The sequence below is a fragment of the Podarcis bocagei genome, assembly GCF_964188305.1.
Source record: "Podarcis bocagei genome assembly, chromosome: 7".
NCBI classification, from domain to species: Eukaryota; Metazoa; Chordata; class Lepidosauria; order Squamata; family Lacertidae; genus Podarcis; species Podarcis bocagei.
In genome coordinates this window covers 15,541,239-15,819,952 of record NC_138132.1, presented here as the reverse complement: position 1 = coordinate 15,819,952, position 278,714 = coordinate 15,541,239, and the positions used below count along the sequence as shown (strand labels likewise).

Sequence of the window (278,714 nt, the reverse complement as noted above, 5' to 3'; positions counted from 1 at the left end):
AATCTTGGGTAAGATTGAGGGCACAAGGAGAAGGGGATGACAGAGGACGAGATGGCAGTGGAAGACAGGAGTGCCTGGCATGCTCTGGTCCATTGGGTCACAAAGAGCTGGACACAATTAATCGACTAAACAACACCGACATCCTTGGTATATCACTGTCCTCTAATAGCCCTTCAAGGAGTGGTAGGAAACCTTCCTTATCCTGACCACGTTCGGAGGGTCATGTGCCATTAATTTGTTCTGGAAGTCTGTTCTTAACCTGAAGCACCACTTTAGCTAATGGGGCCTCCCGCTGCTGCCGCGCTGCTGGAGCACAATTTCTGTTCTCATCTTGAAGCAAAGTTCTTAACCCAAGGTCTGAGGGGGAGCTGTGTCACGATGCCAGCGGTCTTCCCCCTCCCCACATTCTTTCTTTTTTTAAATAAATTTTTATTGGATTTTACAAAGTATTGAAAAATACAAGAACACGAATACATACTACAAAATACAACAAAACACACATTTAACACTAAAATACAAAATACAAAAATACATACATTAAAAACTAATAATAAAAAGAAAAAGCACATATAAAAAACCACAAAAAATCCTTCTTTCTTTATTTTAGAACTTAAATTCACATATTCTCCCGACTTCCTCACATCCCCCGTTCTTGTATCCCTTTTCAAAGTTAGTTCAGCAAATTCATAGCCCATTAATTTACCTGTTGTTGGTTTAATCTTAGTTTTTATCTTGTTGCTAGAACCCCCACAATTCATTTCAATGTCATCAGCATTCAGAAATTTTACAATATTTCTGCAGATAGATTTTGAATTCCCCCCAATCTTCTTCCACTGAGTCTTCTCCCTGGTCTCGGATTCTGCCAGTCATCTCCGCCATCTCCATGTAGTCCATTAGTTGCATCTGCCAGTCTTCCACGGTGGGTAGGTCTTCTGTCTTCCAATGTTTAGCGATAAGAATTCTTGCTGCTGCTGTAGCGTACATAAAGAAAATTCTATCTTTCTTTAACACCGATTGGTCGACTATGCCCAGGAGAAAGGCCTCTGGTTTCTTCGGGAAGGTATATTTAAATACCTTTTTCATTTCATTATAGATCATCTCCCAGAAAGCCTTAGTCCTTGGGCACATCCACCAAAGGTGAAAGAAGGTACCTTCGATTTCTTTACACTTCCAGCATTTATTATCGGACAAATGATATATCTTTGCAAGCTTGACTGGGGTCATGTACCACCTATACATCGTTTTCATTATATTCTCTCTTAAGGCATTACATGCCGTAAATTTAATCCCGGTGGTCCACAACTTCTCCCAGTCAGCAAACATAATGTTATGGCCTATGTCTTGTGCCCATTTTATCATTGCCGATTTTACTGTTTCTTCCTCAGTATTCCATTTCAACAGCAGATTGTACATTCTCGAAAGTGTCTTCACATTGGGTTCTAACAATTCTGTTTCTAACTTTGATTTTTCCACCTGGAAACCAATTTTTTTTGTCCAAGTTACAAACCTCTCTTACTTGAAAGTAATGTAGCCAGTCTCGCACCTTCTCCTTAAGCTTGTCATAACTCTGCAGTTTCAATTTGTCACCTTCCTGTTCTAGAATTTCCCAGTATTTTGGCCATTTAGCCTCCATGTTCAGTTTTTTCAAAGCTTTCGCTTCCAAAGGTGATAGCCACCTTGGTGTTTTACTCTCTAAGAAATCTTTATACCTTATCCAGACTTTAAACAGTGATTTCCTGACAATATGGTTTCTAAATGCCTTATGTGCTTTAACCTTGCCATACCAAAGATATGCATGCCACCCAAATATATTGTCATACCCTTCAAGATCCAACACATCTGTGTTCTCAAGAAGCAGCCATTCCTTCAGCCAGCAAAAGGCTGCTGACTCATAATAAAGTTTTAAGTCTGGCAGGGCAAACCCCCCTCTGTCTTTAGCATCTGTTAAAATTTTAAATTTTATTCTGGGCTTTTTGCCCTGCCCCCTCCCCACATTCTTTCCTACCCAGCTTTGGGGAAGGCTGGGGGAACTCCGGACGGGACAGGATGGGAGCAATATTGTAAAAGCCAATTTTTGTAAGGTCACGAATTTAAGCCACAGTTTAACTTTTCATGGTGAAATTTGGGGGGGGGGGAGTGCGGCTTATATTCGGGCCAATACAGTACTTGGGATAAGGCCTCTCCAGCCCCATTACTGGAATGCTCACAATGTAAAGGACCAGGGCTGTCCATGTAAAGTAAAGGACCAGGGCTGTCCATGTAGGACATATTAATTTCATCTTCCCACAATCATTTTGCCGTTACCTCTGTCTTCCTTGTTGAGTGACAATAGTCCAGGATAGATTTCTGGACGAAATTTGGCAATGGAGTTCTGGATGTTTTGACTGAAGCAATACAGGCCTGTGCTCATGTAACAGCCAGGTCAAAACTGCAGAGTGTCTGTTGGCAAAGATGACTTTCTAAGAATTTCTTACCAGTTTCTTATTAGTCAATAATGTCGAGCCAAAACAGCTGCTTTCCCGGCTCCCATTCTCCAATTAAAATATACGGTTTTTAAGCCCACGTTGAAGTAAAGCAGATAAAACAGATATGCTCCTTGCCTGTATGCAAGTAACATTAACTGCCGAGACAACTGACTTTAAAACTATTCAAGAGAAATTAAAACTAGAATAAACTGTGGAGCTCAAGGACAAGCAGCCATACCCATTAGTCCTGTTTGCAGCGCAAAATAATTGCATTACTTGGTTTCAGCTGTATTATTTTCCAGACATTTCCAATTCCTTCTTTCCGCCTCCAGACTGACAATTGCTTGGCTTGGCTTTCCACTGGAACACACTCATCATGGGGGTGGGGGAGGTTAGTTCTGGCTGGGCTTTCTTACTTAACATCTCAAACAACAGTGCCTTTCTTTTTCCTCCTCACGTCAGCTTCTGGGCACAGAAGTGACTCAACCCAAACCTGTCCTTTTCTCACAGGCTCCTTGAGGACATACTTCAAGTTGCGCAGCTTCCTGTACTACCTGGGTGAGTCTGGGTCACAGAGAAATGTGGCGGCCAGAGGCACAGGGAGGAAAAAGGCTCCTGATTTTTTGTTTTCTAATGGTTCTGTAGCTTATCTTTTTCTTGCATGACAGGCCACACCTGCCCCGAAATGCATGCAGCACATTCTTGAATAGTGATGCAAAGGATGATGGAGGGACTCCTATTCTTTTAATTAACAGCTGGATGGAATTGAAAAAAGCAACAAGCTTCAGAGACCAACATCTCATCTAATTTGGCCCACATTCTATGGCTCACTGGCAGGTGTGTTTTTTTAGTTTTAGTTTTTTTAATTTATTAAATTTTATTTAGCATAATTATTACAAAGCCCTTTCCGAGCCTGCAGAGGAGAGGGTGTTGCGGGCAGGACCCTCCCACATTCGCGGGGGCTTCCTTGCCCCCGCAAGAGCTGGGGAATCCCTGGGCGTGCCTTCAACCCAGCCCGCCAATCGGCGGGCGGGGGGAGGCGCAGCCTGGGTTACTTAAAGCCAGGCACGCCCAGGGACCGCCCTTTTTTCCCCTCGCCCAGCAATACATACATACATATATATTTCAGATAAGCACACACACATATATATATAAACAAGAAAGAAAAAAGAAAGAAAAGAAAAAATGAGGAGGAGGAGGAGGAGGAGGAGGAGGAGGAGGAGGAGGAGGAGGAGAATGGAAGAATTTCTTCCAAATTTATTCTACAAATATCTCAATAATAAAATTTCATTTTATCAGGTTTGGGTTTTTTTAATGGATTCCACTAACAAACAGATTGTTCCACATGTATCTTAATTTCTTCTCTTTTGTTTTGGGTGTCCACTTGAAAAAGAAGCAGAGCACATGTCTTAAAAAAATATTGCCCTGTTTTAGTCACCTGCTAAAAGCATTTATTTTTACTTCAGCAAGCCTGTCCAGACATAGAATTTAGTTAAGAGCATAGGACGAGCCTCGCTGGATCAGGCCCAAAGTCCATCTAATCAAGACCAAACAGCTGCTTCTGGGAATCCTGCAAGCAGAACCTGAGCATTGAAACTCTCCCTACTTGTAATTCCCAGCAAATGGCATTTGGTAATGTATACCTGTTTTCAAAGTCTGCTGATTTTATCTTTCCCCCTTTATAATTGACAGTTATTACTTCACTGCTTTTTGTACACCACTTACAATATAAATATTTAATTGGTTTAATGAAGTGCCTTAATAACCTAATTAAAGTGTATTTTTTTAAAGAAAAACAACAAAACATTCATTTAGACGCAACCATTTCAAGACACATCTGTTGAGTTATATTATTTTTTGAGCTTAAATATATTTATTTATTGAACTTATACCCTGCCCATCCTCCCCAAGGAGCCCAGGGCAACAAATGCACCATTTTAAAATAAAAACAAAGCAACAGTATTCTAAAACAGTTAAAAGATTCTTTTTAAAAATGACAAAAACCTAAAAGCACTTTTATTAAAAAAAAAATACCCTAAAAGTAATTAAAGTTAAAAACATTCTTCCATCCAATGGTGGATTTAAAGTCATTAAAGCAATGACAGGGAACCTGTGGTTGCCAAGTTGTTGCTGGTCTCCAACCCAGCCAAGGCAGCCATTGGTCAGAGGATGATGGGATTTGTAGCCCAGCAATATCCAAAGGGCCACAGATTCCCCATTCCTACTACATCAAAGGATCTGTGATGTCAGAATGAAAATACTGTTCCTATAAAGCTCATGCTGCATTGTTCAGTCCCATCCAACTCAGTCGCCTGCCTTTTCTGCACAAGAGATGTGTGATTGTGGTAGGTGACTGAGAGGGACTGAGACAGAGAAGTTCTCAAGTTTTATAAAGTCCACTGACCACCACCCCTTCCTACTGATTCATGTAGGTATAAATGATACTGCCAGATAGACCTTTCAGTGCATAGCAAATGAGACAGAGCAGGAAGCTGAAGGGCCTTGGGGCGCGGGTGGGTTTTTATCACTCCTTCCTGTTGAAGATTGTGGTCCAGGAAGAGAGGGGGAAATACTGAAATTAAATCATTGGCTGGGCAAGTGCTGCCATCAGGAAAGCTTTGGCCTCTTGGACCATGGTCTTAACTTTGTTGAGGACAGACTTCTGGCAAGAGATGAGTTGTACCTCACAGTAGTAAGGAAGAACATGTTTGCTAAGAGGGAACCAGGAGGGGGCCCTTCTAGGTAGTGGTGCCCTCCCTGTGGAACACCCTCCCTTCAAATGCCAAGGAGATAAAGAATTATACAACTTTTAGAAAACACCTGAAGTCAACCCTGTATTGGGAGGTTGTACACTGATGCTCTCACATCTATTGTTCTGCCCACTTTTACATCTGACCAATGGAGACTAGTCCATTAGGAAGAATGCACCATTCTCTTACCAACCTCAATCTGCCCTCAACGAGCCCCTACCTGCCTCCCTTCCCACCTACAACCAGCCCAGGGAGTAGCACTCTCTGCAGCACATTTCTCTTAGACTTGCTCAGTGTTGCTACTTGTAGAACTCTGCAGGGAGAAGGAGGAGAAGGAGAGAAAAAATAGAATTACTTGGCTTTGCCTCTCATTGGCTCCAACTACCAATGGCCTCCCTGTCTTCTGTCCTATCAGTCTGAATAGCCATCAGCCACCACTGCATCTGATCCTACCCACCACTGGAATGCAGCCCCCAGAAGTTTGCTCACAAAGGAATGTGTCTGGGAAATGTTCCTCAGCCTGGGTCTACTTCCTCCTGTTTTGTATAACAGATAGAATGACTCTTAATTACAACAATTACCTTTCCATCAGGAAGGAAGGAAGGAAGGAAGGAAGACACCAAGTTACTGGAAATAGCCTTGGATGCAAAACAGTTGGAGGAAGGAGCTAGAGGAAGCAAGAGTGCTTTTCTGGGTGCTGCAGAAGCTGTCCAACAGGTTCCCCTGCTGGTCTCAACCCTTAATCTCTTGACTGATGGGGAAAATGGTAACTGGTAACTGATGAAGGGTCAATGTTGAGTTGATGTCAGGGGCTGGCAGGAAAGTGGGTTCATCCACAGGTCAGAAGGGAGACTCAGTGACTCAAAGTAAAGCCAGCAGTTTTGTTCAGGAAATTAGCATACAGCAGAGATCACTCAGGCACAGGTGCCTCTGTGATGACGTTCCCAAGACTGGCTCTTGGCACCTCCTTCTCCTCCTCCTAACCCTCCTCTTCCAGATGTCTTCCAAGCAGGCGCAGACTCCAGCAGGTGGGGGGACGGGGCCTCGAGCTTGTCTAGCTTTCTTTTCAGCTACATGTAAAGCTCTGGAGTCAAAGGGGAAAGGGAGCTCAGTGCAGAGGGACCAGGCAGCTGCTGTGAAGCTGTGGCACCATCTGGCCCCTCCTTGTCCTCTCCTTCAGTTCCTGAGCTCAAAGTGTGGCCCTGTGCATCCAGTTCCCTGCCTGGGGCTCTTCTTCTTCTTCACTCAAGCCCCCTGTTTCTTTCACCTCCCGACTTCCACCCTCCTCTGATCTGTCTTCTGTGCCCCACCACCCCTCCCCTTGGCCTGACCCTTCTTCCTCTGTGGCTTCCCTAGGGAGTTCCTTGGCTGAAGCTTCCCACCACTCCTTGTCACCCAGCCAGTCCCTGATAGTTGATGTGCCATTTCCATCATCCATGAAGCACTTGCAAGAGGCCAATGGCAGAGCCAGCCCATTTAAAGGGCCTGCAATCCCACACCTTCCCAAGATCCCACCTGGCCCCATGAGATGCAGAAGCCAGTAGGAGAATCACTCTCCCACCCCTGGCTATAGTGGCATCTTCACTGCCCCACAACCCACCTCCAGCTTGGAAATCCTTCAAAAAGGTCACCATAGCTGGGATTGGCCCATACAGGCAAAGGGTTGTAGTCCACTAAGTTCTACTCAGAGTAGACCTGTTGAAATTAAGGGACCCAAGTCAGACATGTCTATTAACTTCAATGGGCCTACTCTAAGTAGGAGTCTAAATATGAAAACAACCCAGTATGATGTGTTGAGCATGGTGTGCCTAGGGATGTCAGTGACTTCCCATCCCAATTGTAATCAGATCTATACAAGTTCAGCTTCTTCAACTTATCCAACAGTGTCAGGCATTTCCAGATTGCCACTGGATTATCACTGGACCCATATTTTCCACAATACTATACACTTATCTATAATTTTTGCTCCTTTCTATCCTTCTCTTTAAATAAGATCTAAACTGGACAGTTTAAGAGGAAATCTTCAAGCAGAGAACTGTCCTCTGAGAGTCCTTCAAAACAGACGACCTGCCTCTGTTAAGTAGGACATGAGATTAGCCTAGAAGTCAGTTTGAATGAGTCTAATTGGATATGCTGTCAGGGAAAAGTTCACAGGATTATAGCCTTGGCCCATTCTATCTCCCACACACCCACAACCCCAGAGGAACACATTGACACATGCAAGACAAACCAGTTCAGATTTAACTGCCAGCCAGGTAACTGCAGGGCCCGTAACAATAATAAAAAAGCCTCTCCAGCTGTTTTTCTTAAAGTGAATAATTTAAAGATAGGTTTATAATTACAACAGTACCTGTCTAGGCAACTAGGATGTAAATTTCTTCCAGTTTACATCCTGGAGTTCCCAAAACTGAGTTGTGGAATTGTTGGGCAGGGGGTCAGAGTTACTGTACTTTGTCAACAGCCTTGTGATAGGCTGAAATTCCACAGGTGCTCCTGTCCCAGGCATGGAATTGCAGCTTCACCTGTTGAATAGCTTCCTCTCCTGTGGAGAGGAACATAGGAGCATAGGAAGATCCTCCTGTATCAGGCCAATAGCCAATCTAGTCTACTATCCTGTTCTTACAGTACTACAGTAGCCTACCAAATGCATGTGGGGAACTTGCAAGAGCACTCTGCCTTCCCGGTATGCAGAATAGCAACTAGTATTCAGAAGCATTCCTTCTGTAGAATTACTGCCTACAGCCAGAATGCAGCAGCTAGACTGGTGACTGGGAGTGGCCGCCAAGACCATATAACACCGGTCCTGAAAGACCTACATTGGCTCCCAGTACGTTTCAAGCACAATTCAAAGTGTTGGTGTTGACCTTTAAAGCCCTAAACAGCCTCGGTCCAATATACCTGAAGGAGCATCTCCACCCCCATCATTCTGCTCAGACACTGAGGTCCAGCGCCAAGAGCCTTCTGGCGGTTCCCTCACTGCGAGAAGCAAAGCTACAGGGAACCAGGCAGAGGGTCTTCTCAGTAGTGGTGCCTGCCCTGTGGAACACCCTCCCATCAGATGACAAAGAGATAATCAACTACCTGACATTTAGAAGACTTCTGAAGGCAGCCCTGTCCAAGGAAGTTTTTAATATGTGACATTTTAATGTATTTTTAATCTCTGTTGGAAGCCACCCAGAGTGGCTGGGGAGGCCCAGCCAGATGGGCAGGGTACAAATAATATATTATTATTATTATTATTATTATTATTATTATTATTATTATTAGCAACAGAGCATAGTCGTTATGGCGAGTAACTCTTGATAGCCTTCTCCTCCATGAATTTGTCCAATCCTCTTTTAAAGCCACCCAACGATGGATCTACACTGGTTGTTTATATCATTAAAAATGTGTTACAGTGGTACCTTGGTTCTCAAACGCCTTGTTACTCAAACAACTTGGAACCCAAACACTGCAAACCTGGAAGTAAGTGTTCTGGTTTACAAACCTTTGTCGGAAGCCAAACATGCTCCGTTTTGAGTGTTACGCTTTTGATTTGAGGGCCACACTTCTGTTTTGAGGGCCACACTTCTGTTTTGAGGGCCACACTTCTGTTTTGAGTGTTATGCTGAGGTCGGCCTGTTTTTGCTATTTATTTTGGATTTTTGTTTTTGTGGCTCTTTTTGTTTTGTTTTTGTGGCTGTGTGGAACCCAGTTCAGCTACAGATTGATTGATTGATTGATTGATTGATTGATTGTGTGACTGCAGTACATGTTTATTGCTTTCATTTTATGGATCAATGGTCTCATTAGATAGTAAAATTCATGTTAAATTGCTGCTTTAGGGGTTGTTTTTAAAAGTCTAGAACGGATTAATGCCAGGGGTCAGCAAACTTTTTCAGCAGGGGGCCAGTTCACTGTCCCTCATACCTTGTGGGGGGCCAGACTATATTTTTTTGGGGGGGGGATGAACGAATTCCTATGCCCCACAAATAACCCAGGGATGCATTTTAAATAAAAGCACACATTCTACTCATGTAAAAACACGCTGATTCCCAGACCGTCCGCAGGCCGGATTTAGAAGGCGATTGGGCTGGATCCGGCCCCTGGGCCTTAGTTTGCCTACCCATGGATTAATCCATTTTGCATTACTTTCTATGGGAAAGTGCGCCTTGGTTTTGGAACGCTTTGGTTTTGGAATGGGCTTCCAGAACGGATTAAGTTTGAGAACCAAGGTACCACTGTATTAAAATGTGACACCAGACGGTGCTGTAGAGCAGTGAGCCTTTGACAATGGAAAACTTCATTGAAAGTTATATAATGTTACACTTCATAATGTTTTTACAGATCAGTGTAGATACAGCCCAAGTACGTGGCCAGCACTGCTTCCTTTGCATTGTGTGTAGAAGCACTTTCTTTTATCTGTCTTTTATCTTCCAACATTCAGCTTCGTTGAGGGTTCACAAGTTCTGGTGTTACGAGAGAGGGAGAAAAACTAGTCTCTATCAACTTTCTCCACCCAACACATATTTTTATAAACTTCTGCAAGAGAACATAAGAAGATCCTGCTGCATGAAGACAAAGACCTATCAGGTCCAGCTTCCTGTTCTCACAGAGGCCACCCAGATACCTGCAGGAAACCTCCAAGCAGGACCCAACTGCAAGAGCTCCTGTAGTTTCCAGCAACTAGGATTCAGAAGCACTACTGCACCCCCCCCCCGAGGCGTAGCAAGGCCAGGTGGTACCAGGTGCAAAAAATAATAATTGGCACCCCCCTCCACACACATTGCAATTTTTGGGAACGTTGACCAACGTTGTTGAGCTTTCCTTTTTAGAGAGGGTTGTTTTTAGGGAGGGCCAGCTGGGGGTGCAAGCACTGCCCACCGGGTGTGCCAGCGCCACCTGCCAATCATGAAAATCCAACCACCGATCACATAAAACTGCCTGCCGGGGATGCGAGCGCCACCCGCCGGGGCGTGCCAGTCTGATCGCTGGCCATATTTGCGAAACAGTGGACGGATTTTCACGACAATGAACGCGCCAATCCCGAAAATCCACCCGCCGGGGGGGCGAGTGCTGCCACGCCAATTTGCCCAGGGGAATTTGGTCACACACACCCCAGGCATGACACCCGGGGTGGACCACCCACCCCACATCCCCCTTGCCACCAATCATGGAGACAAACCATCGTCATCATGGCTAGGAGTCCTTGTTAAAGCGTAAGAGCCTTGGCAATAAAAAGTGAAAACCACTATTAAACAACACACACACACACACACACACACACACACACACACACACACACACTGCCTTTGTCTTGTCCTGACTCATCTTCTCATTTTCATTTTGTCCACCCAGTTCACCCATCACATCCAATTTCTCACACTAGATTGGCATGCATCATGTATGTTCAGCCAACCACGTGGGGGAGTGCTGCGATGGTCTGTGTTTGCATGTGTTCTGGCATGTTCGGTATGTCACATGATGCTCCAAAGTCGTAGGTGGAGGCCAATGAATCAGGTTAGGTGCTCAATCAGATTAGGTGCTGAATCACAGTTCCTGACTGTGCTGAGTCACACGCAGTCAGCCCCATTCTTTCCATGATGCAGAATCATCCACACTAATCCTGGAGGTGGAACAGGGACCACCTTAGCAACAAGGGACCACTCCTACACCTGAGTCACCTTGTTGCATTGTGGAGTTGCCAATTTTTCCTATGGTTTTTGCTGCACCTCTAAAAAACTGTTTCATTTACAGGCATTAGCAGAAGACAAACTTTTCTCTTTATACTACAAAAAGCTCCACTAGGCAGCTTCTGCAGATAAAGCTGTTCCTAAATCAGAACTATACCTTTCCAACATTATCTCCCTCCCTCCTTTTTATCACTTAAATTCAGAATGAGCAGGGGAGCAGCTGAGGAGAGTTGATTCCTGGATTTTCAGAAGCTGTCACAGTTTCTAATTTGAGCCCAGAATGTCCTGCTTTTTCTTGGGACATCCCTATTTTCATCAGCGAAATGGTGGAGGGTATGGAGTTATGCAACCCCCAAGCCAAGGAGATAAGTAACTAGGTAGAAAACCAGGCAAAGGGCCTTCGCAGTAGTGACACCCGCCCTGTGGAACACCCTCCCATCAGATGTCAAGGAAATAAACAACTATCTAACTTTTAGAAGACAACTGAAGGCAGCCCTGTTTAGGGAAGTTTTTAATGTTTGATGTTTTATTGTGTGTTTAATATCCTGTTGGAAGCTGCTCAGAGTGGCTGGAGAAACCTAGCTAGATGGGCGGGGTATATATAATAAAATAATAAAATAGTAATACAACCTTTAGAAGATATCTGAAGGCAGTCCTGTATAGGGAAGTATTTTTTCAATGTTTAATGTTTTATTATGTTTTTTATATAGGTTGGATGCCACCCAGAGTTACTGGGGCAACTCAGTCAGATGGGCAGGGTATATCTATATCATCATCATCATTAAATAAGATATCCATATTTTCATCTGAGAAATGTTGGAGGGTATGCTGTAGCTGAAATACCAGTTTCTGGAAGCTGCAGTGTGGAGAGAGTGTGTTTTTGTGCTCGAATCCTGCTTGCAAGTTGGCCACTGTGAGAACAGGATGCTGGACAAGACGGGCCATAGGCCTAATCCAGCAGGTTCTTATGTTCCTGTCAGAAGCCCCTGCCACAAATGGAAGCAGACTGTGATGGCCTGGGACTCGGGTTCGGATTCGGAGCCAGAGGAGTCTCAGTCCGCACTGGATCCTTTGCCCCAGGCGGCATCTGAACCTATTCTGGGGCCTGATTCTGAAGAGCTCCAGTCTGCCCAGGTTCCCCTGCAACAAGCACCAGCTGGGCCAAGTCAGGTGCCTGAGCCTGCCCTGGCTCCAGATGCGGGGATTACCTCATTGCCTTCAGCTGGGCAATCACTTACAGCTGCTCCACTACCAGTTGGGTCAGGAGAGGCTGAGGCGGCCTCTGGGTCTAGTAACCCACCAACATCTCCCAAGCTGCAGAGACTGAGGTCTGAGAGAAGAAGAGACCTGAGTACTCGCAGGAGGAGTGCTTGCCTTCGGGCAAGACATGGAGGTGAGTCACCGGGGGATCAGGATCGGCTGTTACCCCAACAGAGATAAAAGGCTGGTGGACCCCGCCCCAGGTTGCGGGAGCAATGTTGCTGTTTGCCAGAACCTGCCTGTGATCCTGTGCCTGACCTTGCCTGGTTTCCTGCCTTGGCCCTGTCGGACTGACTCCTCGCGGAACCCTTGGATTCGGGACCGGACCTGGATCGCGTTACACGGGTTACCCCCGGGCCCAGCACACAGACCTTCCAACCGCCCCCCTCTCCCAAGGCTGTACCACTCAAGGAAACAGTGGAACTCCTTATCTGGGTAGCCTTATGACAGCATCTTCCGTAACCTCTGCAAGAGCGGTGCTTTCTCCAGGTCCCGCTCACTGCCCAGACTTGCCCACAATTATCTTCCCCTGCCTTGAAGCCCTGGGCTAACAGCATCAAAAGATATCCCACAACTGGCTCTTCAGGTTTCCCCGATGGAGACACCTTCCCAATAACCGGCCTTAAAATGCTGAGGAAGGGAAGTGATGGGCCCTGGGCTGGAGAGGAAACATGAAGAAAGGAGGGCGGAGGGCGGGGTGGAGTGGAGATGCTTTGGGCCATCACCGAAATACTGAGCAACGCAGCTTAGAGGAGGTGTGTCTCATGGGGGAGCCTGAGACGCCCCGCCCAAGCTGTCTGCTCATATTTAATGTCTTAGCTTCATCTTTCAGACATTGACGGCAGCAAGACGCACCCAGCACAGGTGGGGAAGATCTGAAACAAGGCCTGGAGGACTTACCGAGCAGAGCAATGGGCACTCACTTTCTCCTCCATGCATCTGTCTTTCTAGTGGCGGTGACATTCTTCATGAAAGGTAGGGGTGATAGAAGACTCATTCGTTTGGCTGTGACAACAGGATCATGCCAACATGGAACCCCATAGAATCTGGGGTGGGCCTGGATGGGTGGCAATGCTGTAGAATGGGGGGCCCGGGATGATGAAGTCAGGTAGGGTCTCTCTTGTAGGATCTGTGAAAAGTGTATGTTTCATCATGATCTCTGTGGAGGGAAATAGGAATTGAAAATGTCAATAGCAGAGTGTCTGGCATGAGAAGGAGAAAGAGCCTATCGCCTGTATTATGGAAGATGCGATTGAGGGACATGAATGTGCATTGCCTGCATTTGTACATCACATGCGCCTATTTACATGCCTAAATCCTAGCAGAGGACTAAAGAAACCCTCCAGATTTCAGCTGAATAATCATATGACTCAGTTGATTCATTGATAAACACTGCATCAATAATATAAAAAGCCTGAGGGAATCAGGCCAATGGCCCATGTAGTCTAGCATCCTGGCCTCACAGTGGCCACCCAGATACTTGTGAGAAACTGGCAAGCAGAAACTGAGCAGTTGCCCCTCCAGTAGCTTCCTGAAACTGGTAATCAGAGGAGGCAGCTAATAGTAATCATGGTATAGCATGTAGTAATCATGGCAATCTAAAGATAAAGCACACCTTGTGTTTAGATAACGCATACATGCGACACTGAAAGCTTTATCTTAGACGATGCATTTCCTGTTTAGGAAGATAATGCCTCCAGTAATGGCGGGGGGGTGCAGGGAAGCACAGATCTGGGACTTTTTTCAGAGCAGGAGTGATGATGGCACCTGTCACCTGAGTACCAGAGTAACCTAGGGACTTTCCTTGCTCCAACAAGTGAATGAGGCGATAACAAGGCTTTCAAGTTGTTTGTGACAGATTAGCACAGAGGAAGTCAGAGAACGAGATTCAAACAGATATTTCTTTTATTTTCTGTGGGGTTCTTAACTCGTGCTAGCAGTTTCATTGCTTTGAGCATGAGCTAAACACTTCATTGCAGCTGAATAGAGGTCTTTTGTGGACACTTATTGTGTTTTACAAGTCAAACCTATGTAGTCTTACTCTGTGAAGACTATGCATAATAATCCACTGGACATTATGCTGTTGCTGTGTATGCAACATGCACACACGCATCTATACCAACCTATCTATCATGGATCAAGACCTGCATCAGGGAAGGACTGTGGCTTAGTGGTAGAGCATCTGTTTTGCATGCAGGAGGTTCCTGGGTTCATTTTATGGCATCTCCAAGTAGGTCTGGGAGAGAAAATCTGGAGGGATGCTGCCAGCCTGTGTGGACAATGCTGAACTAGATGGACCAATGGTCCCACTCTGTATAAAGCTTCTCTGCTCCATTTTTTTACTCTGTCATGAAAACTTGATGAGAATAATAAGGTTGTTGTACTTCATCATTTAACACTACACCACTGAAGGACACACAAGATGGAGCTTGCAGCCCACAGCCACATTAACACAATTTACTTGTTAAAATAAAAGCATGTGGCCTTATGAACTGGGAGCACCTTTTTAACCTCTCAAAATGTTAGCCACCAATGAGTCTAACCACCTCACAGGAGAACTTGTATCCTTAATTATGGCTCTGGTCTGGGCCATAATTACCCTTGGCTAGTCTTATGCAACCTCTTCTTGATGTAGGAGAAGCTGTTGTCTGCTCTCAAGGATGGTATGTAAGTGGCTACTGAAGTTTGACTTGGTAGACCTGGGTTCAGATCTCTCCTAGCTCTTAAGCTTGTTGTGAGGCATTAGGCCAAGGGCAGGGAACCAGTCCCTTGCCCTCAAATGTTTTGGGACTCCCAGCTCCCATCAGCCTCAGCCATTTCAGTCAATCTCAGGGATGATGGGAGATAGAGTTCAACAACATCCACAAGTTCCTCGCCTTATCACAATTTCTCTGTCTAACCTACCTCACAGGGTTGCTGTGAGGATAAACTGGGAGGATTGCCTCATGTCTGTCACCATGAGCTTCTTAAAAGAAGGGTGGAACGTAAGGCTGGTAATTAAACAGCCCTGACCGAGGGCAGAATATGGAGACGATTGGCTTAGGTTTCTTTTCCCAACCCATCACAAAGGCCCATCGGGGCTGGTTGTGAATCCATCCAAGGGTTTCATTTTATCCTCATCACATCTTTGGGAACGCCAAGAGGTGTGGCGAAAGCAGGAAGCCATGAAACAAGCGCAGACTTGTTCCAGTGTACGGTCTGAAGGCACCCAAGGCCACCACCTTGCTGGAACTATGCAGGTCTGCCTCTGGTCAGGGCCTGGATGGGAGCATAGCTGTCAACTTTTCCCCTTTCTTACGGGGAATCCTATTCAGAATAAGGAAATTTCCCTTTTAAAAAGAGAAACGTTGACAGCTATGGATAGGAGTCTGCCTCAGAAACAACATGTCTGCCACTTTGGGTTCCATGATGGAAGAAAGGCAGGATACAAATGAAAGGGAGGAAATACGTGAGCTTATCAGGCTGGACCTAAAAGGGCGCTGAACATCTGTAGTGTCCATCCACGTGTGAGGAGAATTTTACCACAAAACATCTGGAGGGGCGAAAGCCTGCCAAGATTCTCCTCACCTCATGGGCAGACAGCAGAAGCTACAGCTCCCAACATGGCTAAGTTAGGCTCTCCTCAACAGGACAAGTGCAAGGCATTGCACTACCTCTGTCTCTGCCCTATTCCCCTCCTTTTCCTCTCCTCTCCTGATCCCTTCCCTGCTTTTGCCATCACAAAAGAACCAATGCTGGTTCTTCCCTCCCTCAAGAAGAGCCATGGGGGTCCTTCCACAGTGTGAGGCATTCTGGGCAAGGTGGCTGGGAGACATTTTGTGCCCTTCCAATGTTTACATGGTACTTGAGGCTTTCCCCCTCCCTATGTTTAAAGAGTGTTTATAGCGACCATTGAAAAAAACCACAATGGCAGCACAGACACTGGTGGAGGGCGGGGGCAGCAGTGCCCGGAAGTCAATGATGCAAGCAATTGGGAGGTCCTGGGGTGGGGTGCCAGTTCAGATACAGTGGTACCTCAGGTTACAGACGCTTCAGGTTACAGACTCCGCTAACCCAGAAATAGTACCTCAGATTAAGAACTTTGCTTCAGGATGTGAACAACAAATGCACGGTGGTGGTGTGGTGGCAGTGGGAGGCCCCATTAGCTAAAGTGGTACCTCAGGTTAAGAACAGTTTCAGGTTAAGAATGGACCTCCAGAATGAATTAAGTTCTTAACCTGAGGTACCACTGTACTTGCCACCTGAGGCAACTGTTGCAGCTTCCCTCATGAAAGGACCTGCCCTGCCCCTCAATAAGTTACAGCTTGGCCATTTGTATTGAGTGCCACACAGAGAGAGACAGCTGAGGACAGTTTTCAGCTTAGGCCATTCATGGTCAAACCCAGACTGTCCTCTTCTGTTTAAATGTCAAAGAGAAAAAGTCAAGGTCAAGAAGGAAGTCTATAATTACGCCTGTGGCCTGTTTGAATAGATTATTTGTAAATAAAAAATGAAAGCCGCATTTTTATTGACAGTTCCAGGGGGTTTTTCCCCAAGAGGCGGACTTGTAAAAGGAACCTTCCATGGGCCACACTGAGTTTGCATGTCTACAGACTCACTGTTGCCAGCTGCTGTGGCTTCTCTACCTCCTCACTGCTGCCAACTGTTTGCTTGCCAAGTAGAGCCAATGAGCCGCCAGGCAGTGGCAACTGCATCCCTTCTTCCTCACCCCTTGCTTGCTCTTGACCTCTGGGCCTGAGTGAGAGACAGGTGACAAATCAGGTCACTATGGTGAGGAGGAGAAGGAGGAAGTCCAGAAGCATTTTGCCAGTGGCCTTCCTGCTGCAATGTGGGTTCTCAGCAGCTGCCCAATCTCACTGGCATTAAATGGGGCCAAACATGTATTTATCTGTTGCATTTATACCCCACCTTTCCTCCAAGGAGCTCCAGGTAGCATACATAGTTTTCTCCTCACAACAACCCTGTGGGGTAGGCTAGGGTGGGAGGGAGTGATTGGCCCAAGGTCACCCAGTGAGCTTCATGGCTGAGTGGGGATTGGAACTCTGTTCTCTGAAGCCCCAGCACAACACTCTAACCACTTCTCTGCACTGGCTCTTCACTATCCATTACAAAGAAACCTGTCTGCATGCTCTCCCCGGGGGCTTCTTACCTGGTGTCTAATCTGATGAGTTTCGGGCGCCAGCCTAAGAGTTTTATTTGACTGGGCATTTAATGAGCAGAAAGTTTGGTGTTGCCATTTGAGGCTTTATTGACAGGGGTTGTGGTTTACTGATGCTAACTGTTTCTTCTCGCTCAATTTTTAATTTATTTATTTTTTTACTAAGGGCCAATATCATTTGACTGATAGTTGATTTTGCTTGTTGTAAACAAAACCTGCTTAAGAAGGGGGAGATTTTCCATGGAGTAGCAGTAAGGGGAGGAGTTGCTTAACCCACTCTTCCTCCAGCTCTTCTTCTTCTTCCTCTCTTCTTCTTCTTCTTGTCCCCCCCCCCTAAAAAAAAAAGGGTGTCCCAAAAAACTGGAAAGCTGCATGTTTAGCCTGGCTTTCAGAGAGAGAGGAAAACAGTGGCTTTTGCTCTCAGGGCTTAATTTGCCTCTGGGAGAATTACAGTGGTGGATTATTCAAGTCTCACTGGTATTATGCTTTGCAACACACACCCAGCTGCCCAGTAAACCAGGAGCTGGGGAATTTTTCCCAGCCCAACAGCCGCATTCCCTTCCAGGCAACCTTCTAGCCACATGCCAGGATGGGCGGGTCTGCAAGAAGCAGAAGTGGGCAGAGCAACAAATGATAATTTAACCTTTGGGCAGTGGACCAGTTTCTGCGGACGCTCTCAGCACATGCCTCTTTGTCCTCCATCCAGGCAACCAAAGAGTTCAAAGGTACCTTCCAGCCAGGCAAAAACACTAAAGGAGGATTCAAAGCCACAGCCAGTGAGGAGTGTCTCCTGAGGGGATAGGTGCAATTGGTTGGAGCTGTCAGTTTGGGAATGTGCCCCTTCAAAGACCAGCTACCCCATATTCATACCCTCCAACATTTCTCCTATGATAATAGGGACATCCAACTCTTTTAGAAAAAAATAACTGAATACACACACACACACACACACACACACACACACACAAAATATCAGATGTCTTCTAAAGGTTGTATCTCCTTGGTTCGAGGGACTCATAACTCCATACCCTCCAACATTTTTCTGATAAAAATAGGGATGTCTTAAGGAAAAGCGGGACATTCCAGGATCAAATTAGAAACCGGGGTGGCTTCTATAAATCTCAGATTGTCCCTGGAAAATGGGGATACTTGGAAGGCCTGCATATTTCGTATCCTTCCAGAAGGCCTGGAGTTTTGGAGGAGCAGCCATGGATGCCATGGGGAGAACAGAGTGCAGTGGAACTTGTGATTGAAAGCTATCCGGGCAGGCCCTGGGGTGCTCTTACACAGCTGGGAGCGTCTCTATTAATATTAGCCCCACCCTAGGGTGGGGTCTTCTCAGAACCGGAGCAGACACGGCCCTGCAGGAAGAGGGATGGAGGAAAGACAAGGAAGAAGGAGCTGGGAGAAGGGAGTGGATAGGGAAGATGAGTGCAATGCAATGCAGGCAGGATCAATTTGCTGGTGGTCTTTGCAGGGTGGACAGGAGCAGGCAGAGCCGAGACTGACAAAGGGGCAAAAGCACAGGAGAATGAGGCATAAAGTGAAATGACACTTAAAAAAAAAACCCTCCTCAGATTTTACTTTCAGGAAGTATGCACACAAAGGCAGCACAGTGACACACTTTTGCGGGCCTGAGCATGTGCCTGACCTGGCAGACTGCTGGCGCCACCCATGACGTGGAACCGAAATCTGCACTTTGCTCAGCTGCACATTCCTTGCCTGGTGTTAGCGCCCTGTCCAGAGAGAGGGGTGGGGGAGAGAAAAGGAAAGTCCACACAGGGCACAAAGGTCAGCACAGGCTTGGTTTGTTTATCGGCCATTTTCCTTTCCCAGGGAAGTTTTTAATGTGTGATATTTTAGTGTTTTTTGGTTTCTATGGAAGCCGCCCAGAGTGGCTGGGTAAACCCAGCCAGATGGGCGGGGTACAAATAATAAATTATTATAATAATCTTATTATTATTCCCAGGGAACTGTTGTTCCGCCGAAAGGCTTAGGGCAGGGCAAGCTGACCTGGGGCCCTCCTAGTGCCCCAGTTCCCATCAGCCCCAGCCGTCAACTCAGTGGGCAGGGAAGGGGGGAATCGTAGTCCAAAACATCTGGATGACATTTGGCTACCTCTGAGCTAGCAGTATCAGAGAATCCTCTAGCAGAATTCTCAACATGGTTGCAGCTTGGTAAACAAACAGAGCCGCTATGCAGAAAATAATTCCCGATCTCTGTTTATTATCAGAGCCAATAAACTCAGTTTCCAGAGGCAGCTCATGAGAAGAAACCACAAAATAAACAAAAGAATGAGTACAATTTGTTGTGCTGCCTCTTTATCATATTAGTGCATGTTTATCACTGCCCTAGCCTTCCCTGTGACACAGGGTGCTGCAGAAATCAAGTTGTTGTTGTTCCTCACATGAGGTAAAGCAAAGCAAAACAGTTACAAGGGCAACATGTCTGCTCACAGGTAAATCCCATTGAGTACAATGGGCCTTACTCCTGGGCCAGTGGGTATAGCAGGGAATACAGGAAATGTTGCTGGACTCCAACTCCCATCAGCCCCAGCCAGAATGGCCAGTGATCAGGGATGATGGCAGCTGTAGTCCAGCAACATCTGGAAGGCCACAGGTTCCTCATCCCTGGAGTATTGGATTGTGCCTTCCATTATATAAAATGAACAAAAGCAGCACAGGTTGTCAAAACCCTCACCAACAAAACAAAATACTCTCTCAAAGAATAAGATATTTAAAACCATCTGCAAATCGTGCTAGATGAAAGTCTCTATGATAAAAAAAAAAATCCATTAAGATTATTGTCAGTCCCCCTTTGACCGTGTGTGGGATGGCCTCCCTATTACTGTCACTGGAATTTGCCTGCTGGGAGAGACACGAGCTAGTTTATTTGTTCCGTAAAGTGGTAAGGTGTTCCCTGCCCTGTACCACTTCAGACTGCAGAGGGCAGTGTAGCATGCTGAGGTTTGCAAGTTTGAAATCGACTCTTCCAGCACACAGAAAACAGGCGTCAGGGAGAAAGGTTCGGGCTGGTGCCTTTTGGACACATTGCGACCCAGTTGTAGCAACAATGAAGTCCTGTTCCACCATGTGTGCATGTTCTAAGATGGCAGAGTTTCACAGAGGACTGTGCTGTATGCTTCCCCCACCACCAAATACTTTGTATCAGATCTTAAAAGCTCTGCTCCAGATGCTCCTTCAATCATTTGTATCGGTGTCCAATTCTGTTTGGTATTAAAACAGGAACAGATCGATTAATTATACACTTGGAGCTGTACTTTCCTCACTTCTTTATTACACAGAACTAATAAATAATAAATAATATTAGGGACAGTGGGTGGCACTGTGGTCTAAACCACAGAGCCTAGGGATCAGAAGGTCGCTGGTTCGAATCCCCACAACGGGGTGAGCTCTCGTTGTTCAGTCCCAGCTCCTGCCCACCTAGCAGGTCTAAAGCATGTCAAAGTGCAAGTAGATAAATAGGTACCGCTCCGGCGGGAAGGTAAACGGTGTTTCCATGCACTGCTCTGGTTCGCCAGAAGTGGCTTAGTCATGCTTGGCCACATGACCAGACAAACGCCGGCTCCCTTGGCCTATAGAGCAAGATGAGCGCGCAACCCCAGAGTTGTTCGTGACTGGACCTAAGGGTCAGGGGTACCTTTACCTAAAAATAATATTGCTAAAGTACATAGTACGTCTTACAACTTACAACGTTTTGGGAGTACTTGAGTTTTATAGCTAGCCATATATCTGATCTGTTTCAGAGTTTCTTGCCAAATGTCTTCCGGCAGAACATATTAAAGTTGTCAGATGTCAGCGTAAAGGGTCCCGCTCTTTTAACACCAGTCATTCTGCAAATTGTAAAAACATGTTTTTGTAGTGTGGGAAACCGATACCAACAGAGCTGGAGGTGTGTTTTTTAATATAAAAAAATTAAGCATTACATTGGCCAAAGGAGGGATCGTTTTGTGCTTTTGCAATGTTATCTCACAACCATCTCTTTCATCAAACAACATTTCTTCAGAAATGCTTGATATCAATTATTTTTGTTGTTGTGGGGCAGTAATGCCTCTGAATACAACTTGCTGGAAACAATAGGAGAAGGAGAGTGCTGTGTTTCTTGGGTCCCACATGTGGTAGGCCACTGTGAAAACAGGATGCTCAACTTGATGGGCCAATGATCTGGGCCAATCTTGTTTTCCATTGAGAAAATCAAATGACACCTTTTTTTTTTTTTTTTTTTGGCTTGGTAATCCTCTCAGTCTAAGAGACATACTAGTTCTGCTACAGGAGAATCATAAATCTACTTTTCTTTTTGTGCATCTTCCCCCTCCCTGCCCTCTCCTTTACAGATGCCCTGGCACTGGAGTGCCACAGCTGTGTCGACTTGGGCGATGGTGGATGCAATGCAGAGAATATGAAGAAAGTGGAGTGCCCGGCATCTACCCACGTCTGCGTGGAAACGGTGGCAGCTGTGGAATGGAGTGAGTAGGCAGCCCGTCATCTTCAGTCTCTAAACCAGGGTCGGGGAAATTTGTGACCTTCCTGCTGTTGGACTTCAGATCCCATCAACCCCAACAGCATGGCGATGGTCAAGGATGATATCTCTATCTTCCACAAAAGGAGAAGCGCCAGAAAAGTTCTGCACTCCAGTCCCTTTCCTCTGTTCCAAGTTGGACAGGAGGTGCTGGTTGTAATTGCTCCATGCTCAAAGGAACCAAGCTATTTCACACCTTCCAGGGAGAAGCTGTTGGAGTGAAATCTGAACTACTAACTACTGGCTCAGATTTGAGTAATTGGTTCAGCTGGACACCCAAGGTTGCAGAGTCCTGCCTTTTGCTCCCTTGAAATGTGCAGTTTAGCCCTCTGAGTAGATCAGCCTTTGGGAAGTGCCTCTTTGTTGTCTCCCTGTGTAACCTCTGCTTGTCCCATTTGCAGGCCATGGGAAGTTCTCGGTTGGCGAAAAAGGCTGTGGGTTGGGCATGCCAGGTACCAACGACAAAGCAGTAGATGTGCACGGCATTCTGGCCTTCTCTCAGCTGCACCAGTGCAACAGCAGCCACTGCAACACCAAACTGGACATCAAAAACCTGGAGCTGGAACCCATCGGTGAGAATCTGAGCCCCATGCAGGAATGAAGGTCCTCCTTTGGATGAGAAATGGAGCTTATACCTTCTCATCCTGTTGGGACAAGGAGTTGAGTCAGAATACTGTTGTGAGTTTGGGGAGGGGAGGTTAGGCAGTGGCGTAGGAAGGGAGGTGTGGTGGGTGCGGACCGCCCTGGGTGTCATCACTGAGGGGGTGACAAAATGGCTATGAGCTATGTGAGTCTGTGGCATTTTTAGCTGTCAGGTTAATTCAGAGAAGCAGTCAGCCCAAAATGAATGCAGAACAGAACAACAAACTATATTGCTGGACAGTGGCGTAGCGTGGGGGGTGCAGGGGGGCCGGCCGCACCGGGCGCAACATCTGGGGGTTAGGGTTAGGGGGCGCAAATCCACGGGTTAGGGGGTGCAAATTACTTGCCTTGCCCCGGGTGCTGACAACCCACGCTACACCACTGTTGCTGGAATCAAGAGCAAAGACACTGGGTGCCACACCACAGGGGGCAGCATTTACTGTGGGGCCTGCAGCGTGCCCAAGCCACGGATCTCTCCTGGGAGTGACACAGTGGCTCGGGCACCTGCAGGCTCCACGCTGCCCAAAATGGCAGCATGGGGCTTGCATCCACTCGCCTCCTCTCCCTCAGCCATCCTGCAACTGGGGGGGGGGCAGTGGCGTGGCTCGATGCAGTGTGCCCTGCCTCAGCTCACCCCACCCAATGGGTGGCTTGCCCCGCCCCCGGGCAAAGGGCACATGCAACACTATGGGCACCTGAGCGGCTAACTACACCGCTGGGGTTAGGCTGTATGCCTGATTCCTGATTCCTGGATCCAGCAAGGATTCAATTGTTGGAATAGCTAGGCCAGCGCTGGCTGGAGCAGATGGGAGTTGTAGTCACAGGTTGGCAAAGTTTGATTTACAGTATGCAGCCAGGTGTTTCATCCATGCTAGTGCCTGTTGCTTTTAAAATATATGTATATGCATCCTTGGTTGCTTCTAGGTAACGAGAGTGCCAGGGTTGCGAATGGCGTGGAATGTTACAGCTGTTACGGCAATGAGTGTTCACTGGACAACTCTACCACAGTCAAATGTTATGACTCTTTCCGGGGCTGTTTCCATGGAAATGTCACAATGAAAGCAGGTAAGTGCTCCGTCGGGGATCTAATCTAGCTATCATTGAATCTGGGTCCTTTGTGCATTTGCATGGGCCTGGTGAAATTTGGCAGGTCAGATGCTGGAGCTTTGATCGATCAATCTCTTTGTGACAGTGAAGGACCAGCAGTATTCAAAAATGAAACTATAAAAATAGTACCTAACAAAACAAAACGGGACCATAACAATACAATTACTAGGAACTGCATCATGTAATAGAACACTAGGCATCAAAAGCAAAATTATGACTTTGCTAGAATTAGTCCCTGGCAAGTTTTACATGCAGCCGTACAATATCTAGCCACCCTGGAAGGAGTGGGTGCATTATTCCTATCTGAAATGAGTTTTTAAAAAGGGATAAAATGCATCCAGTAGCCTGGGAGTTTCTGTAAGAGGGTTTCCATAAAACTCTCAAGTGCTGGAGTTTCTTACCTGTAAGCAATCTTCTTGATTTTGCTGGTTTAAGGGGTATGTTGTACCCCAGAGCAAGGGAGGACTTGACTGATGCCTCTTGTTTTTGGGGTGAGAGAAAAACACTGGAGTAAGAGGGTCAGACCTCATGATGTGTTTGACACTGAGCTGGATAGATTTGGGCTGAATCAAGCATGTGCAAAAGAAATCAGTTACCCCTCTTCATGCTGCCGTTATTTTTATTTATTTATTGAAGTTCTATGCCGCTCTTCATCTGAGAAAAACAGGGCGGTTTACAATATTTAAAAAAAACACAACCCAAAATGAATAACATCACGATCTTTTCCAGGGAACTTCTCACTGACTAGGCCCCTCAAGGGCTGTGTCCAAGATGAGGACTGCACCAAGGTCACGAAAGGTAGCCCAGCTATCACCGTCATGGGTTCCTGTTGCTCTGGAAGCCTCTGCAATGTTGACCTCTCCAACAAAACTTACTTCGCTCCCAAGATCCCACGACTTGCAGTCATGCCCGGGCAAGGTACCAACGCCACTGTGGCTGCCACCACTGCCACCACCACCACCACAACTTTCGCACACACTCGCAACAGTGCGCCAGCCCCTTCCACGGTCGGCAAGCCAATCCGTTCCGTTGCTGTGAGCCCACCTTCAAGTAGTCGTGACGACCATGACCATGACCATGACCACGACCACGACCATGACCACGACCACGACCATGATCATGACCACAGTGAGAGCCCAGTGAGAGATGGGAACAGAGACACTGCTGTGAAAGTTGAAGGGCGTCAGAGCCAACATCCTACAAAGGGGGATGCTGCAGGCTTGGGGGGGTCAGTCTTCCTGTCCTTGTTGCTGGCTGGGTTGCTCCTTTGAATGAAAGGAGAAGAGATGGTGTTCAACCTCCTTCCTTTCCCCCTTGCTGTTTCAGTCCTGCCCAAATACATTTGGCCCTTGTCTTTTCATACAACTTCCCCCACTCGAATTAGGCTTCTGCCTACACATGCTTTGAAACCACCAGTTTTGCAGTTCACATGGTAAATGCTTTTGCATAACACACTTTGCTTATTGGAAGCATGCCCTTATTTGCACACTTCTCCTTCGTATGTTTTTTTAACCTTGCTTTCCTGGCAGACGCCTTGTAGCACATGACTTGGGGTAGCTGGAACTTGCAGCCATTTTACAAGGCAAAGTTCTTCTGTGTTATGCTTAATGTGTATCCTAAGACGGTTCTGCACTGAGAAAGCAAAGTCGAGTTCCATTTGTGTGCGAGCCTTTTCGTGGGCTCATGACATTGTGTTTGGTGCCAATACAATGGCAGCCATTTTGTACCCATCTTTCTCGATGGTGTTTACCTTGAGTCATTCTTTAGCTCACCAAATAAGTTTTCTCTCATGGTCAAGGGGCACTGCTCTCTCCTATGCTCCACCTGTATCAGTCTACAGTATCAGATTGTTTTCAGAGGGCTGTATTATCTCATATGGGCTTTGGGGGCTGACAGAGGGCTGCTAAGCTGGCCTCCAGTGTCCAGACAAATGCAAGTCTTAAGGCAAGATAGTCTGATGGACTGCCAGATTTCCTTGGAATCCATGAAGATAATTTGCCTTTTCCAGAGTGTGATATGAATAGTTCCTGGAGGTCTATATATAACCATTCTAGGGCTGGGTGATATATCAATATATACGGTAATCCAAAACCGGCTTGAAGTCCATATCATGATATCAGCTTCATAGTTTTTGATCTGGCAATATATTGCAAATCATGGTGTGTGTGTGTTATGCAAAAATCGCAATGGGGGGAAAACCGTGAAGCCAGCCAATGCCTCTGCATAGCTCCATCCTTATTTCAGACATTGGGATATATCCGTATATCGCAATGTCTACTTGGTGATGTATTGCAATGTTGAAAACCAGATATCGCCCAGCCCTAAACCATGATGAACTCTTCCAACTTTTAGTGTTTGAGCATCAGTTGGGCTAGGAACCAGCCAGAGTGACTGCTTCCTTCTTCTCCCAATTCTGTGCATTGCTGAGTAACAGTGCATCCCCATTCGCTCTCATGCATATGTTCTCCCTATCTCTAGTGAAGGCCACCAACTTGGATGGCTTCAAAAGAGAATTGGACAACTTCATGGAGGGTAAGGTAATGTTCTACCTCCAGTGTTGGCCACTGTGATAATAGGGTGCTGGAGCAGATGGACCTTTAGCATGATCCTGCAGGGCTCTTCTTATGTTCAGCTAGATGCTATGGAAATCTTTCATAGTAGCAGTAATAATTTAGATCAAAGGGCCACTGTTTCCATTTCCTTTCCCTCCCAGTATTTTATCTTTTTAGCATTTGACAGAGGTCAGAAAAAATATGTTTTGGGTTAACAACAAAAACACAAAGCTATGAAAAAGACTGAGCTGTTGATATGGGACCCAGCGATTTAGCTATTATTATTATTAATGCTGGATTTCAAAATACATCTGCAATCCTGGATGCAGAGAGGATTGAGTCCAGTTTAGGGCTGACACAATAAAGCTGCCTTTGCCAACCTGGTGCCCTCCAGATGTTTGGGGTAGAAATTCCCATGAGCCTAAGCCAGCACATGTAATCCAAGCTGAAGGGCAACAAGTTGTCAAAGGTTGAGATAAATAAATGGCAAGATTTCAAAATTAGAAGCTCTTTCCCTTGGGGGTTTGATCCTGAAATATGACAAGTTCAGAAATCATAATCTGAAATATATTGAATTCAGCTTTTCACCTGTTCAAGGGAAACTTTCCTGACTGGTTCAATTAATGACGCTAATCTAAATTTTGCTAAAGTGAAGTCAGGTGCTGTCAAATACTGACAGCCACCGAATTGAGTGCTGCTGCTACTTGTGTGGATATAAATTGAAATGATGATGATAACAATGCAGAATTTTCAGAAACTCATACTATTAAATATTTTCACATCCAGAGAATATACATCATCTTTGGGGCAAGATTCCTGCATTGCAGGGGGTGGAGTAGATGACTCTTGGCGTCTAGTCCAACTCTACGATTTTATGATTTGCAGAGGGTCATTGTGAGGTGCTGAGGGGGAAAGTCCATTTAACTCCAGTTGTTGTTGGATTCAAACATGAACCAACAAAAAACACATTTAAACCCAGACCAAAGTCAGTGCAGCACCAGATCAATGGATCAGACCATCAGTTGCATTTGGAGAAGATTCAGATAGTTGCCTCACCCCCAACCTCACCTCACTCACATACACGTTCAGTAGTTCTAAATTGTCTCTGCTAAAATGTTTGAGGCTCTCTTCCGGAACACTGTTTTATGCCATATTGCCATGGGAAACATATCAGATTTCCAGCAGTTCTTTAAAATGTAGCCAGTTTCATAGCTATAAGTCAGGGATGGGGGGACCTGTGACCTTCCAGGTGTGGTGGAGTTCCAACTCCCATCAGCCTCAGCCAGCATGGCTGGTGGTCAGAGATGATGGGTGTTGTAGTCCGCCAACATCTGGACAGCCAAACGCTACCCAACCCTGCTCCAAGTGGTAGGAAAGGTTGCTGCTCCTTTCTCCCACATGTAGAAAGCTTTTTATGTTTTTGTGGTGTTTTTTAATATATATAAATATTATTGCAAGTCTCACATTGTGTATTTGAAGGATAGATTATAAACATAAATAGTAAATAGATAAATGCAGAGTAAGCCCATTAAGGGTGGTAGACCACACCCTCCAACATTTCATCAATGAAGACAGGGATGTCCTATTCCATAATAATAATTTTACTATTTATATCCCAACCATTAGACTGGGTTGCTCCAGCCACTCTGGGCAGCTTCCAACATATATAAAAACATAATAAAACATTAAACTTAAAAAAAGGACCTCCCCTATATAGGGCTGCCTTCAGATGGCTCGGGGGGGGGGGGGGAGCAGATAACATCATACCTTCCAAAATTTCTCTGATGAAAATAGGAAAACATGGGACATTCTGGGATCAAATCAGAAACTGGGATGGCTTCTGTAAATGCAGGATTGTCCCTGGAAAACAGGAACAATTGGAGGGTCTGGACTGGAAGGAATGTAGGCACACGGCACATCAGAAAGTTCTCTCAAGAAAACACCACAGAAATGGAAGAGAGAGGCACCAAACTGGGGCCAGGCAAGATACACAAGATGGTGGGAAAGCTGTGACTTTTGGACACTAGTTCCCATCAGCCCCAGCCAACATGGCCAATGCTCAAGGGTGATGGGAATTGGAGTCGAACAACAGCTGGGGGTCCAGAGGTTTCCCACTCCTACTGTTCTGTTTCCTATAAAGCCCTCAGAGTCTTAAGATAACTTTCCTAAGGACCCCCAAGCTGCCTCTTCAAAAAGGGCCGCTCACATCCAAGAGAAATATTGTACTGAAGAAGTATTTTAACCATAAGCTCCTGGACTATACTTTTTAAATAATGCTTTCAGCAGGCCATATCCGCCACTTGTTGAATCTCTCTGACAACCCTTTGCTGTGTAACACAGTCCTTCCTGATCTCAGTTTCTTGGGGTCCTCAGGGATCTAGACATGTAAATGTATCAGCAGCTTGTCTTCTATTGCAATTAGTTTCTGATTCCTCTCTTGTCAAGGTCGGGAATATCAAGGGAAGCATGATCTGGAGAAGGTGGAACAAATAAAGATATTGCACTTTGGCTGATAGAAGTCTGCAGTCTACCATTTTTTTTAAAAAAATAAAAAATTAAATGTGTGGGGAGCTGGGAGACCCATATCAAGCCACAAGGAAGGGCTGCCCACTTGTGGCAGGCTGAAGGCAGGTCAGGTTAAGGGAGCAATTTTGGAAGGGAGCTGGGTAGAATCAACATCAGACTTCAAGGAAGGCCTGCACAGGCCACGGGGTGCTCACCTGTGCCCTAAAGAGTGGTTTTCACATGATGGGCTGGTGAAATGATGTTGAGAAGCTTGTTTGTATTGTTCCATGCACCCCAATCTCTGAGTGGTTAGAGACTCCAGGGGGGACCAGAACAAACCCAGGGTTTCCATGGAATGAAGGTCCATGGAGACTGTGATGCTTTTATACATACATAAATACATACATACATACATACATACATACATACATACATACATACATACAGCCTGAGCATAGAATAGAGGGGAATCACAGTAGATCTTGGTTCCCCATGACTATACATTCCTAAGGAGATCTCCAAGCCACAACTGTGAGTCCAGGACTGAGGAAGACAAGCTTATGTGTCTCCAGCTTCCAAAAACAGCCCAAACTCTCACACACTGCCTCCCATCCTATTGTTCTCCATCCTAGGACGATGTGACAGGTGAGGTGGGAAAAGGCCCAGTCATTTGTCTCTATGGCAACAGGGCAACGCTTTTGGTCATGTAAATGGTGGTACTTAACTAGCTAGCTAGGGCCTTTATCTTACAGCTGGTTGGACTGGTTCAGTAGGTTTCCTCATAGATTCTAAACTCGCAGATACATGATCACAGGTTTGGAAGAAACCCATGGGAAGAAACCCCACCCAGAAATATATGTCTGTTATATGTCTTACCTGACCTCTATGCTGTCAAGGACAGTATATACACTCATTTTATATTGTAAGAGAGGTTAGGGTGATTGACAGAGAGAAGCCCAAGATGTTATTATTACAGTGGTACCTTGGGTTACATACGCTTCAGGTTACATACGCTTCAGGTTACAGACTCCGCTAACCCAGAAATATTACCTCGGGTTAAGAACTTTGCTTCAGGATGAGAACAGAAATCGTGCAGTGGTGGCGCAGCGGCAGCAGGAGGCCCCATTAACTAAAGTGGTGCTTCAGGTTAAGAACAGTTTCAGGTTAAGAACGGACCTCCAGAATGAATTAAGTTCTTAACCCGAGGTACCACTGTATTATTATTGCCTTATTGGGAATTTGAATCTCGATTTCTGTGGTCATAGTCAGATACTCTAACCACGACACCACATTGGCTCAAAAGCTTATCAGGAACAGCCCAGTAAGAGGATCAGTGCTGGTGGGAAGTCACCTCTGAAAGTGCTCCTCATGACTTTTACCTGAAATGAACAGAAAGAGGGGAGTGCTGATTATGTTCTAGAACAGGGTGAGGAATCTTATGCCCAGGGCCTGGCCTCGATCTGGCCCAGGCTTCGTCCCCTCCTCAGCCACACCCCTTCACCAGCCCTGGAAGGTTGTCCAGAATGGAATAGAATGGAATGGCTTGAAAAAATTTCCCCACCATGATCGAAAAGGTGTTGTCAGTTCTCTCCTGAAACACACCAAAGCTTCAGGATGGGGGGGGGGGTGAACAGTTCCTTGGCAAATGGAGCAATGCTGGATCCATTCCCTTGAGGTAGAAATTGCTGATATCCAGTTCCGGTGCAAACCTGCCTCCCCCACTCATGTTTCAGTTTCAAACCTTTTGCTTTTAATGTGGCCTGTGGTTGACAGATCCCTGCTGCGTCCTCACACTTCACACAAGCCAGCAGAGCTGAATAGAGAAGACTATTCAAACCACTTCCTGATCAGGTCTCGACATGAGTTTAACTAGTATATGTATATAAATAAACACAGAGACACAAACACAAAGAGACTCATCAAAAAAGAAAAGTTTAGCTAGATCTCAGATGCTAGGTCCTTTTTTGAAAGGGGTAGAAGCACACAATGCTTTTTCTGGGGGGATGCAGGGTTATGCATACCCCTAAACATTTTGTGAATCTAAGTCTGGCCTCATTGAGGGGAAATATTTCAATATGAGTAGGAAAATGAGAAAACACAGGAAGCATACTTTTTTTTTTTTTAGCAAGCAGCTGATGTGGAAATGGGAACGGGTCGTTTTTTCCCATTGGATCAAGAGTAGCTTGGGGATGATTTGGAGCTGGCAGAGAAGAAAGGCTTAAAATAATGCCCCACCCACCTGTAATTCTCACACCAATCTCCTGGTGCGGGTTGGAAAAAGGGAAACAAATAAAATTGACAGATTTGCCCATCCTTTGTTGTGGCACACATGTGTGGTGTCCTCCATTAACAGTTTCTACAGTTTGCAGGTGTGCCCATGGTCCACAAAGGGTTGGCAACCCCAGTGTGTCCCATTAGTGCTTCTAAAGTAAGGACCAGCAATTTCATTTTATTTACTATGCTTATATCTTCCTTTCCTTCCACCATGGAACTCAAGTTAACATAGACAGAGTTCCTGGCTGGTCTCCCAACCAGGCACTGATCAGACACCGGACCAGCTTACCTTGACCAAGGGTTGCTGCATTAAGGTCCCCAAAGACCCCACCTTGGTCACCAGTGGGATGGAACCTCCTCACTGAGAGGTGCCACCAGATCCCTCAATAGCCCAGTTTAATGACAGAAGGAGGGTATGGGTACATAAAAAGATCCATTCTCTACCATTCTACTCCCCACAGTAGCCAATGAGGTGCCTCCAGGGAGTCCACAAAAATATCCCCCACCCCACCACATATTGTATCTGAAGTTAGAGGCTCCAATGAGCTCTCAAGGCTAATCATGAATCTGTCTAATCCCTTGAAAACTAATGGAACTAGTCACCATTGCATCTTGTGGCAGGGAGTTCCATAGGTTAAAGCCCACAAGACTCCTGCCTTCTTCATGGCGAAGGCTCCACAATCCCCTGATCATTTCATTTGCTCTTTTCAGCACCTTTCCAGCTTGGGACGGGGTGTTCCCAACAGTGCACGCTATTCCAAATTTGGTCACAACAACCTTTCATTGGGTCAAATGCCGGTAAAGACAAACTAAACAAATCCCAGGGTGATTCTTCACAGGACAAGCCTGATTTATATGACTTTTACAAGAATTAAGGTGAGCAGGAATTATTGGCAAGATTCAAATCCCAGAACAATCCCAGGCTCACATTAAGCCAGGAATGGAGATCAGCTGCAATATCAAAAGAGCACTCAGCTAAGTAAGGGGGGGAAACAGGGTAAATACGAAAAGGGGGTAAAAATGAATGACATGCCCACAGCGTACCTGGAAACTGTGCCAGGGCCAACCATTCAGAGACTGTGCTGCTGCTGCCGCCCAAATGCTGTCCACCAATGGAGGGAGCCCATGAGCTTACAATGACAGAGAAACACACCCAGCACACAACCCTTTATCAGAGGAGAGAGGATCCTATGATCCTCCAGGTGTTGTTGGACTCCAAGTCCCATCAGCCAATCGGGGATGATGGGAGTTGGAGTCGAACAAGATCTGGAGGACCACAGGTTTCCACCCCAAAAAATAATATGGTGCATCACATCATAAGAGGAGGTTAAGGGGTGATATGATAGCCATGTTCAAATATATAAAAGGATGTCACATAGAGGAGGGAGAAAGGTTGTTTTCTGCTGCTCCAGAGAAGCGGACACGGAGCAATGGATCCAAACTACAAGAAAGAAGATTCCACCTAAACATTAGGAAGAACTTCCTGACAGTAAGAGCTGTTCGACAGTGGAATTTGCTGCCAAGGAGTGTGGTGGAGTCTCCTACTTTGGAGGTCTTTAAGCAGAGGCTTGACAACCATATGTCAGGAGTGCTCTGATGGTGTTTCCTGCTTGGCAGGGGGTTGGACTCGATGGCCCTTGTGGTCTCTTCCAACTCTATGATTCTATGATTCTATGATTCTATGATCCCTCATGACATAGCCAACAATGGCCCTAGTACTGCCTGTCCCCAACTATCCCTAAAGCAGGGACTGGCAGAAAAAGGCAACCAAAATCCATTAATTTATGTGATATTTTTGTCATTATTCCACTGCATTAATTGTATGATTCCAGTTACCACAATCTGGTTCATCTGGGAAAGAAGCAAAGCATTGGAGCTGATTGACTGTATGGGACTGGCAGAAATGACTGGCAGAATCCGTGACCAGGGAGAAGAGTCGGCAGAAGAAGACTGGAAAAAATTTAAGGACTATCTACAAAAATATTGTAAAATTAAGGAATCTTGAATGATGTTGGATTGAACTTAAGGGGTTTCAAGCTGTAATTATGATAAAATGACTTTCTTTTTGTAAGTAAGAATTTAAAGCTACAACAATTTAAGAGGTTGAGATAAGGATTTGCTGTATAAACAACTCAAACTGGGTATACAAGAAGGGGAGGTACGAGGAGGTCGGGGAAATAAGTTACAAGAAAATAAGTTGTGAAATTTATGTGCTTTTAATATTTTTATGTTTGTTTTTTTCTTTTTGTTTGTTAAAAATTGGAAACTTTAATAAATATCTTTTTTTAAAAAAAGAAGAAGCAAAGCATTGGAGGCTCTCTGATTGGCTTGATTTATGTATGACACCGGTGGTTAGAGGGCTGTCAGGAGGGTCCTGCTGGATCAGACCAAAGACCCATCTAGCTCAGCATCCTGGTCTCAGGGGCCAGCCTGTGGGAAGCCCTGCAAGCAGGAGCTGAGCGAATTCCTCCCATTCTTTCATTTTATGGTAGTAGGACACCTCCTAGTTTAGGTGGAAAAGTTATAAAAGGAGAGCAGCGAAATGCGGGAAGAGTGTAAAGAAGTCTAACAAAGCATACCCTCCAACATTTCTCCGATGAAAATAGGGATGTCCCAAGGAAAAGGAGGAGATCCTGGGATCAAATCAGAAACTGTGACAGCTTTTCTAAATCCGGGAATCATTGGAGACAACTCCTAGGGGCCGTGGGTGCTTTGACACCCCCCCAAAGTTGATAGGTAAAGATAAAGGGACCCCTGACCATTAGGTCCAGTCGTGACAGACTCTGGGGCTGCGGCGCTCATCTTGCTTTATTGGCCGAGGAAGCCGGCGTACAGCTTCCGGGTAATGTGGCCAGCATGACTAAGCTGCTTCTGGCAAACCAGAGCAGTGCACGAAAACGCCGTTTACCTTCCCGCCAGAGCGGTACCTATTTATCTACTTGCACTGGCGTGCTTTCGAACTGCTAGGTGGGTAGGAGCTGGGACCAAACAATGGGAGCTCACCCCGTCGCGGGGATTCAAACTGCCGACCTTCTGATTGGCAAGCCCTAGGTTCTGTGGTTTAACCCACAGCGCCACCCGCATACCACAAGTTGATAGGTATTCCCATTCAAATACTGTGTGCACACTGTGTCATGTGATCAATTATGGGGCAGGACTTACCTGCCCCCCCCCACAATATTTTATTCAGGTTGGCACACCTGCCAGGAATGTCCTTGGAAAATAGGGAAACTTGGAACAACTGACAAAGTTCTGGCTTTTCCCATGATGGCTATTGTATAAGGTTTTCTTGTTGTTGTTGTTTTGAAGTATCAAATTCTTCTTCTTCTTTAAGGCTGTGTGTGAGTGTGCCCCTGCCTTTCTGGTGCCCTAAGCACTATTGGGTACCCCAACACTGGCTGCAGTCAGAACTGGTGGTGCCAATCACTTTGGCCACTGCTGAGATAGATGCGCCCTTGGCCTGATTGGGTAAAAGGAATCTTCCCATGTCCCTGTACTAACTGGGGTAGAAAGAGGAAGGAAGAGAAAAGGCCAGCAAAACAGAACAAAGCATGATGGGGCGGGGGGAGTTGCAATGCTGCCTTGGCTTGATCTAGAAGTGCTTCTCCATCCTATTTATAGGGATGTGTGTGGGCTGGCTGTTGTTACTCAAGCTCAAACTACACATGACTTCAGCAGGACTTCCAGTCATGTGCTGGGATTTTTCTTCTTCCCCCTAGTCTCTCTCTGTCTTTCTATCTCTTACTTGAAGCCGTCGCCTAGGCTGCAATCATGATTGAGAGACTAATCTGGGGATGAGGGTTGATAGAGAGGCATCTCAACCCTCTCCCTTCCGCCTCTTTTCTATCTCTGGCTGCTACACGGGGAGAACGATAATGGGTACCAGTCAGTTTCTCCCATTGACTCAAGAGTAGCTTAGGGGTGGTTTGGTGCTGGCAGAGAGAAAAGGGTTAAAACACCACCACCATCAACAGCACTTGTGGGTACCTTGCCTGAGATAAGAAAACGCTGATGGGGAGAAAAGGGAGGGGAATCTGATATGAATAATCTCATGTGTAGCTTGAGATTAATCGTCTCAGTAGGGATGAGGTGGAAAGGGCAATATTTATATCTTATGTCTCCCAGAGCAGAGCCCTGGCATTAGGAAAAGGTCCTAGGGTTAAGCCTTTGCCATAACAAAAGCTGTTCTGTTCCTGTGAAAAGTCTACACCCAAGCAAGGAGAGTGTGTGAGCGCTAGGCAACATCCCTTGGTCACCATCCCCGTCACTCTCCAATTTGTAGAGGGCAAAGGTCAAGAAGGGCTGTAGCTTGGCTGAAGACCATCTGCTCTGCATGTACATCTCAGGTTCAGTCTTCAGAAATTTCAGGTATGCATGGGTGACTCCAACCATTTCTGTTTCTCTCAGTTTCTCATTTCCCCCATCTTAAGTCCAGTTCTCCACATTTCCACCTCAGATTGTGGCAACTCCAAAAAAGGGGACTTTACAGTGATGGCTCCCTGCTTATGAAATGCTCTCTCCAGGGAGACACGCTTGGCTCCATCACTTCCAACTTTGAGTCACCAGGCAAAAACATTTCTATTCACCCAAACATTTGGATAATTTTAGATAGTGCAGCCTCCTTTAATGGGTTGCATGTGTTAAATCGGCTTTTATGTACCGTATTTTTCACCCTATAGGACGCACATTTTCCCCTCCAAAAATGAAGGGGAAATCTGGGTGCGTCCTATGGGGCGAATGCAGGCTTCTGCTGAAGCTTGGACAGCGAGAGGGGTCGGTGCGCACCGACCCCTCTCGCTCTCCAGGCTTCAGGAAGATATCCGCAGCCTAGGCAGGCTTCAGGAAGACATCCGCAGCATGGGGAGCCCTGCAGGAGTTCCCCGCAGGGCTCCCCACACTGCGGATAGCAGCCTGCTGCCCAGCGTGAGGGGCGCCCTGAAGCAGAGCGCCCCCACTCCTGGCAGACATCCGCAGCATGGGGAGCCTTGCAGGAGTTCCCCACAGGGCTCCACACGCTGCGGATAGCAGCCTGCCGCCCAGCGCGAGGAGCGCCCTGAAGCAGAGCGCCCCCCGCACCCGGCAGACATCCGCAGCGTATTGGAGCCCTGCAGGAGTTCCCCGCAGGGCTCCCCACGCTGTGGATAGCAGCCTGCCGCCCAGCGGGCAGGGCGCCCTGAAACAGAGCGCCCCTCGCGCCGGGCAGACATCCGCAGCGTGGGGAACCTTGCAGGAGTTCCCCCGCAGGGTTCCCCACGCTGCGGATAGCAGCCTGCCACCCGGCGGGCGGGCAGGACACCCTGATGCAGAGCGCCCCTCGCGCCTGGCAGACATGGGCCAGCCCCACAAGCTTGGGGACAGCAGGGAGGCGCAGCGCCGCCATCCCGCTGTTCCTCGACCTGGTTCGGTTTCCCCAACCTGTTTTTTTGGGGGAAATAAAGGGAATTTTTTTCCCCTTTATTTCCCCCCAAAAAAACTATGGGACGGAGCGTCCTATGGGTTGAAAAATACGGTACATGAATGTTCTGAGATTATAGTTGTTTTAATTTTTGTATTGTTTACTGTTTGTAAAAAGAGAAAGAGACTAATAAGTGTAATAAATCATAATCTATGACTTGGGTGGGCTCCCCCTTTTTATCAATTTACTCTTATGGGTGTAGGTTTTTAATGTGAGCAGAAAGCTCATGTAGGACTGGAGCCAGCAACCAAACCCACATGTCTGACTGACACCCCCCCCCCCATCTCTGTTCTCCATTAGTAGAAAGAGCTGAGCAGTCTCCTTGCTATTTTGGGATGGGGCGGCCAAGGGAGGATGTCACGCTGAGTTCACAGCATCTCTCTGTGAGGCGCAACTGTAGGGTAGCTAGGAGCTTTCGTCTCAGGACATGAAAAAGGAAGTAACTACGGAACCGCTTCCTGGATGGTGAAGGTTTCACAGAGTGAGATGGAGCAACCAGACTTCCTTTTTCTTTACCTGGAAAGTTTGCGGAACCACAGAAAAAGATAGCAAAAATATGTTGGTATTGCATGAGTAGGGTACGAGAGGTAACCTTCCAGAAAAAACCCCAACCCTCAGTCTTGGGATCAAGTTACAGGTAGGTAGCCGTGTTGGTCTGCCGTAGTCGAAACAAACTAACAAAAATTCCTTCCAGTAGCACCTAAGAGACCAACTAAGTTTGTTATTGGTATGCGCTATCTGAAGAAGTGTGCATGCACATGAAAGCTCATACCAATAACAAACTTAGTGCTACTTAAGGTGCTACTGGAAGGATATTTTTATTTATTTATCTTGGGATCAAGCTTTGCATGCACACCAGTCTGGGGTTAATTCAAGCCAATGCTTGACCCTATGACCTGTTTTCCAGGCCAACAAAAGCCCTGTCCAATGAGAGTACTCCTGAGGACAAGCGGAGTGACTTTCTGTCTTCGCTGGCTGCCTCCAACCTGCCCCATCACTTCTGTGATGAGGGGCAAAGGATCTGCAGGTGAACTTAAACCCAGAGCGCTTCTGGCTTAGGTGTTTCATTTCCTACTGAGCTTTAGCTCTCCTGGAGCACTGTGAGCCTAGAAGTGTGTATGAGAAAGAGCAATGCATGCTGGGAATCGTCTCTCCACAGGGCTGCCCTAGAGCAGGGCATGCTGGGAATTATCTTACTTAGCTCTGGCAGAGCAATACATTTTGGGTTCTCACTCTGTACAAGTTCCAATGATCAGGCAGCCATTACCACTGCCTTCCGGTGAGGTGGAGCCATTTACAAATATTACCTGCTGCTGCCAAGTACCAGCAGTTTTGACCCCATTTTACTGCCCTGCTCTTTCCCCCTGCCAAGATGCACAGGCAGATGCTGTTTGGATGACCACCAAATGAGACATCTCATTTCTTCTTGAGCGTCTCTCTAAAGACCTGAGAGAACTTTCAGAGAGCGCCGCCGCCACCTCCTTCCTTCCACATCACTGGAGGTTGTTTTGAGCTTCCAGGTCTGGTATTTATTGTCTATTCTGACTGGCAGCAGTCCCACACGGTCTCAGAAAGAGAAGGGTCTTTTCCAACAGCTACTATCTGATCCCTCCAACTGAAGGGAGAGCTGTCCTTCGGCAGAGGGAGGTGGCTGCCTCAGGTGGCAACTGTAAAGGGGCTGGGCAACAGAAGCAAAGCCTTGAAGGAGAGGGCTGTCCACTCAGTCTGCCCAGCAACCTTCTAAACTAGCCTGTCGCCTTCAGGCACAATGAAGGATGTTTCCTCATTGCCAGTATTGAAGAAGTATTTAACTGTCAGTCGAGCCAGTTTCTGTACGTGAAAGTTGTTGTGCCCTTTCCTCGGGCAGCTAAATGTCTTGGGCTAGTCCTTTGGAGATTTTATCTCCAAGGTTTTAAAAGGCACATGCCCCCCACCCCTTTGTAGTTTGATGCTTTGCTCTGGATCATGAACAATAGGTTAAAAGGTAAGTAAAGGACCCCTGGATGGTTAAGTCCAGTCAAAAGCAACTATGGGGTTGCAGCGCTCATCTCACTTACAGGCCGAGGGAGCCGGCATTTGTCCACAGACAGCTTTCCGGGTCATGTGGCCAGCATGACTAAGCCACTTCTGGTGCAATGGGACACCGTGACAGAAACAAGAGCCCACAGAAACACCTTTTAGCTTCCCGTCGCAAAGGTACCTATTTATCTACTTGCACTGGCATGCTTTCAAACTGCTAGATTGGCAGGAGCTGGGACAGAGCAATGGGAACTCACCCTGTCATGGGGATTCAAACTGCCAACCTTCCGATTGGCAAGCCCAAGAGGCTCAGTGGTTTAGACCACAGTGCCACCCACATCCTCATGAACAATACAATCAAGGTGAATCACATATTCATGGCAAGTCTGCCTGTCAGTCACAGACACCTGCAAACACATGCCATTCAGCTCCAGCTCCAAAAGTTGGCATTTCATGGGAATGCTGGGGCGGGGGACCTCTGAGTAATCTTGTTTTAATTTGTTTGTGGCGAAACATCCTAAAAGTAAACAGCTGCAGTTTTTTTGGCATCAGCCCTCTATGCAATGACACTTTATTATAAACAGTGAGAGACCCTAGGAAAGCTTTCTCTTCTGCACTAGCTGTCTTCCCCCTTCCCTTCCATAACAGCTGGATGGGGCTCCGAACTTTGCTCAGGCAGCTGCACCAAAGCTTTCCTAGCTTTAAATATCACCCTTATTTATCACTGCATTTATATCCCACCAGGAGCTCAAAGTCGCATGCACAGTTCTCCCTCCCTACTCTTTTTTTCCCTACACAACAACCCTGTGAGGTAGGTTAGGCTGAGAGACTGTGACAGGCCCAAGGTCTTCCAGTGAGCTTCATGCCACACTGAGGTGTCAGGGACTGTTCCCATGTCCTTCCATGTGCAAAATGTGCCGTGTGTTGTTCTAAGACCCCTTATTCCCCTCACAGAGCTACAATTTCCAGAGTGGTTTAATAGTCAATCCTTCTTTCCACTTTCCAGGGAACTCTAGCTCCATGAGGGTAATAGGACTCTCCTTATGACTCTCAGCACCCTTAACAAATCACAGCTGCCAGAATTCTTTGGGGGAAGCCCTGGCTGCTTAAAAGTGGTATCATAGTGCTTTATATGGATTGTGTGAATATGACCTTAGACAATCTCCATTACTGTTTACTCCAGCTCCAGTGTGTTGCTGATTGTAATAATAAAATTAAGGTCTTATATATATAATAAATGTTCATAAATGTACCAACCAAGCACGTACATAGATCAGCACAGGAAGACCAACCTGAAACCATTTTGACTCCCAAACTGACCAAATGTTTTCTCTGCAAGGAGGGAGGGGGTCAGGGAGCCTTCCCATTGTCTCAGGAATTGGGAAATCACTATCTCAAAGGAATGGGCAGACTACCAGGAAAGGCAATCAAATAAGGCATTATCAGATAACCTGACAGACAGGAAAAACAACAACATTCAAATGTCTGTTGTAGACCACCATTTCTGTGATGTAGGTATGATGTTTGTGGGGGGTGGTCTTGAGCTCCAGGGCCGGGAATTTAAACTGTCTATATAAGGGCAAGCACACCTTTGTTCTGGGTCCTCCTCCCTTCCTGCATGTGAGGGGAGCACCCTGTTGCAACAGATCAATAAAGATCAGGCTTACTAGCTGCTTTGCTTCTCAATATTCTCTGGTTGACCTTTGTTATTTTCTCCGACTGATGGAGAACCTACAAAGGGCTCTTGTGTCCCCCATAAGGGAATAAGGGCAGATTTTTGTTTATTACACTGGTGATGATGTCTGAACACACATGGCATTGACCCCAACCCATGTGCATCCTGTAGTTTGCTTAGAAATACTCTATATCACAGAATCATTGAGTTGGAAGGGACCCTGAGGATCATCTAAGTCTAACCCCCTGCAATGCAGGAATATGCAGTTGTCGCATACGGATGATCGAACCAGCAACCTTGGCGTTATAAGCACCACACTCTAACCAACTGAGCTATCCAGGCTGACTCGTGTCTGATGTGTTTTTCCTCACACCAGCTTCCATCTGATTTGAAAATGTCAGCCACAGTTAAGCTAAGGTGTGAACATTTGAAACAGCCAATGAACAAGCGCCGAGGACAACTTCAATGAAGGAAGTTTAGCTCAACAAAACAAATTAGGTAATGCACAGTGAGTGAAGACACCCTTGACTTTCTCTCCTGTGCATATTTTGTTGTTGTTTAGTCGTTCAGTCGTGTCCGACTCTTTGTGACCCCAGGGACCAGAGCACACCAGGCACTTCGGTCCTCCACTGCCTCCCGCAGTTTGATCAAACTCATGCTGGTAGCTTCAAGAACACCATCCAACCATCTCATCCTCTGTCGTCCCCTTCTCCTTGTGCCCTCCATCTTTCCCAACATCAGGGTCTTTTCCAGGGAGTCTTCTCATGAGGTGGCCAAAGTATTGGAGCCTCAGCTTCACGATCTGTCCTTCCAGTGAGCACTCAGGGCTGATTTCCTTCAGAATGGATACGTTTGATCTTCTTGCAGTCCATGGGACTCTCAAGAGTCTCCTCCAGCACCATATTTCAAAAGCATCAATTCTTCGGCGATCAGCCTTCTTTATGGTCCAGCTCTCACTTCCATACATCACTACTGGGAAAACCATAGCTTTTACTATACAGACCTTTGTTGGCAGTCCGGTGCATATAGCAACATTAAAAATAGAAACTCAAAAGGCAGTGAGGGGAAACAGAGAGTTATGTTTTAAGTTACAAATGTGTACATAGCCTCAGACTGCAAGCAGACCTCATGGCTCTAACATGCAGCCTAATCTTCAGCTATTACAGCAACAGGAAAGAGGAGCGGCTATCTAGTTTGACTGCCTATTCAATTTAGCTGCATTATCAGTCAAACTAGATAGCGGCTTCGGTTTCCTGTGAGAGCTGTCAAAGGAGGTTGTGTTTTTTTTAGGGTTGTCCTTATCTGTGTTGCATTACATCTGACAGTTTATACCTGTAAATCTGTAATGCTTGAAACGACGATGTGTTTGTGACACGCTCCTTGAAATAAATTTTAAAATTGAAATGTTAAAATGTTAAAATGTTAAAATAAAAATAATAAGCACTCTAGCAGAGAGCCCAAGTCCGCTCTCTCCGATGCATTCATTATGTAACGGAACAGCAGCATCACCTCTTCCACAAAGTATCCCTAACAGTGGCTAAGGCTGAACAACCTCTGAACGGATAAAGGGGCTGCTGGATCAATGGGACATACCAAACATTACTAACACAGAGACACTCCTGTCCTGGTTGTTCATATGGTGTATGTTGCATTTGTTGAATCTACAACTGCCGCCTTGTGTTGGCACCATAGTTTTAGTAAAATTACCATGTGTTTCTTTGGCCCCATCTGCCCAACACACTGAAAACAGTGTCATACTACTTTAAAGAGTCATAGCTTCTCCTCAAAGAATCCTGGGAACTGTAATTTATTCTGGGAAGTATTATTATTATTATTATTATTATTATTATTATTATTATTACTTATATCCCGCCCATCTCACCAGGCATCCCCACCCACATTGGGCAGCTTCCAACAGGATATTAAACACACAATAAAACATCAAACATTAAAACTTCCCTAATCAGGGCTGCCTTCAGATGCCTTCTAAAAGTCAGACAGTTGTTTATTTCCTTGACATCTGATGGGAGGGTGTTCCACAAAGTGGGCACCACTGCTGAGAAGGCAGTGCCTGGTTCCCTGTAGCTTCACTTCTCGCAGGGAGGGAACTGCCAGAAGGCCCTCAGAGCTGGACCTCAGTGTCCAGGCTGAACGATGGGGGTGGAGACGCTCCTTCAGATATACTGGTGTTGAGAGTTGCTAGGAAGCTACTATTCAGAAAGCTGCAACCCCCAACGTTTTCCAGGGAACTGTTAAACTGTTCTGAGAACTGTAGCTCTGTGAGGGAAATAAAGTCTCCTAACATCTGTCAGCACCCTTAAGAAACTCCAGAACCCAGAATTCTTTGAGGGAAGCTAGGACTGTTTAGAATGATGCTGCTTTTAATGTATAGTGCAGAGGGGGGTTGTATTATTTCTTTCAGACAGCTTTGCTTCCTTGGAGGCCTGATTGCCATAGAATCGTAGAGTTGGAAGGAACCCCAAGGGTCATCTAGTCCAACCCCCTGCAACTCAGGAGTTTCCTTACAGGATAAGTGCAATGCAGACACATTCAGCAACATTTGCTATGTGGATGGGTGCTTACGGGGAGGGGTGAGCTAAAATGAAACATGCAAGAATTGTCTCTGTATGTGTGTTATCTGGAGGGTCAGACCTTCCCCAGCCCCGTAACTAAGAGCAGCTAGGGGAAATTTTGCAAAAATGTTTTTTTAAAAAAAAAACGATTACAGAATAAATCAGGCAAATGTGCTTTCATTCAAGTTGCAGAATCCAGCTTTTCCTCGTTGCAGAAGGAAAAAGCCACACAAAATAAATCAGGCAAATGTGCTCGCATTCCGGTTGCAGAATTCAGCTGTTTCTTGTAGCAGAACTTGGTTGAACTTTTGCAAAGAGTGCACATCCAGCCCTGCCCACTGTCGACACTGCAAATCCGCTCTCTACTACAAAAGGAGCAGCTCACTCCTGAGAGAAAGAATTCCTCTTCAAGACAAGCATCGGGTGAAATCTCTGTCTCCCATGAATCATTACACCCTGCAGCTTTAGGAGAGCAATTGGATTTTTTCTTTCTTTTTATTGATGCCTCGCCTTGCTTCCACAGAACTCTTCATTAGAGGGCTTCCTGCCTTTCCTGGTGCTTCAATTGGCCGCTGTTATCTCGGTCTACAAGCAGAGCTTCCCAAACACACACCAGCCTCTGTGTTCCCCCCTCTTCCACGCAAAATGAAGTAAACATATCACCGAGTTCCCCTTTTCATCAGGAGCTAATCTTTGTCTTGGCCAGAGACCAAGGTCTTAGCCAGGCGAGGAAGACAAGCAGCAACCAAGAAGTCTCCAGTTTCATGCACAAGGACACCAACAAAGGACCATAGAAGATCAGAGTCCTGCAACCTCTGACAGGTAAGGGTTGGGTCCAAGATGCTTCATCTCCTTGGACATTGTCCTGCTAGATCTTACCTTTTCAAATCAGATGGAAGCTGGTGTGAGGGAAAACACATCACAATGGTCTTTCTCGTCTCTGTTCCAGTTGCTTTGGTCTTTTGAAGCAAGGTAAATGTGCTTTTATCGTCCATCTGGCAAGATTGTTTCTTCCCTGCATAGATTGCACCTCTGTTGTGGTCTGTGGCCACCAACATTGTGCTCTGTCTGCATTGTGGTTTGCATCGCAATGTGTGTCATAGTGGCATCCCAATGTGATTTAGGTGTGTGGCCTCAGTGACGTGCTTAGAACGGAGTGTTTGCCTCTCACTTTCCCTGTATGTGGTTCATACTTTTGTGTAGAGAAAGCTCAGCTGAGTGGAGGCAGCAACAAGGTCCGGGGTACCAATCCTGCCATTCCCGATTAAAAACAACCTCATATGGCAGAGCTGGGAAGGATCTGTGTCAGAGACAGTGGGGAGCCATAGGCTGAATGAACACCATACATTTAAAGCACTGCACCACCAAAGAATCCTGGGAATTGTAGTGTTTTAAGGGTGCTGAGAATTCCAGCTCTGTCGGGGTTAAACTACAGCTTCCAGGGCTATAGGGGAGGTGTTTTAAATGTATGATGTATGATGTGTATGCAGCCTAAGTCAATCAAAGCAGATGTCTATTTCCCACTACTCTAGTAACAGAGGCACTCCCTTTTTCTGGGAAAAGAAAGATACCATTTGGCAAGGTGAGACAGCCACTTCAGGTGGCAGATTTTTTCCTCCACTTTTCTTCCTGAGGCCCCTCCCTCCCAGTCAGTTCCCTCTGTTATCATGAGTTCTCCACATTTCCACATTGGTATGTGATTAAAACAAAAAAATTGTAAAAATCCAACAGCATTTTAGTGTGAATTTCTCTCAGTAGATCCTTTTTTTCCCTAACAAAGTCATTTTGCCTACTATAATGGATTTTGGTATTTGGTGTTCACTGATCTCTGCATTTGCACACACACCCTTATCCTAGCGTATGCATTTCTGTACGCATTACTTGCCTGAAAAACTGCATTGCAAAATTCAGATAAATTTCAAAGGATGGTAGTGTTTGGATTTGTATGTTGTTTATGAAAATGCAGATTAGGTAGGCTCATCTTGAAATGTGACCTGAATTGGTTTTCTGGGTGAGGATGTAAGTTCAGTTCACATTTATAGGCAAATCGTATCAAATTTGCACATTCCGAAACAATACGAAAAACAAAATGCAGCTCTCCTTCTAGATATGCACTTATATGAATTTTGCAATGCAGTTTTTCAGCCAAGTAATGTGTACAGAAATCACCCGCTCTAGATCGCACAGCTAATTCTCCCCTGGTCTCCTCACTAGCCCAAATAGAAATAATTTAGCCAGGTAGCCCTGGTGATCATCTAATGTTTATTGGATGAATTTTCCCCTTAAATTGATTTTTGAATTCTGAATTTATTGTTATTCACGTTTTATACTGTATTTTATGCTGTTTTTTGTTGCATCAATTAAGTGTTTTAAATTTGTTGTTAGCCGCTCTGAGCCCGGTTTTCTGAACTGGGAAGGGCGGGGTATAAATAAATACATTTATTATTATTATTATTATTATTATTATTATTATTATTATTATTATTATTATTTTCATCCAACTTCCTTTTCTGGTCTCTGGGGTTTGCTGCTTTTTGGAGTATCAGACTGCATACAGTCCCTGGGAAATGCAGAAGCCCTTTAGATGATAGACGGCAGGGGAGGGGAGACCTTCCTCCTTCTTGCTGTGATTTGTTCCTGCTCCTCAAAGTGCCTACCTAATGCAGAGAGGGGTTGAGGAATTGGCAAGTGGCGGGGGGGAGGCAATTTTGAGAAATCAATCTGAGGCATGGGCTGCATTTTGATTGGTTTTCATAGCTTGACAGGCAGGCTTACTTCCAAGTCAACCCGGCTTGAATCCGTGAAGAGTTCACTCAGCATTCGTTTGCAAGGATAATTTTTTCTTTCTTTCTGATTCTCTCTTCTTCTTTTTCCATCATTTTTTAAAAATAATAATAAAAAACCATTTTTAAAAAGTCTCTTTCTCAAGTCACCTACAGCAGGGGCAGCTAATCTGTGGCCCTGCAGATATTGCTGGGGCACAAGTCCTCTCCTTTTGAGGTTCACATACCTGCCTCAGGAACACCTGACTTCCCATTTCTCTCTCTTTTCGAAGGTTCCATCATGGATGTCAACGCCACTGCCCTGTGGCCTACCAGTGTCTCCTTGCAGCTGCCTTCCAAAGCTAGAAGCGAAGAGAGCAAAATAATGGACGCGATCCAGATCTTCTTCTACAGTGTGGTTTTCCTGCTTGGCTCCCTCGGCAACGGGACCGTGATCTGGATCACAGCGCGCCAGGTCTTACGTACTGTCAATTGTGTTTGGTTCTTCCACCTAGCCTTGGCCGACTTTCTGTTCTCGGTCAGCCGGATAGTGCCACTGCTGAAGAACGCCTTCTACGAGGGGTGGCCCTTTGGGAGCTTCCTGTGCCAAGCCAACAGCTTCATCAAGTACCTCAACATGTTCTGTAGCGTCTTCCTCCTGGCTGCTATCAGCTTGGACCGAGCAGTTTCCGTGTCCTACCCGGTGTGGTTCAAAAACCACCGGGGGCCCCGCATGGCGTGGCTTGCTGCTGCTGGGGCCTGGTTTGTGGCTACTGCCGCAAGCCTTCCTTTCTATCTTTACCGAAGAGTGGTAGCAGAGAACGGTAGCACCAAGTGTTCCCTCGCCCTGGGGGACCAGGTTTCAGTGAAGTGGACCTTGTATCTTCTGAGGTTGGTCTGTGGGTTCCTGGCTCCCTTTGCCATCATTGTGGTCTGCTACGGGATCATCACGGTGAAACTGAGGAAGCGACAGACCACCTTTCGCTCCAACAAACCCTTCAAAGTCATCTTGGCTATTGTGGTCACCTTCTTTCTCTGCTGGGCACCATACCACATATTCCTCATACTCAAGCTGGTGGGAGTGAAGGGTCAAGGGATGTCCATTGGCCTTCCGCTCACGTCCTCTCTGGCCTACCTCAACAGCTGTGCCAACCCCATCCTTTACTTCTTCCTGGGCCTGGACTTCCGCAGGAAGCTCAGCCGTTTCAACTTGGTTGGGGCTTTCAGGAGAACTTTGCTCGAAGAGAGCGGCTACTCCTTCAGAAGGCCTAGCAGATACCAGAAGGAAGCTGCTTCATCCGTCGCTGAGCCGGTCCAATCGACTGTGGTTGATAGAGTGCTGTGAGCAAATTCAAGGTTCTGGAGACTTGTTGGCTTGTGAGGTCCATGTGTCAACGTTTGCTGAAACAGTATTAATCTATCACATTCCTTACCAAATCAAATTTTGGACTGCCCATTTCTGCCCCCAAATTGTGGAGTAGAATGAAATTTCACCTTGTGGTACACAGCAATGTTTTCTGGACATTTTCAACTGGGAATAGCGGGTGTAAGGTTCATGGCAGATCCATTTCTTTATCCAGGTCAGGTTCTTCATTATGCCCCGGACTAAGCACAGATAAGTCCACCCCAGGATTTATACTAGACTGACAGGGCAAGGGCAGTTCTGGAAAGAAGAATGAGAGTGCACCCTGGGGCAAGGAAGGAACTCTAGAATAAATCCCTATACCTACTAAGCTTAGTCTGAATGCTGATTCTTACAGTCTCAGGTCTCTGAACATAACTTGTGTGTGTGGTTCTTTGTGGTCTTTTGCCCTATCATTGGGTCTGAAAGCAAATGTAGAGTCACTTGAGGGACAGAGTTCTGCTTTTGAGAACCAGGCTCTGGAAATGGATCGAGGACAAATTTCCAAAGTTCAGCTTAGCAAAGCTGGAAAACCAAGACCCTTGAAAACCTAGGGAGAATGTTTGAATGATATTGCAGGCTCCCCCCCCTTCCCTGCGCAGTGAGACTATCCAGGGAACCAGGGCTTCCTGGGTTTAGGTGAGTCAGCATTGGAGACTTAGAGTGTCTTTGCAATAGATGCCTGCAACAACAGCCCTGCAGAATCAAAAAGTTGGAAGACCTGCTCTGGTTGACAGAAGCACGTGTGGTCTGAAGCTGCGCAGGGCGGTGTCTACCCACCCCTGAAGGATGCTTAGAACTTCTGCTGGCATCTGGGTTTTTTGAACAGCACCTCGCTCCTCTTCTCTCCTCCGTGCCATGTTGCTAAGCAGGTTTAAAGCACAGTTGCTTCAGAGGGGGGTGATTTTAAAAATGCACCTGTGATGGTGCAAAAATATATTAAATACAGTCATCAAACAGGCTTCCTAATCCTGGGATTGTAGAAGTTGCTCAAAAGAGACACACCTCTCCCGAGGATTAAGCGACGGCTTTGCTCAACGTTTCCTAGCACACAAAACAACTTATTCATCCAGCTTCCCCAGCCCAAATAGGAGACAGGCAGTCTTAATCATGAAGGCTCTGGTTCTGAGCTGTTTTGTTGTAGGCGCTGCTGTCTCAAGGAGAGTCCTGCTGGGTCACATCTACTCCAGCATATTGTTCTCACAGTAGCCATCCAGATGCCTATTAAGGAACGCCTGCAACAAGGATGCTAGGGCATTAGCCCTAGTACACCATTGTTTCACAGTGATATATAGGCAGTATAACCTGGCTGTCATATAATATAACCACCATGTCTGGAAACCTATTTGACAGTCCTAATCGCCTAATTAAGCTACCCAGCTGGTGTCTGGGTACCCACCACACCTTGCGTCAGAAAATTCCATATTTTAACTATGTGCTATATATGAAGGAGCTTCCTTTAGTCTGTTCTGAATCTCCCAACATTCAGCTTCATTGGACAGGCCTGGGTTCAAGTCCCACTGCAATGGGTTACTGGAGAGAAAAACCTAGTCGAGTGACCAGGGCCACCTTCACACCAAGCCAGATGATACCACCTTAAACAGTCATGGCTTCCCCCAAAGAATTATGGGAGCTGGAAATTGTTAAGGGTACTGAGAGTTGTTAGGAGGAACCTAGTCCCCTCTCAGAATTACCAATTCTCAAGCGTGGCTTAACATTCAATCCCACTTCACAGGGAACTCTTGGGATCGAAGTTCTGTGAGAAGAGACTCGGGTACCTTAACAAACTACAGCTCCCATAATGCTTTGGGGAGTTCATAACTGCTTAAAGTTGTATCATAGTGCTTTAACTTGGTGTGAATGCAGCCTAGGACTAAACCAGGCATAGGCAAACTCGGCCCTCCAGATGTTTTGGGACTACAATTCCCATCATCCCTGACCACTGGTCCTGCTAGCTAGGGTTCATGGGAGTTGTAGGCCAAAAACATCTGGAGGGCCGAGTTTGCCTATGCCTGGACTAAACCATCCCCATTTCTCGGCACTATATGTAGGTGGTGACATTTTACGTGCTGGGTATATGGATTTCACTGAATATTCTTCAGAGGTGGACAAAAATTCTTCGACAGTTCAGGGAAAAGACATTTTCCACCTCCCCCATCTTTCAGAATGTTGAAGGAAGCTCTTTTGCTGGCTCATATTGGGGGATGAAGGGAGTTGTGATCGAAGAGAGGGCAGGAAAGAGAAGGGGCAAAAGCAAATTGCCTATAAACGAGGCTGTTTGGGGTCAGTTAAAGATGTGACTGAGCCAAAGGGGGGTTGCAGGTCCTCTGTGTAGTGCTATGCAAGGGCCAACAATCAGCTGTTTGTCAGGGCTTGCGACATGCTATCTGTGGACCTTGCAAACAGTGACAATCAGCTGATTGCTGAGGCTTGCACAGTGACATGTGGCATTTCACAAGCTGCAGCATCATCCGCATGGGCAGGAAAAAGGCATCACTGAGACACCTGGCAATTGACAGGTATGAGAGGAGCCATGGGAGGCAGAGACACTCACATGAATGTGGGAAGCTGCCTTATAAATTGCTTTGGGGTTCTTTTTCAAGAGGCGTACTACTTTTATGAAATAAATGAATACTGAATGAGGCCGTTGGTCCATCCATCTCAGTACTGCTGCCACTCCAACACTTAGGTAGGTGTTTCTCTCACTCCTACCTGGAGATTGGACCTTGAACATGCAAAGTTGATGCTCTGCCACTGAGCTACGCTCCTTCCTCAGCTGCTGCTGCTGCTCCTTCTCCATGTCACTGTGCTTGGAGAAAGCAGCTGACCAGGCACCAGAAAAGATTGAAGAGGAGCAAAACTAGCAGCCCACTGTTGGGAAGTGGGCCTGGGCAGGTGTCTCATGATTCACTTGTGAATGGCAGATACGTAGTCATGGGACCAACTGGATATTCCATATAAAGTAAAGGTAAAGGGACCCCTGACCATTAGGTCCAGTCATGACCGACTCTGGGGTTGCGGCGCTCATCTTGCTTTACTGGCCGAGGGAGCCGGCATACAGCTTCCGGGTCATGTGGCCAGCATGACTAAGCCGCTTATGGCAAACCAGAGCAGCGCATGGAAACGCCGTTTACCTTTCCGCCGGAGCGGTACCTATTTATCTACTTGCACTTTGACGTGCTTTTGAACTGCTAGGTTGGCAGGAGCAGGAACCGAGCAACGGGAGCTCACCCTGTCGCGGGGATTCAAACCACCAACCTTCTAATCGGCAAGTCCTAGGCCCTGTGGTTTAATCCACAGCGCCTAGTGGGTACCAAAATAGGCTCTAGCTAGTGCCTGGTGTACTTCCAGGCAGATGCAGGAGAAGAGCAGGATTCGACACAGAGAAGTTTGCAGTGAGAGGGATGCTGGGCAACTTAATTATCACAAGTGAAACCTTCTTACTGCAGGAGGGAATAACTTGAGTGACATTCAGATCTGTTTCCACTTTAAAGGTTGACACAATAAATAGCCCACAGTTTTATACATGGTTGCCGCTTTAAGCAGTGTCCCAGGTATTCCAACAAAAGAAAGAAAGACCAAAGCACACAATAAATACTAGGAGGTCTATACAGCGTGGGCAAGATGCCTTGCTTTTCCGCATAGGGGGTGCAGCAGAGTTTTACCCCCCCAAAACACATATTAATAACTTCTTCCACAATCCAGTCAAACCCACGTGAATGCAGTGTGACAAAAACACTACTGGCGAGGGGTGGAAATGCCACATGGTTGAGCGAGTCTAAATAAGTAGAAATGATGGAAATAAGATGTACTCCTAAAGGTTACAACCAGGACCAAATCTCAGCTGGTTGGGGCTAGAGCAAGCCATGACTTCTACAAAACCAGCAGGAGTCTACTTGTGACTCATGGAACGTCCAGCCAACTCATAAAATCCACATGAAGTCCAGATGATTCGCTTTGTTCGGCAGATGTCCAGGAGCTACAAGTTCCAGAGAAGTTGGTTTTTATCCTTCGGAATGGAAGTCACTTTTATTTATAGAAGAGTTTCCATCTGCCAAGACATCGCCCTAAGTCTTTTCTGATAGAGGGGATACTCAGAACTCTCTTTTGAGCTGGTCCATTAAAAAACAAACATCAGTATTCAGGCAATTTGTATGAACAAAACAGGCACGGCCAACCATTCTTATTGACTGATTACCCTGTTATAAGGTACTTGGATTCCACCCTGTTGTTCCAAAGATCAGACAGGCCGTATGGCCTTCTGACCGAACATGAAAACACTTGGCCTCTCCCGTCTTGCAATCAGTCTCTGTCCTGGGGAGGAGCCATATTTTACAGCAGAGGAGTCCTCCTTGGAAAGAAGTGCCAGGCCCCATAGTCAAGCATGGGGAGCCACGTGTCCACAGCAATCGAGGCCCATCAGTAGCGAACGTTCTCCTCTGCCGCTGTGACAATCGCATCCATCCAGATACGCATCGCCTCCGGGCTGGGCGCCACCATGCAGAAAAGGCGGTCGTAAGTCTTGACACAGAAGGTCATCTTGGGGCTGGGGCTCTGGCAGAGAGGAGAGTCGAAAGAACAATGGAAACACAAAACTTTCTCATGGTGCGCTTTTTAGAAATCCAACCCTTCCTCCTCCAAGGACCTCATGGCAGGGCACGTGGTGCTCTTTCAACACCTCCCCCCCTGCTTTCTTTTTATCCTTATTGCCATTTTGTGGGGTGGCTGTAGGTTCAGTAACAGCAGAGCTGCTTTGCAAAGCAACCACATCTCAATGGTTGGAGCAGGTGCTTTGCACAAACCCAATTTCTGCAGACTCCATGAAAAAAATGGATCTAATATATTTGCATTTTTTAATATCATCCACTCTTTAAGTCATACTAGGCATGCTGCCTCATAATACAATTTGAAGACTGGTAATGCAAACCCTCCTCTTTCTTTTATTTCTGTTAGCATTTTGTACTTTATCATTGGTTTTTTGTCCTGACGTATAAATCTTGCCAAATCTCTCTGCCATTCTTTAAAGCAATCTAGTCCACTTATTATTGGGACTGTTTGAAAAAGAAACAACATTTTCAGTAGCACAGTCATCTTTATTGCAGCTATCCTTCCCCACAGTGATAAATTTAGCCTACTCTAGATTACACTGGGGTAGCTAAGGGGCAAGGAACTGAAAGCAGCTCACCTAGCCTCTCTTATTTCACCCCGGGATTCTCCCTAGGTCACCCACACCCCCATTTGCCCAGCTTCACACTGTCCTTGGGTGGTTTTTGCTTAGCTGGAATGTGTCCATTTGTTTGTTTGTTATCCTACCCAAAGGAACCCAGGAACTCTTCCCAGTTTACAAACCCTTCACCCCCATATCTACACTCCTCAGTGACCCCTGCTCCATGGCTTCCTGACGTGCTTTTGTTTGGCTGGAATGGTGTCCTTGAATTGTGTCTTTAAATGGTGATATTTGGCTGCCGTTTGCCTGGATGGAGAGATGCCACCTGCTACGGTATGCAAAGGTTAAGGGTCACACCTGTGGCTCCACCCACTCCCCCCCGGTCCTGCCCAATGCTGGCATGTGGGCCCCAGAATTTTGCCCTTGATGGAACTTAGTAACATAAGAATCTGCAGCCCATGTGGTCCAGCGTCCTATTCTCACAGGGGCCAGCCAAAGTCCCCCAAGCACAAAAACACTCTCCCCTCTGCTGTTTCCGGAAGAGTTACTGCCTCCAAATGGCTATTAAAGCCACTCATAGCCCTCTCCTCCACAAATTTGTCTCATCCCCTTTTAAAACCATAGGTGCTGGTGGCTATCGCTGCTTCCTGTGGCAGCTAGTTCCAACTATGCTCTGCATCAGGGGATTTCACGGTGAAGAGAGTTTTAAGGGGGGGTCTGTGCTTTTTGGTACCTTGAAAGCACTGCGGAGGTGGTCGTAGTATACCTCTTCGATGGCCTGGAAGTAAATGACACCCTTAAGCTTGGTCTCCTCTTTGTCTGCAATGAGAAAGAAGCAGAGGGGCACATTAGGAAGCTAAGAGCAGCAGGAGAAATACCAAACAGAGGACAGGCATGAATTTCTCAGGCACACCACATTGACCCCTCCACATTGACCCCAACACAAGCATAGAGGCATTCTCTAAGGGAATCTCAGACATTCCAGGATTGGGTGACAGCTGCAATTCCTTGGGGAAAATAGTACTGGGTTGCAGACTGCAAAACTTTAATTTCTTCATTTTTATTATTTTATTTTAAAGAGAGAGTTTCTAGTCCTTATGGATGTGAAACAAGTGAATGGCTATGGCTTAAGAGAGGAAGCCTGGTGAAATTCAAGAGCCTGAGAGGGAGATGAATATGCTTTCCAGTATATTTCATTTTAGTTAGCAACTTGCTTTCCCCATGGATGATGATTTTCATTTTTTATACTTATATGCAAATTCTCACACGCAAATAAGAAATATGCAAACAGACTTGATTTGTATGTTCTACACATACCAGCGGTTTGAGCTTCAATCAGCCTGGGGAGATTAATGTTGTGTACAGACTTTCGAGATCAAAGGAAGGTGCTTTGTTGCAATAAATGGATGCTTCTGCCACCCCACCCCACAGCACAAATTGCGCAGGATCTGGATCAGTGCTGTGGCAGAGTCAAAGGGATAAAGCCCACCCCAAGGTCCTGATCCAGATTGGAGCCATGCACTGTCAATTTCTGAAAGAAGAAAAGGCTGCTCATATGACTAACACCAACCACATGCAGTTTGGCTCTAAGTCTGCCCATTGAGCCTTATCTTGCTGCACTGGCTGGCAACATCTCTCTTTCCTATATCTGCTGCATGAGACCCCTTTGACTGGAAATGCAAGGGAGAAATTAAACCAGGGACCTTCTGCAGGCAGAGCAACTGTACTCCAACAGTACATAGCTTTCAGAACTGGGGGAGCCAAGAGCCATTCCAAGCAGCAGGTTCTGATAACAGGTGAGCACCCCCCACCCAAGTAGCTAATCAGGGGATAAGCAGGCTCACCCCATCCTCTAAAAGGTGCCAGTCTTTTAAATCTCTGCATGCAAATGAAATAAAGGTAAAGGTACCCCTGACCGTTAGGTCCAATAGCGGACGACTCTGAGGTTGCACGCTCATCTCGCTCTATAGGCGGAGGGAGCCGGCATTTGTCCCCAGACAGCTTCCGGGTCATGCGGCCAGCATGACTGAGCCGCTTCTGGCAAACCAGAGCAGCACACGGAAACGCCGTTTACCTTCCCGCCGGAGTGGTACCTATTTATCTACTTGCACGTTGATGTGCTTTCAAACTGCTAGGTTGGCAAGAGCAGGGACTGAACAACGGGAGCTCACCCCATTGCGGGGATTCGAACCGCTGACCTTCCAATCAGCAAGCCCTAGGCTTTAGACCACAGCGCCACACGCATCCCATTGCAAATGAAATAAATACATCCAGTTTTATTTTTGCTTTTCATTTCTCCAGAGAACATTTATTTCAAGTTGGACAGCTCTGTAAATGCAGCATAAGACTCTTAATGTCAGGGTCATGGGTTCAAGTCCCACATTGGGCAAAAGATTCCTGTATTGCAGGGGGTCAGACTAGATGAACCCTCGTGGCCCCTTCCAGCTCTACAATTCTGACTCTATGGACATTTTTGCATGCACTTCATGCATGCTTGTGAGTTTTGCTCCCAGGTGAGAAAGCCTTTCTTCCACCCCACCCCCCAAGCCATAAAAAATGGGTGCAACCTCCCAGGACCAGCCTGTTGGATCAGGCCACTGTGAGAACAGGATGCTGACCCAGGTGGGCTTCTGGCGTGATCCAGCAGCGCTTCCCTTGCATTTTGTACATGGCGGTCGGTCGTGGACTCTCCTTCTCACCTGCATAGTAGGCCAGGACACGTTTCTGACGGTCAAAGGTGAACCAGCGCTTCTTCCAGGTCTTGATCCTGCCACCCATCTTGACCAGGTAGCCTTTGCAGGACTTGTTGGTCACCCGCACCTGGGAGCAGGTGTCCACGCTGTGCCCCGATGCCTCCAGGTGTTTGCGCAGGTCGAATGTGGCTGGTTTTTGCTCCTGGATCTCAGCTGGGTTAGGATCCTGCAGGACAGCAAGCATGGCAAGGGTTAAATTTGGAAGTGGGGTTTTTTTGGGGGGGTGCGTTCGGAGCAGCCTATACTCTGCGACTGCACCATGTAAGCACAAGAAGCCAAACTGGGCACAGAATTCAGTTTCCTACGGTTCTCGGCTTTATGCTTTCGCCAAAGCAAGTTTCTAGTCCTTATGGAGGCAAAGAGAAGCTTGAAATGCATGTGAGCAAAGGTTGACTGTAAGTATCTGATCTGGTCACTGCGGGAAACCGGCTAGATGGACTTTTGGCAGAGCTGTTCTTGCAATCTTATAATGAAGCCTCACGTTCTCAGGCTAGTGGGTGGGAGCTGAGCAGAATTTGTATTTGAAGCTTGACTGCCTTGTAGAACACATCTCTCCCCACTTCCTATATGCAAACGGCGTTTCTGGTGCGGAATGGGGATGTTACTTTGGGTATGAAATTCTGGCCTTAAGTGAAACATTACAGATATATCCACCAGCTTTCTTTTGGAGTTAGCCCACCTGACCTAGCCTCGCCTACCTTGATTGGCAGCACCTTTCAAGGCAGAGATACATACTTAACAACGAACGAGCCTAAGAAGAGCTTGGCTGCCGGATCAGGCCCATCTAGGCCAGCATCCAACCAGATGCCTGTGACAGACCCGGAAGCTGGACCAAAGGAAAAGAGCACTCTCCCCTCTAGCATCTGGTGGTTCCCTCGCTGCGAGAAGCCGAGTTACAGGGAACCAGGCAGAGGGCCTTCTCAGTAGTGGCACCCGCCCTGTGGAATGCCCTCCCATCAGATGTCAAAGAGAAAAACAACTACCAGACATTTAGAAGACATCTGAAGGCAGCCCTCTTTACGGAAGCTTTTAATGTTTAACAGACCATTGTATTTTAATATTTTGTTGGAAGCCACCCAGAGTCGCTGTGGAAACCCGGCCAGATGGGTGGGGTATAAATAAATTATTATTATTATTATTTTCAGAAGCATTACTGCCTCCAACCAGGGAGGCAGAGCACAGTCATCATGGCTAGCAGCCACTGATAGGCTTCTCCTTCAAGAATTTGTATAATTCTCTTTTAAAGCCATCCAAGTTGTTGGTCATTACTGCCTCCTGTGGAAGAGAGTTCCCCAGGTTAACTAGGTGCTGCATGAAGAAGTACTTTTGTTTATCTCTCTATAATAGAATTCAAACTGTAATACAATAAAAGAAACAAAGGGAGCAATATAATTACTATCGTTATTCTTATTATTTATTGATTTACATACCACTTACATGCCAAATGCCTTCAAAGTCATATTTAACTACATAACCATTAGAAGACATCTGGAGACAACCTTGCTTAGGGAAGCATTCTATAGTTTTATTATGATTTTATATATGTTGGAAGCCACCCAGAGTGGCTGGGGCAACTATTATTATTATTATTATTATTATTATTATTATTATTATTATACTATAAAATCAATAAATAATTAAAATACACAGTCATAGTTCCATTGGGGCATTAAAACATCCTTAATTAAAATATCCCTGCTTCTGGCATCTTCAAGCAGGACTGGGAAATAGACTCTCATCTAAACCTCTGGACAGGAGCTACTTAAATAAAAAGCCAATTAAGATATTTTTTAAAAATAAAATAAAATAAAGCGTCTGCCACAGAAACATTGATTTCACAGAATTCAAATTGCAATCCCGTAAAATACAATGTAAGAAATGAAAGAAGCAATAGTGAAAAATCAATGTGAGCGTTTAATGAGGGCATGCCACGGACCACTTGAAGGATGCTTGTGGGCCACTCATGGTCCACGGACCACAGTTTGGGAACCCCTGACGTAAACTAAGGCTATCCATGGCTACGATCCCATGATCTCTATTTGCTAACTCCAGCTCGGCTCTGAATACCAGCTGCAAAGCAGCAAGAATGAAAGTGTGTTATTTACACTCCTGTCCTTCTTGTGAGTTTCCCACAAGCGCCTGATTGGGCACTGAAGGAAACAGAATGCCAAAGAGCAGATCAGCCTTTGGTTTGACCCAGCTCTTAGGAAGAAGCACGGGCTTGCTCACATGTTCACAGAAGCTACCTCCTCTGATCAAAAAGCTGAATTGTTGTGCGACAATCATACAGAGTGCAATGAGATTGAGTGTTTGCGGGAGGGAGGCTTGATTAATTTCATTGTACACAAGGTTGTACATTGACTCTAAAGGTATTATTATTCTTGAATCATTTCCCCATCCCCCTGATGTGTAGGATAGCTGTCTGGAATGCACTCTGTGCATGCTCAAAGTCCTTCCCAGTTTACAAGATGCATACCAGAAGCAAATTTGCAACAGGCTCCAGGCTTAGTCCTGGCAAAGCCCGTTTGAGCTCAAGCCACCTTCTCGCTGGGATCCAAAGACGAAAGGGATTGTAAAAGCTCGTTTTGATTTTGCAGAAGTTCTCCTACCTTGGTGGACGGGGGCACCTCCATGCGTTTTGCCTCCCCAGCTGCTTTCTTGGCCTCCTGCAAGGGAAGAAGGTTGAGCGGGCGATAGGCAGCGAAGCGCCAGCAGCCACAGGCATACCCCAAAAAAGACAAACATCACACGGGCACATGCACACAACCCCAAACCGCAAAAGATAAAAACCAAACTGACTCCCAGACTCCTCCCCTCACGCTCTCTCTCCGTGAAGACCAGGCGAGCAGAGAGCTGACATAGTGAAACCTGCAACTTCCTTGTCCTCGGAGGCACATGGCAGGCAACTGAGGTTACTCTGATTTATGTTCGCTTTCCCCCACTGCCTGCCCACCGGCTAGACCTCACTACTGACAAGATGTTGTGGTGTTCCGTCTCAAGAAAAGAAAAGGGAGTTGAGCAGAGCAATGATGCTGTTAGTTAATGTTAGATTCTGGACTTGACGGTCTATCGCCAAGGCTTCCTGCAGCTGTTACTGGGGACTTTTGTGTTATGTTTGTTTTGTTTTCATGGCACAATATATTTATAGTCCTATTCTTCTTCTTTTTTAATGTGCTGCAAGTTGCATGGAGCCCTTCCAGTAACAAGTGGCTAAGAGGCCTATTCATTAGCTAATGAATAGCAACCAATATGCAACTCCTAGTTATTTTTTAAACAATGCTTTGACATTCCTGCGTTCCAGGGGGTTGGGCTAGATGTCCCTTGGCAGTCCCTTCCAACTCTGCAATTCTATGATTTTCTCTACATTGAAACGAATAGCAGAGAAAGCATTACGTCATTAATTATGTTAAATTTGTAAAGTTGCGTAGCTTAGCATAAATAATTCCTCAGATTACATGAAACAGCAGGCTATGAGAGCAGCATTTGGCGCAAACCGAACTGCAGCAGAACAGAAATGGCGCCTCTTGCGACAGAGACAGGTCAGAAGGAAAACTGCTACCTTCAACACCCATGAGCACACCCAAATCTAGTGGTAGTCAGGCAGTCTGATTCCCCCTGAGCTTCATGGCTAAGTGAGGATTTGAACCCTGATCTCCCCAACCCTGGCCTGACGCTCTGCCACTGTACAACTCTGAATTGCATTTAGGTGCTTTAGCATTTATGGCCTCATATGCAAAGAGTATATGGGTGATATTGTGCAACGGAACCCCATAATGCTGCTAATAGGGGGAGTCAGGTCCATTAGATTTCCTGGACCTGGGTATGCATGTCAGTTCATTAACTGCCTTGCCCCCTACCAAATTCTGTCTCACCCCCAAGCTCTTTTTACATCAGAGAAAAATGCAGGCGATGCACATAATGTTTAGCTTGGTCCTCATGCTCTTACACTTTGGGGAATGCGTGTCTGTGTTTGTGTTGGGAGAACTGGAGAGACTTGTGGTATGTATACATGGGTGACATCTTCCCACCCACCCCAAATACCAGGGATTATTCTGAAACCAGAGGAAGGCCAACAATCTTGGCCTGGAATTTGTTGATCTGACTTCTTACCCTTTCCTGCAGCAGCCGCTCTCTCTCGGCCATGGCCTCCCGCACCCTCCGTTCCATCTCGGCCAACTGGGTGACACAGTTCCCAAGGCTGTTGGGAGACATTTCTGGTTAGTCAAAATAAAAAAATTCCTTCCAGTAGCACCTTAAAGACCAACTAAGTTAGTTCTTGGTATGAGCTTTCGTGTGCATGCACACTTCTTCAGATACACTGAAACAGAAGTTGCCGGATCCTTCTATATAGTGAGAAGGTGGGGAGGGGTATTACTCAGAAGGGTGGTGGGAATGGGAGATTGGCAGATAGCTGAGATGAGCCTGTTGACGACTCTTAACGACTGCAATAGGTCTTCTAGGAAAAGGCAAGGGGTGAGAAGGTGAAAAATGGCTTAGTCATGTATAATGAGATAAGAATCCAATGTCTTTGTTCAAACCAGGTCTCTCCATGGTTTTGAGTTTGGTTAGTGATGGTGGAAGTGAACAAGCAGATATGTCAGGGTGTCAGCCTGAGCCTGTAGTTCAGGACTGGCTGACATGCTTAGTCCCTCCAGATGTCGCTAGACCACAATTCTGATGAGCCCTAGAGAGCACTGCCAATGTTGTAGCTGTAGTCAGAAACATCTGGAGGGGACCACATTGGCTGCCCTGCGGTGGTGCATCAACATCTGGAGGGTCACACACAGTTCTAAGTATTTCAAGAAACATAGCGCCTCTCTCCACCTGTCTCTCTTCCGCAGGAGGGAAAGTGGGAGATCTCATGAGTCCTGCTGGATCTGGTCAAAGGACCGTCTAGTCTAGCATCCTGTCCTCACAGTGACCAACCAAAGGAGAAACCCACAAGCAGGACATGAGTGTGACAGCTCTTTCCCCTCCTGCGATTCTCAACAATTGGTATTAGAGGCATACTGCCTCAAAGGATGGAGGGAAGAACATATTCACTGATCAAGCCAAGTAGACTTGCTAAGATGTGTAAGACTGAATCAGATTAAGTGTTGGAGATGCAATGAGGTTAAGGGTACGTTCTTTCATATGTGTTGGACCTGTAAAAGGGTAAAAGAGGATTGGGAAATAATTCATAATTAATTGAAAAAAAATGTTGAAAAGCACTTTTCCAAAAAAACAAGAACAACAACCCCAGTGTCCTTTTCATTGGGGATAATTCAGACGGAATTTCCCAGGTGTCCAAAAAAGTTATTTATGTATGCCACCACTGCAGCCCATATTTTGTCAGCCCCCAAGTGGAAAACGAGCGAGGTCCCAACTAAAGAAGAATGGCAACTTAAACTGATGGAATATGCACAGCTTGCAGACCTAACAAATAGAATAAGAGAACAAACAGAACATACGTTTAAAGAAGATTGGAAAATGCTTATTGAATATATTTGGGGGGGGGAATTGTATACACTTGAAAATGTTGGCAGCATTAAGATAAATTCTACAGTTTAAATATGGATGTAATAATGGAATACTGAAAGGTTAGGTTTATGTAAAATATGCAGGGATTTATGTTATGCAAAATGAAACATAGAAAAAGAAGAAAGGAAGTCATTGATATTTTAAGGTTGTTTAAATGAATATTCTAAATTGTAAAACAGAAAATTTAATAAAAAATATTTTTAAAAAAGAACATAGCCGCTGACATTCTCCACAAATTTATTCAATCCTCTTTTAAAGCCATCTAAGTCTGGGGCCATCACTGCCTCATGTGGACTCCCATGGTTTAATGTACTAATGGAATGGCGCCTGCCGAGTGGAGAAGGCCAGCATGCCAAGGAAAATGCAGCTGTCAACTGGGGAGGTGTTTGTTGGGACAGGCTGAGATTAAGAAAAAACGGATGTGCTCACCTATAGGCTCCTTGGCTGGACCCTCCTAGCTGCCCCACAGCTCCTTGGCCAGCCAGCAGCTGGTAGAGGGGGTTGTTGAGTCGTGAATATTGCAGGTTTGGGCTACCTAGGTAGGGCCTGTTGCCCCCACCTGAGAGCTGTGCGGCCAGCATGCTGGGATCCAGAGCACCTGGAGGGAGAGGGGGGAAATCCAAGGAAAGTGATTGGTTCAGCATCTCCCAAAAGACACAGGGCACATGGTCCTCATCAGAAGACAGTGAAACGGACCGTTGGTCCTCTAACTCAGTACACTGATTGGCAACGACTTGAACCTGGGAAATTCTGCATGCAGGGTGGATGCTCTCTCTCTCTGAGCTATGGCCCAATACCCCCCCCAACCCCTCCCCCTCTGGAAATCCTAATTTTGGATATAATTGGCCACAACATAGGGTTCAAATCCCCACCCAGCCAGGATGCTCCCTGGAGAGCCTTGGACCAGTCACTATCTCTCAACCTGACCTACCTCACAGGGTTGTTGTGAGGTTAAAATGAGAGGGGAGAACCATGCACACACCACATTGAGCTGCTTGGAGGAACAGTGGAGTATAAATGCACTAAACAAATAACAGGTCCATTTGTTTTCCTGCCGCACCATTTAGATAAAAGAGACCGAGTTCCTGTAAAACATCTTATTTCAAACCTCTTGGTTCACTGCTTAGTTGTGGTTTGTCTGTTTTTTTGCCAGCCACCATGAAGTTCAAACCATGCCATCAGTGAAAGAATGGCTGACGAAAGGCTAAGAGTTGCCTCCCCCTGGAAAAATCGTGGCTTTGGGTTGTTTTGGACTACAATTCCCATCATCCCTGCCAAGGGTCATGCTGGCTGGGGCTGATGGGAGTTGTATTCTAAAATGCCTGGAGGGCACCAGGTTGGGGAAAGCTGTCTTAGAGATTGCAGAGATGGGTTTACCACTGGCTCATACTTTCTGGAGGTGAAAGGGGGCTTTTCACATCAATGGGTGAAATATCCTGAGAGATCCCACCCATCCTGCTCACAACTTCTTTGAACTATTGCCTTCGGGCAGAAGATATAGGACAATGAAAACACGAACCACACGCCTTCTGAATAGTTTCTATCCAAGAGCTCTGATTGCACTAAATAATGATCTCAGGGCCAGTTGCAAGGTTTAGCAAGCAGAGAGTAGGAAGGAATGAGATAGGTTTTAGGTTATGTTTTAGGTTTTAGGTTATGTTATGCCTTAATAGGTCATGTTATATTCTGGATTATGTTATGTTTTATAGATTATGTCTGAATAGGATGAGAGTGTCGGAGATACGTGCAAATGTATACGTGAACCCGGTCTTTGGGTGGGTGTTTGATTTTCGTTGTTGTGTATACTGTGTATATACGGACAATGACAATAAATTTATCTATCTATCTATCTATCTATCTATCTATCATCTATCTATCTATCTATTTATAAGGTGAATAGCATTCACTGTTTACTGGAATGGGTGTTGTACTTTTCGTTTCACTGGATAGAAGTCAGTTTTTGTGCTAAAGTGATAACAACAACCTCTGCAAGCAAAATGTCATGTGTATGAACCTTACCCACCCACCTCCAAAAATAGTATTCCTTGAATTTTCCCCTTTTCCTTGTCTCATGCTTTCTGCCCACTCCAAATAACTGGTTGCTAGCTCATTTCTGGGCCCAATCCAAGGTGCTCACATTCATGTTTAAAGCTGTAATTGACTTAGGCCCCAAATACCTGAAAGACCACCTCCTTCTTTGATTGTTGTAACCCACCCTAGAACCTTAGGGTGAAGGGTAGGTAATTAATAATAATAATCCATACCATGCATGGAGAGGGGGCGCTGTGCAGTCCTGGCCGTGAGGCGTTCTCCTCTCCTACGGGGGAGACTTGCGGTCCTCTGCAATCCAATTGATCCCTGGGTAGAGAAAACAGGAAGGTAAGAATTAGGGTCAAAGCTCCCACTCCACTTCTCCCCTCATGCTTTGAAAAGAGCCAGGTTTTCATTTGTTTGTTTGTTTGTTTGTTTGTTCGTCTGTCTGTCTGTCTAGTAATTTCTTAGGCAACTTTATGAGAATTACATCCAGTAAAATCCATCACACATAAGCAACAGCACTTACCTCTTGAGCACCAGAAATAGAGGGAATGATTCAACAACATGGAAGAAGGGTCTATTAGCCACGCTGGCTATCTAGAACCTCACAAGTGGCATCTAACTTAACTTGTTCCTTCAATGCAAGGATTTGGAGCAAAATATACATCAGGAGGCTTGGTTTGGTCAGAATCGAGTATACACTTCCAGAGTTAATGCTAAAGACATCACTTCTGGTAAATGAGCCACCACAGCTGCTAGAAGGCTGTGAAAATTTGTGCCCTGGGCTTTTTAGACTCGTCTCCCCACATACTACCTGAAACCAAGGGGACACATTGGGTGCCAGATGGGAAATATATTGGCATTATTTTCAGCTCTCCTACCCCACTGGGTGCCCTTGCTCCAAATCCTTTACAGTGTGCAGGGGCTTCCACAGCAGCTAAACCAATGTTTACAAATTCTTTCCCCAAGGCAGGGCCTTCAAAAATCACTGCTTTGAAAAGAACCCCTTGTTTCTATTTTTCTCCTCGTTTGGTTAATGATTCCTTGCCAGAGAGAGGTGCTGGAACTTAGTGTGTGAAGAACCCCCACAGAATGATCCATTAAAACCCCAGGGGACAGCTTTGCAGTGAAGATGCCTTCAGGTTTTGACTCCACCTACCCTGACTGACCACTGGATTCCTCTGGCCAGGGGGAGAGTTTCCTGTGCCGGCTGAGACTCGCAACAAGAGCTCCTCAGGGCCTGAGCAATCGCATACTCCTGAATTATGGGTTATTTGTTGATCCTAGCTTGCTCCTCGCACCTGACTCTGGTTCGCCCTCTGGCTGCGATTTGCTCTTTGGTCGTGACTGACTGACTGTGATCTCATGGCTCCTGGTTCACCTCCTCCTGCCTTGTAAGGCTCAGCCCCAATATTCCCCTAGCAAAGGGCAATCTCATATTCCTAAGTCTCTGTCCTTTTGCCCCATGAGTCACTGCCATGTCTACCAGCCACGATCACTATGCACTACCCCCACAGTAGGAGACAGTAATGTTTCTGAACATCAGCAGCTGGAAACCACAGGAGGGGTTCCTGTTTGCAGGTTTTGTTCCACTGCAAGAACAGGAAGCTGGGCTGGATCCAGCCTGAACCAACAAGTTCTACTTGTGTTCTTATGCCATCTTTGTTCCAGAATCTACCTTGCAGTGGTGGCTGGTGCCCATTGGAACTGGTAGGGCAGGAGGCCAACAGGAAGTGGAACCACAGACAGAGTCAGAAGGCAGGCATGTGAGGACTGGATGAGGGCAGGCTGATGTTGCTGAATGTGTCCCATTTGCCCTAACAGACCACCCTCCACTGCAGCAGTTAAGCCATCTGATATCTGCTGCCTCCACTGCTGGTCCATGCTCCCACACCACCCTGAAAGGATGCAGATGCCCCAGCCTCTCCCATCAAAGACAAGGCAGATCCAAAGGACCTATAGCAAACATCTCACATAACCTGGTGCCCTAGGGAATGTTTGGGAGTTGTAGTCTGCTAACATCCAGAGGGCACTAGGTTGGGTGGGGTGGGGGAAGCACAGCTGCAGAATCATGTCTGTACATATAAAAGGAAGATAAGACACTGAAAATCAACACAGACCAACAGGACAAGACAGACCTTGACAGAACTGCGGACGGAGAAGACACAGGAGGAGGAGTCTGATTGGTCGGAACCCAACACAATGACCTTCCGGTCCGTCTTTTGGGTGAAAGTGAGCTGCAGGGAGAGACAGACGCAGATAAAAGGATGGAAGTGGTGTTTCTCTCCCCCCCCAAAAAAACACACACCCCTGAAATACTAAATCAATCCTCTGTTGCTTTTATCACCAGAACCAATCAAAAAGGTGTGAGGTTTTTCAGCACAGTCCCAGCAAGCTTTCATATGTGGTCTGGCAGCATACACAGTAGTTTACACGCTTCCCCTGCCCTCCTCCTGCTAGGTTGGAGAGGCTGAGTTGACTCACACAAATTTAACCTGGTTAAACTTCCCTAAACAGGGCTGCCTTCAGATGTCTTCTAAAAGTCAGGTAGTTGTTTATCTCTTTGACATCTGATGGGAGGGCATTCCACAGGGCGGGCGTCACTAACCAGAAGGCCCTCTGCCTGGTTCCCTGTAACCTCGCTTCTCGCAGGGAGGGAACCACCAGAAGACCCTCAGCGCTGGACCTCCTCAGTGTCCGGGATGGACAATGGAGACGCTCCTTCAGGTATACTGGGTGAGGCCGTTTAGGGCTTTAAAGGTCAGCACCAACACTTTGAATTGTGCTCAGAAACGTACTGGGAGCCAATGTAGGTCTTTCAGGACTGGTGTTATCTGGTCTCGGCAGCCACTCCCAGTCACCAGTCTAGCTGCCACATTCTGGATTAGTTGTAGTTTCTGGGTCACCTCTAGCCCTTGAATATAGGTTTTGCTTGGTGCCCACACAAAAGACTCCTCAAAATGATGTTCCATTGTGTATTCCTGTTTAACAGGGATTTACCATTTCTGCAGAAAATCAGATCAGCACATGGAAATGGTGAGTCCAGATTGAACAGGGAATAAGAATATAAGGATGGCATTTTGGGGAGTACTAAAAAAAATGAGCATGCTGGACCTCACCAAGTCTTAAATTTCACAAGGCTGCCCCCCTCTCCATGACACTTGTGTTTGGTTCAAGCACTAAAGGGGCTAACTAGGAGTGGCACCTTCTCTCTTGCCCTGGTTTTTCTGTTGCATGCAACAGGCAGAAATTCAACAGGCACAGCCTCCCTTAGATTTGCACCATTCATTTATTCAAGTTATTTATATGCCACTCCTTTCAAAATGTTTTCAGATTGTTTTAAAAAACATTTTATTTTATTCTATTTTATTCTATTCTATTTTACGCTGCATTGTTTTACTGCGTGGTTACTTGCAGCCCTGGGCTTCTTTGAGAATGACGGGTACACAGATAGATAATGAATAAATAAGTAACTTTGAATAAATAATAATATTCATCCCGGAGTAGTTTAAAGAGAACAACAACTACCAGGCTTTTAGAAGACATCTGAAGGCAGCCCTGTTTCCGGAAGCTTTTAATGTTTGATGTATTATAGTATTTTAATATTCTTTTGGAAGCCGCCCAGAGTGGCTGGGGAGGCCCAGCCAGATGGGCGGGGTATAAATAATAAATTATTATTATTATTATTATTATTATTATTATTATGCAATCTAAAACACAGCAATAATAAAAACGTAAGATCAGATCAATTAAAAGAAATACATTAACACAATGCACAGATTAAAGCAGGAATTAAAACAGCCATGCAAGTACTTCAAGAAATGCACCAGAAGGCGGGGAATAAATAACAAGGTAATGTTGCAAAACATCCCTGTAAAATAAATCAGAACGAATGCTCAAGAAACCCTATAACCTCCCCACAAAACTTTATGCACACAAATCAGGATGACAACTCAATAAGCAGGCCATCTGGAAGCGGATTTGGTCTTGGATGGACACTGGTGGATGGAGAGACAAAAGGGAGCACCTGAAAAGGCTTACCTGAGTGACACCCTGCTTACTTTCAGAGGAGTCCTCTCCCCCATCCTCCGAATACTCCGGGTCCATGTCCATTAGGCGATTTTTCTCCTACACCAAGAACGACAAGTCATATATAAGGGTCTGGTGACTTCTGTTTCAGTGTATTTGAAGAAGTGTGCATGCAAACAAAAGCTCATACCAATAACAAACTTAGTTGGTCTCTAAGGTGCTACTGGATGGAATTTTTTTATTTTGTTTCGACAACAAGTCAGTTTTGTAGACAGGCAAAGTCCAGTTGCAAATGTTGCTTCAGGTCAGCTTGACCCATAAACGGATCTGGTGCCCCATTCATTTCCGCTCCTCCCACCACCCCACGTCTTCCTACTGTCTGTTCAACCACAAAGAATAGGTACTCTTCAACTGTCCCAGTAAAACTGGACTGGAATACCCCCCAAAAATTGTGTGAGAACACAGTGCTTGTTTTGGGTGCCATAATCTTGCAACGCTTTTGGGGGGCCATGATCTCACTCAGCACCCCAAAATATGCAGGAGGACAGCCCTGGAAAAACTGTGTCTTTCAGGGACCCAATCTCATGCACGTAATGTGACTTCACATGGACACACACCCTGGTTTTTCACCTTGACGTGTTGGAAGGTATGAGAATAGCTTCACGGTGTATTTAGTGCCCTCCCTCCTCACAATAAAACCCCTGGTCTCTTCCATTGCCATTGGGTCTAGCGCCACCTGCTGTTGGGTTTCCTTGTCTTCTGCCCCACTGAGTCCCAATGGGAACCAGCAACCACTGAAGCCTAGGAGCCAAAACCTCTGGTTTACATGCCCAGTAAGAAGCTTAGTGGCAGGGAACTGAAAGCAAGACTTTGCATTAGTTGTTATCGTTGGGCATGAGAAGTGGACTGGTGTGGGAGAACAGGGAACCTGGGATCCTGGGTGTTTTCCTGGCTTTCAGCCAGAAATTCCTTGCTGCGCCAAGATTCCTGGGAATTCCTTACTGCGTTGAGATTCCTGACGGCCTCGCCTTTCTCTTGCGCAAATCGCTGGCTCTCGCCCACCATTTGCTCCTGTGTCAAACGGGCCTGTCCTTCCAGCCTCTGCACCATCCTCTGGATACGGGGGAGAGAACCCGGTTAGAATCCTCAGACTTCAGGGCAACACAGAGCTCTATTGCACCTAGGATAATTATACACAGGGAGCCCCTCTTGTGCAGTAGAAGCAAAAACACAACCCCAAGGTTATTGACTAATTAAATAACGCTTAGCTGATGACTCATCTGCTTTTTCACAGATTTAACTATCACGTGTGCAGAATACCCCAAGCTAAACATGGATCTTTTTTAGAAAACAAATGGTGGACAGGTGAATTGCGTGCCCACCTACAGTTTAACAATGCTCCTTTATTGAAAGGAAGGGCCATCTTCTTTTTCATCCTTTATTTTATACATATCACAGCAGGAAAAGAAAGACAAATAACACCCTTCAAAAATATACTTAAGAGCCTCTAAGTCTTGATCCCTCTGATTAAAAGTTGGCACCACTAGTTCAAAGGTGACTCCTGCATCAATTGAGCAACTAAAATTTCAGTTGGTTGATCTACTCATTGGACCAGATTTAAGTGTGCAGTCAAAAGAAAACAAAAGGAAAACAGAAGTACCAGATCCGTTTGTCGTTGCCTTGGCAAAGCAGCCTGGAGCACACAAAAAGCCACCCATGCTACTTTTTAAAGAATAAATGTGTAAGAAATAAATGCTGCGCACATGAAAATGGCAGGATAGGAATGTCCCTCCTCATCCTGAAAAGAAAAACACTACAGCACTGTCAGGGCCCCAGGTCAGAGAAGGCTACTATAGAGTGAGACAAACCCTGGAACTGTATTTATGGGTCATCAGGACTGCCACTTACCTTCCTTTGGTTGATGCTGTTCTGCAGCTGAGTGATCTCTTGGGCCAGAGCCTGGCAGATGGCCTCCTTCTCCTCTTCCAACCGGCTTTCCCGCTCCAATTGCTGGAACTCCAGATCTTCATAGCATCTCAGGGCTCCATCTAGCATTTCAGATGTCTGGGTAGAGAACCAGAGTCAAGATAGACTTCTGGGTCCCATCGCTTATTGCCAGAAGGACCCAGTGGTCAGGGAACCTATGCTACCTGCCAGATTCCCACAATTTGCAAGCCAGTAGAAATTTCTTCCTGGCTTGGATTTTTTAGGCCTGCATTGTGGAGACCAGCCTTCCCCAACCTCCTGGTGCCTTCCAGATGTTTTGGACCACAACTCCCACCCAACCCAGCTGTGGTATTGGAGGCTGATAGCAATTCAAAGCCCCCTAATTAGGGGAGCCTGTCCTAGATTTCACCACTTGAGATCGTAGGTTGGGAGAAACCACATTTTTAAATGCACACGGCACAGAGAACCCTATTAGAAACATGCAAACACAAGGAGCTGCTGCCTTATACATCAAGCTCAGCACGACCCACACTGACTGGCAGCAGCTCCCCAAGGTCTTAGGTAGGAGGTGTCTCCCAACCATACCTGGAGACACTGGGGGTTGAACCTGTGATCTTTTGCACGCATGTGTTCTGCCAGTGAACCACTGCCCTTCCCTAAAGGTCTAGGCTACAGCCCATCTCTCCCTGGTGCCTATCTTCCTATAAGCAGAGATCTGAAGTGGTAGCAACCAAAAAGAGAAATCACACATCTGACCTGCTTTTCGCACGCTGCCATACCAGACCTGCTTCTGGCAGCTCCTTGCTGCACACTCACCTCCTGAAGCTGCTTCTGCATCCGTTCCCGCATGGATTCGGGCTGGTTGTCCAGGTGGATCTGTGATTCAGCGTGCTGCCGCTGCAGCTCCTCTACCTTGTGACGTTCTCTCTGCAGCCGCACCTTCTCCTGCCGAAAAAGAGGGCAGGGAGAGCATTACTACATCTCCATGGGCAGCAAATATCCAGCCGCTTTTGCTCCACCTAGCAAGTTAACAGATTAGGCGTTCCTTTCCCAACCGTGATCGGCGCTGCGATAAGTGCCGCTTGGGAGGCCAAGTTCTCACTGATGAAATAAAGGCGAAGTCCAGGCTGCAACACTTCAGTTTGCAGGCAGGAGTGCAGTTCAGGGTAGGGTCACCTGGATTCAGTCTACCCATCACTTTTGCCAGCATGGGAAGTTTGGAAACTGCCTTGTGCTAAGTCAGACACATTGGTCCATCACATTGGTGACACTGCCCAGCAGTGGTTTTCCAGGTGTCCTCCCAGTCCTACCTGAAGATGCTGGAATTCAAACCTGAGACCTTCTGCATGCAAAGCAGATGCTCTACCGCTGAGCTATGGCCCTTCCTCTTCTTCCACTGGGGAATGGAAAGATATATCTAGTTGCTAAGTAATCGACATTTTCCTCCTTCCCTGTGTTCTCTTCCTTCTTGTTGTGCTGTTATTCCTCACTGCTTCAGGCACTTTGACCTCCCAGCCCATCACCAAGGTGTTGTGCTCTGCTAGGAGCAGACTTTGGACATCAAGGTGAAGATTTAGCGCCCTCCTGTGTGTCAGCTACCCGTTAAGTTCCTTGCACTACTTAATTACAGGTACTTTTGAAGATTTCGGAAGGACAGCTTCTTTATGCATATATATTCTTGGCGACAGCTTGTTGTTATGCAGAAGTCCTGTGATGTGGGCTGCATGATGACAGCATTGCATTTTTATTTATATAGGAGGAAAATATATATTGCATCTGTCATTTATCTTCATTTATGATGATAAATGACCTCAGGGCAGGATGCAACCATTTGCCATTTCTTCCCCCACCACTCACACAAAAAGCTGAGAGACCTAAGACAAGCAGGGAGACAGTGGGGATGGCCTGCATTGCAAGGGGTTGGGCTAGATGACCCCTGGGTTCCCTTCCTACTTTAAGTTCTCTGAGTCTAGGACAAGAAAAAACATAAGGAGGAATATAGACAGCTGCCTTACACTGGTTTATCTAGCCCAGTATTGTCTTGTATTGTCTTGTATTGATCGGCAGTGGCTCTCTAGGCTTTCAGGCAGGAGTTTTGCCAGCCCTACCTGGAGATGCCAGGAATTGAACCCGGGACCTTGTACATGTAAGGCAAATGTTCTACCAATGAGCTACAGTCCTTCCTCCATTCTGTGTGTAGGTGTGGTGGGTTTTTGTTTTTGTTTAGCCAAACACCGCTTTTCTGTCAACTTAAGCTTTGCTTTACTGTATTATATAACACTAAAAGGCCAAAGTGGTGAACAATAATAGGGATGATGAGAAAGCCTTTGAATTTCAGTTTCAGTCTCCAAATACAGACAAACAAAGAGCCTCGTGGCACTTTAAAGACTAACAAATTTATTATGGCATAAGCTTTCCTGACCGACAGTGCGCTTCATCAGATGCGGAAGGTATATACATCCATAACATGTGTGTGTGTGTGTGTGTGTGTGTGTGTGTGTGTGTGTGTGTGTTTTAAAAGGAATGTGCATTGAGAGGTTAATGTGCATAGCAAATGGCCATTGTGCACATTAACCAGGCCTCATAGGGAATGAAGAAGAAGAAGAAGAGTTTGGATTTGATATCCCGCCTTTCACTCCCTTTAAGGAGTCTCAAAGCGGCTACCATTCTCCTTTCCCTTCCTCCCCCACAACAAACACTCTGTGAGGTGAGGCTGAGAGACTTCAGAGAAGTGTGACTGGCCCAAGGTCACCCAGCAGTTGCATGTGGAGGAGCGGAGACTCGAACCCAGTTCCCCAGATTACAAGACTACCGCTCTTAACCACTACACCACACTGGCTCTCAATGTGCATATAATCTTTCCAAGAAGAGGCAATAATGTACATTTCCCATCAACAGACGTACTCGCCAACTGCCCTTGCGGAATGTGCATATGTTGACTACATTTTGCACATTCTCTGGTCAGAGGTGTGCAATCGGTCCACTGCCCGGGCTGCTTCCAGACCACTGCCTGATCTTACATGACACACAACATACCCTCCCACTGATCAGCAGAGCAGTAAGAAGGACAGGAGGCTCCAGATACAGATTAATTCTTTTCTGCAGTCCATCCTCCGCCACCTTTTTTCACCTGTTCACCAATCAACTGAGCAGCAGAAGGGGGGTTGCAGGGAGATGAAGAATGCAAAACTTCCCTTACCTTCCCACAGTCCTGATGGACCTTCACACCATCACACAGGAGGGAAGGTTCATCCAACTGGAAGAGTTACCAAGCAGGGAAAACAGAGCTGGCAGAGAAAGGGTGTGATCCTACCCATCCTACCTGTGCCATTCATCATCAGGTCAGGATGATGCTATCTGGGCGACCACACATGATCTGACTTTCAATGCTGTTTACACTCGCAAAAGTTTCAGGGAGGTCACACTGTTTCGCTTCCAATCGGTGCATATCCTGCAACTTTCTACTAAAATCACATAACAAATGTTCCTGCATTGCATGGGGGGTTGGGCCGCTAGATGACCCTTGGGGTCCCTTCCAACTCTGCAATCCTATGTCCTGGCTGATTTTTGCCCCACTTTTGTTGCACTTCCATCCTTCCGGACAGCAATCATGCAGATGCATCCAAGGAGCACCTCTGAACAAATGAAAGCGTGTTGCAAAACACACCCGCAATAAATCGCCAGCCTGAAGAGGCCCCTGGAGGCTGACGAGAGAAAGACTTAAGAGAGGAGGCCTCACCTTCTCTCTTTCGGCGTGGCACCTGCGCTCTGTCTCCACGAGGCGCTTCTGCAGCTCCAGCAGCCGCTCCTCTTCCCTTCTCAGCTCCTGCCTCTCCTCCTTCAGTTCTCCTTGCAGCAAGGCTCCTTCCAGGTCCATCTGCTGGGGAAGGGGGCCATGTCAGAGGCGAGGTGCCCAAACATCCTGACTGGCGGCCGGCCAACCTCTACACAACCACCAGGGGGCAGACGGGCAAGCGGAATCATGGGATAAGAGCAATCGAAGAATGCAGGGGAAGTTCTAACTTCCAGGCTCCCCTGATCTGATCTGACCATTAGAGAACGCTCCTGAGAGCACCTTGGGAACTAAACACCGTGCGGCGAGGGATGCCCCGTTCTGTAGAACCAGCAGGTCCTGCTCTCTATGTATCTGTGACGTGCCTCAAGCCTTTCCCCACCTGCCTGGGTGTGGTGCCTCCACCATACCGGTTTTACAGGTGCCAATTGTCACCCATCAGACACCCCTTTCCTCGCGAAACAGGGAGGGGATTGTAGGAGACTGAGGCGTACCTCAATGTTCACCTCCTTCTTCCGGTGGTGCAGCTCCTTGATCCGATTCTCAAGAGCCGAGATCTTGCTCACAGCATGAGTTGGCCGCAGCTGCTTCTCCTTCGTGCTGCAGCCAATTCTTCCGGTTTGGGGACTCTCGTACTGGGAAGGGAAACATGATATATAAATCAGGGTTTGTGTGTACACGTGCAGGCTGCGTTCGCACAAACAAAACCCTGTGGGTGGTTCTGAACCCCTCGCCGTAAGAGCTTAAGAAGGGCCTATATCTAGCTGCTGAAGATGTGTCAGCTAAAACATGCATTTGTACAATGTCCTACTTTGAAAAAATTCTGGCAGGAGGTAATAGAGCCAATCAACATGACTGTATGGAGCAATCTTAAATTTGCAGAGGAAAAATATCCTTTTGAATTATATACGCAACACATGGAATCTACGTGCCCTTACTACGGCAAGAAGACTGGTCTTGATGAACTGGAATAAATTAAAATGCAGCTCCCTTTAATGATTGGATTGAAGATATGTACAAACTTGCTGCACATGAGCAAGTTGTGTACAAACACAGATTTGCCATGGACAAATTTAATGATATTTGTTATAAATGCCATATTAGATGAAGGTCTGGTTAACTACAGTAACACACACACCCTTTTTGTAATGTACCTAATATCTTTTGTTGTTGTTGTTCTGTTTTGTTTCCTACATGGGTACTATTTCTTGGTTCTTCTTTTTGTGTTTTCTTTTTCTTTGAGCACTTGTAAGTTTGTACTTTTTTATTTTTCAATAAAGAATATGAAATAAATAAAGAACTTAAGAAGTTGGGAAGCCTGCAATCAGGATCTGGGCACAAGAGAATCTTTCCCTTCCTGTGTTTCCCAGCAACTGGTATTCAAAGCACTGCTGCTGCGTCTAACCATGGACTTCCTTTTCACTGGAGGTACCAGGTGCAAATCAAAACAGTGACCATCTTTGTTCAAATGAGGTGCTCCAGCACTGAGCTAAGGTGTATCCCAGTAACTGTGCTAAAAGGTGTGGCTGAGTTTCCCTACCAGGGTTGCAAAACTGAAACTGAAAATGTCAGCTTGGAAGGCAAGAGATTAACACTAGTCCCTTCGGGAGAGGAGAGATTTTGTTCTTTCTGAACTCTTCCTCCCAGCCCTGCTCCCATCCTTTACCCCTTTGTCCAATTGGTACTTAACTAAGAGCTATGAAGACCTAAGCGTACCTGAAAACCAAAACTTCTGTCTTGGGAATCCTTCCAGTGACTACATACAGCCGTACCTTGGTTCTCGAACACCTCGAGACTCGAATGTTTTGGTTCCCAAACGCCGCAAACCCAAACGTGAGTGTTCCAGTTTGCAAACGTTTTTTGGAAACCAAACATCCAATGCGGTTTCCGTGACTTCCGACTGAGTGCAGAAAGTTCCTTGGTTTTCAGACGTTTTTGGAATTTGAACAGACTTCCGGAACGGATTCCGTTCGAGAACCAAGGTACGACTATAGTAGGAAACTAAGAGGAGGTGTTGACCATTCTCCACACAGATGAGCTTCATGGAGGGAGGAGGAAAAACCTGCTCACTTCCCTCTCTATAGCAACGCCCAGGTTAATGGTTTTAGGCACCAGTGGCAAAAGGGCTTGTGGTTAGCTGCCACATAAGAACTTACAAGAGTCCTGCTGGATCTGGCCAAGGGCCACCAAGTCCAGCATTCTGTCCTCACAGTAGCCATGCAAAGCTGATGCTCTACCATTGAGCTCCCAAACTATATAACTCTGATGCTCAAAAATTTGCACTGGCAGCCCCAATCTCTGCCCAAACACTGAGTCTTCTGGGTCACTGTTTGTGGCTTGGATGCATGGTTTGTATTCATTGGGAGCTGTGCAGCTAATATTGTGGGCCCAACTCCCTTCTAGTTGGGGTTAGCAGGCCTCATCTCTGTTGATCTTCCAGTGTCTACTGAAGACTCCTCCCCCCCCCCCATTAGCTGAAGTCTGATTGTGTCATTTTAGCAAAAGGCGAAATATTTGTACGATCTGAAGAGAAACCAGAGTATCTGACTGTGTGGTTTTAACTCCCTTTTCTGTAATGCATTTCTTGTGCACCGCCTAGAGATGATTGCACTTCTCTACCCGTTGTTTGATTAAAAGAAAAACCTTGGGAGCTGCCTTGTCCCAAGGAGGACCATTGGTCCGTCTATAGCTCAGTATTGTCAACAATGACTGGCAGCAGCTGTCCAAGGTTTTGGGCAGGGCACATTCCCAGCCCTGCCTGGGGATATCAGGGATTGAACCTGGGACCTTCCGCTTGCAAAGCATGTGGGGCTGGCGAGCAGAGAAAACAGAGGAGGCAGCCCCTAGCAAAAACATATGCATATTTACTCCTGTCATTTCTGTTAAAAACACCCTTCTCTCACTTGATGAAGGAAAAGGCTCAAAAGCCAATTAAGCCTCAGATGAGAAACTAGACCCTAGACATTTGCTGCCACTCACCCCATTCTGGGCACTCTCTGTGCTGCTGGCTTCATCCTCCTCCATCCCGTCACTGGAGTTTCCACCTGGACTGGAGCCGCCTTCCAAAGAAAGGGCATCTTCTATGCTACACTGAGCTGGGGACCCCTCCTTGTCTGGTGACTGGCACTTGGGCATATCCTCCAGGCGATCCTTCTCCGATTTGGTTGAAAAGGGGCACAGCTCCGCTTGGCTCAGCACCCCCATGGCATCCGAGTTCTGGAGCACCATCGCTCAACAAGGCATGATATCCGCTGCGAGGATAAACGATAATAACAAAGACCCCTTGTTATTTAGTCGCCAGCATCGTCTATTTCTTTACTGACTTGTGATTCTGTTTGGGAATCATTTCCCGTGGTTTCGTAGCAGGAAAGAGCCATGCTAAAAATAATCCCGAATGCGAAAAGCAATGGAGAAACAGTTCCATGTATATAAAAAGAACAACTCGAAAAGCTTTCATGCATGAAAACAATTTCAAATCCAACAGAGATACAGACAGGGATAAAGATCTCCGCTTGAAATGATCTTCAGCAGGTGCCAGAAAGACCACAGAGGTGGTTTTTGCTTGATATATAACTGCCAAAGGATTGGTGTCACCAAGGGCTGCATTTAATGTAGAGCTAAGATGCGCTTTGCATGAGCAGAACGATTTCTACTGCATGGTGGAGGCGGTGTTCCCCTCTAGGCACTCCGTAAACCTGTCCTGAGTTTTCCCCCAAGCCCAAAGCAGATTCGGCAACACTAAGGGGGTGCCTTTGGTTGCAGTGTGGTTTTAGCTTGCTTTGTTCATTCTTTTCTGTTTTTTTTTTAAAGAGAATTATCTGTCATTTAGTACATTCTTGACCCCAAAGGTGTGGTACAAATATTTTAAGTCATGAATAGATAAAAACAGGTGTAATGCCCTGAACTTCTGAAACACACCCCATGAATGCTAAGTATTTTTCCCCTCCCTGTCTTACGCAAAGGTAGAAGGCCAGCCCTGTTTATTGCAACTCATTACCATAAGTTGGGGCCAAGCCCTCGGGGACTTCATATGTCAAAGTCAGCATCCCATAATGAACTACCTGCCATTCATTCTTTTTAGGGGAAAGAAGAAGAAAAGCTTACCAGGAGCCTGGAAGCGGAAAGGAAATTCCCATTGCACCAAAGGCCAAGGGAATCCCAACTGCTTCTCAGCCTGCTGTTGCCTTTCCTTTGCCTGAGATAATCTAGTGGCAGGGCTAGGCACCATGTTACCTTGCATGCACCAATGCCAAATTGCCCCTAAGGGGCCCAGCATGCACATGTGATGCCACATGTCACCTGTGACGTCCCATGCATCTCCAAATGCTGAGTAGACCGGTGCCACCTTCCGCTAAACTGTGCCAGTCCCTGCAGCGTCAGGAGATGCTGTGGAAGCCGGTGTGACCTCATGCCATGCCCACTGGTCCCCTTGGCATCTCGAGACACAGTGCAGACCAGTGCAGCCTTCTGCTGGCTGCAGGTAGGCCTGGCAGGGCCCAACACAGCTGTGGGAAAGCCGAGTGGGGCCTGGCAGGCTGTGGAATATTGAGGGGCCCTGACCCTTGCCCTTGCACAGGGGCAACAGCTGGAGTTAGTGGTTCCTAACAGACATGTTATAATAAGAAAAATAATTTATTATTTATACCCTGCCCATCTGGCTGAGGCAGGTCTCAATCGAGTGTTAAAAACAACACAGCATTAAATATTAAAAACTTCCCTAAACAGATGTCTTTTAATTCAGATGTCTTTTAAAAATAGGATAGCTGCTTATTTCCTTGACATATGATGGGAGGGCATTCCACAGTGTGGGCGCCACTACTGAGAAGCCCCTCTGTCTGGTTCCCTGTAACCTCACTTCTCGCAATGAGAGAACCGGCAGAAGGCCCTTGGAGCTGGATCTCAGTGTCCAGGCTGAACGATGGGAGTGGAGACACTCCTTCAGGTATACAGGACTGAGGCTGTTTAGGGCTTTACAGGTCAGCACCAACACTTTGAATTGTGCTCAGAAACGTACTGGGAGCCAATACAGATCTCTCAGGACCGGTGTTATGTGGTCCCGGCAGCCACTCCCAGTCACCAGTCTACCTGCTGCATTCTGGATTAATTGCAGTTTCCGGGTCACCTTCAAAGGTGGCCCCATGTAGAGCGCATTACAGTAGTCTAAGCGGGAGATAACTAGAGCATGCACCACTCTGGTGAGACAGTCCGCGGGCAGGTAGTGTCTCAGCCTGCGTACCAGGTGGAGCTGGTAGACAGCTGCCCTGGACACAGAATTAACCTGCGCCTCCATGGACAGCTGTGAGTCCAAAATGACTCCCAGGCAGCACACCTGGTCCTTCAGGGCACAGTTACCCCATTCAAGAACAGAGAGTCCTCCACACCTGCCCGCCTCCTGTCCCCCCAAAGCAGTACTTCTGTCTTGTCAGGATTCAGCCTCAATCTGTTAGCCGCCCTCCAACCGCGTCCAGACACTCACACAGGACCTTCACCGCCTTCACTGGTTCTGATTTGAAAGAGACGTAGAAATGGGTATCATTCACATACTGATGAACACCCAGCCCAAATCCCCTGATGATCTCTCCCAGCAGCTTCATATAGATATTAAAAAGCATGGGGGAGAGGACAGAACCTTGAAGCACCCCACAAGTGAGAGCCCAGGGGTCTGAACACTCATCCCCCATCACCACTTTCTGGAAGCAGGGTCACTGAGGGACGTGGTTTGAGGAAAGGAGGTGTGGCCTAGATTGAGCTGTGGAGGCCATAGAGAGAGTCCTGCAGGGCTACATTTGCACCCCAGACATGGGACACCCTATCCCTGACAGGTATATTGTGCTCACGTACGCAGGGCAGGACATTACACACCACATCGGCGACAGGACTGGCTTAAGATATTTCATTGCCTGAGGCAGAAAATGAAATTGTTTCTGTTCATTAGAGTTTATTAAATATTTCTAGATTTGCATCCATACATAAACATCAGCACGCGCACATTCCATGCAAATCTGCATCCTCTTTCGGCATCTTCTTTGGTGACGCCTTTCCGATTTTTTGGTGACACATGAGCAGCCGCTTTCGTTGAAAAGAGTGGCTGGGAACGTGTCACAGCCTCACACCTTTCGGGAGCTGCTGCTGCCAGTCAGAGTAGGCAGCACTGGGCCAGACAGTCTGGCCTAGTCTGAAGCAGCTTGCTGTGTAATAACAGAGGAGGAACTCTGGTTGGCCAAGTCTTCATTGGTGTGAGAATAACAAAGATATTTCCTCTGCAAGATGTGTGGGGTTGGGGGAGGGGGGGGAAGGTATGAACCTCTTAGATAACTGTAGACCCTCCAAGTGTCCCTATTTTCCAGGGACAGTCCTGGATTTACAGAAGCCATTCTGGTTTCTGATTTGATCCCGGAATGCTCCGCTTTTCCTTAGGATGTCCCTATTTTCATCAGAGGGTATGGAGTTATGAGACCCCCAAGCTAAGGAGATAAGTAACGATACAACCTTTAGAAGACACCTGAAGGCAGCCCTATATAGGGAAGTTTTTTAAATGTTTAATGTTTCATTATGGTTTTATATAGGGACGCGGGTGGCGCTGTGGGTAAAACCTCAGTGCCTAGGACTTGCTGATCGCAAGGTCGGCGGTTCGAATCCCCGCGGCGGGGTGAGCTCCCGTCGTTCGGTCCCATCTCCTGCCCACCTAGCAGTTCGAAAGCACCCCTAAGTGCAAGTAGATAAATAGGTACCGCTTTCTAGTGGGTAGGTAAACGGCGTTTCCGTGTGCGGCGCTGGTGCTGGCTTGCCAGATGCCGCTTAGTCATGCTGGCCATGTGACCCGGAAGTGTCTCCGGACAGCGCTGGCTCCCGGCCTCTTGAGCGAGATGAGCGCACAACCCTAGAGTCGGACACGACTGGCCCGTATGGGCAGGGGTACCTTTACATTTACCTTTTATGGTTTTATATATGTTGGAAGCCACCCAGAGTGCCTTGGCCAACCCAGTCATATGGGCGGGGTATAATGATGATGATGACCAGTGCTTTTTTCTTTAAAAATGTTTAGGGGTACTCTCATTTTCCTACTCATATTCAAATACCGTCCCTCAATGAGGCCAAACTTAGATTCACAAAATGTTTAGGTGTATGAGTCCCCTCAGAAAAAAGCGGTGGTGGTGTTGATGATGATTGAATAGGACGTCAATATTTTCATCGGAGAAATGTTGGCGGGTATGCAACTGATGACCTAATAGCAACATCAAGTTTGCTTTAAATGTCTGGTGAGAGAATTTAAGACAGGCACCCCCAAACTCAGCCTTCCAGATGTTTTGGGACTACAATTCCCACCATCCCTGACCACTGGTCCTGTTAGCTAGGGATGATGGGAGTTGTAGTCCCAAAACATCTGGAAGGCCAAGTTTTGGGGATGCCTGAAGAGTCGGGCTGCTGGATAAGGCCACAGACCCATCTAGTCCAGCATTCTGTTCTCACAACAGCCAACCAGATGCCCACAAGAAGCCCCCCAGCACAGCTGCATCCTCCTTCAAATGCCCAGTGCCACATTCAGTGGAGGTGGAGAGCATTTCCATTGTGGCTGGTAGTCATCCAATAGCTTTCTCCTCCATGAATTTGTCCGGTCCCCTTTGAAAGCCTTCCAAGCTGGGAGCTGTCGCTACCTCAAGTAGGAATGCGGAGGCAGAGACCCACCACTTCAGCAGCCCGCTTATCTCTCCTAGTTCTCCCTCCCGGCTTGTTTCCCTCTTCGCTAAGAGACGCTTTCACATCGGACCAAAATAACAGCAAGGTCAGGTTTTTCCACAGAAGCGGGTAAGATGCCAATGAAAAGGAACTGAACACAGCCAGGAGGTCTGCTGAGGCAGCACAAGGGCTTGCCGACAGCCAGAGCGTGCCTTCAGAGACGTTTCGTTTCTCACCGCTCCAGCTCACAAATGAAGAAGGGCACTGTGGAAGAACATCTCCTTTGCATGCAGAAAATCCTGGGTTCAGTCACCCAGGAGACCGGCAGTGGGGAAGGGCAAGGAGGTCAACAGCAGATGGAGACAGGACCAATAATAAGCAGAGCCAACTAACTGTAGATTGACCCCAGCTCTCCTGCCTGCTGAGTTCTGCAAAAGCAACACTGAGGTTAAGGAGGAAGAAGCTGAAAGACAAAGCCACCCCTTGGACTGGTTGTAAATAAGAAGGCAGGTGGATGAGGCAGAATGAGACTGGTGAGGAAGAGCTCCATTTGTCCTAATGGACGAGGCTCCCTTGCTACGCTACCTGAGGGAAACTTCTCCTATTTTTCAGGAAGTTTGTTGCAAGTCCGGCTGCATATCCTGTGACCACACAGCAAACAAGTTCCATGGTCCTTAACAGCTACAGGTCTCTTCCCAGCCTTTGGAATGACACGTCTTTCTGCTTGCATTTGGTCAGAGAGGGCCTGAAAGCGGGATTTGAGCTGGAGTTTGGGAAATTGGGAATAATCTTGGGCCAGGCCTGCAGCCGTTACACCCCACCCCCTCACCCCAAAAACCTGCTGCAGAGTTAATGATTGTGCTGTCTGTATTATTATTATTATTATTATTATTATTATTATTATTATTATTATTATCATCATCAACATCATCATCATCATTATTTGTATTCATCTGAAAATCACACGGTGGTTCACTGCATGGAAATACAACATGAGAACACAAGATACATAATACATAATAAAACAAAAATCCAATAATCCCCGCCTCTCACAAACTCATTAAAAAAGAACGCCTGGTTGAAGAGAAATGTTTTTGCCTGGTGCCTAAAGATATGGAACAAAGAAGCCTGCAGCCTGTTTCCAATATACTCTGCCTGGGTTGATATTAAAAGGGCACCACAGCTTTGCTCAGGCATTTTAAAGTGTGCGATGTGGATTTTAATATTATATTCTGAAAACCGGATTTCACCCAGGGCTCTGGCACCTCTCAGGTGGGCACTACAGTGGTACCTCTACTTACGGTCACCTTCGGTTATGTATCCTTCGGGATACGTATGCGGCAAACCCAGAAGTATTTTTCCGGGTTTCGCCGCCCGCGCATGTGCAGAAGTGATCCCTCCGGTTGCGGAAACCTTGGGATCTGAACGGAGGTCCGGAACGGATCCCATCTGCAACCAGAGGTACCACTGTACTGCCATTCTAGGAGAACAAGGGGAAAGTTCATGGTGAGCTCCGGCACCTCTTTTTCTAGAAAAATAGCATGGGGATTTTAGCTGGGCAAAACTGAGATTAAGGCGGAGGAGGCAGACAGGCAGAGCCAGGTGGGTGAGGGCTGGCAGAGGGCACAGTCTTAGCAGACTAGTCCATACATATGTAGCAAGCTGCTAACCCTTCCCAAACATGCCTCCTCCACGGCTTCTTTTATATGGTAAGAAACGTAAATTGTTTTATGTAAGTTCTTCTGTCAGCAATCTTGCTCAGTGCCTCACCCACAATTAGGTGGGGCCCGCCTTATTAAGTCCTGTTTTTCCAGAAGGAAGAAGTGGAATCAAACAGAGAGGAAGGAGACTGGACTCGGCAGAAACTACATGAAAATGGGGCAGAAGCCTGGAGTTGCGTCCAACATTAGTCATACTCAGAGAAGACCCATTGGAATCAATGGGCATGGCCAATTTAGCTCCAGTAATTTTTTAGCAGCTCCGCTTAATTGAATACAATCCCTGGGTGCCAGAAACCCTTGCAGGGTATTCACACATTACAATCTGTTCACCTTATACATAAATAGTTATTGCTATTATTATTAATAATAATTATTTATTTATAGTTTTCTAAACCACCATCTCAATATGAATTACATACGAGACAATTAAAAGTAGTTAGAAACACTGGTTTAATTGAGATTCGTGCGTTGTAAGGGTTTGGGCTGGATGACTGTTGGGATCCCTTCAATTCTACGATTCTATTAAATACATTTAAAACAAGACTACAGCCCTAACAAATGGACAATCGTGGTAAGGACCCATTTATCCAGTTGAGAAAGCCTGTCTTAGCAAAACTATTTTTAATAGTTTCTGGAAAGTGCAGATAGCAGCCACCTGTTGTATCTCAGCAGGAACGCTGTACAGGGGAACATTGGTTTTTGAACATAATTCATTCCGGAAGAACTTTCGACTTCCAAAACGTTTGAAAACCAAGGATCAAAGGACTGTTGGCAAATTCAATTGAAAAAAATTGAGAAACGCGCCTTGGAAGCCGTTCAACTTCCAAAGCATGTTCGAAAAAGGAAGCATTCAATTCCGGGATTTTGACGTTTGGCTTCTAAAATGTTTGACAGCCAAGACATTTGAAAACCGAGGTCCCACTACCACAGAACAGGGGCAGCCACAGTAAAAGCCCTGCTCTGAGTCACTGTGGAGCAGCCTTGCAATTTCCAATTTGCAGGGTGTATAAGGCAGTCTTTTAAGCAACCTGGTCCTGAGCTGAATAGGAACTTGTATGTCAGCTGAACTAGACACACTTGTACAGTTTTTCACATGTGTTCCTCCACATGCTCCTTCTTAGCTCATCTTTCTCCTCCCTCTCTTTCCTCAGTGGGAAGATACCACAACTCTAAAGCTGCAACAGTATCCTTTGCATGTGACTATGGCTCAGAAGCATCTTTGGCCAACTCTGATTCGATCTACATGCTGACAGAGCGTTTTGTTATGAAGGATTAAAACTGGCCTCGTGTTGTTTGCATGCGTGGCAAAGGTATAAATCCCTCTGCTTAAGAGACAAGGGGAGGCGGTGTTTGTAGGTGAATGTTTAATCTGTGCCGATGGCTTGAGTATAATTATTCTTATGGGATATTGATTTATCCTTTTCTTCACCTCGCTTTTCTGAACAAAGGGCCCTCAAGGCAGCTTAGAAAGGTAGCAACATCATACATACTGTAAACCCGTTTACAAAAGCACAGACACCAAAATGAAAACAAAGAACGGTTGGCAATGCAGGCTATGTGCACGCCATAAGTTCAAATTGCATTTAAGGCACATTTTTCCATCCAAGTAACCTGGGAGATGAAGTTTGTCAAGGCTGCTGGGAATTATAGTTCTTTGAGGTGGAGCTACAGTTCCCAGGCTTCTTGGCGGAGGGGGAATGTGCTTAAAATGTGCAGTGTTGTGCGCAGCCTCAGATAAGGTGGGTTGGCAACTAAACAGGAGGGGGGAAACCAGATTATCTTGCTCCTGAGCCTTGAGTGGCAGGTTGAATTGCAGAAAGAAGGCAAGGCTTTCACAGGATGAAGATTTAGCATTATCGCCTGCTAATGCCTGCAAATTAAGGCTGCAATTCTAACCCCAGTTACCTGGGAGTAATTCAGTTGGTCTCACTTCTGAGTTTACAAACAATTGCTGCCTTACTGCCTCTAGGCTGTCTGAAGCAGCGAATGACTTGCGTACGGACAGTGCAGAGAAAATAAAAGTAATGAGGTGTCTGTCGGGACAGCAAAAAATACACATCAATAAATAAGGAACACTGTCAGGATGGTGCTGTAAACTGCTGAAGAAGGCACAGGAGCAGGGCTCAGTTGGAAATCTGGCAATTCTAAGTGTTCTGGTGCGAAAGAGCTTGTGCTAAGCTCTCAAAACCCAGAGGAGTAATAATAATTTTTAAAGATTTGTTTGTTCATAGTCCATAAGGAAATTGCTTTGCAGACTCTTTAAGAAGAGAAAAGGGGTCCATAGCAAACAGAGCCCTTATCCTGCTAGGTTTCTGCCCCATATCTGACAAAGAAGAAGCCTAGAGCCAGACCCTCTAGGTCAGCGTTTCCCAAACTTGGGTCTCCAGCTGTTTTTGGACTACAATTCCCATCATCCCTGACCACTGATCTTGCTAACTAGGGATGATGGGAGTTATAGTCCAAAAACAGCTGGAGACCCGAGTTTGGGAAACACTGCTGTAGGTGAATATCTCAAAATCTAGAAGGGTTCAAATAAAAAAAGAAAGAAATCCTAACAAATACTCTTAAAACACACACAAACACACACTCTTCGTCATAACTGCAATAAAAACTGCTTCGCCCCCTTCCCTCTCCAACCCATTTTCCTTTCGTCTCTTATCTTTCATATGGCAAGCTTGTGAGCAGGCACCATGTTATTTTAAGCAGTCACATGCAACCCATTCTGGAAGGCGTTTAAAACTGAAGAGCAGGTTTAAAATAAAATAATAATAATAATAATAATAATAATAATAATAATAATAATAATAATAATACTCTAAATAAATAAACATAACCCAAAAGGGGCCTTTAAATCTCACTGGAATTTGGCTCATTGCCTTCTCCTGGAGTCTTAAATGGCACCCCTTGGACTCCCTTAGCCCTTGGAAGAAGGAAAACCCACCATCCAACTTCCCAGTTTATTCTGCCAAACCCGCAGAGAACGAGTGTTACGTGTGCTTGCTTTGGCTTTGGCTGTTGCTCGACAGAAGACAGCTTGGTCAATTAATCATGCGTCTTGTTGAATGGGGTCCTCACTCATTAAATCTGCATGCATTTGCATATCAACTAACACAGCCGTCCGGATTTTCCTTTTTTTAACACATCCCAGTTTACCAGCGGTGCATCCATCTATCTGTGTGTCACGGCACATCAAGCGTCAGAAAGGATTTCCTTCTGTGTAAGAGAGAAACTTGCCTGCAACGCATGGAAGTGTGGAACTAAAAGGGACCTGTCTGTGGTGTTCTCATTGGCATCTGGCTGGTGACTGTGAAAATAGGTTGCTGGACTAAATGGGCCACTGACCTGACCTGATCCAGCAAACTCTTTTGTAGGTCCAACTAGGGAGATCCTAGCTGATTAGGAACATAAGAATAGCCCTGGCTTGGGTGGCCAATGGCCCCTGTATCTAGCTTCCTCTTCTCACAGCGGCTACTCAGATGCCTGTACCAAACCCTCAAGCAGGACTTGAGCAGAACAGCATCTCTCCCCTCTTGTGGCTTCCAGCAGCTAGCATTGAGAAGCACGACTGCCTTCGGTTGTGGAGGCATTGCACCATCATCGTGGCTAGCAGCCACTGATAAGCCTTCTCTTCCATCTTCCATGAATCCATCTAATCTTCTTTCAGGCCATCAGAGCAATTTCCATGTTTAATTGTGCACCATGTGCTTTTGCCATTGCAAGGCCCCCCACTCCTGGGGGAAATGGGACATTGCTTTCTCCCACTTGCCATTTCTAGCAATTGGCATTCAGTGCCATGTTGCAGAGGTGGGTCAGAGCCGATGACCGCATTCCGAGACCCTCCAAGCATCCCTATTTTACAGGGACATTCCCGGATTTACAGAAGCCATCCTGGTTTCTGTTTGATTCTGGAATGTCCCGCTTTTCCTTAGAATATCCCTGTTTTCATCAGAGAAAAGCTGGAGGGTATGGAGTTATGAGACCCTCCCAAGTCCAGGAGATAACTAACTATACAACATTTAGAAGGCAGCTGAAGGCAGCCCTGCTATAGGGAGGTTTTCCAATGTTTAATATTTTATTATGTTTTTATATATGTTGGAAGCTGCCCAGAGTGGCTGGGGCAACCCAGTCAGATGAGCAGGGTATAAAATAATAAAGTTGTTGTTGTTGTTGTTGAATAGGATGTCCCTATTTTCATCGGAGAAATGTTGGAGGCTGTGCATTCCCCTTGTAGGGGGCTGCATGTCAACTGTGGACAGGGCCAAAGCCAGTGGAGGCAGGGGTACCCCTTTTGCCATGATGTAGTTACTTTACTTTTCCTCCAACTGCACCAAGTGCCTGTTCCTGCTCTGTCGGTGGTATCACCTTCTCTAGGCAGTCTTTTAATCCAAAAGGTAGTTTTGCTATTGAGCTGACCACTTGCAAAGAAGCTTCCAAAATCAGACCGAGGGCCATATAACATTTGGGCATGGGCTGCCCACGCCTGCCATAAACTAACAGTGGAGTACAACATAAGGGTTTGGCTGCACTGACCTGATTTTTGTTGTGTATTTAAAGTACATCCCCCCACCCCATTAAATCCTGGAAACTGTAGTTTGTTGTGGGTGCTGGGAATTATAGCACTGCAGAGAGTACACTACAACTCCCAGGACTCTCTGCCAAGTGCAGGAAGTGGTGCAAGCAGTGCAGGGGTCAGCAAACTTTTTCAGCAGGGGGGCAGTCCACTGTCCCTCAGACCTTGTGGGGGGCTGGACTATATTTTGGGGAGGGAAATGAACGAATCCCTATGCCCCACAAATAACCCAGAGATGCATTTTAAATAAAAGCACACATTCTACTCATATAAAAACACGCTGATTCCCGGACCATCTGCAGGCCAGATTTAGAAGGTGATTGGGCTGGATCCAGCCTTAGTTTGCCTACCCATGGTATAGTGTGTACACTGCACCAGACAAGCAGGAAAGATCCTATTCTGGTTCACATCCAACCCCACTTCCTTATGGCGCAACACCGGTGACCTTTTCCCTGTACCTGGCACGCTCTTGATCTTCAACCCCTCCAAAATTAACCCCTTTCCGCACCACCCAAGTGATACCAACACACACCAGGTCCTAAGGTTTCCGGGAAAAGCACTCCCACTTGCTTCTAAAGGGATTGTCCCTTTCCACAACCCATATTTTGAGACCCTTCTTGCATACCATAGAACTGACACGCTTAACCTCTGCACACACACACCCCAGTTCCTATATGGAATTCCCCCCCCCCATGGTGTTTGCAAATCCCACAAACAATCCGTGCACCAATGGAAAGTTTTATCACAGTTCAAAAAGAACGAAAAAAGTTGGCTTCCACCAGCTTCCCACCATTTCAGATTCTTTCAGTCTGTCCTGAAAGTCGTTTTAGCCTTTATTTTATAAGATTCCAAACATTGGGGGGGGGGGTAAGCCCCCTATTGCTTGCCCTTTCCTGCCCCTCTCCCCAAATTTAAACTTGACTACAGGGGAGCAGGCAAAATGCCTCCATTTGGAGAGAAAACAAAGCCAGAAAAACGACAATAACAAGCACATTGCTCCCTATTCCTCCCCTGGGGGGGGGGGGAGCCACACAACCTTCCCCACTAATCCAAGGTCAACACTTCTTGACACTCACTTTCCTCTGGGCTTTGTCACTCCGGGGGTGTAGGGAGGGGGGATCTGTCCCAAAGCAAAACCTTCAGTTTCTTGGAGTGAAGGGCAGGGGGTGACCCCGGCGCCTGGGTCTTCAGTCGATCCCAGGAGAAGAGACCACAGATAAGTGAAAAACAAACTCCCAAATTTGAGGGCGCCTCCAGTCCAAGTAGATGCTGTCCCTTGTGATTCCAGATAAAGAAAAATGATGGTGACAAATATGATGATGGGTGTCTCTCCCAGGTTGTCCTAATGTCCTTCCTGGTTCCCTGAGTGTCCCTCCCTTGCTCCGCCCCCATCCTGGATCGTTCCCTTGCCTATGTCACCCAGCTCCTGGCTTCCTCTCTGCACCACCCTGGCTCCTTGCTTAACTCTAACAGCTAGCTGTCTGTCACTCACCTGGATTGACGGGGAGGCTTTCCCCCGATGCTCTCGGGCTATTGGACAGAGAGGACCCCCTCCGGCTCCAAGGCGCGCGCGGGCGCGCAGACCCCTCGTGCGCTGAGCTGCTGGAACGGCTTCTTCTGCTGACTTTCCGCTTGCAATGTCGAGCCTGCAAGCGGTTCGCGCTCCTGCCTTCCTGGTGTTCAAACAAGTTTTACAACCCTGCTCGCTGGCTTTGGCTTTTGCTTTGGAAAAACAAAAGCTGTGACATCAGAGGCCGAAAGAAACGGGGCGGTTGGGGGGGGGCACCCGGCCTGCAGGAAACCAGCTTTGAGATAGTGAAACCAGGAAAATCCCACGAGTGCAGAAGTTTGAAGCTTTCCCAGCTGAGAGCAGCTGCCCCTTTTATTATTACTAGTGTCAGTGGGTGTTTTTTTTTCTGGGAGAAATGGTGGGGGAACTCACCAGAAGTTAGTTTGCTTGCTTGCTTGTTTGTTTGTTGTGGGGGGCACACACCCCCTATAGTGGCTACATGTAAGATGTGATTAATAAACTCAAGCAGACAATGATCTGGATTAGAAATGGCGCAACTTTATTGATAACAGATAGAGGTGGATTTTTGGTTCAGGCATTGGGTTCCAGCCTCAACAGACAAAAGATAATTATTATTTAAATTTTAAAAGGTAAGGGAACTCAGTTCCCCTGAGTTCTGCTAAAAACAACAACCCCTGACTATTATTATTAACAGCAGCGGAACTTTAATAAAATCTACCATTCTTTTGTTCCTTCCCAGCTGTGCCAAAACCCTTTTATTTCTTGGGTGTTTTCTTTTTTATATATGATCGGTTTTTAATTAAAAGTTTCAGAACACAATAAAAGCAAAACAGAGAGTAAGAATTGGAAAGAAAGAGCATGGAAAAGAAAATGAAGAAAAAGAAGAAAAGTAAAATACAAAACCCTCTATGAAGATTGTATCTTTACTCTTCATCCACACAAAGGGAGGCAGGCCATCCCAGCTCACATCTGGGCACTTCCCTCCTCTTACCACAGCCTCCCACCCTGGAAGATCCTCTCTGCCCTGCTTCTCACATTCTGATTCTATAACTTGTTTGGCAGGCAGACGTTCAGCAGGTGAAGCTTCTCTTGTAGTGCAGGTGGAACATGTCGTTGGTATGTCCAAGCCTCGCAGGTTTATCTCCAGGATCTCCAGCACAAAGATTTAGCAGCAGTTGTCCGTTAATAAACTGCTTGGCAGGAAGACGTTCAACAGGTTAAGCGGGTTTGTTTTGTTTTTGCAGGAAGAGACTGTAGTTCAGTGGCAGTGCAAGTCTTTTGTAGGCCCAGGTCTCCCAAATTCAATCCCTGGCATTTCCAGTTTAAAGATCATTACTTCATAGAGTTGAGGGTTAGATTGCAGGGACAGATGATGCAATGCACTCTGGACGTTGATAGACTCCCAACTCCCATCAGCCCCAGCCAGGATGGTCAATAATCGGGGGTAACGGGAGTTGTAGTCCAACAAAAGTCTGGAGGGCACTGGGTTGGCTGGGTTGGAGAGTTCCCAGCTGTCTGCTAGAGGCAGAGACCAACAGTCTGCCTGACGCTATGGCAGCTTCATAAGTTCAAAACCTTTGAAGTACCTCTCAGTCTTGCCATTCCCTTCGCTCCACAGTGGTTAATTTCCTAATGAGACAGATGCCAATTATGCCAGGGCAGAAGGTGGTTTGAAAGCAACACCCTCTCATTTACTCACCTGTCCCTCCCCTTCAGATTGCTGCTGGCAGTTTTGCACAGTGATGCACCGGGGAAAGGCACTCTGTCTGTGCTCAGAGACACGTTTTCAGTCGTTATGTCTTACTGATCATTTACACCCATGAAAGCCTGCTTTGGTGTGATGCTAGCACAGTCCTTAAAATACACAACAACTCATAACCAGCGTAGTGTAGCAGACTGAGTGTTGGACTAGGACCTGGGAGACCAGGGTTCAAATTCCAGCTCAGACATGAAACTCACTGGGTGACTATGGCCCAGGAACTTTTGTCTCTCAGCTTAACCTACTTCACAGGGTTGTGGGGAGGATAAAAGCAGGTCTCTTTTTCAGCTAGAACTCGCCGGAACTCGGTTCCGGCACCTCTCAGGTAGGTGCTATTGCCATTCTAAGAGAACAAAGAAAGTGTTCGTAGTGAATTCTGGCATCCCTTTTTCTAGAAAAATAGCACCGGAACCCAGTCTGCCGTCTTGAGCTCCATGGAGGAAAGGCAGGGATGCAAATGTAATAAGCAAGCAAACGTTTTGGAGAGGCAGTGTGGTGTAGTGGTTAGAGTGTGACCTTGAGCCAGTCACAATGTCTCAGCCTAACCTTCCTCATTGGGCTGTTGCAAGGATATAGCAGGAGGGGAGAAAGAGCTTTGTTCATCACCTTGAGCTCCTTGAAGGAAAGGTGGCATATAAATGCATTAATAAAAAGAACATTAAAAATTCATCCTGATTTCTTTGCAAGGCGATTAGACAATGTGGTCTATTTAATGAGCTGGTTTGTTTGCAAATGGCAGAACCACACATAGCCCATCTAATTCAGCCAGTGTAAGCAGGAGCACTCTTTCCCCCTCTGTGGTTCCTGGCAACTAGTATTCAGAAGCATTACAGCCTCCCACTGTTTGAAAACCTTGCCTGGACTCTACCACTTCAGAGTAGATCATATGGCGGGGGAGTGGCATGTTGGAATTGCTCATCCATGGGGTGGAGGGCAGAAAATATATGTAGAAAACTTGCATGCTGTTAGGCTCGTCCTTGACATTTTGGTTTTCCAGATGGACGAGTTATTGGTTGTTGTTTTTTTAAAAAGAGAGTAATAATTTAAACAATGAGGGAGTATACAAATATGCAACTCCCCGCCCCCCAAAGTAGCACAGTCCAGGAAGTACTGAACCACTTGATTCTGTTGATGGCAGAATTGGTAGCCTAATTGGCTGAGTCTTGCAGCCTGTGGGAAATCGAGTTGTTAAACCTCAGGAGCCATAAATGTCTGTCAGTTTCCGGAAGTGGGTTTTGTGTGTGTGTACATTTTCAAGCTGTCTTTCTTTCATTATATAACTCTTCTGCCAGAAGCTATATAGGCTGAAATAATATTTGTTCTTAGGCTTGGCACTTGGAAAGATTGACATGCAAGGATGGGAAATCTGCAGTCCTCCATACATTTGCTCGACTACAGCTCCCATCATCCCTGGCCATTGGCCATGCTGCCTGGGGGCTGATGGGAATGGGAGTCCAGCAGCTGCTGTAGGGTAACAGGTTCCCCACCCCTATTCTGGGGGAGAGGGCAGAGAGCAGAGTTTATTGGCACCCCGCATTTAAAGCGCTATGTTCCACTTAAAACAGTCACGGGTTTTCCTCAAATAATTCTGGCAGCTGTCGTTTGTAAAGGGTGCTGAGACTTCTTCGGAGGCTCCTATATTCCCCTTGCAGAGCTACAATTCCCAGAGTGCTTTAACAATGAATCCCTCTTTCCAGAAAATCTGCTAACTGTACCTCAGTCTGGGGAGTAGGGACCTTTAGAGCAAATCTGTGGACAGTGATGCAGGTAGCTTAGTGGTAGAGTGCATGTTTTTGCACGCAGAAGGTCCCATGTTCGATCCCTGGCATCTCCAGTTAGATGGATTCAGTAAAAACAGGGAACAAAGGCACTGTGGCTCTCCAGATCTTAGAATCAGAATTGTAGAATTGGAAGGGACCCCAAGGGTCATCTAGATTCTATCCCAACTCCCTGCAATGCAGGAATCTCAGCTAAAGCATCCATGACAGATGGCCATCCAACCTCTGCCTAAAAACCTCTGAACCTCGGAGTTCTGTAATGATTTCATGCTCTTTACTGCAGCTTGTAAACCAGTGATTGAATAGCCCCCGAACCTCAGGCTTTTATATACATTATTTACACAATGAGTCCCGTATGATTGGCTGATTCTGCTTCCCTCCTGGAGCCTGATTGGTCTTTTCCTGCAAGTCAATCAGTTGTTGCATTCTAGGATCCTACTTGCCTATTGTTCTAGGACCCAAGCTTAGTACATAACAGCCTCCAAGGAAGGAGAGTCTACCACCTCCCGAGGGAGACTGTTCCACTGCTGAACAGATCTTACCTGTTGGATCTTGTTGGACTGCAGCTTTCATTATCCCTTACTTTTGGTCATGCACACTGAAGCTGTTGGGAATTGGGACTCCAGAGACACCTGCAAAGTCACAGGTTCCCCAACCGTGTGGTACAGGCAGGTGATGAGAAAGACCTCTATTGAAGAGTCACTGCCTGTCTGGACCAGATGAACAAGTCATCTGACTTAGTGCTTCCTGTGTTCTTTGCAGACTCATTGGGATAATATCAGAGTCTTGTTTGTTGTCATTTCATGTTCGGTTATCTTTGTTCTCACAGCACGGTCCATGGCTAAAACCAAAACACTGGCTGGTCAGAAAAACAGATCTGGGGCCTAAGGGTCATTGCACCTGAGAAAATGTCAATAAAAGCAGGTATTCTGCTGATACAGAGAGATCGCCCTGTGGGACACATACAAACACACAAAGAGGGAGAGCACTCCGCCCTGTCTGCCTCCAACCCAGAAATAATACCTGAACAAAAACAGCCACTCCTCTCTGTCACAACAATGCATTGCACCGCTCAAGAAGCACAATGTCTTTGCAGACAGAGAAATCCTTCCGGCAGAGATGGAATGCTGGGTGGAACTCCCAGCAATCAGGGAAACCAGAATTGTCACAGCACCCGTGAATAGCTCTAGGTCCCTGTGTTGTTTTGGGGAGCATGTTGGTGCTTGCAAACTGTGCTGCGGGGAACCCTAGAGAGGTTCCTTAGAGTTTTATCTGAGCGTTCCTAGGTGGGACATGGCAAACAAGCTTCTCTGGAAAAGCATTCACATGCCCCCCAACACCCACCCTATTAGCCAGCATAACGTAGAGGTTAGGGCATCAAGCTAGGAATGAAGAGGTGTGAGAAACAGCAAGCCAGCCCATGCAAATTGTTTAATGGAGGGAGGGGAGGCGCTTCACACAGCAGTTTAGCAAACCACTCTGTCAAGTGTCTCCTCCTTTAAAGGGGGCAGGGCTAGAGATGAAAGGGGAGGGGCTTGGGGAAAGTTGTGGGGAGAGAGGCAAGGGGTAGGTGGGGTGTAAAGGGGGGTAAGTGGGGCAGACAGCAATGGGGTAAATGCAGTTATCGAGCAGGAGTAGCAGCCCCAAGTTATTAAAAAGAAATATGATGGGTTGTTTGCATTTTTTAACGCTTTTTCTGCTTGTGTGTTGTAGCGTTTCTGTACTGACTCTTCCCTCAGTGGTTCCTTAAGCTCTTCATTGCCCACTCCTCCAAAAATTTCTAGCTGTAATACAGTGGTACCTCAGGTTACATATGCTTCAGGTTACATACGCTTCAGGTTACATACGCTTCAGGTTACAGACTCCGCTAACCCAGAAATAGTGCTTCAGGTTAAGAACTTTGCTTCAGGGTGAGAACAGAAATCGTGCTCTGGCGGCACGGCGGCAGCAGGAGGCCCCATTAGCTAAAGTAGTGCTTCAGGTTAAGAACAGTTTCAGGTTAAGAACAGACCTCCAGAATGAATTAAGTACTTAACCCAAGGTACCACTGTAATAATAATAATAATTTATTTCTTTTTTATACCCCACCCATCTGGTGGGTTTCCCCAGCCACTCTGCGCGGCTCCCAACAGAACTAACGAAAAAGCATCAGCTACTAAAAGCTTCCCTAAACAGGGTTGCCTTCAGATGTCTTCTAAAAGTCAGATAGTTGTTTGTTTCCTTGACATCTGATGGGAGGGTGTTCCACAGGGCAGGCACCACTACCGATAAGGCCCTCCACCTAGTACCCTGTAACCTCACTTCTCGCAGCGAGAGAACTGCCAGAAGGCCCTCAGAGCTGGACCTCAGTGTCCGGGCTGAACGATGGGGGTGGAGACGCTCCTTCAGGTATACAGGACCGAGGCCGTTTAGGGCTTTAAAGGTCAGCACCAACATTTTGAGTTGTGCTTGGAAAAGTACCGGGAGCCAATGTAGGTCTCTCTGGACCGGTGTTATATGGTCTCGGTGACCACTCCCAGTCACCAGTCTAGCTGCCACATTCTGGATTGGTTGTAGTTTCTGGCTCACCTTCACGTAGAGAGCATTGCAGTAAGCGTGCTGGCGAACAGGATCAGCCAGGACACGAAAATAAGTGCTCAAAATGACAACAGGTACATGCAGGTGGAGACTTGCTTCCTTTTCCTCTCCATCCCACCCAAAAGCCTCACTGTGGGTTATCTCAACTCCACCATTTCCTGTCTCCTTGGAATATTTTGTCAGGAAGTTTGGATTTTAATTCCCCGCTGGGGCTGACCCCCAAACAGCGGATCAGCCCAGACATTCCCTGCCCTTCTAAACTAACTCTGTCCCCAGCCATGGTGCATTACAGTCAATGTTTCTCAAACTACCCTTCCTTGGCTGACTCCTGTGGTCCCTCCTTACCCGGGAAGTCCCAGGATGTAATAATTCCATCTGAAGATGGTGAGAGCAGTTTGACAATGGGACTCGTTAGCTACAGGGCGGATGGGCTCTCCCTTGCTGGAAGCCTACAGACACAGGGAGGGCAGCCGTCCATTGTGGGTTCCCTAGCTCAGGATCTCGTGCATCAAGCATGGACAATGGACCAGAGAGTCTACAAGATCTCCTCCAAGCCCCTGACTCTGTGATTCATGTAACATTGGAAGCTGCATTTATTAATAATATCAATATTTTATTCAGAGAGTTTCAGTTTTAGAAAATAAAGTGGCGAAAGGAAAAAGGAAAAAAGAGGGAGAAGAAAAGTGTAAAAAATAAGAAATATATAATATGATGCAGTAGTTATATCAGTTGCATTTCCATACAGAATTATATAGATAGATGAATAATATTACTGTCCTAATACATATATGATTATTAATAATCTAGTATATTCTGTATAAACGCATTCCAAATGTCAATATATTTATCTGGAAAAGCCTATAAGCGGGCTGCACGGAAGTTACTGGCCCAGAGATAAAGTCCCTTCCAGAGAAGAATGGACTATGCTGAAATGGCTAAAATGATCGGAAGAGTTAGAAATCAGGAAGACCAAAATTTTAATAAGGAATGGGAAAAATGTATTACTTATCTTAAATACCATTGTAAACAGCTAAAATCGTAGGTTGAATTCAGGACATAATGGAAGAGGCAAAGGATTTGGAGTATCATAAAAGACGCGGGAGGAAATGATTAATAATAGGACTCACAAAGGGGAGGATGGAAGTCCAGAAGATTCCTTGGAATCTTGTTTTTATGATTTATGTTTGATATACCTCTGTAAAATTTCAATTTGAAAAACCAAATAAATAAATTTTCAGAAAAGTCCATAAGTCTATAAGCGATCCATTTACATGGTGCAGGTGTTGTCATGCCGTCAGTTCATTGATTAATGGGGATCAAATATTTATTCTTCCAATTCATCAATACCAGTCTCTTGGCCACATTTTGGGCATGTCTTATACTGAGTCAGACTGTTGGGTCCATCTAGTGATGCCTACACTGACTGGCAGAAACTCTCCAGGGTTCCAGGCTGGGACTCTCTCCCAGTCCTGCTTCCGAGGTGCCATCAGGGACTGAGCCCAGGATCTCCTGAATGCAAAGCAGATGCCTTTCTGCTGAGCGACGGCCCTTTCCCAATTCATGGAAGTCCTGGAGGTGACACGGCAATCAGGGTCGTGACCCCACTGCTCCTGTTCAACCATCCCAGTGGCAATGTGACTCACAGTCTGCAGAGCCCTGAGCCGCCCTTCGACTGAATGTTTGTGAGCCGATTGCCAATACGATACCCAACAATGCTTTCAAATGCTTACCGCACCCCAGAAAGTTCACCGAGGGCATGATGGTGACATCTGTCTCCTGCTATCTCTCTCCACAAAGCATGAGAAAGAGGAAAATGTCTGGTCTTCTGTGGTATACTACCTCTGAACATGGAAGCTCCATTCCTAGCTGAAATATACTCAGAGTCGAGAGTGGATTTCATGCTCTTTATTCAGCTCATAGTAGTGGTGAGGAATGGAAGTTCCCCCACAATATCTGCTTTATATACATTATTTACACAATGGGCTGCACGTGATTGGCTAATTCTGGGATTCTCCTGTAGGCAAATCAGGTTGTGGATTCACTTCCACCTGGAGCTGGATTGGGTGGCTCCTGTGGACCAATCATATTGCTGCATTGTTCTAGGACCAATCAGACTGCTGCATTTTGGATCCTATTGTTCTAGGACTAATCAGACTGCTGCATTTTGGATCCTATTCAACTCAGTACATAGCACTAGCCATCACAGTAAAAGGACTGCTGGAGGGGGGGAGAGAGCTAAATTTCTCTAACCTGGGGGTAGAGGAACTGTGGCCCTTCAGACTATCAACTAGCCATGATGAACATGTTCCACAGTGTCAGAAGTATTATACCTCTCCATACCAGTTGCAGGGAATCACTGGTGGGCAGAGTGCTGTTGCTCTCAAGTCCAGCCTGCAGGCTTCCCACAGGCACCTGGTTGGCCAAGGTGAGAACAGGATCCTGGACCAGGTGGGCCATTGGCCTGATCCAGCAAGTCCATCTTATATTCTTACGTTGTTGGACTTCATCAGCTGCAGGCAGCGTAATTATTCCTTTAAAGCAGTAGTATGCCTTTTCAAACAGTCATGGCTTCCCCCAAAGAATCCTGGGTTGATGTACAGACCCCCCAACTGACTCTATTTTCCAGGGACAGTCCTGGACTTAGAAGAAGCCATTCCGGTTTCTGATTCGATCCCAGGAGAATGTCCTGTTTTTCCTTAAAGGTAAAGGGACCCCTGACCATTAGGTCCAGTCGTGGCCGACTCTGGGGTTGCGGCGCTCATCTCGCTTTATTGGCCAAGGGAGCCAGCATACAGCTTCCGGGTCATGTGGCCAGCATGACTAAGCCGCTTCTGGCAAACCAGAGGAGTGCAGGGAAACGGCGTTTACCTTCCCCCTGGAGCAGTACCTATTTATCTACTTGCACTTTGATGTGCTTTCGAACTGCTAGGTTGGCAGGAGCTGGGATCGAGCAGCGGGAGCTCACCCTGTCATGGGGATTTGAACCGCTGACCTTCTGATCGGCAAGTCCTAGGCTCTGTGGTTTAACCCACACTGCCACCCGCTTCCCTTTTTTTCCTTAGGACGTCCCTATTTTCATTGGACAAAAGTGGGAGGGTATAGAGTTATCCTGTGTAGGGAAGGCTTTTTAAATGTTTAATGATGTTTTCATATGTGTTGGAAGCCACCCAGAGTGGCTGGGACTACCTAGGGTGGGGTAAAATTGTTGTTGTTGTTAAATAGGACGTCCCTATTTTCACTGGAGAAATGTTGGAGGGTATGGATTTAGTTTGTTAAGGATGCTGAGAGTTGGTAGGAGGCCCCTATTCTCCTCACACAGCAGCATTTCCCACAATTCCCTGGATAGGCAGACGAACTGTTAAACCACTCAGATTGCTTTAGCTTCAACAACAAACAAATCCAGTGATGGAGAGCCTGTGGCGCTCCGGATGTCATTGGACTCCAACTCCCATCAGCCCCAGCCAGCATGGCAATGGCCCATAGTCCCAGGGTTGATGGGGGTTGTAGTCCAACATTAACTGGGGGGGGGCACAGATTCCTCATCCCTGTCCCAGGCCAACTGGTGCAGATCAAAGGTGGGAACCTTCACCCCCAGGTTCTCGTTCCAGCCCCTGGGGAAATGGGACCCTGAAACAATTTCGCAAGGCATTGCAGGATCTCACCACCTGGGCTGTGGGAAAAACCAAAACATAACAGAAAACTCGCGTCCTTCTCAAGCCAGCTACGCTGAGTTGATGGCAGATCGAAACATGCCAGATCTTGCCTGGTTTTGCTCTTGTTTCGCTGCCTTTTGGTTTCCCTTGGGAAATGGCTGGGAAACTCGGGCCTGTCTAGGGAAAGTTGTGCAGGTGGGGAAGAAGGCGGGGAGAGAATCAGCTTCCCACCAGCTTCTAATTTATATATATTTATATAAAACCAGGCAAGGAGGCAAGGAGAACAGCCCACTCGCTTTCAGTACTCAGGCAAACAAATTGCCACCAATCACAAAAGCAAACCTTGTTGATTTTATCTTCAGTTCCTTCATCACTTCCCCCTGCACTTAATCTGGGTTTTGAGCATAAGAACATAAAAGCCTTCTGGATGAGGCCAATGACCCACCTAAACTAGCATAAATTTCCAGTGTGGCCAGCCTGTGGGAATCCCACAAGCAGGATTCAAACACAATAGCCCTCTCATTTAACTGGTATTTTAGAAGCATAGCTGCCTCCCATTGTGGATGCAGAACATAGCCATCATAGACAAGACAGCCACTGTTTACAACTGCATTCTAATTATTATTATTGTATATTGCTTTTTTGATATAAGTTGTTTATTTTAAAGTTATGTTTTATTATGGCTTTTTTGTATTGCATCAGATTGTGATTAGGTGTGTGATCTTTGCTGTCTACAGTGGTACCTGGGGTTACATACGCTTCAGGTTACAGACTCCGCTAACCCAGAAATAGTACATTGGGTTAAGAACTTTGCTTCTTAGCTAAAGTGGGGCTTCAGGTTAAGAACAGTTTCAGGTTGAGAACGGACCTCCGCAATGAATTAAGTACTTAACCTGAGGTACCACTGTATTTTGTTGTTTCTCTGACTTGAAAACCGCCTTGTGTATAGTAATATAGAAAGGTGGTGGTATACAATTTAAAAGTGAAATGAAACGTAATCTTCCATGCATTTGTCCAAACCTCCTTTAACAGCCATCCGAGTTGGTGGTCATCTCTGCCTGTCCTCCCATGGGAATGAATGGGAGCCATGCTGGCAGGACACACTTCTCTGCATGTTCAAAACAATCCATTTATGAGATACAATCGGGACATCCGTCGGCATGCAGAAGCACAACTCTCCCCAATTGCCCCATGGGTGACAACACTGGGTGTTCCTGTTGGAATTATGGAGTGAGAAGCTGGCAGACAAATTCGTCTCCACGGCCAGAGTGGTAAAGTGGAGAGGGAAATACTGTAAAGTTAGAGAACAGAAAAAGCACTCCAAAGGATGCTGCGCTGTTCAAAGGGAGCACAGTGGGTGCACAGCGCAAAACCTTGCTCAGATGTAAGTCTCACACTGTTTAATGGAGCTTTGTTTGGGGTATGGATGAGTGGTGTGGAATAGGGTTTGCATTTTCATGTGAGATGGCCTAATTCTTCACTGTAACACATCCGTCCTTCGAAAACTGCAGTTCTCAGAATTTTGTGATGCTGCTCTCCAACCAAGAACAGTGTATAAAGATGCATACATTAGGGGGAAGAGTGCAGAAAAATGCACGTGCTAATGAATAGAAAACATGAATTGGGGGAGATTGCTTGATTGAACAAATGGGCAAAATTGCTTGCAAAAATGTGAATATTAGGATAAATGCGCTATTTACCTTTCACAGAGCTACAATGCCCAGCAGCCTTAACCAGCTTAATTCCTAGGATTCTTTTAAGGAATCCATGTGCTTGAAATGTTTGGTGTATATGTGACCAGGGCTGGTTTCTTATAGCACAACCAATCCCTTTAAAAAATGACAGTCCATTTATTTATAATGGTCTATTCTATGACCGATATTCAGGGGAAAAAACTAGATAAATATATAAAATACTACCAAACAAACAAAGCAGATACCCATCACAATAAACGGGTTGGTAATTGTATTGCCGGGCATAGAGAGCAAAATTGTGAATTTGCTAAAACTATTCCCTGGTAATATTTACATGTTGCACCACAATATTTAGCAGTCCTGGAAGATGTTGACGTGTTCTGATTTGAAACAAGTAAGCAAACACAGAAAGTATCTGATCAGCCTGGGAATCTCTGTAGAAAGGGTTAGATAAAAATGTTACATACATCACAACAAAAATAGAAATTTGTAAGAACGTGAGTTAGCAATTCTGCCTCTCCAGATTGACAGAGACATTTATGTTGACAATAGGGGATTTTTTGCAAACTCCCCTCCAGAACTAATAATGGAAGAATATTTAAATACACTAGAGTAAACACAATAAAAAAACAACAACCCAGACTTTTTGTGATTTGGAAAGTAATGAGGAAATGCACTGATGAGTGTGGAATGACCAAATGTTTCATGGGAAGATATGTAAACATGCCACAAGCAAACCCAAACGAATGAACATTGTCACAAAACTGCCCTGTAATCTATTGAGCATTTGTTCTGACATAGTCTACTCACTGTGTAAGCTTTGTGCAAACAAATCAGGATGGGTGCTGAGTAAACAGGTCAGTGGTGGAACTGACTTGTTCCACCTCTAGAAACTGGAGGTGCCTGGAAACTGGAGAAGTTTCTTTAGGTCTTAGCTGGGCTGGCCTCTAAGTGCAATTCCGGCTATTATATTAATGATGTGGCACCTAGGAATATGGATTATTTCCCCCAGCCCTGCCCACATCTGTCATGCAGGAAACTAAGCCTGTTTTGCTTTGTATTCTTGCATTCTGGCATGTTCTTGGACTCGGCCCCAGAACCTCTTTTCCATGGCAGGAGCCACCCTTAAACATGTGAAGTAAAGAACATTGTGTTTCTGAGCATACACAGAGTGTGACACACCCCCCCCACTACTGAGTAACCAAGAGCCCCTGAATGGTTAAATATCAGGGGATTAAGGGATTCATGGAAGAGACTGGAACTCGCAGGCAGGCTTGGGCTGGGCCTCATTATGTCACCATTTAAATTCTTAACCGCAGCTGTTGACTTAATGCTCCCCTCTTAACCAACAAGATATCTGTAGAGAGAAAATGGTTTAGCAGTGATGGAGTGTCAGTGGCCCTCCAGATGTGACTGGACTCCAACTCCCATCATTCCTGGTTATTGGCTGTGCTGGCTGGAGCCGATGCGAGTTGGAGTCCATGCAGTTCTGTTGCTTGAAGCTACAGCAGCAGCACAGATGGGACTTTTACTCTCTCTGGTGAGCCCCTGAGCAGTCCAGCAACCACATCACTCTGTACAGCTGGAAGATCAAGGGGCAAAGTATCCAGCTGCTGATAACAGGAACTAAGGGCAGTGGGGCACCCTGGGACACAGGAGGGTGCGGGGAGAACAGAGCAGAATCAGATCCAGTCAAAACACCACAACTTTAGGGTTCATTAGGTCAGGCCTGGTTGTACAGGACAGTCTGCAACAGGCCTGGGAGGACTTGAGGGATAGGAATAAGGAATTGTAGAGTTGGAAGAAACCTGTGGATCTAGTCCAACCCCCTGAAATGCAGGAATATGCAGCTAGCCTGTATAAAGATTGAACCCACAACCTTGCCATTATCAGCACCACATTCTAACCAGCTTAGTAACTGGATACTACTTTGTTGTTTTGTTGTTGGTTTTTTGTTGGTTTTACTATTGCCCAGAATGGGTTTATTTTACCCAGTTTTTGTTCTATTGCCGTCTTGTGCTTCCCTCCAACACCTTGGTCCTTGGAATCACTTTAGATCAAAGCCGCGGAAAGCTAGTTGTGCTGCTTTTGGGGAGCTCATCCTGCTGAGAGGGGCCCAGGATCTCTGCCCCAATGACCTGCCCAAACCGTTTAGGTGCCCCGAGAAAGAGAACTCTGAACACAACACAGTGAAGAAGTTAGAAGGGCTCCCTCTGTGCCCCACCCCTTTAAACACTTCAAACACAACATCTAGCAGCAAGCAATACGTTTCACATTCTATCCACAACTTCTGGAAAACCCCAAGGCTGCAAGGAAACCCAAGCTGGAAAACCCCAAACAGCACAATAGCATTTTAAAATGAAACAGTCAAACCAGGGTCAAGTTGTGATCTGGCAGCTTTCCACCCCAACAGTTCCTTTCAAGAGCCCCAAACACAGAGATGCTACAGCTGCTACATCCCCTCGTCTGCTTGTTCCTCCCTCTGGTTCCCTTAACCCAGGCTTCCTCAACCTCGGCCCTCCAGATGTTTTGAGACTACAATTCCCATCAACCCTGACCACTGGTCCTGCGAGCCAGGGATCATGGGAGTTGTAGGCCAAAAACACCTGGAGGGCCGAGGTTGAGGAAGCCTGCCTTAACCCACCCACCCACTTCCCCTGCATACGGGACCACAGCAAAGCATTTGATTCAGACATTGATGCTTGTTTGTTTTTTGTAGATTTTCTGTTTCTGGATGCTCCCAAGTCAATATTTGAGAAAGGAAAGGAACAATATTCATGAAAAACTCAGTCCCGGATGAGGAAGCAAAGAGTGCACATTCCCAGAACCATGTCTCCACTCGTATTTGTAGACAATCACCTGCCCCCATAGCAATTTCATCTTTAAAATGCTAAATAAATAAATAAAATCAATCAACAGAAGATCCAAGAAATGCCCTGCAAAGTGTGGTTTGGGCCTTTCAGACAAGCTGTTATTGTTAACAGTTGCTGGCAAGTCACCCCAGTGAGCAAACAGTACTATCTAGTGGTTAGAACTTGCAACTACAAGCCAGCACAAGTCTCTGAGCTTGTAATGGCCAAAGATTATTATTTCAGCCCCTTCAGTATGAACAAGGGTGCATCAAAAAAAGAGAGAGAGGTCTCTTCTTCCAAGGAGCTTACAGTTACAACAGAGATGGCCACCAACTTGGGACAGCTTTAAGAGGGTTGAATAAATTCATGGAGGACTATGAATGCCCACTAGCGATGATAGCTATCGCTGTGCCAGTTGGAGGCAATAATGCTTTTGAGCACCACTTGCTGGGAACCACAGGAGGGGAGAGGGCTCTTGTGTTTGCAGGTTTCCCAGAGGCATCTGGTTGGTCAGTGTGAGAAGATGCTGGACTAGGTGAGCTGCCGGCCTGATTTAAATTATTGGACAATGATTCCCATCCCTCTCCGCCAACATGGCCAATGGTCAGGAATGATGGGAGTTGTAGGCCACATCCACAGGAAGAAGCAAAGATCACCAGTGTCGAAGCAATGATTCTTCAACATCAACTCTGTTGGACTGGTCATGTTGTTTGGATGCCTGATTATCGTCTTCCAAAGAAACTACTCTATTTTGAACTTTAAAATGGAAAGCGCATTGCTGGTGGTTAACAAAAGAGGTTCAAAGATGCTCAAACTCAGGACGAAAGGGAGAAATGCGCTAAGAGGTAGGCTCGCTTGGCAAACCCTCACCGTGGTCAACTCCCGCCCGGAAACCAATGTCCCCATTGTGGAAGGATGTGTGGATTCTGAATTGGCCTCCACAGGCACTTACGGACTCACTGTTAAAACCGTGTTCATGGAAGACAATCTTACTTGGCTACGAGTGATCGCCAAAGAAGTAGTAGTAGTTAAATTGTGTAGTGTAGTGCTTAGTGTGCAGGATTAAGGACTCTTGAGATCAGGGCTCAAATCCCTACTTCAGTACATGATTGCCAATGGGGTGATCTTGGGCCAGTCACTGTCTATCAGGCGAACAGAGTTGTTGTGAGTATAAAACGAAAAGCGGGGCAGGAAGTGCTTATGCCACCATGAGGTTTATGGAGGAAAGCTGAGATAGAAATGTGATGATAATAATAAATTAAAGCACACTGATTCCACCAAATGCTTCTGGGAAGTGCAGCTTAACTGTCCCAGAACTACAATTCCCAGCACCATTTGCAAACTACAACTCCCAGGTTTCCCGTGTGTTTTAAATGCATGGTGTGGATGTGACCATTGGCTAACACCATCCGCAAGGACAAGATTTCCCATTGCTGCTCCAGAAAAATCAGCCCCATCCTATTCAGAAGTGAAGCCGACTAACAACAAATGCATTTTATTTTTTCTCAGCAACAAGAGTTTCTCAGGCACAAAACCCGAGTTTTCAGAACATTCACAGTGCAAGGGACTCTGTCTTCTGGCAAGGAATTTCGAGGCCCAGCAGAAATCTTGACACAGTGCATACTTGGAAAACAAAAACATCACGTGGGTCCTGGTTGAGCTGGGAATGTCCAGCCAGTGCAAATCAACAAAGAAAAGTGGGCCACTGAGGTCATGGAGCTGGAATTAAGAGGTTGATGATCACAATAGGCAGGATGATCAGGAACCAAACCAAGTTAGGGTGTATCTGAAGACACACACCTTTCCAAATAAATCACTGTCATCTTCCTTCAGAGTGTAATAAGGAGATTGTTTGTACGCCATGAAACCATCCCATTGCTGCAAGGGATGCCTTAGGTCATCTTTGGGAAGTCAGAAGGTGCATCTAGGCAGCTACATCTTGGACCCCACACTTGAGGTTAGCAGGAACTGCGAAATCTGCAGGAGATGAGGGGTAACAGAAAGATTATTTCCCCTGAGTTCCTATAGGAATCACCCTCCCTCTGTGCCTGGGCACAGAACCCAAGAAGTCATGGCTGTCCACCCCTCAGACCAGCCACCAAGCACGCCGGGAGCCCAGCCTAATTCTGGTTTACTCTGAAGCAAGTCCTACAGAGAGCAACATAACTTGCTCTCAAGTTAAAGTACCAAAGGAATTGAGCCAGACAGAACTTATGGGCCTTCAGATTCTGAGGGTCTCCAACACCCATCACACCCAACAGTCAGGGATGATGTGAGTTGCAACCCAGCCAGTGTGGTACAGTGGTTAGAATGCCAGACAAAGACATGGGAGACCAGGTTCAACTCCCCACTTTTCCAGGAAGATCGCCATGTGACCTTGGGGGCCAGTCGCAGCCTCTCAGCCTAGCCTATGTCACAGGGTTGTTGTGTGGATTAATTGAGGAGGGGGAGAACCACGTATACCCCTTTGAGGAAAAAGGTGGGATATAAATGCAAACAAACGCACATCTGGAGGGACACCATACTCAATCTGTTTCCTCATACGTAAGTCCCACTGTGTTCTATGAGACTTACACCCTAGGAAGTGTTTGGGGGGATTGTGCTTTAAGATGTCTAACACAAGAAAAGCCAATCCCTTGGATATTCCTTAAGGGAAGTGCTGTGGCTCAGATTCCATCTTTGGCATCTCTAGGCAAGGCTGAGAGTGTTACTCCTGCCTTAAATCCTGAAAAGCTGCAGTTGGCCAGTGTAGACAATGCTCAGCTAGGTGGAACAACCATCTGGCTCAAGATAGGGCAAGCTACCTACATTTCTTGGCCCAGCAAGCGGAGGAGGCTAGGAAAACGAGATAATTTTCTGCAGCGTTTCCAAACCACAGTTCCCAGGATCCTTCTGAGAAAGACACAATAGCAGAGCAGATACTGGCTTGCAGCTGAGAGAAGGCAGCCTCCAGATAAATGCTGCTGTGCTGTACCAGAAACCAGCCTCACCTATTTGTTTTGGCTTGGGCAGATTCAGGTTGTTCATCAGTTCAACGAAGGCCTCTCGGGGCAAGGTGAGGCGAGGATTCAGGGTCTTTTCTTCCTCTACTGTGGACACTGTCTGGCCTGCAAGGGAGGAGGAGATGCATCAAGGGGGGCCAGGACAGAAAAAAGAGTCTTGTGGCACCCAAAAGGCTCACATAAATTTATCAAGGCAAAGTTATCTGGGCCTACCAATGTGGGAATTATCTTCCTCAGTTGGCAGGCGGACATTTGTTCAAATGCCTGAACAGAGCTAGTGCCTCTCACATTTCATGACCCCTCGACTCCACTTTTACAAATGTTTCCTTCTACACCTATGTTTATGTGTCCCTGTAAGTATACTGTAACTTTTTGACTTTCCCCCTCAATCCCCCCCCCCCAATGATTTCCTGCATCATAAAGGGATAAACTTTATGGTGCCTGCAGCAAAAGGAAAGACAAACCACAATCTCGATTTATGACAGCCAATAAGAAGTGATGTGCATTGTACAATGTACAAAACATTGTACAAGTAATTTGCAAGCTCTATTTTTCCTGTATTATAATAAATGCTATGCATATTACATGACACATTATAGTTACATATGCAAAAAATTGACATTTATTTCGGGGAGACCTGTTTTCAAAAGATTTGGAAATGAAAGTTCATTCTTTTTGTTTTTAACCAAAGGTTCATCTAACTACACAACAGGAACATGAGGTTGTAAAAAAGTTGAAGCCCTAATGTGTATATTCATTCTCTCTCTCTCTCTCTCTCTCTCTCTCTCTCTCTCTCTCTGTGTGTGTGTGTGTATGTCAGGTGTGCACACCCCGCCCCGATCTGAGAAACACCCAGATCAACCTGAGCCCAAATCAAGTCAGGGTGTGGGGTTAATGTATAAATAGGGTTCTTTTAAAACCCTAATTAAGCATACAGTTAACCCTAAATAAGCATACGGCCCACCCTCACTTCCGACTGCACTGAAGAGAGGAGGGTTCTGCTGAGTGCTGCTTCACTCTCATGTACGAAACACACTAGTGAAGCAGTCCTTAGTCTGGAGACGTTTATTTAAAGAAGCCTTCCTATGAGTTGATTCCAGCCATGCACACTGTGAACTGTAGAACAATCTACCTTCCTTTCTATCTATATACTGCTCAGTTGCATACTAATCTTTTAAATCCTCGTACATCACTTTTTTTGGGATATGAAGTGGTTGATAAAATTTCATTCAAAAAACCAACACCACAATACTTTGTGCATCTGTTGAAGGGGGTCTCCAGTTTCTAGAACAGTAAATCTATCGGTCTCTAAGAGAACCACAAGGCACTGTCTTGATCGCAACAGAGATATTTAAGGATATTTAAGGAAAATGAGGAACTGAGCGAGGAACTGCATTGTCATCCAGTGTCCGTTGTACCACAGTGCTGCCCGCCCCCCAGCAGCAAATCTGAGACCCCGACTTACCGGTATAGTCATGGGCAGGGTAGATTAGGCAGTGGCCAGGGAGTGTGAAGATTTTTTCGTGGACCGACTGATACAGGGTCTCTGGGTTGCCTTGGATGAGACAGAGAGTCTTACTGAGCTAAGTTTCCTTCAACATCAGCTATTTTTGCCAACCTGATTCTCTAGGACAGCTGCTTTAGACAAGGGTCTTCAACACATTCCTCCCATTTGTTCAGTGAACACATAGTTAGGCAGGGGGACGGAGAAGCACTATGCATATGGGCCCTGCCTCTAACAGTATGCCCTCTGGCCATGCCCCTGACACCTATGCGTTAAGCATTAGTGCAAAGAAAGCATATATGGAGCATATACTGGGGCACCGGCTGCCCACCCTGTTTACCTATTTGCCCACTGACCTTTCCCCATTTCTGACCAACCACCTTTACACCCACCCCCTTGTCACCCATTTTTAACAGTGGGAGGGGGGCTTTAGAGGAGCTGAGTAAAACACTCTGTGAAGCACCTCCCCCTCTGTTAAATGTCTGCCATCAGTGCTGCTTCCTCGCTCTCCTGCCTGCTGTTTGTCATGCAGTTGGTGTGGCTACCTGAACTGCTCAGCGTGACGACAGCATTAGATTTTTATGTATATAGGAAGAAATGTGTAAGGCTCTTTCATGCATCTGAAACCCTAGGCAATCTGCATTTCTGGATGCATGGAAGTTGCATAAAAGCCTATTTCACATTAATGGGCTGTGTGTGGACATTAGGGGGTGACCAGTGAGGTCCACTCCGGGCATTAAGTGTTCATTTGAAGTGGGGAGGAAGAAAACACATATACCCCTTACAGGGTTGTTTTTTTGCAGAGGTGGCTGCACATTTCTACACAACAGCTTGTTGTCAATCTTATCCACAACACCCACATGGTGTTGTCTTCATTGAAACACCATCCCATATTTTTCCCCTTCAAAGAGACTTGCTCCGGAGAGATACAATAAACAGAGTGGTCTAACAATCAAGCCCTCTTCCTCAGGGACTCTGGGAATTGTAGCTCTGTGTGAGAGAAGCAAAGGGCTCCCAAAAACTCTCAGCACCTTTAACAAACTACTGCTCCCAGAATTCTATGGGGAAAACCATGACTGTTTAAAGTGGTACCATGGTACTTCAAATGTATGGTCTGAATGTGGCCAGGGAGAAATACAGTGCTATTGTAGGTAGACACATTCAGATTAAGGCAAAAAAAAAAAGGGTATCATTTGTCAAACGGAACACGACAGCCCATGTCTCCCCATAAATCTTGAAGCTACCCTCTAATACTGATGGTAGCCATTAAGACTGACCCAGATCTCATAGCTCCCTCCCCCTTGCAACAGATCAGAGTCCACCCTGGTATGACCACCCTCCCTGGTTATAACTGGATTCACAAGGCCTCTGTACCTTGCTGGAAGTCTGTCCGTCCACAGCCCCGGATCAGCAAGGCATCGCCAGTGAAAGCCATGCCTTTGTCATTCAGCACATACGTCAGGCATCCGTCTGTGTGCCCAGGGGTGGAACGAGCTTCCAGGGCCTGCAACAACAGCAGGGTGACATGCCATGAGACTCAAGCCTTGGAACTGCCAGTGTGATATAGCGCTTAGAGTGGGAGACCAGGATTCAAATCCCCACTCAGCTGTGAAACTCGCTGAGCGGCTTTGAGCCAGCTGCAGTCTCTCAGCCTAACCAACATCGCAGGGTTGTTGTGGGAGTTAAATGAGGAGGGGGAGAGCCGTGTGTACACCACCTTGAGCTCCCTGGAGGAAAAGGTGGGGTGTAAAATCAATCAATCAAACAAACAAACTCACAAAATCCCCAAATTTGAGGGTGTGCCCTTCCTGGATTAAGAGGTCAGCAGAGGCACCACTATGTTTGGAGATGACACTCCGGCAGCCTGGGAGAAGCTTCTTCAGCAATCCGGTGCCTGTGATGTGGTCCGCATGGCAGTGAGTGTTGACTGAGAAAGAGGAAAAGAAGCTTGGGGTTATTATTGCAAGACACAAAAATCAAAGCATTTAACAAAGAAGTGGGGAGCCTGTGCCTCAGATGTCATTGGGACTCCAACTCCCCGTTGGTCTCAGCCAACATTGCCAACATTGAGGGACGATGGGATTGGTCCTCTAAATGTTTCTGGAGAACCACAGATCTAACACCACAGTCAGGACAGGCCGTTTTGCCACCTCAGGTGCCAAAATGCCTTGGGCCAGTGTGGGTTACCATCTCCTTCCTGATTCAAAGGTACGATTCTATTATTCTACTCTTCCGCTACCTAGTGGTAGAAAGTGGAATATGCCATTTCTTTTCTGTTCCATTTTAACCTAGCAATACCCATGAAGGCCAGGTTTTACTAACCTGCTCTTGGGAGCTGGAAATAAAATCCACTTTTATTTTTGCAATTTCATTATATGTACAGTCGTATCTCAGAAGTCGAACGGAATCCGTTGCGGAAGTCTGTTTGACTTCCGAAAGTTTGGAAACCGAAACGCGGCTTCTGATTGGCTGTAGGAAGCTCCTGCAGCCAATCGGAAGCCGCGGAAGCCCCACAGGACGTTCGGCTTCCAAAAGAACGTTCAAAAACCGGAACACTCACTTCCGGTTTTCGTTTGTTTAACAACAAGCTGGAACGTTTGACTCCCAAGGCGATTGGGAGCCGAGGTTTGACTGTATTAAAAATTAGTTTTTATTAAAGATGTTATTGTCTTAAAAAACAAATAAACAAGTACATATAGCATCTCTATATTCATTTTCACACTTTTCACACTTTTTCACACTTCATTTACATTCCATACAAGACCCTATTGTCATAGATGTTGTACGGTTGAGGGGGGAAAGAAGGAAGGGAGAGAGGGAGGGACGGAGTGAGGAGGGAATAATAAGGTTTTGTTCTACTTCAGAAAAAGGGGGAAAAATCAAAGTGATTTACAGCAATGCACACACACATGCAATAAAAACCAAGTAAAAAATTAAAACCACAGATCATTCGCTAACTATTACAGGGGATGCTTTCTTAATTGTCTGCATAAGCCTGGCAGCATAGCTGAGTTTTCATCAAACATTTAAAGGTGGAAAAAGAGGATGCCGTGCTGAATCTCTCTCAGAAGAGCATCCCATGGCACTGGGCCAAGGCATGTTTTCATACTGATGTCAAATGAGTGTGACCATCATGGAGGGTGACCAGCAATGCTCCTACAGGTGATCTGAGTGATGAGGCTGAGCCGTAAGGGTCCAGGTGGTACCTAGATTAGCCAGGAACTAAGTTGCTCAGGGCTCTGTAAACAAATGCAAGGACTCTGAACCTGTGGGCTTCCTTGGGAGCATGTTACACTACTCCAACTGCCTTGATCCATCCAGGACTGAAGAAAAACCTCCTCTCACCTGCATATACCAAATTCAGACCAAGCTGCTTCACCAGGGTCGAATCCCTCTTGGCTGTCTCCAGAACTGGGTCTATCAGAACTGCCTCCTTGGTCTTCAAATCTGCCAGCAAGTAGGTATATGTGGAACTCTCTGATTCAAAGAGCTGGGGAGAGGAATGCAGAGATATATCTGGTTAGTCCATGAAAGGTGATAGGTGGGAGCGTCTGAGGACCCCTTTCCCCAAAGCAGCCCCCTCCTCCAGTGGCCCTTGTGCTTAGGAAGAAAAGGACCCCTGCCCCTAATAACAGCAACAACCGGGGTATGGGTGTGCAGTCACATGGAGAGGAAGCTGGAGGCCGTAAGCCAAAGGCAACATGAAGTGCATCAGTGCATAGGCCAGAGTGCCTCCACACCAGGCCTAGTGGTTAAAGCAGGAAGCGGGCTTCTAATCCCTTGCCCTGGGGAATCTCTTGATTTATATTCTTTCCAAATTAACGTCCACAAATATACTCCCACTACAGAAAAATATTTTACGTGCCTTTGTATGTAAGGAGTTGGATCTTTTAGCGTTGGTTCTTTTATGCTCTGGGTCTATTTTATTTTCTTTATTTCGCAACATTTATATACACAACTTGATTGTAAAACTGAACTAAACCGCAAAGCGGTTTACAAAAGGAAAAAAACAAACAATGAAATAAACCAGTTTAAAACAACTATTTAAAAGATTTGAAAAAAATATTTACAATCAATGATAAACTAAAATCCAGATTAAAACACCCACCAAGCGTTCTGGATAGCTTTGCCTAAGCAAGCATGTTTTTAGCAGGAGCTGTAAAGAATACAGTGAAGGCGCCTGCCTGGTGTCAGGGTAGTATTAGGGAGGTGCTTTCGTTGTACTGCTTTAAAAAGGTAAAGGTAAAGGGACCCTTGATCATTAGGTCCAGTCGTGACCGACTCTGGGGTTGCGACGCTCATCTCGCTTTATTGGCCGAGGGAGCTGGCGTACAGCTTCCGGGTCATGTGGCCAGCATGACTAAGCTGCTTCTGGCGAACCAGAGCAGCGCACGAAAACGCCGTTTACCTTCCCGCTGGAGCGGTACCTATTTATCTACTTGCACTTTGATGTGCTTTCGAACTGCTAGGTTGGTAGGAGCAGAGACTGAGCAACGGGAGCTCACCCCGCTCCCACATCGCTCAGGTGTAACAGTTTTCCACTTTTGCCCAATTTGGCTACTCTCCAGATCTTAGCAAGGCTTTCTTCCAATGGCACAGCACTTTATATTCCTACCACTGACTTCTCTATCGGTATTCTTGATGCAGGTCATAAGTTCCAGACCTACTCACAGAAGAACTTGCTTCCTAACATTGTTTATATCCAAGCAGGCTGGACCCAGGGGTCAAGAAGGTGCAGTTAATCATCAAACCGATTACAGCCCCAAGAATCTAGCAGACACGCCAGTACTGTGTTCCATTTCGAACATGGTTTGCTTGTTTTATCATCCTGAAAGTTTTAAAAGTCTGCATAACTATAGATAAAGTTCAATCTGAAATTAAGATAAGATGTTGGTATCTCTGGTATCTTTTACAGCATGGATGCATGTTCTGTATTATTTTATTGGTATTAGTGTTACAAGCCTTCAGCTAGAACAATAAAATAATTGTGTATTATGTTGTTGTAAACCAACCTGGGACCTTATGAGGAAGGGCAGGTAAAAAAATAAAAAAGGGGGGGGGAGAATCAGGGATTTGGAGTCCAGCTTTGCTGTTGTTTTAAAAATGTCAAGATGGTCAACAATACAAGTGAGACAATAATATGATAACCTAAAAAGGGGACCATACACATCAAAAAATTTAATTTATGGTAATTATTTCAAGTGAAATATGTAACAATTGCGTTTAAGAAAGCACAGTAAATTGAAAGACAATGTATTACAACTTAGCAAAATAAATGATAAGTAAATAAACATTTGTATTATACCTGATTATGCAGGATTCTATCCAATGCTAGTCCAGTCTGGACTCTGCATTTAAAGCAGAATAGCACTATAGACAGCACTGGCTTCCCAGTCCTGGGAGCTATAGCTTGTTAAGGGTGCTGAGAGTATTTGGGAGACTCCCGTTCCTCTCCCAGAGCTCTGGTTTCGAACTTGGTTTAACAATCAGTCCCTCTTCCTTTGGGAGCTCTGAGAGTTGCAACTCTGTTAGGGAAATAGGGAGGTCTCCCAGCGATTCTCATGACCCTTAACAAACTACAGCTCCCATTATTCTGTTGAAGGAAACTGACTGTGGTATCATGGTGATTTAACTGAGTCTTACTTCAATGTGGTACACACAGCCCTGTCTCCCAATATCCCTTAGCATCTGAAACCTTGACTGCGGCTGAAGCTGGCCCTAAAATTAAGCACATATATTTCGGGTGCAGAGGGAAGAAAGAGAAAACTAGGATGCATTCCTATATGCTGTTACTTATTTATTATGGGAAGCCTCTTATGACCTTGGGCCGCTCACTGCCTCTCAGCCACGAGTGCCAACTTCAATCTTTGGCAATCACTCGTAGCTGAGTAAGATTGTCTTCCATAAACATGGTTTTAACAGTGAGTCCGTAAGTGACCGTCGAGGCCAATTCTGGGTCCACACGTCCTTCTACAGTGGGGCATAGGTTTCCGGGTGGGTGTTGATCACAGTGTGGATTTGCCAAGTGTGCCTTCCCTAAGCACGTTTCTCCCTTGCGTCATGAGTTTGAGCATCTTCAAAGCCCATGACATCTTTGGTAAAGGCTGTTCTCCAACTGGAGCACTCGCAGGCCAGTGTTTCCCAGTTGTCAGTGTTTATACTACATTTTTAAAGAGTTGCCTTGAGAAAGTCTTTAAACCTCTTGTTGACCACTGGCATTACACTTTCCATTTTTAAGTTCAGAATAGAGTAGCTGCCAACTTGAATAAAATATGGGCGGCAGGTAAGGCCCACCCCACATAATCTATCATAAGGCATGCATATTATTTGAATGGCAATGCTTATCAACTTTCGGGGGGGGGCTGGAGTCCTCAAATATTTTATTGGGAGGGTCAAGGGGACCTCGGTCCCTAGGAGATGGCTTGTATGCGCTCGTCTCGGCCTAACAGGGTTGCTGTGAGGGTTATATGGGGAAGAGGAGAGTGATGCACACCACTTGGAAGAAAAGATTGCCTGCAAATGTACAGTGGTACCTCAGGTTACATACACTTCAGGTTACAGACCCCGCTAACCCAGAAATAGTACCTCGGGTTAAGAACTTTGCTTCAGGATGAGAACAGAAATCGTGTTCCGGCGGTGCGGCGGCAGCTGGAGGCCCCATTAGCTAAAGTGGTGCTTCAGGTTAAGAACAGTTTCAGGTTAAGAACAGACCTCCGGAACGAATTAAGTACTTAACCCGAGGTACCACTGTACTTCTTGTTGTTAGCTTTGAAAAGCAGGGTAGATGTTACTCAGAAGGAAGCTCTGTGGAACTCAACTGACTTTGAAGCCAAGGTGCCCAGGAACAAGTGGCGAAAAGGAAGATAAGGCATCCAGGAAATGGAACACAAAATCCCAGCTCCTCTGCCTCCACAAGAGAAACATGCATGCATGCTGATCCCACAACAACAAACAGCACCCCCTTGGAAGTACTCTAGGCTTCCAGTAATCTGGAACAGCAAACAAAAATCCAGCAAGTGGAGCTTTTCAGCAGAGCTTTCCAGCTGCCTACAGGCTGTGCATTCAAAGTGCACTGCCCCCCTCCCTTTCCTTTAAAGAAAGCAAGAACCCTGGGAACTGTAGTTTGGCCCTCACAGACCTGCACTTCCCAGGACCCTTAACACAACTACACTTCCCAGAATCCGTACGTGTGTGTTTATGTGCTTTAAACGTAAGGAGAGGGCAGCTTCGCAACTATAAAAGTTCTGCTTGCCTTGCAGCCGTGCACAGAGGCAGAGGAGCCCTATGGGATGGGAAACGTTGGCAACCTACAGAAGCACAAACACACACGCATCCAAACCAACAGTACTGCCAAATAAATTCAATGGAAGGTTGCTGCTGCTGCTGCTTATTGTTTCAAGAGCGGGGTAGAAGGGTCCCGATCCTGCCTGCCACCCTTCGGGGTGGAGGACAGGGCGCCTCGGATCAGCTCACCTGTCGGAAGAGCAGCCCCTGGCGCTGCGCGGTGCGGACGCAGTAGCATCGCCGGGGAAGGCTGGCCCGGGCCGGAGCGGCGCCCAGGACCCGCAGAGCAGCCGCGGCTGCAGCAGGGCATCTGCGGGACAGAGACATCGGGCGCGCCACACTTGGTGGAAATGAAAGGAGAGGAGCGACGCCCTTTAAAAGTTCAGAGGCTGGGTCAGGAGCGGCGGCGGAAAAGTGGGCGGGCTGCGAGCCTCCTTAAAGCGCCACGCAGCGGCAGGAGCCCTCTCCTTGTTTTGGCTTTTCCTGCCAACTGACGAACCTTTTTTTATGAATGCAGGAGCAAGAGCTGGCGTGCCAAAAAGTCCTGTTTAATGCTACTGTAATCACAAGATTTACTGGCAACAAACTCTTAACCTGGGCTTTGGTCCCAAGGGCAAAGCACAGAACCCTTGCCACAAGTCGCGATAAGAGCGAGAGCCAACTTGTCCAGATAAACACATTCTAGGAATGAGAGTTCTTATGGACTCCACCAGATTGACTCCACCAGATGATTGATTGCTCAGATAATACATTCCAGAGAAACCCATTTGGCGGAGTTCACCCCCTTCAACACACATTCATGCACACAGTCTATTCATGCACACATGGGTAAGAATGAAGAACCTTCAGCGTTTTGCCTTGCAGTATATTATATCTTCCTTTGGCTAGGATTCAATCCTCTTCCTGCCTGAGGTTCCTACCTTTCCCACCTTCTGCAGTCACTGATCAGTACTGTCTTAGGGACTGGCCACTGTGAAGTATTTAATTGAATCAGAGCACCAGCCTAAGATGCACTGTTGAATGCTATTTGCATGTGTGTGATTTTTTGCAAAGGTGTATGTTTAAGTCTCTGGCTGGCTGGGACATCACTAGCACTGCACTTTGCAGCATGCATTACCATCCCCTAAGCAAATTAAAATAAATTAAAAAATAAGGTTTTTAAAATTGGGGGGGGGGGGGGGAGAGCCAGGAGATCTGGGGCCCAGTGCAAAAAATCTGGGACTTGGGCCTCCCACCCCTGAAATGCAATGCACCTGTTCCAGCAGCATAACTATAGCTAAGACTATATATGCTTCCACTCACAAAGTAGGGTAGTCTAATCCACATTCAAAAAGTGGGTATATCATTCATATCAATGAACTACCATCACTATAACACTTTTAAAATCAAAGGTAGGCAAAGGCACCTGGCTAGCTCAAAGTAGAGCTGAACCGGCAGGTGTAAAGTCTACGTGCAGGGAGGTTCTCGTAAACAAGAAGCCTGCAACGATTACATGCTATCGTTCTTTGTGCAAAGGGCAGCCTCGTTTTTCTGTTTTACAACGCTAAAATGTGTGTACTTAAGCTACATGGATATTATTGCAGTTTGCTGTGTGACTTGGGGGATGCTGTGCGAGCACTAATAATAATAATAATAATAATTTTTTATTTATACCCCGCCCTCCCCAGCCAAGGCCGGGCTCAGAGCGGCTTACAAGCAATAATAAAAACAAGATGAGTGATTACAACTTAAAAACAAAAATAAAATACAACATTAAAATAATGGAACATTAAAATATTAAAATGGAGCCTCATTGCAGGAGAAGGAAAAGAAAAAAGAAAAAGGGGGCGGAGGGAATCAAATTGGCTCCAATCCAAAGGCCAGGCGGAACAACTCTGTCTTACAGGCCCTGCGGAAAGAGATCAGATCCTGCAGGGCCCTGGTCTCATGAGACAGAGCGTTCCACCAAGTTGGGGCCAGTGCTGAAAAGGCCCTGGCTCTGGTTGAAGCCAATCTAACTTCCTTAGGGCCTGGGACCACTAGGGTGTTGTTATTTATGGACCTTGAGGCTCTCCGTGGGGCATACCAGGCGAGGCGGTCCCGTAGGTACGAGGGTCCTAGGCCGTGAAGGGCTTTAAAGGTCAAAAGCAGCACCTTAAATCTGACCCTGTACTCCACCGGGAGCCAGTGCAGCTTGAAAAGCACTGGATGAATATGCTCCCATGGCAGAGACCCTGTGAGGAGCCTCGCTGCAGCATTCTGTACCCGCTGGAGTTTCTGGGACAGCTTCAAGGGCAGCCCCGCGTAGAGCGAGTTACAGTAGTCAAGCCTGGAGATGACTGTCGCATGGATCACTGTGGCCAGGTCGGGGCGGGAAAGGTAAGGGACCAACTGCTTGATGCGGCGAAGGTGGAAAAATGTCGCCTTGGCTGTTGCTGTGACTTGCGCCTCCATGGAAAGGGAGGCGTCAAGGATTACACCCAAACTCTTAACGGAAGGTAATGGCACTAATTGGGCCCCCGCAAGAGAAGGGAGTTGGTCCCTCATCCCCATGCTATCTCGACCTAGCCATAGGACCTCTGTCTTTGAAGGATTTAGTTTCAATCGGCTCCCACGAAACCATCCAGCCACAGCTTCCAAGCATCTGGTCAGTGTGTAAGGGGCCGAGTTGGTGTGGCCATCCATCAGTAGATAGAGCTGAGTGTCATCAGCATATTGATGACAGCCCAGCCCAAAGCTCCGGATAATCTGAGCAAGGGGGCGCATAAAGATGTTAAAAAGCATTGGGGAGAGAATTGCGCCCTGCGGCACTCCACACACCAAGGAGTGGCGTGACGACATTTCCCTCCCTAGTGCCACCCTCTGTCCCCGACCAGAGATAAAAGAGCACAACCAGTTACGGGCTATGCCCTGTATCCCCACGTCTGCAAGGCGATGGTCCAGAAGATCATGATCGACCATGTCAAAAGCTGCTGACAAATCTAAAAGGATCAGCAGTCCTGACCCGCCTCGATCCAGTTGTCTACGGATATCATCTGTTAGGGCAACCAGAGCCGTCTCCGTCCCAAAACCAGGACGGAAACCGGACTGAAATGGATCTAATGCCGATGTTTCCTCCAGAAACCTACCAAGCTGTTCAGCAACCGCTCTCTCAATTACCTTACCCAGGTATGGAAGATTTGAAACTGGGCGGTAATTGGATAGGTCTAAGGGATCTAATGAAGTTTTCTTTAGGAGTGGACGCACCACTGCTTCCTTCAGTTCCCCTGGGAATGTCCCCGTGTCAAGGGACAAATTGATAATTTCAACCAGGGGGGTCCGCGCAACATCTGGACACTCCCTAATCAGCCAAGACGGGCACGGATCAAGGAGGCAGGTGGTGGGCCTACCAACTTGGAGGAATCTATCCACATCAGTAGGGAGTATCCGATCGAAATGGTCCAACACTGGACCTGAAGTCAGTCGAGGGGCCTCCAGTTCAGTCACTGTATCTAAATTGGCAGGGAGGTCACGGCGGAGCAACAGGACTTTCTCCGCAAAAAAGCTCGCGAATGCCTCACAGCTGTGGGTCGAATTTGTGCTTAAATTTGGTTGTCCTCCTAAGGACGTTATTGACCTAATTATTCTAAAAAGTTGTGCCGGGCGAGAGCTAGCGGATGCAATGGAAGCTGCAAAGTAAGATTTCTTAGCAGCTTTCATAGCCATCTCATAGGCTTTCATAAGCGTCCTATAAGATGTTCTTGAGGCTCCGTCACGAGTCCGTCGCCATACTCGCTCTAGCCGTCTGAGATCCCGCTTCATTTTCCGGAGCTCCTCAGTAAACCAAGGGGCCCGGTTTCGACGGGGTCGCAGAGGGCGCTTAGGCGCGATCTCATCAATGGCTGCCAAGAGCCGGTTATTCCAGTCCTCAACAAGGTCATCTAATGAGTCGCCAGGAGGAGCAGGGTTCCGCAAGGCTTGTCGGAATCTATCAGGATCCATCAGTTTTCGCGGACGAGCCCAAATAGGTTCGCCACCCGAGCCGGGGAGGAGCGGGAAGTCAATCTTGGCTTTTAAAGCGTAGTGATCAGACCATGGCACTTTCACAGCGGGGAGCATGATCACATCTATGCCAGCCCCAAAGATCAGATCCAGCGTGTGGCCTGCTTGATGAGTGGGGCCCAAAACAAACTGGGAGAGCCCTAGTGTTGCCATGGAAGTCACTAGGTCTAGAGCCTGTGAGGAGGGAGCGGCATCGGCATGGACGTTGAAGTCTCCCAAAACCAGTAGGTTTGGGAACTCCAAGGCCCAGCCCGCCACCACCTCCAGCAGATCTGACAGGGTGGCTGCAGATGTGCTGGGTGGTCGGTACACCAGCCAGACAGCCAAGCTCTCCTTGGTGCCCCACACGAGACCAACACATTCAATGCCGGAGATCGCCGGTGATGGCAGAGCTCTGAAAGAGCAATCCTCCCGGAATAACAACGCTACTCCTCCCCCCCGACCTACAGTCCGCGATTGATGGAGGACAGAGAAACCTGGGGGTGTTATCTCATGTAGGGAGACTACTTCGCCTTCCCGTACCCAGGTCTCCGTCACGCAAGCCAGGTCAATCCCCTGCGAGACAAAAAAGTCACGCATGGTGGCAGTTTTGTTGCCTATGGACCTGGCATTGCACAGCACCAATGACGGAGGTGTGTAATCCTTGTTCTCCCTACCCTCATCCCTTGGGATGGGGCGTAGATTGGAAGGGGTTCGAGGATCACTGCATCTCGAAACCCTTCGCCGATAGAGATATCTAGCCCTACCGCCATTCCTCCCTAGCCCTTCAATTGTGGAAATCCTAGATCCCATACTAGCCTCCCCAATAGATGGGTAACATCCCCTCAATAACAAGTCATCCTTGGGCCAGGACTCCTGGGTCAAAATGGTATGGGAAAGAGGTGGAGGTCTGATAGGGTAAGTATCCCTAGAAGATAAAACCCAACCAACCGCACCCCAAGCGGGGGGGACAGTCCCATGGTGTTTCATTAACTGTCAATCCCCCTCTCCCTCCTGGGTTAATTGGAGGATTGTTGGTTCTATCTGTGGCTGTGGAAGTATTAATGAGGTATGTGTTATAAAATGTGGATCACTGGCCAACAAAGAGCCAGATTCGAATTACTAGAGCACTAGAGCACTAGAGGGTAGGGCATGTCTGTGTGTAAAAGGTGAGGCAGTGGGATTTGTTGGTGCAATACAATATGGAGGGACATGGATATACATAGCCAGAGCACACAGTCGAGGTGTATATATCCATTATCGTTAGGGTGGGGAGCTGGAAATATTTAACTAGTGCAATTACGCTTCAATTTCAGTGTTTAACATTGCCGTTTTCTATAGCCCAAAGGGCAAAAGATGTACAGTATTCTTGCATGAGATGGGGAAATACATTTTAATTTAATTTAATTTAATTTTTGCATTGTGTGGGTGGGTACTTTTGATACAGAGAGAGAATGGGGAAAGAGGTTTTACCCGCAACACAGCAGATCATGGTAGAAAAAGTGGCCTCTTATTGGGCTTCCTTCCTTATTTATTCCATTCATATCCCACTTTTGTATCCAAGGAGTTCAAGGGGCATACATGGCTCTCCGCCTCCCTCCTCATTTAATCCTCACAACTACCCTTTGAGGTAGGTTAGGGTGAGAGGAAGTGACTGGCCCGAGGTCACCCAGTGAGCTTTGTGGCCGAGTGAGAATTTGAACCCTCTTCTCCTAGGTCCTTTTTGGACCAACTAAGAACTACACCACCACTGACTTACACACAGCCTTCTTTTTTTGCAGGTAGAAATGCCCCTATTCTTTACTTACTTATTAAAAAGGCTGCAAACTGACATTCCCTGTTTTATCTAGGGGGCGGGGCAGGGATGTCTGTATAGGAGGCAGAACAGGTTCTGGCAAATTTCAGCACCAAGTCTAAATGCCTAGCTTTCATCCCTAGTAAAAACGGCCTTGATCTAATGTGAGAATATTCTGGAACACAAAGAGATTTTCCAAAGGCGATTGTATATAATAATGCTCACACATCCACCCATCCTAATACAGCATCAGTAAATAGCTCCCACCCTTTTAAAACGTTGACCCGCTCCTGGAGTATGACTAACTCTAGCTTGAAACACAGACATTAACGAGGGGAAAGAGCTGCTGCTCAGTGGCTGAGCAACTGCTTTGCATGCAAAAGGTCCTGGGGTTCAATCTCTAGGCTGGGTTGGGGGAAAAACCCTAGTCTGAAATCCTAGATGGCTTGCTGCCAAGGCAGTGTGGACAATACTGAGCTAGATGGACCAGTGAAAAGCAGTTTAGATGTTTGCCTGCCAGGAAAATGCTGCATTTACTACACGTCCAGAAGGCTTTTCTACCCTAGACAGCATAGAACTCAGAACAGCAGCTCATTGGTTAAAAAAAAAAAAGGGGGCGATTAGGTTTGTCCGTCTCCAGCCACCGTTAAACGTCGTTTATCCGCGCTCCTCTGTGGGCGAAACCATACGGCGGAGGGGTGAATATGAAATCATCCCTGGATGTGGTTCTGCCCGGGCGTGCTCATTTTGCCAGCAAGGCTTGCTCAGTTGATTCTGCTGCAGGTAGTTCCTCTTCTGTTCCGTATAGATTGCTTCTGGTTTTTGTATAATCGCGCTTCCTTTGACTGCTTGTGATTTAGACTTTTTAAAAAATATATTTTTATTTTCGCATTTTCCTGTCTGTTTGCGCGCGCGCGCACTTCTAGGCAGCGCGGAGTTTTGCATTTCAATGTACGGTTCTTTCCAAAACTAAACCAAATTTAAGAGCTCCTTGCTACTCCCGTTGCCTGTGCTTCCTCAGCTTCATTCGCCTACTGTGCATTCTACGAAGCAGCTTAATAATAATAATAATAATAATTTATTATTTGCATGCCCAAAGCATAAAAATCTATGCGTAAAAGAAAAGCGGGAGAATAATACAGTTCTTTAGAAGTTTTTTTTAAAGCCAGTGCAAGAAACACTCTTAAAATTGCACCCACCCCCTTGATGCAATATGAGCTTCCAAAGTGGGTCTCTCTGAAACTTTGGCTTCTTGATACTTGAAATCCTGTCTGTTTTTAAGGGTCCTGGGACATCATGGCCTAAAGGCATCTTGTTCCAACAGTCTCGGCTCAAGTTACGCAGGTTCTGTTTGGTCAGTGTCCAGATCATGAGGAATGTTTGGGAAACGTCTCCCCTGGACTTCCATGGAAGAAAGGCGGGGTAGAGGTGTAATAACATTTCCTTCCTTCCAACACCGCCTTGCCTTAAAGTCTGTATCCATCTGGAGGGCTGCAGCCTTAATAGTAAGCAATAATAATGCAGAGAAAAGGTGGGCTCCTCTCTTCCCTGAAAATTAGCACCACCACCCCTGTCTTTCTCGAGTTAAGGAGCAGGCATTAAAGGAGTAAAATTCCGCAGCCCCAGGGCAGACTTAAGGACCAGCTTCCTCTCTTTAGGAACAGAGGCTGTAAAATTAAACACCCACGCAGCCTTCTCATATCCAGGTTCGTTCTCAAGGCAAGTACCTTGCTGCATTCAACGAGCTTCCTACTTTCTTGGAAGGAAGGAAGCCACGTTGAAATCAACGGGCCCTTAAGCGCAACCTGGCCAGCAGTGCCACATCGTGGAGGAACTGAAGCCACGCACATGTCCATCCTGAGGGAGGTGCGTGTAAGAGGTTAAGCCCAGAGTCTCCCTACTGCTAGGTAAGCCTGGTTAGGATATAAAAAAAAATCCTTGCATGCATGCACACGAAAGCTCATACCAATAACAAACTTAGTTGGTCTCCAAGGTGCTACTGGAAGGAATTTTTAAATTTTGTTTTGACTATGGCAGACCAACAGGGCTACCTACCATAACTGTCAATGTTTCCCTTTTTTAAGGGAAATTCCCTTATTCTGAATAGGATTCCTCACGAGAAAAGGAAAAAGTTGACAGCTATGCTACCTACCTGTAACTGGTTAGGACATGGCCTTGAACGGAGAGGTGGTGGTGCATCATTCTATAGCGCTGGAGTCCTAAGGACATTTATTGGGCAGTAAGATCTAGCGGGTCTTCTTTCCGAAATAAGTCTGCATGGAAGCACCTGGCCACATGTATATAATTGCTTAAGCTATAAGTGGCCCTGAACTTAGCGGGGCTTACTTCCAAGTAGCCCTACTGCATAGGCTGGTAGCAGCATCCTCTGACGTCCAGAGGGGTTTTGTTTTGTATATTTATTTAGTAGGTCTTAACTAACCAGTAACCATGCATGCGTAAGATTTTGCAAGAGTTTGCTTTCAAGTAAACATTGCTAACAGGAGTATTTTTTAAAAAATAATAATAATAATACTTATCCAGCTCCCCACTCCCCTTCGCCCAGCTCAGAGCAGACCCATTGGAATGAATGATTTCTGTTCTAAACAGAATTTAGTTGCATGCACGATGGTGGGGGTCTAGGTCTGCAAATTGAAGAGCTCCCAGGGACGGCCGTTTCCGTCATCGCGACCTCATCACGTTTATTAACCCCCCCCCCTCCCCAACACACACATACCCCTACTTTGCAAAATAAATAAATAAATACCGGGGAAGGCGCGGATTGGCCGAGGAAGCTGCGAGTAAGGAAAGACCCCTCCTCGCCAGCCAGCCAGCCGGATTGGTGCTGCTGCTGCTGCTGCTGCGCCCGCCCGTCGCTGGGGACCGGCCTGGGAAGGGATGCGGTGGGGCGCACGACCTGGCCCCCCGCGGGGACAGCATGACCCGGCGCGATCGGCTCATGAAGGGGAGACCCCAGAGGCAGCCTGAGGCCGGGGGAGGCTCCCGGGCCGGTGAGTGGCGTCTGGGGGGAGCGAGGGGGCGGGCGGGCAGCAGGAGGAAGGCCCATCTGCTCAGCTGCATACATAGATGCGGTGAAAAGGCGAGGGATGCCCAGCGGTGGGGTGCCAGAAAATGGGGAGTCCCCGCTGCATTCGTATTTGATGGCGGTTTTGCATTTGCTCCAGGCCTTGGTGCGTCAGGGTGAAGAAGGGGGCAGTTTTTATTTTCCTCTCCGCCCCTCCCCCCCAAAAAAGACTAAACCGGTTTGAAAGCACACACCCCAATATGGTGTGAAGCCGGGTGCATTGCACCAAATCCAGATTTCCCTCGGTGGTAATACGAATCACATTTCAAGCTCCTGGTCTCCTGACCACTGTCTGACTGGTTTTGGGGAAGGAGGGCCAGCTGTAAGGGAAGGGGGCTGCCCCATAGCAGCAAGAGCTGTTGTCTGTGTTACTGGGAAGTAAGTGCCACTCTGCTTCATGGGGCTTACTCCCAGGTAAGTGTGCAGAGGATGGCTGCCTTGGTTGCATTTTTTAAAAGAAAAATGCTTTGTTGAAAACATTGTGGTTCGTGGCTGGTGCAAACTCTACATCCTGAACACCCTCTTCTTAAGGAACTAGGTCAGGGGTCTCACGCTCAAATGATTTGGGCCCAGCACCAAACAACTCCGTTCCACCACAATCCTATGTGTGCTTACTCAAAAGTAACACCCACGCTGTCCAGTGGTGCTTGCATGTGGATAAGTGTGTCTGGGATTTCAGACTGCGAAACTGAACTTCCCTGGAAAGCCAACAGCTTGCTCTTTAAACATACTGTATATATAAGCTATTTATATATAATAGTTTATATAAGCTGTTTTGCTTGTAATTGTTGCATATACAAACATTTGCCTTGCTAGGTCCTGAGGCATCGCTCCCCCCTCTAAAAATAAAAAGGACTGTGCTTGAAAGAGGTACCTGCCCAAGTCAGAGCCCTTCTGAAGCGACTTACTCAACTGAGTAAACATGCAGTGATGTGATTTCTGTGAATTACTGTTGTTATTATTAGTAGTAGGAGTAACTGAATTTCTATCCCGCCCTTCACCCGGGGATAGTGTGGCAGTTTACAATATAAAAACACAAAAAATGCGCAACAGAACAAAAAAAACATAAGTCCCTTTTCGCAAGGAGCTCTGGGAACTGTAGCGCTGTGAGGGGAATGCATTGTCAACAACTCTCAGCAGCCTGAACAAACTACAGTTCCCAGAATTCCTTGGGGGAAAGCCATGACTGTGTGAAGGGGCATCTCGGTGCTTTAAATGTGTGGACGTGGTCCCAATTCGTTGCTGGCCTCCCAACTGTCTCCAGCGCCAGCCAGCACGGCCAATGGTCTGTTTCCGGCAGATATTGTTTCTGCAGCTTCCTGCCATCAGGAAGCTACTGGAAGGGAGGATATTGGCGTCTGGCCCTCTTTTGCATAGGGCACTATCTGATCTGAAAGCTTTTCCCTGTAATACTTGGTTTGCAAATGCTGTTAGTTTTCTTTCTCCTCTCTGCCTTATCCATCAACTCCTCCTCTCTGGCCTGTATTCCAAGCGAGTTTCCATAGCAACTCCACACTTAGGCCAAGAGCAGAATCGAGCAGTAATTGGATCCCAGGGCCATTTGGGAGACATGAAACCATGAGGGAACCCTGCGATTGAAGTACCATTAGTTAACACAGTTCTGATCCATACGCTGCCCGCCTGACCCTGGCAAAACCGAGGCCAAGCCTGTAAATGAAGGTGCAGGAATAACCAGCCCGTTTGCCCACGCATCCTCATAAAGGTTGTGTGAGGCTTGGAAACGGGGGGAAAGGCCTATTTGCACAGATCTGGCCTCCCTAGTCACCTCGAGCTGCTTCTCGCTCGCCATAGGCGACCAGGCATGGGGCTGTTTACAAGCCTGTACAAGATGTGAGGGGACTGGATTTCTGCATTTTATTTTTTAAATTAAACGTCATTGTGAGTGATGGGAGCGGGGTGGCGATACATTTTCCCGTTGCTATATATTTCCCTGTTAAATCTCTATCTACGATGCATTGCTTCATTAAGATGAATTAGCAACATAATGAATGGGATGCCAGTGTTATATCGAGTTCAAATGGCAGCTTCCAAGGCATGCTGAAATGAGTGTATTAACAGATTTTCATTTGAAAAGAGCAGTGTGTGCGATTGAGCTATGTGTAAGTATTTCAATAAGAAATAATCTGGAAGAAACTCTAAATTGGTTTGATTGTAACATTCTCCCATGCTGAGCGTGCTTTGTTGTGTTTTCCCCACCCCCAACAATCAAATATGTCAGTTCAAAATTTATTTATCATTGTTATTTATTAAATTTGTATACCTCCCTATACCCGTAGATCTCAGGGAAGTTACCATTCTCTCCCCCCCCCCCACTAAATACAAGCTATTAGGGGGGGAAACACTTTTGAGCTACTTATACAACATGCAAAATGAACATAGGGTGCATATTTTTAGAAATGTTGACTAAATGTAAGTCAAGCATGCTCAATCGAATCCCAATCGCTTTGGGGCATCAGGACATAAAATGTCCCCGAAAGCCCACATCACTGTCAGGAGAGCGAGCGAGCAGTTTTTATTCGATTTGCAGTGCCAGGGGGTCGCTGGCAGTTGTTTAATTTTTTCTCCCTGCCCTCTTTTCCCCAGTCAAAATCCCCATTACCACTGCTACTGGTATTAAAAAATGCATTCCTTTATTCTACCCTCCATCCCTTTCAAACAGGGCTAATAACTTCTGGAGGGAAAATCTCCAGTGAGGGTGGGAGCCTTCAGCTCTGCTCCTCCAATCAAAATCGGAGCCACTTAAGTTGGTTTTTGATTTTTATTTATTTATTTAGGGAATCTAACGACTCCTGTTTTGCACACAGATGCCTTGCGCCTAGGGCCAAGTGTCCAGCGGCAGCACCAGGAATCTTACTGGGTGCCAAATCAAGGTTCTTAGTGAGGAAATAAATATATAAATACATTTTTTGTGTTTTGTTTTGTTTCAAAAAGCCCCACCAAGTTCCTAGTCCTTAGGCCTAGATAAGTAGGCTTGAAAGTGCACGACCAATCTCCCAGGCCAGAGAGTGAGTGGCTCTGTAGGATTTCTAGCAGCCAAGGACAAGGTTTCAGTCTCCCTCTGCCCCCTACAATGAGCAGAAACGGAACGAACAATGTAAAAGGGACATCTGACTGGATGTAAGGCAGTTTCCTGTGTTCTGTCTTGCGCTTCTCAGAACATTGATTCCCAAGTTTCTCTTTATATATTCTATCTTCACGATGGATGAACATGCCATGGTGATAAAACCATTTCCCTCTGTTTGTGCAGGTTACATTCTCGCCCGACCAAGCCTTGTCCTGATGCTGGAAAGGGGGGAACAGCCTTGCATGAGCAACAGCAAGATCAGCGTGGGCACCCACCCTCTGAGCAGCAGTGTTGCGGGTAAGGGGGTGTCTGGAAAGCCAGCCTGGAGCATCCTGACCTGATCTCCTAGGACTTAAGTCATGTGCGCACCATAAATCTAAAGCCCTGTGATAACGCTTTAAACAGCTATGGCTTTCCCTCCAAAAGGAAATGAATGAAGTTGAGACACTTGGATTTAAAAGAAATATTGTTTAGCAGAAAGTGGAGAAGATGGGTGTTAACCATGGAAGGATGCCTTAAATAATTTTTTTAATGTAACTGGAAGATGGAAAATGGGAATTTTTTTCTTTTTCTTTATTACTTCTTTTTTCTTTCGTTTTCTCTCTTTTCCCTGCTTCTTTCTTTTTCTTTTCTTCTTTGGTGTTCTCTGTTTGGAAATTTTATTAGGGTCCAGGGATTGTACACTCTTGAGGGTTGTAGATTGTTGATGGAGGGGCTCTGGGTGGGAGGCCAGGAAATATTGGTTGACAGGGAGGATAAAGATCCCAGGTGAGAGCTGGGAGGGCCTACGACCATCTGCAGTAAGGGTTAAGAACTACTTTTCAGAGAAGAGTTTGTATGCTATTACAGTGATACCTTGGTCCTCGAACTTAATACATTATGGGAGTCCGTTTGACTCCCAGAATGGTTCGAAAACCAAGGCGTGGCTTCTGACTGGCTGCAGAAGCTTCCTGCACTCAATTGGACACCGCGTAAGCTGTGTCGCATGTTCGGCTTCCGAAAAACGTTTGCAAACCGGAACACTTACTTCCGGGTTTGCGGCGTTCGGGAGCCAAAACGTGCAAGTACCAAGGCGTTCGAGAACTAAGGTATGGCTGTATTACATTTTGTAGCTGTTTTTGTTTTTTATTTACCTTAGCGTTTTTCCTTTACCCTGGTAGCTTAGTGTTTCTCTTATTGTGTCATGAAAACACTTTAATAAAAGTATTAACAACAGCAACTAGAGCTCCCCCCCCCCGGCAAAGAATCCTGGGAATTATAGCTTGTTCAGGGTGCTGAGAGTTCTTAGGAGGTCTCGTTCCCTTCCAAGAGCTACAATTCCTAGAGGGAATTAGCGATCAGTTCTCTTCCACAGGGAACTAGAGGGATTGTGCTGACTTCGGGAGGTGAGTGGCAGCAGGGTGCATCAGTCCCCATTTAGTGAGTGGACTGATGAGAAGCTTAGAGAGGTGGGGCAGAGAAATGGCTAGGAGATGTGGGAATGGCCCCCTGGTTGATGAGGATGCCCAACTTCTGACACTCTCCTTTCCCCTCCCCTTCCAGACTCGCAGGCCCTGAAAGAGAACGCCAAGTCACCTTCGCCGGCGGCTCTGTCTTCGCCGCCCGCCACGGAGTCACCCAAGCCTGCCCGGCCCCGCCGCCCCCGCCCCCCGGCCGTGCTGCCCTCCGAGCGCCCCTACCAGTGCAAAGACTGCGGCAAGCGCTTTGTGTACCGCTCCAAGCTGGCCACGCATCAGTGGACCCATTGCGCCGAGCGCCCGTACAAATGCCCCGACTGCCCCAAGAGTTTCAGCTACCCGTCCAAGCTGGCGGCCCACCGCCGCACGCACACCGGCGAGCGGCCCTACCCCTGCACGCTCTGCCCCAAGCGCTTCGGACACCGCTCCAAGCTGGCCGCCCACCAGTGGATCCACACGCCCGAGCGCCCCTACAAATGCGCCGACTGCCCCAAGAGCTTCTGCTACCCTTCCAAGCTGGCCGCCCACCGCCGCACGCACACGGGGCAGCGGCCCTACCCCTGCAACCGCTGCGGGAAGAGCTTCTGCTACCCGTCCAAGCTGGCCGCCCACCAGCAGATCCACGCGGCCGCTGCGGCAGGGCGGCCCTACCCGTGCATGCGCTGCAGCAAGAGCTTCCGGCAGCTGCGCAACCTCACGCTCCACCAGCGGGTGCACGAGGATGGGGAAGTGGGGGATGACTTGTCCCAAAGCAAAGGCCACAGCAACGGAGAGAGGCCGTAGAGTGGAGATCTGAAGCGACTGGACAACGTGGGGGTGCGGGGAGGAAATTGGCTAATTTGGATGCTTGGTGGGTGTGGGGGGGATCATTGTAAATAACGGCAAGGGAGAGGGGGTTTGGGGTTTACACAGATGCGCTTTGAGGACCCATAGCAGCTCAGTTCTTTTGTTGCGGGTCTTGCCGCTGTTTCCCCCCCTACAGTGCCAAGTCAATGTGTGTGTACTCTCCGCCTCCCCATAGCCCAAGCTGTGTATACCATGCTGAAAAAAAAGCCAAAGTGTGTGTGGTCAGAGAACCCTGGTTCAGCCCTCAGAAACGGCATATTCTGCAACCTAACTTGTGCGTTGCTGAGATGTGCGCCTAGGAGGGGCGGAGCGCCACGGCCTGCAACCTCAGCACCCCACTGATTCTGCAAAACAAGCCCAGCCACCTTTGAATCCCAATTTCACAAGAAGCTTGCATAAATTCATAGAAAATGGATGGATATGCACAAATCTTCCGGAGAGCAGAATTCTGCCATTGCTTTGTATGACCTCCGACCATTGCCCAGTCTGTCTCTTGTCTGTGTTCAGTTGGCGCATGCTTACATTGGAATGCAGAGATCAGCATCTTCACAGTCCTAGGCTCTGCTAAGTTAGGCCTGTCAAACTTGGCATTTTCTGGGTTGTACAACATCTGCCTCCTGTGGCTTATCAAACCCTGTTTGTGCCTCCGGCCTGTGGCTAAAGAAAAGGGGGACAGTTTCAACAACCTGGCATGCCACACACACACTGGTGTCACACAGTGTGTGCAATAGAAGTTGCCAGTCTTTATGAAGGCACAGACAAGTCTGAAAATGTGGTTGTGGCATCTGCAAAATTGCCAGGGGTAGCTTAAGCCGAAATGCCAAGAATCCATGAATTTTTTGGGGTGTGCTCGCACACTACATTCTGTACAGTGATGGGCCCTCCCAACAAGTAGCAGTAGAATAATTTTGCAAATGTTATGTGTTGTGTTCATCTGCCATTTTTAAATTTTTGCTTCAGTTGGCATGGAATCTTACCTCTGAGCCAGCTGCTGTAAAAACTGGTGGCTCTGGGCTTCTGTCCCTGATCGCATCAAAATATGTCCCAAGCCATTTACAACATGTACTGAAAACTGCTTAAGCACACAGATTTCTAGTGCTGGATTTGGATGGCTGGATTTCCCACCCCCACCCTCCATCACTTGGTTTACACAACTTTTATTGCCCGGTTCTTTTCGCTTCTTCCGTGTGACCGTTTCACCACATGCCTAGAGAGGCAGTCCCACAAACCTGCCTTCCTTTGTTACGCCTCCCCCCTCCACAAATTCTCCACTTTTGGGGGTTACTGTCTTGCCTCTTGGTTCAAATGTTGGATTTCTAAGACGCAGTGTGTTCCAATCTCCCACTTTTTAGACACATGTCCACCTTTCCACCCCCCTTTCTTGGATGGATGAATTCTACACACACACTCCTTGTCCTTGTACCGTTTGCCAAAGCATCTTTTGCCTTCTCACCCCACCCCCCACCCCAAAGGCATTTGTTCAGATTGTTGCAAGGGAGGCGGGGAGGGGGTGTTGATTGATCCATGGTATGTTTGTAGTTGATACTAAAAAAAATGGGACTCCCCTGGGAGCCTGGAGTTTTTTTGTCTTATTTTTCTTGGAAAAAAATAATAAAACCTATAAAAGTTTAGTTAACCAGGTTAAGTTGAGCTTGGAGCATATGACAAATGCAGAATTTTGGGGAGCAACGTAGTAGACAGGTGTAGCATCATTGGCCAAAAGAGGGATGTGCCCACTTTCAAAGCATTTTGATACGAGAAACAGGTAGCTAGATTAAACTGGATGTCCATTAGAGCCAAAAAGGCAGTTACTTAACTGTTGTTGCTGGTAAAGATCAAAGCACTTGTGCCTAAATATTCCAGATTTTGTAAGCGTTTTAAAAAAGCACAGACCCAAGTCAGATATCTCTTCCACACATTAAGTTAGACAGAGGAAGGTGGAGGGAGACAAATAGTGATGTCAATCCTAGGGGTAATTGCCTTGGCTTGAACTTTTAAATGGTTTATACAAATAGTTTGTGGGTTTCTAAGTAGTGCAATTATGTCAGAAAGAAGAGAAGCATTTGGGACTGTATGAGCAGGACAGAAGGAAGGCAGGGAATGGAGACCTCGGGGAAGGAGCCAGTCGTTTTACTGTGTGTTCAAGCAATTCCACACCACCCTCAATTGCCACATTATGAGCCGAAACTGCCGCTATGAGCATCAGGAGCCTTTTTAAAAGCTTAAATGCATGACTTCCTGTCCAGAACTGTTGAGACCCTGTTAGCAATCATCATGTGAATATTCTGACACCTGTTTCTTCTGAGTAAGATTTTAGGAGGTTGTTACAATCTCTCTGTTCTGTGGCGCAGAAGAGCAGCTTGAGACAGATTTTATTTTCATTTCATTTATTTTTTATTAAAAAAAAACCCCCCACAACAAACCAGATTGGAGGGGGAAAGAAGACATGAATACATCCCTGGAGGAGATTCGTCACAACTTTTGGAACCTCATGCAAACTGTAATGAACCATAGGTATAATTCATTTTTTAAAACGAAGAAGCCCTTAATCTTGGGACATGTGAGCTGTGATGCAAACTTGATACAGTTTAAATGCTACGCCTCCCCCACCCCCATAGCAACCTTGAACGTGGCAGATTTTAGAAGGGGTGTGTGTGAATTCTCATTGCACTCCCAAAGCTAGTTCCCCTCTGGTGAGTAGTCAAGATAGCTTATTAAAAAAAACACCATTGCCCTTTACTGTCACCTGAAAGCCATCACCAGCTTCTTGGGAATCATAGCTGAGCAAACACTCCAGAGCATCCCATGCTTTTCAACAATTTCTGGCTAACACTGTAATGCCCCCTACCTAAGGACAAGCTAATCCTCCCTGCCAAAGAGGCATTGGAGTAAACAGGAGGCCAACATGGTACTGCCATCTTTTGTTGTTATAGCTCCTATCAATGCTATCCGTTGGTCGTGCTGATTGAAGCACCTCATTGGTAGGCTTCTGCTTACTTCTTACCCACGGCTGTGATCTCTGGGCTTCCACATAGTAGGAGCTAGAGGAAAATGGAAGGTGGTAGCTGACTTCCCATTTAAGCATCAAAGCTAAGGGTTCAAGTGGAGAACCTCTGTATTGGAGATGTTATATACACTGGGGCCAAAGAGTAGAGTCCATAGAAATGGGCCATTTGCAGCCCTTTCCTGAAGCTGGGAAGCTCCTGTGAGCAATCAGCTTATTTACTGTAGTTTATCCATGAACGTAAGGACAGAGAAGAGTTGCTGGCTTGATCCCCAGCACTGAGGGCAGCACCAATGATGTGGGGGAAGAGATGGGCTGTAAAAACGAGGTAGATTATTCAAGGCCTCTCAGTCCAGTTCACAGCCAGGGAAAATAAGGAAGGAACATGCAATTTTGGGGGGTCTGGGGCTGAACACCACTCCCGCCCCCGAAAAAAAGCTCACCAGGAAGCTGAACTAAAGGGTGGGTTTTTCTGCTGTTTCCCTTCCAGCGAAATCTGAAAAGAATTCTTTGCCCAGGGTAAAAAGTAAAGAGTGGAACTGACAACTCCCTGCTGAAATGAATCAAATTATAAGACAATTCACTCCAGCTGCTTTTTTTTGCTTTCTATAGGAGAAATCTGAGGCTTGAGCCATAAGAGCTGCAATATAAAACTTAGTATGATTTTAACAGTCATAGTTTCTCCCAATAACAACCCTGAACACTGTTTAAAGCGGTTGTGTGTGAGAACGCTTAGCATTAAAACATCTCTGTACCTGGGCCAAGCATGCCACTTAGGATTCTATGCTCGGTCACCGTAGGGCGTCTACTCCAAATACCACATGCTTATAACGGAGCTGTGTAAGACAGCGCAAGTACACTGAGCTTAAAAAGGAATGTGAACTCAGGGACTGGATATTACCCTGCGGGCCTCATTTGAACATGATTTTCCAGAGGTGGTCGTAGAAATGCAGGTGAGCAGAATGTCAACCAACATGGTAATGCACACTTGTGAGTGGTTAATTCCTGAATTCTAAAAACGTGCTTGGATTTGCCCCATGGTCAGGCCAGCATACCACTGATTGTTCATACACTCAGGTTTGCTGAATCTGCAGATGGAGGAACAAATTTCGTCTGCAAAAAATGGAAGCTTGTGATGGGGTGGCCTTAGTCACAAAATGAAAAGGGGTCAAAGAGCAGGAGGCAAACATCAACTCCTGTAAAACTGGGAGCAAGGCAGAGCTTGTATAGAGGGACAGGTGCCTCCGTTCTAAGGACAACGTTTGTGTCAGAATATCCACCTTGAAATGGCCAGTGTCCTCAGCTATATACATATAAAGATAGAGAGATAGAGTAAAGTTAACTGACTGGCAAGAACACACAGAGCCTCCTAGGAAGTGATGGGGGGGGGAGGGAAAAAGAGAGAAAGAAAAAGAATGAAATGAGAACCAGGGTCAGGAGAGGGTCCCAAAAATAAAAGGATTGTTTGGAGGATGCATCTTGCTTTCCCAGTTGCACCCTCGCCCCTTATTAGTCCAAACTAAGTTCCCACTCCACTTATTAAGCCCTTGAGAGAGTTGACACTAGACCCAACCCAGAGCAGCTCACCACTGCCACTGTGCACCATGGAGGCTTTCTACACTGATTTCTCCAGAGCAGCTCGAGTTATTTCTGAAAATGAAATCGTGTCCCACGTGAGCTGGGGTAGCTACTGCTGGAGCAAGCAATAGTAGGAAAAAAGGCCCTCAAAATCCCAGCTGCGTCTGTGTGTGAGTGTAGAAACAGGGCTGCTGGACAAGGCCCTTGAGAGGAAGGAAGGTCCCAGCGGAAAACGAGTGAGAGAGAGCATGGTGTCAAGTGGCCCCAAGGGGAGAGTATACAGGACCCAGAGGGAGTATACAGGACCCACAGGGACGTGCCTGCAGGGAGGAGGCTGGCCTACACTCGTGGTACCACCACATAGGGCTGGTGGGGGATCAGCTTCTGCCGCTGGTTGCAGTTGTAGATCCAGCGGGGGCGCACGAAGGAGAGGTTGGCATTCTCGTTCAGAGCCTGCAACAGAAAGGAGAAAACGCTGGCACTTGGAAGTCCCTGGCCCCACCCCAAAAGGCGGAGCCAGTCCATTCTGATGTGATGCCTGCCTGTTGTGAACTAGCACAAGCATTTAAATGAGGTTGCCCCGGTTCACATTTTATTTTGGTCACAAAGCGAGAGACAGCGGCGTGCTGTGGTTAGAACCAGGTTTCCCCACTCCTGTCCGACACTTTAATTCCCTACTGAAGCAGAGCTTGCTGGTTACTTTGGGCTAGTCACAGATGAGCGGGGTATAAGTAAGATTAAAACAACAACAAACACCAACAAGGAGTATTATTCTTCAACCTCAGCCCCCACCTCTACAGCAATGTAACATTAAATATGTGGGACTACCTTACTGGGTCATCGTAAGGATGCTGAAAAGCTCTTGAAGCATTTCGAAAGCATAAAATGCTAAAAAGTGCTACTATGATCCTCTGTTTCTGCCACAGTTGCCTTTGGAACTGGCCTCCTGTGTTTATCTCCATCCGTTATCTACGGGGCCACCTGAAAAGTGTGTCATGGCTTACGGAGGATGGGGCTAGACCAGTGCAGTACTACACAGCTGGCAGGATGAGCTCACCTCCTCAAACGTGTCGTCCCACTCTTGAGCTGTGATCACATAATTCACTCGCTCATTCATATAGTCCTCCACTTGCCTGCAAGCAGAAGAGAAGCATTCCCCTCACAATAATTTACAGCCACCTTTTCCTCCTCCCCTAAGAGCAGAAAGAAGTGATCTTGAAATACACTTGAGATTGCAGAATTGGCACAAATGGCTGGTTCGCATGACATACTAAGCCAACCTGGCTCACCCTCCAGATGTTTTGGTGAGTTGGCTGGGGCTGATGGGAGTTGTGGTCCAAAACCTCTGGGGGGGGGGGTGCCAGGTTGGCAAAGTTGTACTAAGCCAAACTTGAACATATGGGTTCCTAGGGAGGACCTTGCACCCACTTGGCTCCTTCTCCCAGGTCACCTTTGCTGCCACACCAAACTAGGCAAGGTTTGGCTTAGCATGGCCTCTGAACCAGGACTTGTGGCTAAACTCTCCCTCAATTAGCCGCAAGCTGTAGCCAAGGTTTGTTTTAAATCCGACATCTCATGGGCGTCCTCTCACCAAAAAAGGAAAAGGAAAGAGGTAGATTGTATCCAGACCCACAGAAATTAATGGATATGACTAACTTAATTTCAATGGGTCTACTCTGAGCAGTATTTTTAAATGGGTTGATAAGTTTGTGTGCAAGTATACTGTGCTAAATGTTACAGTATATTGTTTGAACTGTGCTTTTTAAAATTTAGCCAGCCCTGACAAAATGAGTATGATATATTCAAAGCATGTTAGGCATGAAGGAGTGGACAGTCAAAACTCTACATAGTTTCTGGTTTCTCTCTTCCTAGAGAAGCATCCTTACAGAAAAATATGGAATTGTGTTTCAAAATTTGGCTGATAAACTCGGCTTACACTCTTTTGGGGGCTACCTCTGATGACAGCATGCATTCAGCACGCCACTTGGGCCACAGCAGGCACCTACTGCAATGCCACCGCAGCAAAACTCACCCGTTAAAAGCCACAATGTACCGGTTCAAGAGGCGTCGCTCTTGAGAAGGGAATTCGCCATAAAGGAAGAAGTGTTTGCCCACAAATAAATCTGGCAAAGACAGAGAAGAAGCTGAATGAAGACTTGAAACCCCAAACTCGCCCCATAAATGAACCACATAATTTCCAAGCATTATGTCTATTGATGCAGTTCAAGACTAGAGGGTTGCATCTAATTAATTGATTTCAATGGGTCTACTCTGAGTATACTAACATTGGATGCAAACCAGGAACTCTCAGGTCCTAGTCTCATCTATACCAGCAAGGGAAGAAACAGCATGGTTGCATCTCATCTCCTGACTTCATTTTTCCAGTCTCTCCTTGCCTTTAGAAGTCATGAGGCCTCCTTAGCAGAGAGGAGTAACTTGCTACTAAAAAACTTATCATTAAATAATTTGAACTAAATAAGTCTCAATATATCTCAGAGATACTGGCGGCGGCGGGGGGGGGGGGGATAATCCACAGCTTTAAAAAGCTACCACTCTGGTGAAAAGAAAAGGTAATCTTTAATATTTTCTTCTTAACTTCCTTTTATAGGAATACTCAAAAGTGTAAGAAGAGCCCTGCTGGATCAGGGTAAGTCAAGCACCCTGTTCTCAAAGTGTGCTGCCCAGATGCCTGTGGGAAACCCACAAAGCACAGGACCAAAGCGTGGGGAAACTCTCCCCTCTTGTAGTTTCTAGCAACTGGTATTCAGAAGCATTTCTGCCTTTGACTGGGGTTAGTGGCCACTGATAGTCTTCTCCTCCACAAATTGGTCCAATTCTTTTTAAAGCCATCCAAGCTGGTGGCCTCCTGTGGCCGCGAGTTCCATAGTTTTAACTACGCACTGCATAAAGAGGAAACAAAATAGCTGCAAAAGATGAATGAGTCTTTCACTCTCAGCCCCAATGAATCATCTCCGTGGGTTAAACAACAAAAGCTAAGCTCACAGTCCTGACATACCTGGTAGCTCTGGGATGGGCTGATCTGGTTCCTCTTTTTCTTCGACATCCGTATTCTCATCTGTGGAGCCGCCGTACGGATCGTCATCTGGCTCCGGGAACGCCCTCCGCCCCCCTTGTTGCTTTTTGCGGTGCTCCTCTTCCACTCTAAAGCCGAGGGCAAATGGAAATATGTTGGCACAAAGGACCTGATATCCCTGCCCTACAATCAGCGTCATGCTCCTAGTCCTCAAGGACAAAACTGCACATTGGCCATTACAACCGAAGGCTTAGAAATCAGGGAACATCTGCACAAAGGACTTCCACTGATGGGGTAGAGCCTCTCCCCTTTACACCACAGCTTCAAGTCCTGTTCCACCAATCTCTAACCATCCTCTCTTATATTTGCTTACCCGCTGGCATCATAGGTACCCAGCCACTATTCCAACCCCTTGAAAACACAAAATCCTTATTCCATCCTTGAAGGCACGGCTTACAAAAGAACCATTCACTTGACCAACCTCCTCAGCTCATCATCGGTGTCACCAGAGCCCTCATCTCCATTGTCTCGAGCACCTGAGGGTAGAGAAGGAGAGAGAAAATTAGTACAAAGGGCCACTACTATGCCATTACATTTGAATTCCTTCGTAGCTGCCAGGAATACAGGGTTTCTTTACAGCATTGCACAAAAACCTGAAAGACAGGTGAGCAAGTGGCAATGGGAAACAAAGAATCAGAGGCTCAGTGGCTCAGGAAGGGAACACTCAAAAGGCTTGCTGGGGTCCAGAGATAAGACCCGCAGCTTGCACAGCTCATTGGTGCTGATAACGCCTAGGTTGCGGTTTGATCTCTGGATGGAACAACTAAATGTCCCTGCATTGCCTTGCAGTGTGTTGGGCTCAGTTTGGCAGATATGGGAAGAGGTGACCCTTCAGCTGTCTGGGCCCAAAGGGATTTATATGCTCAAGTCAGTACCTTGAATCGGGCCTGGTATAAAATGGTTTATAAAACTGCCTAGTAACTTGAGCTTCATGTAGTGGAATTTATCAGCAGAAGGTTCAAGATTGCTCCTTTAATCATAATCATTTCATGGATTTCATTACCCATGGGGGTGGGGAGGGTGGCTATCACATTTGTGCCCCATTTGTGAGCTTTCCAAGAGGCACCTCTCTGGCTGCTGGTGGAAATAGGATGCTCAACGAGAAGGACCTTTAGCCTGACCCTGCAAGGTGGTTCTTACAGGAAGATGAAGCAGGAGGGGGAGTCTGAAAGTGAGCTCTCTTGCTCCAACATACAGATAGAACCAGGGCTTCTCAGACCTACCTCTGGGATCCTCGTCGCTGCTGGATGCTCCAGAGTCGGCTGCTGGGGCCTGCGAGTTGTTATGGATGCCGCTGCTCCGAGAGGTAGTGGGCTCCTCTTCTTCTTCAGAGGATGCCCTCTTCGGTGCCCTCTGTACAGCTTTGGGGCTGGCAAGGGTCTTGGGCTTGTGGTTGGAGCTGGGCACGTCAGCTCTCTGTCAAATAAAAGCAGTGCTCACGTCAGAGCAGTTCTCCCCTTCAATCTCATGAAGGAGAGGATGCCTCTAAGATGGCACCTGCAATCTTATCCTTTAGTAAAAAGGTATACAGCACAGAGAATTTTAAACCAGGGAACATTGTCTTCTCAGTTAATTTAAAAAACCTTTTGAACAACAGAAACAACTGACCTGCTTCAACTCAAAGTAACCAACACCACACTTGGGGGGGGGGGGTTATTCTCTAAAGCAGTGCCACAGTTGTTTTGTTTCAAAAACCACATAAGGTGTCGTCCCCCCCCCCCCCGTATGTTAACACTGGCAGGGACACACCCAAATACCCTTCTAAAGGCAAAAAATCAAGAGACTTCTGGGGATATATTTTTTGTCTGATGCAGGCAGAAAATTGTAAATGTAAAGTGGCTCAAATATCAGGATACTGTTTACTACCATGCAGGTAATATCCTAGGCAGATGGCAATGTAGTGGGTTTACTTCTGTGTAAATTACGCAATGAGAAGTAAACACAGGGTTTGATTTCCCACCCTTTCATTGGAAGAACCTTATAGGAAGAACCCTACTTTTCAATCAGAATGTTTATGCAGACATACAGCCCTGATCTATTAGTGCCAGTGGGGCGACAGCAACTCCTCTCAGGACAAAAGAAGTCTGCCAGAGCTGTGCCTACTCCATATGAACTGAGGTGCTCTATTACCTGCGGATGTGCAAGGGGTTTGTGGTGTCGGGCAGGGGTGTCTTCGTCGCTCTCCTCCTCCTTCTCACTGCTGGAAGATTCTGGGCTTACCATCAGGTAGCTGGCAAAAGGAACACACCCGTTGCAAACCCAGATGTAGCTGAAACCAAACCTCCCATCCCAATGCAGTGGGGAGAGGGAGACTTTCTCGATTTTGTTGGGACTCCAAATCCCATCAGCCGCAGCTACCAGTGGATGACAGGAGACTGGAGTTTTACCACCACAGGTTCCCCATCTCTGCAATGCTGCAAGGATCCTTGACAGAGCGCCCCTTTAGGCTCAGCCCCCACCCGCCAACTCACCGCTTGCAGGGAAGGCACCGCTTTGTGCGGTAACAGTCCAGGATCCACTCCTTGCGCACAATCGTGCCCCCGAGCCCTTTCACTTGGCTGTACTTGGGTGTGTTGGCAAAGGCACAGCTGGAAGGGGAGAGAGCACAGCAGGGCACTCAGGGCATAGCAACATGTTTCTCTCTACTAACCAGTGCTAAGAGCAGAAGAACTGGCAGAAAGCACAACTGGTCGCTTCAAAAGGCAGATTGTTGTGGTGGAAATTTGAATTAGTTCTAATGCACTCAGCTGCAACTTTAACCCTTGAGCAGACCTGCACAGGATCAGGCTGTACATTTACATAGTTCCCTGTTGGTTAGCAGCCCTAGTTTACTGGAGCTACCCTGCAACTGCCTATAGCAGCCAGCATTAACCTGATGCCTGGAGATGTGTTGGACAGCAACTCCCATCACTCCCAGCCATGGCTGTGAGGCCTGGAGGCTGATGGGAGTTGTAGTAAAAAACATATAGGTTACCAGGTTGATGAAGGCTGCTGTCTAGCATCTTTACCATGTGCACAGAAGGTAGAGTAATACTTTTATTAAAAAAAATCTGGGATTAATATTATTGTGCTACTTATTTTAATGGGCCTGTTAAAAATCACATGTGCGATGCTGATTTGCAAATTGTTTAGCTTGTTGCTATTGCATTTTTATGGTAAGATCCCTAAGCTTCCTTTTGTAGACTATATTAAAAAAGGCGACAGCCTGTGAGAATTATAAGCAGCAGCAACAGCAGCATCAGCAGCAGAGGAACTCTCTCCTGCTACCCCATTTCCAAGACCTGGCAAAACCTGATCTTTTTTGGGGAGATGAGGTACAGGGAAAGAAGTAGTTGCACGCTTTTATGTACTTCCCGTACCAAAGACTTGTTATGTTTCTGGTAAAGCAGCAAGTCGACAAGATACAAACTAATGTCTGGTTGAAGCCTTTGGGACTGTACAGTCTTAAAAACCTAGGGGTTGGGTAGAGAGAAACGTTTCAGAAGGCACAGGGAGATCCAGTGGTTTGCAGGACACCTACATGAGGTGAGTGCTGTCAGGGGTCCAGTCTGGCCGGTACTTTGCACCCATCTCTAGGGCTTTGTCCCGCAGCTCAGAGCGGAATGGATTCTGGAAGCCGCTCAACACGAACACAGTTCCCTGCAGGAGACGCTGGAAAGACACGTTTGCTGTCCCCTCTGAAGACTGAGTTTGTGGAGGCTTTTTGGAAGGTGGCGTCTTTGGGGAAGGTAGTGCTGAAGGAGAAGCTGGTAAAGGGGGAAAAAGAGCAAATCAAAGTCATTTAGGAGGAGGAGGAGGGGATGCACAGATCTGTAGCTATTCTTCCGTACGAATCAATCAAAATGTGATGCTGGACAAGCTGTGTCCTAATCCCTGTGCAAATAGTTGCTGGAAGTGGGTGATTCTGCATGGAATATTGAACTAGGAGCAGCATATGACATCCTGCTATCTCAACATTCTTTTTTTTTAAAGAACTAAGTTTCTAGTCCTTATGGCTGTGAAAGCATACTGGCAACAGCTGGTATTGCTGGATGTCAGAAAAGCATTTGGGAGGGGGTGGGGAACGAAAAGGGATTTCCAGCAGTTAAGAACTTCAGTCTCTTCCGTAGTATCAAGATCATCTGCAGAGGTCAATGTGCCCTCAAGGTGTGTGGTTGTCAGGGACCAGCCATGTAAAACCTTGATAGAACTATCTTCCAAAAGCCCGAACAAATAGAAACCTTAATATTTCTCAAGAATGCAGCTAAAAAGGCAGACTATCTGATTTCTGTAGGGAGGGAATTCCATAGCTGGAATGCTACCACTAAGAACAAGCATGGGTATATTAAAGACTCAGGATGCAACCCCATGCACACTTAATAAGAAGCAATGTGGAAGAATTTAACTGCTGAGTAAATGTGTTAAGATCTGCACTGCAAAGTTACTTATCAATGCAAGTAACTTACAGTAACCCCAAGTTTAACCTCCAACTTCTCCCAGCATACAAGAGGACTCCCAAGGCCCATTTTCAAAATGCAGCCCCCGCATACACACCTTTGAGTTTCTTGGAAGCTGGCTGTGCAGGGCGGGGAGTATCGGGGTGGGGTTTATTGGCTGCAGATGAGAGACCAGAATTTTCCTTGCTGAATTCAAACTTCCTCTTGACCGGCGTGGGCTCCTGTGAGCAGAAGGAAACATGCAGTGCAAAACTATGCAGGCCTGCTAAAAGGTAAGATGCCCGGAGGCCATGGGGACTTACTCATGGTGTAAGAAGGCAACCTGTGGCTTTCCACATGTTGTTGGGCTCGCAACTCCCATTAACCTCAGGCAGAATGACCAGTGGCCAGGGATGATGAGAGGAGTAGTCTAACAACCACATAGGGAGGAAATGTAGTGGATCATGGGATGCAACAAACCTATAGTAAAGCTTTGTATACTTCAGGGGTTGACTTGCTCCTGGTTTGTTTTTAAATTACATTAACAAAACAACAAACTTATGGTTATGTGAAACATACTCAATAAACACACAAGACGTAATCGGCTGTACTTTTAAATAAATAAAGTATACTTCATTGTATCAAATAGTAGATTTCAATGGAAGTCTCATAAACTTCAACGAAAAAAGCAGAAGACCCAGTGGATCAGTTCATTCTCTAGTCTGTTCATGCATAAGGTCCACGCGTCTATAAGTGTCTATTCCACCTGTCTGTTCATAGAGTCCAATAATCCACATGAAGGGTTGTTACAGTTCCACTGGGCCTTCTGCTTTTTCCGTTGAACTTTGTGAGACTTCTGTTGAAATCTACTATTTGATACAATGAAGAATACCTTATTTATTTAAAAGTACAGCCAGGAGTAGCTAAGCATTTTCAGACAGATGGTTGCACTGACCCACCCATGACAAACCGTCTGGCAACAGGGCAACGTGTAAAAGTGAGCTTGGCTAATCCTCCATCCAAGCACACATATTGGCGGCCTTAAAATGGGGTCATAAAAAAACTTCTGGCATCACAGCTGGGGACATGCAGGAGATGCCAGTAAAAAGAATATTGGTTTTTGATGGATAAATTTGAGGGTACCCAAAAATAAAACAAAAAGCCTTTTTAGCATCACAATAAGCAATCTATAGGAGCAGACAGTAATAAGTTTTTAAAACATTTTCATTTTTAAAAATGGGGAAAATTGGAATCGTGGAGAATTAAAAAACCCTCTTGGAGGGTCTGTACACAGCTCTTAGCCTTAAGTCTTAGTGTCTCAACTGCTGTGTAGGGGATAATAATAATATCAGTTTTCCTTAAAGCAAGGAAGGGGAGCCAGTTGCCCACCTCATGTTCCTGAACTCCAACTCCCATCCAACCATGTTGGCTGAAGCTGAGGGAAGCTGTAGTCTGACAAACATTTGGAGGGTCACATATTCCCCACATCTGCTTTAAAGGGTTGCTGTAAAGATTACAACTAGATAATGAATTTGAAGCAGTTTGAACACACAAAAGTACTATAGAACTATTAATCAGAGCATAGGTAGTTAAAACAATAAAGGAACAACTGGCAGCCCTACTTTAGGCTAACACGCAAGGACAAAGTTTGGGACCCAACCTATTCACCCAGAAATCAGCTTTTAACCTTGGGAGAGGCTTTGGTGGTGGGTTTTTCAGCGGCTGATGGCGAAGGATCGGGGGAACTGGACACGCTGGTTTGCAACGAGGCAGCGGCGTAACTGGGTGAGGGCTGGTTGTTCTGAGAGGCTGCAACAACAGTAATGAATAATCATTCTCAATGTGTTATGAAATGCAGTGCTGATGCTATGAAGTGTGCAGGGCAGAAGAGCCAATTTGGGTTTTCTGTTTGTTAAGGAATGCTTTTTCAGGGATGGCACGAAAAACCTTTTGTCGTCACAGCATTACAGTGGGAGCACACAGAGCTTTGCATGTGAATGTCTCTGGTTCAACCCAGAGCCAACAGAAAAGCCACCTCTCTGCCCCACCGACACAAACTCGCTTAAGACTCTCCTTCCTAATGGCTATTAGTAACAATGGTAAATGGAACCTCCATGTTTGGTGGCAGTATAACAACAACAACAACAACAACAACAATAATGATACCCCACCCATCTTCTAAAAGTCAGATAGTTGTTCATTTCCTTGACATCTGATGGGAGGGTGTTCCACAGGGTGGGTGCCACTACCGAGAAGACCCTCTGCCTGGTTCCCTGTTACCTCACTTCTCACACTGAGGGAACCACCAGAAGGCCCTCAGCGCTGGACCTCAGTGTCCAGGCTGAACAATGGGGGCGGAGACGCTCCTTGAGGTAGACTGGGCCGAGGCCGTTTAGGGCTTTCAGATACCATTCAATACGAGATCCCAAGGAGCAATGGTGAGAGAGTGCTGTAGCTTTCATGCCCTTCTTGCGAGCATCTCAAAGGCAGCTGGTTGGCCACTGAGGGAAACAGAAAACTGGATGCAATGGACCCATGGCTTGACCTAGTAACCCTCATTATTAGCCAGCTGGAAGCAATATACCAAGCGTAGGGCCTCTCAGGTCTGTGGCCTTCTCTGGCCTCAGAACCCTCCCCTGGCCACCAAGTCATTTCCCCAGACCGCACCCCTCACTGACCCTGAGTAGTTTTGAGCAATTGACCTCTGATAATGTGTATTCCTTATCTAGATGGAGGCTAGAGAGGAGTGTGTGCAGAAACTAGCCTACTGTACAAAGATAAGACTTATATTCAGGGCCCCGTCCTCTTTTGCACCTCTGCCCCCATAATGGCATATGGGCCTTGAACATCTGCCCAGAAGGGAAACGCATCCCTTGAGTTGGAAATCGTTCCCCACCTATGCTATAGGTACTGTGGCTACCTTTAGGTGGAGAGACGAGGGGTTTGCTGGCACGGCTGAAGAAAAGTGCGCCGGGCTTCAGGGAGTCGTTCTCGTCTTCCTTGACCTTGAACTGCCCCAGCTTGGTGAGCTTCTGAATACACAGAGCAGGAAGGAGAGAGCGAGGGTTTCAAATCAGCCAAGGAATGACAGCAAAAGAGCGGACAACATTCAGGTCATTGGAGCACTTACTGGCGAAGCGGTTTTGGAATGAACCTCGTCATTTTCTGGAGGAGAGTGGAATCTCACAAAGGAGAGGCCATAAGTCAAGGACTAAGAAGGAAAGCAAGAAACTCAAGTAAAGGAGTCAGGTTTATCAATCAGGCAGTCCCAAGCACTTGTCGGCCCCTCCTCCCAGGCGGCACCTCTCTCTTATCATCATCACACACTCCTCAGAGTCCAAAGGCATCTCAGTTAACAGAACCTGCTTACTGGTATGTTAGGCATACATCAGACTGACACCACCTACCAGGAATTGCTCCCCTTGTAAACAATCACCCTGATAAACAGTTGATACTATATTTTTCATGCCAAGAATATGCACAACTCTGGAGTTTACATGTTCTTTTGCTGGAGGTTAGCTCAGTTAATGCTGTTACGCACTTACTTGGAAGTAAGTTCCACAACTCATTGGAATTTCAGAGTAAACATAAATAGGAATTTGCTCAAAATAATATCCCTATACAAGAATTTAGTTATTTCCATCCCACATTAATGTTCTCTGATTTCACCTCATCTCTAGATGGGGAACCCATAGTTTAACTACCTAAAGCAGTTAAAAATTTGCATCCTCTGTTCACCAGAATGGTAGAGATGCTAGCCATCAGCCTTTTCATGTTGCTGTTATGATTTTTGGCATTTGTACAGCCAGCGCTCCATAAAATAAATGTTCTTTGGGCAATTACGATAACCATTTCTATTGCAAAATGCAAAGTACTTTACCCTTTTCTCAGCTTCAAACCACTGCTGTAATACTAGCTAGAATGAAACCCATTTCACAGATGGGCAATGGAGAGAGATGGTAACTAACCCATGACTGGCTAGCACAGCCTTCAACAACCTGGTATTCTCCAGGCATTTCATACTTTATGTCCTGTCAGCTCCGGTCAAGATGGCTGTGCTGGCTAGAACTGATGAGGGCATGTTGTAATCCTAAGTAGCTGGAGAGTATCAGGCTAATGAAGGCAAGCCTAGTAAGTCTCTTACTGAACTGAGAAACGAATGCAGGAACTCAAGCCTGACACTGGCCAGCATCCCTTATATCCTGTATCATTTGTACTTCCACACAAACCTTGGTATAGGGCTGGGTACAGATGATTTTCACCCGGTCCCACTTTCTCTCAGCTGTGGCCTTCACAAGCTTATCTGGTCCAAACATGCGAACCCTGTTGAGGTTGGTGCCGCTCTTGCTCTCCGAGGGGGACATGAAGGAGGATGTGACCAGCAGCACCTGAGATGAGAGGGAAAGGACTGGGGTGGAGGTCAGGGTGCACTGAAGGCTTAAAGGGATTACATTTTAGCCTCTAGCTTGACAGATGCCAGCCTAATGGGATTAAAATATGGGTTCACAGAGGTAGGTGGTGGTGGTGGTGGTGGTGGGGAACTAGAGAGGAACATTGAGTCATATTTATGGCTTCTGATGAAAACTGCCAAATGCACAATATACAGGGCGCTCCTCTCTACCCACATGCCGCTCCATGTCTCTATGGCACTTTCTTTGATTTGTCTAACATTGTTTTGCATGTGGCTGCATTCAAGTGGCAGCTAGCCTATGCTGCTGGACTGCCACTCATGTGTGACTCTGGTCCCCACTCCCACTATCTCTAAGTTTGGCCTTTCTTTAACTAGGTTTAAGTACCACTTCCAGCCTCTGTGAAATGGACCCCCATTAATAGACTGCTTCAACCCCACAGACTAGGAAAACAGTGGGGGGGAATGTTCTACAGTAAATGAGACAGCCCAAACAAATTGCAAGGAGGACACAACTCTGATCCTGCAAAGCCCCAAACCACCAGCCTTTTGTTAAAAAACAGCTTGCTTTCAGGTCGGATGCGGAACGAGGCCCTTCCACAGTCTCTCACACACAGGCACTCGCTCACCTCATAGTTCTGCTCACTGGAGGAGGCAGAGCTGCCAGCCAATACTTCAACAAATGCGGAGCCTTCATTGCCAATGTCGATGCTGTGAATCTGCTCCTCTTTCTCAAACTGTGGGGAGACATGACAGCCTCAGCCAAGGGTTAGGGAACACACAGAAATGTTGTCTTTCAGCCCAAGCTTCTAAAGTTTCTGGCAAATTGAACACAGTGTCCCATTCATGCATGATTGCCGATATGTATGTATGCATGCACATACACTCACCTCATACGAAATCAAATATTATATCAGCCTTCCCCAACCCGGTGCCCTTCGGATGTTTTGGGATTGCAACTCCCATTAATTTCAGCCAGCAGAGCTGTGCTAGCTAGGGCTGATGGGAGTTGTAGTCCAAAGCATCTGGAAGACACAGGGTTGGGGGGAGGCTGTCTTATACCAGAGAACTGTCTACTCTAACTGGCAGTGACTCTCCAAGCTCTCACACAGAATCCTACCCTTCCCGGCCCTGGTGCCCAAGATCCTTCTAACCACAGAGAATAGGGATTGAACTTGGAACCTTCAGCATGCAAACAATGTGCCCTACCAAAGGGCTATGGCTTTCTCACTGAAGGCCTGTCACACTTCCTATTTTTGTTGTGGGAAATATGGCAGTGGGGGTGTCAACCACTGGTGGTCACAATGCACAGCTGCTGGGCTGCATTCAGACTTCCAACTGCAAGTGATCCACCAAGCTATGACATAAGGATGAGATGCTAATCTGTTGCCTGGTTTTGGAGTTGACCTCTCAAGAGGTCATGCTTGCATGACTTCCCAAAACAGGGCTTCTACCCCCCCCCCCCACCAAAGGGACAGATGGGTGGCAAAAGCAGCTCAATGGGAAGTGTGGACACGAGGACCTGGCAACCCACTGAGCACACCCAAGCCAACATAGTACCATTTTTGAAGCAATGCAACCACAGTAAGCCAAATGCCAATAGCAAACCTAAGTCAAGTTGCAACTAAACACACGCATGAGGTTTGTTATTTGCCAATGCTACAAATATTGCCAGTTCCCACAGTACGTTTCCCCCTCCACAGCCACTAATAATAATAATACCTTTATTGTCAATGTACAACCTGTGTACAATGAAATTAACCGAGCCTCCCCCCACCCACAAACACTCAATCTCATTGCACACTCTGTGCTTGTCTCACAACACACCAACCCCAAAAGTCAGTTGCACTATATTATTTTCCGTTCAACAGCCCATGGATAGAAACTGTTTTTTAGCTTGCTGGTACGACTGATTATACTTCTATATCTCCTGCCCGAGGGTAGAAGATTAAAGAGGTGCTGACCAGGGTGTGAATTATCCCTCAGAATTTTTCTTGCTCTCCTGAGGCAACGATCCCTTGCAATGTCATCTAGTGGGCTCAGGGGACAGGCCCATGATATCATGTGCTGTGTTTACCACCCTCTGTAAATACTTTTTGTCCGTGGCTGTCAAGCCAACGTACCACACTGTGATACAATATGAGAGGACACTTTCTATTGTGGACCAGTAGAAGGAGGTCATCAATTGTTGTTTAACATTGTTCTTACCACCTGAGTTATATTTTTTTCCAAGTGAGGTCTTCACTAAGGTAGACTCCCAGGAATTTAAAGGAAGAGACTCTCTCCACACAATGCCCCCCTGATATACAACGGGGCTAGTTCCCCTCTCTTCCTCCGAAAGTCCAACACCATCTCCTTTGTCTTGCTAATATTTAGGTGCAAGTTATTCTCTAGGCACCATGTAGATACTTTGCCTGCAATCACTTGGAGACACAATAGCATAAATCAGGGTGTATGAACATATTTCCACCAGCAAACTCCATCACCATGCCGACATCCTGTCCAGCTGTCACTCTCTACAAAATCAAGACAGCTGTTATCTAAGCCTACAACCTGATTCAGTTTAGCTTCCTTCCAAGTAAGGTATTTGCGTAGCTAAGAAAGAAGTTCAGCTGTTTAAGTACACAAGAAACTAATTGTGCAAGCCAATCCCAGGTATTTTAGCCCCAAAGAAATTGCATCACACGCTTCTTGCCCCGTTTACACTCCTAACAGTCCTACAAAGTGCAGGTGGGGGAGTTGAGGCAGATTTCAAATGCTCAGGTTAACAAAAACTCACCTGTAGTATGGCAGAGATGTGCTTCTCCCCAGCCTGTGCGGCCTTCCACTTGCGATAGGTGTCGGCCTTAAGCAGGTTCTCAGCACAGTGCGTCTGGGGCGAGAAGAAAGATGAGATGAGAAGAGTAAAAAAGAAGGGGCAGGAAAGAATATCTCATCTAGAGCAGGAATGACTTGCCCACATCATCTGCACTGTGATTTCTTCAGCTGCACACACACCATACATTTAAAACACAATCCGCTCCTCTCACTCCCAAGAATCCTACAAACTGTGTAGTCTGCCCCATACAAAGCTACAATTTGCAGGACCAACTACAGTTCCCAGGACCCTTGGATGTCCGTATGTGTGCTTTAAAATGTATGGTGTGTACACAGCTGTTCTCCCCATCACTCCCCACTCCCTCCACTGGAACTGTAGTTTGCCTCACACAGAGCTACAATTCCCAGCACCCTGCACAAGCAACAGTTCCCAGGACTCTTGGGTCTGCGCTTTAAATGTATGGTGTGTTGTCCTCTCCACCACTCCCCACCCTATCACTTCACCCTACATATGGCCTCACTCAAAAATCTCCTCTGGTCTCCTATCCCTTAATTTATCACCCACCTCTCTCCCCCCCTCCAGAATGGGCTCTTCCAGGCTCCACCAATCAAAACCCAACTCCTCCCGACCACCCCCATCCTAGATATGAATGGTTGCGCCCAACCGCCGAGGGGAAATAACGGAACCTCCCTCCCCTCCCTCGGCCACGGAGCGTCCTTTTTAGAAAGGCGGCCTCGCCCTCACCGGGTCGGAGCTGCTGGCAGACACCACATGTCGGATTGCGATCTCCGGCATCTCCCCGCCACTTTCTGTCACCACCGTGACCCGGTAGCAAAACTCCCCTGGCCGGCCGGAAGCGCCGGATCCCGACGACGCTCAGCTCTATGGTATGTTCTCGCCCGCCCGCCGCTCATAGACTCCTCCTACCTGGATGAGTCCGCCAGGAGCTTTTGCGCAGGCGCCTAAGGGCAAGGCCGCGTTGGCTCGGAGGCACGAGCGCCCCCTGCCGTCGTTTCTTTTCTTTTTTTTCTGTTCAAGTCAGGTTTTGCTTCCCGACGGGCGAGTCCCACCTGCTCCTTTAAGCGCATGCGCTCTCGCTCGCTCTCAGAGCGTGCATTAAACTGGCGGGAAATTTCTTATTAATTGCAAGCAAGCAATAAATAAATACCAAGAGCAACCCTGCGAAATAAATGATATAACATGCAGTTACTAATGTATTCAGTACTTATTTAGATGTATTAATTCAGTTGTTACTGCCACATGCTTAGAAAGTTAAGGAGATAGCAATCTGCTTTAACTTTAAAGTGTTGTAGATTTTTCTCATTCTCCCCTGCTTTTTTTTTTTTTTTGCAAACCGTGCTGTCGCTACAGTCAAGCAGCGTGCAAATTTTATGAGATGAGAAGGGAAAAAAACTTCCTATTTGAAATGTGTTCGTTTGATTCATTATTAACACTTATTAACAAACCATCAAAAAAGCAGGTGACAGGAACTGGCGTCATGAGGTGTGAAAGCAAAGCCATTGCTTTCTGTTGCTTCCTCTTTGACGTTTTATGATTAATCTGAGCTTTCAGAAGCGAGTAGAGCTGCTTTTCCATGGATAGAAGGGAAAGCACTTTTGCCAACTCATGACCCAGGGGGCATTGAGGCAGGTGGACTCAGGGGGGAAGATGTGTGGGGCACCATGTTGGAGACCCCTGCCCCAATTGAATACACTTGAGACCTGCTTCCTAGTGCTGTACAGTGAGGTGAGCAGGCACTGCTGGATTTACATATAAGCTAAACAAGCTATAGCTTAGGGCCCCACTCTTTTGGGGGCCCCAAAAAAATATAAAGCAAAAACAAAACAAAACAAAACTGGATTTACATTTCCAAAATTGTATTTCAGTTCATCAATTACTTTGATAAAAGTAATTGTTATGTGCAAATGGCTTTAGATACCTATTAGGTCCATCATTTACCATATAGCATATATTCAACGCAAAAAACAGCAACAATTTGTTGTTAACAAAGGACAGCTGGACATATAAAGGGCCCCATTACCTTCAGTAGCTTAGGGCCTCATCAAACCTAAATCCGGCCCTGGGAGCGGGTGGCGCTGTGGTCTAAACCACTGAGCCTCCTGGTCTTGTGGCGGTTCGAATCCCTGCAATGGAGTGAGCTCCCGTTGCTCTGTCCCAGTTCCCGCCAACCTAGCAGTTCGAAAGCATACCAGTACAAGATGAGTACTGCACCCCATAGTCAATTTTAACTGGACTTAACCATCCAGGGGTCTTTTACGTTTACATATTCAGTATTGCCTAAATGGGAAGCTGGGTGTCAGAGTAGATGATCCAGTAGCATGAAAGCATTTTTTTTTTTTGGGGGGGGGGTGGCAGGTACTTTGTCCAGGTACCAGATAGATCAGACCACTGTTTGTCTCCTGCCCCAAACAACTCTATCAGCCCTCAATCTGAGCTTGTTTCTCTTGACTCATCCACTTTTACTGTTACCCGATTCCTTTTGGAACAAGCTTCAGCTCAATTCCTCCCTCAGAGTCTCTGCCCAAGCACTCGGCCCCTCCCTTTCAGAATCTGGCAACAGGTTTGGCTCCTGGAAATAGCATCCCATTGTGTGCCTCTTTGGGGCCATTACGTCCCTCCAAGATTCATTTACGAACATAAATGCTGAGCCATCCTTCTGCAACCCGATGCCCTCCAGAAATTTTGGGCTACAGATCCCTTCAGCCCCAGCAATGCAGGCTAGAAAATTAGAAGTGATGAGTGTGAAAAAAATTAACATGAGGGGGAGGTGGATAACATATGGATAATTGGCAACAAGAGGGGGGGGATGGAAAATAAAAACTTATGAAGAGGTGAAAGAATTTGTTTACGACTAGTTACACTACTTTCAGATTAATGAAATGTTTAAAAAAGATAGTAAAATGTATGGGTATGAAGGTAAAGAATCAAAATTCCAAGTGGAGGTATTGAATAATGATTATAAAAACCTGTCTAAAATGTATAAAGTGTTGCTGGAGTGGCATGCAAAAGATGAAGAGGTAAAAGTAGTAACGATACACTGGGCAAGAGACTTTGGTTATAATATACAGTATGATGATTGGATGTAATTATGGAATGAAAGGCTAAAATTTACGGCATGTACTGCGTTGAAAGAAAATGTAATGAAAATGTTTTACAGATGGTATATAACGCCAGTTAAACTGGCCAAAATGTATAAAACACGCAATAAGTGTTGGAAATGTAAAGAAAAAGAAGGTACTTTCTATCATATGTGGTGGGAGTGTAAAAAGGTGAAAGACTTCTGGGAAATGATATACAATGAATTGAAAAAGATGTTGAAATATACGTTCGTTAAAAAACCAGAAGCCTTTCTATTAGGAATGGTAGGAAACGAAATCAATAAGAGAGACTGTAAACTGTTTCAATATGCAGTGACTGCCGCAAGGATACTTCTGGCCCAAAGATGGAAACAGGAAGAAATTCCAACAGTGGAAGAATGGAGAAGGAAATTGACCGAATATGCAGAACTGGACAAATTGACTGGGAAGATTCGATACCAGAAAGACCAAAGGTTTATCGAGGACTGGGGAAAATTTACAGAATATCTGAAAAATATATGTGATGCACAGACAACACTTGTTGGTTTTGAAGAGACTCTGTGAAATAGTAAGAAATACTGCAAAAAAGAGAGTAAGAGGAAAAGGAGTGGGGAAAGGCAATATCATGTTTAGAAATGCGTCAATAAATAGAAATTTTTCGAAAGATTGACAGAGAAACTGAGGGAAGTCAAAAATTGAAGCATGAGTGTAAAATAATTTGTTGACTGTATAAAACTTGTTTGGAAAATGAATAAAAATTATTTTAAAAAAAGAAAATTGGGGAAGGCTGTAATGAGCACTCTCGTTCAAATAATTTCATAAAAGAAACAGTTGCTTCCAGAACAGGTGCTCAGATGCAAAGGAGGTCGGGAGACTTGTAGACAAATTCCCCCAACATGGTTGCTCATGCTTCATTTGTGAGCAGGTCTGAAAACCTGAGTCTAGTGGAAATACGACCCTCAATGGACCCTCAACCTAGCTGCCATGGGAGGAGGGGAAAATAACCAGAAAAGCAGACTAAAAAAATGAACGCAAATAAAACCCATATAAAATCTGAGGCCAAAAGGTTAAAAATTAGAACGCCAGACAAAATTAAAAATGGAACAACTAAGCCTGGACTCAAGGTGGATGAGCCCCAAGAGATGGGAAGGTAAATGAAGATTTATTGTGCAGCGTGCAAATACATAAAAGCATGACTGTGTTGTTGTTTAGTCGTTTAGTCGTGTCCGACTCTTCGTGACCCCATGGACCAGAGCACACCAGGCACTTCTGTCTTCCACTGCCTCCTGCAGTTTGGTCAAACTCTTTTTTAAAAAAAATAATATTTATTAAAAGTTTAAGAATTAAAGAAAAAAGTAAAAAAGAAAGAGAGAAAATAGACAAAGCAAAAGACACAATACAGTGGTGCCTCACAAGACGAAATTAATCCGTTCCGCGAGTCTCTTCTATTTGTGGTTTTTTCGTCTTGCGAAGCACGGCTATTAGCGGCTTAGCGGCTATTAGCGGCTTAGCAGCTTTAAGAAAAAGGAAACAAACTCGCAAGAACTCGCAAGACATTTCGTCTTGCGAAGCAAGCCCATAGGGAAATTCGTCTTGCGGAATGACTCAAAAAATTGAAAACTCTTTCGTCTTGCGCATTTTTCGTCTTGCGAGGCATTCATCTTGCGAGGTACCACTGTACATCAAAACAAAAACAAAAGCAAAAACAGTTAAAAACACATCCAATATTTCCATATCTTTATCTTTCATTAACTTGTTTCATCGACCTCCTCACACCTCCCTTTTTGTGTTCTAGTTATTAATTATTTCAGCAAATCCTTTCCATCTTTCACTGTTTTCTGTCATTTAATTATCTTAATTTATTTTAACCTTATCTTACCATTGAAACCCTAAAACTTATTTATACTTAACTCCTTATAACATTTCTACTAAAGCCATATAATTTCATTCCAACATTTTTCTAACACTCATTAATTTTGCAACATTTCTCTAAATAATTTTTTTTTTAAAAAAACTTTTTTTCCAATCTTCTTCCACCGTCTCTTCACCCTGGTCCCAGATTCTGTCAGTCCTTTCTATCAATACCATATGGTCCATCAACCTGGTGACCTTCTGTCCAAGGCTCTTAACTCTCTTCCATGTCCCTTCTGCAGATCTTCTTCATATTTATACATGCACTTTACTTTATCTTCTGCTGATCTTGTTCTTAATTTCCTTCCTTTGTCAGTGAGGAGTAGATCTCGGGGAAACTCCAACCTAACAATGTCTTTATTCCTTCTTGACGGGTCAGCCCATTCTCCATAGTCAGAACTAAAGTCCAATAGATATTTCAGAGTGCCACTCTCCCCCTGACCCAAATCCAGATCCCAAAGGCCAGAGCATCCCTGCATTGGAGGATCTATCCAACTTTCCTTCTCCAATCCAAGCAGAGCTCCATCCCACCAAATCTGACTTTCTCTAGATTCGATCATAAAGGGCAACAGTTTATGATCATCAAATTGCCTCTGTGAGGCCAGGGCTCTATCCACTTGAATTACTTGAGGTTCAACAACAACTTTCTCCTTCGTCTTCTCCACAGCTTGCCATGTCAAAACAGATTCCTGGGTCAATTCCTGAGTAATTTCTATATAGATATTCCCTTTTTGTCCCAACTCAGTCATTTTTTGTCCCAAATTGTCAATTTTATTAATCCACACATCCGTCTTCTCATGCTGTTCCAATAAAGCACTTGCCTTGCAAAATGCAATCACTAAGGCTTCTTCTGTCAACATTCTTGTCCAAGGTCAGACTCTGATTCTCACGCTCTTTAATCTCTGCAGCTGGAAAATTCCCCAGCTCTACTCCTGCAACAGTTTCAAAAGCTCCCTCTAGGGGAAACAATTTCTATTTGTATCCATCTAACGCAGATCCAGCGACAGAATTAGTTTCGATTTTCAGTTACTTTTTTTACTCCTTTTTAAGTGCAAAAGGAAACAATGGAAACAATATATTTCTCTTATTTAACTATCTGTCAACATACATTTTATTCACAGTCAATGAACTTTCCCAAAACGTCAATCTTACTGGCAGCCCATTCCCACGTTCGAAACGGTGGTGATTTATCTTTCTTCACTCTCTCTCCTGCAGGCTTAAACGATCTAGAATTTCCCCCCTCTTCTCCTGCTTCCAAGGGGGGGGGGTTAGTAATTTTAGCCGATGGAGATTTAATCCTTTACAAAAGACTTTCCAGGCTTTAGCTTGCAACATCTTTGCTTCAATCTATTTACAAAAGAGGAAGGTGGACTTCCTGTTTGAAACCTTCCCGTTTCGATGCCAAATTAAGAAGTTTAAAGATCCAATTTTCCGTTCTACTCACGGGTAGTTGTTTAGAGTCCAATTGTCCACAGGAAAAAGTCAGCGCTCTCCGGCAACAGCAATGCGGCTTCACTCTGTGAAAGAAGCAGTCGATTCAAAGCACTGCGCCGCTCACCCCACGTCGCTCTGGATCCCCAAAACCGGGTTTCCCCGCGAGTAGGGGAGGCGCAAAAGGTGCCGGCCGAATCCCACGTCCACAGGCTTCTCCCGCCTGTGGTTTTTAATGGGTCTCCGCCTCGCTGTGGTGGTCCAGACCCTGATTTCCATGGAGCGGATTCCTCCCGATCAGAGGAAATCTGCCATTGCCAGAGGCGCTAACCCGGACGTCCGCAGTTTGGTCAAACTCATGCTGGTAGCTTCGAGAACACTATCCAACCATCTCGTCCTCTGTTGTCCCCTTCTCCTTGTGCCCTCCATCTTTCCCAACATCAGTCTTCTCTTCTCATGAGGGGGCCAAAGTATTGGAGCCTCAGCTTCACGATCTGCCCTTTCAAAAGCATCAATTCTTCGGCGATCAGCCTAAAGCATGACCAAATGAATACAATTGCCAAATTAAATAAAAACACAGCAGAGGGCAACAATCTTTCTGCATCCTCAGCTGCTAATGTGTATACAGCCTTATTTGCCAATTGTAGCCTTAGTTGCCAATTGGAATCTCTTAAGGGGGATGGATTTGAAGTAGGGGCCTTTCGTTTCTGATCCCACTGCCAGTCTGGACTGGGTTTGAGGGTCCCTTACCCAGCAAAATGCTCTCTGGTGGGCCCCCATCTATATGCATGTCTGCTGCACCAGGCTTATGGCTCCACAGTTTGAGATAGGCAGCTGCAAGCAAACCACCATGGCAATAATCCACAAAATGCCTCTGCTGTAGTGTTGCCCCAGGGCATTGTGGGCGATTTAAATGTCGGACTTGCTTACAGACGCAGCTGACTGGAGTCGGCGGTGGGCCCAGTTGAAGGGTGTTGTGTGCTGACCCCATCATGGCCCCATTTTCAATAAGGCACTCCCCAACCTCAAGTATTTGGGGTCTCCTTCAAGGATTTTTACATCAAGGTCATGTTAATACTTGACTGACATCCGTCTTTGAAAAAGAAAAACACCCAGTCTTGTATGAAAGAACCCCTCCTTCTCTTGGGGACAGCCAACACTAATGGATCCTGGACCATTGAACCACTGAAATTGCAAGCAAGTAACTGGAATCCCTCCAACCTCAGTGCCTAACAATTGGTTCTGTGTTCTTTTACTTGAGTGTGCATATTTTTTGTTCCTGAGCAGTCTCGAGGTCAATCAACATTTCAAGGTTTTATCATCAGGGATGGGGACTCTGTGATGCCTGCTGGACTGCACCTTCCATCATTCTTGACCATAGGCTAAACCACTGGCTGGGGCTGATGGGAGTGGGAGCCCAGCAACATGCTAAAGGTCCATCCTTGTTTTACATCAACGGCAAGGAACCTACTGTATTTTTTGCTCCATAAGACGCACCTGACCATAAGATGCACCTAGTCTTTAGAGGAGGAAAGCAAGAAAAAAGCTCTCTGTCCCAATTTGACAGAGCACGCGAGGTAGAAAGACCCCCCTCCGTGCTGGCTCCTGGCTGCTCTCATGCAAGTCACAGAGCACCTCGGACGAAGGGAACTCTAAAAAGTGTTCTAAGGCCCTCTTCCCCCGCCTCGCCTTTCCCCACCCCCTCGTGTGGGCGGGGGACGTTTGCATGGACGCTGCCATTAGGACACTCGCACAGGCCACACCCCTGCTGCTCCAGGAACCAAAGTCCCCAGCTCTGCTGCTGCCAGGGACCACATATACCTCCATAAGACACATAGACATTTTCCCTTGCTTTTTAGGAAGAAAAAAGCAGTGGCGTAGCGTGGGGGGTGCCAGGGGTGCCGGCCGCACCGGGCGCAACATCTGGGGGGGGCACGAGTCCAGAGGGAAGGGACAAGCAATCGAGGCTTGTTTGGGGTGGGGGGTCGTCGTCTCCGTTTGGCTGGCCCCCCTTGAGGAAGCGGGAACCTCTCCAAGGCGCAGCGCGCCGTCGGTGGAGAGAAAAGAGCCGTGCAGCAGCAGCAGCAAAGCCGGGAGGAGGAGGAGGTGGAGGCGCCGCCTGCCGCAGGATCCGATCCGAGCCTGCTAATCGCTTGCTGGGAATTAAGCGGCTCAAAGAGGCAAAGGAAGAGGTGGAGCCGCTGGCCCGGCCGGGAGGAAGCTGGAGAGAGCAGCGCGCCTGGGCGCGGCGAGGTTGGGTAGGTGCGCCCTGGCTGGCTACCCGCCTCCCGGGCTCAGTGCCTCCATGACCCCTCCAGCGGCGATGGGAGAGATCGGGGTGTGTGTGTGTGTCTGGAGCAGCCCCGGCTGGCCTGCTCCTGCTTCTCCTCCACCTCCTTCCCGTTGCCGGCGCCTTGATCTCATCTGGATCAGGGACGAAACACGCCCATCCTTCGCTACTCCTTGTCGGGTCACTGCTTCATTTCTCCAGGGAGAGAGAGAGGAGAGGTGCCAGGGATTGCCAAGCGCGCGTGACGCAAAGGGCCTGCCCACGTGTAGGCTGAGCTCCGCGTGGCGGGGGCGGAGGGAGGTGCTCTGCACATGCTTAGGAGGCGCTCGTCAGTGGCGTAGCGTGGGGGTGCAGGGGGGGCCGGCTGCACCGGGTGCAACATCTGGGGGTTAGGGGGCGCAAATCCACGGGTAAGGGGGCGCAAATTACTTGCCTTGCCCCGGGTGCTGACAACCCACGCTACGCCACTGGAAAAAAGTGTGTCTTATGGAGCAAAAAATACAGTATATTTGCAAGCTTCACTAGGCACTTGGCTGGCCTCTGTGAGAACAGGATGCTATAACAGATAGGCTGTTTTGGTCTGATCCAGCAGGGCTCTTGCATACTGTAATCTGACCTGAATCCATGGGATAAGGATTCTGTGAGACAGAATTTAAAATAAGCCAATTACAGAGTTGACTTTTCCTTGTCATGAAGCTTTCTTGTGAATGGAACTCAGCACTGAAACCACGACTCAACATCCTGGGAGTGGGGGTAGGAGAAGCAACCCAACAACAACAACAAAGTTATTTATTTACATTTTTTATTGTGTATGTGTCTATCTATCTATCTATCTATCATCTATCTATCTATCTATCATCTATCACCATCGTTACCAAGGCACCCAAGATGGTTCACAAGTTTAAAACACTAAAGCAAGTACTTTATATAAAACAAAGATTGACAGAGTCCTCTTATGCTAACTGGGAGCTGATGGTATGTGTGCTGCCTTGCTGGGGTGAATAGCAAAGGTGAGCCAGAATTTCTCAGAAGTGATGTTACTGAGGGAAATCAGTGAGAATTTTCTCTTTTCTTCACCCTTTTTGTCAAATCTCGGGCAGTAGAGCATGAAACGCTTACTCTCAGGGTTGTGGGATCAAGCCCCACATTTTGAAAAAGATCCCCGCATTCCAGGGGGTTGCACTAGATGACCCTTGTGGTCCCAGTTCTACAAATCCTTGATTCTATGAACAATTTCTCTCTTTCATCGCCCAGGAAAAGGGTGGAGAATCTTGGGAGAGGTCCTTTTCCCTTTACAGCTCTTTCTGTAGGCAGAGACTATTCCTTGTGAGGAAGAGCTGTAGCTCAGAAGAAAAGTATCTTCTTCATATGCAAAAGTTCCCTATTTTAATCTCCAGCGTTTCCACATGGAGCTGAAGGAGACACCATTCCTGAAACATGGAGAACAGCTGCCAGTTTGTGTAGGCAGTACTGAGTCAGATGGACCTGGGCATCTTGCTATGTTCCTAATCAAAGGGCTGTGCCACCATTCCAAAAACTGGAGTGAAAGCTCAGCTCACTGGGACTCAATCCCAGCGGTGTTAGAAGACCCTTTCTATTTAAAAGAGAAAGGAGTGCAATGCGCTTTTAGATAGGGAAGCATTCCTCTTTCCACCAACTCTCTTTGTATCCCACAAGTTGAAACTCAAAGCTCCCAACTTCGTTGCCAGGAGTGGGAAAGGTTGGGGTGGAATGAAGGTGGCTGTGTGCTCCCTTGGCTATGGGAGAGCGAGCGAGACCCAGCTGGCTCACAAAAGGACTCCTTGAGGCAGTCAATAGACAAAGAGGATCAGCTGTCAAGGGAGCTTGGGGGCTGCCCAAGGGTTTTAAGTGCCTCTCATCAAAAGCAACAAGCCGGACGCCAAGCTTATATTTACCCGTTCACTCCCTTATGTAACTGCTGCGGCTTATATACTTCCACTTGGACTCTTCATTGATAGAGGCAACAGCTCGGCAGAGATCTTGCGTCCCATCATGATGAAGACTCTGGTCAACCTTGGCCTCCTCCTGGCTTCTCTCCTGGGTAAAGGTGAGTCCATGTCATGGGGGAAATGCTGTTCCCTGATCTGCCTATTTGGTGTAATAATAATAGTAATAATAATTAATTTGTACCCTGCCCATCTGACTGGGTTGCCCCAGCCACTCTGGGAGGCTAGAATTAAGTACAGTGGAACCTCGGAAACCGAACGCTGTAAACTCAAATGTTTCAGCTCCTGAATGATCAAAAACTGGAAGTGATTGTTCTGGTTTTTGAATGAATTTCAGAAGCCGAACGTCCGGCATGGCTTCCGATTGGCTGCAGGATGCTTCTGCAGCCAATTGGAAGCTGTGCCTTGGAAGTCAAATGTTTTGGAAGTTGAACAGACTTCTGGAACAGATTCCGTTCAGCTTCCAAGGTACAGCTGTTTGTTGTAATTTGGATCCAAAGACCCATCCATGCTACTTTGTGGTTTGGAGGCGTATGGTCAGGGTCCCTAAGAAGTGCCTGCTGGATCAGGCCAATGGCCCATCTAGTCCAGCATCCTGCTCTCACAGTGGGCAACGAGATGCTTGTAGGAAACCTACAATCAAGACCCAAGAACAAGAGCCCTCTCCCCTCCTGTGGTTCCCAGCAACTGATTCAGAAGCATTGCTGCCTCCAACTGTGAAGGCAGAGCCGAGCCCTCACGACTAGTAGCTATTGATAACCTTCCCCTCCATGAATTGGCCCAGTACTCTTTGAAAGCTATCCAGACTGGAGGCCATCGCTACCTCTTGTGGGAGTAAATAAACAAACGCTGTGAACAGAAAACGTAATGCAGAACAGTGACGTCCAACGCAATACAGTATAAAAGCAGCAAGAAGAGTTAAGAGCAGTGGGCTGGATCCATGCAGAGGGTGCAATGAGAGGCATGGCCTACTCAAGGAGTAAGTCACATTGAATTCAGGGAGGCTTACTTCCCTTAAGTGGGTATAGGATTCCACCTTGGCAGAGCATTCTGAAATAGCTGCAGGAGAGGGAACAAGCTTGTTTTCTCCTGCTCTGGAGGGTAGGACTCGGACCAATGGCTTCAAGTTACAAGAAAGGAGATTCTCCCAAGGGAGACTGTCAGAAAGCTCCTAGCATTGGAAAGTTTCTCCCCTGATGTTTAGTCAGAAACATCAGGGGAGAAACTTTCCGATGTTAGGAGCTTTTTGACAGTCTCCCTTGAGAGGTTGTCAACTCTTCTTCTCTAGAAGTTTTTAAGCAGAGGTTGGATGGCCATCTGTCACGGATGCTTTAGCTGAGATTCCTGCATTGTAGGGCATCAGATTTAGTTGACCATTGGGGTCCCTTCCAACTCTACAATTCTATGACAAGGAATCCAAGGCAAAGGATCTGCCAATTCTAAAGCTGGACTTGTATCAGTGGAGTAAAAGTGTGTGTGTTCGGGGCAGGGGGGGGTATTTCCCTTCTTCCACAAGTTTTTTTTATTTTAATTTTTTCCTATTGATCACCACAGGAGGCAAATAAGCACAACAGCTCCAGAGGATTGCAACCCTCCTTTGATTTGCCCCCCCCAAATCCCCCCTTTTGCCCTCTCTGCCATCAGAGCCCCGTGGTCAGGAGGAGGGGCAGCCCCAGAATGCAGAGGCATCTGGGGGCAGATGTTCTGCTGCAACCATGGATGACACAGAAGGATACTCACAAAGCCCTACAGCCCTTGTAACACCCTCCTAGAGTTTGGACTGTTTGGATTTGATATCCCGCCTTTCACTCCCCTTCAGGAGTCTCAAAGCGGCTAACATTCTCCTTTCCCTTCCTCCCCCACAACAAACACTCTGTGAGGTGAGTGGGGCTGAGAGACTTCAAAGAAGTGTGCCTAGCCCAAGGTCACCCAGCAGCTGCATGTGGAGGAGCGGAGACGCGAACCTGGTTTACGAGATTACAAGTCTACCGTTCTTAACCACTACACCACACTGACTCTCTAGGGACCACAGGATTACGTCCCAAGTTAGTTCAACTTAGTTTGCATTAAACGCAATGGGAAAGAATGCCACACTTTTGATTTCAGTGGCCCCTGAGCCCAGCTATCTCAGTCTGGAGGACCTCACCCAGCGCATCCACTGTGAATGCAAATATTCTGTTGAGTGTCCTCATTTCTAATCAGCTTGCTTCATTCATACAAGCTTGTCTCTTTCCTCTTCCTCTGCTCCTTTCCGCAGGCTCCTGCCTAATCTGCGAGACCTGCATCAGCCCCGGTGAAGGCTGCACTGGCCTGGCTCATCCCTGCAGAATGAATGAAGACACCTGCCTAACCATCGTGGGAATGAACTCTTTGGGTGAGTGATGCAAAGAGGGACACGCAAATCCCGCCTTGGTCCAATAGAGGGAGAAGGGGGGTCTCTGATTCCCGCAGATTTTAGGCTTCAATGAACATCAGTTTCCTTTTCCTGTGTGCTATGCATAAATCTTCCTTTAAGCTTTCAAGCTTGCAGGCATATCTCTTTCGGAAGTCTGCAAGGAGGACGTGAGGATGACAGCGATCTCCTGCTGTTGTTCCCCACAGACTTAAGGCAACACCTGCACCTTCACGGCATTCTTTTCAGCACTTGCTGAAGCCATTATTATTTAGACAAGCCTACTCAGATGTTTAATAACTTTATATGAGTTTTAATTGGTTTTAGTCTGTTCTGTTGTGGTTTAAATTTCTTGCATGCTGTATTTTTTTTAGTCGTTTTATTGTTTTATCTTTTTTGTAAACTGCTTTCAAGTTTCTCTCCCCCTACAATCAAGCGATATATAAATTTTATGAAAGAAATAAAATATTCATTTAAAGCAGTATCATAACGCAAAGAATCCTGGGAGCAGTAGTTTATTAAGGGTTCTGAGATCTCTTAGGAGAACCCCTATTCCCTTCACAGAGCTACCAGTGTTCCTTGGGATGGGAAAACCATACAATCACAGAATTGTAGAGTTGGAAGGGACCACAAGGATCATCTAGTCCAACCCCCTGCAATGCAGGAATCTTTTGCTCAAGGTGGTGCTCAAACCTACAACCCTGAGATTAAGAGTCTCATGCTGTACAAACTGAGCTATTGATGGTTAAAGCTGAATTGTAGCTTTGTGAAGGGAATAGGGGTCTCTCCTAAAAATTCTCAGCACCCTTAGTGCGGATGGGGTCTAATATTCAGTGGCATGATCCTCTGTATTGCTCCCACCAAGGTCCTCTGAGGCAAGAGGGCAAAGCTGAGCAACTGGCACATGCACACGTTGTGATGGGACGGGAGCAAGCTTTTCTTGCTGATATTTTTTGCAAATGTTCTCAAATCCTCAGCCTTTGTGCAAAAAAGAGAAAAATCTACAATGAACCAGCTCTCTTAATGGCCGTTTTTCATTTTCCAGGTGGTGATGATACCACAGAGACCCTCAAGACCTGCATTGCTGCTGAAGATTGCTATTCTGGTTCCATCAGTGTCACCACCAATGCCGGGCTCCACCTTCAGAGCATCTCTAGCTGCTGCCAGGATGACCTCTGCAACCGTTGGGAACTGGCCTGTATGGAACTCTCTGCTTCTCTCCTCTAAGCGGTTTTTCCTTGACCCGTGCTTTCTAGGCATGAGTCCCGGCAACTTTCTCCTTTTCCCACTCCTTTCTCAGGGAAAATCTGCTCTTTCACTTTAAATTGGAGCAAACAACAATCTGGAGAATACCCAAACTGCTGTTTGCTCCAGTTCAGCACTAAAGAGTCATTTTACGACTTCCTTGTGGAATGTCCTCCCATCAGATGTCAAGGAAATAAAGAACTACACAACTTTTAGAAGGCATCTAAAGGCTGAGGAAACCCAGCCAGATGGACGGGGGTATAAATAGTAGTAGTAGTAGTAGTAGTAGTAGTAGTAGTAGTAGTAGTAGTAGTTGTTGTTGTTGTTGTTGTTGTTGTTGTTGTTGTTGTTGTTGTTGTTATTATATACCCTGGGGGTAAGCAGCCTTCACAGTACCTCATTTCCAAACCCTGCATAGTCCAAGGACCTCTGGTATCTTGCACTGCTGAGAGATTGGGGTGGCATGAAACAGTATGTTGTGCCTCACAGTTTGAGAGCGACTGGGCTTTACATGGGTTTTTCTTCGCAGTGCCGCCTACGAACCTCACCTCCAATGGACTGCAGTGTCCAGCTTGTTCGGTCTTTGGTTCCAGCCACTGCAAGGGGACTGAGATGCTGAATTGCACCGGAACAGACAATCGCTGCATCATGGTATCTGGGACGCTAAATGCCGGTATGAGTAAAAAAGCATATACTGTAGTACTCTGTCCTCTGTCAATTGATTTCAGTCACATAATCCACAATAAGAAGCAACAGAGACTAAAACTATGATTTCCAGCAGAGTGGCCAGCCCTATTTGCCTTTCACAGCAAAAGCAACCACGAATCAGCACAGAGGAGAATCAGGCAACATATCCCAAAAGGCTTGGATGTGCAGAAAAGTCTCAGCCAAAAGGGAAACATTTGCTGAATGAAAACTTCTGCCACCCCCCCCATCATGTTCCCTAGGAAAAGAGAATTAGTATTTAAACCAGGGTTAGCCAATATGGTGTCCTGCAGATTCGGCTGAACCACAGCTCCCATCACCCCTGCTCATTGGCCGTGCTGGTTGGGGCTGATTGGAGGTGGAGTCCAGCAACGTCTAGAGGACTCCAGGTTCCTCATCACTGGATAGATGTGAATCCCAGTGTTCAGGGGAGAATGCTGCTGCATAGGTTGCCAAAACTGCACCTCCTACACACACGTACGACAGAGCTATCAGCAGATTCAGTCTAATGTTAGATGGTAAAAATAAATAAAAATGAAGACCCCACACCCCCAGCCCTGGATATAGTCCTAGTGCTACCTAGAGATTGAGTCTGGGGCCTTCTGCATGTGAAGAAGATGTGCATTTGCCACTGAGCAAAACCCTTCCCCTTTGTGTTGCTAACCAACGCCATCCTCTTCCTGCAGGTGGTCTTCCTTCTACGTTCACGGCAAGAGGATGCAGCACAGAGACGGCCTGCTCATTGCCCCTGGGGACGGCCCTTTACTCAGCAGGAGTGATCTTCAACCTTGACAAGGTGTCATGCAGCCCGGCCCCGAAAGCCACAGAAAGCCACTAAGGGGGAAGAAGGTGGTTCAGGAACAACGAGCTCTGTGAAATGCCCAAGGTGGCATCCAAGCCATTCATCTCAAGCCCTCTTAGGCCAATTTAAGTGTCACGGCTTCCCCCAGGGAATCCTGGGAGCTGTCATTTGTTGAGGATCTCCTAACAACCCCCAGCACCCTTAACAGCTCCCAGGATTCTTTGAGGCAAGCCATGACTATTTTTTTTAAAAAAATATTTTTATTGAAAAATATTAGCAGCATAAATTATCAATCAACTTAACCAATTACATTTCCCCCCTTTTTATTCCCTCCCCTCTCTCCATCTCCCACCCCCCAGAGACTTTCCTCAGCTCCCCTCTCTGATTTGTTCATACATACTTTTTTCTCTGCATATTATAGAATTGTACATATCATTATCTTATCCATCATATGTTCTACTAATAAATTTTTGGATGTTTATTCAAAGCCTGCCAAGGAGTTCAAATCGTTTTGTTGTCTTTTTAAATAGTTTGTAAAAAATCCCCATTCTTCCTTGAAGTCACTGTTGTCCTTCTCACGTAGTTTATATGTCAACTTTGTCAATTCCGCATAGCTTATCAGTTTTTCTTGCCATTGTTCTTTCGTTGGGATTTCCTCATTCTTCCATCTTTGTGCTAACAGGACTCTTGCCGCTGTTGTAGCATACATAAACAGGTTCTTTCTTTTTCTTGTCAGATCTCGTCCTAAAATCCCTAACAAAAATGCTTCTGGTTTTTTTTACAAATGTCATTTTAAACATAAGAGCCATGACTCTTAAAGTGGTATGAAAGTGTTTGAAAGGTATGGCATGGATATGATCCGAGGATTCCATTGCCCTATTGGCTTTCCACCACAGTTGGATGGAACCAATGCTTCTGAATACCAGTAACTGGATGCCACAGGAGAGGGGTCTTGTGTTCGAGTTCTGCTTGCTGGTTTCCCACAGGCATCTGGTTGGTCACTGTGAGAAATGGGTGCTGGACTAGATGGGCTACTGGCCTGATTCAACAGGCTCTTCTTACGCTCTTACGCTTCTCTTCCTCCCACTGTGTTTGGGGTGTGATTTTCCTCCCTCATATCCTTCTGCATTGTCCTTCAATAAACTGCCATGGAAAGTAGCTAAAAAAACACACTTCATTTTTACCTCTGCCTCTCAAGGCCTGGCTGGGGCCAGGGGAGACTGGGTTTCGACCTGGTCCAGGAAGCTGAAATCTAAAGATATCTCTGTAAATTTTCTTGCGTTGCCTGGAGAAAAGCAGTCACATACCAGTAATAAAAAGTGGGAGCTAGAGCGCGGGGAGGAAGGGAAAGAGGAAGAAAACTTCTTAGGTTTTAGGTCAGTTCTGCTATCAAAGCAAGGATGAAAGAAAACAGAGCCACCCTTTGCTTTCCTTGTTATTTTAAAAATGTCTTAATCATTTATTTATTTATTTTTAAAAAATAATAATACCAATTTTACTATTTATACCCTGCCCATCTGGCTGGGTTTCCCCAGCCATTCTGGGCAGCTTCCAGCACATATAAAAACATCAAACATAAAAAACTTCCCAATGCCTTCAGATGTCTTCTAAAAGTTGTGTAGCTCTTTATCTCCTAGACATCTGATGGGAGGGCATTCCAAAGGGAGGGTGCCACGCTGTTTATAGAGGTTCTTAAGGTTTATAGAGGAAAAAATACAAAACTTAATATCTTTTCCCTTTTTAAAAAACAAAACACAAAAGGGGGAGGAGATAGAAATAGAAAAAGGAAAAGAAATAAATAATAAAGAGTAAAAAATTAGTTAAAAGAGAAAGATAGAAAAAAATAAGATTAAGAAAATAAAGAACTTCCCATTCTTCATATGTCCACTATATATATAAAAAATTAATTTCGTCCAGTCCTGTGTATAACACTCAACAAAACCAGTTTCTATCAGTAAATATTATTTCCAATCCTCAAATCCAGATATCATTATTTCCTTTTCCTGCAAAAGGTCTATAGGAGGTTTCCAGTCTATAACAAATGTTAACAATGACTTTTGTCTGATTAAACATGTAAAAAAATTGTCTTAATCCTGATGGACAGATCTGTCAATTTCAGTTTCTCTCAGTTTATCATTTTCCCCCAACACTCAGTTCTTCACGTTTACACTTCAGTCTGTGTGGTTTTTTTTAAAAAAACACATGCCTGAATGAAAATACACCAGCATTTTAGTACAAAGTTCTAATATACAGTGATACCTCAGGTTACATATGCTTCCGGTTACAGACACTTCAGGTTACAGACTCCGCTAACCCAGAAATAGTACCTTAGGTTAAGAACAGAAATCGTGCTCCAGCGGCGAGGCGGCAGCAGAAGGCCCCATTAGCTAAAGTGGTGCTTCAGGTTAAGAACAGCTTCAGGTTAAGAACAGACCTCCAGAACGAATTAAGTACTTAACCCGAGGTACCACTGTACACATTTTTTAAATTCAATTTTGCCTTTTTGTATGGCATTTTCACCAATATATGCATTAATATGCACACTTTCCACTAGTATATGCATTTTTTCAGTACACACGACTTGGCTGGAGAACTGCATTGCAAAATCTGGAGAACGGCTGTGTTGCAGGCTGCATATTATTTCAGAAAGCGCAGGTTAGGAAGGTTCTCCTTTAAATGTGAACTTGAGTCACATCTCTCCCCCATCCATGTGATTTTCTCCTATTATTATTATTATTATTATTATTATTATTATTATTATTATTATTTTATTTATTTATACCCCAGCCACTCTGGGCAGTTTCCAACAAAAGATTATAATACAATGATTCAGCACATATTAAAAGCTTCCCTAAACAGGGCTGCCTTCAGATGTCTTCTAAAAGTCTGATAGTTGTTTATTTTGTTGACATCTGATGGGAGGGCGTTCCACAGGGTGGGTGCCACTACCAAATGGCCCTCTGCCTGGTTTGTACTATGATCACAGCCCCCTATGCACCCCCCCCCCCACGTTTACTGTGTGGCTATCTTGAGAGAATATCTCATCTGAAGTCTGAACACGGCACATGGCAATCACTGAAAATAGGTTCCTCCCTCCTCAGTTTTGTGAGGGGCTGCCAGAAGCAAAATGGTGAGGTTGTGATCTGATGATGCAGAAGGATGGTGATAGAGATGTCACCACTGAAATGACACCACTCACATAACCGACTCCCTCCCCCCTCCCCCAAAACATGCAAACAAACTTTCACACTAGCAGTGACTGTGGCTGGATAGACTTTTTTCTTTTTTAAAAAAAAACAACGTACTGGATTTGTTGCAAAACAGGAAATCTGAATTAGATGGGGAAATATGACGGGGACGCCAAGGGGACACTAGAAAAAGCTTTCATGCATGAGCGCCACCACAATAAACTGCCAGGTGGAAGCAGTCCACATGATCACAGAGCCAAACGTCCAGTCTAGAGGTCAGGGACTCCAGATGGAGAGCAGGCAACAGCCAGGTCTGGCCAGGAACTACAGGTGCTGTTTCCAGCATTTAAGAAGCCCAGAGACAGCTGGTTCTCATCGGTGCCTTCTGCTCTGTAACCTTGAAGCCTGGTCAGGTACAGGTGGAGTCGCCTTTGCCTTCTCCCCATTCGGGCTGCTGCTCAGCAGGTGAAGCTGACTCCTGGTCCATGACACTTTATTGGATATTTTCTTCGGCTGCAAATCATTTCAGCCCTTCTTTTATATATATATATATATAATAATTCTTAAACTGTTTTATAATTTAGAATACTCATTTAAACATCCTTAAAATATCAATGACTTCCCTTCTTCTCTTTCTATGGTTCATTTTGCATATCATAAATCCTTGCATATTTAACTTAAACCATTCAGTATTCCATTATTACATCCATCAAAACTTATTTACACTGTTGAATTTATCTTAATGCTGCAAACGTTTTCAAGTGTACACAATTCCCCCCCATTTATTCTATAAACATTTTCCAGTCTTCTGTAAACGTATGTTCTTTTTGTTCTCTTATTCTATATGTTAAAGTCTTCAGGCTGCACATATTCCATCAGCTTAAGTTGCCATTCTTCTTTAGTTGGGACGTTGCTCATTTTCCATTTAGGGGCAACAAAACAGAGGCCACAGTAGTGGCATGCATAAATAACCTTTTTTGACACCTGTGAATTTCCATCTCAATTATCCCCAACAAAAAAGGACTCCAGGTTTTATTTGGAAAAGTACTTTTTAAACATTTTTTTTCAATTCATCACCACATATGCTTAAGACAGCCCTGGGCATGTGCCTCCAGGGGGTGAAGACAGACCACTGCTTTAGCAGCACCAAATTAACCTCCCTGGGGCGCAAGCCTGGGCAACATGTAGGGAAGTCCTGGGCTGCCCAGACAAGAAGAAGAAGAAGAAGAAGAGGAGGAGGAGGAGTTTGGATTTGATATCCTACCTGTCACTCCCTTTAAGGAGTCTCAAAGCGGCTAACATTCTCCTTTCCCTTCCTCCCCCACAACAAACACTCTGTGAGGTGAGTGGCGCTGAGAGACTTCAAAGAAGTGTGACTAGCCCAAGGTCACCCAGCATGTGGAGGAGCGGAGACGCGAACCTGGTTCCCCAGATTACGAGACTACTGCTCTTAACCACTACACCACACTGGATCTCCCCTCGCAGAACCCCCCCCCCCCACAGCCTCGCTGATACGTTCCAAAGGAAAACAGAGCAATAAGCCTTTCTTCAATGCTTATTTCTATTATATGTACCAAAAACAAAAAACCGCCCACGCGGTTCAACATAACATCTATTAGCAAACAAAATCAAGGTCTCCAGTGTTTATATTTGGAAGGAACATGAGTGGGAGTCAGGGGTGGGAACAGGTTGCCCAAATGGCCGATGTTGCCTAAGAGGTCTCTCCCAAAACTGGCATGAGATCAATTGATAACAACATCTCTCACAAACCGCAGCCTCTAGTTTCTTATTTCCTTGTTCCACTGAATCGGAATGTCCCGTTCCCCTTTCTCATCGTTACTGCCACCCCATCCCCCGCCACCTAGGCTCCCCTCTGCTTCCTGTATCTCCTCCCTCCCCACAGAGAGCTGGTACTTACCCTTTCCTGAACAGTGCATGCATCTATAAATACAGGCATCATCAGCCTCACACTTTGCAGCTGAGCCCTTCAGCAACAGGCATCAGTTCAACAAGGAACTTGAAGATCTAGGAAGGGGAGAAAAACAGGTAAAAGATGAATCCTTAGCAGATAAAATACTTGTGAGCTTTCCAGTTAAGGCTCGTTGGTGTTTGAACAGGGTTCGGGGTAAGGCAAATGTGACCTTAACGAAAGAAGGAAGGAAGGAAGGAAGGAAAGAAAGAAAGAGAAATTTTGATTGATAGTTGAAGGATTCAGTCATTCCACCCTACCTTACAAACAGTCATCCTTAATCTTATCAGTGTTATTTGATTTTACAACACATAAAGTTGTTGAAGTGCATGAGCAGTCCCCTCAGCCAGCATATAGTTGGATCTGGCCGAGTTAGCTTTCATTTATCCCTTCATCCCTTCCACCTGTGAATAAACAGAACAACTATTGATTAATAAATGTTTTGTAGATTTTTTTAAAAAAATATTGCCGGAACACTTGCTGTTTGATTTGCTGCTTGAACTTACCTGGTGTGCACTGAACAATAATACATGATGCTGATCCTATTCTCATTGTAGTTATTTGTTTTGGGATAAATCTTCTGATTTTCTACAGAAAAGTTATTTTGTTTTTCCTTTGAACAATAATTGCATTTTTTTGTATTTATTGCTTGCAATTTATGTTGTTCTTTTTTATCTTGCATAACTGGAATACACACACACAGAGAGAGACACACACTTAAATATTCATGCTTACACATAAACATTTCCCAGCTCAGTTTGTGTTTCCCAGATTTCTCTTACAGCTAACTCTTTCCATACTAACCTGTGTTCAGAGGGATACAAGGTTTCTGGAACATATTCTAGAAGAATAGGGAACCTTTGATATTCCGGAAATTGCTAGACTCCACCACCAACATGGCCAGTGGTTAAAAATGATGGGAGTTGTAGTCCAACAATATCTAGATGGTTGCATGCCTGCTCTAGGTTGTAGGGCATAAACTCAGTGTATGCAAACCAGCTGGTGCATTTGATTACTTATTAAATTTGTATACTGCCCTTCATCCGAAGGGCGGATCACAACATGACAATACAAAATGAGAACACAAAATACAGAATAAACCAACGAAAACCATAGCAAAGTGATTCTGAACCTGGGTGGGTATGCCAGTTCCATTTTTATTGAACAGCCATTGCATAAATCTTAGTGTAATAAATTAAAACCCCAGATTCGAAAATCAGTTGGGTTATAACCAAGCATGGCTCAGAGTAGGCCCATAGAACTAAGTCCAGTCATGACCATTAAGCCCAACATTTCTACTCTGAGTAGGAGTTGGTTGCAGCTGGCTCTCTTCAGAGATGCCTGTGGCACGAACAGTGACAACTAAGCATTCTGTTTTGTGCCTTTGCCAAGTAATACAAGAGCTGGCATTCTGACGTGTGGGCAGCTGCCCAAGCTGACCAGTCGATTCCTGGCAGAGCACTCTGATCTGAATTGCAAAAATGAGAAACTCAGTCAATGCTCTTGGTCTCAATTTACAGCTTGGAATCACCAAAGTGGAGAGAAAGAGAGATGATTGCTTAAGCCAGTCAGTGCGACCAGCATAGCAGAAAACACAGACAAACTCACAGTGAGAGTGAAAGAAAAACATACAAAAGACAGACAGGAAGCAGGCAGAGGGTTCAAGGGGAAAGCTGCATGGACAACAACCATTTAAAGCACATTCATTCCTCAGAAGAATTCTCACAGAGCTATAGATCCCAGCACCCTTAACAAACCGCAAGGTGTGTACATAGCCAAAGAAGGGACAGGCTTCCGAGAGCACATGTCACAGGTGAAGGGAACAGTAGGCATGTGAGACACAGAATAAACTTCCATTTGCATCCATATTAGGAAATTGGTAATAACAACAACAACAACAACAACAACAACAACAACAACAACAACAACAACAACAACAATACTTTCATTATTTATACCCCACCCACTGTCTGGGTTTCCCCAGCCACTCTGGGCAGCTCCCAACAGAACACTAAAAACAGAATAAAACTTCAAACATTAAAAACTTCCCTAAACAGGGAATGCCAAAAAGCCATATCAATTGTTTTTCTTTTTTCTTTTTCCAATTGGGTTTTATAAACAAGAATAATGTTATGCAAACAAGTATACCAAGATTTCTCAGATCAATTGTTGATGTTTCCTATGCACACTGAACAGGCAAGCCACATTCCAGATTAAACGTTAATCAGCTATGTTAATGAATATGCTGAGTGGGCTCATATCATTCCACAGGATTTGAGCCACAAGGTGGTGGAAACCTCCAAGGTATTAGAATGAGGTTTTTCCCAGTCTCGCCTGACATCCCTTTGGACACCGTTGTCCTTCTATGCTGGGCTGATTCTCTCTTGCTGGCTTAACCTGTCCCTTACCTTTTCAGTCCTGCGGCTGCAGAAACCACCCGACCTTGGTGTTTGGCCATTGTTGAAGCCGGACCTTTCCGGTTCCCAGAGAGATGAAGCTGTTTCTCCTCCACCTTTCTGCTGCCCTTGTAGCTACAGGTGAGGCCAACACGAAGCTCGTCGTTAAACTATGGAACTTGCTCCCACAGGAGGCAGCGACAGCCACTTGTTGTTGTTTAGTCGTTTAGTCATGTCTGACTCTTTGTGACCCCGTGGACCAGAGCACGCCAGGCACTTCTGTCTTCCACTGCCTCCTGCAGTTTGGTCATGCTGGTAGCTTCGAGAACAATATCCAACCATCTCATCCTCTGTCGTCCCCTTCTCCTTGTGCCCTCCATCTTTCCCAACATCAGGGTCTTTTCCAGGGAGTCTTCTCTTCTCATGAGGTGGCCAAAGTATTGGAGCCTCAGCTTCAGGATCTGTCCTTCCAGTGAGCACTCAGGGCTGATTTTCTTCAGAATGGAGAGGTTTGATCTTCTTGCAGTCCACGGGACTCTCAAGAGTCTCCTTCAGCACCATAATTCAAAAGCATCAATTCTTCGGCGATCAGCCTTCTTTATGGTCCAGCTCTCACTTCCATACATCACTACTGGGGAAACCATAGCTTTAACTATACGGACCTTTGTTGGCAAAAACTCCATGGATGGCCACTTAGATGGCTTTAAAAAAGGATTAGACAAAATAACAGAGGACAAGGCTATCAATGGCCACTGCCCACGATGGCTTTGCCCTGCTCTTGTGGTCAGACGCAGTAATGCTTCCGAATGCTGGCTGCTGGAAGCCGCAGGGAGGGGTGGTGGGGAGCGCTTGCCAGTTTCCCACAGCAACTGAGAAGTTCTGTGAGGAGGATGTAAGCAGGAATGAATCCATGCATCTCACCTGGAATTATTTGAATGCAGCAGTTAGACTAGTGACTGGGAGTGGCCGCCGAGACCATATTACACCGGTCCTGAAAGACCTACATTGGCTCCCAGTATGTTTCCGAACACAATTCAAAGTGTTGGTGCTGATCTTTAAAGCCCTAAACGGCCTTGGTCCAGTATACCTGAAGGAGCATCTCTACCTCCGTCGTTCAGCCCGGACTCTGAGGTCTAACTCTGAGGGCCTTTTGGCAGTTTCCTCCCTGCAAGAAGTGAGGTTACAGGGAACCAGGCAGAGGGCCTTCTTGGTAGTGGCACCCGCCCTGTGGAACACCCTCCCTTCGGATATCAAGGAAATAAACAACTATCTGACTTTTAGAAGAGATAAGAAGGCAGCCCTGTTTAGAGAAATTTTTAATGTTTGATGTTTTAGTGTATTTTTGATCTGTTGGGAGCCACCCAGAGTGGCTGAGGAAACCAGCTAGATGGGTGGGGTATAAATAATATATTATTATTATTATTATTATTATTATTATTATTATTATTATTATTATTATTATTTCAATTTTAAAAGCATACTTTAAAATTTATGAAATGAAATAATGAAACAATGTTGCTTTCTCTCCTCCTCTTCATCCCTATTTTCTTTTTCTGCTAGCAAACTCCCTAAATTGTGTCTGTACTGAAAGCCCAGCATGCAGTACTGGTACCTGTTCAATTCCAGAGTCAGAAGCCATCTGCATAACAGTAGCCCAGGAAAATAACATGGGTAGGTATATGCGTATTTCCCTTGTGCTTGCACCTGTAGCCCGCTCACTTCTGGGCTACATTTGAAGGAGAAGCTTCCAGGACCAGTCTGATCCATTGAAAACTGAACTACCAGGCCCGGTCCTGCTGTTGGGCACATGAGGCTTTTAAAGGAGGCTCTGTTTCACGCTCTCTTACCTCCTGAAGTCAGGCAGGTACTCACAAAGAACAGGGGTGGGTGAATCAGCCTGTTTTCACTAATGCGTTTACAGAAGTCTGTTCTGTCTCATTTCTGTGTCACTCTGCAAATTATTATTATTATTATTATTATTATTATTATTATTATTATTATTATTATTATTATTATTATTATTTTAAAGAAACCCTAACCCAAAATAGTTGAAAAATGTATTTCCCTATCAAAATATAGGCAGTAAAATGTCTGCCTTGCAGACAGGTCCCCTCACCCCTTTGTGATTTTCCTCCATTTTTATGTGTGCAATTCTGCTCCATCCAAATTGTCTTTAGCAATGGGTGGCAGCGGTGACATCTTGTCCTTTTCCTCAGGCAGGTACCACCTTGTAGGCACGTTCCCCAACTCCATTATGATTCCCCTCTGTTTCGTTTTGTTTTTTAAACAGGAGGAATCGCTGCCACAGGAATATCCAGGGGCTGCCAGCAGGATTCTCAGCTTTGCAATGAAGCTGTCTCTGTTACTGTGGCTGGAGGGTATTTTACGAGGACCGTTTCCAAATGCTGCATGACAGAAAACTGCAATAATACTCCCCTTGAATGTATGTGAAGGGAGGTCCAGACCTTGCTAAGTTTGCTTTGGGAGCGGGGACAGTTAGCCAAGGACATTAGGACTGTGGCACCTGCCATTGTGTGAACAAGGTCTGAGGTTCATCCCCAGCATGCCCAGGCAAGACTGGGAAAGGCCTCTGTCTGAGACCTTGGAGAGCTGCTGCCAGTAGTGTAGACAATACTGGCCTAGATGGCCCCATGGTCTGACATGCTTCTCTGTTTGCTCTCACAGCACCAGCTCTATGCCACAGCCCACAACAAAAGGACCTGTTGCTAGTTTCCCATTGAATGGGTCTCAATGGCAAAGGAGGTTAATGATCCCTGATGGCTAATGATTTATGTCAACAGCTTCTCCCCTGCCTTTGGATGCCAAGTGCCTGTACGCTGGCTCAAGACCAAGCCAAAACTATCAAAGGCTTGATGTCGCTCTCTGACCCTTACAATGTCACAATCTTAAGCTAATGGCCTGGGTGTCAGGCAGCAGAGGAACCAGCCCCCACAGCAGGTTGCCAGGAATGGACAAGACAAGGGAAAGTTCTTACCAACCGCGTTTTGTTCAATAGTCACAGAGAGATGCTTAGAAATGCTGCCTCTAGGAATAATGGCATTTCTGCCAGTAAATCTCCCCTTCCCTTCTCTTCCACTTCATCATTTGTCATTCCTTCCACGGGTAGCACTGAGGGTCCTTTGCTTCTGAGCCCTTTGCTCTCCTAATTTGAAGGCTCTCCAGGTTCTGGGAGAAGAGGGGGTCCGGAATGCTTTCTAGTGATAATGTAGACACACACACACACACACACATGGTACCAGTACAGTGGTACCTCGGGTTACATATGCTTCAGGTTACATACGCTTCAGGTTACACACTCCACTAAGCCAGAAATAGTGCTTCAGGTTAAGAACTTTGCTTCAGGATAAGAACAGAAATCAGGCTCCGGCGGTGCGGCGGCAGCAGGAGGCCCCATTAGCTAAAGTGGTGCTTCAGGTTAAGAACAGTTTCAGGTTAAGTACGGACCTCCGGAACAAATTAAGTACTTAACCCGAGGTACCACTGTAGATCGAGAAATGTTGGGCATATAGATGAGGTTACTACTGAATATGGGATTTGAAGTGTGCCACAATTGGCTGGCAGGCCAGAGGTTTTCCCCACCCCTTGGCATCCACAGCTGCTTCTGAGTGCTTTGGGCTCCCAGGAACTTGGGATTCTTTTATTTATTTATTCTCAATTGTACCCGCTTTGACAATTGCTGTTTTTTTAACGGGGTCTGCTTTCTCTTTTTCCTGCGTCTCTCCAGTACCACCCAAGAACCTCACCAAGAATGGAGTGAATTGTCCCACTAGTTTTGTACTTGGCTCTAACCTCTTAGAAGAACCCGGGAGTCTGAGTTGCACAGGAGATGAAAATAATTGCATCTCTGCGGCCGGGGAGCTAACTGCAGGTAGGTCTCAATTTAAGCTCCTGTTGGGTCCCAGAGCACCAGTGTTCTCTAGTATTGCAAAAGACGGATGTCTTGCATGTATTGAATTTTATTATTACGGTTACAGACCAGTTCCGGGTCACTTACAATATTAGGAAAATCCTAAAACACAACAGGGATACACTGAATTGCAATTGGGTTTAACAGAGACAATTCAGATATAGCGGCAGTTAAAAAAATATATCAAATCTTGATCACTAAAATATAACCTAAAATTGTCTTGCATGTACTTCCCTGGAGAATTCAAACACAAAGTCTCATAACTGAGGTGCTCCCTACCTTTGGAGAAGCAAATTTCTTTCACCTATTTTGTCAGCCAAGAGAATCAAAGGACCACCCCTCTCAGTTTAGCCTGTCTGGAACAATACTAATAATACTAATATTCCTTTTTCCTAGTCCAGGACTCAAGACGGCTTTCACAGATAAAGTAGAACAAGCTAAAAACATAAAAAGTCAATTAAACACTAATAGAATTCATATTGTTACAAAAGTTAGGTGCCACCCCCACTCTCTGCCGAGCTGCAGAAAGATTCCAAGGGGTTCCAGGCACTCACCAAGGGTCCATGCTCCTTTGGAGAACTGAGACACTGCAGAGACTGTCGTAGCTTTAAAAAACATGCCTTGTTCACCTATTTACAGTCTGCATGGAACAACAACAACAACAACAACATATTTATACCCCACCCATCTGGCTGGGTCTCCCCAGCCACTCTGGGCAGCTTCCAACAAAGTATTAAAAATACAATAAAACATAAAACATTAAAAACTTCCCTAAGCAGGAAGTCCAGATCTTACAGCATGGTTATTTCAATAGCGGCTTGTCCCCCACACCCAGTGCAGCAGCCTGCCCAAGATGGACCCCAGTCATTCTTCTTCCTTCTCCTTCCCAGAACACATTCTTCCAAAGGGACCCAGGCAAAGGGCCTTCTTGGTAGTGGTGGCTGCCTTGTGGAATGCCCTCCCATCAGATGTCAAACAGATAAACAACTATTTGCCTAAAATTGTGTTGGAAGCCGCCCAGAGTGGCTGGGGTGGCATATAACAACAACAACAACAACAACAACAACAACAACAACAACAACAACAACAACAACACACCCTTTTGTTTTGGAAGGTATGTGTAAGGGCTGACCTTTTAATGGGAACTGAATAAACTTTTGTCTCCATCTCTATTCTCTGCTTCAGGAGATGCTGCTGCTCTTCCCTTTATAGCATCAGGCTGTGCCTCAGCAACTGCCTGCAATTTGCCTGTGCAGACGTACCTCGTTACTGGAGCCATGGACTTCCTCCTGAAGAAAATCAAGTGCAGCCCATCCCCAGCCACCAACAGTGGCTGAAAGGAGCAAGCGGGAGAAACTTTCTACACTTTTTGCAGGGTCACTGTGATTCTTTGTCATTCCCTGCTGTGAATTCTTTGAATAAACTAGCATGAAAAAGAATGCCCCCCTCAAATCGCTACCCCAGTTTGCATTGCTTTAAAGCAGGCATGGAGAACCTTTGGCTCCGAACTACAATTCCCATCAGCTCCATCCAGTAAGAATGTCCAGTGTCCAGGGATGATCAGAGATGTAGTTCAGCAACAATCTGAATGGCCAGAGCTTCCTCACACCTGCTTTACAGTTAGGAAGCTACATCTGATCTGCTACTCAAGACTTTCCCATAATTATCAGGGCCGTCTTACCCATATGCACTAGGGGTGCGGGGCACCCAGGCGCCAGGTTTTCAGGGACTCCAGGCCAAGAGTCCGGGGCTGAGAGCTGAGTCCGGGGAAGAGCCTGCCCGTCGGCTGGAGTGCCGTGGTGGTCTCTTCTGCTGTGGACGGCTCTCCACCCCAACCCCCTGCCCTCTTGCCCAGCGTCTGCTGGCAGAGTCGTCGTCAAAATCTTAAGGTGCCACGCCACCAGGGGACGAAAGCGAGCGGGCGTTTCAGGTCCCTGGACGGGCTTTTGCGAGCCGCCCGCAGAGGCTTGCCACTTGGATGCCCGGTGGCTGCCAGTCTTAACTTTCCTCCATCCCTTTCTCTGCCTCCCAAATTTTAGGCACCTTGTTCGAGATGGAGGGCAACATATGAGCAGGGAGGGCAACACAGGCGACAAAGAAATCGGTTCAGCAGAGTCCCTGGCCATTTTATTTGATTTGTAACCCCCTCCCTGTTGCCAACACCTGGCATTCGACTGAGCTCTGGCTGTAGCAGCTCTGTCCAGAAGGCGGCGGTGGCAAGGTGTGTGTGCCAGGCGGATTTTTGCACCCTGGCGCCACATATGCTTAAGACAGCCCTGATGATAATATAGTCATAGTCCTTCCCTTTCTTTCTTTCTTTCTTTCTTTCTTTCTTTCTTTCTTTCTTTCTTTCTTTCTTTCTTTCTTTCTTAAAACAAGTTTCACTTTTAGGTAAGCCTAAATGCTTAATCCTGTTACATCTTTACTTAAATTGTTGTTGTTGTTTACTCGTTTAGTCATGTCCGACTCTTCGTGACCCCATGGACCAGAGCATGCCAGGCATTCCTGTCTTCCACTGCCTCCCGCAGCTTGGTCAAACTCATGCTGGCCGCTTCGAGAACACTATCCAACCATCTCGTCCTCTGTCGTCCCCTTCTCCTTGTGCCCTCCATCTTTCCAAACATCAGGGTCTTTTCCAGGGAGTCTTCTCTTCTCATGAGGTGGCCAAAGTATTGGAGCCTCAGCTTCAGGATCTGTCCTTCCAGTGAGCACTCAGGACTGATTTCCTTCAGAATGGAGAGGTTTGATCTTCTTGCAGTCCATGGGACTCTCAAGAGTCTCCTCCAACACCATAATTCGAAAGCATCAATTCTTCAGCGATCAGCCTTCTTTATGGTCCAGCTTTCACTTCCATACATCACTACTGGGAAATAGCTTTTACTATACGGACCTTTGTTGGCAAGGTGATGTCTCTACTTTTTAAGATGCTGTCTAGGTTTGTCATTGCTTTTCTCCCAAGAAGCAGGCATCTTTTAATTTCGTGGCTGCTGTCACCATCTGCAGTGATCATGGAGCCCAATAAATTGTTGTAGAACATACAATTCACTTGTGGGTTAAGACTTGCTTGTCATCTGATCTAGCTCAGCTTTCTGTACCCTTTTATTATTTCACTTGTAATTCTGAGGATTGATTTCAAAGATTAAGATGAAACCCACAAAACGTGGCCGCTTGCTGCTCCATGTTCCTTTTGACTGAAGCTTCGCTCTTCTGCTTGGTCTGTTTTAAGGGTCATTGTTTTTGGCCCTGAATTTTCTTGGAAGTCGCTTAGAAACATTTTTTGCAGCGAGTGGCTTAAATACGTCAAATTATAATGACAATAAGCATCAGAGATGTGCACCATTTCACCTGTGCCTTTTGAGAGCAAGCTGCAGCCCTGAGTGGCCACTGTGCCCAAATCTAGTTTGCGAAGCTCTGATGGACAGAGCTTGAATGTCCGACTCCAGGGGGTGGGCAACCTCAGGCCTGGGGTCCAAATGTGGCCTTCTGAAGCCTCTTAGGTTACTTTTGCCTGGCTGGCATGCATCCTTGAACTGTGGCTCATGTCTGTGTGGATGGAGGACAGGGAAGGATATGTACAATACTGCTGGGCAGAGGTAAAATTTACAGGGTTGTCCTCGGATGCACTTTCACTCGGCTTGTGCATTAGGCCTGACATCTCAGGTGCACGAGCCAATAGCTTTGCCAAACAAGAATAACTCTTGATTGCAACTCATGGTTTCTCTGGAGTGAGACAAACCACAAGGCCAGGTCCGGATGTACTGTTAAGCCAAATCATGGCTTTCCCCAGGGAAGGACAGCAGTAGGAACAGGGGAGAAGTACAGCAGTCTTGATCCTCCGTCCAGGAAACTGCTTACTTGCTCATCTGATTAAAACCCTGGTTTGAATGCATGATGTGCAAAAGTTGGCCATTGCCATTCGGAGACAGGAAGTTTCTACGTATGGCGTGTGCTACAGAAATACTGAGTAATAGGGGTTGTCACCACTGCTTGCGTGGTTCGTCAACACTGCCTTTTCCTACCTACTTTGCCAATCTGTTGTGCAAATGTGGAGAATTTGATTGGGGGGAAATGAGAAACAGAAAGAAACCAAAACGGACTGATTCACCTGCACTTACTTCATGCCCATACTTAGAAACGCTTCTTGTCAGGGCAGCTGTAATGGGATGATTAGCTGCTTGTGCGTAAAATCGTGCTCCCTCAGAGTTTGTGCGGCTCCACAAACCTCTGTGTGTGACAGAGCTCCTCAAACATGTCTGCTCTAGTCACTCGTAGAGTCTGACAGTGGCTGTCTGCGGAAGCGCTTCCAGCAAAGAAGCTCCTTAACGGAAACGCGTCTCCTGGACTCACGGCGTGACAGTTTCCGGCGAGGTGTGGGTCTCCCTATGGGAGACTCAGATACCTCCCCACTGTTCTCGTTGGAAGCGTCTCTGAGCCCTCCCTCCTGCTCGCATTCCCTCAGAGATCCACTCCTCCCCCTGCTGGTTCCTGCTTCAGCTGTTGAGTCTCTTTCTTCCTCCCTGAGCCCCTCCACCACCTGATGCTCCGATGGCAGTTCCCTGACATCAGCCATTTGCTTCCTTCTGGTGACTGGAGGAAAACAGTCCTGAATAAACAAACAAACAAAAGTTCCATGGCACAATTGGATCCACAGATTCCCCCACAAGACACACCTGCACATGTTGGCCCTCTTTCCTTCTTTGTCACACCTCCCTGTTTCCTTCTTTATCACATATTTCTCTCCACCTTAAAACACCCTCCTCGAAAATGCCTTTTGTTTTCATATCTTCTCCCTGCCCAGTGATAGGGCTACTTACTCACCTTTTGCTGGAGAGTATATATATCTCACACCACCAACCTAACGCCTCTCAGCTGGTGCCTCTGCATAAAGATATCCTGCCAACAAAGCAAGGGAAAGAAAACCAGGTAAGGGAGGGGCGCTTTGCTAGGGATATTAGTTTGCCTTACATCCAGGACATGCTGGTTCTTGGTAAGGGGTGATTGCATAAGGCTTCAATGCCAAAGAGGAGATATTTGGGAAGGTCAGCATGAAGCTGTTCTGTGGCATGCCTGAATAGCTTGGCATTTCTGCTTACAGCAGATTCCAGGGAACATTCTAGGGTGCACATGCCATTTCTGTGGTTCGTTGCCAGGCGTAGAGTGATCCTGCCACAAGTGCATCCTAGAATGTACACAGCACATACCTAGAGCCCTGCATGGCCGGGGATGATCAGGAGTGGTAGGCAAGCTGTCTTTATGGGCACAGTGGAAAAACAACAGCACTGGCCCACTCACTCTAAATGCTGCTGGTCCACTGACTCCAAATGTGTTTTCTTCATACGCAATCAGTTGTTCTGTCAACTTTTTGAAAGGGGGAGGGGTAAGACATCATAGGGAACAGCCCCATCCTCTTCTTTCAGATCCTGAAAAATGTGCAAGGTGGTGAAACCACAGGGAGAGACTTGTGTTTGTGTATACCTCAAGGACACAGCTCCTTTTTACATTTAGCATGCCATGCCATATACCTGCAGTTTGCTCTGTTTGAAAGGGATATAGGAAGTTGCCTTAGACTCCTCCATCTAGCTCCAGCCAATATTCCATCTAGTTCACTCGCCTACTCATGATCCCCAGGGACTGGTCTTGAGAAGACCTGCACAGAATCAGAGAATTTGTAGAGTTGGAAGGGACCACAAGGGTCATCTAGTACAACCCCCTACAATGCAGGAATATTTTGCCCAGTTTGGGGCTTGAATCAATGACCCTGAAATTAAGAGTCTCATGCTCTGCCAACTGAGCTATCCCAGGAACCTGTGGCTTCAGATACTGGAGGCAATGTAGCCTTCATGAATAGTAGCCATTGATGGTCATCAGTCATTGGTTTATCTATCCATTTTAAAGCTTTTCAAGTTGGTGGTCTCCCCTGGCACTCACAGGGCCCCCTCCACACTGAAGTAATAATAATAGTAATAATAATAATAATAATAAATTTTATTGGTTTTCATAGACATATAACAAAATATAACTAGACAGCTAAGCATAATCATAACACCCCTGACCTAATCACCTGCAAATCAATCAATCAATCAATCAATCAATCAATCAATCAATCAGCTTAGTATTGTTTTTATGGGGGAGCACCAGGGCTAGGAGAACCAACCAGAACTTAGTTTCATCACCTCTCAGGTGGGTGCCATTGCCATTATAAGAGAACAAGGGATATGTTCATGGTGAGTTCCAGCACCTCTTTTTCTAGAAAAAACAACACTGGGGAACACCAAAATCTTTTTGGTGCTTCAGGCCTCTAAAGGTCTTAATCTGGCCCTGATTCTGTCCTCACAACAGTGAACAACCTATAAAAAAGTACTCTCACACTCAGGATCCCCAGTGGCTGGTACTGAGAGATGTGTTGTCTCAGATCATGGGGATAACATAGCCATCACGATGAGAAGCCATTGAAAGTCACCCTCCATTCATTTATCTAATCGTCCTTTAAAACAACTAAAGTTGGATGCCTTCTCTGGTGCTACAGGGGCCCCTCCCCAGTGAAATTATTATTATTTTATTATTTTGTAAGTATTTGCGTTGGTTTTAATAGCTGCACATCAAAATACAACTAGCAAACTAAGCATAAGCCTGCCACCCCCTTCCCTCTGCCCCCAACATCACCGGTGTTTATAATATCTTTTATCAGGGTTGTACGGAAGGATCCATCCACTGGTCACAACATCCAGATATGTAGCGATGCAGCCGAAAACCTATTTCACAGATCCTTTCCCCTAGCATAGGAAATAAACTGCCAGCAGGTGGCATAAAAGGCATTTGCTTTCTTTTGCTTTCCTTTCAGCACCATTACATTGCATGCTACATTACAGGTACAGTGGTGCCTCGCAAGACGAAAAGAATCCGTTCTGTGATTCTCTTCGTCTAGCGGTTTTTTCGTCTTGCGAAGCAAGCCCATCGACAGATTAGCGGATTAGCGCTATTAGCGGCTTTTAGTGGCTTTTAGTGACTTTTAGCGGCTTATCTGCTGATTGGATCAGCTGATAAGCGGCTTAGCGGCTTAGAAAAAGGGGGGGAGGGGAAAAAACCAGCAGGAACTCGCAAGACATTGTTGTCTTGCGAAGCAAGCCCATAGGGAATTCGTTTTGCAAAGCACCTCCAAAACGGAAAACCCTTTCGTCTAGCGAGTTTTCCGTCTTGCGAGGCATTCGTCTTGCGGGGCACCACTGTATAGCCAAGCTGCACACATTTTTACATCATAGGTCTACTCTCTGACACATCTGGGCAACGAATAGCGTTGTTGCAGCAAGCACAAATATCAGGAGATCTCTTGTCTATATAGACTTATCAGATCCTTCAAAAAGTGAAAGTAAATGCAACTGTGATGTAAAATTACTTTCCCCCATAAAATATTAGAGTTATTTTTTCTTTGCATGCATAAGGTCCCAGATCCAGCTGAGAAGGCCTTCTTTCTAAAACCTTCAAGAGCAGCTGCCAGTCCATGTAGTTGATCCTGAGCTAGATAGATGATCTGACGTGGTGTGAAAAAACCTGCCCATAGTAACCCAGGACTTAACCACTCCAGAATGAAACCTGCAGGTGCGGCGAAACTTTGGCCCTCCAGATGTGCTGAAGTACAACTCTTACCAGCCCCAGCAAGCATGACCAGTGGCCACAGATGATGGAGAGTTAGCAACATCTGGAAGGCCAGAGATTCCCCCCCCCCCACAACACTGATCTTTTAAAATGCAAAACATCTGATAAACATTAGGTGCTGTGATGCCCCAACGTGGCAGAAGGTGTTTTGCAAAACTTGGGGGATTTCAGGGGTGGAGTGCAAAGCATCATCATGGGCATGAGCTAAATATCTGGGGTGCACAGCTGTCCCTGCAGCCACCCTGTGGGTCTGAAAATTCTTTTGTTTGGACAACCTCCTCTTTCTTGTTGAAGTTTCTGAAATGCAGCAAACTGGTTTCCATGAAAGTGAGCTCTGTGTCAATTTATCAGCATGGCAGAGATGTAAATCCCAATAAAGGCTCAAATGCCAACATTGCAGTACCATTTGCCACCTCACTCCACTCACTTTCTCCCCTCCAACCTCACTTCTCTCCCTCAATTCAGATGACCAGCTATGGCAGCCTTGAATGTCTTCCTTCCTCCTTGGCCCGCTGCCCCATCCATTCCTGTCATCTCCGTTACATGGTTTTCAGCCAAAATGTTCCCCAAACCACCCTCTCCCAGAGAGATGTGTTTGCTATGAGGGTGTGACCCTCCTCTTGCTCTCAGGTGCTGTGTGTTCACACAAGGCACATTCTCCTTGCATACACACTCCTCACAGCACACGCCATGGGGTCCTGCCCCAAATTGTTTAACTAAGAGGGCAGGACAGCCCTTTGTCTACTGACCTTGCCCAGATATTCTTTTGGGTGGGAGCAAATGGGATTGCTACCTGAGCTATTGTCATGCAAACCACAGAGAGCAGGTAATTTGGGACGGGCAAATCTGTCAATTTCAGTTTCAGTTTCTCATTTCCAACTTTTCTCTCCTGAAGAGTTATCAGCATTTGGGTGTGACTTTTGCCTGATACACACGTTTCTATGCAATTTTGCGTGACATACACAATTCTGCAAAGCATTTCCCCATAATACAGGCAACTCCCAATGTACATATGGGTTGCATTCCAAGTCACTGTTTGTTTAAGTGAAATCATGTATATTTGAAACACCACTGAAAAAAGCCTGCTCCCCCCCACCTCATTCCATACCTTTTTGTGTCATTTCTGGGTTCTGTGCAATGTGCACACTTATTGAACTTGTGTAAATGGGGATTTGTCTAAAATTCATTTTTGTATGCTATTTTCAAGAATAGGTGCATTTTCACACACTCTTTACCCTAGTATATGCATTTATGTGCAAAATATTTGGCAGGAGAATGGCACCGCAAAATTCAGACAAGTGTGAATTTCAAAGGATGGTTGTGTTTTGGGTGGCTGATTGCTTTTCAAAGTGCAAATCAGGCAAGCTTGCCTGGAAATGCAGACTAAAGCAAATTTCTCCCCAATCCCTAGAGGTAACCCAAGGTAGGCTTGACTACTCTTACTCCAGGACTTAGGAAGCTACTTTTCCTCATGTCAAACCACTGACCCATCTAGCTCATTGCTGAACAGTATCCTGTCTCCTTACACACTTAGTATTCACCAGCTGGTTGCCCCAAAGCCATGTTTAGGCAAGATTTTCACCATTATTGCTGAGCCCACAAACCTCTCCCTCTCTCCACACACACACAGATCCATGCAGATCCACTTCTGGTTTTCTTCTTGTCCCACTTCATTTGAGAATGTTTGTTTAAGGAGCACAATGATGTTGTTGCTTTGCTTAACACTTTCCTCTTGAAGTTTATCTGATAAGGTGTGGCTGTGGAAGGCTGAAGGAGCCTCAAAATTCCCTTTAAAATTGCCTGAATCCTTGAAGCCTCATTGCTTGTCTGTAAACAATATAGAGATTGGTGGGCTTGGCATAATGCAAGTATTAATGTTACTAGGGCTCTTGCAATCCATGGGTAGCTGCTTTCACGCAGTGGGTGGGGTAACAGAAGACAGATGAGAGAGGGTGTTCCTCTAAGAGATGTCCAGCTCAACCAGCATACATGAAAAGAAGGCTTATTTGTTCAGGTGTTAAGGTTTCACAGGCATCCTCTGTTATGGGGATAACGTTGGTCCGTTTCTTCGTCACATTGATGGGACTTTGCAACGGAAGCCTAGAGCAACAGAATTGGGAATGCTCTAATCTGCACATCCCCAGCAGGTGCGGGGAAGGTTTGGCCCAGCAGATGTTGCTGAACTACAAATCTCATCAACGCTGAACACTGGCCATGCTTGCTAGGGCTGGTGGGAGTTGCAGTTCAGCAACATTTGCAGGACCAGTTGACCTTTAAAGTGGAGAGATCAAGGGGGTGGAAAACAAATTCTGCCCCAAATAGAGAGGGTTAATCTGCAGCTCTCCAGATATTGCTGGGCTCCAACTCCCAGCAGCTCCAACCATTGGCACTCCCTGCTACATGACACACTACAGCTCCATTTGCCTGGCTTTACCTCCAAACTCTGTTTTGTTAGGTTGTCCTCATGTTGTTTCCAGCTTGCTGTTTTAATCACTCATCATTTTGGTCCTGCAGCCACAGAAATCGCCTCACTGGAACGTTTTCCCTCCATTCAAACCAGACCTCCTCAATTCCCAGAACCATGAAGCTATTTCTTCTCTACCTTTTCGCTGCCCTGATAGCTTCAGGTGAGTTGAGTTGTATAACTAGGGGTATAACTAGCCTCTGTCAGAGCAGGCAGCTCAGAGTCCTCTCACCCCAGCTCTCCCCCAGATGAAATTAGGAATGAAATTAGGAATGAAAGCAGGATTCTACTCTAATCAATCGGTGGGGTAGGAGAGCTGGGGCGGGGGACACCTGGCAACCAATGAGCCTCTTTGGTTTCAGATAGCACATGGAGAGATGAGGCCAAAAGGCCTGGGACACAAATTTTCATGGCTATAGTGGCTCATTTACCAGGAGTAATGTATTTAGTATTAACTCTGGAAATATATGCTTGATTCTAATGAAACTAAGCCTCCTAGAGCAAAATATATATTAGGAGGCTTTGTTTGGTCAGAATCAAGTAAACACTTCCAGAGTTAACGCTAAATATATCACATCTAGTAAATGAGCCACCATAGTTGCTAGGGGGCTGTGAAAATTTGTGCCCTGGTCTTTTTAGACTCATCTACCCATGTATTATCTGATACCAAAGGGGTGCATTGGTTGCCAGATGTGAAGAATATTGGCTTTATTTACAGCTCTCCTACCCCACTAATCATTACCTTGCCAACAAAGATCTGTATAGTTAAAGCTATGGTTTTCCCAGTAGTGATGTATGGAAGTGAGAGCTGGATCATAAAGAAGGCTGATTGCTGAAGAATTGATGCTTTTGAATGCCGGAGGAGACTCTTGAGAGTCCCATGGACTGCAAGAAGATCAAACCTCTCCATTCTGAAGGAAATCAGCCCTGAGTGCTCACTGGAAGGACAGATCCTGAAGCTGAGGCTCCAATACTTTGGCCACCTCATGAGAAGAGAAGACTACCTGGAAAAGACCCTGATGTTGGGAAAGATTGAGGGCACAAGGAGAAGGGGACGACAGAGGACGAGATGGTTGGACAGTGTTCTCGAAGCTACCAGCATGATTTTGACCAAACTGCAGGAGGCAGTGGTAGAGAGATGTGCCTGGCGTGCTCTGGTCCATGTGGTCACAATGAGTCGGACACGACTAAATGACTAAACAACAACCCCATTAATAGACTGGCATACCTCACAGAGCTGCCGTGAGAATAAAAGTAACTGGAGAGGGGGAACCCACGTACACCAAGGGTGATAATGCTGTAGTGCTGTGGAGCTGCAGGTCATGGCTTCTCCCAAAGGATTGTGGGAGCTGTAGTTCATGAAGGTTACTGAGAGGTTTTAGAAGGCCCCTATTTAGAAGGCTGCTATTCATATAGTAGTTTAACAATCAATCCCAGGGGAACAAGGGCCTGCTAAGAACTCTCAGCACCCTTGTTGTTGTTGTTTAGTCGTTTAGTCGTGTCTGACTCTTTCTGACCCCATGGACCAGAGCATGCCAGGCACTCCTGTCTTCCACTCCCTCCTGCAGTTTGGTCAAACTCATGCTAGTAGCTTCAAGAACACTGTCCAACCATCTCGTCCTCTGTCATACCCTTCTCCTTGCGCCCTCAATCTTTCAGCACCCTTAACAAACCGCAACTCCCAGAATTCTTTGGGGGAAGCCATGACTGCTTAAAGTGGCATCACAATGTTTTAAATGTGTGGAGCAATTGTGGCCTAGGTTATGCTGGTGTGAAACAGCAGTTTCTCCAGCACATCACCCTGAATTCCTTGGAGGAAAGGTCGAGTTCAGAAAGTAAAACATAAACTAAAGAAATAACAGATCAGGTTGTTGCTACCGCCATAATTGCAGCGGTTGTTGTCATTTACTGTTATTGATATTATTATTTCCCCCTCAGCAAAATCCCTGAGTTGCGAATGTACAAACTGCACAAGTGGAACAACTTGCACAGCCGACAGAGAAGGAGCGTGCATCGCTGTGATAGGGAACATTAAAACTGGTAGGTGAATGCACCTCTGAGGGCATTTCCAGATAACACTAACAGCAAGCTTGCTGGAAACGTAGGTTTTAAAAAATGTGGTGGTGGTGGTGGTGGTGGTGGGGAGAATACAGCCAAGATTTTCATGATATTGAATCACATGTCCAATACCAAGCTCTACACTTGAATAGTGCAAACTTGACAGCGTATTACAGATTATAACAGGATATCAGGAACTGGCTGGATGAGGAATAGTGGTGGGAACCGCTCACTCAAGAGCCTTCTGGCACAGAAGATGCCAACTTAAGATTCTGGATCCTGGTGGTGGGAAACAGAAAAGCAGTTTGCAGAAGGGTCGTGCTGGGAGAAGGGTGTCTGAGTGACCTAGAGGGGTCACGAGAAGGAGGGATAGAGGCTGAGCGTCACAGACTCAGATAGAGAGGAGTCAAAGATTGGCTAATTGCCTTCCGTGCCTGCTGTGTGTGTGCCTGCCCTGTGGTTGACCTGGGTCCTTGACAGCTCCTTGACACAGGAGCACTACCGCCCTTATACTAAGAATCACTGCTGACCAGAAGTGTAAATACATCTGTGCTTGACCATGGGGCTTCTTCTTCTTCTTTTTTGTTAGAGCGTTTATTAATTTTTCCAATAAAATCATCCAATTAACATTCAGATCATAATCCAATAAAAAATAAAAAATCCAATTGTCTTCCAAATTTGATTCTTATTTTACGGCTTCCCATGGCCTAAACTTCAAAGCAAGTCCGAATTCTTAGTCCTGCCTCTCACGATCTTTCCATATTTCCATATCCGACTTTATCTCTCCAAACTTCTTTGCCTCTGGCTCTGCGATCTTCCACACATCAAAAAACACGAATAAACTGTCCACCTCCGAGTGCGGACTTGTTTATATTATGTTCCCTTCCACTGCTCCCCCCCCCCGCTTCAGCTGACACCATCCAGTCCAGGCTTTTGTCCAGTTCTTTGAATTTGATATCTTGGCAGCTCCCAAATCATTAATCTTTCCTGTCCGGCTGTTATCAAGTGTTGATATGGTCTTAAGCAGTCTGTTCATTTTGTTGTATATGTATAAATCAATCATTTGGCGATCGATCAGCCTTCCTGGAAACCACTCAACCCCCCCTCCGGGCCCTAGAGGGGGGCCCCACTAGACATCCATTTAGCCTTTTCTCTTGCTCAAAATGAAAAAAAAAATCATTCAGAAATAGCTGCATTGTATGTTGTCCAAAATGTTATCTCAAATCATTGTTGTCAGCCGGCAATTAATTCCTGTTTATCTTAATTGGAGACAAATTCCGAATTTTCTAAAACTCCGTAGTAAGTAAGCCCCATCTTATCCTTTGTTTTCCTTTCAAGTCTTAAAAAGAGCTGCGCGTGAGATCCAATTATAAATAAAAGTCCATCTGCACTCATATTTTTTAAAAAAGCAATTTAAGTTCCTAATGACGGTTGGCATGAAAAAACAATTGTTGATCTTAAAGAGGAAAAAGAAAGCATACCAATAGCCTCCACGTTCCACACAGCGTGATGAAGATCTCTTTGAAGTCCGAGTTCATACGCCAGAGACTGTATTTTCTGCAGGTTTTTTCCTTCAGCTTTTCCGAATCAGACCATGTCTGTTTGTTTTCCAAATATATATACTATCCCAAACAGATGTGACCGGCTGGATGGGAGTGGCATCGGAGAGTGCCAACCGTTGTCATGCTCGTTGACCCAGTGTCCTGCCGGGTGCATCTTAATGCACGCCAGCAATCTTGGACAAACCGCGGGTCTTTGAGACAGTCCTCCCCTGCCCTAGGGAGGCTGCCAGGGCTAATTACCCCCATATCAGCCCTGAATTATCGGCACGGTCAGGGTCCGGTCTCATGGGAGTCAACCATTTCCCACCGCCGGAAACAGGAAGCCTGACCATGGGCTTCTTGAAAGTATGCTTTAATGTAGAGGTGGGGAAACCTCAGGTCCAGGGCTCCAGTGCAGCCCTCCAGCCTTTTTTACCCACCCCTTGGGGCTCTCACTAGGCTCAGCTGCCCTTTCCCAGGTCCCCCTCTTTTCATAGGCCCCACTCTTCACTGGCTGTGCTCCAATTTTGAACAGTGGCTGAGCTTCATGCTCTGGCACCGGGGGGGTGGAGAGCAGGTGGGGGCAGGGGTGTCGCATGTCCTGGGGGCAGGGTGTGCCACCTGTGGGGGTGGTGGTGCCCAGCGTAGGTGGGGGGCAGCCGTGATGGCACCCTGCCAGGATTGCACTGCCGGGGGCGGTGCGCTTCCCTTGCACTCCTCTTCCTACGCCAGTGTCTTTGAGTGCTTTTGCCCACTTGGAAGTGTCCTTGGCCAGCGATAATACCTCTTTGTTTGCCTGGAGGCAGTGAGGTCTGTGTAGAAGCCCCTGACTTTTGCAAGACTGGAATGCAGTTGAGTGCACAAAGGGAAGAATGCTGTAGGCTTCACCCACTTTTGCCCCTGCCCCCACTGGCCACTGGAAACTAGCCCATGATGCAATGCGGCTCTCAGGCTGAAAAATGTTTTCCTTCTCTGCTTTAATGGAAAGGTGATATTGCTTAGCCATTGGTTTTAACACATGTTGTTGTTATTCTGATGTCTCTAACTCCTTTCTGATTTCTACTTTTTTGAAGCTGAAGACACCAGTGCAACACCAGGTCTATTCAGTAGCTGTTGGAGCAGCCAGACCCCTTTGGCGTGCAAAGAGGAGGAGATGTTCTTCACAGCGGGGAAACAATTTTCCTGGAACACTAAAACCATATGCTGCCACGAGGACAACTGCAATGCTGTTAACCCTGAAGGTATGTGGGGTCCAGGACTCATTAAGGCTAAGGAGGACTCTCAGAAATGGATAGGTGTATTTTCATGCAAAATACCCTGGGAATTTTTATTGAAGGGCATTATGAAAATTATTAACAATGTATATATTAAGTCAGGAAAATGAAGGATATAGCACAAGAGCTTTTTTGTCTTGTTGATTGTGAATAGAGCTAGTGCCCTGGCTTTGCACAAGCTGCCAAAAGGGCTTAGGGTTCTTTACTGGTTGGCAGCCTCTCTCCAAACGTTGCAATGTTCAAGTAGCATGGGAGGCAGAATACAGTGGTACCTCAGGTTACAGATGCTTCAGGTTACAGACGCTTCAGGTTACAGACTCCGCTAACCCAAAAATAGTACCTCAGGTTAAGAACTTTGCTTCAGGATGAGAACAGAAATCGTGCGGCGGCAGCAGGAGGCCCCATTAGCTAAAGTGGCACCTCAGGTTAAGAACCGTTTCAGGATAAGAACGGACCTCCGGAATGAATTAAGTTCTTAACCCGAGGTACCACTGTATGTTTTAAGCTGGTCCAAAATTGGGGAGTCTATCTGTAGAAATGTCTGTGATGCGCCCAGTTGGAGAAGGCTACAACTTGCACTTTGGAGATCTAAAGCAAGTCAGCTTGCCAACTGCTGAGCCGGCCACTGCAGATGTTCTTTCTCTTGACTTACTCATTTCATCACTCCTGCAGCGCTAAAGGAAGACACCACTCCCAGTGAACTGATGTGCCCAACATGCTTTGTTTTCGGCTCTGAGTCCTGCAATGCCACCACGATGAAATGTGCCAAATCCCAGGACCATTGCCTTACCATTACTGGGGTTATCACAACAGGTAAATCAGAATGTAGAATCATAGAATCATAGAGTTAGAAGGGACCCCAAGGGATATCTTGTCCAACCCCCTGCAATGCAGGAATCTCAGCTAAAGCATCCATGAGAGTTGGCCAGTATGATAACTGCAGATTATTACTATTCATTTCATTTTAATCCAGCTCTTCTTCCAAGGAGCTCAGCCTCTCCCTTGCTCTCTCATAAACCTTATGAGGTAGTTAAAGATAGGTAGCCGTGTTGGTCTGCCATAGTCAAAATAAAAAAATTCCTTCCAGTAGCACCTTAAAGACCAACTAAGTTAGTTCTTGGTATGAGCTTTCGTGTGCATGCACACTTCTTCAGATACACTGAAACAGAAGTTGCCAGATCCTTCTATATAGTGAGAAGGTGGGGAGGGGTATTACTCAGAAGGGTGGTGGGAATGGGAGATTGGCAGATAGCTGAGATGAGCCTGTTGATGACTCTTAACGACTGTAATAGGTCTTACAGGAAAAGGCAAGGGGTGAGAAGGTGAGAAATGGCTTAGTCATGTATAATGGGATAAGAATCCAATGTCTTTGTTCAAACCAGGTCTCTCCATGGTTTTAAGTTTGGTAATGAGGTAGGTTAGGCTAAGGGATAATAACTGGCCCAAATCTAGTTATTTCAGCCCAGAATCTAAGTGGATACTCTAACCACTGCACTGAACAGGCTCTACAATGGGTGAGTCTGGCTTTATTTCCCCTAAAATAATGCATTTTGATTGTTATTTTGATTGTTATTTTCATTTGTTATGCACTTCCCCCTAAGATAAGGAGTTTAAAAATATATATTGAGAACTGCACTGCAAAATTCAGAGAAGTGAAAATTTCAAAGAACAGCTGTGGTTCACAAAAGAGACCCAAATAACTGGCTTGGCGAGAACACACTGTTAGCCTGTCTCAAATGGTCACATTTTTTTGAGGTGCTGCTTATATTTGTTTGCAGCATGCCCCAGATCCCCATTGAAAAGACCTCAAGGTAGCATAGAACTTGGCATGCAGGTATATAGGGTGGCACGTTAAGGTAGACAACAAAGGTTTTGTGAAGCTAGTTTAAAAGTTGACCAAAAGGGTTAAAAAGGTTGTTCTTAGGGAAAAGGTTTAAAAATACGAATGGTTACAAGCATGCAAAGCAAACCCCTAAAATGTAGTAAAAGTACAGAAAGAATTGGAGGATGTTTGCAGCTTTCCCTCTAGGCACAGTTCCTATAGTGAAAGAATGGTTGGTTTCTTGCACCCACCAGCCCTTGGCATTATGACACCTGCCTTAACCTCTTTCTTTCACCTGGTTCCCCAACATGCCCTCTGGCTATGTGATGCCCTTGGTTCCCAGTTGACAAAACGCAAGGAAGTATAAGCTCCTTAGTCCCAACTGCCGGTATCGCCTATGTGAAATCCCACCCCACACCTTCCTCAAAGATTTTGCCATCTTCTAATTTGATTCCTGGACAGGTGAGGTTTAACAGGTTAACCTCATAATCCCCAAATCAACCCAGATGCAAGGCTTTTCTTCATCAGAATGGTCCATTTCATTTACAGCAGGGATGATATAATTTCTTTCTCCTATTGTCCTTTTGCAGGTACTACAATTCAGCCCTTTTTTGGAGAAGGGTGTGCTACCCCTACAGCAAGCAACCTTGTCAGCGGCACGAAGCTGACCTTTGGAGAGGTCACTTACATGATTACCAGCAGCCACATAGAGAAAGCTAAAGATGGGGCCAGCCAGGACATCCCCACATCCTCCTCTAAACCCTCCACCACCTTGTCTTCCTCCAACTCTTCCACCACCCCAACCTCCTCTAAAACCTCCACCACCTTGTCTTCCTCCAACTCTTCCACCACCCCAACCTCCTCTAAAATACCCACCACCTTGTCTTCCTCCAACTTTTCCACCATCCCAACCTCCTCTAAAACACCCACCACCCTGTCTTCCTCCAACTCTTCCACCACCCCAACCTCCTCTAAAACACCCACCACCTTGTCTTCCTCCAGCTCTTCCATCACCTCATCCTCCTCTAAAAACTCTACCAACCGATCCTCCAACAAGTCCCTGAGCAAGTCTACTAAACCTGCAACCACCTCCACCTCTGCCACCTCTACTAGTTCTGTTTTCACCATCCTACTGCCAAGTCTCCTTGGGCTCCTGCTGGACAAATTTCTTTACTGATCTCATTTGGCCCAGGACACCTTCTCTACCCAAGTTAAGAAGAGCATCTTCAACACGATACAAGAACAGAGGGCACCAATCCCAGAAGTTTAATGTACATTTCCCCCCAATATACCTTTTTGTAATTTTTTGGTGGGTGAACTGCATCACAAAGTGAGGAAAAGTGTGAATTTAAAAGGACAGGTGCATTTTGATTCACATATTGGGGGATTTGATGGGTTCTCATTTTAATGAGAACCAAAGCAATTTTTTTTTGCCTTCATCCCCTGGTGGAAGTTGCACCAAACCCAATGAGACTTACTTCAGAATTGATGTGCATAGGCTTGCACTCTTAGTCTCCTTACAATCACTTCTGAATGCGGAACTATTATTATTTCCCCCAGGGATTGTGAAAGAAACGACCCAAAATTTGTAGTTCATTTTATTTTGGGGTGTGTATGTTTAATTAATTCAATTGTGTTGTTGTTTTTCTTTAAGTCTTTATTTGTCAATGTCATTAAATTATACATTCTTGATTAAATAAAAATAAATATTTTTAAAACCACAAAATACCTCTGAATGTGGAGCAACAACTGGAGAGTGTGTGACCGTTTTTGGTCAAATGCAAATATAAATTCTATAAGATGGACTCACAAACATAAAGAGGGAAGTATTCCTCATCCTTTAATAGTTGCATTTCTCTCTTTAACACGACTATTAAAGATACATGGGCCTTGCCCCCCCCTGCATCTAACCACCCTAACATGCTGACGTGGCTCTTTTCATCAATAAGCAAATATCCCTTCGGTAAACAACATCCTTTGCCTGGTCCAGCTTTCTCGAGTTCTGCACAAGTCCAAAGTCCGAGGGGAAAGGAGACGGGTCTGCAGTGGAAAATGTTTACATTTCCAAGGGAACACAGAGCTGATTTGCATCCTCCCCAGGAGACCTGCTCAACAATCATTAATATCCGCAGACACAGAGAACTGGTAGTCCAGGATCTCAGTTTGGCTTTCAAGGGCTTCCCAAGAGTAGAGCCTGTGGCCCTCTAGATGTCACAGAATCACAGATTTGTAGAGTTGGAAGGGACCATGGGGCTCATCTAGTCCAATCCCTGCAGTACAGGAACTGCAGCTCCCATCATTTCTGATGGGAGGAGTCCAGCAGCATTTTGAGGACCACAGGCTCCAAATCCCTGCTCTTAAAGATACAAATTTATACATGTGAAGAATGCTATGGAATACTAAGTATTTTAAAAGATGCCTAACAGAACCAAGCTTTGTAACCCCCTTTCTTTTTGCTTCTTGGATTTTATTTTATACATTGCTTTGAGGCACATGTGGATGGCAATAAATAAATAAATAACCATGTTAAAAGCAAACTCTTGTTAATGAAATAGACCCCTGATTTTTGACTCTCTCTCTCTCTGTGTGTATCTTCCTATATGCATAAAATGTAAGGCTGTCTTCATGCAGCTCGTGTTGGAGATTTTGTAGTGCCACATCACAATCCTGGAATTACATGAAGTCAAGGTGGGGCATGGGAGCAAAGGAGAAAGCAGACTGCTTTTTGGGTGGTCTTTGGCTGAGGGTCTGGGCAATTTCTAAAGTCTTTAAAAGCTCTTACACACCTTTGCCCTGGGTCCTCACTTCCTTGCAAAGGTGTGGGGGTGGGGGACTCAGTTGCAACAGGAAAATAAAGATCTTCCTTGCTTTCCTTCTACTGGTTCCTGTGTCCAATTTAGAAGATATACTTTATAAACAAGCAAACACCTATATATGTATAAAATTCAGCAACTGAACTTAACCTTCGCTAATTGAACAAGATAACTGACAGCCTCGCTTTTAAGATTGCCTCTGCTAAAACAGCCCTTTAGGACTGCAGCCAACCAGAATGACAATAGAGTTTTGCTAAGTTTCTATTTCCCGTAACAACTTAGGTTTCAGTTTCCTGTTGAACTTCCTGGCAAGGACTGCCTCTAGCCTCCTAGACCACTGTCTCCAGCTGAAAACAAAATGGTTGAACAGTTTCATTCATTCACCAGGGGATTAGAAAAAGTCATAGAGAATATGTCTATCAATACCCACCAGCCATAGTGGCTATTTGTCTGTTTGCTGGACATGCCTCTGAATACCTGAGGAAGAATAGCAAGGGAGAAATACTTACAGCATTTATAGTCCACCATTCCACCAAAAAGCATGGCTTACAAAACTAGCTCCTTAATGTTCTGATTGTGGGCTTTCCCTTGCTTCCTGTAGGAAACAGGAAGTAGGACTAGACAGGCTTGTGGCATGATCCAGGAGGACTCTCCTTATTAGTTATTAAGTTTCTACCCCACTCTTCCTTCCCAAAGAGCCCAGGGAGACAAACACCAACATGTTAAAACAGTACAGTGGAACCTCAGTTTTCAAGTGTCTGGGAAGATGAATAATTTGGAACCCGAACATTTTTGAATGTGCCTCAGAAGTCGAATGGCTTCCAAGGTGTGTTTCTCCATTTTATCAATGGAGTTTGCTGACTGCCCATTGATCCTCGGTTTTCGAACGTTTCGGAAGACGAACGGTCTTCTGGAACGGATTACGTTCGAAAACCAAGGTTCCACTGTACAATATGAATATATCTGAAACACTCAGGCCCAATCAGTGCTATACAGTTAAGCTACCATGGTACCATTTTATATCATAATAATAATAATAATAATAATAATAATAATAATAATAATGTTATTTATACCCTACTCAACAGAATATTAAAAACACGTTAAAGCATTAAACATTAAAAACTTCCCTAAACAGGACTGCAAGTCAGATAGTTGTTTATTTCCTTGACATCTGATGGGAGGGCGTTTCACAGGGCGGGCACCACCACTGAGAAGGCCCTCTGCCTAGTTCCCTTTAACCTCACTTCTCGAAGGGAGAGAATCGCCAGAAGGCCCACAGAGCTCAACTCTTCTTGGTAATGGCTATTACAGTGGCACCTCAGGTTAAAAACTTAATTCGTTCTGGAAGTCCGTTCTTAACCTGAAACTTTTCTTAACCTGAAGTACCACTTTAGCTAATGGGGCCTCCCACTGCCGCTGCTACCACGCGATTTCTGTTTTCATCCTGAAACAAAGTTCTTAACCCGAGGTACTATTTCTGGGTTAGCGGAGTCTGTAACCTGAAGCGTCTGTAACCCGAGGTACCAGTGTAGTAACAATGGGTAAATGGAACCTCCATGTTCAGAGGCATAATAATAATAATAATAATAATAATAATAATAATAATAATAATAATATTTATACCCCACCCATCTGGCTGGGTTTCCCCAGCCACTCTGGGTGGCTTACAGCACACACACAAAAATGCAAAACATTAGACATTAAAAACTTCTTGATACAAGGCTGTCTTCAGATGTCTTCTAAAAGTCAGATAGTTGTTTATTTCCTTGACATCTGATGGGAGGGTGTTCCACAGGGCGGGTGCCACTACCGAGAAGACCCTCTGCATGGTTTAAACAGTCATTTTAAACAATCATGGCTTCCTACCACAAGAGTCCTAGAAACTGTAGCTTGTTAAAGGTGATGAGAGTTTTTAGAAGATCCTTAGACCCCTCACAGTTGGAAGTCAGCTAGGGTCAGGAAGGATGAGACTAATTCCTTCAGCTTATTCTCCCCCCCCCTTTTTTAAAAGAAAATGAGCTTGCAGGCATCGCTTGCTGCAAAATGAGGGGACTTCTTTAGTCAGAAGGGCTACCTTACACTTACATTCCTCTTGCAGGCACTGCCCTGTCCTGAAAACACTTTCTCATAATAAGGATGGGGGAGAAATTCATTTCAGTTTGCATTTTGAGGCAGACCTCCCTAAGCTGCATTTTCCGACGCAATTTGCAAACCATTGAAATTCACAGTTCTCCAAATTTTGCAGCGTGGTTCTCCAGTCAAGGAACATTTACAGAAATGTATATAGTAAAGTATGCACCTTTGCTGTGTGAAAGGTGTGTGTCTTAGGCACAATTCCATCCAATATGTGTATATTTAGAAACAGTTGCATTAAAATGCTGCTGAATGTTTATGAGAACTTTTTTTAAAAAAATAAAATAAAAATCTGCACACTGATGTAGAATTGTGAAAACTGAACTTCAGGAAAAAATTAGAAACTGGGAGAAACCAAAATTTTCAGATTTTCCTGCCCCTATCTCATGTGCTCCACCTTAAAACCTCTTCAAGTCAGGGCAGCCCCTCACTTCCTTCTGGTGTTTGGAGGAATACAGTCCTAAACAAACCAAGAGTTATTTTCCATGGCAGAATTGGTTTCTCAGATTTCCCATCAAGTTTGTCCAGCTATTTTAACCTTGTTTCCTTCTTTACCACACCTCACAATGAATCACAACGTCTCTCCTCCACCTTAAAAGTCTCTCACTGAAGCTGCCCTTTCTTCTCATATCTACTCTCTGCCCACTGATAGCGGGCACTTACTCACCTTTCCCTAGAGAGTATATATACACACACAACCAACCTAATGCCTCTCAGCTGGTCTCTCTGCATAAAGATATCACATCAACAAAGAAGGGGGAAAACCAGGTAAGAGAGGAATTCTTTGCTATGGATATTAGTCAACTTTACAGCCAGGACTTGCTGGTGCTTGGGAAAGAATGCTTGCCTAGGACCTGAACAGAAACGGAGAGATATTTAGGAGGGTCTGCATGAAGCTGTTCTATGACATCCCAGCACAACTTGATGCATTCACCTACAGGGCACTCTTCCAGGGTGTGCAACCCATTTCTGTGGTTTGCTGCTAGGAGCGTTGAGCTACACAGTCTTCTTACACAGACATCCTAGAACATGCCCGGCACCCACCTGGTAGCTCTGCATGGCCAGAGGTGATCAGGAGAGGAAGGCAAGCTGTCTTTGCAACATCCTCCCTCCTCCAGGCCATGATGGGCATAACATGGAACCACGGGGCTGCCCCATTCACTCACAATACCACTGGTTCGCTGTGTACACACTTTTCTTCAGTCCCTGTTAGCTTGTTTTCTCCTGCTCTGGAAGGTAGGACTTGAACCAATCACTTCAAGTTACAAGAAAGGAGATTCTGACTAAACATCAGAATGAACTTTTAAGAGCTGTTCTACCATGGAATTGACTCCCTTGGAAGGTGGTGGACTTTCCTTCCTTGGAGGTTTTTTTAAGCAGAGGTTGGGTGGCCCTCTGTAATGCATACTTTAATTGAGATTCCTGCATTGTAGGGGGTTAGACTGGACGATGATTCTATGAACTGATCATCCTGATTGGTATTTTATTTACCATGGACATTGCCACCTTAGATTTCCAAGGAAGGAAGGAAGGAAGGAAGGAAGGAAGGAAGGAAGGAAGGAGTGGGGTGTGTGTGTTGTACTTCTGCAAACCTTACAGTTCCCACGAGCATTCTGATATTTGCCTGTTGTTTCTCAGTGGACTTGTTTTGGTCAACATAGCTTTCAGCCCCCACCAGTTGAGTTTGCTATTAGAGGAGGTCACCAAGCTTTTAGCGCCTGTAGGTGGACTTGCAAATCAGGGAAACTGTTGTGTGCAGCACACACACGCAGCAGCCTATTGGCTACTTGATAGCCACCTCCAAAACTGAAAAATCAGTGGAATTTTGATATCCGTTGTTGAAATCAGTGCAGTTTTGAAAGGTTCAGTCTTCTATCTTGATTCAAAATGGCATCCAGTCGTATTCAAATATAGTTAAAAACTTGCCTCTTGATCTCAGGTACCATTTTGTAAAACTGAGTTAAAGTCAATGCAATTTTGATAAGCTTCAGTCCACCCTCTCGATTCAAAATGGTCTCCAATTGCATCCAAATGAAAACTTGATTCCTGTTCTTGGGCACCATCATGAAAGAAAAATGTTTACAATATCTTAAGAGGTGTCCAAATGCACAGTGAACAGGGAAACAACTTCCCCTTAAAAAAATGTTTCTTTCAAGTCTAATTTCAGTGGGGAGGGGGAGGTGAATTTGTGGGAACCAGGAAAGGTCTCCAATCTGAATAGCTTTAAAAGGTGAGGGGTAGATAAACCAATGGTGGATGACTATCAGTGGCCACTAGTCATGATGACTACATTATCACCAGTATCTGAGGTAGCATGCCTCTCAATTCCAGCATTTGGTGATTCTGAGCAGGAGAAACAACAACAACAACTTATTATTTATACCCTGCCCATCTGGCTGGGTTTCCCCAGCCACTCTGGGTGGCTCCCAACAGAATATTAAAAACACGATAAAACATCAAACATTAAAAACTTCCCTAAACAGGGCTGACTTCAGATGTCTTCTAAAAGTCAGATAGTTGTTTATTTCCTTGACATCTGATGGGAGGATGTTCCATATGGCGGGTGCCACCACCAAGAAGGCCCTCTGTCTGGTTCCTTGTAACCTCACCTCTCGCAGTGAGGGAACCACCAGAAGGCCCTCAGAACTGGACCTCAGTGTCCAGGCTGAACAATGGGGGTGGAGATGCTCTTTCAGGTATACTGGGGCAAGACCGTGCTGTTGCAGTCATGTTCTGTTTATCTGGGATTCCCACAGGTACCTTGCCAGCCACTGTGAGGACAAAATGTTGGACTAGATGGGCTTTTGGTCTATCAAGGGTCTATACATTTTCTGAATGGCAACCCTTCATCAAGACACTATCCTGTTCTTCCAGTTCTTCTAACACTCCCTCATAGGACTTGGGGTTGTAGCTGGTGTTACTTCTTCTCCAAGTGTGCCCATTGAAATCTATGGGCATGGCTTTGTTCCATTACTTTCAATGGGTATACTCTGAGTAGAACTTTGTTGGATGCAACCCTTGGTTTCCAGACCTCTCAACCACCCTGGTCACCCTCCTTTAGACACACTTTATTTTGTTAGTCCTCCTTAGAATGTGAACCACTGTTAAAGACCCAACACACTTATGTATAAATGCATGTGGATGAATACCAAGGTACCATGCAGTGCGCACTCCACTTTCTCATGCTCTGCGGTTGCCCATGAACTGCTGATAACACTATTGATAGCTATATGTTTGCCTAATGTATCTAAAAAGAACAAACGCCTTCCTTGTTTTAAATGACATCAGGGTAACCTACGGCACAGTAAATGATGTTAGTAGCTCACAGCAGTGAGTGGAGAACTCTCACTGGTCGGTCATGGGTTTTGGCAATGACATCATTGAGAGTGTTAGAGCACTGAGGTGGGCTCAGTTTCCACTGAAATAACCATCCCAGTGGGAAGATGTCAGGGGGAACAAGGCAAAAAATATTTTTTGGGGCCCCATCCTCTGTTGGGGTGTAGTGCTGCAAAGGCAGCAGCAGTGCTCCAATTGCAGGTGAAAGGAATCTTCGGCGCTCCAGATGCTGCTGAACTACAACTCCCATCAGCCTCAGGAAGGTTGGCCAATGGTCAGGGCTGACTGGCATTCAGCAACATCTGGAGGCCAAAAGTCCCCCATACTTGATGCAATACAACCTTTTGTTGAAGAATCCACTTAGCTTTTAAAATACAGTGCATCTGACAAACACAAGGACTGTGAAAACCAAGGTTGGCAGTAGGTGTTTGTTTGAGAAATCTTGGGAGGATTCATTGGTGCTGCACAAAACAGCGTTACGGGCTTGACATCAAGCCCAAGCCTTATGAGTAACAGTTGAAGGAGGTTGAAGGTAGAACTTTCTGACAGTAAAAGCTGTTCAAGAGTGGACTCTCCTTCCTTGGAAGTTTTAAGCAGAGGTTGGATGGCCATCTGTCATGGCTGCTTTAGTTGAGATTCCTTCATTGCAGGGAATTGGACTAGATGATCTAATGTATCCTTCCAACTCTACAGTTCTATGATTCAACATTTGCCCTCAGAGGGGTGCAAATCCCTTTGTTTGGACACCCTCCTCTTTCTTATCAAAGGTTTCTTATCCACGACCCACCCTGAAATCCAGTGACCTGGTTTCCCTGAAAGAGAGTTCCATATCAGCTTATGAGTACGGTAGACACGCCAGTCCTGATAAAGGATAAAATGTCAACATCACAGTACCATTCACTGCCTCTCTCCAGTCTCTGCTTCTCTTATAAGAACATAAGAAGTGTCTGCTACATCAGGCCAATGGCCCATCAAGCCCACCATCTAATTCTCACAGAGCTACGCAGGTGCCAATGAGAAGCCTGCAAGCAGGACAATAACACTCTCCCCTCCTGGGGCTTCCAAAACCTGATATCCAGAAGCATTACTGTCTTAGACCATGGAGGCAGAACATAGCCTTATACTTCATGAACTTGTCCAATCCTCTTTGAAGGTCACCCAAGTTGGTGGCTATCATTACTTCCCAGGGAAGTAAATTCCATAGAATGTGCTTTCACCTGTCCCGAATCTTCCAACTTTCCATTGGATGTCTATGAATTCTAGTGTTATAAGAGAGGGATAAAAGGTTTCCTCTATCCACTCTCTCCATGGTATCTACCTCCAGTTTCATTGCTACCCCTCAATTCAGATGACCATCATACCCAGCTATGGCAGCTTTGAATGTCTTCCTTTTCCTTTGGCCTGCTTGCCATCCATTCTTGCCATCTCCGTTACATGGTTTTCAGCTGAAATGTTCTCCCCCCCCTCCCAGAGATATGTGTTTGCTACGAGGGTGTGACCCTCCTCTTGCTCTCAGGTGCTGTGTGTCCACACAAGGCACATTATCCTTGCATACACACTCCTCGCAGCACACGCCCTGGGGTCCTGCCCCAAATTGTTTAGCAAAGAGGGCAAGATAGCCCTTTGTCTACTGGCCTTGCCCAGATATTCCCTTGGGTGGGAGCAAATGGGATTGCTATCTGAAATATTGTCACACAAACTGCAGGGAGCAGTTAACTATTAGTGACGGAAATTCACCTGCATTTTAGGGTGACTTTCTTCTAATATGCACATATTTCAATGCAACTTTGTCCAATACACCTATTTGTGCTAATGCATTTTTGATCGTTATTTTCACTAATATGTACATTTTAATGCACATTTTGCCATAGTACCCTAGCAGTGTCTAGGCTAAGGTCCAAGGTATCTCAAAGACTCTATTCTGTCATATGAACATGCCTGGGTTTTGAGGTCTTCAGGGGAGGCCCTTTTCTCAGTCCTGCTACTCTCACAGCAGTCTTGGTGGGGACACAGAATATTAGTAATAACATCTGGAGGTCACACCTGCAGTAAAGCTTTAATATGGAGAGACCAAGCTTTAATATGGAGAGACCAAAACAATACATTTTTGCAAATTTATTGGGGACCCTGTGGGCCTTCAAATGCTGTTAGACTCCAAATACCACCAGCTCCAGCTGGCATGCCCCAAAGCCAGGGATGATGGGAGTTGTTGTCCTGCCTGGGAGACCAGGGTTCAAATCCCCCTATGGTCATGAAGCTGACTGGATAACTTTGAGCCAGCCACTGTCTTTCAAACTATCCTACCTCAAAGTGTTGTTGTGAGGATGAAACATGAAGAGGGAGAACAATCTGTGTCACTTTGAGCTTCCTTGAAGGAAACGTGGAATAGAAATGCAACAATAAAATTAAACAAATAAATATCTGGAGGGCCAGAGCTGTCCTCCATCCCTGATGTATATTATCATGGATTATTTTGGAGGCAGGTCAAGATTGGAAAGAAAAAAGAAAAAAAAAGAAAAAAGGAGAATGTCATCCTCATTAGTGCATCAGGTGGCAAAATGCTTTGACCCAGGTCTGCTAGGGAGAGACTTCAAAAATAGAAAAACAAGACCATTGGAACTCACAACCACATGACACACTAGAGTGCCATTTGCCCAGCTGTAACCACCACATCATTTGCCTTCATGTTGATTCTTGCTTGCTTTTTAAAAAAATAAAAAATAAAATCTCCCATCATTTTGGTATTGCAGTTGCAGAAACCTCCTCTGTGGGATATTTTTCTTCCATTGACACCGGACCACTTCAGTTCCCAGAATCATGAAGTTGTTTCTTCTTTATCTTTTTGCTGCCTTGATAGCTGCAGGTGAGTTGAGTCATATTACTGAAACCTGGTGGATGAAACTCATGACTAGAAGGTAGCAACTGAGAAGTATAACTTGTTCAAAATGCATAGACCAAACAGAAAGGAAGGAGGAGTAGCATTATATGTAAAGGATGTGTACACTTGTGAAGAAATCCATGACCTGGAGCATGGAAAGCTGATAGAGAGTATAGGAGTAAAAACTGTAGCAGAGAGAAATAGTGACCTTACTGTGAAGGGTCTGCTATAGACTGCCAAGCCAGACATGGACAATGTCTTCATAGAGCCGATTACAAAACATTCACAAAGGAGAGATATAGTGTTGCGAAAGTACCTGGATACCTGTTCAAGGTGTGCTCAAAGACCACAGATGCAGCAGTTGGAGAAATAGAAAGTAAATTTTTTTGCTGACAGCAACAGGTCCAGTGGAGTTCTCTCCCAAAGACTGGACGCTGATCAACAGTTCCATGGGGTTATGTACCTTTTCCAGACATTACATATTCATGCACTGCAGCAAAATTAAACCAATAAGCATGAACATCACCCTTCCTAAATCCTCCTATGTCCTTATAAAGATTACTTCTTCTTTCCATATATTTGCTCATTATATTGGCAATTACTCATATACTATTATCAGCAAGTAAAGCTAAAAATCCCCTCTTTGGCAGGCAAAGCAAAACCCCCTTCCTTATCAGACATCCTGTGTCCTATATGGAAAGCACCCAACTCAGACATCCTGTGTTCCAGAACATGTGGTGATAGTGCCTCACCTTGTAACTATGAAGGATGCTTTCCCCTTTCCCCTATATTCTGCAAGCACAGCTAAAAATATGTTTCTGCTAATCCAGCAATAAAGCAGAGAGAGAGAGAGAGAGAGAGAGAGAGAGAGAGAGAGAGAGAGAGAGAGAGAGTGTGCATTTGATTCTCAGAATTAGGCGCTTTTAGCATTAGGCACTACAATGTAAAATGAGGTACAGCTAAGGTGAGGTACTGCAGTATATTTTCTTCAGGTGGCCTTGCCACAATAGTAGTCATGGGAAGAGACAGCCTGGAGATAGAGGCTCAAAAGGCTTCAGTCTGCAACCAGCCTTTGTCAGAAGAAGCTGCTCATTGGGATCTGTCCATGGTCCTGACGCTGCATTCTCTGTGGAGTCTGTCATTGGACCAGAACACAACAGTAGAGTCCTGTTGCAGCCAATAGACAATGGTAACACATCTAAACTGTTATGATAAAACTTTAAACAGCCACGGCTTTGCCCCAAGAATCTTGGGAACTGTAGTTTGGTAAGGGTGCAGAGTGTTGTTAGAAGAGGCCCCCATTCCCCTTCCAGAGTGATTTAACAATCAATCCAGCATAGCTGTGTGAGGGCAACAGGAGCCTCCTAACAACTTTCAGCACCCTTTGCAAACTGCAGAATTCTTCAAGGGGAAATCGTATCACAACACTATAAATGCATGGAGTTAATGAGATCTAAGTTGTGCTGTTGTGATTGGGTGTGGCGACTGCAGCAGTGTCTCTGGCACATAATCCTGAATTCCTCAGAGGAAGGTTGGAATTAGAAAATAAAGCAGAAACAAAAGAAATAAGAACCAGTGTTGCTCATCATCGTGGTAGTTGCGATTGTTTACTGTTTTCAATGTTATTATTTCCCCCCCAGCAAACTCCCTGGACTGTGACTGTAATGGTGATGCAAAAGAGTGTCCAGACAAAGTTTGTTCAGTTGATGATGCTGGAGGATCCTGCATTTCAGCAGCATGGAATTATACAAAGAGTAGGTAGATGTGTCCTTGGGGACATTTCCAGAAAACACTAACAGAAGCCTTTCTAGAAACCTACTTAAAAGGTGGGGGGTGGGGCGGAGAGGAGGAATGCAGCCATGATCATTATGAATCTGAAGAACACATCAAATGCCAAGATGGAATCAGTTACACTCTCCAGAACTTGGTTGCGTTTACACGAAAGATCACTGTTGACCACAAGTGTGAATACACCAGTGCTTGATTATGTGCATTTGTGGTACATTTTAATGAAGGGGTGGGTAAATCTCAGGTCTAGGGGCCAAGGGCAGCCCTCTTTTTCTGGCCTTCCACTCTCTTCCCAGGCCCCATTCATCCTGCCCAGGCAACACCCCTCACCGGTCCTCCTCCATGCCCTCTTCAGTTTGGAAGCACCCTTGAACTTGTTTGCCTGGAGGTAGAACAATGTGTGTAGAACCCCCTGACTTTTGCATGGCTGGAATCTAGCCTAGGGCACAAAGATACGAGTCACATTTGCAGCTCTGCCCACTTTTACCCCTGGCCCCTCCCACCCCTAGCACTTGTCAGTGATAGACTGCGACCCTCAGGCTGAAAAGGTTTTTCCTCCCCTGCTTTAGTGGATGAGTGATATTGTTTTGGTCATTGGTTTTAACACGTTATTTTTTATCTCCCTAACTCCCTTCTATTTCCTTCCCCTTTTTTTGAAACACAAGATTCCAAAGCAATCCCTGTTAACTTCCAAGGCTGTGAAAGCAACAAGACCAGTTTCGATGTATGCAAAGAGGGAGACTTATTCTTCACAGCTGGGAAAAATTTTACCTGGAACTCTGTATGCTGCAATACGACAAAATGCAATAGTCATCTACCTGAAGGTATGTGGGGTCCAGAACTGATTAAGGCTGAGTAGGAGTCTCAGAAATGAGTATATATATAAAAAAATTCATATCCCAGGAATCCTAACTGAAGGGCAATAGGGAAGTTATTTACACTGCATACTAAGTAAGTGAAATTGAGGATGAAGCACCCATAAGAAAAATTTAAGAGCTTTCTTGTATTGATGATTGTGAATAGACCTATTGCCCTGGCTTTGCACAACCTGATGAAAGGACATGCTGTTCTTTAATGGCTGCAAGTCTCTCTCCAGATTTTGGAATGTCACATCATTCAGGTAGTGTGAGAGGCAGAGGAAAAGTCTGTTGCTGTTTTAAGTTGGCCAGAGAGTGGGGAGTTTATCTGGAGGATATTTGCGATGCACCCAAGGCCGTCTTTAGCATATGCGCCACCAGGGTGCAAAGATCCACCCAGCGCCCCTAAAATTAGTTTAGGCACCCCAAATTAACTTTTATTGAGTTTTTTTGGGAGGGGGAAAGCCAAAGAGTTGTTGACCTTTTTTTTTGGGGGGGGGGATCGCTCACCTATAACGACAATGCAGCAGAAAAAAATGCTTCTGGTAATAGAGTGATGGGGGGGGGGCTTTTCACTGCTTTTCACTGCTGCTGATCGAGAGGGACCAATATATAGTAGGTATACATTTGGCAACTCCCAGAATTCAGCGCCTGGGTGCACTGCACCCATTGCACCCCCAGGTAAAGACGGTCATGGATGCACCAAACTGGACTGGGCTACGGCTTGTGCTTTGGAGATCTGATGCAAGTAGGCTTGCCGACTGCTTTGTTGGCCAATGTAGATGTTATTTCTCAAGCAGTTTTATCTGCAGGAGTGAGCAGGTGACCAGGGGATGGCTCTATACCATGAAAACCTTCACCTGATGATTCAGTACCCCAAATCAGTGCAAGGAAGAGAGAGGGAGAGGGAAAGAGGGGGTTGGGGAAGGGATGGGGAAAGGTTTCTGGCTGGTTGGTATTTCTTGGGTGCAGGATGAGCTTCTGTGCTGCCTGTGTTAGGAATGTACATGCTTTCAACATTACATTACTCTAGCACTCCTACTAAGGCACTAACATTACTCTAGCACTCCTACTCATCACCAAGAAACAGAAGGTTATATCTAGCCATAGGAGGCAACTTTGGACTCCTCAATAAAATATTTCAGGGGGCCAGGGGTCCCCAAAGTTAATGAGCATTGCCATTCAAATGGCCTTATGGTTAATTATGCATGGCAAGGCTTACCTGCCCCCCCTATCCAGCACCCCTGTATCCAGTTAACTCCTACTCGCCGTAGACCTGTTGAAATTAATGACCAAGCCTAACTTAATCCCATTGATTTCTATGAGGATACTCTTGAGTATGACTTACAACAAACCAGAGCTTGTAAAGAACCCCCCTCCCCCCATTTGGGAAGGGGATTTTCAATAGGAAAATTACATGGGATGGAAGTTTGACCCCTGCATCCAAATCATTATCTCATTTATTCTTCCTAACAGCTAGTTTTGGTTAAATGAAAATAAACCTGGAAAATCACAAGCATTAGATTTAAAGAGTCATTTGGACTGCAATCCTATATCCATCTTTGCCTGGGCATAAATTGAATTGAACTCAGCAAGGATTATACTGAGGAGACAGTATTTTGCTGTTGAAGAAGTTTTAGGCTATGGTTGCAGCAGGCAAAATAAAGATGCAAGTTTCTATAAAGCCAGCAGAGGGAGCATGTTGCAAATACATTGTGTCTAAGACATCAATACAATTGCATGTTTTGTTTTTTTAAAATTTTTTATTTTATTCAGGATTTTCTTGTTTTACAGAAGTGTAGTGCCTCGTATTTTTTTTCTTCCATGTAACATTTTTACAAATCCATTTCATTTGTTGAGGCATTAGGGGGAGAAGAAAAGAAAAAAGAAAAAAGAAAGGGGGGTGGAGAGGGGGAAGATGGATAGGGTGAAACACAAGAGGCCTCACCTGGATCGGCAGCATAGAGCAAATTAGCCTCTCGGGGGCGGGGGGGGCGGGGGCGGGGAATCACTCAGAACATCTGTGTGGCAAAAAGGGAAGAAAGCTTCATGTACAGCTGATTGGTGCAGTGTCATTGTTTATAGGAACAATAACAAAACAAAAATTGTTTATAGGAGTGAGAATAATGGAAGAGTTATTTAGAATTACAGGTTGTCAAATTTTGGTTGTGCCTTATTTTTTGGTCACTTTGAAATCTTATTCCCTCCTCCTTTGAGATTCCTGAAAGGTGGGGGAAGTTATTACACAACACTGTGTAGGAAATGATTTGTATGGGATGCCCAATCTCTGCTGTTCTATATGTCACAGTGTTGCATCTTTGCTGCTTTTGGGACAAATTTAGAAAACAAAATTAATTCTAACAATAATAAACAATAGTAATGATAATGATATACTGCAGACACACTTATTTATACAGGCATCCCCTTGACTTTAGCCTTCTGTTTTGAGTGTTATGTTATCTTAAAGGGTTTGCATTTTTTATCGCATATATTAATGATGCAGGTATATTTCTTTAATGTCATTAATGGGATTGCCAAATTGTATATTTTGCTTTTTAAAATAATATTTATTGAAGTTTTACAAACATTAATAAGTTTCAAAGTTTAAACTTAAAAAAATAAAGACAATTAAATATCTGAACTGGAATACAAAAAGGGAGGTGTGAGGAGGTCAGGAAACTAGTAAATGAAGTATAAGATATGAAATTATTGATTTTTTTTCTCTTTTCTTTTTTCTTCGTGTTAACTGTTTTCTATTCTGCATTCTTCATGTGTTTTGCTTTTGTATTTTTGTAATTCTTTTTTATTCTATTAGGGTTATTCTTTGTCCAAATTGTATATTTTGATCGAGGATGTTAACATTTTAATGATTTGCATGACTGGCTTCCATTCTCCGTGCACTATTATGGCATTAAGCAGTATGTAACTTAATAAATTGCCACAAGAAGAAGAACAGAAAAGGAAGCAAGGCGGAGTAGGACTGAATCAAAACTGCTGTTTGGGGAGAGAAAGTTCATCTGGCCACCAACTTTTCTCCTCTAGAGTGCACGGATAATGTTTCTGTAGTGTGATGGACCTAGGAGGCTGGCTTAAGCTGTAGGGTTCATCAAGCTCAGTGTTGTCTACTGGGGCAGTAAGCATCAACTCCTAGCGCCCAGCTCTTTTGAGCCCTCCAAATTATTATTTTGGGGGGAGGAGGGCAGCCTCCCAATGTTTAGAACCATTAGGGGGGGGAGGAGGCCAAGTATGGAGCTGTGTAAATTCAGTGGTCGGCTCCTCCTGCTGCTGTGCAGGGGAAGGAGCGGGAAAGCAGCCCCCGGCCGGTGGTGGTGGCAGGAGGAGGAAGACGAGGCTGATTGTGGAGCCGAGCATGGCACAGCTTCAGTGGCTGCTCCCCCTCCTGCCACTGCCACGTAAAGGAAAGATGTGCAGCTCCCAACCTGTGGCATCAGCAAGAGACGGAGGAGACTGGGTGCGAGAGAGGAGGAGATGCGGGCCTTCTCGGTAGTGGCACCTGCCCTGTGAAACGCTCTCCCATTAGATGTCAAGGAAATAAACAACTTTTAGAAGACATCTGAAGGCTCTTTAGGGAAGTTTTTAATTTTTGAAGTCGTATTCTGTTTTTACTGGAAGCTTCCCAGAGTGGCTGGAAAGATCCAGCCAAATGGGTGGGGTATAAATAAATTATTATTATTATTATTATTGCTGCACCGCTGCCACATTTGGCTCCTGCTGCTGCTGCTGCCACCCTGTCTCCTCCTGACATCCTGATGTCATGGGGTGTCCCAACACTGTGCGTGCATCATCACCCCCCCCGCCAATCTTCTCTGCAAGTTGGCACCTCTGGGTGGGGCTTTGGCTGGCAGAAACTCCCCAAGGTTTCAGAGTAGGGACACCTCCAGCTCTGCTTGGAGAGGTTGGGACCTTCTGCATACAAAACTGGTGCTCTACCATTCAGTTTGCCCACAAAACAATGGAGGGTCCTGTGGCACCATAATATAGGAACATAGAACATAGGAAGATGCATTTTACTGCCTCAGATTACTGGTCCATCATGATCTTGCTCAGTATTGTCTATACTGACTGGCAATGGATCCCCAGGATTTCAGACAAGGCTGTCTCCCTGCCCCATCTTGAGGTGTTAGAGATCAAATGCAGCACAGATGTTCTACCACTGAGCTCTGGCTCTTAGTAGCATCGGGCAGGACTGGCTCAAGGCAATTTACTAAGGGGTGATATGATAGCCATTTTCAAATATATAAAAGGATGTCACATAGAGGAGGGAGAAAGGTTGTTTTCTGCTGCTCCAGAGAAGCGGACACGGAGCAATGGATCCAAACTACAAGAAAGAAGATTCCACCTAAACATTAGGAAGAACTTCCTGACAGTAAGAGCTGTTCGACAGTGGAATTTGCTGCCAAGGAGTGTGGTGGAGTCTCCTACTTTGGAGGTCTTTAAGCAGAGGCTTGACAACCATATGTCAGGAGTGCTCTGATGGTGTTTCCTGCTTGGCAGGGGGTTAGACTCGATGGCCCTTGTGGTCTCTTCCAACTCTATGATTCTATGATTCTATACTGCCTGCCCTGAGGGACAATATTGTCCCCCACCCCCTCATTCCAAATAGGCACACAAGAAGAGCCTGTTGGATCAGGCCAATGACACAGCTAGTCTAGCATCCTATTCTCACAGTAGCCAACCAGATGCATGTGAAAAGCCAACAAGCAGGACCAAAGTGCCACACTTGTGATTCGCAGCACCAGTGGAGATAGAATGATCTCACTTCAACCCTGCAGACCAGGTAGCATCCTCCACTGCAACTGAGGGCAGCACCCTAGCTGAGGGAGCACAGGGCTGGCGAAATGGTACACACAGTTCTGTTGCTCAGCATCTCCTGGCCGCTCACTGCAGCTCCTGCCTGAGGCAATTGTCTTGCTCTGTCTCATGGGAAGGCTGCCCACCAGTAGGGGAACCATATGCATTGCTTAAAATAGTTCTTGTTTATTAAAAGGACCAACCACAACCCAAGGAAATGGAAGGCCTGGACCGTTCAGAAAATATTTGATGCTCACCCCACACCAAATTGAGAAATTCCATGCCTTTTCCCCAACTACAAAAGGGGAGGGTTGTTGTTGTGGTTTTTGTTTTTGCAGAGTGTTTCCCCCTCCAGTTCAGCAGTATGTTTCATCACTCATTTCATCACTGTTGCAGTAAACACCAACGTCACCAGGAAGGTGTGCCCCACATGCTTCGTTTTCAGCTCTAAGCCCTGCCATGGTAACAAGATAAACTGTACTGGATCCCAAGACTACTGCCTGACCATTTCTGGGACTTACCAAGGTAAATGAGAATGCGGTATGCTGACTGAGGATTATTCATCTTCTTTCCATATTAATCCCAAGGAGTTTAGCTTCTCCCCTATTCTCTTGGCAGTTCTATGGTGAGGGGCTGGAAGAGAATAACTGACCCACGTCCAGTTCTTTCAACCCAGACCTTAAGCAGGTCCTCATAAGTACTGCACCAAACTGACTCTACAATGGAGGAGTTTAGGCTTATCCACAGGTGAACTCTGTGCTAAACCCCAACCCTTGTTCTGCAAGCCCTCCTGGTTAGGGATGGACAAGCCCATGAATTGCAGTTTCTCTCAGTTTTCAGTTTTACCCTTCTTAAGTTCAGTCACATTCTGCATCAGTTTGTGATTGGAAAAAATAATACTCATTGAAATGGATGTGAGAAGCTTAGACCCAGTAGTTTCAGTGAGCTCATTCCACACGGAACTTGGCTGGATACAACCCTTTGCTCCTGGAGCGGGTAGAAGCAAAGGAGACCCAATTGCTCAAATGCAGCCACCCATCATTTTAGCTTCCCAGATGTAGCCCTTAAATGGAGCAAAAATACAGAAAGAAATGTCAGTTTAAAACACTTGCAGCTTTCCATCTAGAGACAGTCCCTAAAGCTAAAGACTTATGTTAGAATTTGCTGTTTCCTCAGCCCAATGTGTCTTTCTTTTGTATCCTGAGACCCAGCATGATCTCCTCAAGTTTCATTTGGTTCCCAAACATATCCTTCAACTCCCTTGGTTCCAAATCCACAAAACTACTTGGGTCTGAGTCCCAACTGCAGACTTTGCCCATGCACAATTTGACCACCCATTCCTTCCCTGTACAGGCTGGGTTTAAACAAGTTAACCCCACAATTTTTATTTTTCACAACTGTCAATTTCCTTCACAGCAGGGATGATACTATTTCTTTCCTGCAATGTCCTTTTGCAGATTCTACAGTTTCATCTCAGGACTTCTTTGGGCAAGGCTGTGCTACTCAATCAGCAAAAATCCTTGTCAAGGGCACCAACATGACCTTTGGAGAGGTGAAAATCTCGATCGCCACCAGTCACATAAAGAAAGCAACTGATGGAGCCAGCCTGGTACATGGGAGCATTGCTTTCACCGTTCTCCTACCCTATCTCCTTGGGCTCCTGCTGGACAAATTCCTTTACTGATTTCATTTGGTTCAAGGTGTCTTCCTCAGCAAAGCTGGGAAAAGCATCTCCAATGCACCGTTCCCATAAGTTCAGGCTCCAGCATCTGCTAATGTCTGTTTGCAGGCTTGCATGTGATTTCAAAGAGCAAATTAGTTAAATAAAGGGGGATCCTAATGCATTCGTCTTTGTGTGTATGTTTGTGTATGTGTGGTGTGCATGCACCCCTGTGTGCATAATAATGTGTAAGTTGGGAAACTATTTGCCTGAGGGATGATGAATGTGTCATTGGCCCTCCAGATGCTTTTGGATGTCCATCATACCCAGCCAGTATAGTCAATGATCATGAATGATGTGAACTGTGTCTAACCACATCTGGAGGGCTGTAGGCACCTCATCTCTGCATTACAGAAACGTTATGCCTCTCTACTCAGAAGGGAGTCACATTGGGTTGCTTGGGATTTGCTCCCAGGTAAGTGTGCACAGGATTGCCGTGTTAGCTGTTTAGGTAAATACACTTTAACTGATTTTAACTGATCAACTCAAAGTTGCATAGATTTGCATGTACAGTGGTAGCTTGGGTTAAGAATTTAATTTGTTCTGGAGGTCCGTTCTTAAACTGAAACTGTTCTTAAGCTGAGGTATCACTTTAGCTAATGGGGCCTCCTGCTGCCACCGTGCCACCGCTCCATGATTTCTGTTCTCATCCTGAAGCAAAGTTCTTAACCCGAGGTACTAATTCTGAGTTAGCGGAGTCTATAACCCGATTCATCTGTAACCTGAAGCATCTGTAACCTGAGGTACCACTGTAGCTAGAACAACAGTTTCAAAAGGTGGATCATATTTTAGTTTTGTTTTTTTTAGATGTCATGCTTCAGGAGTCACCAGCTTGAAGCACTTGGACTCACAGGCCTTCCCTGGCTCCCACAGAGCTCCCTCCCGCTTCTGAAATTTTCCTTTTTTTTTTTTTTTGCTGTTGTAGCAAATGTTGCAGGTGCCCACAGCACTTTCTCCAGTTTGCAAATGTGCCCATTGACCCCCAAATGATGGTGATGTTTAATGTGCATGTGCACACACACACACACACACACACACACACCAGTTGCAGCATTTGTCAACTTAGAAGAGGCATCCCTCCCAAACGAAGCAAAGGGAAGATGCTTCTTCTAAGACGCTGGCTGCCAGATGCAGTTTTTATAATTACTTCTATCAAAAATAATTATTTTAAATAAATGAATGAATGCATCCTTAGATTAACTGGGCAGGCTTTTTTTAAAAAAAGGGAATTTAAAAGGTATTTTAATCAGTTAATGTAGTGAATTGGTCAATGAAATGAAATGTATTGTGATTTCTTCTGAACTCTGTGGCAGAAAACATGCTTCGCAGATGCAAGGTTTAATGCTCAACCTGCAGCTAACAGGCCCTGCGTACCAAGATCCATGGTACTGCTGCGGTGGGAAGGTAAACGGCATTTCTGTGCACTCTGGCTTCCATCACAGTGTTCTGTTGTGCCAGAAGCGGTTTAGCCATGTTGGCCACATGACCTGGAAAGCTGTCTGTGGACAAATGTGGGCTCCCTCGGCCTGAAAGCCAGATGAGCACCGCAACCCCATAGTCACCTTTGACTGGACTTAATCGTCCAGGGGTCCTTTACCTTACCTTTAGCAGGACAATGAATGAATCTCTGCTTTGAGACCTCAGAGAGGACCTGTCAATCAAAAAAGCACATGGAGAGAAGGACTAATGATCTGACTTGGCATATATGACAGTTTTGCATGTGTGCTTTTTAGAATTAAATAAATCTCACTTGAATGCTTCCCTTTTTAAAAACTACTTAGAATCACAGAATCATAGTGTTGGGAGGGACCCGAAGGGTTCATTTACCCCAACCCTTGCTGTGCAAACAATAATCATGGTCGTGCAATTTTATGGATGCTTGCTTTTTAAGGAAAGTCCTGTTGAAACAGAGACAGCATAGGAACAGTCACCAGAAAATACAGACTTGGCTTGCTAATATGGGGAAAACAGAGTCTATAAAGAAGATGGGTTCTGAAGGCTATGGCTCACATGGAGGTGGAGGAGAAAGCCAAAGTGGCTTTGTGAAAATTCAGGGAGGCATAGCCAGGAGCAAGCACTGGCAGTTTGAACACGTGCTCTTCCCAGCAATGTGGTGAAATTGGGTAGCAGTGAAACAGAGAGGGGCAGAGTTCCAGAACAATATTTCCTCAACTGCCAAGAATGAGCACAAAGTCCTAGTAAATAATTCCACCCACCTACTCCACTGTGTATCCCTGGCACTTGCAGTTCTACAATGCAAGCACTGATGTGGCCCATGTCGGTAATATCACCAGCTGAGCAGTACTTCTGTACTTCAATCAGGCAGGTTACTAGGGTTGTGCATCAGATTTTGCCAAGGCCTGGGCCAAATCAAGCATATTCAGAGGGCCTTGAATGAGGCGTGGACCGCTACAGGTCAGGGTGGATGGCCCAGAGTAATCTGGGGCTGTTTGGGGCTTCAAGTTTTCCTATTTCCCAGAGACCACCCTAGATTTACTGAAGCTGTCCCAGTTTCTGATTTGATCCCAGAATGTCCTGCCTTTCCTTAGGACGTCCCTGTTTTCATTGGATAAATGTTGGAGGGTATGGAGTTATGTGACCCCTGAGCCAAGGTGATAAGTAACTATACAACCTTTAGAAGACACCTAAAGGTATAGGGAATTTTTTTTAATGTTTAATGTTTTATTATGTTTTTATATATGTTGGGAGCCACCCAGAGGAGCTGGGTCAACCCAGTCAGATGGGTGGGGAATAATAATAATAATAATAATAATAATAATAATAATAATAATAATAATAATAATAATTTTCATTGGAGAAATGTTGGAGGGAATGGGAAGGATAGGCAGGCATTGGGCCAAGACCTACCCTGATCACCAGCTGTATGAAGGCAGGAGCCAGCCGCCTGACTCTCCTTCCTGCCTGTTGCATAGCGTTCCTTTGAAAGCAGTTTCTCTGAAGATGTACGGCTTGCAAACGAGCAGAAATTGTGGCTCTGCTGAGCTGCTCTTCAGCATAATCACAGATCCTTCCTTGTGCAGATTGGTCTCTTGCAAGTGCCTTCTGCCTTCTATATTTCAGGCTTCCTAACACAACAAGCCGGTTTGCACAAGAAATAAGCTCAGGAACCATAGGTGACCCAGGGGATCATTTGGGTGCTCGGGAAAGGATCATCAACATTTTGGGGACCTGTAGCCTCGTATAAAATTTTGAGAGTGGGCAACACCCGATCTGCCTTTCAGACGGACAGAGAGAAAGCACAACCCCACTTTGTTCTGTATAAGAATCTGATTCAGTAGAATAAAAGATCCTCTGAAATTTGCATGGTTTTATATGGGGGTCCCTTCAAAAGCAAGCATTAGAGAGAGAGGCTTCTCCTTCAAAGGCAAACCAGAGGCAGAACGGAAACAATAACCAGAAAACAGGGTACATAAGGCTGGTTCTGAAGAGTGTTTGAAGTGAATGTTGAGAGGGAGCAGAAATAGGTTGGTGACATTCAGGAAGACATGGCTAGGGGGAGGGGCAATCTTTTCAGTGACATCACATGCAACACACTCGTATGTGCTCTTCCCAGAAATCTGGCAAAATAGGGGCAGTGGAAGAATCAGGGAAGAGCAGAGTTCCAGGGAAACAGTTATAAACAATGAACTAGTAAAAAAACCAAAACCCAGTTTGGGGAACATTTGGGCCCGGCAAGCATGGCTAATGCCCAGGGGTCATGGGAGTTGCAGTTCGGCAACATCTGGGGGCCAAAGATTCCGCATAACTGGTGTACACCGTCATCACTGTGTCTCTCCTTTACTTCTGTGTCTCCTCCTGTGAGTGATCCTGACTTGGGTCCTGTCTAGCATCATTAGTTGAGCAGTATTGTCAAACAACCAGTTTCTTATCAGTTTGCCAGCTACATCCCCCTGTGCTTCAAATCATGGTGCTGTTTTGTCAATGATTTGAGCACCTCAAATTATTTAGAAGTGCACTAGTTTGCAAATAATCCTAATGGTAATCATAATCAACATGAACCAACATGGTCTCGCATTCTTTCATTTTCAGTGGGGCTGTCCTGCTAATCTAGCCAAATCCTGAACTGAATCAGGCCATGTTTTTTGTAAATTTGTGCTAATAATAATAATAATAATAATAATAATAATAATAATACAGTGGTGCCTCGCAAGACGAAATTAATCCATTCCGCGAGTCTCTTCGTCTAGCGGTTTTTTCGTCTTGCGAAGCAACCCTATTAGCGGTTTAGCGGATTAGCGCTATTAGCAGTTTAGCGGCTATTAAAGGCTTAGCGGCTATTAAAGGATTAGCGGATTAGCGGCTAAAAGGCTATCAGCTGCTTAGCGGCTTAGAAAGAGGTGGGGGAGCGAAAAAAAATCGGAACACTTGCAAGACGTTTTCGTCTTGCAAAGCAAGCCCATAGGGAAAATCGTCTTGCGAAGCAGCTCAAAAACAGAAAACCCTTTCGTCTAGCGGGTTTTCCGTCTTGCGAGGCATTCGTCTTGCGGGGCACCACTGTAATAGCAGTACACTTCAAAGCAAGCTAAGATGGAGAATTGGATCAACAAAAATAGCTACATCAGTGATGCCACTTCCCCATTGGCTAGAGGAGATGGTCATGTTATCTGGTTTGTCATTAGAATGATTCCCATTAAAATATATTTAAAAAACTGCATTTAATAATTAGACTGTAGAAGAGTTTGGCATAATCATTAATCATATTATCTTTTGATTCCCTATCTGCCTTTAAAGGGGAGAAGTCTTGAACCAGTTCTTTCTGGGTATTCCAGTATCTGTTAATAACATCTATTAGGCAACTATCTGGGAACATCCTCACTATAATTTACAGCCCTTTCCAGAAAATGAATCAATGCCCAGCTCTTTCCAGCTATTGCCACATACCTCCTCTCCTTGGCTTACAAAATACTCCAGCTAAGAGTTGTCCTTGCATTGGTATCACTCTGCTCCAGTTTGGGCCCTTCAACTATCTGACAACCTGAGCTCATGCCTCATTTTGGTTCTGCTTCCTCTAGGTGAGTAGAAACCAGAAGTCCTGAGTTTTTATTCTTTTATTATTTCTTGAAAGGGAACGGGTAGTGGACGTGAAACAGGAGCAGGAGGCTTGTGCCAGGAACTGGGGCAAAATTCAGTTTTGCTCATATGTGAAGGCAAATCGACATAACCCACACTTTCTGGAACAATACTCGGACCAAGGCACAGCCGCTCTTCAAAATTAACCAACTGTTCTCCAAATTTCTTAAAGCATTTATTTAGCCAAGAAATGTGTACAAGAATGCATGTATTTCAGTAAAGTGTGCACGAAAATGCACGTGTTAGAATGTGAATTACCGGTACCTGTGGCCAAATCTTGGGTCCCCCAATTATTAGCTGGGGCAATCAGAATAAGATCCACCATTTGACGGCTGATTCAGGACCCTAAACTGTGTTTTATATAATCGTGTTTTATACAATCGATATATTCTGTGTATATCACAATGTTCTTTTTTTTGCTATGGCTGATGGCTGACGCAAATAAAGTTTCATTCATTCATTCATTCATTCATTCATTCATTCTTGGGTCCCCAATCAAATCAGGATGCAGACAGCATGGATTTAGGTAGCCCTCAGTTGCTCCAGATTGGATTGTGCACACCCAGAGTGAGCATGGGCTGTGATTCAGTTCAGGCTTTGAATCATCCTAGGTGGGACTGTGGCCACTCCTATGTACTGCTTCGGACTTTTAATCTGATTGGGGTAGGGATGGCCGTAGAAGCTCTGCAGAGCCTTATATATTGGTAAAAATAGCAGACAAACAATCATTTCATTAAGGAACATTGCTTTGCAAAAACATGTATATTAGGCAAAATTGCATAAAAACATGTGTAAATCAGGAGAAATTAGGACATTAAAAAAATCAACGAATTGTTGGAAATGTGGAGAACTGAACTTGAGATTGGGAAAAATGTGAAACTAAAAGAAACAAAACTTGAGAGAACTGCCCATCCCACTTGTGGCCCACCCTATTCTGTAGGACTCTAAATCCCATCAGCCCCAGCCAATATGGCTAATGGTCAGGGATGACAGGAGCAGTAGTCCAATAACATCTGAAGAAGAAGAAGAAGAGTTTGGATTTGATATCCCGCCTTTCACTCCCTTTAAGGAGTCTCAAAGCGGCTAACATTCTCCTTTCCCTTCCCCCCCACAACAAACACTCTGTGAGGTGAGTGGGGCTGAGAGACTTCAAAGAAGCGTGACTGGCCCAAGGTCACCCAGCAGCTGCATGTGGAGGAGCGGAGACGCGAACCCGGTTCCCCAGATTATGAGACTACCGCTCTTAACCACTACACCACACTGGGATCTCCAGCCCTCAGCTATAGCAAGAAGGTCAAGAATCTTTGAGGGTCTTTAAAGGGAAAAGGTGAAGGGAAAGAAAAAGTCTGCATAGAGACTGCCAGTTGCTTTAGTAATGAGGATCAGTGCATAGACCTTGCTGGCTCTACAGATCTATGTGAGTAGAACTGCCAATCAACCAAGAAAAAAAAGGAGAAACAGCTTGCTAGGTTTCTATGTCTCTCCTTCTGGCAAGATCAGAGAAAAACAATGGGGAATGCTGGTATTTTCTTTGAAAACATTAAAGTTTTCTTTTAAAAAATGGTATTCTATTCATTAAACATTACAGAATTAAAAAGAACCACACCTAATTTATTTCAATTGCAAGCTTGTACAAAACAAAACGTAGCACAGAAGCAAGGGAAATATCCATCAATAATAGTATGAGCTCTCTGCTCTTGTGCATTTTCTTGCTTTGTATGTAGGAACACAAGACTAGCCTGCTGGATCACACCCAATGGCCCATCTTTTTTTAAAAAAAATTATTTGGTTTTTCAGAATAAAATTTTGTAATCACATATCCAACATACAACATAAAAACAAGATTCCAAAGAATCTCCTGGACTTCCCTCCTCCCCTTTGTGGGTCCTATTGTTAATCGTTTCCTCCTGCATCTTTGATGATAATCCATATCTTTTACATTTCCATGCCCATTTCCATTACATTTTTACATGTCCAAAATTCAGCATTAAACTACAAGTGTTATTCCAATCCTACTAACAATTTTAACTGTTTGCAATGGTTTTAAGATAAATTATACATTTTCCCCACCCAATGACCCATCTAGTCCAACATCCTGTTCTCACAGTGGCCAATCAGACGCCTATGGGAAACCAAGCAGCAGAACATGAGCACAGATAACTCTCCCCTCCTGTGGTTTCTAATCAATCCCTGTGAATATGATTGAAAATGGTTTCCCATATACAGCATGAAAAAGACTGGGGATAACTTGTCGCTTGGCAAAATTCCATGGTGTTGCTGAAAAAGATCGCATCCCATTTCAAAACTGCAGTGTGTTCCAATATCACATCACAGGCACTCTGGGATAATATACAGATTCCATTTGTGCCAGTTTCCACATCTCACTAAACCGGTTGTTCTCAAGTGTTGGCTGAGGCTCCCATCCCTGACTTATAAAATCCCTTTGAATAAGCTCATAGCTGTATCCATTGTCCTTTTCGGAGCAGATCTTCTTGAAGTCCTCCTTAGCTTTTGATCACCCCAACACCATGAAAGCTCTCCTGTGCACAGGTCTCCTCTTGGCCTTGTTTTCACTAGGTGAGTAGAAACCAGACATCCTGGGTTCTAGTAATTTAATCTAAAAATAGGGAGTGGTTGGTGGAGCTACAGCAAGGAGACTGAAAAGCTAAGGTGCTCTTAGAAATAAAAACTAGCAGATGGGCAAAGCAGTGAAGAGCAGGAGGATTCGGGAAGCAGGGCTAACATCTTGGCATAGGGAGAAAAAAATCAATTACTATGCAGACAACTAGGGTTGCCATATATCTGGAATTTCCTGGACATAGGCGGAAAATGGCAGCAGCAAAGTGTCCAGACAGAAATCTCTGAAATGTCCAGGAAAATCCGGACGTATGGCAACCAATGTTGAAAGTCTAGATAAAAAAGCTTAATAACTTTTGCGTCCAGATTTTCACTTTTTGAAATATGGCAACCCTAAGATGACTATGTTTGGAATTGTGGCTTCTGGGTTACAGTGTCACAAAAATGCTTGTTTCTAGAGCCTTGGAAGCTGCTGTTCTCTGAGGGACGAGGCCCTTGTTCCGAGGCTGCAGCTCTGTGGATGGTTTCCTTAACCCCACTGAAGCTGCAGGGAAAGGGAAGGGAGAACACATCCTTGGGGGCGAGATGAGAAGAGGAAAAGAGGAGAAAACATGAAAGGAACGAAGCGAGAGGTGGTTTCTCCAGCCAAGCCAGCAATGCCTTCCCTGTAGTAGTGGGGGCGGCTATTTGGAGATGATTCTTACTTGGCAGACACACACACACACACACATCCAGAATGCACGGAGCAGAAATACAGGGCAAACTGTGTCCTGTATTCAATCAACACATAGCATTTTACACTGAAATCTGGGATGATCCTGTATTTTAAAGGATGGGCGGCAACCCTATTCCAAAGTGGGTCTATTTAATAAATGATAGCAATATTTGCATTCTTGTTTTGTATTTTTATGTTGTGAAGCACCCTGTTATCTCCTGATGAAAACTGGTATACAAATTTAATAAACATAAACGACAACAACAAGCAGGGATAGCTCACTTGGTAGAGCACAAGACTCTTAATCTCAGAGTTGTGGGTTCAAGTCCCACATTGAGCAAAAGATTTAGGAAGACCTTTCTGACAGTAAGAGTTGTTTGGCAGTGGAACTGACCATCCTTCAGAAGGTTGTGGCTTCTCTTTCATTGGAGGTTTTTAAGCAGAGGTTGGACCGTCATCTGTCATGGATGCTTTGGTTGAGATTCCTGCATTGCAGGGGGTTTGGACTAAGGGACTGTTGTGGTCCCTTCCAACTCTACAATTCTATGGTTCTAATAGCATCTGCCAGCACTGGCTATACTGTTTGTCTGTAGCTGTAGGGTAGGTGTCAGCCCTAGATTGCTCTGCTGGGGCACATGAGCTGGGGCAGGTTCCCAAGCATCCTAAAAACTGATTCCAGACCTAAATGAGTTGGCCTGGAGTTGTGTATTTGTGGATATCCCAGTACATCTCCCCTGGATGTTCTACTTTTGTTTTAAGAGCGAATAAAGGAACCTTCCATCCTCTTTACTTAATGAAATATAAGGTAACTTTGCTGGCAGAATTGTACCCAGCTTCTGAGAAAGAAGGAAAGCCTACCAGGAGATAGGATGATTGAAATGAACTTGGTGCTCATTTATTAAACATAATTTCAATTTTCAAATTCTTTATTAAACTGAATTGCCTTAATTCAAAATAGGTTAACGTGGTTTCCAAAGTCGAGGGAATCTGTCGTTGTCTCCCATCTTAAGCCCAAGACCCTCTGGCTCCAAGGCTCAAAAGAAGATGTGTTGTGGTGTATGTTAATGACACTGAGCCTTCTTGATCCCCTTTCCTGTTTGTAGGGGCACCGCTACAATGTACAACTTGTCAGTATGGGCTGAAAAACTATTGTGAAAACCGAGAGGCACATAGCTGCCCAGCTGATACGTGCCTCAAAGGTGTTCTGGATAACAATATATGTGAGTAAGAAAGGTTTCATTCTTTCTACTGAATGTGCACACAGCCCTTTTCAAAAGACACCTTCCACACGTAGTAACTGCATGCTGGGAAATCAAAGAACTAAAGTGAGGTCCATGCGTGAATCAGCCCTAAAATACACAGAGCTGTCATTCTTCATCCCGTAACCTTTCATCACAGAAGGAATTGTGGGGACTGCCATTTTGCCAGTCTATAGCTTTTTTAATGTGTTTGTGGGAGGTGCTATTGGTTTTCATTGTTATTATTATTATATGTATTTTGTGTTTTCATTTTGCATTTTAATGCTGTAAACTGCCCTGTGATCTTTGGGTGAACAGTGGCATATAATTTTAAATAGAAAGAAAGAAAGAAAGATGATGATAGATAGATGATAGATAGATGATAGATAGATGATAGATAGATAGATAGATAGATAGATAGATAGATAGATGATAGATAGATAGATAATAGTGCCAGTTCCAGGTTGGGGTGGTGGCTTGGACAATGTGCCCCCAGCAAGTGACACTGTCATGTTTTGTCTCCGCCTCCATTATTTTCCAACATCCCTAGCTAGGAGTGCCTTTTATCACCTTTGGATGGAGCAACAGCTGTGGTCACTTCTGTATTTAAAATCCCTCCTTTGGCAACCCTACAGCTTTGAGAGTGCCACAGTTAATGCCAGGGCAAAGATGATTGACTTGAACCTCCTTCCTAATTCTCTTTCCACAGTTTCTCAGTACAGAGAGCAATTTAATTACAGTGACTGCGTTGACTCCCAGGAATGCCACCCAGGCTATTTTGGCTTTGCTACAGCAATGAGGAAATATTTTCGGGTGAAGTTCACCTGCTGCCATTCTGCTGCATGCATTGAGGATGGATTCGGAAGTAAGTATTGTTGGGGGAATATCGGGGTTGAAGCCAGATATCCTGGGCTGCCTGAAATGTCCAATAGAATCCAATTACCAGTAAAATGGGGGCATTTAGGTGAGAATGTCAGCACAATCTCATCCAGCAAGTAGTGAGGGGTGTTGCACCAAGCATGAAAACAGCACAATCATTTATACGCTTATAAGCAAAGGAAGCAAAGGGGCAGCTAAGTCCATATATAGCAATACTTCCACATTCTACTAACACATTCTACATCCGCTGGCTTCTAACTTATTCCGGGGAAATTTGTTGTCAATTAACCTTGGGGCAGGGAAGAGATAACGACAAATTTCAGCATGGGCAAATATAGCAGCATTTTTATTTCATTGCCTACAACAACCCAGTAGCATCATTCCTAACAAATGAAATTGTTATGGTATTGATCGCAATGAAGATGATCAGAGTTGATTGCCAGTCATAATTTACCCAAGAATGAACTCAAAAATGGTGTACCTGGCCACAATTTCAAATAGATGGAAGGTTGGCAGGGTCTGCCCCCCCCCAATTGTTGTCATATTGTAATCACAAGTTCCCCTTGAAACTTTTATATTAGATTTTCCCAGCTGGCACATTTGACTGCAGTTGTAGAACACCCTGGTGGGTGTCATAATCCTTTATACAAACCGGAAACTAAGGGCCAGAATGGACTTGGCATGCCAAAGAAAACAGAAACCTAACCAGATTTCATTTTGACAGTGCATCCTGGGAGATATGGTCCTCTGGAGTGCCCAGCCTGCTTCTCTAACAGCACCACTGATTGTGAGAGCATGACAGCCCGCAGGTGTCCTTATAAAGCGACTAAATGTATAACCTTTGGTGGTATTATGAAGCAAGGTGAGTAGAACTTCCGGTCAGTACAGGGGAAAACAAGCAGCTGTCAGCCATCAACTACCCATCCCCTTTTTGGCCAAATATGAAGAAAGCAAAGGGAGATCATAGAATCATAGAATCATAGAATCATAGAATCATAGAATCATAGAATCATAGAGTTGGAAGAGACCACAAGGGCCATTGAGTCCAACCCCCTGCCAAGCAGGAAACACCATCAGAGCACTCCTGACATATGGTTGTCAAGCCACTGCTTAAACACCTCCAAAGAAGGAGACTCCACCACACTCCTTGGCAGCAAATTCCACTGTCGAACAGCTCTTACTGTCAGGAAGTTCTTCCTAATGTTTAGGTGGAATCTTCTTTCTTGTAGTTTGGATCCATTGCTCCGTGTCCACTTCTCTGGAGCAGCAGAAAACAACCTTTCTCCCTCCTCTATGTGACATCCTTTTATATATTTGAACATGGCTATCATATCACCCCTTAACCTCCTCTTCTCCAGGCTAAACATGCCCAGCTCCCTTAGCCGTTCCTCATAAAGGCATCGTTTCCAGGCCTTTGACATTTTGGTTGCCCTCCTCTGGATACGTTCCAGTTTGTCAGTGTCCTTCTTGAATTGTGGTGCCCAGAACTGGACACAGTACTCCAGGTGAGGTCTGACCAGAGCAGAATACAGTGGCACTATTACTTCCCTTGATCTAGATGCTATACTCCTATTGATGCAGCCCAGAATTGCATTGGCTTTTTTAGCTGCCGCGTCACACTGTTGGCTCATGTCAAGTTTGTGGTCAACCAAGACTCCTAGATCCTTTTCACATGTACTGCTCTCAAGCCAGGTGTCACCCATCTTGTATTTGTGCCTCTCATTTTTTTTGCCCAAGTGCAATACTTTACATTTCTCCCTGTTAAAATTCATCTTGTTTGTTTTGGCCCAGTTCTCTAATCTGTCAAGGTGTGTTTTATTTGAGGGAAATATTTAATGTTTTCATCAACATGAGATTTCCTTGCTAGAAACGGGTTTTGGGGAAATATATCTGTCCCTGATTTCTGTATGTGAGAAAGAGAAATAAAAGGATAAAAGAAGGACCCTAGGAAGGTGGGATCTCCTGATTATTGGGGAGGTACACAATGTTGGCCCCAGTCCTCAGTCACTGGCATGCTATTGGCCTCACTCACAGATCGCCCTGATCACATGCAAGCAGACATGCAAACAGCTGTCGTTCCCATTTTGAGTTTCCCAGGCCCTGGAAGGATGCTATATTGTGGGCCTTATGGAAGATTCAATTGTTGGCTAAATTCATATGTGTGAGCTTCACCCAGTAGCCTTGATCTGGTCAGAATACCAATAGACAAGGAAGAAAGGTAAAGCAGGGCTTGTGGAAGACATCAGATGCAGACTGTTCTCAGGTGCACTGACCCTGACATTTGTCCAAAGATGCCTGACCCTGATGCCAAGCCTGACTCATATTATCCTGCTGCACCTTTCATTTCAGTGTCTTTTTCTGAGTGAAAAGATATCTTCTGAATATTCAGAGAACATAACTGGGTTGGGGGTAAAGGGGGACACATGATTCCAATGGCCCTGCAAATTGCATGAGTGTGCTGGGTCCTGAAATCAACCCTGACTCATATTATCATTCCTCTTTTTTCAGTGGGTAAAAGTGAAGTGGCAGCTGCTTTCAAAGGATGTGCAACCCCAGATTTTTGTAATTACATAACAACAGTCCCCAAAGGAGTAATGCAAAGTTTAAATAACTGGGTTTCATTCAATGTCAACCAAGCAGCATGTTTTGATGCCCAGTCATCATCCTATACTTCTGGCCTGTAGATGGGCTCTTCGTGGGATTTAGGAGGAAACTGCACCAAGCAGCGGGGGAGTGGAAGATCTCTGAAGATGCTAAAGAGTGAGTGTTTTTCTAGAAGGCAGGTGCAAGAGAGCAGGAAATTGGGGTTTCAGAGCTCTAGTTATAGAAAATATGACATAGGAGTTATATTTCCATTGAATTGTGATCTGAATAAATTCATAAAGCAGACAAATACTGTGTCTTTGTATTGTGGATTTTCCAGCAAATAATTTCTATGCAGATATGGCATGATGAATGTTAATTTCTGAAGGTGAAGAAGGAGTAGGAAACTGAAAATTGTAATCTGGGATATCAATATGTATTTCCTAATGGCACACAGTGGCGTAGTGTGGGGGGTGCAGGGGGGCCCGGCCGCACCGGGCTCAACATCTGGGGGTTAGGGTTAGGGGGCGCAAATCCATGGGTTAGGGGGCGCAAATCCACTGGTTAGGGGGCGCAAATTACTTGCCTTGCCCCGGGTGCTGACAACCCACGCTACGCCACTGATGGCACGTGTGTGTGTTTTTAGTAGGGGAACTATTTCCACCAGGAAAGCTGGAAGGAGAGAAAAGCATTACTCTGTACTCAGTTCAGATTGCTTGCTTTTCCATTGCACCATTGCAAATATGTAAAGGAACCAGAGATCAGAGCAAAGATCTCAGTTGTCCTGTCCAGTTACATCCTGATGTCAAAATGGTCCTGTCCTACTGGTGAAAAAAAAAGTATAATAATAAAATAAATAATTGGCAATTCCCCATCATTTCATGTAACTACAGAATCTGTAATATGCAATGAACTATCCCACCTAGCCTTGGTTCTGCTACTGCTTGGTCAGAACTAGCAGAAGTAACAGTCAGATACATTGGTTGAAATATGAGGACCTGAGTAGTGGCTAATTTTTTTGGCTCCCCCTCCCCCTGCCCCACTCAAATTTTTCCAGAAACTCAGATTCTGTGCAAGCTTCAAGTTGATTATAAATTAACTAGCAGCCTTGTACCTGATAGTGTCCAGAAATTCTGTACTGTCTGGAAAGGTGCATAGGTTGAAACTTGCTCCTTGATCTCAGAAATTGTCCCAAGACTATTCACAGGAGCAATCAAAAAGAGAACCAACTGGTCTAACACCGAAACACAGGAGCAACTTGAAAGGCAATGTCCAGAAACCATCCAAGGTCAAGAAACAGTAAGTGCAGTGTTTGTCAGAGGTAAAGGCACAATCCCTATTGACAGAACCCTTTGAAAGGCTGTTGGCATCAAGTCCAGTTCTCCATAAATCCCCACAGACAACATGAATGAAGGCCATGGAGCACCAGTGTTTGGGAACTGTTGCATGTGACAATGTCCACAGATGTGCTGTAGAGGGAAGTGAGGGGTGGATGGGGCTCATCAACCTGGGTAGGTAGTCCATCTAGAAGAAGGAAAACTCTGATCCTAAAGCTCTGCTGCCTTGCGGGACATCTTTGGGAGAAGATAAGGCTAAGGAGTAAACCCTACACAAATCTGGACTGGAGTCCTTAAGATTGTCAGATGATGTCTTGTACACCTCCTTCCAGCAACATTGGCAGCTGCTCTGCTTTCTTTTGGACTACATCAGTGAGGCCAAGAGAGGTGCCTTATCCTCTGGGCAGCCCAGGACCTCCATACACACTGCTGAGGATTGCACCCCAGAGGTGTCACTTTTGTTGCTGCTAATGCAATGGTTTGACTTCACCCCTGTAGGTGCACTCCACTGTCTCGCAAGATGGATGGATGCACGCAGTAAGGGGTGGGAAATAAACAACTGTGATCCCTGCTGTGTCATGGGCATGTTGGCACACTCCATTGCTGCTTTTCCAAAACATCTTATGCTTTCCTTTTTGCATTGGTAGCCTAGATATTTTTCTACTGCTCTTATCATGATGCTAAGGTTTTCATTAGTCATATCTAAAAAGCAAAAATGTGATCAAAGGTCCACACAGCTTCTACAGAAGAGACACAGATATGGCATAATTTCATCCATTTTAATCCATCATGGATGCTCTATTACGTGCATGAAACATACTCTAACTGCTGTGTGTGATGGATATATATATAAAGCCTAGGAGGATCTAGATTAACAATGAAATGGGGTAGCAATAAAACAGGCAGGTTGGAACAGTGTTCCGGAACAAGCATTTCATCAAACGACACCAGTGAGCTTACAATCCCAGTAAAAGAGGCTTGATGACCATCATCACTATATTGCAGACACTGGTCTCCACCCCATCTAGTTATGCCAGCTGATAATTGTCTCCCAACATCAGTTTACTCTTGGTTAAGGGCCTCAGGAAACCATAGAAAGACTGGACCCCTATGCCAAGTGCCAATAAAGACAGTGGGATTTGAGTGAGACCATAAACTGATCCTGGGTGAGGGAACTATCTGATAGGACAAATTTTTCACAGTAAACATGCCATGTGAAAAGTAATGATTTTGCCCCAGAAAACACATTATTGGCTTCTCTATGGGAATGCTCCAACCTGTTCTAAGGAAGGTACTTTGGAATATATTCAGAATGTGCTGGTGATTCCAGTTAGGGGTGGGACGGGGGTGCTATTGACAGATCCTAACCCTAACCCCAAACCACCAGTATAGGCTTGCTTTGTAATAATAAGCATATTAACTGGGGTGAGTTTCCTCAAGCAATCAGGCTTCAAAATTAGAATGTCCTGGTACTTTCACATATACACTTTCCCACAGATGAAACTGCTTCCAAGTTTTCAGGCCTCATCCCTGGCCTCAAAGACAGAAAACCTAGATGAAACAGCTGCCTCAGAATCAGAATCAGAACTTTATTAGCAAAGCCAACAGGCCACAGCTATACAAGTATTAAAAATAAAATAGGATAAACATGAAAAGGGGATAGAAACAAACAAAAGGAGGTCCGTCAGATGAACAAGTCTGTCACTCAGATGGTGGCCCTCAGTTTCACAGCTCTCTCGATGTACCTTGCGACCTTCTCTGTTGTCTGACTATCCGTATCAGATAAGAGAAAGAACAGCATAATATCTTGTGGACGGCCGGGGTTGGGGAGAATGAGTGGAGTAATAATCTCATTCCTTAGGTCTTTATAAAGGGGGCAGGATAGGAGGACGTGGGACACTGTTTCCGTGTTACCATCTCTACATGGGCAGAGTCGTTTTTCAAATGGAGTCTTTTGGTAACGACCTTCGAGTACAGCTGAGGGAAGAACATCCCATCTAGCCAATGTAAAGGCGCGTCTGTATTTTGGGATGGTTAGTTTAAACAGATATGAAGCTGGGAAGTAAAAGTGGGAAGGGGGAAAGTAAGTATACCATGGGCACATTTTCTTTAAAATAGTCAGGTTGTTTTGCCGTTCAATGTCTTTCAGGCGCTGGCCTATTAGACTCTTTGCTTTAATGAGGCCCATTGATAGTAGGGATTGCGAATGCAGACCGCATGTAAGGAGTTTTTGATGCACGGTTTTGAACCACATGCTTTTATGAGGGTCTTGCATTACTAGAGGCAGTAGACCGGGTGGATTTAGATTAAGACGAAGCCAATAGTTGAGTGTTCTTTGCCAGGTCTGAGTTTCTACAGATGGAAGACAGGCCTCGAGTCGTAAAGCTGCGTTTGGGACGCAGGAGGGGACGCCGAATATCTGCCTTAGGAATTTAGACTGAGCAGTTTCAAGACTTGAGCAGTGGTTCCCCGTCCAGATTTGTGCCCCATACAGTAACTGCGCCAGAGGTTTTGCCTGAAAGACTTCAAAGGCTGCTGGAATATATCTGCCCCCCTTCGTGTAAAAGAAGCGCAACAGCATCTTAATACTTTGAGCTGCTTTTTCTTTGGCATATTTTTGATGGACGTCCCAGGACCCGGTCGACTGGAAGACGATACCCAGATATTTAAAGGCTTTAACCTGTTCGATTGTCTGGTTATCCATCCTCCAGCTGTACTGTCTGCATTTCCTTCCAAAAACCATGGTTTTTGTTTTCTGATAATTTATTACCAGTTGCTCTCTTCTACAGTATGCTGAAAATTCACCTATGAGCCTATTTAAGCCTATTCTTGTTCGAGATAGGAGTATCGCATCATCAGCATACAAAAGCACGGATATTGATTTGTCAGCCAGTTTGGGGGCATGGAAGTCCGGAGATGACAAACAGTTAACCATATCATTGATGTAAAAGTTGAATAGAACTGGGGCCAGGATGCAGCCTTGCTTGACCCCCTTGCTGACAGGAACTGGTCCTATGAGATGGCCATTTAACGAAGTTTTTACATACAACACCGTGTCTTTATATAAACAGCTGATCAGAAATAATAGTCTTTTGTCTATACTTGATGCGCTCAGTTTGTCCCAGAGTCTTGCACGTGGAATTGAATCGAAGTCAGCCTTTAGATTGATAAAGGCTGCGTATAGCACCCCACGGGATTTTTTGGCATATTTGTCAATTAAATAGGCTAGGGTGAAGCAATGGTCTATGGTGGATCTGCCTTGCCTGAAACCCGCCTGCTCTTCCGCTAGAATGGCTTCAGTTTCCAGCCAGCTGGTTAGCTTAATATAAAGATGTTTGGCATATAGTTTGCTGGGTATGGGCAGAAGGCTGATTGGTCTATAGCTCGCCGGGTCTGGCATAGGTCCTTTTTTATAGATTGGAATAACTATTGCCTCTGTCCAGCCATCTGGAAGTAGACCCGTTGAGTCAATCCAGGTAAATAAAGACGCCAACAGGGGGGCCCACCAGCCAATGTTAGACTTCAGAAGTTCGGCAGGGATATAATCGTTCCCTGGGGCCTTATTGTTCTTTAATTGTGCGATTAAGTTCTCAACTTCCTTTGCAGTTACTGGTGGCCAATGAGGTAGGTCCTCCAATTGGATGCGTAGTTTATAATGTTGGACTTCCTGGTCATAAAACAAGGATTGAAAATGACGCAACCACTCCATTGGTTCCACTGTACAGATGGAATTGGTGCGCTCCTGGTCCAGTAGACCAGATATGGTTCGCCAAAAGCAAGTAGTATCTTTCTCGTGCAATGCCTTAACCAAACTTTGCCAAGCGGCTCGTTCAGCTTCCAATTTCTTTCTCCTTAATAATTGTTTGTAGGACCGTCTCACATTAATATAAGCATTAAGTAGGGTGGCAGTCCCTGATTTCCTATATCTCTGGTAGGCTGTTCTCGTTTGTCTCCTTGTTTGCCTGCACTCCAGGTCAAACCAGCTTGCTCCGTCCTTTGCCCTCTTTGTAGCGGAGCTATGTATCGCTGTTGTTAAGTGGGATTTCAATCTTTCCAGAAGTAGTTTAAAGCGTTCCATGATCACGTCTACTGAATTGCCTGTCACAATAGCGGATCGAATAAGCTTTAACTCTACTGACTGAAGGAGGAGGGTTAGATTTTCATTCAATATTGGGGACCATTTGAGTCTTTTGGGAGCAAGTATACCCAAATTTACAGAAGGTATATATTGTGGCTCGGCAATAGAATAGTCAAAAGGCCGACCTGCAAGCTCTAGAGTTAGAGGTAGGTGGTCACTCAGAGTATTGTGGCCTACTTGGAACTTCCTTACAAAGCTGTAGGCAAATCTTGAGATTAGAATATAATCTATGACGCTTCCCCCTGCCTTGGAAAAATGGGTATATTCCCCGGGGCGATCCCCCTCTATGTTGCCGTTTAATATCAGCAGTTCCCTCCGTCTGGCAGCCTGCACTAAGCAGAGACCTGAAGAATTGCTTCTGCTATCTTTGGACAGTCGTGTCGCACCGATATCCGTCTGTTCTTCAGGGTCCATAAATAGGTTGAAATGAGTGTATAGACTGTTGTCATCTGTTCCTATACGAGCGTTGAAATCTCCACACACAATAGTCAGGGCAGACGGGTAAGTAGATTCAAGAGGTTCTAAAAACGCCTCTAGTTCAGCCCATGAAGCCTTGACAACAGGGTTTTTTTGGCCTGGGGGAATATAGACATTGACCAGTAGAAGAGTAGTTCTCTTGAGGCTAAGTAAAGCGGCTGTTGCTAAGGAATTGCAACTGGGTAGGGCTGTTAAAGAATGCGCCAGCTCCGTGGAAATGAAGCAAGCTAGGCCGCCACTAGATCTGCCGCCCTTTAGAGATGGAGAGGCAGGCAGGTAGTGGCAGTTATACCCATTGAGAAATATGGGATCATTCTGCCATGTCTCCTGAAAGAAGATGATGTCAAATTGCTTAAGGTAGCACAAAAATTGTTGGTTATTTTTCTTGGCGTGCCAACCCGCGATATTCCAAGACAGCACTTTTAGGCCCCGGGCCCTTCGAGGAGCTGGATCTATGTCACCACCACGTCCAGCAGTTCTTTGGTGTCTAAAAAAACACACCCGTTGGCTCTTTTCGAGGATGACTGCTTGGAGAGAGTGTAGTGATCCTCTCTTCTTGGTGACTTGGGGCTAGGTTTTGGATTAGGGGGGGAAGCTAATTCATTCGGAGACAGTTTAAGGTAGCTATGCCAGGAGCTTTGAGATTTCACACATTGATTTGGTTTTACTTTATTATACATCACAGGGGGCTCAGATTGTAATTCCACGTCTACACATTTAAAAGTGCCTCCCACTGTCTTCTTATCCACTAGACATTTGGGAGATATGGGCTGCACATAAGGGTCCTTCGTTGTCTCACCTTGGTCATCCTTTTTTACTAATCTGCTTCGAAGTATATCAAGTCTTTTCAAGATCTCAGTTTGGGCTGGAGAATGCAGTGACCAGAAACGCTTTATCAGCGAGAGTTCTTCCTCCCAAGCGGAGTCCTCACTATCACACGTGAGAGGCCCTGCACCAGTTGGATGTGTGGCTTCCTTTTTTTCGTTTGGTACTGTTTGATGGAGCTGATCCTGCTGGAACGTAAGCTTTCTATTTTGATGGATTTGATGGTTGGTTTTTTTCCTTTTGTGAACTTCCATTCCTATACCCTTGGTCCCCATCAGAGAGGTTAAGGGTGCTCTGTTCTCAAATGTTCTTAATAGGACTATTCTTTCTTTTTTAAATAGGTTTTTAGCTCTAAACATAAAACTGGCCAAATTATGATCTAGAAAAGTAATCAATGCTCGTACCGAGCAATCATCTTGATGTAAATACTCTATAGCGGCTATGTCAGTTGCTTTTACTACCCCCGGTAAAATGCCACTTATGATGGACAAGAAATGGTCTATACGGTCCGATCCTACATAAAATCTGGGCGGTTTGGGGTAATTAGCAAAGACAAGCTTTTGAGGGGTTAGGACTAAACTCCATTCTCTTTTGGGACACAACATCTGTCGAGCTTGGGAGGGGTGGTTCCCCTCAGTAGATTGAATCGCCAGCTCACCTCTGCCTGCAGATTCTCTGTCTGCAGATTCTGTGGTGGTCATACGAGGACTCTGAGGCAGTATGATTGTGGATGGATTGGGTCCTTTGTCCCAGCTCGGAGTTAATTCTTCAAAACTTGGTTTAGATTCTTTTGTGGATATATCTATTTTGCGTGTCTCATTGATGGCGCTCGAGTTAGATTTGTTTGTTCCACTTGTGGAGAGAGATGGAAGAAGGTTAAAAAGCTTCTGCCAATATTTTTTGCAAGTGCGGTGAGTTGTCTTAGACCGCCTTAGGTTTTTCATGTTTTTGCTTCTCTTCGTCTTGCGCTCAGCTTTTTTCCTCCGAGGTTTGGGGGACAGTAGTGGATCCGGGTTGGCTAGGGGATTTGTGATCTGGTCAGAAGTGCTCACATGTTGTTTGAAATTGTCCACTAGAGTCAGGAGGAGCCCGTTTGTTATCGCTAAGAAATTTTTGACGTTAAGGAGATCCGTAGAGATCTGGTGTATCTGCTCCCGAAGATAATCACCCCGCGTTTCTGTTCCGTTGTCATTGGCTTTCAGCCAATAGGTTGAGAGGTCACTTCCAAGTTCCAGCGGTGACACATGGGGATTAGCGTCAGGAGTGTTGGCTGTATTAGCCTTTGTAGCATTCTCTGCTACGGCAACTTCTTGGGCCAGGTTTATTGGATGGTTTGTCCTCTTGTTGTTTGTTTGCAGGTCCTTTAGCTGTGTTGACCAATCCAGCACTGTGGGTGGCAAAGGCATAGCTACATCTAGAACACTCTCCTTCTGAGTTCTCTTACTCGAGTCTTTTTGAGGAAAGTAGCTAATAATTTTACTTTGACTCCCTCGGCGCTCCATCGGGCACTGCGGAGAATTAAGCAAAATTCCTTGGTCCTTGTATTTTTTCCTAGTGAGGACCATAGTGGATATGCGGGTATATGTGGATATATGGTAGAAGCAAAAGTCCCCTTAGAGCGATTGTCGAGTTAAACTTGCCTTATGTTTCTTGGGGTTATAGCTGCTTCAGTTCCTTCCTTCTTTTTTTTTGTAGATAAAAAGCTCGGCGTCCTTCCAGAGAAGCAGCTGGCCTCCCCGTCTGTTAATTGCCGTCTTTGTGAAGGTAGGGCGGCTTGCCGGACCTCTTTTAGATAAAAATAGGCTTTTGGCATTTAATAAAAAGAAAAATATAGTTTAATGCTACTAAGCTCGGTAAAAAAGGAAAAGAAGCTTTAAAAGTGCTAAAAAAAAAAAAACTTTAAAAGTGCTAAAAAACATTGATAAGTCTGTATTATCAACGCGGGACACAAAATAGAGCTACCCCTAACGACGCCTCAGAATACCAGTAATTGTCAGCTTTTGGCCAGGGTCCTAAAGCCATTTCCGAGCTTGGGAGGAGATGGGGTTGCGGGCTACCCCCTCCCACACATGCGGGGGCTGGCCTTTTGCCCCCATGAGATCCAGGGAATCCCCGGGCGTGCCTGCGACCCTGCCCGCCAATCGGCGGGCTGGGGAGGTGTGGCCTAGCCTACTTAAGGCCAGGCATGCCCGGGGACCACCCTCTTTCCCCTTGCCAGCTGAGCGGTTTTCCCATCCCACCCACCCTTAGGCTTAGCTAGCTATGACCTTGCTATGGACTCCGGTTGGTCGCCGCAAGGGGGCTGGTAGGAATTTTTCCAATTTGGCGCACTGTCAGCCTTTTGGTTTCTTCGCCTACCTCGTAGCAATCGTCACAACTTCCGCAGTATTGGCGGTTAGGCATTGGCAGGGGTTTATTGTTAGGCAAATGAATGGGGGGGAAGGAAGCGCCATCACCTTCCCCCAAGGAAAGGGTAGTCTGGTAGAGGACTCCGGGGGGGGGCGTTGCCTTGTCCGAAACCTAGGGAGGTAAGAGCCTCCGGCACACCCCCGAGCGGTGACACCCGTGGGATCCAAGTTGGCGTACTTCAACAGGACTCCCACGGCTTGTGGGCAACTCTTCCCGGTCTCCATGCCGGGTAGTCGATAGGAGCCAATGCCTAAGGCCAATACCTTTCAATTCTGTAATCAATAAAGTTGTGGCCTTTTTATGCCCATTAACCTTAAACAACGTGTCCAGTGTCTTCATTTCACATGGGGGAGGGGCCTTGCCACGCAAGTGGGCGAACAATTTTCTTGACACTCTGTACATGTTCGCTGCAGCTCACAGATGCCAGCAGCCAAAGAACATTAATTTTGGTGGCTCCTTGAGTTCTGAAACGAGATGAAATATGGAACAGCACAACCCACCCTTAACCTAAGCCAAAGTTCAACGCATTTTCATTAACTTCTGAAAAGCCTCCAAACTGGGATTTCACAGAGATGTAAAAAAGCTATAAGGCCGTCTCATGGCTCAAATATATATGCTCGAGAATTTGTAAAGGAAGCCTTGTGTACATGAAATACATGAAAACTTTCTCCATCACTCAGCTGGGACAGGACGCTCTGCGGGGCCTCTGAGGAGTCTGTCTGCCTCCTCCCACTCAGCTGCCCTACAGCTGAGGGGGAGGCGGTAGATGGACTGTTTGGGGCAGCACGGAGTCTGTGGGTGCCCAAGCTACCATGTCACTCCCAGGAGAGACGCATGGCTTGAGTGCACTGCAGGCCCCGCGGTGAGTGTCACACAGCATTTTGTGACCCCCCTCAGTGGTGACACCTGGGGCGGCCCGCCTGTACCACACACCCCTTCCTCCGCCCCTGCCATCACTGAGATAGAGGAAGGATGCATAGAGTAAATGCCAAGGATGAAGCACCTAAAAATACAGGGATGGTGGCATTAAGCTAGACTGGCTGCTACTTTCACCTCAGCTTTTCCCAGCAATTTCCAGGAAAACAAAATAAAAAATCCTGAAGAGTGAGCCAAGAGATAACAAAGCTTTTGCCACTTTGAGGGGCCCTGGGAGGGAAGACTAAGCTTAGAGAGAAGAGAAACATAGTTGTTATTAACAAACGGAGAGAAAAAGGGAGGAAATGCAGTTTAAGACAAAGGAGAGAAAGCAATTTATTCACCTTGCTCCCTATCAGCACCATTCACAGTGTATTAATGGTTATGCAGATTTTGGCCTGCATTAAAACCAAAGTCTGCAGTAGTAGGGAAACACCCCAACCTTTTTTAAACACACACACACACACACACACACACACACACACACACACACACAGATAGATACAGACTAAAAAACACACTATGATCTTCCATGTGGGACTCCTGTAGTGAGCACTGTGTGGGATGGTTTTTTCAATATTCTTCAAAATTTGCTCCTGCTTGGGACACAAAATTAGAGTGGCCACAACAATTCCTATTTGCAGAGTTCTGGTCTATGTTGAAAAGACTGGTAGTCCAACATCCATAGCAAAGCTCTTATTGCTTAAGAATGGAGAATATTTCTTAAAATAAATGAATTCTGGAATACTAAATAATTGACCATCCAAAGTAGCTTGGCTGAAAGGGTAAAGTCCAAGAGATACCAAACTGCCTGGATGAGAAGCTTGTGTGATGTACAAATTGACCCCATACCTTCCAACATTTTGGGAGGGCAATTCGGGGCCCACAACCACCACCACCCCGTTCTTTGCTCGTGCCCCTTCCCCCAGTGCTCCCCCCTAAAAATGTTTAGGGGTACTCTCATTTCCTAATCATATTGAAATACAGCTCCTCAATGTGGCAAAACTTAGATTCACAACAGGTTTAGGAGTATGTGTGCCCCTGTGTCCCCCCAGAAAAAAGCACTGCACCTACCTTTGAGCACTCTTCCTCCTTCTCAGGAGTGTGGGGAGATGTGGTGGAGTCTGGTGTAGCATGCAGCGGAGGCCAGCACAGCCTTCCAGCAGGCTGCACCAAACCACCCTCTTTTCTGGAGGCAGCAGATTCCAGGCTGGACTTCTGGTAGGCCACATCAAACTGCCCACTTCTCTGGAGATGTGAGCGGCGAAGGCCTGCCAGCCTACGCTGCACCTCCTGATGCAGCGCAGACTGTTTCCTGTTGCAGCGCAGCTATCTTCACCTCCTCATCTGGTCTTGGAGATGAACCACCACAAGAGGAGGTCAAGGTAAGTTTTCCTTCCATTTTTTGGTCCTGTTTTTGGTCATGTTTGTGGACTCGCACCACAGCGGAACCCTAAAACACCTGGCGTGACCGGTGCGAGGGATCAAAATTGGGGCATTCGGGATTGGGAACAGAAGCTGGGGTAGCTTCTGCCAATCCGTGATGTCCCAAATCAATCAGGATACTTGAGGGGTCTCTGACCCCTGTGAATATGATTGTGAAAATGCTTTCCCATATCCACTGTGAAGAACACTGGGGATAATGTGGATTCTCATTTGCCAAAATTTCGTGGTGTTCCTGGAAAAGATTGCATGCAATTTCAAAATTGCTTTGTGTTCCAAGATCACATCAGAGGCTCTCTGGGAAAACGTGCTGCCTCCATTTGTGCCAGTTTCCACGTCTCATTAAACCAGCCATTCACAGGTGCTGCTTGAGGCTCCCATCCCTGACTATAAATTCCTCTGTAAGCTCATAGCTGTATCCATTGCCTTTGTGGGACCAGGTCTTCTTGAAGTCCTTCTCAGCTCTTTATTATCCCAACACCATGAGAATTCTTCTGTGCACAGGCCTCCTCTTGAGCTTGTTTTCAGTAGGTGAGTAGAAACCAGAGATTCTGTGCTCCATTAATTTCCTCTAGAATAGGGAGGGGGTCAGTAGAGCTAGAGAAAGGAGGTCAAGAACATCATGTGCTCCTGGATGGGGTATTGAATAGATGGATATTGGGGTGAAGAGCAGGAGAATCTGGGAATCTTGGTGCGATGAGAAAGTGAATCATACAAGTTACCAAAGTCCCCTAACACTATTATAGTTATCTCTACACCAAAGGAGTGCAATCTAGGAATGTTGATGCCAAGCAGGCTCCCCCTGCTGCAAAGATCTCCTTCCTGTCAAGGAAAAGTCCCTAAATGGAGTGTTTTGATGTCATGGAGGGGTTGAACTGCCCCAGCCTCCATTGGACCCTGTTCTTGGCTGCTGTGGCCCCCTACCTCCACCTGCTGCACTTGCCAGCATGCTATGCTAGGGCTTGGATTGCTCCATTAGGGAGCAAATTGGGCATGCAGGCAAGGGGGTGGGGGGGAAATAAAACTTCTCATCACATATTATTTTGATTTAATGAGCTATTGTTCCAGAACTGCAGTGGCATGTTAAGAGTAGAGATCTAAGCAAACAGCAGCTAGCTTAATTCCAGCTGTGTCATTATCTGCCGAGCCAGGGAAAATGGCGGAGGAGGATTCTTATACAAACTTGTTGAAGGAAATCCTGGCTCAGATTCAAGCCTTGAAGTCGATTCAGCAAGATGTGGCAGAACTTTAAAAAATACTTTCAACAGATGCAAGAGGAAACGTCTCATTATGAAGATTGCTTGACTGTCCACAAAATACTTATGCAAGGAAGTTGTAATATTTTAAGTAAACAAATTACTTATTTAGAGTCACAACTGCAGGGAATCTTGGGGAGTTTGTACGGATATTTTTTTTTAAAAAAACTGTGGAATGGTCTCCCTTTGGAAGTTATGGACTCTCCTTCTTGGAGGATTTTAAGCAGAGGCTGGATGGCCATCCATCATGGATGCTTTGGTTGAGATTCCTGCATCACAGGGGGTTGGAGCAGATGTCCTGTGGGGTCCCTTCCAAGTTTAAAATCCTATGATATTATGTGTGGTCTTTCTCTATGCAATTAAAAGAGGAGAACTTTGGAAAGAACTTAGAAAGTTATATAGTAAGGGTTTATTTTGCTGTCTATTTTGTGATTTTAAGTTGCTACTGGGGTTCTCCCTTGGCATCCAAGAATTGTCTTTTTATACCTTTTTTCCTTGAGTCACCAAAATGGAGATGCCTTGTGGCATATGATCATGACACTGAGCTTTTGTGATCTTCCTTTCTCTCTGTAGGGGCATCACTACAATGTATGACATGTCTATATCTGTACAACAACAAGTGTCTCATGCGACAGGCACGTAAATGTTCAGAGGAAACTTGCCGTGAAGTTGCTCTACAAAGCTATATATGTGAGTAAGGTTTCTTTCCCCCCACACCCATGTACAAAGAACCCTTCTCAACGGAGGCCTTCCACACACTCAGAAATTACCATGCTCTCTGCGATCAAAGAATTACAGTAAAATCCATACACATGTGACTCAGCCCAAAAGTCTTCTGTAAAATATACAGAAGAGTCTGCCTGCGTTCAACATCTTCTCCTCACAGAAGGAATTATGTGGACTACAACTTTATTAATGGGGATGAAGAATTCTCCAGAAAGATTTATGAGTTCTATGATGATATTACAAGGGGAGCAACTGACATATTTAGTGATTCATCTCTTAACCAGGACTTTTCCCCTCCAAATGTTCTGTCTTCAGTGAAAAAGCTAAAAGATTGATTTAGGTTTTTTAACACTTCAAGGCTGAGTATGTGGGAGTCCATTTTTCAGGAGCCGCCTAAATATAATACAGTCAGATATTGTAAACTAGCAATTCTATATCTGATTTTCTTCGATGTTCTGCTGAAATTGAGAATGCTGAGGTTGGCTGTTGGGATCAGGCACGATCCCTGGCATGAACCAGGCCTAGAAAAGATTCTAGTGTATAGTCTTTCTGGCCCCCATCATCTTCCTGCATGGGATGTTGTAGGAATCCACTGACAATGGACAATCAATCAAATGTCCTTCCATCCACCCACTCAATCAAAACATGGCACAGATTCTATAATGAACTACTTTTTAAACGTGTACCCACGATACATTAATAGGTACATACTTTTTAAATGTATATAATTTCCTACTCATTGATGTATAGAGGCGCTCTTTGCTTTTCTTCTTTCTGAATTGTTGTTTCTGACCAAATTCATGCTATATGCACTAAAATTCAAATCCTAACTATGCATGCACACAAAAGCTCATACCAAGAACTAACTTAGTTGGTCTTTAAGGTGCTACTGGAAGGAATTTTTTTTATTTTGACTATGGCAGACCAACACGGCTACCTATCTGTAACTGGAACCAATGAATTCAGTGAGCCTTACTCCCAGATGTGTGGGGGTTCAGATTTCAGCCTTAAATAGCTTCCTGCTGTAAAATTTAAAAGCCAAGGGGACACATAAATCATTATTGTTCTTTTCAGATGGAAAAATATATCTCTTTGGTTACTTCTGAATTTTATCCATGCTCCTCAGTCGCAGCCTCTTTGTCCAATTTGGGAGAACCACCAGGGTATGACTGCCCATCACCCCAATCTCCATTTTAAAAGTGACATTACATTTAAAATGATTTTCCTTGCTCCCCCTAGGTCTTGCTATCATTTTTACATTTTTACAATGTTAAAATTCACTTATCTGAATGTAATACATTTTGCCCAAACCTTGCTATATTCTCTGCAGATTTATATATTCGAACAGCCAAAGTTTGCCCCCTTCCTTCCTTCCTTCCTTCCTTCCTTCCTTCCTTCCTTCCTTGTTTATGCTTTGCAGGTTGGCAGCAGCTATTTTTGGACAGAAGTCATGCAGGGAGGGAGATCAAACATATCAGAGAGCAGGAGAGATCGGCCAATTCAGGGAGCAGGAGAGATCAGAGAAATCAGTTTCTCCTCTGTTTCCCTTTTGCTGGTTGGCTGCAGCCATTTCAGGAATAAATAATTGAAAAGGGGTTGGGGAGATCAGAGAAACCCTGGATTAAAAATGTTCCCATAGGAATTAATGGAAATAATGAACTCATAAAGCCAATGCTTGACTAAGGAATGACCAGGGAACACATTGAGGGACCTGCATGTATTGGCACAAGTCAGCTAACTTTCATCTTGCCCATCTTTCCCCCACCATCTTCTTACCTCTCCAGATTCTGGGAGACTGGGGGGAAGGGGAGCTGCCTGGCGCAGGAAAGAGAGACAGCTTGGCTTCCTCGCTAGCCTGACTCATTGCTGCCTCTTGGACCCCATTCTCTTCCGCCTCTGGTTCTCGACTGCTCTCTCCCTCAGATTCTTCCTGCTCACTAAACCCTGTTATCTTTTCAGTTTCTGACACCTCCATCTCCCTCTTATCCCTCTGACCACTCATTGTAGTCCCACAACAAAGCCCCTGACTCTGAGCCTTCTTTCCTTGGGGGTTCCCCACCTGGTGCTTCCTGCCTTGCCTCTGCATCCAGTCAGCCCATGACACCACACTTATAGCACCAGTGCACAGCATCAAACTAAACACATTCCATTTTATGTATCTATTAAATCTCCCAATAAAAAAATCTGGGGCAAAAATGATTGACTTGCTATTCCTCTCTAATTCTTCTTCACAGTTTGTAAAGACATCCTCAGCCTTACTTACAGTGACTGCGCTAACACTCAGGATTGTATCCCAGGCACCTTTTCTATTTCTGGAGGAACCCCCCGATTCTTTCGGATGCAAGCTGAATGCTGCAATACTGACGAATGCAACGAAAACCCTATTCAATGTAAGGGCCCTAGTATTTTGGGCACTTTCTGTATCAACAATTCTTGCCCAGAGGCAAAATATAGACAAAATGTAATAATAAGACACTTATATTCCACCAAGTGTCCATTCCTTTAAATATAGCCTTTCCATAATATATGCATAATATACTTCAGCCCTTACAGAATGTGTATGGAGCTGACTTACCTACTTGAACAAGTGTTTTGCTGTCTTATCATTCCATTGTGGACCGACTGAAAGAAGACGTTTGAAACAGAGATTTGCATCCAGTGATCTGGTCGTCGGAATCCCACTTGGGATTTCACACAGCTGAGGCTCTATCACAGTGGTTTGAGTGATTGAGAGTAAGGCTACAGCACTCAGTGGAAAATGGGTTGTTTTCATCCAGTGTGTGGATTATCCTTTGTGTGTCGAGGTCCCCAAGCCACCCCAAATAAACTCACACTTCACACATCAATTTTGTTTCAGGCTTTTTGGCATGATTTTGGCCATAACTTTATTCAAATACACACATGTGAGTGGTTGCTTAGGCACTGGTTACGTCTATCTGTCCTTGCCCCAGGGACAGAACTGACTTCTGGATTTCAGCTGAAGCCAGTCAGGGAAAACAATATTGGGGAGAAATGAAGCTGGGCAACAGACCCTCACTTCTCACCCGCATGCTCCCGGGGCTTGCACGGCCCAAGCCCAATGCCAGGGACTTGGATGAAAAGGATGGCAAGCCCTTTTAACGGAATTCCCTTGCAGCACCACCATTGGAGGGGTAGGCACTTACCCGTCCACCCACCAATTTTAACCAATGCTTAACCGCAAACCTTACAAGTTGTGACGATTTGCTACGCAGTAGGCAAAAACCAAATGGCACCAGCCAATCAGCCAAATGGACAAAATTCCTACCATGCAGACGGCCCCATGACAGGCATAGCAAGGTCAAAGCAAACACCCCCCCCCCAATTCAGGGAGGGTGCCCGGGTGATCCAGTGCACGCAGCCCAAGAGGATGCCGAAGGCTGTGTGCCCAGTATTTAAAACCTTTGACCCCACCTCCAATTTGGCAACATCAAAGTCTCCCCAGAGACTCAAATTACCCAATCACTGCCCGTGCACATACAAACGGCTCTGGCCAGCAACAGTGGGGTGGCCTGCTGGCCCCCACCGCAACACGTCCTCTCTGTTAGGGAGAACACATTTTAGCAACAAGTATATTTCTAGAGATTCTATTCTCTTGATTGAATGAAGGTACATTTAGCTGGAACTTTGGTTTTGAGACATCCCATATTGTACTTGAACATGATTTTGGTTTTGCAGTTCTCCCGCAAAAATGCTCACCAACTCTGGTCACTCTTCCTTTTAAAAAAACTCAACAACTCTGGGGAATCCTCCTCCCTCCAACAACAATGGGTAGATCACTGCCATTTTTTTATATATACTGGGAGTAGATCACAGTCTCTTGGGAGTTGGACGTGCCTGGTGTATATTATGTAAAGGTTATATTTAAAGAAACAGACACTTGGTGGAGTATAAATGTCTTGTTTTTACATTTTGTCTTTGAGAAGTTCTGTGTAATTGCATACTGAGTTATGTGAGCTGTGTTTCTTTATTTCTCTGTATTCCTTTGTGTTGTGTTTTGCTTACTTTGTTGCAGAGGCAAAATATAACTGGGTGAAAGGTTTGTCTTCCTAGTGTCTCTGGAAAGCAATTGGACTCCTCTTCACGAGTCCCATAAAATCTGATGTGGGGATCTTGTGCTTTTCTATTTGGTCATCAAATTTCCCAGCTCAAAAGCAAGTAATAGTTTTTGCATGTCTGGGAAAATCAAGAGATGTGCACACATTTATCAATTTATATATGAGGGTGAGGGGAATTGACATATTTATTAGTGTGACTTTATTTATAACTGGGTGTGTTACTATTGTCACATTCCGTGAAGTTTAATGAAAGAAGCAACAACCCTTCTAAAATGTCAAAACTAGATCCTATTTAAGATTTGACTGAATGTTGTAGCATTTTCATTTCATTGTTGGGGGCAGGGCGGCTGTTGCCCACAGCAAACCAGTATGTACACAGTAGCATCATTCCCAACAAATGATCTTGTTAATGGTGATAATCACAATGATCACTCCAAGACTGAACCTGAAACCACCATAAATGCCTATCATGGATAGTAGAAAAGTATCATCTTCCATTCAAAAGAGTAAGCCTGGATCCTAGAATCTGTGGGGAAGCCTTCTTTCATCTCATAGGCTGGTAAGGATCAATGCCAATCTGCTTTTGTCCCGGCTGGCAGAATTGTCAATCTCATTTCACACAATTCAGATCACTCTCATGCAGAAGCAGGTAGACACCAAGATCACCAAGAAGGGGTAGAAGTGGGGTAGAAGTGGAAGGATCATTAGGCACGAGTGATCATGCTCTTCTGAAGTTTACTATACAGCGGAAAGGAGCAGCCAAGCATACTAGGACTCAATTTCTTGACTTTAAGAAAGCCGACTTCATAAAACTTAGGGAAGTGCTGGGTGAGATCCCATGGACAGTAATACTAAAAGGAAAGGGAGTTCATGATGGCTGGGAGTTTGTTAAGAGGGAGATAGTAAAAGCACAACCTCAGGCAATACCAATGAGACGGAAACATGGAAGGTGCCTAAAGAAGCCAGGGTGGCTATCTAAAGAACTTTTAACTGAGTTAAGATTAAAAAAGGATGTGTACAAAAAATGGAAAAGGGGGGAAACCACCAAAGAGGAATTCAAACAAATAGCCAGCACGTGTAGACACAAAGTCAGAAAAGCTAAAGCACAGAATGAACTCAGGCTTGCTAGAGAGGTTAAAAGCAACAAAAAAGGCTTTTATGGGTATGTTCGTAGCAAAAGGAAGAACAAAGAAACAGTGGGATCACTCAGAGGAGAAGATGGTGAAATGCAAACAGGGGACACAGAAAGGGCTGAACTCCTCAATGCCTTCTTTGCCTCAGTCTTCTCCGATAAAGAAAACAATGCCCGACCTGAAGAATCTGGAGCAAATTATTCAGCAAAGGAAACACAGCCCAGAATAACTAAGGAGATAGTACAATAATACTTGGCTAGTTTAGATAATAATAATAATAATAATAATAATAATAATAATAATAATAATAATAATAATAATTTATTTGTACCCCGCGAATCTGGCTGGGTTTCCCCAGCCACTCTGGGCGGCTTCCATATAAACAAAAAAGACAGTAAAATATCACAGATTAAAAGCTTCCCTGAACAGGGCTGCCTTAAGATGTCTTCCAAATGTCAGGTAGTTATTCATCGCTTTGACATCTGATGGGAGGGCGTTCCACAGGGCGGGTGCCACTACCGAGTAGGCCCTCTGCCTGGTTCCCTGTAGCTTTGCTTCTCGCAATGAGGGAACCGCCAGAAGGCCCTCGGCGCTGGACCTCAGCGTCCGGGCAGAACGATGGGGGTGGAGACGCTCCTTCAGGTATACTGGGCCGAGGCCGTTTAGGGCTTTAAAGGTCAGCACCAACACTTTGAATTGTGCTCGGAAACATACTGGGAGCCAATGTAGGTCTTTCAAGACCGGTGTTATGTGGTCTCGGCGGCCGCCCCCAGTCACCAGTCTAGCTGTCGCATTCTGGATTAATTGTAGTTTCTGGGTCACCTTCAAAGGTAGCACCACGTAGAGCGCATTGCAGTAGTCCAAGCGGGAGATAACTAGAGCATGCACCACTCTGGCGAGACAGTCCGCGGGCAGGTAGGGTCTCAGCCTGCGTACCAGGTGGAGTTGGTAGACAGCTGCCCTGGATACAGAATTGACCTGCGCCTCCATGGACAGCTGTGAGTCCAAAATGACTCCCAGGCTGCGCATCTGGTGCTTCAAGGGCACAGTTACCCTATTCAGGACCAGGGAGTCCTCCACACCAGCCCGCCCCCTGTCCCCCCAAAATAATACTTCTGTCTTGTCAGGATTCAACTTCAATCCATTAGCCGCCATCCATCCTCCAACCGCCTCCAGGCACTCACACAGGACCTTCACCACCTTCACTGGTTCTGATTTCAAAGAGAGGTAGAGCTGGGTATCATCTGCATATTGATGGACACCCAGCCCAAACCCCCTGATGATCTCTCCCAGCGGCTTCATGTATTCAAGTCTCCAGGGCCAGATGAACTGCATCCAAGAGTATTAAAAGAACTGGCAGATGTGATCTCAGAACCACTGGCAGTCATCTTTGAGAATTCCTGGAGAACAGGCGAAGTCCCGGCAGACTGGAGGAGGGCTAATGTTGTCCCTATTTTCAAAAAGGGGAAAAGAGAGGACCCAAATAATTACCACCCTGTCAGTCTGACATCAATACCAGGGAAGATTCTGGAGCAGATCATTAAGCAAACGGTCTGTGAGCACCTAGAAAGGAATGCTGTGATCACCAATAGTCAGCATGGATTTCTGAAAAATAAGTCATGTCAGACTAACCTGATCTCATTTTTTGACAGAATTACAAGCCTGGTAGATGAAGGGAACGCAGTGGATGTAGCCTACCTTGATTTCAGCAAGGCATTTGAAAAGGTGCCTCATGATATTCTTGTTAAGAAGCTGGTAAAATGCAGTCTTGACTATGCTACCACTCAGTGGATTTGTAACTGGCTGACTGACCAAACCCAAAGGGTGCTCATCAATGGTTCCTCTTCATCCTGGAGAAGAGTGACTAGTGGGGTGCCACAGGGTTCTGTCTTGGGCCCGGTCTTATTCAACATCTTTATCAACGACTTGGATGATGGACTCAAGGGCATCCTGATCAAATTTGCAGATGACACCAAACTGGGAGGGGTGGCTAACACCCCAGAGGACAGGATCACACTTCAAAACGACCTTGACAGATTAGAGAACTGGGCAAAAACTAACAAGATGAATTTTAACAGGGAGAAATGTTAAGTATTGCACTTTGGCCAAAAAATGAGAGGCACAAATACAAGATGGGTGACACCTGGCTTGAGAGCAGTACATGTGAAAAGGATCTAGGAGTCTTGGTTGACCACAAACTTGACATGAGCCAACAGTGTGACGCGGCAGCTAAAAAAGCCAATGCAATTCTGGGCTGCATCAATAGGAGTATAGATCAAGGGAAGTAATAGTGCCACTGTATTCTGCTCTGGTCAGACCTCACCTGGAGTACTGTGTCCAGTTCTGGGCACCACAATTCAAGAAGGACACTGACAAACTGGAACGTGTCCAGAGGAGGGCAACCAAAATGGTCAAAGGCCTGGAAACGATGCCTTATGAGGAACGGCTAAGGGAGCTGGGCATGTTTAGCCTGGAGAAGAGGAGGTTAAGGGGTGATATGATAGCCATGTTCAAATATATAAAAGGATGTCACATAGAGGAGGGAGAAAGGTTGTTTTCTGCTGCTCCAGAGAAGCGGACACGGAGCAATGGATCCAAACTACAAGAAAGAAGATTCCACCTAAACATTAGGAAGAACTTCCTGACAGTAAGAGCTGTTCGGCAGTGGAATTTGCTGCCAAGGAGTGTGGTGGAGTCTCCTTCTTTGGAGGTCTTTAAGCAGAGGCTTGACAACCATATGTCAGGAGTGCTCTGATGGTGTTTCCTGCTTGGCAGGGGGTTGGACTCGATGGCCCTTGTGGTCTCTTCCAACTGTATGATTCTGTGATTCTATGATTCTATGCATGTTTTGAGAAAGACCTGCATATGTTACATACAAGAAGCCAAACTCATGAGCAACACTCAACAGTATTTATATTAGATTTTCCCAGCTGGATGGCACTTTTAGAACACCTTGCCGGGGGGGGGGGGAGTTATAACCCTTTGTACAAACTGCAAAATAAGGGCCAGAATGGACCAGTCATGTCAGAATAAATGGAATCCATCTGCTAACCATAAATTTCATTTTGCCAGTGCAACCTGAGAGTTTTGGTCCACTGCAGTGCCCATTCTGTTTTAAGAAGAATGCATATGATTGTGTGGTCATCGGCACCCATAACTGCCCTATTGGAGAGACTAAGTGCATAACATTTGCTGGTACCATGCAGCAAGGTGAGTAGAACGGCCAAACAGCAGAGGGTGGGGGGGGGTGAGAGAAAGCAGCTTTCAGCCATCAGCTACCTGACCCTTTTCTGACCAAATGTGATAAAAGCAAAGGATGGGTTGGGGACCTGTGTTTTCTTTGAGGGGATGAATTTAAAGTTTTCTTTACACTGCTTGCTCCATTCCTCAGTCAATGGCATGGTGTTGACCCACCCCCAGACAGTGCTGGGAAATCCCTGATCACATGGAAGCAAACATGTATAAAGCTGTCATTCCCATTTTGAGTTTCCACGTGCCTTGGAGGGATGTTGTCTTGTGGGCTTTGGGGAAAATTAAATTGGTGGCTAAATTTGCAAATGTGGGCTTCACCCAATAGCCTTGGTCTGGTCAGAGTACAAGTAGACAGGGAAGAAAGGGAAAGCAGGGCTTGTGGAAGACATCAGAAGTGGGCTGTTCTCAGGTGCCATGGTCCTGAAATTTGCCCAAGAATCCCACGCCCTGATGCCAAACCTGACTCATATTACTCTGCTTCATCTTTCATTTCAGTGTCTTTTTTGGGGGGATGAAAATACATCTTGTGAATTTTCAGGGAACATAACAGGGGTGGGGGTAAAAGGGTCCTGCAGGTTCCCCAAGTGTGCTGGGTCCTTAAGTCCACCCTGACTCATATTAACATTCTTCTCTTTCTAGTGGGTACAACTCTAGTGTTGGCTGCTTTCAAAGGATGTGCAACACCAGATTTCTGTAATTTCATAACAACAATCCCAACAGGAGTAAAGCAAAGTCTGAATGGCTTGCTGAGGTTCAATGTCACCCAAGCGACATGTGTTGATGCCCAGCCATCATCCTCGACTTCTGGCCTATAGATGTGCCCTTCGTGGGACTTGGGAGGAAACTGTGCTATCAGCGGCAGGGTGTGGAAGATCTCTGGAGAAGCTGGAGGCAGGTGCAAGAGGGCAGGAAATTGAGGTTTGGGAGATGTAGTTAGAGAAAATATGGCACAGGGATTTCCATTTGAATTGTGATCTGAATAAATTGATAAAGCAGACAAATTCTGTTTCTTGCATTGGGGCTTTTCAAGTGAATAATTTCTATGCAGTGATGGCACAATGAATGTTAACTTCTGAAGGCCAAGAACGAGAAGAAAACTGAAAATTGTAATCTGGGATATTAATAGTTTTCCCCTAATGGCACAGGTTTTAGTTTTGGTTTTTCTTTAGTAGGGGGAACTAGTTCCACTAGGAAAGCTGAATGAAGAGAAAAGCATTACACTTTCTGGCATTGTTATGTGCTCAGTCTAGAAGGCTCATTTTTCCATTACACCACTATTATCTGCAAATATGTAAAGAAACTAGAGATCAGATAAAAGATCTCAGTTGTCTGTCCAGTTACATCCTGATTTAACTAGTGACTGATTTCTTTGGCTCACCCACTCCCACCATTCAAATGTTTCCAGAAGCTTTGATTCTGAGGAATATTCAATTAAAAATTCACTAGCAGCTTGTACCTCGCGGTTCTCAGGAATTCCAAGGAACCAAAAATCTGTATGGTTGGGAAAGGTCTATAGACTGAAACTTCCTCCTTGATGTCAGGAACCCTCAAGACAAATTGTCCCAAAACGATTCACATTCTAAAGCCAAAACACAGGTGTAGCATGAAAGGCAAGGTCCAGACATAATCCAAGGTCAAAACACAGTAAGTCCTTTGTTTCTTAGGTGTAAAGGCATAAATGCAAAGTCAGATCCCTTAAGGGTGCCCTGAACCCAATCATGTTTGTGTATACTTAATGTGGGGTGCATGAGTTGTTAGGGGAGGGGTTTTACCTCTGGTGGAGGACACGTTGTGCTCATTCTGGGGTAGTTTGTTCACCTTTGCCCCCCCCCCCCTTGCACCTGTGGCTGCTGGAAGCAAGTGACAGCATCCACACCCCAGGAAATTGCTTTGAATGGCTAGCTAAACCAGGTGAGGGATAAACCAGCTGACCCTAAATCTCCACTGCTTTGTGGGATACCTTCAGGAGAAGAAAAGGCTTAGGAGTAAATCCTACACCAGTGGTTTTCAACTTTTTTCAGCCTACAGCACCCAACCGCATTTCTTCGGTGGGAGCCACTTACAATGGGGTTCCATTGCAGTTCATCGCCCTGTTCCACTCCTGTCCCATTCCACCCCACCCCCTTTCAGTGCAGTTTTTGTTATTTTCCCCTCTAAAATGATATTTATTAAAGTTTCAAAGAAAAGATTACATAGATAAAAATAAAAGAAAAAGAAATAAAAAAGAAAAAATACAAAATATAGGAAAAAGATAAAAAACACTTAAAAAAACACACATCAATCTTTCCATAACCTACATTTCTTTTCCTTACTTCCCTGACTTCCTCACACCTCCCTTTTTTGTATTCCAGTTCTATTAGTTAATTCAGCAATTCCTTTCCCTCTTTGTTTTTGTCTTAATCCTTTAACTTAATATATTATAACTTTGGATTCTCATCTGTTAACAATCCATTTTTACATACACCTTTATAACATTGCTGCTAAGACCACTTAATTTCATTCTGACATCATTCTAACATTCATTAATTTTGCAGTATTTCTGTAAATAGTCTTTAAATTTCTTCCAATCTTCTTCCACCGACTCCTCTCCCTGGTCTCGGATTCTGCTAGTCATTTCCGCCAGTTCCATATAGTCCATCACCTTCACCTGCCATTCTTCCAGAGTGGGTAAATCTTGTGTCTTCCAATACTTTGCAATAAGTATTCTTGCTGCTGTTGTGGCATACATAAAGAAAATTCTGTCCTTCTTTGGCACCAATTGGCCGACCATGCCCAAGAGAAAGGCCTCTGGTTTCTTCAAGAAGGTATATTTATATACCTTTTTCATTTCATTATAGATCATCTCCCAGAAAGCCTTAATCCTTGGGCAAGTCCACCAAAGGTGAAAGAATGTACCTTCAGTCTCTTTACATTTCCAACATTTATTATTGGGCAAGTGATAGATTTTTGCAAGCTTGACTGGTGTCATGTACCACCTGTATATCATTTTCATAATATTCTCTCTTAAGGCATTACATGCCGTAAACTTCATACCTGTGGTCCATAACTGTTCCCAGTCAGCCATCATAATGTTATGTCCAACGTCTTGTGCCCACTTAATCATAGCAGATTTCACCGTTTCATCCTGAGTATTCCACTTCAACAGCAAGTTATACATCTTTGACAAAATCGTAGTTTTGGGTTCTAACAGTTCTGTTTCTAATTTTGATTTTTCCACCTGGAAGCCTATTTTCTTGTCCAAATTGTATGCCTCCATTATCTGATAATAATGAAGCCAATCTCACACTTTGTTTTTTAGTTTCTCAAAACTCTGCAGTTTCAATCTATCTCCCTCTTGTTCCAGAATTTTCCAATATTTTGGCCTTTTGGCCTCCATATTGAGCTTTTTCTGAGCTTTCGCTTCCATCGGTGACAGCCACCTTGGGGTTTTATTTTCCAGTAGGTCTTTATATCTTATCCAGACATTAAACAATGCTTTCCTGACAATATGATTTTTAAATGCTTTATGTGCTTTGACCTTATCATACCACAAATATGCATGCCACCCAAATACATTATTAAAACCTTCTAAGTCCAAAATGTCTGTGTTTTCAAGAAGCAGCCATTCTTTCAGCCAGCAAAAAGCTGCTGATTCATAATAAAGTTTAAGGTCTGGCAGGGCAAATCCACCTCTTTCCTTTGCATCCGTTAGTATTTTAAATTTTATTCTAGGCTTCTTGCCCTGCCAGACAAATCTAGAGATATCTCTCTGCCACTGCTTGAAGCAATCCATTTTGTCCAAAATTTGCAATGTTTGAAAGAGAAATAACATTCTAGGCAATACATTCATTTTTATTGCAGCAATACGGCCTAGCAGTGAAAGCTTCAAATTTGACCAAATTTCTAAGTCTTTTTTCACTTCAGCCCAGCATTTTTCATAATTGTCTTTAAATAGATTCCCATTTTTAGCTTTCATGTTAATCCCCAGGTATTTCACTTTCTTAACCACTGTTAAACCTGTCTCATTCTGAAACCTCTCTCTCTCAATCGCAGTTAAGTTTTTCTCTAAGACCTTTGTTTTTAACTTATTCAATTTAAATCCTGCAACCTGACCAAATTCTTGAATCAGTTCCAAAACCCTTTTAGTATTAGATTCTGGCTCCTGTAATGTCAATACTAAGTCATCTGCAAATGCTCTCAATTTGTACTGTTTAGCTCCGACTTGTATAACTTTAACCAATTGGTCCCTTCTAATCATATTCAGCAGGACCTCCAGGACCGATATAAAAAGCAATGGGGAGATTGGGCAACCTTGTCGTGTCCCTTTTTCTATCTTAAATTCCTCCGTCACCACGTTATTTACAATTAATTTAGCCTTTTGTTCTGAATAAATTGCACTTATACCGTTTTCAAAGCCTTGGCCTGCCCCCATCCCCTGTAGGTTCTTCTTCATGAAACTCCAAGAAATATTGTCAAAGGCTTTTTCCACGTCCACAAATATCAAAACTGCCTTGGTATTTATATTCACTTGTAATTTTTCTAAAATATTGATTATGTTTCTCACATTATCAGACAAATGTCTATCCGGGAGAAAGCCTGCTTGATCTTTATGTATCTCTTCCATTAGGACTCTTTTTAGTCTTTTAGCCAAAATGTCTGCAAAGATTTTATAATCCACATTGAGCAGTGATATGGGGCGGTAGTTCTTAAGCTGGGTCTTTTCAGTCTCTATTTTCGGTACAAGTGTAATATACGCTTCTTTCCATGACTCTGGTGCCCTTTTCCCACCCATTATTTCATTACAGACTTCCTTTAAAGTTTGTACAAACCATTCTTTCAAGGATCTGTAGTATCTAGAAGTCAGTCCATCCGGTCCTGGAGATCCTTTCAGTGAAGTTTTTGGTGCAGGTGTAAGTGTTAACCGCACGTGCCAATTGAACACAAGTGGTGATCCCCATGTACCTGGTGAAAACTTGTGTTGTTTTGTCAATTAGCAGTTTTAAGGCTTAAAATTTAAGCAGTAGAGCTTTGAAAAAGCTTTTTTTTAAAAAAATGATGAGTCATCCATTTCTTTGCAAAATATTGTATTTGTAAGCTTGGGGGGAATGGAAACAAACTTCAATAATGAAAAAATTATTAAGATACTCTGGAGGAAATTATACCAATTATACCAGAAAATAAAGACACAAACAAATGTACTTTGAAAAACTGATACAGTGGTGCCCCGCAAGACGAATGCCTCGCAAGACGGAAAACTCGCTAGACGAAAGGGTTTTCCGTTTTGGAGGTGCTTCGCAAAACAAATTTCCTATGGGCTTGCTTTGCAAGACGAAAATGTCTTGCGAGTTCCTGCCGGTTTTTTTCCCTTTCCCTCTCTTTTTCTAAGCCGCTAAGCCACTTATCAGTTGATCCGATAAGCTGATAAGCGGCTAAAAGCCGCTAATAGCGCTAATAGCGCTAATCCGCTAATCCGTCAATGGGCTTGCTTCGCAAGACGAAAAAACCACTAGACGAAGAGAATCACAGAACGGATTCTTTTCGTCTTGCGAGGCACCACTGTATACTGATATAATGCAATGGTGATATAGTTGGGGAGGGGAGACATTTCTTTCTGGCCTGAGATGACTCTGGAGAGGACCAAACTTTGTGACTTTTGGGGTGCTGCTAATATTACCCAAGTATAGGCTCTGGAGTAAATTAAATGTCTTACAGATGCCTCCATCTCAGTCTAAATATGTGGCTGTGCAATCAAAGAGAGAGATCTGGTTGCCCCCTTTGGAAGAGCTGGATAAAACTGAAGTATTTCTTCTTCACCAAACCTTTATTGTTGTTGTTGTTTAGTAGTGTCCGACTCTTCGTGACCCCATGGACCAGAGCACGCCAAGCACTCCTGTCTTCCACTGCCTCCCGCAGTTTGGTCAAAAAACTTTATTAGGCATTACAAATATAGGCCATCGAAAAACATCCATATATAAAATTTTAAAACATAAAGAAATAAACAGCCATGTAAAAATATGTAATAATGAGGATTTTCACTGGAGTTTCTTCCCAGTAAATAGTGCCATTCACCACTCTTGGAGATACTATTGATAAAAACTCAGCCACCTAACTTCCTGTTTGGCTGCCATGGCGAGAGGCAACCCATTACATCAGAGCCGTTTTGTATGGAATTTTTGAGGATGAGATGGGAGTAATCATCCTCACAACCCCCCCCCCCCCAGCTTCATCCACAGATTGCCCAAGACCTGCTCCCAGTCAGGAAGGTATGATGGGGGAGGGGGCGCTGGGTGTAAAGCGCCCTGTGGTTTTTTGGGAACTCTCCATAGCCGTCACCACAAGCAGCAAACACCTGCTTTTTAAGATGAAGCTCAGACTTAATTAACAGGTGTGCTCTGGACTAGAGGAGATAAAGTATTCTGCCAATTGATTCAGCCACTGGGTGCCAAGGATTTGACCTGGAGAACAAAAAGGATTACCATCACAATTGGACTGGTATGTCAGAATCGAAGGGGGTGTGTGAGTCTCCATAATTTCTTTTTGATATACTTTGCATTTGCTGATTTGGCAAATCTCCCCTGGAAAGACTGACTGCCTGACTGCAAAGTACACAAGCAGGATTGAGAGAACACTTTGTTATCATTATGATTATGGGTTTACTATAGAACTGATTATGTGAAACTGGACAACATTTGGTAATCACCTTAAATGGGATGATAAAAAGAATTGATGACAGGATTTATGGGTTTTCACTGAAGCACCGGTTCATTATTCAGTTGGAAGGAGATAAAAAAAGAATTTTGGATATATTTGTTGTTGTTGTTTAGTTGTTTAGTCGTGTCTGACTCTTCGTGACCCCATGGACCAGAGCATGTCAGGCACTTCTGTCTTCCACTGCCTCCCGCGGTTTGGTCAGAGTCATGTTTGTAGCTTCGAGAACACTGTCCAAGCATCTCGTCCTCTGTCGTCCCCTTCTTCTTGTGCCCTCCATCTTTCCCAACATCAGGGTCTTTTCCAGGGAGTCTTCTCTTCTCATCAGGTGGCCAAAGTATTGGAGCCTCAGCTTCACGATCTGTCCTTCCAGTGACCACTGTGGGCTGATTTCCTTAAGCATGGATATATATCCGGTGCAAATGGCTGAGATCCAGATTCCTTTCAGTTCTGAGTTGTGTCACATCAAGAATTGCCTCCGAGAGAAAACAAAAGTGAATGATGAGCATAGATTGTTTGGATTATAAAAAGGGAAACAAAGGGGAAAACCAGCAAGAAATCTTTTACATAGAACTTTATAGGACTGAGCTGCTTGTTGGACGAATTCAGAGACTGTTAAAAATAACTGAGGGATTAACTTCAGATTGTTTTACTGGAATTACCACCTAAATAAGGAATGCAGCACTATGTGAGAGCATTGCTCCTCGACCCCCAGAGCATGGGAATCCACCCAAAGACTTATAATTTGGCATAAAATCTGGACTGTTTGATTGGATTATAATTTGGAATGGTTTTAATGTGGTTTAATTTGGATTGTTAAAATTGAAAATTTAATAAATATTATATAAACAAGATAAAAGATAAAAACTCAGCCACCCTTGCAGTTACATCCGGGTTAATGTCAGACATATAGAATCTGATATTTTCATTGTGCCGTGATGTTAGACTACCCAAAAAGGGGGATAGCACGTTTTTGCATAGCTGGTTGTACAATGGACAGTAGAAAAGAGTATGTTCTACTGTGTCTGGAACATTCAGAAAACATCTGCAATGTCTATCATTTCTGGGGGTGTTTAAATATCTGCCCTTGACAAAAGCTGAGGGGAAAACGTTCAGTTGGGCTAACGTAAAGGTCTTGTCTTCGACTGGAATTATTAATTTTTGAAATATAAGTGACCCTGTTATCTGTTACATTTAAACCTTAAAATATGAGGGAGCAAACTTGATGTGTACAGCTGACTTGATGTTTTGTTTTTCAATGTCCCTTAATCTGATTTGAATATTACGATAAATATATTGCTCACTTGAATTATACAAGCATTCCAAGTCAGTACAAATCAACCTGGTTTTGCTATGTACAACTTGGAACAATCTGGATTTATAAGAGTCCTTAAGCAAGTCGGAAAGCAGACTCCAAGATTGGCAACGGATATGGCAACACAGCTATATTTTAAAGTTTTTAAAGTGCTAGCCTACACCTAGTTCTGCACACATTGTCTCGCGATTGGTTGAACTATGGAGCCCCAGGATACGTCTCAAGAAACTTGAGTGTATCTTATCTAAATCACTCTTATATCCTTGTATCCATATTGGGATCCCAATTAGCTGGGGTGACACTTTAGCTTGAAAATTTTGAATAGCAGCTAGTACAAATTGGTTACTTTTCTCAAAATAAAGAGAAGCTACTGCTGAGGAGGTACACTTTCCCTGTTCTATAGCACTAGTATGGTTTGACCAACCTAAGTTGCTCTGGAATAATATTTCTGTGCATCTTTACTTGCTGGATTTCTTGTCCTCTTAAAAACTGAAGTAAAGAAATAGTGATCAAAACCACCAGGGGGCCTGGGGCAACTTCAGGGCTTCAAAAGTTCCACTTAGCTAGGAATTTCACAGTGTGGGTGGGACCTTGGGGGCCAGTCATTGCCTCTCAGCCAAGCCTACCTCACAGGGTTGTTGTGCTGATAGAAAGGGGAGGTGGGAGGGGAAAGAACCACACACCCCACCTTGAGCTCTGGGTAGAAAAGATGGGATATCATTGTGATGACACACACACAATAGTCCTACACACACAAGAAGCAACCGAGTAGGAAGTAGTTTGCACAAGGCCCTTTCAAATCAGTGGGAAGTCAAGCAACACGACAGCTGTGCAGGGCTGAGCTGACATTCTACATGGGTAGCCCCAGCCATCCAGGTGCCACAGTCTACAGTTTGGGAACTCCTGATCTAACATATTCCCAGCTTCAACGGTTTCAGCTTTTGATTCAAGATTCACCCAAAGCCACTGAACACTCAACTACATGGAACCACACCAGATGAATAAAATGCACCATGTTGTCATTTCAAATAAACCTTCCACTCATCTTTGTTAGGTTGCAACTTTTTTCTGAATTAAAAACAGAGGTCAGGTAGCCCAACATCTAGTTACCTTTGTCCCAGCAATTTGCTGAAATTGGGTAAGAGTAGAGCACTTTGGGAGGTACAGTGTTCCATCAAATTGCTTCCATTAGTTTGGAGTCTTAATAGAACAAGGTGGAAACAGTCCTCATGATGTTCTGGACACCTGGTCACAACCCTGTGTCTAGTTTTGTCAGCTGAGAAGTTTCTTCTAACATCAGCTGTTATTTAGCCATATCCCTGGGAAAGCGGAGAACGCCTGTCCTGTTTCTGATTATGCAGGAACCCACACAAAGTTCAAATAAAAACAGAGGCGGTGATCTGTGTGAAAGACAGGTCCCCCAAACCCAAGGACTCAGATTCTTGTGTTGCAGCTGGGTCTCACACCCCAACCCTGCCAGCTCCACCCCCCCCATTCCTTCTGTCAACTAGACTGGGGCAGGAGAGTGTAAGATTTTGAAGAAGCAAGAACTGAAAACAGGGATCTCTGCTCTCTGATCCTCACAGTTGCAAACTTGCTCAATAGCAAGCAAGAACTGGATTTAGTGTCAAGGCTGTACCCAAATCAACACACAAATTTGATGTGAAGTAGGTTTATTCAGAAAGAAGCGATTGCAGTCTAAAATGGGACAAAATGGCCCATAAAACTACAATGAGAAAAACCGTTTGAAAATGTACAAACCAGAGTAAACTAACAAAGCCAACTTATCCATCTGCCATGGATACTTAAGTTGAGATCCCTGCATTGCAGGCAGTTGGACCAAAGCACTCTCTATTGAACATTGATTCTATCAGTTAAAATCCAGAGAAAGGAAGTCACAGAATCCCAGGTGCGGCAAAGTACCACAGTGACAAGGACCGACTCCAAACAGTAAGTAGAGGCTTCCTTTGTAGTAATAAGCACAATAACTGGAGTGCGTCTCCTCAACCGATCACATTTCAAAATTGGAATCTTCTGGTACTTTTGCATATACACTTTCCCATTGCTGAAAGTACTTCCCAGTTTTCAGGCCTCATCCCTGGCCTTAAAGACAGAAAACCCAGATAAAACAGCTGACACAGTTCAGAAAAGCCAGCCCTGCCAAAAGTTCACAGATGCCCTCCCAGCCATGAGACTTTTTGCAAAACGGCAGAAACAGGTTTTCTTTAAAAAAAGAAAGGAAAGAAAACCCCAACCACCTTCAATAGTTAAAGGTTTATTCAGATTGCAGGATCAAGTAGGACCACCTGGTCCAGAAAAACTACAGTTAGAAATGCCAGTGGAACACATACAAACCAGACCATATTGACAAAGCTATCTTATCCATCTATCATGGCTCTTTTAGTAGAGATTCCTGAATTGTAGGCAGTTGGAGTAGATGACCCTGGGGACTCATGTCAACTCTACAATTCTATGATATGCATAGCAGAGAACATTGAATCTACCAGTTAAAATCCATAGCAAGGAAGTCACAGCATCCCAGGTGTGGCAAAGCAGTGCAGTGAGAAAGACGGACTCCAAACTACCAGTGTAGGCTTGCTATGTAGTAATAAGCAGAGCAATTGGGGTGGGTTTCCTCAACCAATCACCTTTCAAAATTAGAATTTCTGGTACTTTTGCCTATACGCTTTCCTAGAGCTGAAAGTACTTCCCAATTTTCTGGCCTCATCCCTGGCCTTCAAGACAGAAAACCCATGCAAAACATCTGGCTCAGAATGATTGCAGCACAATATCAGCTTTTAGCCAGAGGTGTAAGTGGGGTAACAATTTTCTTGACACTCTGTACATGCTCACTGCAGCATAAAGAAGCCAGTAGACAATATTTCATTTATTCTCACCTACACCAACGAATCTTTCTTCCCCTTCCTGGACTAGCTGACACAGTTGAGAAAAGGCTGCCCTGCCAAAAGTCCACTGGGGCCCTGCCAACTGTTACAACCAGCCATGAGACTTTTTGCAAAACAGCAGAAACAGGGATTTTTCTATGGAAAGAAAAGAAAACCCCAACTATTTTAAATAAGTAAAGAAAGTAAGCCAACTCCTCTCTGTCAAAAGGTTTTGTGATAGTTTGCCACAAAAAGAATCCTAAAATCTGCTCTCCACCATTCACAGTGGATTAACACCAAAGTCTGTAGGAGTGGAAGAGAATTCTCACTTTTTAAAACAGATAGATGTGTAAACAATAAAACATGGTTATCTTCCCTGTGAGATTCTTCCAGTAAGCTCTGTGTGGAATCCCCCCCCAATTCTTCAGAAATTGCTGCTGCCAGGGACACAAATTAAGAATCGCCACCACAGGCCCTATTTGCATTGCTCGGTTCTCTGTTTTAAAGGTTGGCTGTTTGAAGTACATCTTAAAGAAGAAGAGAATCAGATTCATACTAAACTGTATGATTTAAAGAATGGCAACAATGTCCTTGCCAAGCTTAAGAATGAAAAATATTTTTTAAATAAATGAATTCTGGAAGGCTAACTAGTTGACCATCCAACATAGCTTGACTGAATGGGGAAAGTCCACTTGCTGGTCATTGACCGTATTAAAGATATTTGATTTGGGGAAAGTCCGAGAGATACCCACTTGCCTGGACAAGAAGGACCCATGATGTACATGTGGACCCTGGGAATATTATTGTGCAAACGCTTTCCCATAGCAAGTGCGAAGAACACAGACATAACTTGGATTCTCATTTGCCAAATTTCATGGTGTTTCTGAAAAAAGATTGCACTGAGTTTCAAAAGTGATTTGTGTTCCAATATCATATTGTGTGTTTTCTGGGGAAACTTCTTTTGGGCTAGTTTCCACATCTCACTAAACCAGTTGTTTAGAAGAGGTGCCTGAGGCTCCCATCCCTGACTTATTAATTCCTCTGTGTAAGCTCATAGTTGCATACGTTGCCTTTTTGGGGACCAGATCGTCTTGAAGTCCTCCTTAGCTTTTGATCATCCCAACACCATGAAGACTCTCCTGTGCATTAGCCTCCTCTTAGCCTTGTTTTCACTAGGTGAGTAGAAACCAGAATCCTGGGTTCCTTGAATTTCTTCTAGAGTACGGAATGGCCAGTGGGGCTAGAACAACGGAGGTCAATAATTTCAAGTGCTCTTAGACAGAATAATGAATATATGAATATTGTGATAAAGAGCAGGAGGATCTGGGAGCCATGACTATAATCTTGGAAGAAATCTATGAGACAAAGATTTGGAAGCTCCCAGAGATTTCTAATTTCCTTCCTTTGATAGTCCTATTTAGTGGGCTGGAACTGGCTGGAATGTGCCATGGGAACTTGGTCCTTTGGAAGATTAGGAATGGGAGAGAGGATGAGTGATCCATTTAATATGTAGTAAGGAATCCTGGATTACCTAGAGAAAGCAATGTATACACCTCACTTTCAGCTGTGAAAGTCTTCTTCCTCTAGATGAAAAACCCCCAACTGGAGTGTTCTGACTGCAGGGAGGGGCTGAACTGCCCCAGCGACAATTGGACCCTGTTCTTGACTGCTGCGAGCCCTGCCTCCTACACTTGCTGCACTTGCCAGAATGCTCTGCTAGGGTTTAGATTGCTCCATTAAGGAGAAAATTGGGTATGCGGGCAAGGGGTTGTGGAAACTTCCATGATTTACCATGCCATGACTTCATGCCTTGGAGATTCGTGTCCAACACAGACCTATTTCTGATCTGAGAGTCCAGCAGGAGGGTGGGGGAAAGAGCTTGAGTGACAGACAGAGAGCAGAAATGGGAGGAATGGGAGGAGGGTCTAGCACTCCTTTTGTGCTAGTTTTGCTGTTTAAACCACAGACCTCACACACAGCACAGGAATATGTGAAAAGGCCTCATTACTTACTTGCAAATTACTTACAAAAATAAACATTAAGATTCTTGGTAAAAACAAAGTTAAGGGATGTGGAAAGGGTGTGAAGGCTGCAGTATGAAATGTTCTGCCCGGGAAGGAATCCCTATTGAATTCATTTGGGTGTATTTCTTTGTAGACATGTCTAGCATTGTGCTAAGAGGGATTTCAGATGGCCTCTGTATGCAGTGCTGACACCAAGGAGGTGGTGGTGCTTAAAGGCTCATTGGCACCAATACATGACACGCACTGCAACCAGAGGACAATTGATCAGTGCCCACAAAGCATGTCTTGCATTTAAATATGCTTGTAATAATCAGAGCAAACTACTCCCTCAGCTTATTTTTGGGAGGTGGAACTCCCATGACTGGGCATTTACCCAGCAGCTTTGAGGCAGAGAGGGGCAAGTGGTAGAGTCTGGCAGTGCTGGCTATACTGCTTGGGGACAGCAGCTGGGTAGGGGCCAGCCCTAGATGGCTCTGCTGGAGTGTATAGGTAATGGCCCATTCTGAGGATCCTAAAAACTGACTCTATTCCTCAATGAATGGGCCAGGGGTGGCCTTCTGGGGGATATTCCTGCCCCTCTGAATATTCTAATTTGGTTTCAAGGGGGTATGAAGAAAATTCCCTTTCTTTTTACGCAATGAAATGTGAAATTAACCATGCAGGCAGAATAATACCTACCATATTTTTTGCTCTATAAGACTCACTTTTTTCCTCCTAGAAAGTAAGGGGAAATGTGTGTGCATCTTATGGAGTGAATTCAGGCTGCACAGCTATCATAGAAACCAGAACAGCAAGAGGGATTGCTGCTTTCACTGCACAGCGATTCCTCTTGCTGTTCTGGCTTCTGAGATTCAGAATTTTTTTCCTTGTTTTCCTCCTCCAAAAACTAGGTGCATCTTGTGGTCTGGTGCATCTTATAGAGCAAAAAATACGGTAACTTCTGAGACGAAATAAAGCCTGTCAAGAATTGGGATGACATGAACACTTGGAACTAATCTATTAAATATAATGCAAGGCTCAGGAATTTGCCATCGCCTTCCTCTTCCTCTTAAATCACAGCGCCATTTAAATGCCTCTGGCCTCATATAACCAACATAAAGGTAAAGGTAACCCTGCCCGTACGGGCCAGTCGTGTCCGACTCTAGGGTTGTGCGCCCATCTCTCTTAAGAGGCCAGTGGCCAGCGCTGTCCGGAGACACTTCCGGGTCACGTGGCCAGCGTGACGAAGCTGCTCTGGCGAGCCAGCGCAGCACACGGAAACGCCGTTTACCTTCCCGCTATAAAGTGGTACCTATTTATCTACTTGCACTTAGGGGTGCTTTCGAACTGCTAGGTGGGCAGGAGCTGGGACCGAAAGACGGGAGCTCACCCACATACTTAAGTCACCAACATACTTAAGTTTAAATGCATGAAGGGGTTAATGCCATAGAGTAAGTTCTCCTGCCAATCTTAGCTAGGTCAAAAATGAGGTTTCTTTTTGCTTAAGATAGTGACACCGAGGTCTTGTTATATTCTTTCCTCTCTGTAGGGGCGCCACTACAATGTATGACCTGTCAATATGATGCCTACAATAAATGCATCTCACGAGAGCCACGGTTTTGCCCAGGCAATGCTTGTCGTGAAGTTGTTATGGAAGATGAAATATGTGAGTTAGGTTTCTTTCTTTCTTTCTTTTGTAATATAGAGTTGCCATACATCCAGTTTTCCTCAGATGTGTCTGGGATTCCAGGGGCGTAAGTAGTGTCGGGGGGTTTTTGCAATCAGAACCTGGGATTATTTTGGGGTGATTTTGTCGCGAATTCCTCGTGGTGCTTTTAGCAGAACATGTCCCATTAAACTTTAATTAGTTTAATGCTAATCAAATGTCCAGTGCGCTTCCGATACCACAATGTCCCATTACAGCAGAGCATTTCGCACAGCGGCTCAAGAAGGGCTGGAGAGTCAGCATCTTTTCAATAAAGGAATCTTGGAGCAAGCGGTTTGGAACTCAAATAAAAGGTTTATTTACACAAAACAAAAACTGGTGAAGAAACACACATTTCAGCAAACACGCCCCAAACAAAAAGAAAGGGGAAAGGAGGAAAAAACACACGAGTGAGTTGACTATTTATACAAACTCACATTCCTGGAAGCCTAACTACCTCCAGCTGCTCAGTGATTAGAGCGTCTTGATTAGAGCTTCTTAACCCTTTAATACCAACACCCCCTCTCGCTCGTAACACTGAGCTGTACCAACCTTAATTCAAATTTAAACCTGAACAGAAACATTTATGAGATTGCGGACTCAAAGCTTTTGTAAAACCGTCTGCGAGATTTTCTTGGCTTGGACAATACTTTAGTTCAATTAAACCTTGTTTTACACTTTGGCATACATTTTGATAACGGATATCCAAATGTTTTGTGTGTGCCTTGAATTGACCTGATTTAGCTAGTTTAATACAAGGTTGATTGTCTTCCCACACTCTGATAGGTAGGGAACATTCTCCAAACAATTCTTGTACCAGTTGCTTATAAAATTCCAGTTCTCTACATACATCTGATAATGCATTGAACTCAGATTCAGTTGAACTTAAAGCTATAAGTGATTGTTTTCTTGATCTCCAACCAATTAGTGCATTTCCAAATTTTATCGCCATTCCTGACACTGATTTTCTATCTGGTCCAGCATCAGCCCAACTGCTGTCAGCCCAACATTCAAGTTGTGTGCTGCCCTCTGCTGATAGTTTTAAGCGAAACCTTTTGGTAGTTTGGAGATACCTTAAAACTCTTTTTACTCCTTGCCAAGCATGCATTGATGGTTTTTCAGCTTGTCTACACAGCATGTTGACAGCATATGTTATATCGGGCCGAGTCCACTGTGCAATGTGGAGTAGACTGCCTATCGCTGACTGATAAACCCCGGGATTACAGAACTCTGCCTGTTGCTCAGTTTGAGCATCCTTTGTGTAACTTAACTCCATTGGGGTTTTAACACCAGCACAGCTGTCCATTTTAAACCTTTCCAGCAACTGCTGGATCTTAGCTTCTTGGCTGAGCCAATAGTTCCCATCTTCATCTTGCTGAATTTTAACTCCTAGATAAACAGATACATTGCCTAGTGATTTTATCTGAAACCTTTCTCCAAGCTTTGTGGCAAATTGTTGTGCAAGTTTATCGTCCTTTCCACTGTATAATAAATCGTCAACAAATATCAAGACTGCTTCTTGTTCACATCCCAAGCCTTTTAGATAAAGACACGCATCTGCTGCGCTCTTTCTGAACCCCATGCTCTCTAGAGCATCGTTTAAGCAGGAATTCCAATTACGGGCGGACTGTTTCAACCCATAAATGGATTTGTGTAGGTGCCAGACCTGGTTTGGCTTGTCTCCTTCAAAACCTGGTGGTGGCGTCATATAGACTTCCTCCTGTAAGTCTGCATTTAAATAAGCCACATTGACATCAAAATGAAACAGCTTATTTCCCTTCTTAACTGAAGAGGCTAAGAGCATTCTTAATGACTCCGGTCTTGAAGTAGGGGCATAAATTTGAGAATAGTGAACTCCTTTGCACTGTGAAAACCCTTTTGCAACTAGTCGGGCTTTATATTGCAACTCCTCAGTAGTTGTGGGCTTTAAACGATATACCCACCGACAACCTACAGCTTGTTGGCCTTTTGGAAGCTCTGTACTTGTAAACACACCGAGAGACTTCATTGAAGCCATCTCTTTTTCCATTGCTTCCTGCCACTTTGCGGCTTCTGAGCTTGGAAGCTGTTGTACCTCTACATAGCTATCTGGCTCACACTGTGCCATATTTACGTATACACTTGTCACCTTAAACCGCTCTGGCGGCTTGCCCTTTGTGGCACGTTTTGACCTGCGCAATTGCTCCTCTTGTGCCCCCTCTGACCGTTGGCTGTCAGAATCTGTCTCAGACTTTATGTCTAGACGTGCCTCTAGGGATAAAGATCTCCGTTTAGATACCTCCCTTGGGCTTGGTGTTGCAGGCGACCTGCTTCGCTTTTGCTGTCTGCTAGGCCTAATGACTGGCGATGTTGGAACACTTTTAGATTCTGGCTTTTCTACCTTAGGAGAAGAACCTTGTGCCTGGTCAGAATCTGCCTCTGAACCATGTGCACCATCCCCTTCTGGCTCATCATCCTCTGGACTTTATTTCTCAGCATAAATGCCTAAATCATCTCTCAAAATGTCAGGGTTAGCATGTAAGTGAGTCCATCCGGATTGCTCACAAAATTCAGCGCTCCTACTGAGGACCACTCTTGTAGTATCCCCATTTGGGTTCACGAACCTCCAAGATTTGGCATGTGGTTCGTACCCACAAAAGATGAGTTTCCTAGCCCTTGGACTTCCCTTTTTTCTTAACGCTTTTGGGATAAGTACATAGGCTTGAGATCCAAACACCCGAAAGTAATTAACTTTGGGCTTCTTCCCATATAAAGCAAAATATGGCGTAGTATCAATTACCGAATTATACACTCGGTTCAGAACATGAGTAGCCGTCTGCCAGGCTTCAGCCCAGTAACTTTGAGGAAGTTTAGCATCAAATAACATAGAGTTTGCCAACTCTTGCAGAACCCTGTTTTTACGTTCGGCCACGCCTCCCTCTTGGGGGGAATAAGGTGTAGACAGACGATGCTTAATTCCCTTTTTCTTGAAGAAATTCTGCAACGCAGACCCGGTAAATTCTGACCCTCTGTCTGTTTGAAAAGCAAGTACTCTAGTACCGAATTCAAGTTCTACTGCATGAACCCAATTTTTAACTGTTTCTGCAGTATCTGCTTTTGTTTTGAGAGGAAAAAACCATGTAACCTTTGTTTTGTCATCTGAGAGACACAGTGCATACCTCGAACCTCCCATACTAGCAACAGGCATTGGGCCACATAGGTCCATATGCACAAGCTGGAATACTTTGTCAGATTTCCTATTTGAACTGGGATAGCTGCATCTATGAACCTTCACCCTTTTGCATGCAGTACAATCCAAATACTTAGTACATTTGTTCAATTTGCACCCTTCTGATAATTCAGGTTGTCTTTTAACATACTGAAAATTAATATGTCCCAAACGGCGATGCCATAAATGAACACAAGAATTATGGGTAGGCGAGTTCACACAACCAGCATGAACCTGTTCAACTTCATCTGGACTTGTCTCAAAATAATATAACCCATCTCTGCATTCCACCTGCAAAAGAGATACGTTATTCTTTGAAATAGTGCAAACCCCATTTTCAAACAGTTTTAAACCCATTTCTATCAAGTTCTGACACAGACAAAATACACCCCTTCATCCCCTTTAGCACGTAGGCATCAATTTCTGTTTGCAAACACTTCAAAAACACTGTGCCTACAGTCTCTAAGGAACGTTTAGTTCAATCTGCCATTGTCACAACTTTAAGGGTTTGCAAATGTCTGCAATTCTGCAAACGGACACTAGATGGCGCCACCAGGTGGTGAGATGCACCACTGTCGATCAACCAGCGTAGATTGCTGCCTTGGCCACGCCCTTGCATCAACGCCATTGCTGAAGCCATGTGCTGTGTGCTGTGAGAGTAGCCACGACCTCCTCCTCTTCTTCGACGTCCCCTGGAACTCCTTGTCTGGTAACTAGGGGTAACGGCCTTGGTGCTGTCTTGACCAGGTTCACGTGTACAATTCCTGATTAAATGGGAAGAGGAACCACAGCGAAAACAGTGTCTAGCTGCGAAAGCATTTACTGTGTTCTCAAACTCAGCATCCCCACTCTTAGGCACAGCATAACTCCCCTTTGAAGACAAACCTCTTTCTCTTTGCCTTTTATCCTGTTCATCAGCAAGTCGAGAAGAAATGTATTCAAGGGTTAATTCAGATGAAGGCATAGCTTCCAAAGTTAAAGCTAGAGTCTCATAGCTTTTATCAAGAGAAGACAACAAAATGTATGACTGCTGCTCCATAGAGAAAGGAATGCCCAGCTGTCTTAGTTGATTAAAGGCAGACACCATTTTGGCAATATGTTCTTTCACACACGCTCCCGGTTGGAGACGTAAATCAAACAAACATCTTGTAGCATGGATCTTGGCCCCCGCAGTGTTTCTGGAATTTAACTGCTGCAGAACCGTCCAGACCTCATGCGTGTTCTTTAACTCAGAAACATAAGGCATTTGCTCTGGTCCCACTGCCAAAACTAGTAGACCTTGGGCTTTCCTGTCGCGTTTCTGAGAAACTGCCGCTGCTGCTTTGTCTTCTGCAGACGCGTCTGCAGCTGCCTGTAAAGGCGGTGCTTCAGTACAACTCCACAACTCTTTTGCTTGCAACCAAACCCTTACTCTAGCCTTCCAATCTTGCCAATTTTTCCCACTGAGTCGCATAAAGGGGACAGTAAAACTTTCCTGGGACTCTGCCATCCTCCCTGGGGCTTAGGAACGATACTCACAGACCTGTAGACCGTCTCCCAGCTGCTGAGGTGGCTCCTCGAGGAATAAGGCGTCTTCCAGCGAGTACAAACTGCGCAGTGCCTCTTTAAAACTTTTCCTAGGCACGTTGCAGGACTCAAGCTGCTTTAAAGGCTTTCGTTGTTGGCAACCGCTTCTGTCTTCGCTCCAGTCCTTGCATAAATCACTCTGAACTGCACTCCTTATCTCCTTCTTGACGTACAAACAACCATAACCTGTCCCATTAAACTTTAATTAGTTTAATGCTAATCAAATGTCCAGTGCGCTTCCGATACCACAATTACAGCAGAGCATTTCGCACAGCGGCTCAAGAAGGGCTGGAGAGTCAGCATCTTTTCAATAAAGGAATCTTGGAGCAAGCAGTTTGGAACTCAAATAAAAGGTTTATTTACACAAAACAAAAACTGGTGAAGAATCACACATTTCAGCAAACACGCCCCAAACGAAAAGAAAGGGGAAATAATAATAATAATAATAATAATAATTTATTATTTATACCCCGCCCATCTGGCTGGGCCTCCCCAGCCACTCTGGGCGGCTTCCATAAAAACCAAAAATACAGTAAAATGTCACACGTTAAAAACTTCCCTGAACAGGGCTGCCTTAAGATGTCTCCTGAATGTCAGATAGTTGTTTATCGCTTTGACATCTGCTGGAAGGGTGTTCCACAGGGCGGGCGCCACTACCGAGAAGGCCCTCTGCCTGGTTCCCTGTAGCTTTGCTTCTCGCAGTGAGGGAACCGCCAGAAGGCCCTCGGCGCTGGACCTCAGCGTCCGGGCAGACTGATGGGGGTGGAGACGCTCCTTCAGGTATACTGGACCGAGGCCGTTTAGGGCTTTAAAGGTCAGCACCAACACTTTGAATTGTGCTCGGAAACGTACTGGGAGCCAATGCAGGTCTTTCAAGACCGGTGTTATATGGTCTCGGCGGCCGCTCCCAGTCACCAGTCTAGCTGCCGCATTCTGGATTAGTTGTAGTTTCCGCGTCACCTTCAAAGGTAGCCCCACGTAGAGCGCATTGCAGTAGTCCAAGCGGGAGATAACCAGAGCATGCACCACTCTGGCGAGACAGTCTGCAGGCAGATAGGGTCTCAGCCTACGTACCAGATGGAGCTGGTAAACAGCTGCCCTGGACACAGATTTGACCTGTGCCTCCATGGACAGCTGTGAGTCCAAAATGACTCCCAGGCTGCGCACCTGGTCCTTCAGGGGCACAGTTACCCCATTCAGGACCAGGGAATCCTCCACACCTGCCCGCCTCCTGTCCCCCAAAAACAGTACTTCTGTCTTGTCAGGATTCAACCTCAATCTGTTAGCCGCCATCCATCCTCCAACCGCCTCCAGACACTCACACAGGACCTTCACCGCCTTCACTGGTTCTGATTTAAAAGAGAGGTAGAGCTGGGTGTCATCCGCATACTGATGAACACCCAGCCCAAACCTCCTGATGATCTCTCCCAGCGGCTTCATATAGATGTTAAAAAGCATGGGGGAGAGGACAGAACCCTGAGGCACCCCACAAGTGAGGGCCCAAGGGTCTGAACACTCATCCCCCACCACCACTTTCTGAACACGGCCCAGGAGGAAGGAGCGGAACCACTGTATAACAGTGCCCCCAGCTCCCAGCCCCTCAAGACGGTCCAGAAGGATGCTATGGTCGATGGTATCAAACGCCGCTGAGAGATCCAGCAGAACTAGGAAACAGCTCTCACCTTTGTCCCTAGCCCGCCGGAGATCATCAACCAGTGCGACCAAGGCAGTCTCAGTCCCATGATGAGGCCTGAATCCCGACTGGAAGGGATCCAAATGGTCCGCTTCTTCCAGGCGTGCCTGGAGTTGTTCAGCAACCACTCGCTCAATCACCTTGCCCAGGAATGGAAGATTTGAGACTGGGCGATAGTTGGCCATCGTGGCCGCATCTAAAGATGGTTTTTTAAGAAGCGGTTTAATAACCGCCTCTTTCAGCGGGTCTGGGAAGGCTCCCTCACGGAAAGGGAAAGGGGGGAAAAACACACGAGTGAGTTGACTATTTATACAAACTCACATTCCTGGAAGCCTAACTACCTAGAGCTGCTCAGTGATTAGAGCGTCATGATTAGAGCTTCTTAACCCTTTAATACCAATAGAACACTCAGAGTCCCAGGTTCTTTAGTGCAGTATTGTTTAATGTGAGCTCAATATATATACAAATATTTACAGAAGCAGTTCAGACAGAGTACCTGCACCTTGAGGCAAAAGAAGACTCTACACCACTCCACACCACAGCACCACAGCAGTACCATTGTTGAACAGGCTCTACCTTTAAAACGGTGACAGCCAATCACATTACTGCTGAGTCATTCCACAGAGAGTATTGCATCAGCCTGTTGCAAACTGAAGCCTGCAGACTTACTTACACAGCATCCTGTGAATCCCAACAGATTTTTTTAAAAAAGGGGGGGGGACCCTGTCATATTTCTGCATGAACCTGGGATGTTGTAGGAATCCACTGACAATGGAGAATCAATCAAATGTCCTTCCATCCACACATTCAGTCAACAAATAGCGCAGATTCTGTAATGAACTTATTTTGAAACATATACACACAATGCATTAAGAGGTAGATAAATTGTTTTTTATGTACCGGTATATCATTTTCATATTCATTTATGTATAGAGGCGCCTCTTTGCTTTTCTTCTTTCTGAAGTGTTGTTTCTGGCCAAATGGAAGCTATATGTACTAAAATTCCAATCCTGACTATATGAATTCAGCAGCAAATGCCACTGAATCAAGTGAGCCTTACTCCCAGGTATGTGGGGGTTTGGATTTCAGCCTAAAATAGCTTTCTGATGTGAATTCCTGATGTGAGGAAATAGCTCCTCAGTGCTAATCTCTTTATCCAGTTTAGGAGAACCATCTGGATTTCACTCCCTACCTTTGACCCAGGAACAGGTATCAGATGTGCCATATGATATTCAGAAAGAACTACCAGACAGAATGCTTGTAATAGGTATGAGTTACTCGTGCGTAAGCTGGTGCCTTTCTCGGTTAGTTTGCCTTGTTAAACCTTTCTGACTGCACAGCCCCTTCTCATCGTGTCTGCCTCAATCACTGGCAGAATCCGTCAGTGGGCGTTTCTTGAACCTCTTCCAACATAAAAGTTGTTTGACACCCAGTCTCCTCCTCCTCTCACTGCGCGGGAGTCTTCTGCGCAGGGAAGGCGTGGGTAGCGGAGGACCTGGGCTCTCCTCACTGATGTCCAGTGAAGAGTCCTGGAGCCCTCTCTCCAATTCCCCCGTCTGCCCCCCTTTATCCCTGGTGTTGCGCTGATTGGCTTCCCCCTCTACTGAGCTGTTTCTCCCCCTGCTGCTGGGTCCTTCGCCAGCATCATCTGGGAGCCTCCCCTTCGCCTCTTTCTCCGATGTCAGTTCCCTGACATCCACCTCCCCCCCAGGACCACCTCCACCCCTGGACCAACCTGTGGAATCAACTTCGTTTTCTTCGTCGGCCGACGAGGCGGGGAACCCCCGGAAGGAACTGTCACCATCTTCTGTGGATTCGAAACCCGCTTCCCACCCGCTCTTATATCTGCCAACTGGGTGGTCCTCCCCGTCTGATTCTTCTTCTTCAGAAAAAACCTCTCCTCCCTCCTCATCGAAGTCAAAAAATCCCTCAAACCCCTCTTCATCGTCTGTGGGTCCAAATTGCTCCTCCCAGAACCTCTCTAGGGGTTTGGGTTTGTCTGGGAACCGGCGGTGGAATACCTCCACCAGATAGCTGTCATTGAAGGCTTCCGTGGGAACCCACGTGTTTTCGGACCCGGGTTCCCCCTCCCAAGCTAGCAAATACTGCACCTGGCGCCCTCGCCACCTTGAGTCCAGTATTTCTGTGGCCCTGTGATGGTGTTCCCTTTCTTCTACCTGCGGGTGTGTGGTGGCTTCTCCCTCTTGCCCCTGGAATCTCCGCCCCTCCCTATGCAGTGAGAGCAAGGACCTGTGGAAAACCGGGTGTATTTTCATGCTATCAGGCAACCTGAGCTTAAATGCCACGGGATTTACTTACTGTGTTACCTCAAAAGGTCCCAGCCGTCTGAGCTGCAACTTCTTGCACCCCCCTTTGAAAGGTAGCCCGTGGGTGGACAACCACACCCGGTCCCCCACCCGTATGGTCTCCCCTTCCCTGTGGTGCTTGTCTGTCTGCCTCTTGTAAGTTTCCTTGGCCCACTCCAAGTTCATCTTAAGTTGCTGGTGCAGGGCCTCCATTTCTTCCACAAACTGCTCTGCCACGGGTACGCTCCAGTTTTCCTCCCCACTCCCCGGGAAGGCCCTGGGATGACACCCATGGTTGGCCATGAATGGGCTCATTCCCGTGGACACGTGTTCTGCGTTATTGTACGCGAATTCAGCCAGCGCTAGTTTCTCTACCCAATTGTTCTGCCTCTCGCTGACGTAGCAGCGTAGGTATTGCTGGAGTATACTGTTCGCTCTTTCTGCTTGCCCGTTGGTCTCCGGGTGTCTCGCCGTCGAGAAACCCACTTCGACCTGCAGCAAGCTCATGAGCTTCCTCCAGAACCGGGAAGTAAATTGTTTTCCGTGGTCGGAGAGAACCCTCAAGGGGGCGCCATGCAGCCTGAAGATGTGCTCCACAAACAACCGGGCTGTTTCCTCTGCCGTTACAGCATGCGAGCAAGCTGTAAAGTGGCACATTTTTGACAGTAGGTCGACCACTAGCATGACTGCTGTCTTTCCCCGGGACTTGGGCAAATCTGTCATGAAATCAATGGACACAACCTCCCAGGGTTTTCCCGGCGTGGGTAAGGGTTCCAGTAATCCTGCGGGGGCAGCCCTCTCCCCCTTTGCCCTTTGGCAGTGGTCGCACCCCCATACATATTCCCGTACATCCTCCCTCACCCTGGGCCACCAAAACTGCCTGGTGACCAGCATCATGGTTTTGTGCTGTCCAAAGTGCCCCACTGTGGGGTTGTCGTGGAGTTGTTTGAGTACTTTTCCCCTTAGGTTCTCCCCCGGTACGTACAGCGCTCCCCTATAGTACAGTACCCCTTCCTTCTCCTCAAACCCTTCTTGGGTTCCTCTTCCCTCTCGGAGCTCCCGGATTTTAGTTTGTGCAAACCCGTCGTTTCTGGTCAGCCCGGCTAGTTCTCGTTTCCCCACCAAAGTCCCCCCCCACACCCATCGGTCCTCGGGGATCACGTGTTGTTTCTCCGGCTGCCCCTCTCCTTCCAAGTACTCCGGTTTTTGCGAGAGAGCATCTGCTCTTACATTTTCCTCTCCAGGCAAGTATCGGATTTCAAAGAAAAACTTGGAGAACTCCTGTGTCCATCGAATCTGTCTCTGGTTGAGTACTCGTGCGGTCCTCCAGTACTCCAAGTTCTTGTGATCTGTGCAAACCTGGATCTGTTGTTGCGCCCCTATCAGCAGATGATGCCAGCGACGAAAGGCCGCGTAGATCGCCAGCAGTTTGCGGTCATACACGGTATAGTTTTGCCCCAACTTGCTCAGTTTTCTCGAGAAAAAGGCGCACGGTTTCCATTCCTTCTCGCTCCTCCCTGGCTGCAAAAGGACCGCCGCGATGGCTCTGTCGGACGCGTTGGTCTCTAGCCTCATGAGTTTCTCCAGATTTACGTGCAGGAGTTGCTCTTCCGATGCGAACACCTTCTTCAGTTTTTCAAAGGATTGCTGGGCCTCTTTTGTCCACACAAACTTCTTTTTGCTACTGAGACAATCCATGATGGGCGCTGTCAAGTGGGCAAAGTTCTTGATGAACTTCCTGTAGAAGTTGCTGAACCCTAGGAACCTCTGCACGTCCTTCCGGGTTTTGGGAGCCTTCCACTCCAGCACTGCCTGCACCTTGCTTGGGTCCATCGCTAGGCCCTTGTCAGACAACTTGTACCCCAGAAACTCGACTTCTCTGGCGTGAAACTGACATTTTCCCAGCTTGACCCACAACTGGTGCTTCTGCAGCCGTTGTAGCACTTCCCTGACGTCTCTAACATGTTGCTCCTCATTGTCCGAATAAATTAAGACGTCGTCCAAGAAGGCTACACAGTTCTTGTACAGCAGAGACCCCAACATGTGGTGCATGAAAGCTTGAAAACAGGTGGAGCCTGACTGTAATCCAAAAGGCATAACTAAGTACTCAAAGGCCCCTAGGGGTGTGAACATTGTGGTCTTCCATTCATCCCCCTCCCTCATCCTGATCAAATTGAATACTCCCCTCAGGTCCAGCTTGGTAAAAATTTTCCTTTTCCTCACTCGTGTTAAAATGTCGTCAATCCTGGGCATTGGGAAGGTCACGGGTTCCGACACCAAATTGACAGCCCTATAGTCCACAACGAGCCTGGGTTTATTAGTGTCCTTTTTGTCCACAAAGAACACCGGACTGCCCCCCACCGCTTTTGATTCTCTTATGAAGCCTCTTTTCAGGTTCTTGTCAATAAATTCCTGCAACTCCTTCATCTCCCTGTCCGACATGGCATACAGCTTACCCACTGGCAGCTGAGCCCCCGGGAGCAAGTTGATCTGGCAGTCAAAGGGCCTATGGGGTGGCAGTCTATCTGCCTCCTTCTCACTGAAGACCTCCCACAGATCTGCATACTGCGGCGGCACCTCTCCCTTCCGCTCCACAGGCATCCCAGCCACTCTGGCCACACTCATCCTTGGGGTTTCTCCTCCTAGACAGTGTTCTAGGCAGTAAGCTGACCCAAAGGTGACTGTCCTCTGATGCCATGCCACCACTGGATCATGTTGTGCCAGCCAGCTCATCTTTCACCGTAGGGGATAACCCCTCCTCGAATAACATTTGTATGGGTTCAGAGTCCAGTTGCCACCCGAGGCGGTGAACTATCATGGCAAAGCGCGACCAGTAGTCTCTAACTGACTGGTTCCCCTGTTTACAGTTCATCACTTCCCGCTTAGTCACACTTTGTTGTACATCACTGGAAAACATTGCGTCCATCGCCTGAAAGAATCTCCTCAGGTCCTGCATGGCGGCATTCTGCGTCACCATAAGGGGCCTGATCCATTCCCTGGCCCCATCTTGCAGGTGACCCACGACATATGCCACCCTCGCCCCATCGTCTGCAAAATAGTCATCCTGCAGTTTCAAGGCGTACTCTGTTTCCGTTCGGAACGCACTATATTCCTGCGGGTTCCCTCCAAATTTGTGTCCCTTTCCCGGTACCTTCCTTGCTATGGGGGTGGGCCTGACCTGTGCATCTTGAGACCGCCTTTCGTCCAGCCGCGCCGTCAGGATGGCCACATGCTGCTCCAACTCCTGGTTCCTCTCCACCAGAGTTTGCCCTCCAGCTGCTCCCTCCTGGGCGTTCGCTCCTCCGGTCTTGCTCATGATGCTACCTGCCTGCTGCTGCGCACGAGCAACTTTCAGGGACTGACGGATTGCTGTAATAGGTATGAGTTACTCGTGCGTAAGCTGGTGCCTTTCTCGGTTAGTTTGCCTTGTTAAACCTTTCTGACTGCACAGCCCCTTCTCATCGTGGCTGCCTCAGTCACTGGCAGAATCCGTCAGTGGGCGTTTCTTGAACCTCTTCCAACATAAAAGTTGTTTGACACCCAGTCTTCTCCTCCTCTCACTGCGTGGGAGTCTTCTGCGCAGGGAAGGCGTGGCTAACGGAGGACCTGGGCTCTCCTCACTGATGTCCAGTGAAGAGTCCTGGAGCCCTCTCTCCAGTTCCCCCGTCTGCCCCCCTTTATCCCTGGTGTTGCGCTGATTGGCTTCCCCCTCTACTGAGCTGTTTCTCCCCCTGCTGCTGGGTCCTTCGCCAGCATCATCTGGGAGCCTCCCCTTCGCCTCTCCCTCCGATGTCAGTTCCCTGACAATGCTGAAGCAGAAAAGACATTTCACATACACTTAAAAACTGAATGCCTTTCCCAAATGTCAATACGTTTAGTTGAAATGTCACATTAAAAAAAGAAAGAAAAACAACCTGTGTCATAAGTGCTGGATACTCTTACAGCATCAATGTACAGCTTTAAATTAAAGACTTTCCAAATTGTGTATTTAAAATTCTGATTTTGCCACTCTACTTTGTGGCAAAATTTATTGACTTGCTATTTCTTTCTAATTCTTCATCATAGTTGAAGACCACCCCACAACAAAGCATTACAGTGACTGTGTTAACACTGAGGATTGTACCCCAGGCTTTTTTGGTTTTCGTGGAATAAGGGAGGAATCTTTTCTGATGAAAACAGAGTGCTGTTATACTGACCTATGCAATGAAAAAACTATCAAAAGTAAGAATCCTTTTATTTTGGACACTTTTTGTATCAATAATTCTTTAACCACAAGCTAAATATAACTAGGCCCAAGATTTGTCTTCCTAGTGCCCCAGGAAAGCAATTGGGCACCTCTTCATAATTCCCAAAAAATCTGAGGTGGGAGTTTGGTGCTTTTCCATTTGGTAGTCAAATTTGTAACCCAATAAGCCTGTAAGAGGTTTTGCATGTCTTGAAAAATCAAGAGATGTGCACACATTTATCAGTTTATATATGAGAAGAAAATGACACCTTCATTACGGTGACTGTATTTATAATTGGGTATGTTATTATTGTCACATTCCTCGAAGTTTAATGAAATAAGCAATATCCCTATCAAATCCCAAGACTAGAACCTCTACACATTGGATCCTATTTAGGGCTTGGTTGAAACCCTCCTGCCAGTGTCCCGCCCCCCAAATGCACAGGAGACTTTGTTCTAGTAACCTTTGGTGGGAGGAGTGAGATAAAGGCAAAATCCAACATAGACAAACATTGCAGCATTTTCATTGCATTGTTAGGGGCAGGGAAAGTATGAACCCAGTAGCCTCATGCTCAACAAATAATGTTGTTAAAGGTGATGATCACAATGAAGTTTATCATAGCTGATAATCCCTTCGGGTGGCCTCCAACATATTAAAACCACAACAAACATCATCAACAACCTAGTATGTACCCAATAGCATCCTTCCCGAAAAATTAGCTTGCTGGTGATGATGATCACAATAATTATTATAGTTTATGCCTAGAATGATCCTGAGAATCATTCAGAAGCAGCTAAACAGCAACATGCATGTTCTGAGAATGATCTGAATGTGATACATATAGAAGTTATACTGAGGACAAAATATGCAAAACTAAAAAATATTTATATGAGATTTTCACAGCAAGCCCATTTTATTGCAGGTGTCTCTCTGTGTGTCTGTTTGAAATGGAAACTAAGGGCTAACCATTTGCTCCATTTTTCCAGTTCCACATAATTACCATAGGACGCTGTGGTGCATTTTCCCATTTGCAGAGAATTCAACTTCTTGCATGGCAAACCTCATGTTCCCTCTTAAATCGCTTAAGTGTATGAGACTTGTTGCTATTATAAAGAATGGTGAGTAAACTGCCAATCAACTGCCAGCCATCAACTACCTTTTCTGGCCTAATGTGATAAAAGCAAAGAGGGGAGGCAGGGGTGTAGGAAGGAGGGCAGAGGCGGTTCACCCTGGGTGCCATCTCTGGGGGGAGGGTGAGAAAAAGGCACACCATAGGCGGCTCACCCCACCACCCCAGGGTGCAAAGGTGTGAGCCGCCGCCACGCGGAGGATCCCACTGCTGCCTCTGCACACAGAGGATCACCTTGCCACTGACGTACACGGATCACCGCGCCCCATGGGTGCACGGCAAGGCTGCTGCTCTGGGCGCTCTTGGGTTGATTTATTGCTCAGATAAATGCTGGCACCCAGCCCACTTCGGCTGTGCAGCCTCTTGCCAGGCCTCCGCACTTCAAAGGCCACATTCCGATGCTCTGAGCAAAAGCAGAGTTCAGCAGCGGTAAGAGAAAGCTGAATACTCCAGTGCTTTCTTCAGTGTGCTTAAATAAAGTCCAGACAGGATCTTAGCTAAAAGCAGTTTATTTACAGCAGAAAACTATTCATTATCTATCACAGCGGACATCGTGAAAAACACGTCCGCTCTCTTCAAAAGCAAAAGTAAAAAACAACAACAAAGGGTTGAGACTCTCGGATATGACACAGAATCTCCCCCATCCCCACAGTAGGCAGGGCGTACACTCCGAGCTGTTTAACCCTGTAAGCTCAGGTTCTCCTCACAGGCGCCCATGCAGCTAACTCCACCACTGGGGGGGGGAGCTGTACTATATGTTTTCTTTGAAGGGAAACATTCAAGGTTTTCTTTAAAGTGGCATTTCCTTGTTTTGAAAGTACTTTGGGGAAATATATCTGTCCCTGATTTCAGTAAGTGAAATCTTCTATTTAACTTGGTCAAATGGTTTTAGTTTATAACCTTCTTTATCCTCCAATAATAAATCTGAATATCTCAACCATTTACTATCCATGTTTAACTTTTTCTGGGCCTTCGCCTCCACTGGTGAAAGCCATCTGGGTGTCTTCCTTTCTTAGAGATCTTTATATTTTGTCCATACATTATAGAGAGATTTCCTAGTTACATGATTTTTAAAAGCATTATGGGCCTTTACTTTATCATACCATAAATATGCATGCAATCCAAACAAATTATAAAATCCCTCTAAATCTAGAACATCAGTGTCTTCTAATTGTATCCATTCTTTAATCCAGCAGAATGCAGCTGCATCAAAGTAGATTTTCTTTTCTTTTCTTTAATATTTTTTTATTAAGTACAAATTAGAAAACATACATATTTACAACAAAAGAAAATACAAAAGAAAAAGAAAATATATAACCATGGGAAAAAAATTAGAGAATACTTTGTCTCTTTTCATATTTACAGTTATTTATACCTCTATAAAATGCCATTCACAATAAAGGAGTGAAATGAAAGATAAGATATCAGAAAAAAACAAAAAAAGAACAAAGAAAAAATAAAGAAGTAAAAGAAAAAGATCATAGGTGAAAAATTTTAAAAGTAGATAAGTATTCACTATACATAGCCATTTCCCATCTATATTTATATTCAATTGTATAATTTCGTCTTGTCCTTATCTACCTTAATTAAAGTGTGTTTTTTTTTTAAAAAAGACTTCCACCATTTGCCTCACGCGTTTTTAATAATCCGTTCGTCAGATCCTCTGTTCTTCATATTTTCCCTTTGGATTTCCTTAATGTCTCACTTTGTATTCTTTATATTACGCACAAGATTATTCTAAACACAACCAGATTTTTGTAGTCGAGCCCTGGTTTTGTAAATAATCATTTAAGAACCCCCATTGCTTCATAACCATAGTTTTGGATTTTCAAATCTGGAAGGGAGAATCTCCCTCTTTCTTTTGATTAGTAGGGCCTAATTAATATTTAATTCTAAGCCCCCCACCAGATAAATCTAGATAGAGCTTTCTGCCATTCTTTATAGCATTTCACATTGTCTATGATTGGGAGGGCTTGGAACAGAAATAACATGTTTGGCAATACATTCATCTTGACCACTGAAATCTGGCCCATTAATGACAATTGTAGGTTTGACTATATCTCTAAATCTCTTAATTTCATTCCATAATTTCTCATAATTATCTTTATATAAATTTAAATTTTTCCCAGACAGATTCACACCCAAATACGTAACGTTTTTCACAAAATCCAGGCCCATCTTTTCTTGTGTGGCCTTGACATTCATTGTGACTCTTTTGGGTGAAAATGCATCTTCTGAATTTTCAGAGAAGCTATCAGGGTGTGGGGTAAGGGGGAACATGTAGACTTAATGTTCCTGCAAGCTGCCCAAGTGTACTGGGTCCTAAAGTCAACCCTCACTCATATTATCATTCCTCTCTTTTCAGTGAATGAAACAATACAGTTTCTTGATGTCAAAGGATGTGCAACACCAGATTTTTGCAATTTTGTAACAACAGCCCCAAAAGATGTGATGCAAATTCTTAACGGTTGGATCTCTTTCAATGTCAGCAAAGCAACATGCATTGAGCCCCTTAATTATGAAGGTCAGAGCTTAAAGGTTATAGAAGAAATCAATTCCCATCCTGAGCATAGGCGCCGACTCCATGGGGCTTGAGGGGGCTCGAGCCCCCTCAAAAAAATTTTTGGGGGGGCTCAGCCCCCCCAATAATCTCGGGCGGGCGCCCTTTCAGCAGAGCGCCGCCGCCGTCCCCCGCCGCCTCCTCCTCACCTGCTCCTTCGCCAGCCAGCCAGCCGCGCGCCCTAATTGGAGGCACTGCCGGAAATCCCGCGAGAACAGGGGAATCCCGACTGGCCACACCTCCCAGCCAGCCAATCGGCTGGCTGGGGGGCGTGGCTTGCCCTATTTAGGGCCGGAGCCACTTTATTTGCATATTCATGAGCTTATTTATTATTCATGAGCTTTCCCGGGCCCCCCCAATATTTTTTCTAAGTCCGCGTCCCTGATCCTGAGACTTACAAGTTCTCTGAAGGCTTGGAAGATCTCTGAAGATGCTGCAGAGTGAATGTGTTTCAAGGAGGCAGGCGCAAGAGGGCATGAAATTGTGGGTTGGGAGCTCTAGTTACAGAACATTTGGTACAGGTGTCACATTTCCTCTGTACATTTATTATGAATCATGATGAGAATAAAATGGATAAAGTAGTTGAATACTGTGTTTTGTGTTGGCTTTTTTCAAGTGAATAATATCTATGCAATGATGGTGCAATGAATG

At 45.5% G+C, this 278,714-nt stretch overlaps 11 protein-coding genes, 1 long non-coding RNA gene and 1 pseudogene across 24 annotated transcripts; 9 read left to right on the top strand and 4 right to left on the bottom strand.

Annotated features, from left to right (window-relative positions):
- The first annotated feature begins 12,943 nt into the window (after positions 1-12,943).
- LYPD3 (LY6/PLAUR domain containing 3) lies at positions 12,944-28,663 on the top strand. 2 transcript variants are annotated; one of them, XR_014010271.1, is made up of 6 exons: positions 12,944-13,122; positions 21,660-21,791; positions 22,246-22,416; positions 23,411-23,551; positions 24,323-27,435; positions 27,466-28,663. XR_014010271.1 is itself a non-coding variant. In XM_081202734.1 (5 exons), exons 1-5 carry the CDS (start codon positions 13,059-13,061, stop codon positions 24,862-24,864), a joined length of 1,050 nt encoding a protein of 349 aa, XP_081058860.1. In that variant the 5' UTR covers positions 12,944-13,058; the 3' UTR covers positions 24,865-28,663. The 2 variants fall into 2 exon arrangements, 1 of the variants encoding a protein (XP_081058860.1); XM_081202734.1 differs by having other exon boundaries at positions 24,323-28,663.
- A 14,195-nt stretch (positions 28,664-42,858) lies between these two features.
- Positions 42,859-47,141, top strand: LOC308590480 (chemerin-like receptor 1 pseudogene; annotated as a pseudogene). Its single transcript, XR_014013301.1, has 2 exons — positions 42,859-43,468; positions 45,702-47,141. The product of XR_014013301.1 is annotated as a chemerin-like receptor 1 pseudogene (transcript).
- Positions 47,142-50,280: 3,139 nt separating this feature from the next.
- Positions 50,281-87,692, bottom strand: PHLDB3 (pleckstrin homology like domain family B member 3). 4 transcript variants are annotated; one of them, XM_081200352.1, is made up of 16 exons: positions 87,514-87,690; positions 75,033-75,304; positions 72,548-72,688; positions 72,000-72,140; positions 69,077-69,205; positions 68,222-68,377; positions 67,316-67,426; positions 66,326-66,412; positions 64,423-64,521; positions 62,515-62,608; positions 60,680-60,848; positions 58,841-58,928; positions 57,340-57,396; positions 54,677-54,896; positions 52,711-52,796; positions 50,281-51,364 (listed from the first exon to the last, which is right to left on the bottom strand). In XM_081200352.1, exons 2-16 carry the CDS (start codon positions 75,279-75,281, stop codon positions 51,230-51,232), a joined length of 1,962 nt encoding a protein of 653 aa, XP_081056478.1. In that variant the 5' UTR covers positions 75,282-75,304; positions 87,514-87,690; the 3' UTR covers positions 50,281-51,229. The 4 variants fall into 4 exon arrangements, with proteins under 4 accessions (XP_081056478.1, XP_081056480.1, XP_081056479.1 ...); XM_081200354.1 differs by having other exon boundaries at positions 72,000-72,137; positions 87,514-87,689; XM_081200353.1 differs by lacking the exon at positions 87,514-87,690 and adding an exon at positions 87,098-87,380.
- Positions 87,693-103,344: 15,652 nt separating this feature from the next.
- On the bottom strand, positions 103,345-119,791 carry ETHE1 (ETHE1 persulfide dioxygenase). Of its 2 annotated transcripts, none has more exons than XM_081200625.1 (7): positions 119,756-119,791; positions 109,717-109,861; positions 108,150-108,298; positions 107,746-107,875; positions 106,333-106,422; positions 104,856-104,972; positions 103,345-103,842 (listed from the first exon to the last, which is right to left on the bottom strand). In XM_081200625.1, the coding sequence occupies exons 1-7, from the start codon at positions 119,774-119,776 to the stop codon at positions 103,790-103,792; spliced, it is 705 nt and encodes a 234-aa protein (XP_081056751.1). In that variant the 5' UTR covers positions 119,777-119,791; the 3' UTR covers positions 103,345-103,789. The 2 variants fall into 2 exon arrangements, with proteins under 2 accessions (XP_081056751.1, XP_081056750.1); XM_081200624.1 differs by lacking the exon at positions 119,756-119,791 and adding an exon at positions 113,845-114,057.
- Positions 119,792-120,112: 321 nt separating this feature from the next.
- Positions 120,113-129,550, top strand: ZNF575 (zinc finger protein 575). Of its 5 annotated transcripts, none has more exons than XM_081200605.1 (3): positions 120,113-120,232; positions 125,800-125,913; positions 127,159-129,550. In XM_081200605.1, the coding sequence occupies exons 1-3, from the start codon at positions 120,154-120,156 to the stop codon at positions 127,854-127,856; spliced, it is 891 nt and encodes a 296-aa protein (XP_081056731.1). In that variant the 5' UTR covers positions 120,113-120,153; the 3' UTR covers positions 127,857-129,550. The 5 variants fall into 5 exon arrangements, with proteins under 5 accessions (XP_081056731.1, XP_081056732.1, XP_081056733.1 ...); XM_081200606.1 differs by lacking the exon at positions 120,113-120,232 and adding an exon at positions 122,275-122,457; XM_081200607.1 differs by lacking the exon at positions 120,113-120,232 and adding an exon at positions 123,570-123,816.
- A 739-nt stretch (positions 129,551-130,289) lies between these two features.
- XRCC1 (X-ray repair cross complementing 1) lies at positions 130,290-148,110 on the bottom strand. Its single transcript, XM_081200351.1, has 17 exons — positions 147,981-148,110; positions 147,198-147,290; positions 145,048-145,155; positions 144,240-144,398; positions 143,141-143,221; positions 142,931-143,042; positions 141,698-141,819; positions 140,129-140,252; positions 139,116-139,341; positions 138,067-138,183; positions 137,726-137,825; positions 136,819-137,011; positions 136,017-136,071; positions 135,518-135,663; positions 134,534-134,624; positions 133,559-133,634; positions 130,290-132,954 (listed from the first exon to the last, which is right to left on the bottom strand). The coding sequence occupies exons 1-17, from the start codon at positions 148,029-148,031 to the stop codon at positions 132,841-132,843; spliced, it is 1,968 nt and encodes a 655-aa protein (XP_081056477.1). The 5' UTR covers positions 148,032-148,110; the 3' UTR covers positions 130,290-132,840.
- On the top strand, positions 148,016-163,576 carry PINLYP (phospholipase A2 inhibitor and LY6/PLAUR domain containing). 2 transcript variants are annotated; one of them, XM_081200642.1, is made up of 6 exons: positions 148,016-148,123; positions 157,946-158,034; positions 160,191-160,307; positions 161,371-161,523; positions 162,100-162,243; positions 162,962-163,576. In XM_081200642.1, the coding sequence occupies exons 2-6, from the start codon at positions 157,980-157,982 to the stop codon at positions 163,111-163,113; spliced, it is 621 nt and encodes a 206-aa protein (XP_081056768.1). In that variant the 5' UTR covers positions 148,016-148,123; positions 157,946-157,979; the 3' UTR covers positions 163,114-163,576. The 2 variants fall into 2 exon arrangements, with proteins under 2 accessions (XP_081056768.1, XP_081056767.1); XM_081200641.1 differs by lacking the exon at positions 148,016-148,123 and adding an exon at positions 151,317-151,484.
- A 4,583-nt stretch (positions 163,577-168,159) lies between these two features.
- LOC308590563 (protein RoBo-1-like) lies at positions 168,160-176,010 on the top strand. The gene is made up of 6 exons (XM_081200713.1): positions 168,160-168,311; positions 170,651-170,771; positions 172,191-172,301; positions 172,921-173,073; positions 174,376-174,519; positions 175,744-176,010. Exons 2-6 carry the CDS (start codon positions 170,726-170,728, stop codon positions 175,893-175,895), a joined length of 606 nt encoding a protein of 201 aa, XP_081056839.1. The 5' UTR covers positions 168,160-168,311; positions 170,651-170,725; the 3' UTR covers positions 175,896-176,010.
- A 138-nt stretch (positions 176,011-176,148) lies between these two features.
- LOC308590678 lies at positions 176,149-177,917 on the bottom strand. The gene is made up of 3 exons (XR_014009867.1): positions 177,598-177,917; positions 176,944-177,005; positions 176,149-176,878 (listed from the first exon to the last, which is right to left on the bottom strand). It is a non-coding gene; the product is annotated as an uncharacterized lncRNA (long non-coding RNA).
- A 1,501-nt stretch (positions 177,918-179,418) lies between these two features.
- On the top strand, positions 179,419-193,861 carry LOC308590479 (uncharacterized protein). Its single transcript, XM_081200570.1, has 6 exons — positions 179,419-179,481; positions 184,726-184,838; positions 186,614-186,715; positions 189,348-189,515; positions 190,221-190,361; positions 191,961-193,861. The coding sequence occupies exons 2-6, from the start codon at positions 184,793-184,795 to the stop codon at positions 192,545-192,547; spliced, it is 1,044 nt and encodes a 347-aa protein (XP_081056696.1). The 5' UTR covers positions 179,419-179,481; positions 184,726-184,792; the 3' UTR covers positions 192,548-193,861.
- A 3,091-nt stretch (positions 193,862-196,952) lies between these two features.
- LOC308590541 (phospholipase A2 inhibitor and Ly6/PLAUR domain-containing protein-like) lies at positions 196,953-211,834 on the top strand. Its single transcript, XM_081200681.1, has 6 exons — positions 196,953-197,087; positions 202,406-202,518; positions 204,174-204,287; positions 204,987-205,145; positions 210,387-210,515; positions 211,448-211,834. The coding sequence occupies exons 2-6, from the start codon at positions 202,473-202,475 to the stop codon at positions 211,672-211,674; spliced, it is 675 nt and encodes a 224-aa protein (XP_081056807.1). The 5' UTR covers positions 196,953-197,087; positions 202,406-202,472; the 3' UTR covers positions 211,675-211,834.
- A 4,388-nt stretch (positions 211,835-216,222) lies between these two features.
- Positions 216,223-225,103, top strand: LOC308590552 (uncharacterized protein). Of its 2 annotated transcripts, XM_081200698.1 has the most exons (6): positions 216,223-216,743; positions 219,288-219,378; positions 221,197-221,313; positions 222,041-222,196; positions 222,935-223,072; positions 224,719-225,103. In XM_081200698.1, the coding sequence occupies exons 2-6, from the start codon at positions 219,330-219,332 to the stop codon at positions 224,892-224,894; spliced, it is 636 nt and encodes a 211-aa protein (XP_081056824.1). In that variant the 5' UTR covers positions 216,223-216,743; positions 219,288-219,329; the 3' UTR covers positions 224,895-225,103. The 2 variants fall into 2 exon arrangements, 1 of the variants encoding a protein (XP_081056824.1); XR_014009790.1 differs by lacking the exon at positions 219,288-219,378.
- An 11,595-nt stretch (positions 225,104-236,698) lies between these two features.
- Positions 236,699-248,235, top strand: LOC308591468 (phospholipase A2 inhibitor and Ly6/PLAUR domain-containing protein-like). Its single transcript, XM_081202237.1, has 5 exons — positions 236,699-236,868; positions 238,167-238,283; positions 240,554-240,709; positions 246,601-246,738; positions 247,420-248,235. The coding sequence occupies exons 1-5, from the start codon at positions 236,820-236,822 to the stop codon at positions 247,593-247,595; spliced, it is 636 nt and encodes a 211-aa protein (XP_081058363.1). The 5' UTR covers positions 236,699-236,819; the 3' UTR covers positions 247,596-248,235.
- Positions 248,236-278,714: the final 30,479 nt, after the last annotated feature.

What these genes read in the sequence shown, in the direction of transcription:
- LYPD3 (XM_081202734.1), top strand. Translation starts at nt 13,059, where the DNA reads ATGGGCACTCACTTTCTCCTCCATGCATCTGTCTTTCTAGTGGCGGTG. An exon ending in GGTGGCAGCTGTGGAATGGA is followed by an intron (nt 21,792 to 22,245) that starts GTGAGTAGGCAG and finishes TCCCATTTGCAG; the next exon opens with GCCATGGGAAGTTCTCGGTT. An exon ending in AAATGTCACAATGAAAGCAG is followed by an intron (nt 23,552 to 24,322) that starts GTAAGTGCTCCG and finishes GATCTTTTCCAG; the next exon opens with GGAACTTCTCACTGACTAGG.
- PHLDB3 (XM_081200352.1), bottom strand. Translation starts at nt 75,281, where the DNA reads ATGGTGCTCCAGAACTCGGATGCCATGGGGGTGCTGAGCCAAGCGGAG. An exon ending in CAGAGAGTGCCCAGAATGGG is followed by an intron (nt 72,689 to 75,032) that starts GTGAGTGGCAGC and finishes TTCCCTTCCCAG; the next exon opens with TACGAGAGTCCCCAAACCGG. An exon ending in ACCTCCGCAGTGCTTTCAAG is followed by an intron (nt 51,365 to 52,710) that starts GTACCAAAAAGC and finishes CCTCTCTGCCAG; the next exon opens with AGCCCCAGCCCCAAGATGAC.
- ETHE1 (XM_081200624.1), bottom strand. Translation starts at nt 113,982, where the DNA reads ATGTCTCTGTCCCGCAGATGCCCTGCTGCAGCCGCGGCTGCTCTGCGG. An exon ending in AGGGGCTGCTCTTCCGACAG is followed by an intron (nt 109,862 to 113,844) that starts GTGAGCTGATCC and finishes TCCTCTCCCCAG; the next exon opens with CTCTTTGAATCAGAGAGTTC. An exon ending in ACGGACAGACTTCCAGCAAG is followed by an intron (nt 106,423 to 107,745) that starts GTACAGAGGCCT and finishes GTCTCATCCAAG; the next exon opens with GCAACCCAGAGACCCTGTAT.
- ZNF575 (XM_081200605.1), top strand. Translation starts at nt 120,154, where the DNA reads ATGAAATCATCCCTGGATGTGGTTCTGCCCGGGCGTGCTCATTTTGCC. An exon ending in CTCAGTTGATTCTGCTGCAG is followed by an intron (nt 120,233 to 125,799) that starts GTAGTTCCTCTT and finishes CTGTTTGTGCAG; the next exon opens with GTTACATTCTCGCCCGACCA. An exon ending in TCTGAGCAGCAGTGTTGCGG is followed by an intron (nt 125,914 to 127,158) that starts GTAAGGGGGTGT and finishes CTCCCCTTCCAG; the next exon opens with ACTCGCAGGCCCTGAAAGAG.
- XRCC1 (XM_081200351.1), bottom strand. Translation starts at nt 148,031, where the DNA reads ATGCCGGAGATCGCAATCCGACATGTGGTGTCTGCCAGCAGCTCCGAC. An exon ending in GCCCATCCCAGAGCTACCAG is followed by an intron (nt 134,625 to 135,517) that starts GTATGTCAGGAC and finishes TGTCTTTGCCAG; the next exon opens with ATTTATTTGTGGGCAAACAC. An exon ending in TACATTGTGGCTTTTAACGG is followed by an intron (nt 133,635 to 134,533) that starts GTGAGTTTTGCT and finishes TTCTGCTTGCAG; the next exon opens with GCAAGTGGAGGACTATATGA.
- PINLYP (XM_081200641.1), top strand. Translation starts at nt 151,360, where the DNA reads ATGAACGCAAATAAAACCCATATAAAATCTGAGGCCAAAAGGTTAAAA. An exon ending in GAGCCCCAAGAGATGGGAAG is followed by an intron (nt 151,485 to 157,945) that starts GTAAATGAAGAT and finishes CTTCATTGATAG; the next exon opens with AGGCAACAGCTCGGCAGAGA. An exon ending in CGTGGGAATGAACTCTTTGG is followed by an intron (nt 160,308 to 161,370) that starts GTGAGTGATGCA and finishes TTCATTTTCCAG; the next exon opens with GTGGTGATGATACCACAGAG.
- LOC308590563 (XM_081200713.1), top strand. Translation starts at nt 170,726, where the DNA reads ATGAAGCTGTTTCTCCTCCACCTTTCTGCTGCCCTTGTAGCTACAG. An exon ending in CAATAATACTCCCCTTGAAT is followed by an intron (nt 173,074 to 174,375) that starts GTATGTGAAGGG and finishes GCGTCTCTCCAG; the next exon opens with TACCACCCAAGAACCTCACC. An exon ending in GGCCGGGGAGCTAACTGCAG is followed by an intron (nt 174,520 to 175,743) that starts GTAGGTCTCAAT and finishes TCTCTGCTTCAG; the next exon opens with GAGATGCTGCTGCTCTTCCC.
- LOC308590479 (XM_081200570.1), top strand. Translation starts at nt 184,793, where the DNA reads ATGAAGCTATTTCTTCTCTACCTTTTCGCTGCCCTGATAGCTTCAG. An exon ending in CAATGCTGTTAACCCTGAAG is followed by an intron (nt 189,516 to 190,220) that starts GTATGTGGGGTC and finishes TCACTCCTGCAG; the next exon opens with CGCTAAAGGAAGACACCACT. An exon ending in TACTGGGGTTATCACAACAG is followed by an intron (nt 190,362 to 191,960) that starts GTAAATCAGAAT and finishes GTCCTTTTGCAG; the next exon opens with GTACTACAATTCAGCCCTTT.
- LOC308590541 (XM_081200681.1), top strand. Translation starts at nt 202,473, where the DNA reads ATGAAGTTGTTTCTTCTTTATCTTTTTGCTGCCTTGATAGCTGCAG. An exon ending in TGCTGCCTTGATAGCTGCAG is followed by an intron (nt 202,519 to 204,173) that starts GTGAGTTGAGTC and finishes TTTCCCCCCCAG; the next exon opens with CAAACTCCCTGGACTGTGAC. An exon ending in AGCATGGAATTATACAAAGA is followed by an intron (nt 204,288 to 204,986) that starts GTAGGTAGATGT and finishes TTGAAACACAAG; the next exon opens with ATTCCAAAGCAATCCCTGTT.
- LOC308590552 (XM_081200698.1), top strand. Translation starts at nt 219,330, where the DNA reads ATGAAAGCTCTCCTGTGCACAGGTCTCCTCTTGGCCTTGTTTTCACTA. An exon ending in CTTGGCCTTGTTTTCACTAG is followed by an intron (nt 219,379 to 221,196) that starts GTGAGTAGAAAC and finishes TCCTGTTTGTAG; the next exon opens with GGGCACCGCTACAATGTACA. An exon ending in CATTGAGGATGGATTCGGAA is followed by an intron (nt 222,197 to 222,934) that starts GTAAGTATTGTT and finishes TCATTTTGACAG; the next exon opens with TGCATCCTGGGAGATATGGT.
- LOC308591468 (XM_081202237.1), top strand. Translation starts at nt 236,820, where the DNA reads ATGAGAATTCTTCTGTGCACAGGCCTCCTCTTGAGCTTGTTTTCAGTA. An exon ending in TGCTCTACAAAGCTATATAT is followed by an intron (nt 238,284 to 240,553) that starts GTGAGTAAGGTT and finishes TCTTCTTCACAG; the next exon opens with TTTGTAAAGACATCCTCAGC. An exon ending in CAACGAAAACCCTATTCAAT is followed by an intron (nt 240,710 to 246,600) that starts GTAAGGGCCCTA and finishes TCATTTTGCCAG; the next exon opens with TGCAACCTGAGAGTTTTGGT.